The following is a 288,358-nucleotide window of genomic DNA, read 5'->3' as shown; positions in this document are numbered from 1 at the left end:
GTTATCAGCCTGCTCCCCCATGGCTGGTGAGACACAGAGATGGGGCAGTACATAGTGTGGCCTTTGCTTTTTGCCTGTCCTTTTGCTTTGCTCTTGCTTTTTGTTTCTGCTCGTTAGTTAGTTTAGCTAGGCAGTCCGAATTTTTCCCTGGACTGTTTTTCCTTTCCCTTTTTTGGAACCACTTGAGCCTACTCCGGACTGGGACCTGGGAACACGGAGAGTTTGCACCCTGTGGCCTGCAGCAGCTGCCCCAGGGCCGGAGGGACTGATAACAGAGCAACCACCCCCAGAGAGACTTTCTGAATTTGTCATCTTTTTCAGAGTGGTGAAAGAGTGGTGTCATCTGGTATTGTTCATTCTGTGTGCTGGGGGTGCTGTGCCTGTTAAATAAACAGGTTCTTTCCACTTCTCTCTGAGGAATCCTTCCCAAGCCTGTTGGGGGGAGGGCCTGTGTGGAGGTTTTTGCTTTCTGGAGGGGCCCCCCGTGGAGGTTTTCTCCCAAATTTGCCCTAAACCAGGACACTTGGCAAGGTCTGTCTCTTGGCTCCTCATCCTCCCTCTGTGGCTGAGGCTCTTTCCTCCAGCCTCTGCTTTTCCAGTTCTTCACCAGCTTTATCCAGAGCTCCCCTCCTGCCCGCTTTCCAGCAGTGGTGGCACCTCAGGGACTCACACCCCGTGGTGTTACATTTTATTTGAATGGTATGCTCTGTCTCACCCCTCGAAAATCTACGGTTTATTCCAGGCCCGTGATCCTCCCCTGAAGTATCATGGATGTGTAATCCCATCAGCCCAAATCTTATTCCGTGCCCACTTTGAATCTCCCTGTTAAACTATGTGAGGGAGACCATGCTCTTGGCCCTTTTCTCCCTAGGCTCTCCCTCTCTCCCCATCCTTCCCCTTTCCCCCTTCTCCCTCAGAAACCTTGCTGCTCCCGGGGGTGGCAGCCCCAATAAATCCTCATCAAATTAGCACCCTCAGAAACCGTGTGGAGTCTCCTTGCCTGCCTGCTGCTACCAGTAAACACACAGCTTAGGGGGACCCCGGGGACTCCCAGGGACCCCCCAAATGATCTGCAACAGCACCCAGGCACTGAGAAAGCTGTTTTTTCATTAGGATAAGAAAATGCCTTATTTCAGTCTGGCACTGAAGACATTTTATTTCACCGAGAACAGGAAAGGGAAGTGGGGGGAGGCCCTCTCCCTGAGAGGAGGAGTGCACGCTGTGCTCTGACTCACCGGCAGCAGCCCTGGCTGGGAGGGGAGGCTGCCCTGAAAGGAGGCATACTGTGCATGATCCTAAAATTGGATCAATTATTATCTTGTCAATAAAAGATTGGATTCCAGCAATAGCTCAGTTGTACTGCATAATGCCTATCTTTGGAAATAAAAACAGGGGTGGACCAAATGTCCAAATTTAATTTAAAGCATGAATAAATTTTTGAGATTTTTGTTCTACTGGAAACTCCTTATGCATGCACTTGAGTATTTCATTCCTCCATTGTTTCTTAAATCTAGATATAGGTACACCTACAAGGAATAAAATGCAGCTAAATCCGTGCTAGTGAATTGTGGTAGCATTTAAGACAGCAAGACGAAAGACAAAACTGGGGGTTTTGTCTTCACTGCTGCAATCTCCAACCTTCTCTATTACCACAGATACGTTTTTCTTAACAGTGTCATCTCCACCTTGCCCAGAGAACAGAGTGAAAACAGGGAAACTGAGGGGCATGAGTGACAGAAAAGAAAGGAACACTTGAGTACCCACAACATCCTGCAATTTCCCTCCAAAGCCTTCTATCAGTGGCAACTGAAGTTCATTAAACAGAGCAGGTAACCAGACACAAACCTGAATGCTCCAGCTTAGTGGAAGTGAGAAAATGGAAGAAGAGCATCCACAACAGCTTTTCAATTCTCCACAGAGCTCATATAAACCATGAACAAGGTGTTCCACACCCAAGTTCTGCAGCTGAGATGCAGCATCACACCATCGCCATTGTATAGACTAATGAACAATGTCACCTCTACATCTCCTGTGACAGCAGCCACCAGTAGCAAAGAGATCTGTATAGCCTCTAAGCCATCACTGGGCTTAAAATCAGATCATTAATCAGATGTGCCTAACTGTTGCTAAAGCACAAAATGGGATACAGGAGCTTCCTAGGAAATGATTTGCTGTTTGAATCTTTCCATCCTTATTGCTGGAGCTACACCTTTCAGTATTTCTTGTCTCCCACTGAGACTATTGGCTGCATTTACTTTTTACAGATCTCTTTCAAAAATAGTTTGCTATTTTAATCAAAAATGACACTTTCTGATCCTTCCTTCAAACCCAGAGCATGCTGGTTTAAGGGAAGTACCAAACCACCTTAGATGGGAAAGTTGACATTCAGGTGACAATGCTGCCTTCCCCACCTCACAGCAGTCAGCTGCTCCCTGGGCAACACTCCCAGTGCTGCCAAAATGCCTCTTTGTCCTGCAAATCCCACGGTCATCTGCTGATTTTTAACCCGCTTAAGTGAGAGTCTGTGTTGGCCATGAAATCTCTCCTCCCACAGTAGATGAGTGAGGTATGTGTGGCTAGCAGGGCTGCATGCACATCCTTAGACAAATACACAAATACACAAATGAGGAGCAGGTGGGGAGGTCAGGCTCCTGGTCACAGTCACAGGTCACAGTCACACAGCTGGGTTGGGAAGGGAAATGTGAGAACAGAAGAAATACAGTAATGTGGAAGCTGCTGAGGTCACCCTGAGAGCCATGTGGGGCAGCACCTACCGTGCTCACCTGGCACAAAAACAGTTTGGATCTGATTTTCCAGTCCTTTTGCTCTCTTGCACTCAGTTCCTCCTGTTCCTAGTTTACAAAAACAGCAGCATCAGCTAATTTTTCCTTATGGCCAACTTTCTTGCAAGCCTGATGGGCATAATGAGCACAAGAAAATATTTATCTGATGCTGGAATCACAGCTTATGTGCTCGTGGCTCTTCTCATATACTGCAAATTGCTTTACCTGGAACAACTGTTTGGCGTCTGCTGTTATTGCAGACGCACAGAAGATTTATATGTACACTTTTGAAGGCCTAGAATGTTTACAGATTTTTTAATATTGAGAACATTGGTGCATAACCTAAAGGGAAAGGTATCTGACAGCTAAGACATGATTGTCTTTTTCTGGCTCAGGTCCTGAATTTATCTCCAATTACTCTCTAGCATGTTATTATTATACTGATGGTTGTTATCCTCATTACTATTATCCTCATTACTATTACTATTATTACCATTACCATTAGTGGTCAAGATCCCTCAGCATCATGCGGAATTTAACCACTGTAGGAGCTGCAGGGATGGGAAGAAGGAGAATAAGGTTTCTGCTGCTGAAAGAAGGCAGAGGGAAGGCCAGTGTTATGTCCTCCCTACTAACCTTCAGTTTGGCTTCAGAATTTCACAGGCACCAGAAGCCCTCTGTAACCCATGGGATACACTTCTGAATGGGCACTACCTGTGTACAAGCATCTCTGCCCCACAACTGTGGGTCCCAGTTCCTGAGGGGAGTGGAGAGGAGTCACAGAGAGAGCCAAGGGAGGATCCCAGGGTGTTATATTGCAGGTCAGTGAGAAAAGGAATAGTAACAGTGTAGGAAAACATGTACTAACTCACTGATTTGCATTGACCAGTCCTTATTTGCTGGCAAGAGCTCAGGTGCAAGCAAGTACAGATGAGTGCAAGCAGTAGTGATGCCTGTTCCTACCCTGCCTTCCCAGAGGGATTGTGCTGCTGCCAACCTCTGGAGGCACCTGAAGGAACAGGATAATTGCCTCCTGCAAAATATTAGGTTTATGTTCCAGGTTAGCTGGCCAGAGCATTCGATTGGAATCTGCTAGGTGACAAGAAGAATTAAACCAAGCAGTGCAGCCCATCTTTACTAATGTTTAATAATAGAAATACTTCCTCAATGCAGTAAACCTCTTTTTTATTAAAGTGTTCACTCTTTTCCATTAGGTCATTTGTACATTTTTATGTGGTTGTCATTTTACCAGCAATTTTATTATCTGTATAGACATATAGGATTTGTCAGCAAGCTAATTACTCTGTATTTGTTGCTGATTAATATTTTGCTTACAATAAATCCAGAGTCTTCCCTAGCAATATTTTCTAAGAGAATTTGTCACTGGGAGAACAATAAACTCTGGCGGGTCTGATTCTGCCTTGAATGAAAAATAGAATATAAAGTTAATCTCAAAAAATTATAGCTATTTCTCTCCATACCTTAAGTGGGTGTTTCCCAGAGATGGCACCAGGCAGCACAGCATGATCCAGGCCACTGTGCTGACAAGGCACAATGTGCCCAGTACAGGTGGCTGGGGACAGAAATGAAAGCAGATCTTTCATTTCACCATCAGTTAATGTCTTCCATTGGTGTTAAAACCTTTTTCCTGGAGGGGGAAGTGGGGAGCCATCTGAATGCAGTTTTGTGTGATTAACTGTTGGTGGGTTACTCTGCTGCTCCTCCTGGTGTCCTGTATCTGTGCCATCACAAGGAGGGATGGACTGATGTGTGTGGTGCTACTCTTAGGAAATCTGTGCTTCAAAACTTCTTCAAAAGTCTCTGTTACAACATCCTCCAATATTCCAGAGAGCAAAGCAAACCCCTTGGGAGTGAAAACCTAAAAAAATCCAACACCAAGGGGGTCTTCAAAGTGTTCCACACCTGTATGGCCAATGAACTGATGTTTAACTGCTGATTATGGTGTGTCCTGCTGAGACACCTCCAACTCAGCCCCAGTATCCAAGGCAAATATCCTGCATTTTGCATCCTGAGCTGCTGTTTGCTGACCCTGAGGCAGACCTTTTTGTTTTGCCATGTTATTAAAAACCTTTTCACAACAGGACTATTGTATACTGTGATGCATCCCATACTTCAGACCAATGAGTCTCCCACAAAACTAATATTGGGCTTACTGATGGCAGATGTGACACCATGAGGAGGTGCAGCACCAAGCAATGCTGGCAGGAGAGGTAAATAAAACATGTTGCACCCTGTTGCTTTAACTCCTTGGTGTCTGCCACAGACTTGGGCCTTTCACCTTCTTTGCCCTCAAAGTAGCATATACAAAAGGCACTAGATTGTATCAAGGTCCCCCTTGTGTGAGTTTGGATGAATGGCCTCTGCAAGTAGCTGTGAACATTCTTACAGAAATTGGAACCAGAAAACAACAGTTTAAAGACTGGACAAAGGAGATCAAGTCTGTGGAGTGCTCCCAAAGACTACTGGGCTCTGGAGACTGACAAACCTGGTGAATCCACAAACCCAGTGAATTCAGGACACTCAGTATCCACAAAAAGCCACCAGCACATCCTGGCCTCACCCTCCTGAGTCTGCAGGAGGCTGGAAGGTGCTTTTTGTGGACATAACCCACAGCATATACACTGCTGAGGAAAAGGGCTCCCTGAGGGGATCCACCAAAAGCAGCCCAGAAGCTGGCAGTGCCTCCCAGTGACCCTCTGCTCCTGAGGACACAGCTGGATTGGTGTCCCAGCTGCACCTCCCAGCACTGCCCATGAGGATGTGCACATGCTGGGTGGAAGCCATCAGCAGCTAATGGCAGAACCTCCATGGCCAGAGAGAAACAGGGACTCCAAGTTCACAGTTTACATCCCCCACCACATAAGGGGAAAGGGGACAGACAGTAATTTTTTTCTTGTTAAATGTAAAGTTCTAAAAATATTTAATTGTTAATGGTGTGGCCTACTTGCCCACATAAAGGTAATCACATTGTGCAAAAGGCATATGCTGCCCTAGCAAACACATCGGTGGCAGGAAACATAAATGGATCCACTTCAATGGGGAAGAAGAAAAGCATATGTTAGTCTTCAAATTAAGAAAACCTTGTATTATTTATTAAGGTCAAGCTCAGAAATCCTGAGACAGCTGCAGAATAGCTGCTTGATGTCTGTCAGTGCAAAAATGAATGTTTTTAAATTAATTACAGGGAAAGCAAGCCATTTGTTTAAAAAGTCAACATGTTTCTAGTTGGCAAGATGTCCTGAAGTGATTTCAAATCTGTTAGCATTTTCATTTTTGTAATTACATTTTAAAATGACTGGAAGTAAAAAAAAAATCAAGAGCTCAGATGGTGACAGAGGCAAATTTCTGACAGAACTGGAATTCCCCATGCAGAAACACCCATATGCAATAGTCTCTCCCAACTCAGTAAAAGCTGATAGCAAACTGTACATTCCTGTGTTAACATATCTTAAGTGTTTAGTACAGTGTTTAGTTGTAGGTCAGATGCTGCAGGCCATTCCCTTAATTTTTTGATATCAGATTTTTATTTTAAATGCACCTTGACAAGTTTCCTTCAGATCATGTGATGTATTTAGCCCACAGATTTATTTTTGGGAACAGCAGGAATAGGCACGGATCCCTTGGTATCAAATTCCAGCCTTGGGGATTTGGGATGAAAAAATGGGGAGATTACAAATATTTATATAACTCTAAGATTTTAGATAGCCTCTTGCTAGCATTTTTGCACAAAGGAAAATCTGAGTTTTTTACAGGATGATGTACAAAAGGCCCTTGATGCCTGCAGCCCTGGCAGTGCACACTACTGGGCAGTGCTTTCAGTGAGGATGGTTGTCACTAACAGCCAGACTAAGCACAGGCAGGGATTTTTATCCGAGTGCTCAAAATTACCTTTAACGTGTTTTGTTGATAGAAGGAAGAAGGGAATAAATCTTATTTTGGACAGAAATAGTGATGAAGGAAGGACTGGAGAATGTCTTCTGGACATGGGGCATGTCCACCCTTAGAGACATGTCCAGAAGACATCTCCACAGCTGGCACTCTATGATGCTGATGGAGCAGCCCATTCCTGGCACTCCATGGTGCTGGGCTCTCTGGGCTCACAGCAAAGCAGAGATGAGCTGGTCTTCTCCTCATCCATGTCCCCAAAGAGGATGTGGCAGTGCTGGCCCTGCTGTGCTTTGTGACCAGGGGATGCCACCTCAGGGAGCACCACTGCTAATGGGGGACAACAAAAGTGCCATTACTACTCCCAGGCCTTAACCATGACTTACCCTTCAAAAAGCAAGGTGAGGTGCCCAACATGCTGTCAGGCACTTGTTCTTTTATCTCTTCCCAGGAAGAGAGGCATGCTTCAGTTTAAGTTGTTAGTTTAGTTGCTTGAGGTGCTTATTTTCCACTTGCCGGTTGATGGCATTTATTACAGTTATTTGCATATGCACTATGCTTATCTTGAGAAGAGGACAGGTCAAAGAAATGTGCTCTGAATCTATAATGGCAAGCAGTATGGCCTTTTCCTCTTCCCAACAGGTCCTGAAAAATTGTGTTTGGTTCTGTGATAAGCTTTATCCTTTCTGCACAGAGCAGGGCTGTCTAAATGACTGATTTTTTAGGTCAATAGTAGAAAATTAACATTAAAAACAAATTACTTCAAGACAACTTAAGATTGAAATCTTTCAAAGTTTGAATCACATTTCGAAAGTTTATTTTAGGGCAGGTTGCAAATTTTTGACTGGTTTAATTTTTCTAAGGGCTTTGTGAGAGCAGGAAGCAGGCTGGCAGGGGGAGCAGAGCCCAGTTTTCCTCCCTCTAGATCTTGACAGCAGCAGCTTTGCAGCAGGCTTACCAGGTCTGGGAGTACAGGCTCCCTTTATGGGCCTGGGCACTGGCTTGTCCACACACGAGCTGCCTCTCTGCAGAGGAGACAGCGCTAAATGGCCCTGTAAAACGTAGAGATCACAGGCAACTCCATGACCAAATCATTATTAAAGCAATTTAAATCTGCATGTTGAGATGATTTTTAGGCTTTGAGTCCCAATGTTGAGGCTGTCCCCTTGGCAGGAGGCTGGCTGGGGAACATTTTGGGGGCCTAATAGCCCCTTCTGGGACTGCCTGGATGTTCCCCATCCACAGGACCTCCTGTGCAGCAAAGTGAGCTTTGAGCAGTAGATCATGAAGATCATGGTTGGTCTCATTCCTTGCTCATGCTGACTGTGTTGTAGGAGGTGAAAGTCTCCATGCCCCCAGGTCAGCCAGGCTGGCTCCCCTCCCTGAGACAGGACAAGGTGCTGAGACCACCTTGTCTGTGAGCCCAGGGCTGAGGCCACAAGGGGTTTGGCAGGACCCAGCAAGGAGAGCTTTGCCTTCAGTGCAATTTGGTGCTTGGGCTTTCAGATGGGCCACCCCAGCCAGCTACAAAGCATTGCAGAAAACACATCTGATTTTGGCAGGATCAGCCAGAAGCATTCTCACACCTCACCCCATCCCCTAGTAGACTCACAACGCTTACAGCATTCTGCTATTTAAAAATTGAATGAATGTACTTCTTAGTTTATCACAAAGTCATTGGCAAAAATATTTGGTTCCAAGGGGCCCAGGAGAGGTGCCCATGGAAAGCATGTCTGGTGTGTCCATGTTGGCCATGGAGCCTGGTCCAAGCCAGCTCATCAGAGTGCAGAAACAGGAGCTCTGTGTCAAAGCCTTTCTGAAATGTGGTGCTGACCTCCTTCCTGCAGCCCATGAGGCCTCTCATGCTGCTGTAAATGGAAACGACCTTTGTTAAAGATCTTATGTTCCTGACAAATCCCTGATAGCTGTTACTTATTCTTCATTATCTTCTGGGTATTTACTGATGGTTGGATTATTTCTTCCCATTTTGGGAGAAGAAGACTGCAATTCCCCGGTTCACTTTATTCCCTGTCATAAAGATAGGCAGGCTCCCAACTCTACCCATCCTCTGGTTTCCAGTGATTAGCCTCTAATTGCTGTCAGATGTGTTTCATCTGGTTTTCAAAATTGCCTGTGAAATTTCATTAGCTCCAGAGAAATTTTTGGGGAAAAAATCAATTTACTGATTTCTCCTCTCAGCAGATTTTCTATTTCTACCTGAATTTGTAGCCTTTTTCATTCTTCTTTTTTTTTTCACTTTTTTTTTTTTTTTTGCTGAGGCAAAAAAGAAACAGAACAGTCTTCTCAATATCATTTACAAATAGCTTTGTCTCCCTCTGAGTAGAAGACCAACTCTTCCTTTCATAATCCTCTGACTATTAATTTAAACCTAGTGTATTTTCTTGTTACCTTTCATGTGCCTTGCTAGATGTATGACATTTTATGCACAGACTTTCTAATTTTCTCCTTATATGCCTGCACTATTCTTACACATGTGACCCGGTGTCTAGCCCAGTATACTTTCAATATGCCATCTATATGAGATCACTGAAAAGCTCACTAATTAATCTCATTGTCTTTATGATGTTTTCTATTTCCTCACCCTTTTCTTTTAATATGCAGATTTCTCTGGTATACTGATTAGTAGGCACACACTCACACTAAGCCTTTGTTTAAATATTGGCCAAAATAGACTCCACAGTCTGAGCAGAGTACAAACGGTTTACTCAGTGGTAAATGTGCTAACAAGGTCAACAGGGTGGTAAACATGAACATCTGCTGAAGGAGTGAGTAATGGAGAAAAGCTCTCCAAGGCTTGCACAGTGCTCATATGATAAGGGAGGAAGGTGAACATACTGGTATGAGGGCAAATCAGGCACAAAGTACGGGACAATTTGAGAGAGAAATGTAACACCTTACTTGCTATAGTCAAAATGTAAGAAGGAAGTGAAAAACTTCATAAATTTGTATTAACCATGAAGATTACGATTTTTGACATAATAATGTCCAGTTGGATGATGCCACATGGTATTCCCTTGGTTCTTGATCGCAAAGAAGGCTCCCTAGCATTGCAGTAAGGTTTGGAGATACAGAAACAGCTTCACAACCATTCATACTGAATTATCTCCCTTCCAGTTTGCAATACTGTTCATCCTGGCTGCAAATTAAGCTGCCTTCCATACCTGCTATCCATTCCTCACAGTCCTGCCTCAGTGGTTCAAAAGCTCCAGTGCCAGCAGCAAGCCTCCTCCTGCTCCCTCTTTGCATGAACTTAGCACGACCAAGCCCATGTGTCCCAGTTTATGAATCCTTCCTTGGCCATGCTTGCTCACACCCACAGCAGGACATGCCTCTGTCCAGCTGAAGGCACAGAGGAAAATATGAAGGGGGAATAACCAATAAATGTAAGGGAATTGGAAGGGAAGGTGCCAAGAGGATGAACCCAGGCTCTTCTTGGTGGTGTCAAGTAACAAAATGCAACAGGCACAAACCGATGCACGGGAAGGTGCAAGTGAATGTGAGGAAGAACTTTCCAGTGAGCATGCACTGGAACAGGCTGCCCAGAGAGGTTTTGGAGTCTCCCTCACTGGAGATATTCAAGACCTTTCTGGATGCAATCCTGGGCAATGTGCTCTAGGATGACCCTGCTTGAGCTGGGAAGTTGGACCAGATGACCCACTGGGGTCCCTTCCAATCTCACCCATTCTGTCATTCTGTGAACAAAGAAATCTTCTGTAGCCTTTGCCCTGCAGATCTAGCTGCTAGTTATGGTCATTAGTTATAACTGTTACATGCATACATAACATAACATTTATGAGTACATATATTAAAAACAGATAAGCACCTCAATTTTCTGGGTGTACATTTCCACTGCAGGTCTCCTTAGGCAGTGTTCATGCTGACTTGCACTCATACTGCAAAATAATTCAAAATCATCATGCAGGTACTGTACAGGGGAACGAGGTGCTCAGCCCAGGGCAGGGTTCCACAGCAGGGTCTAGATATATGAAAATATCCATTGATTAAATTCAGTAACAAGCCATGATTACCCAGTTAATGGAAAAATAACTGCATCATTTGACTTGTCTTCATTCATCAGTGGAATAAACTCATTAAGGGAAAAGCAGTTGTCTGTGTTTCTGATTTGAGCTATTCACTGCACCACCTAAAACTAGCAAAGTGATTATTTTATTGTCATTTTCCCAAGGAACTGAAATGCATTATTCTCTTATTTTGCTGTAAGCAAAGTAAAGCTTTAAAATATCTCATCTCCTTATCCATTATTATTCTTTGTCACCATTAAATTGTAGTCATTAAAAGAGTCTGAAAAGGACCATCTTGGTGCTTTCTACTATACTGAAGTTATTTGACCTTCAGCTCAGCTCAAGAGAAAGAAATTGAGACTCCTTGAGACTGTATTAACTGTATTCATTATTCAGCTCGCTTCCATTACTCCCTAAGTGAAGACTTAAAGTAACAAAAAGAAATGCAGAATAAGAGTATTGAGAAGTTTTCTGCCTGCATTTTGATGGTATTCTGTCATTATGAATCGCCTCATTTGATTAGATGGTAACTCAGTGGGTTTTATGTGTTAGGTTTCATTCTATTTCTAAGGATTTTCCATGGCATCCAGCAGTAGATAGAGATAATAACAGCTCTGCTTTTTTGAAGAACATTTAATATTATCTTCAAATCTTCTTAGAACCTCTCAGAAGTGTAGGAACAAGAATGAAGGTTAAAATTTAAATTTATTTTCATGCCATATTTATTCAAGAATCATGATGGAAGTAATACAATTCAGAGACTATATAGCAAGAGAAAAGACTTGTAAAGAAGTTTGCTTCAAAGCTTACATAATATATAGTAGAAACCAAACAGCATCTTTGTAAACATCTTTGGAAATCTCTAAAACCGTTGAAAAAAAAATATGGGAATTATATCATCTACTACATCATATACAGCTTTTCTGTCAAGCCAACAGATCAAACTGATTCCTCTGGCCCCACTGCCAGCTAGGGCCAGAGGTCAAGTTTGATGGTCAAGTTTCTCTTCATTCACTTGTTAAATTGGCATGTATCCCCTTCTTCCTTGCACTAGATTTTAGGGTTTTGCCTCCTACTAAGGCAAAGTCTTTTATCTCACAGATCCAAAATTCAAATGGCAGAAACCCATTCTGGCATTGTCCCACATGTCTGGAACACAAGACTGCCATCTCCTCAGTCTCATCCTCTAGGAGATCAACTTCTTTAGTCTGGGACATTAATGTCTTAGGCAGAACTGTGTTTATCCCTGAAATGTATAGTGTTCCACTTAGGATAAGGGAGCCAAAGGAAGCAGTTCTACACTTCGTATTAGTCCAATAGTGGTTGGAAAATTAATAGAACTTTCAAGAAGACAAGAAGGCAGATTTAAGAGAAAATGGACACCCTGTAATTAAATAAAAAATCAATTAAATTCAGTGGAAACAGCACAACTGGAAAAATGTCCTTTGGAAAATCACTTCTACCCCAGCAGCTCACAGTCTATTTAATCTATTTTGTTGTATCCTGTCCTGTCCCTCCACTAATCTGTTTGGCAAGAGTCAAGCAGATCATGTTGTAAAGATATAGAGAGACAATGTTGTGTGGTACAAAAATACAAAAATACTCACATTGGTTGGCCTAAACAGAATCAGGCAATTCAAATAATGCACACAGTGCAAGGTGGGCACAGGACCACTGTTTCAGTCATTCCAAGGTTGGCTCAACCAAAAATATTTGAGCATTTTGAGAGTCCTTTCCTCCCAACATCCAAACTTGTCACTCTCATTATATGCCCTGCTGCTAGTACAAAAATGTCTTCTCCCTAAAGTCACAAGCACACTTTGCTTCTATATCCTTGAGCACTAGATCTACAAAAAGTAGATCTATTTTGCACTTTTTGATAGAAAGAATGTACACTTTTCTGCCCATTCATTTAAAAATATTCCAGCTCAAATGAAACCTCTTTTTTTTGTACTTGTCTTAGAGGTCAGTATTATGGCTTCTCTAGGCTAATATATCTCTGAATCCAGGAGATACATTAATTTAGAGTTTGATTTGCAGCATTCACAAGTGGTGTGAGAGAAACTGGATTTGCAAGGTGGGGTCAAATTAAAAAATGCAGAATAACAAATTATAAAAACAAAAGAATGAACAAATTCCACAACTAGAAACAAAGCCTTTATTGGATGCTGGGAGACCTGCAAAGAAATCTTGAATTTGTTGAATTTTGAATCAGAGAGCAGTATGAGTCATTGGTGCTGACCCACTGTGGAGAAGGGCACACATCCTGAGGGTGAACAGAAAACTTGTCCTGAAAGACAAAAGGATTAACCCTTCCATGGCTCCCAGCACTGCTGGTGGCCCTGCTGCAGCCCTGTGTTCAGCTGTGAGTAATGTGTCCCCAGGAAGATGTGGTGCAGGCAAGGAGGAGTTAAGAGGATGAAGATGAGAGGTCTGAGGTTCTATCCTTTGAAGGAAAATTGAAAAAATTGGAATTGCATAGCCAGGAGGAGAGGAGAATCAGTAACACTCCTTGAGGTCAGAAAAGGCTGTTGTGAAGAGGAATGCAATAAACTGGATTTTGTGTCCTAAAAATATCTGTACTGCATCAGACTAAAATTTTGCCTGCCAGGATCCATATCTCTGACAGCACCAAAGGGAATGTCTGGGGAAGTAAGAAAACAGGGCAAGTACATGAAGAATACTTCATGTACTCCAAGCACTCCAGCTCCCAGCTGTTTTCAGTTTGGAGACTTCCCAACTTTCATGTTTGCTATGAGTGGGACAAATGGCCATGGACCTGCCAGAGGAAGTGGCATTTGAGGCTGGCATCAGGAAATCTTTCCAACACAGGACAGCAAACCATGAGCAGGCTGGCTGGGGAACCAGCACTCCTTTCATCAATGCAAAGCAGAGATGCACCATGACTGGTGGCCCTGCCAAAAAAAGGCCAATGAGCCTCCATTTATAAATAAATGCCACCAAATTCAAAATAACAGCAGAATTACATGTTACATTCTTCTCCCCTAATATTCTGACCTTCTGCCAGAATCTGATCTGGCCTCTGAATTTACAGAGCTGGCACCCCTCATCTAGAAGGAAGGAGCAGAGTCACAAATGTAGAGCAGTGTGTTGGGTTTACACACTGCCAGCTGTGCCACAGTTTGGGAGAGAAACAAAATTAAACTTGCTGGATATTTTGGCAAGAGACAGAAGGAATGAGGCTTCAATAAACTGTTATTGGAGGAAGGTACTCTGAAAATAAGCACTGAAAAAAAAATGTGTAAGGTGGATCTGAGGGGCATGTGTAAAATTTAACAATTGAACACATATTCTTATATAATATGTGTATTGTTATACCATGTTTTGAATTAAATATTATAACATGCCAGCTGGATCTTAACACAAAAAAAAACTATTAGATATTTATACTTTTTAAAATTCAGTAAGTGACAGTCAGTGAGATGATGTTTCTTGTGCAGCTTTGGAAAGCTGTTGCACAGACAAAACACAACAGTAAAAAATGTTTATATAGTACATATATGGTGTATATATCTACTGTGTATATATAGTATATAGATGCATATAAATGCCTGTATGCTATATATACAGAGAGTTAAATATTGAAGATTGCTGCCTGTCCCTTTGATAAATCAGAATTCACAGAAAAACTGAAAAGAAAACATTAAAGCAAGGCTTGAATCCTCATCTCACCTCTCCCCATTATTTCCACCAGCAAAGTGTGAGCTGGGCTATCACCTTTCTATACAGTCCCAAAGTTACATAGTCATTACTGGAGCTGACATTTGCTCTCACTCCATCCATTTCCTAAAGATTATTAACGTCAAACAAAAAGTTGGTTTTACACAGTTGATCCTTGACCTTCACTCATGTTCCCAAGGAGCAGGCTCTTTTTTCAGCAGCTCCAGCCCCTGCTTCCTTCCATGAGTCATCCAGCAAAGAAACACTTGCATTACTAAACTTATCCTTCAGATCACACTGTGATCATAGTTTCTCTGGCATATTGTTTGCTCCACTGTGCTTCTAATTTTCTCCTGGAATATCTGTGTCTGAGGTACAGCATTTGACTGCTTGACGCTCAAATAATTAAAATACTTTTGGTTTGGTGGAAAACTGGTGAGAAGTGACTAAGATCAATTTATTCTCGTGGATCTGTAAAATTCACTTACCAGCTTGCCAGTGTCAGGGATCAAATCTGCTCCTGCAGGAGCAGACAGGGAGGTGGTTTAGTCCATGTGTTCCTGATATTTCTTTGACAGGACCAGACATCCCAAATGCACCTGGGAATGAATTATGTACATGGTTTTTGTTCCAATGTTTCATAGAGATACCTGAGTAAATAAACACATCTTGGTAAGGAGCCTTGTTTCAGTGATTCTTTTGGGCTGTGGTCCAGCAGCCCTGGGAGCCCAGAGGCAGTTTTAGGTAGTCTGGGGGTCCATCTGAGACCCTAAAAGCATCAACATTTCCCAACCCCATTTTGGAACCCTTCTTGATTTTTATTTTTTTTCCTGTGCTCAGTCACACAGTCTGAACAGCATTAAAAATGGACAAGATCAGCCTCATCTTCAGTGTACTCAGACTGGTATTGCTTTGCCAACTAAATACAAGTTTATTGTGGAAAACATCTTAAAACATCTGAAGGTATTTCAAATAATGCACACAGTAGAAAGATTGTTTCACTGTATCCCATGTTAAAGAACCAGATTTTAAAGCTGGCATTGGAATTAGCAGTTAACAGACTCACTCAAGTGCAGTGCCTGAATTCACTCAAGTGCACAACACAATGGAAGCATCATGTACCCGGTTCTTATTTGCTGAGATCACCTTGGGTCTTCCTTTTTTCTACATCTCATAACAAAAACAAAGCATTCAAAACAAGAAATATGTGAATTCTTGTTTAGGGAGGTAGCAGAAGGACATAAAATATAATCCCCTCAAAGGAGAACTGACCCCATGTTGAACCTAGCTACTCTCTTCAAATATTGGACTATCAAATATAGGGGACCCATGATCTGCAAAAATGCACTTGAAGAGTTTTTATATAACTTGTTTGTATGTCACACCAGCATTGAGGTCAAGAGGACTTGTATATGAGCCAGAAGAAAAGGAAAGGCATGTGGCAGCAAATGCCAGACACTCTGCTAATGGACTCAAGTGGCCTGGTGGGGAGCAGAAGGGCTATTGAGTGATGGAGAGCTGCTGCTGACGGCACCAAGGTACAGCAATATGCCAACAACAACACCTTGTCTTCCCTAGCCAGCATCCTGGCAATTCCTCAGGAGGAGATTTCTGTGAGACCACATGCTGACCATTCCCTCATGGATAACCACAGAGCTCCCAGGCACTGCCTGCTCCTGACTTTCCCCCTCAGGGTTTGCTCTTTTCCTCCTGCTTTTAAGGACTGCCAGGGCAGGACCCTGTACTTGTACTCCATTTCCAGTAGCCAGTGTGGATGTAGGAACAAAGTGAAACATTTACTTTTCCAATTCCTTTCAGCTCAGGGTGAGATCCTAGCATGTGTGTTTTCACTTCTACATTCTCTATAGGCACCAAAGAGCTTTCTCCTTGTCATCAAATCTTCCAAGGACCAACTGCTGCCTGCAGGGACTTAGAGAAGGAAGAGACAGAAAGTTAGAGAATATCCTGAAAAGCAGATTTGTGGGCAGCCAAGCCAGTAGGACATATTGTCCTACTAATACAGTTCCTTTGTCCCCTGAACATTCTCCTTCTTTAAGTAACCTCCATTCCTCTCTTGTCATCTGTGACATACCCACTTGGCAGGACAGAACACAGGCTGTGGTTAGACCAAACTAAATCTGGGTCCTTGCACTTACTGCTTGATTATCTAGGGGTTGACAAGCAATGGGAAATACCAAAGTTTTCTGACCTCTTTCCTTGGTGGAAGCACTAAAAGCTGTCTTTTTAAAAGGCTCTGTAAACAGCTTCCCACCAATTTGCACAGAATCCACAGGGAAAACTGATCTTTGAGGCTTCCAGCCCTCTGTCTCATGGAGGCCAAACCAGTCAATGGGCTCAGGAGCTGAGAGAAAAGAGGAGAGAGAAAGATAGAGGTCATGGTCAGATGGTTTTGTTTCCTTAGGAAACTGGGATAAAGTCACAGTGGAACTAGAGAAATGCTTCAGGCAAGCTGTACTGTGCTGTGTTTGTCTAGGAGAGCTAGGATGCCATGGACCAGGGAACCTTGGCATAGTCCACGTTTGGAAATCCCACTGCTGGTTGCTGGTAGCAAACCATAGACCTAAATGACTTGGTATTACAAGCAAACATTTTTAAGGTCTGATTTTTTCAGGGTTTTACATGGAATGTATAATATCATGGCACCAAAATGCATAATTAAATACAAAACAAACAAAACTTCCCCCAAACTTATACTTCCCCCCAAGCTTATACAGAGCTACTATACAGAGCTCTTCTCCATTTTGGCTATACATCAATTCAGAGCCTTTTAAGACATTTGTAAAATAGAGCAGTTTGTTTCACCACCAAAATCCCTCTTGAAGTAGAAAGTAAAGGCCAAAGTGGCCCATGTTGCACCACAGGAGAGAAAGCAAATGCTAGACTCGTGGGCCTTTTGTCAAAAGCTGGTACCTTTCAGGCAAACATCATTTCAGATGTAGCAGCTCCTCTTCATTTGCTGCTTTTTTGAGAGAAAACATTCAATTTTCCTCATCATTTGTTAGACCAACTCCACTCCAAGCAATGCTTGCTCTTGTTTTTTCACATGGGGGCAGTGGGGCATGACAGGTAATGGTTTACAGGTGGTTTATTTGCCTCTGCTGCTCAAGCTCAGAATCAGAAATAAATCTTTCTGTGGTGAACATAAGCAGCTATTTCAGAGTTATTTTCTGCTGTATGCCTCAAAGTGCTACAGGCAGGTCATTTTTCAATTTGTTTAAATTCAGTTGGCGTATCCAAATGAAATGTGGCTGATGATTTCAGCCTCCCTTTTTGGGTGGTGTTCCAAAAACCTGCAGTGGGATGCAACAAGTGCTCCTTGTGTAGAGACACTGCAGTGATTATGGCAGCATACAGACTGAATTTCCTATTGCCCTTTAGGCAGGTAAAACTGATCATGTACATGGCACACTGTATAGAAAAGCTCAGACTTTGGCACTTACACTGTGTTTGTCTGGGCTTTTGTGAAAACAAATATTTTCTCAATTTGTCATTTTCACCTGTGAGTTGTGAACACATGAAAAATTAAGATAAACATCAGAAGGCAAAGCAAATCCTCTTTGCATGTTGCAGCACAAAGTAAAAAATGTAGCTGCCAAACTCAGAGGGACTCAATTCCTGGAGCACTGACCATCTCAATGCTCTCTTCACCACAAAAATACTGCAAGCTCAAGCTCAACCTCAGCTGCCACGTGGCATTAGCTCTCATGTGCTGCAAATTCAACTCTGGCACAAAGGTTTCTTGGGGGATCTGCATTACTTTTCACTCCCCTGTACAAAATGTGTAAGAAGTCAGTGGATCTAAAAAAACTCCCTTCAACCAAAAAGAAAAGTGTTCTCCTGACATTTCCATGTTTGCTTTTGCACCACAACACATATCATAGTGTGGGCAGGAGCTTGGCTGGCTGCTGGGTAAGGATGGGGTCCACAGCTCCTCTCCCCAGCTTCTCCCAGTGATATACTACCTGGATCACAGCTATCTTTCAAACACCCTTGCTTACCTCACTTTACTTTTTTAAAAATTTTTTCCTGGGATCCTCAGTTGAGCTGTCTCCTTGGAACAACTTACTCTGATCCTTTTTTCAGCCAACAGTCCAGCACTCCTTTGTCTGCACATTTTTAGACATTTTTTTCTCCTAAAGCTTCCTCATTGCTGATCTTGCATTTTCAGTACAGAAATACCTCATGCTTTCCAGGCTGACAAAAGGAAAGGTGTGTGGCCTGTTCTCATCCCAGATCTCTCCTTATGGTTCTCCCTTGGCCAAACTCCCAAGAAGGCAAAAGACTTAAATATTTAGTTCAAGTTCTTACTTTGTTGTTCTCATTGGAGTATCTAATCTACTTCCAGAAATACATGAAGCAAAGTGACTGGCATCTGTCACATCTCTGCACTTTCCTCCTCTGCCCTGGGGAGGAAGTGTGTGCAAAGGAGTATCTTGGCTTTGAGCCCATCTATTTTGAGCTTGGTTTTTCTAATGTGAGGTTTATGTCATTTCCCCACCCCAGACACTACCAGAGCATCTGAAGACAAAATGCCCTGACAGGAGCCAGGCAGAAGAGAGAGTTTGCCACACCATGAATTCTTTCATAGGTGCTATGGACTGCCTCAGTTGAGCAGTCACTGTCTGCTCTTTGTCCTGGTCCTGCAGCCCCTATGAGGGGACATGAAGCAGTTTGAGGCACAGTGACTGGGAAGCTGATGAGCAATTCCATGGGAGGACATTTCAGTGATGATGGTGGCAAGCCATGCCTTAGCCTGCTGTGCCAGCTGGTGTGCAGGGGCTGCCTTAGGCTTCCTTCCAGGAATGTTGGGATGCTCTAGGCAAGCTGAGAGGTCCAAGCTATGGAGGCCAAGTCAATGCTGTGTAAAGCTGTTTGCTGAAGGAAAAGGAGGGTGTTGCTCCTAGGCACTGCTGCAGAGCTGGATGTGATCAGCAAACACAGGAGCAGTGCTGCAGTGAGGCTCAGGGGATGAGATGCACCTTCAGAAAACAGTGCTGTGTGTGCATGGATTCCTACCAAAATACTGCCCCACACCTGACACCTCCATCGTGCCTGGACGTTGGACAAGATGAATCCAACTGCATTGGCCACGTGTGCTCAAGACCTGATCTTGACAAATGGAAAGATATTGTTTTAGGGTAAAGAGGAGACGTGCAGCTGATCACAGAGCTCTGAGTGCTCCTGCAGAAAGGCACCCAGTGCTGGAGGGTTCACTTGAAGTATAGGGACTTGCCACCACCATGAGTTTTGCTTCTGGGCAGCCCTCAGAGCAAGTGCCACAGTGGTAAGTGGGTGTCTAAGTGTAGGACACAGCATGGGGACAGCCCTGTCACAACATATTTTTGGCATCTGGATCACAGCTGGTGCACAGCACTCAGGGACCAGGAGCATCCCTAAGGCAGCTATTGATCACAGCAACCCACACAACTGATAGCTCCTCCAGCTGCTCTGTTATCAGCCCCAAATGTTTTGGCAGCAGGCAGGAGCTGTGAGAGCTGCAAGGGGCAGCCTTCTTTATACTCCTCCTTGCCTGGGAGCAGCTGTGGTTCCTGCCTGGGCTGCCAGGGACTCATGGGATGTGACTTCGAAAAATATTTTCTCTTGGATCTGTTCTCCATTCCAAGCATTACTTCCGTCAGGGTGGATTAATGAAGCCTCTCATTTATTAAATTTGGCTTCAGCAAACTCATGTGGCTGTTTACTATTTGCTTCTATGAACATTGTTTTTGACAAATGTTTCTGTTTTAATCTGTACATTTGCCTAATCCCTTCCTTTACCTCAGCATTTTTCCAGGTTAACAGCATTAATAAACATTTATATGCCACATGCTGAACAAAACCACCTGCCCACAAACACTATTTACTTAATTTGCTTAAGCCAGTTGGTTGTTTGTTTACCTGGCATTTAGCTAAAAGGAATAGCAGTCAGCTTTCTAACTTAAGAGTGCTAACAAAACATATTGACTCAAAATTTATACATATGCATTTGATAGGAGTGAAAAGCAGCTCTCTGAAATAATTCTGAGCTCCTGAATAAACTTAATATCTTATCTTACTTTTTGATAATTTATTTTCTGGGCTTTATTGGGACTTTTTTTTTTGGATGTAAAGAATATAGAAAAAGAGAATGGGGAGGAAGTGTTTCTAAATCTCTAGCTGCTTTTAAAGCACACTAAATGGGTGAGTATTTTTCTTTTTATGCTCCTAAGAGCTACTGAGAATGTGGGAAAGTGAATTTGCTGGATGCACCAGACAGTGAATATTTGCCCATGTTTTATTTAAACAGGTATAGATTTGTATGACTCATGTGAGCAGACTAAGAGGAGGGCTGAGATGATAACAGGTGAGCTACCTTTAGACTCACCATTTAATACTTGCTTTGGTTTAGGCTTTTCTTTTTCTTTCACTGTCTTTCAAAATAGATGAGTTTTATGAGGCCCAAGAACTGCAGATGTTTGGGATATCTGCCTGTTGTCCAGCTAAAAAAATAATGAGCATAACTTCTCAAAGAAGCAAAGTGTGGTCAGCATATGAATGTTCTGATTCTGAATCTAAATATTTGAGAAAAAATATAAAAATATGTGAGAGATATTATAAAAATATGTGGGATATATTAAAAAAAGGAAAGTGGGTGTAGTACAACCAAGATGCTGAGTTGCTCGAAGAAGAGGAGGTCTTAAAGGTGAGCTGCAGTAAAAAGTTACCTGTGTTATTCAGTAAGTGGCAACACCTTGCTTGTCTGCAAAATACCATTTATCTCTGAATTTCTGACTGTTTCTGGCTCCAGTGAAAGACTGTTAATGTATTTTATCTTTCATGTTTTAAAAAATGTCAGGAACTAATCAAGGGATCAAGAGCAAAATTCAAATCTGCTCTCGTTCAGTGAGACCCCTGTCAATGAGGTTAACATTCTACCATTAATCCTTTCCAATTGCATGTTCTATTGATGCAAGTAGAGATAGGTTAAGTTCTTCTGACTCCTCCTGGTTGCTACAATTTTTCTTTTGGAGCTGTGTCTTTCCACAAGAAAGGCATCAGGATGGCAATGTCAGCTCTCTGAATTACCCTTCTGTACATTGTTTCTTTGTGCAGAACATAAATATTGCAATTTATCTGCAGTGAAAAAGGTTTCTGCATCAAAATGTTTCTTAACTGTCTCGTGTGTTTTGCCTCTCAGAAAAATGACAGAAAATACTTACTCCTTTTCTTTTCTGTAGTATGAAGGTGCTAAAGGCCTCCTCTGAAAGTTAGACATGTCAGAAAGAGTCAAGACAGCCCTTGCTCTGAGAGATGGGCAGCTGAAGGAGGAAGCGTGGGAGATGAGGGGAAATGGCAGAAAGAAATGAAGTAACAATGAGGCAAGGAGGAGTTTCTTACCTTTTGTGTGAGAACAGAAGGAGGACATCAGAGGCAAACTTTGTACACATAGTATGCCAAAATATCAGATCTGAACAGAGGTGACAGCCCAGCAAACTCTGGGCAGGCTGGAAAACAGACCTTCTCCCACACCTATGGCATTGTCACCCAACACCATCACAAGCACCTTCTTCTCCCTTTTTGGAAGAAAAGACCTTATCTCTGTTTTCTTCCCTGTTTCTCTGTTGGAGTGACACCAAGCTGTGGGAAAGGCTGTAGGAGATGCTGCAGGACTGGGGTGTCAGCCCAGCAAACAGGTGATGCTCCCCGTAGGGAGCCCAGTGCAGCCTGCCTGAGTCTCCTGACAGAGGTGGGGAGAGCCTCAGAGCGTGATGCTGGTGTCTGGTCATCCTCCCTGGGTCTTGGAGCAACAAAGATTTAGGGACCATTATTGCTTTAAACTGGCCTCAGATTAGTAAAAGAAAAAAAGCAAAAACCCGAGGATTGGATTGAACAATGCAGGAGTGAATCAGAGAAACTGCCTACATCCTCTTTTGAGTTTGTTACCTACTTCCACTACATCCAAAGATCCAGCAACATTTTTTTACTTCCAACAGTGAATTCATCAAGACCTGCTAATTCATCTTTTCAGATAGCAACTGGCCTAATCAGATTATAATCTCAAAAAATTAATTTTGTCTTCTTTAATTTATTTTCAGGATCTCATTACAGAACAGTGTTTCTATTCCAAGGGTGACCTAAAGTTTAATAAAAGCTTTAAAGGATTCAGTCCTCCAAAATAAAATGTTTGTTTTCCCATCAGATTAATCATTATTCACACAATCCTGTACTTCAGTTGTGCTGATGACTCTTGAACACAGACTATGCTGTCAGCTTCCAGAGGAAAGCTTTCCACAGCAATCTAAATTCCTCACAAAGAACAGGTATGCTTGAAATTCCATCATTGAGAAAGTTTTTTATTAGTTTATGTTTTCCCACCTTCTATTGCCTTACACCAGAACTGCCTTTATCTAACTTGTGAAATATTTGTTCTCTGAACCCTTTTTATGTAAATGTCCTTCCATTTTAAATTAAAATGTGTTTCAAGTGGAGATTAGAACACTCTTAAAAATGTGTTGGTTTGTTTTAACAAACTGTGCCATCTGGTGAGGTAATATGTCCTTGTCACTCTGCTTGTAGCTTTATTATCAGAAACTTTCCCAGTACCTGAGGCTGAGTCTGGGCTGCATATTAATCAGTGCATATTAATTAGCTGCAAAGCTTTAAACATGTAGCTTAATATAATGGTAATAAATTCTGAAGATCCTAAATGTGAATTTGGGTGGATGTATTGATAATGAGTTACTTTATGCTGACATCAAGTGGTCTCTCTTCAGTCAAAACACACCAGCACAGCTGCTGGATGCTGTAACTGATTTGGCACAGACACAACAGGAAAATATTTGTGTTCCCAGCACAAGTGAGGCAGTGCTGGAAATTCACAGCAGAAGGGCCACCACTCATCTGCTCGGCAAACTTGTGACTCCAGAGCTGATGCAAAGCTTTCTTCCCTTCCCTTCCCTTCCCTTCCCTTCCCTTCCCTTCCCTTCCCTTCCCTTCCCTTCCCTTCCCTTCCCTTCCCTTCCCTTCCCTTCCCTTCCCTTCCCTTCCCTTCCCTTCCCTTCCCTTCCCTTCCCTTCCCTGGTGTGTTGTGCCCTTTCCCCGTGGTCAGCATGGGTGCTCTGAGCAGGATGTGTCCCATGCTCTCCTGCACAGCCCTGGGGGAACAACCCCCCTGAGCACCCCATGGCTGACTGACCCTGGGCAAGGCAGACTGCAGGGGCAGCTTTGTCCTGCCCTGAGCAAGGCTGGTGCCTGCTTGCATCTCCTGGGTAACATTGCTGCTGCCAAAAAAGCACTCCACCTGCTGAAAAGGATCAGAAGAAAGAGGAGGGTGAGGCTGTGCTATGTCTGTGCTCACACTGCCAGGCAGCTGTGCAGCACAGGCAGTCCTGGGGCTCAGGTTTGGGGGACAGGCTTGTGCTGAGATCCAGCCACTCACTACAGATCATGATTAAATGGCCATAGTTTGTTCCATGGAGAAATATGACTGGTTTGAATTTTCTATGTAGTCTTTACCTAATCCCAAGAAAAAGGATCCATGGTACAGCCTTTTGGCTTGTTATGTACATCACCCCACACCACTCTGTCTCTCCTGCAATTTTACGTGAAAACTTTTTTCTACTTTCCTGAACTTTTAGATCAGGCTGTAAGAGCAGATCTTTTGCAGCACGATGATGAAAGCATAGGGTGCCAGCAGCAGCTGTGCTGTTGCTGCACCTTGGACTGTCCCTGCAAACTCCCACCATCACAGCTCCCTCCACAGCTGAGCCAGCTCACTGGGGTGTGAGGACAACCTGGCAATACCAAAAGTACAACCAGCACCTCACAGAAACACACTTCAGCTTCCTTTTATTTCCCCCTCAATGTGATTAGTCTGGGCCTGGAGAGACTGGGCCAGGAGCAGGGTAGAGGTGGTTAATGAGGATTTAACCAAAGGCTGTGCTGCTGGTTGTGAAGTTCTCTCATAATTGCCAGGTTTGCCTGCCTTTGGGTTCAGCTGTGAAGGCAGCATGGGGCTCAGAGCCCCGTTAAGGCTGGCACGACGTGCTCAGCTGGAGGGAAGCAGCTCTCCACAAGCTGTGACTCAGGCGGCCCTCGGCACACACACACTCGTTAAGCCACCCCACACACTCATCCAGCCTTGTTAAAGCCCAACATAAAAATAAAATCATTCCTCATCTTGTGATTGAATTAGTGCCACTATGAAACTTTGATATGCCTTCTGAAAATTAGTCGCATTCAGAAGGCACTGTCCTAAATGTTTCATCACAAGCTTTCCACAGCAGTGGCCACACTGCAAATCTTTTTATTTACAAGGACAGTGTTTTAGGTTAATTGCAGTGTTAAAGACAATGAGAGTTCTCTGCTGAATTGCCTCTTGCACAGAGGCTGACTCCCACTTCCCAACCAACCTCTGTGCAGCACGTGTCTCATTGTGTTTTGAAACACACATCATTTCTTATGCAAAGATTCATAATTTGGGTAGGTTATTTTGAGTAGTCTAAACAAGACACTGTGGAAGCAGTGCTGGGATGATTAAAGGCGTTTGTGTGTTGCACAATGCCGTTCCCGAGGCACCTGGGGCACTCACCCTGTTTGCAGCACAGGCTATGTAGGAGGGTACAGTTCCTCTCTGTGTGCTTTAATAATCAGGGTTCATGGTTTAAAACCAGGGTAAGGTCTACAGTGCAGCACAGTGCAAAGAGAGGCATAAAGCTATCAGTACAGCAGTACAACTGCTATTGTTAGTGTTACTTGTTCAGTGGTAATTACATTCTAGACTTAATGCAAGTCAGGAAACAACAGCTCCTGCTCTGAACTGTTTGCAGACTTGGCTAATGTGTGGTCTCCAGCAGGCTGGCCATGGGTCTCCAGCCCTGATGCATCCTTCCCCTCTCTCTGGAGAGGTTTGTTTCTCTGGCACCAGCAGCCAAATGCTGAGCAAGCCAAATGTGTGCTCTGGCTCTCGACAGGGAGACGAACATGCTTCATCTGCAAGTGTTTGCAAAGAGGGAGCAGGAGTTTGGAGCTGGGACTTTCAGTAGTGGTGAATACCACCAAAAACATGCAATGGGGCAACTGTAAAACATGGGAGTCAGTTTTCTTATAAAATCGTAAACAATCTTAAATTCACCCTCACATGGAAATGAAATTCTTGTATTGATAACTTATATCAATTAGTGAGCACTCTGAATTGCAAAGCAAAACTTGATGTGCCATTACATAAGGCACAGGAACAATGTTTTAGGGCTCTTTGTTACACTGGTAACAGCAACTGGCAACAGTTTTCCTGAAACCAGGATATATCCCAGGGTGATGCCTTGTGTTCCAGCCCTCTGAAGAGCTAGTTAATCCTTCAGGAGTGACTCTGAACTCTCAAACATCTTCATGTTTTTTCTTGACTAAAATTGGTAAAAATACATGTCCTCTTCTGGGAAAAAAAAAAAAAAAAAAGAGAAGAAAAATAAGCTGTTGAAATCTTTACTGTTTTGTATGTTCAGGAAAACACAAGTGCTCTCTTGATTCATCTGTTCTCTGGCGAACTCAATTACAGAGTTTCAATAATGACTGGAACTTTTCAATCTTTTAACATAAATAGGCTCAAGATAACCAACCAATCCTTCAACAGATATCCTTACTGCCAGCTTTGCAAGGAAAGAAGGGCTCTCAGTTAAAAAGCAAAACCACATTAGCATACATGACACATGCAGTACTAGCATTTTTACATAAGGCTAATGTGTGCTCAGCGATAGAATAAAAGAGCCATTTAGTGGTATCACATTTTCTTATTCTTCAAACATTTTTTCCAGGCTGCCACAATTTCACTTTCTCACCTTCAGAAGAGGCTTCTGGCAAGACATGCTGTAGGTAAGAAGAGAAAAAGCAAATGCTGCTTTACTGATATCAAGCCTTGGCTGCCCCATCAGATGTGGATTTTCCATGGGGACTGGGGCTCTCCCAGAGCTGTGTCCCAGCACCAGCTGGGAAATTGCAATCAGCCACATGCAATGAGCCCAGAGACCCATCTCATGTGGGCACAAGCTGCCAGGTGCCCCAGAGCTTTCAAACAGCAATGTCATGGTGGTGGGTATTAGTGAAACCATGGAGGAGGGTGATGGGATACAGCTTCAGAGGAACTATAAACATGACTATGTGCTCGTGCAGAACAAAACCTGCTTTTGAATGGTGTTATGTAAAAGAGCAGGGCAGCAATAACTCTGAGAAGGAAGAAAGCTTTAGGGAGTTATGAGGCAGGCTCTGTGGAGATTCATAACCCAGGAAATAGAGAGACCTTTCATCAGAAGGAAAAACAAAGTGCAAAGGATTTGTGAAGCACTGGTAACACTGCTTAGAGGTTATGTGCTATAGAAAGTCTCTTACCATTTGTGTACCAGAAATGGACAAATTAATAGTCTAAAATACTGCAAAGTAGAGTGTCCACTTTCTGAATTGCTAAAATAGAAAATATCAGATAAGGAGTGTTTCCAAGTCCTAGGAAAGCTTACTAGCCCAGAGGTAGAAGGAATGACTGCTATCACAGCAAGAACAATTACATCTTTGAAGTCACAAGAACACAGTAAGATTCAGCCACAGAGGGTATCCATCATAACAGAGATGATCAGCTTGCAGGCCAGCTCCCCATCATCTGCGGATGATGCAAGGAAAAATATTTTAGATAGTCCAACCACTCACTGCTTCCCTGGCTAACCCACCAGCCTGCTGTAGATCAGCAGGTGCTGACAGCTGAGCTGAGAGCAGCAAAGAGCCCACCCTTCAGGCAGACCCTGCAGTGGGTGAGGAAACTCTCCTGGTGAGAGATCCAAGTGATTAAGCTTCTCAGTGCTCAGAGCTGAAGCAAAATTTCATCAATATGCCTCCTTCAGGCAGGCACTTTCATATCATTTCAGCAGTTCAGAAAGAAGACTAAGCTCATTAGCTAGGCTGGAACTGATAAACTCCTCTACCAGGATGTACTCTTTCAGTTGCACACAGAAGAAAAATCATCTGTCAAAGTATGTTTAGGTGCTGTGTGCTTTGAAGCCATCAGCATTATCATGGATATCTTATTCAAATCCTAGGTAAGCTGGGAGACCACATGCTTTATTCAATTGCTGAGGAATCTGATAAGGCCATTTTCCTCCAGAAGTTAAAAAATCCTCCAACTAAGATATTTTCCTGCCAGTAAGAACTGACCCCTACAGACACAAGTCTTATTTAGGGAAACGTTAGTGAGGGGGAAAAAATTAAAATGACTTTTTGTGTCATGTGAGTGGAATTGCCCATCAGTCTACTTTCCCTGGATCACAGGAAGATGGCTGGGGCATTTACCATGTGTGACATGAAGAAGAGTCTGGTGTGGATATGCCATGGTTAAATGCAAAAATGTACTTCCCAAAAATGAGGTTCAATCAAGCTTACAGCTGTGCCTTGGAGAGCCTGCAGTCTTGCCCATGATCAAGTCCTCTTAAAAAAATGTCTGCACCCAAGGAGATGATGCAAACAAGCCATTGCAGATCATGCAATTGCAATACTTGCCAAAGCATTTTTGGGGTTGACCCAGCTCTTCAGCAGGATGGACACAGTAAATTACTGTGTTTTTCAAAACCTTGGTTTCAGGGCATTGGCCATCTTAAACCAACACATTCTTTACTGCTGTCCAGGATGTCCTCCTCTGCTCCACTCAGGTTTGTGTGGCTAAAATTTAACCCTATGAAGCTGAGAGAAGCAGAAGAGCCCTGTGCAGCAGCACCATGGGTGAGCAGAGAGCAGAGAGGGTTGCACACAGAGCCCAGGGGATGGAGAACAGCTCAGGCCAGACTGCCCTCTGCCTCCTTCTGCTTGCAACTCCTCATTTTTCCAGGGCTGAGGTGTGACATCCCCATGGGTAGGATGATGTAGCCTTGACCAAGAGCTATCCAACAGATGAGGAAGGAGCACCCTCATAACTGTGCAGTAGAGCTCCAAGATGTTGTTTATGAAGCCTTTCTTGCATTAGCATGAAAAGCATTACTTCTCTGGGCATGGTATAATTTTGCTGCCAAGCATCCTATCGTCACTTGCTGGAAGAAGTGTTTAAGTATTTCAGCAATGTTTGTGACAACATCTGCCAGGCACAATTCAACTCAATGCCTTTTAATGATTCATTTTCATGAATTGTACATCTATTTTAAGTGCACTGCAGTTACTTCAGAGGCAGTAGTAATGAAAACTTAGCACTTTGGATTTCTTACACTGTCAGGGTAAGCACGAGATGTGGACCATTGCAGGCACCCAGGGTATGTGCCTTTACAAGAGCTCTAATATAATTTCTTGGGAAATGATCCAGATTATTTATGGTATAATTAAAGATAGGGTATAATTAATTTGTAATTCTTCACTTGCACTGCAAATCTCCTTTTGATTAGTAAATATGCAATGCTTAAGTGCTATTATGAAAAAATATATTTATCATCAGACAGAGGGGGTGTCATCATTAAGTACATAATTACAGATCTATAATTATAAGAAAGGCTATGTAGGCAATGTCTAGAGACACAGACATCTTTAAAAAACACCATTATAATTTGTGCTCTCAGGGGGCACAAGCCACTGAAATGTGTACCTTTGAGTGCCTGGCAAAGCACTCTGTGCACATCAGGAACATGGGACAGCCCACAGCACACAACTGTGGTTCAGGTCCCCGAGACATCCACCTTCTCCAGCAGTCCTGCCCTTGATTTAATTCACAGCTTCAGCTGTGAAAGGGGCCTTTAACAGAATGGCAGAAAGAGAGGACAAGTCTGCTTGGAGAACTCACCTTGTAGGCCATGCAGTGATTTACATTCTACACCAGGGAAACAAAATTGGTGTAAAGTTCTTCTCAAGGAAGGCCACATTTCAGAGCAACTTTGCCCTTCTTCTAGAGAGCTATAGATCATCACAAGATGTACAAAATGGTAGAAGATCAAGCTTTGACTGTTTTGTTTAAATCCTCAGGGTCATACTTTTATCCTCTCTCAGGATGGTGAGCTGCAGAGCATGGGACAGATAGTTGAGATAAAATGTCAGTGCCACACACTCCTTCAGCATATGACACTGAAATGCCTCCCTATCACTTTGGCTGCACACACTTTGGGACTTTCTTAGCTCATGCTGGTGGTACAGCTGTACAATAAACTACTCCAGCCATTTATCCCTGAAAGCTGGACTTCAGACGCTTTTAAAAACTCATTACAATGTGGAAACATAGGCATAAGAGGATTTCCAGAAAAAGGTTCTAGCTGCTCTCCTAAGACTTCCAGAGATTTCTGATACTTCTTTTTAACATTTTGTCCATTTAGCCTTGCTGTTTGCAAGGAAGCAGGGATAAAGGCCATAAATAAAGTCTGTGGCGTGTGATCTGCATTTAGAGCTGGAAGCTATTGCTCTGGCACAAAGAATCATCGATAGTATTGCAGAGTGCCGTGTGTGTGACTAATGGTAACAAATGTGCTTACTCCCCTGATTTTGCAGAACACAGAATTCATGAGAGCGTTTATGTAGAATTGGAAATGATTGATTTCTATGCAAACTTTCTAACTGGGCTTCTCCAATTCATCCTGAAGGAGACGTCAAGTATTTGTTCTTGTATCACAAGTGTTCCATTGAGATAGAAAATTTTCAAGTGTTTATCAAAAATAAATTCTCATTTACTGTCTACTTTTCACAGCAAATTAGTTGAGCTACCTTGCAAGTTCCAAAGGATACACCTCACTTAAAGTACAGTGCCACAGAAATATCACTCCAAGGGGAAAGCTATAAATGTGCATTCCCAGCAATGAACAGCTGGAGATTGCTTTTTTTAGGCCAGCCTCTTGCAAAAAAAAGTTGACTTTTGCTTTTATGCCCATCACATGAGACATTTCCCAAGTAGTGGGCATGAGACTAAATGTCCAATAAATATTTAAAATTAAGATTAAGCAGCCCTGCCAAAATGTGGGCAGGGGAAGCTACCACTGCTGGAGCAGAGTATCTCTGCTCCAGTGGATCCAGAGCAGAGGATGGCCAGGAAAGTCAAGGGCTTGATCTGCAGCAGATTTCCCCCAGTGGAGGCTGCAAAGGCACTGCAATAAAAAATTCCCATTGCCTGCTTGTGTCTCTGCTCAAGGAGAATCTGTAGTGCTGCAACTCTCTGATGCTGGTGCCAGGAAAGCTTTCACCTGCAGCCCCTGGTTCTCTGCCAGCCAAGGCTCCAGTGCAGATGAAGTGACCCCAACAGGTCCAGGAGGGGCTGTGCAGTCCAGGCTCCCAGTGATCCTCTGCACCTCCCTGCTGTCTGCTGGGGCTGGGGAAGGTCATTACTTCACCATCTGAAAAGCCAAGCAAATGTGCTTTAATTGGATTCAGTGTTGATCACAATATTGATTTAAGTTGGAAGATAGCCTGGGTGTCTCTGTGCATTGAGGCAAAACGTATTTGGAGGAAGAGGAGTAATTTAGAGCTTCCCAGGAGAGAATAATTCCACTTATAAGTGATGCTTGCCAAAATGCATTACCTGGCATTATAGATGAAGGAGATAAATTAATATAATGATTATCTTTTTTAAAAGTTAATGCATTTATCTAAGGCTTGCAGTGAGTGCAAATGAGCTCAGAGACACACAGTCCTCAGTCAAATCCTTTAGTCAGGGAATGTACCCAGTTGTAGGCTCTGCCCACAACTAGTTGTGGGGGTTTTAAATAATTTTTATTTCTAGGACTATATTTAGGAGTATGTTAGAAGCAGAGTCAAATCCTACTGTTCTCATTTTAGGTAAGAAAAAAATTGGTGCAGTTACTACTGATACATGTTAATACAATGCTCTGGAAATTATGAGTCAGTAAGAAAGGACCAATTTCTCCCACCTAATATTAATAAGCAAAAGAAGTATATTCTCAATACTGATCTTATGGAAATACAGATTAACTCTGCCATTGCAGCTATAAATTCAATAGGGTCTTTTTACAGGTCTACCTGGGGTACATCTTCTGTTAATTTTATTAATTAGTCTCATATGTTCTTCTGAAAATCAAGATATGCAATCATTTGACTTCTGATGTCAGACAAAGCCTGAAAAAAACCTTCAGATATTTCCTTAGTTCCACCTCTTCATTTAAATTAGGTGTAATTTAAATAGCATCTGAAATAAAGGTATGCCATTGGCTGGGTGTAGAACATGATTCATAAGCCTTTCACAAACAGCAGGGAAATAACAGCTATTCTGACTGCTATTGCATATATTCTTGGCTTTAAAAGCCCATCTACCGTGTCAGTTAATAGTATCAATTTGAGCCAAAAATAACTGTCACTTTTTCATTTTTAATTACTACATCTGTTGCCCTATTTAATCTTGGCATAATGAGACAATTGGACATTTCCAAAAATAATCCCACAAATTATTTCCAGACTCATGACTGAGCTGCCACTGCATAGCCGGAACACAGACCCCCAGAAGGATTTGCAGCAGTAAACAATGCTTTTTCTTGCACACAAATGGTTATAGTGGATTGCCAGATGTTTTCCTGACTAAAGATGCCTTTCTGGCATCCCTAATTTGACTCAGTCACCAGCACTGCTCTGGTCCCCAAGGGCAGGTGGGAGAGGAGCTGGTGATGTGCCTGGGCTGCTCCTGGTGGCACACCCAGTGTGGCATCCTCTGCTAAACAGGCATTGGTGGCACCAACGGGGCTGCTCAGCCCTTGCCCTGCTCCCCAGCAGGAAATGGCTGCATTTTTTGGAAGGATTTGTATCCTGAAGTGCAGAAGGCCCATTCAGATGAGTGGCACTGGGTGTACATGGAGCTGGGCTGGAGAGGTTGGTGGGGCAGCAGGCACCAAGTGCAACCTGCCCTAAACTCACATCTGGCCATGAAGGGCTGCAGGCAGCTGCCTCATTCTCCAGTCTGCTGTGGGAGAGCCCAGGAGAGCTGGCAGAGGCAGAAAAACCAATGCAAACCCTTGGGCTGGCATCACAGCCACATCTAGCAGCCTGTGGCAGGACAGCATTGAAATGCTGCACATGAAAGCAGCACAGGCATTCCTCACCACAGCCAGCCAGCCAGGCTGTGTTTGTGGCATCCTGACTGTGCTTGGGTTGGCACAAAACCAAATGGCATAATTTCTGCACAGGACTAGGCTGGAGAGAGAAGAATTCATAACAAAAAGCATCAGTTCAGAGGGCTCTTCTGATTCCTCTACAGTGCTGCTCTTGAAGTGCCTTCTTTTCAAGGAAAACTTAAAAAACCTTTTCCTTTGGTTTCCAGCACATGAAAGCATGGTAGAGTATGTGGGAAGGGCAATAGTTGTCCTTCCTGGCAACTTGAAATCTATTTTGACAGAGCTGCTAGAAAGAGTATTGTAACATTTTCTAAGTACAATTTAGTTTTATCTCCAGTTGCTAGGGCCTTGTTGGGTTTTTGAGTAATTTTAAATGAAAAAAATTCTAGAATAATTCATGGCATTTACTTTCTGTTTTTATCTGCCTTGGAGTTTTTTGGAAGTTAATAAAATCAACCTGCATATCTCAGTAATTGTGTTTACAGAAAGCCAGGCTGTAAATTCAGATTTCTAGCTTAATATTCTAAGATTACTGTCTTCGATTGCTCATTATCCATCCAAAGCATTTTATTTTTGCTGGAAACTTCAAATAAATTCATAGATTTATCTGCACCTATCAAATCTTTTGGATTAAATGCTTATTTTTCCTCCTTTTAGTATAATAAAATCTGTGGGGAATGCTGGAAGCTGTTTTTTTGAGATGTATCAGAGTAGAAGCAATGGCAGGGGAGAGGAAGCAAAAGGCTGAGAGCACGGGGAAGCAGAGACTGAGCTTTGTTCAAATAACTGGCTCCCAGTGGCAAAAAAAAAAAAAATCAAAAGAAAACTCTCTTGCTGACAAATTAGTGGTAAAATCTTTGAGAGATTTGTGCCTTTCTGCAATGTTGATGGAGGTCTCTCTGTGCTGAAGCCAGCTGAATTAAATGCCACATTCTTCACACGAGCATCACAGCTGTATCTTTTGCTGGGTAGTGAACTGTTATAAGTTGATGTTGGATTTCAATGGGCTGCTATAGGTTGTCAACATCAAAAGAAAATAAAACATCCACTAGGAATCAAGGCTATATTATCTGACCCCAATACTGCTTTTATAAATGCTCTCCAAAAATTTTTGTCTCGATTTGCAGGGATTTGAAAGCTGCGTTTTTGATTCATCAAATGAAATTATCAGAAGGAAACTACTTCAGATAAATGCATCACTTGAAATGTTGATGAGTGCATTTCTGGCATTCAGGGAGCATTTCAATCAGCAGTGAGAAACATACCCCTTTAAGGTATATGGAGGAAAGATTACAAAACTCCCCTACCATGGCCTATCAAAAAGACAACTAATATATATTGGATTATCTTCAAGAGTATCAGCAACCAGATACTGGAGATTAGCTGAAAAAATGTATTTGCTACATGCTACAGGCTGTGTCTATTTCAAGAGAACATCTTTTACAAAACAAGGATGCATTATGGAAATAGATGCTCAAAAACCCCATTGGTTTTGAGCTCTACTGATCACCTGCTACACCGTACAGTAGATGACTGAACTATGCCATGGGCCACATCCTGCCCCTCTCAAAGCCCAGGGAGTTCTGCAATTCACTCAGTAAACCAGGAAAAAACCCTAATTTTCTTGTTCAGGCAAGGCTGTGGCAGGGCTGGAGACCAGGCCCAGCCAGCATCACTGGTGCAGGGACTGGTGGCCCTGGACTGAGCTGAAATGGGATCCCAGGCCTTGGGCAGGCTGGGCAGGGACATGAGTGCCCTCGGGACTGTGACACATTCTCAAAGACCCTGCACGTCACCACAAGATATAAATATGGGATAGAAAACATAATCCACTGCTTCTACCATATAGGAAGCAGAATGCATCCTTACTTGCAGGACACGAAGGAGCACAGAAGATTACAGAGGATTTTGAGGTGATACTACCTGGTTATCTCTCTTTTCCTTCACCAGGCAATCCCTTCTTAAATTACTACATTTCATTAATGCATCATCACAATTCTGTTCTTGCCTAAATCTGATCTTGTGCTGTTCCTTTTTTTTCTGACTGTGCTGTTTGATCCATTTCTCTGATAGTTCAAACTAGAGAGTCCTTTGTAACATCTGAGCTGGATGTGTGTCTACTCACAGAAAGAGATTCCCAGGCTTTATCCATCCCTGTAAGCTGTTTGCCTTTTTTCTTTATTTGTTAGTCCCCTTTTAGGAAGGGTTTTTTCTCTGTTTCTTCTCTAGAGGTGCATAATGGTTATTAATCCTCACCTATTGTAAAAACAATAAGATTTGAAAGCACACATTGCTTCTGTGGCCTTTGAGAGTAGACCAGAGAGCCTAGGCAGGCTGGTCCTTCTGCTACAAAATACTTTCTCAAGTCATTGATAATGACTCTGGGAGAAACCAAAGCTTGAAAATGAAAAACATTAATAAACAGCAGAGAAAGCAGGGATTCTTGATGCAATGAAATCCCTGATTTAATTAAGATATTTTTCTTGGTGACATTTCCCACATTTTGTCCAGTGGGAAATGAATTAATCCGAAATAGATTTTTTCTTTAAAAATTTTAACTAATGGTCTGAGGCATAAGAAAACAATTATTTTTATTTTCAACTGTTTAAATAAATTCTGAACTCAAAAGTTCAAAAGTTCTTTAGAGCACTAAACTTCTTTATCCATCTTTACTGAGGACCTGTGGTATAAATATTCTGATTACTCAAAGATAGCATTTGTTTTGCTGGGAGCAGGGCTATGGAGGACATAAATAATACAGCCCATTACAGTGTCTGTTGTAGTGGAACAACACTGAATGGTGCAAACATTGACACATACAGTACATCTTTTCTGGTCTTTTCCCCTCCTCAGCTTCTACATGGATTCTGTCACAAATGAATAATACTTGCTAGACTGGGTGACCTAAGAAATATAGGGGTCTTCCTTTTCACATTATGCTTCATTCCACCTGCAGTTTTTCCAGGTTTTTTTTTTCTTTCTCTCTCTCTCTCTTTTTTTTTTTTTTTTTAATTGTGAGTTATTTGACTGAATTCCATTTTGTCTTGTGCCTGTAAATGTAAAGAACCCATGCATTTTCCCTCCAAGCCAAGGTCACTGCTCACTCAATCAGCCAGACTGGTGATCCAGTGCCATCATACAACAAATGATGCACAAATCATTGTATTCACAAATAGTTAATATCAACAGAAACAGAAGCTTTGAAGTCTCTTGTCATGGTCTGGGCTGATGGACAAAATTTCTGACAAAATATTTCATTTTCTCAGAGAATAATGATTCTTGAGTTTTTAAACTTTTTTTCATTAAATTGCAGAGAAGTTCCACATATTCAAAGGTGTGATAGCTCCGGTAAAGGAGCTGTGTAATACTCTTACTGTTAACATAACATAATTAAATGGAGGTGTTACTAGACACCAGTGTGATTAAACTCTATTATTACTAATATCAAGAGATCTAAGTCAGATTTTAGAGACAGCTGGCCTAGAGTGCCCTTGGACTAGACATCTCCATCTGAGGGCTAAGAGTGATCTTCCTGGTCATCTGGTCACTACCCATTTCAACAAAAGATTCCCTCAGAGTTTAGGTAGAAGAGAAGGAAATTAAGGGCAATAAAAAGGAAAGGAGGGAAACTAATACAACTAAAGGACCTATTATCAAAATGGTCCTTTACTTGTATTAGTAAATTTGATTGTCAGTCCATGCAAGTGGCATTTTCAGGCCAGTGGGTCAAATCCAGTTAAATTATTCCACATTATTGCATGTTTCAGAAGTAAATCCAAATATAATTTTAAGACTTTGTGGACAGATAGCATAGACAGTTTTTTGAATATGTTTCAACACAAGGCACAGAGTAAAGTCCATGAAATCTTTGTATTGTCTACAGACATGGTAGCATAGAAATGTGCTTGTAGCGTTAGACACGCACTGGCTAATCTAAAAAGTACTTGTAAAAAAAAACTTCAGAAAATCTTGGAACTAGTGGAGTGTGGGATGCAAAGCCAGTAGCTACTCCCATTGTCACTGAGAACCCCAAGTGGCACAAGCACCTGTGGTTCTTTGGGAGAAAATTCACCATAGGGATCAGAACACAGAAATTGTGATATTCATCCTATTTTGTACACCCAGAGGCAGCCAGATATTTGTACAAATATGCACCAAGTGCAGCTATGCAGGGAAACATGCAAAATGCAGCACACACAGGCTTTGAAAGTGCTAAATGAGCAGGGTAAAACATGGGCACTGTAGTCGTGTGCTTAGCAAGATCTTCTGCAGTGCCAGAACACTGGAGTCAGCTCAGAAACCACATCTTAAAAGGATCTGGTAAACCTGACAGCTGCCAGTGACAAATGACATCCTCTTAAGAGCAAATACCCTGCCCTAAGTCCCCAGGTAAAAGGCTAAGTGATATGCTTTAGAGCATTTTTAGTAGAACAGGCTCTGGTGGAACAGGAGATGCTGAGCAAGTAGGGAGGGAATGGGAGGGAAGGGAAGGAGCACATATTTCTGTCAGACACAGAAATGTAAATAATTTGTTACTGCATTCTCGAGATGAGTGATTAAGCCTGTGTTAAGAACTGTGATTTGTAAACAGATGGCTTCACAACCCTGCTGCGGCTGCTTGCAAATAAACACCACCAAGTACCAACATCAGCAGAAATAAGTTCTGGTCTCTGTTATTCACTAGAATAACAGCAATGGCTGTTATTGGTAAATGGCCTGTTGGTATATTCAGTCTTCCTTACCCATACTGCTTGGAAATCTGATGTCACCCTTCAATTTGTTTATGTTTTACAAGTTGACATGCAACCTTTGACTCTAACTGGAAGAGATGTGCTTCACTACAGATCAAAGAAAAGCTGGTTTCAGAATGCTTGTTTTAGATTTGCAACCACAGGCTCAACTAGAGCAAACAAGAACAGGAGGAGTGGCTTTTAGCCAGACTTGTAGTAGAGATCTTCTCCAGAGCAGCTGGATGAGCATTGAAATGAGGTGACTGTACTACCACTACAGTAAAGGCAGCCAAATATTCATAGTGACCCAGACAGATGGTCTTAGCAAAAAAACCATGTATACTTGAGCACACTTCAGAAATTCAGAATTTGTTGGAGCTCATTTAAACATGGGTAACTAAGTCCCTGGCCAAAGCTGATCTGACTTTTTAGGCTTGCAGAGAGACAGTGTCATTTCCAAATTCAGGCTGACCTCTGAGATCTCTCTCTTCTCTTTTTCATCAAACACAGTAAAAGGCCACATTCAGATTTTATAATAATCCAGAAATGCACTCACTGACCTGTGTGCCCCAATGCCCCTGAAGAGGGCTCACCTGTCACCAGTGGCCACATCAGACCCCACACACCAAGACCAGCTTTTCATCTCCTTCCCTGACTTGGGACCTTAAAGACAGAGAGAATGAAACCTCTCTAATTGTGCTGTAGACTAAGACAAGGTCTTGACTAATTTCCCAGGTAGGTGTTCATCCTGCCCTCCCTCTCCTGGCACTTTTCTCTCTACCATCATAGTTTCAGGCCTTGACTCATTTTCCCAGGTAGATGTTCCTCCTGCTCTCCTTCTCCTGGCACTTTACCATCATAGTTTCAGGCCAGTGCCTGGGGTCACGGCACCCCTCCAATCTCAGAGATTAAGCCTTTAGAAACAAAGTGGTTCCAGTGCCAACATCAACACAGACTTACTTTATCAGTCTGTATGAACTGTCTGACACTACTAAAGGCTCATTTTGGCAAGACCTATGGAAAACAGGCACGCTGGCATGGGGAAGCAATTTAAAAGCACACCTTCTCTGCTCTGCTTCTTTCACCCAGAAATCCTGCCTCAGGAAAGCCCTGCATGGCTCCCCTGACCCCATGCAGCAAAGCCTCAGGGCACAGGTGTGAAGGCCAGGAGGGACTTTGAGCTGATGTGGCCCGAGGAGAGGACAGTGCCTGCCCCATGGCAGCCAGGTGGTGCCCCAGGGCAGGAGCCCCACTGCAGCCAGGGCTATGGGCTGGGGGCTGCGCCTCCTGCACCTCACGGTGCCCAGCAGGTAAATGCTCACTAGCAGGAACACCAACATGAAAAGCAAACTCCTCTCTTCATCCTTATTGCAAAGATGAGAAAACAGAGATAAAAAATCAGCTCTCCCAGATAACCTCCCAGCCTTAATCATGCATTTTCATCAAACATGGTATTCCCTTTGCTTCATGCTCTTAAAAGGAGCTCTGGGAATGCGGTTTTTAAGTCTTATAGGTATGATGACACAATACAACACTGCAAATGGAAAGGGCACTTCTTCCATTGTTCTACGGATGATTAAAATAGAAGATCCAAGGTAGTACTTAATGTAGTACTAATCTCCCACACAAAGACTGTCTCTCTTCCCCCAAAGTGAATTACAGGCTTTGTTACTAAAATAGTGAATCAATTTGCAGACACCAGAGTCATTGATAATTTTGCAATCTTCTAACTCTGTTAGGTTATTTACTGCATATATATAGACTTCCAGTTACTAGGCAGCATTTATATGTGAATCCATATTTCTTGCAAGTATTTGCTATTTTATATTAGGAATATAATTTTTAAGTCATCCTCTGGGATCCTGATGCTATTGAAAATTTCTTTATTATTTTGGGTAAGCTGTGCTCTGTAGAAAAAGGATATTTTGCAAAGTTTTGGCATACATTACAATCAAGAGAAGTTAGAGTTTTGAAATAGAAATAAAAATGATAATACAATTATTTTTCAATTACAGCACATTGTGTTTGTACTATGATTGGTACTAGATTTAAGTATCAACACAAGAAATTGCAATAAAATACATAAATTAGAATTAGATATGGTTTGAGCCTGATACAGCAACTTCCTTTGAGTCCTTACAGGTGAATCTTCAGCAAAGTGATTCTAATGGATGGTCATCATACTAACAGTGAAGCTGTAGGACTTTGTTGATCACCATGTCACTATCAGCTTCAATTACAATATTTTGTCTCTGGCCAGGTGGATCAAAATCGGAATGATTTTAGTAACCGAAGTTTGAGTAAGAGTATACTTTTTTTTTTTTTTCATCCAACAGGATCAGAAAGCTCTTTTTCCCAGAGCTGCATAGTCATTTATTTGTGAGAGATGGATATACTTGGAACAGCTCCTGATACAGTGAGATGTCTAATACCCTGTGACATCCCATCCTTAAGGAGAAGGGAGTTCCTGAGATTCATAGATGCTCACTTGAAAAAAACCAACAAAAGTCAGAGGATCTGCAAAATGTACAGAGTTTTATTAGTAAATCTCATGCTTGCCATGGAAACTGGTATAAGTTAGTCCTTTATCTTCTAGTATAAGCACACATCCAGCTATGGGCATTTGAGACATGCACACCAGCCCATTATCTTCTGGGCTTCTGCAGTATCAAAAGAGGAACTAAACACAAGGAGAAAGTTAAAATACCCTTTCAGTTTAATTTCAATGAGCCTGGTATCTATTGAACAATTTCTTTAAAAACAAAAACAAATAAAGCTTTTGGGAACCATTTAAGTCACCATCTGTTACGTCTCCCCAGATTCTGACCACAAGAACATGACAGATTTATTTTCTTTGCATCTTGTTTAATTAATGTGCCTTTGGAGGAGCAGTGGCAGTGGCAGCAGGGAACACCCCTGACACTCACTGAATTCCAGTAAGCATCTTCTGTCCTCCTGCAGACAGGCTTTATATGACAAGTGATTCTTTATGGCTGACTAATAAGCCTTGGGTCATGTTTGTGGTTAGCACAGATAGCTGTAGTGCAGATATGACTAACTACAACATGTGCCACTTGTAATTTTCTAATGAAAACCTCATACTCTCCAAGAGAGGGGAAATAAAGAAACAAGCAACAGCTTCATAAAGAAACATCTTTCAGGATGTTCTACTTCGGCAATACCTAATTCCAAGCATACCAGCATTTTATTTTCATTTGAACAGAAGATTATTACTTTTTGAGGCAGGAATGTTTTGTCTTACAGAAATGCTATAAATCAAATGCAGTAAGTTTCCAATAGTAAGACACACAAGAAATCCTGGCTATTTAAGAGCAACACAGCCCTGTTTGCAATGAACTGAAAAATTGAAATGACAGAGTCAGTGGCAGGGTCTCAGCTTTTTCCTTATTATCCATGTTGTTCAGTAATAGGTGAGGTGGACAACAAAACCCATCATTGTTTGAATCAGGAGCTCTCAGCACTGTGGCTTTCATCCATAGGTCACCTGCCTGCTCTCAGGTTTAAACTGTCAGTAAGTATTTTAAGTTTCCATGAAGGAAAAGGAGCAAATTGAGCACATTGCCAGAAAAGCAAAGGCTGATGGGAGCTCAGCTCTTCAAGAAATATAGAAAGTATTGCAATAATTGTCTTGAATTCTTGACCCATCATGGCACCACAGCTCACTCCTGGGAAGGAGCTCTTCAGACAGAAGGAAGAAACCAGCTTACTAGAAATCTGGGAACTGAGAGATTGCTGTTGATAAATACATAGTACTCAGGCTTCTCTTCTTCATCCATCCACTTTGGCTTCTTCTTTTTCTAGAAACTATATTTTTATTTATGCTTTATGTGGAAATTATTTCTTTAATTTGAATGATAAAGGGAATGTTTAATAAGAGCAGTAGGAATTTGAGTATATTGACTCTCGTTGTTCAAGAGGGGAATGAATCCAATCTGTGTTTTATGATTGAAGACAAAATGTACATCTTTATTTTAAAGCAAAATCTCCTTTTAATTAATGAGAAAAGATTAATCTTGAGTCTAATGGTTTTCCTTCCATGAGGACTTGTATTTTCTCAAATAGCTATGAAGAAAGGAGACTGTCCAATACATTTCCTTCAATAAACACTGATTGTAATTTTTTGTTGGGTTACATGTATTGGAAATATATTTATCCAAAGCAATTTTTGAGTATTAAAAAATAAATAAAGGATAGAACAAGAGGACAAGACTGGTTCTATGTAAATAACTCATTGTCTGCTTATAAAAAAGCTTTGTAAGAAGCCATGATATGCAGGGAGAAAATAAAGGCAACACACAAAAAATCAGAAAAATGTCCTTATCCACTAAGAGGAAAGCCAATGACAGTAGTTTGTCACATATCACAGACAAAATGCAAAAAGAAGAAAGTGACTGGAAATTGAAGAAAAAAGCCATTCACAAATACCACTTGACCACTCTCAGCAGCTGCACTCAAGCTTTTTGAAGGACATCAAACTCTTAACGGGACACCAGGGAACCTGTGTCACCAGTAGAAACCAATGTAAGGTCTTTTAGTCTGTTAGATTCATGTACATGGAAAACAGTGAAAAGTGTATTTTATTCTGTAGTCACATGTCTAGTAAAAATATTCTTTTATGCATTATCCTGTCCAGTCACCACTACCTTCTATTGGAACCACACAACAAAAAGTACAGAACAAAGCAAGAGTGTTATAAGGTGAACAGTTTCCCATATTCATTTCAGTTCTAAAAAACACATTTAGCATACTCTTGAGTACAAGAAATTAAGAAATTATGACAGAAATTGTTTCTTCCTTTGTTTCTAAATCTTAGGACTTCTGAAGCCTGAATCAGAAGACTTAAGTGCAGGTCTGCATTTGTGCCTTTCAAAACCTCTTCCATGGGTGAATTAGGGACACAATTTATATTAGATCAAATAAGAACCAAAACATAAAAAAACAACCTTGGCTTTTGGGTTGCTGAAGACCCACCCCAGGCTGTGCAAATGCTGATGCTGCACCATCTTGGAGGAGGAGGCCAGGCTGGGCTAATAACTGACATGCAATTTTATGGCTGTCTTCAGTGCCTCTTGAAGGTGGCACAACACAGTCTGCTGAGCTCAGAGCTTTGTTACATTATCTCAGGACAAGGCAAAAAGGCTGTCAGCTCACCCCAGCTAAAAAAGATCAATCACTTGAAGAGGCCCTGCTAAGAAAACCAAGACAAGCAGAACTCCCACACTGCAAATTTTGCTTCTGACAGCCAGGGTGGGATGATCACACACCCCTTTTGCCAGGCCAGTCTTTTTTATGCCATCCCAATGAAGTTGATGATAAGTACAGCCTACATTTATATCAGTTGAAATCCTTGTCCAAATGAACACTGAGTTTTGTTTTTCAGCAGCAGGAATGACAGAAAGAAACAGCCTCAGCATGCCAGGATGGCTGGGACAAAGCCAGCTACCACTGTGGACAGTCTGTGGCACATGCTTGCATGGAGAAGAGAGGTTGGCACAAAAGGAAGAGCAGCCAAGAAAAAAGAGGTACAGCCTATGGTGGGAGGAATGGGATCACTCACCCTAGAAAGGGATGAAAGTGGAGGCTGAGGGGCCCTTACCATGGAATTTATTCCCAGCCTAAGCTTCCTGCAAATGCACACAGCATTTCTTCACAGAATTCACAGAATGATTAGGTTGGAAGAGACCTCAAAGATCAAGTCCAACTCATGCCCCAACACCTCAACTAAACCACGGCATCGAGTGCCATATCCAGTCTCTTTTTTTACTTTTATCTTTTTCTCCATGCAACTTACCCGGAATCCTACAGTTTTTCCTCTTAATTGTTATCAAAATACAGAAGTCCTAGTGAATGTTCAAAGGAAAATATCAGATTAATAAAGGTATTTAGAATGATAAAAATGCAAATGAGCACATGATGAACAAGTAGATCCACCTTTTCAGATTTGGTGCACAGCTGCCTTCTACCTTATATAAGATGACAACAGAAAATCTGTAAAAAGAAATCTTTTCAACTTTGTATTTCCTTCTATTGTTCCATTGTTGTAAGTATCAAACAGCAGTTTTACAAAAAAAAAAAAAAAGTAGTCACTGCCCTGAGTTTTATTTTATTTTTAACATTATACATTCTAATGGATATACAAATCCAAAAATCTGTAAGGTCTTTATGCCTGTTCTTTCAGGTTGTAGATTGAGTGCATGCAGCTGAAGCGTTCCAGAAGGCGTTATTATTTCTTTAGTGTGTAGTTCCTGTTGATTTATATCCTCTAGTGTCCTTGGAGAATGCAGTATTGAAATGAAAATAGATCCATCTCATGAAGTTGCACTTACTACAATTTCAATTAAATTAGTGTGTGGGCAATGGAAAAGAGAGTTGGACTGTAATTACCTTCTTTGACTCTGCCTCGGAAGTATATGTTCAAAGGACCAAACAAATTGTCAATATCTATACACTTGCAGAGTAATGTGAAAGATTAAATCTGATACCAAATTATCCTGTCTACTTATGCTAGATTTAATGAGAAAATAAAGTATTGAATAGATGCTGTCAATACACACTGTTGTTTGCATTTTGACTGCAGGGTATAGATCCATTTGGTCGAAGTATTACTCGTGTTAATGCATAAACACCTCTTTAATGTAATAAAATAGACCTCCAAACCAATTTTTCATCCAAGAGGCAATAAAGCCACGTTGAGGGAAGAGGATCTTGCATTGTGAAAGAAAACACAAAAAGGGCTGAAGAACATTTATCATGAGATCCATCACAGCAAAACCCCCGAGGAGACTAGAAGCTGATTTTGACAGGCTAGTTTTTTGCCAAGTAACTGCCGACTATCAGTTAGTTAGATGTTAGGACTGACTTTAAAGGCTTTTCTTGCTTGCTTATTCTCTGACAAACTGATGGGCAAGAAAGTTCAAGAGCATCATGTACTCTGTTGTGTATGACTTAAATAACAAGGTAGGATCTTCACAGGTGTTAACATCTTTGATTCAGATTCAGTCACAAATGGCTTACTTTAACTTATCTTTGCTGTAATTGCATGCTAAGGTTTATAGAAGATTTAATTGCTAGTAGGATGGACAATTGTTTTCCAGAAAGACTCTTTATTCACAAAGAAGTTTTAATTATAATGCTAGGATTTGAAAGTGCAAGAGGAATGAGCCCACCAATTGATGGTGGTGGTGAGCTTTTAATTCAAAATCAAAGTCTTCCTGCAAAGTTAGCTGATCTGATAGCTGTTTAAAACAATGCCTAAAGTCCTCTAGCCTTCAGGCAGAGTGATTCCATTCATTCCATTCCTCTAGATTCAGGCAGAGAGTACATAGAGCCCCATCAGGGCAAATGAAATTTGGTTTAGTCAGTATAAGAAAAGCAGGCTTCCTTACAGAAATCTCATAATCTGAATACATTTATTTTTAATTTGATGGAAAATTCCTGAGCTTGAACTCCACAAAAAAAACTGTGTCTCAAGGCAAACACAGCCAACCTCTCAATATAACAGCAAGCTACTTAAGTTAGCCCTGGCTTTAGAGGTTAAGACAGTAATCAATCAATAGCTAAATTAAATTTGCCTCCAGAAGCATTTAACCTCATGGAGCTCTACAGGAAACAGCCAAACCAAAAGCTGCTCAGCCAAACTGAAACTTCACATGCCCTAACTACTATTAACATAGTAATAATCAAGGAGAAGCAAGCAAACTGTTGTGTATATCTCCTGTCACTTCACTAATAAAGATGAAAGTTGTGGGAATTAATATCTTTATTTTGGAGTGATTTTTCTGTTAGCTTGACTTTAGAAGTCAAAAATTGATGTTTCATGTACAAGGTAGCCAGCATGCTCCTCACAGTGAGAGTATCCATGCATCCAAGGTGCTACAGACTTTCAGCTAAACAGAGCAGGGGGCACAGGTCTAGGTATATGATATTTCTTCCTTATAGGAAAAGATCTCAGAAGTTTTGTTCAAACTTCAATTATATTGATTCAAACTTCAATTCTATTAATCATTACTTCTTTATGTGCTGAAAATAAAGCTAGGGCAAAGCAGTCTGGGATGCCAAATTCTCATATCTCTGTAGGTCAGTAGGTTAAGAAGCTGTTGTGCTGTGAGCTGCACACACCAGAATAAATTGCATGTATCTGCACAAGTGGAGGAGGAAAATGGGGAGAATTGTCTTTGCACAGATGTAGCAGAAGATCACAATCAGAGAGAAAAGGTTCCTAAGAGTAGAAGTAATTAATCTCTGCAGAAGCTTGTCTAATAAAATGGTAAATTCATCACTACTTGACTGCTTTAAATAGAGTGTGTTTTCAAAAGATGAGCTCCATTTCAGCTTCAAAATATTAAACTCCACAGGATTCACTTACATAATGTGGAGAGTAACTTCCTCCTTGGTAGGAGTTCTTAGATAAAGTTTTGTGGCCTCCTGTGAGGCAAACAGCCAGACAAGGCCACTGTAATGCTACACCCCTCTTCCACCCTCACAGAATTTAAGCAATATATATTTTATAAGCAGTATAGGAGGGAGAAGTGAAATTACTAGTATTTATCTTGAAGGCGAACTTAAAGCTTCTCTCAGACAACAGCTGTTTCCAGAATCTCGAATATATTTTCTTAATTCTTAAGAAAACTGCCAGACAACTAATTTCTTTTTTGTTTTAAGCAAACTATTATTCTTCCTTGTTTCAGAAAAGAAGGCAGAAAATTCCATCCTAGTAATAATTAAGAGAACAAAACTCACTGTTATTGAAGCAAATGTGCACTGATATAGTTTTAGCAAGGATACATACAACTCTTTACTATAAACAGGAAATAAATTTCTTTTCCTTTGACATGTTCCTGTTTCTTTTTCCAGGGGCTGGACTTGAAGAGAGAAGGTAATTCCACAAGGCTTCTTGAGATTTTAAAGCAAGTCAGCAACACATTGGATTGGGAGGAAACTTTTCAAATTTAGCTAGCAGAGTGGCTGCCAGGAAAATCAGCTCAAACACTGATCACTCTGGCCTCAAGCCTTGGATATGAGGCTGCCCCAGCTCAGGAGTGCCCTGCCTGGCACCAGCAAGCAGCTCACACCAGAAGGTGGTTTCAGTGAGATGAACTCTCACCTTCACAATGATCTCTAATGTAAAATAATGCTAATATGCAGTAAGTGTGTAGTGCTGTAGCAGCCCAGGCATGCACAGAGCAGCAAGTAAGGAAGGAATCCTACATGCAGTATGCCAAACACCCTCACTGCCCCTCATCAGGACTATGGTTATACTGTGCTCACTCCCACACACCAACAATGTGGTGGCCTTTGATCAGCACTGACCCCGAGGGTGAAGTGCTACCCCTGGAATCAGTGATGTTCCCAACCGTGTCTCCTTTGTTCTTTTGAAACTTGTCATTTAAATTGCAGTTCAGCCAGGCACTGCTTTGAGATTTGATGGGAACACAGGAAAATGCAGCATGATTTACATGTACTAAACTTGCAGGTCTGAAGTATCACCCTAAAATTAGACTCTTGCCAGTGATAATCACCATTCCTTTTTCATTATATTTTCACAAGATTATTTCTATGACAATACTTTTATGAGGGTTGATATGAAAATGTCAAAATGTAATTTCATTACAGAAGATGCAAATGTATCTAAGGACATGAACTTTTGTAATTACATCTTTGAAAAGACATACACTGCTGTTATTAATAGGAGTTCAAGCCAATTTGAATTAAATGCATGGGATATTAATTTACATCTACTTAAAACCAGGATATAGAGCACATGGGAAACATTGCTTTAACAATGTTTACTTTTTAAGACGCATCAGTTTTGTATTATAAACCTATCAGCAATGGAGAGAGAACTGGGGAGACTGAGTGGGTGGTGGTCAGAATCCCATTTTACTGTGGACTTCATATGCTTATATACTATTCTAGGAAGGCTAGCAATTTTTTACTACAATGATTGGGTCAGTCATTGTCACTGTGATATTTTATGAAAAATCCCTTTGCCAGGATTTCTTCTCCTGGCAACATGAGAAGCCCCAGCTTCTCCATGTTTTGCTCCTCTGGAATGTGATTTGGAGAATTGTTTACCCAGCATGTGAATTGTTTTTAATTAATGGCCAATCAAAGCCAGCTGTGTCAGACTCTGGGTTTTTATTATCATTCTTGTTCTAGCCTTTTGATGTCTCCTTTCTCTTTCTTTAGTATAGTTTTAGTATATCACTTTAATATAAAGTAATATCATAAAATAATAAATCAGCCTTCTGAGAACTTGGAGTAAATTCTCATCTCTCACCTCATCCTGGGGACCCTCACAACAACACCACAGCAGTTGGTGACCACAAGTCATCACATAAACTTACACATTTTGCAACATCTCTTGCTTGTAAAAGTTGATTCAATTTTCTTGCCTGTCACCAATCTGATCCAATCCTCCCATAATCTTCAAAGTTCTGCTTCTTTTTACCAAGGCATCCTGATTATCAAATCTCTTATGTTAATCAGGTCCAAAGTATCATAAACCCACTAAAATATCTGGGCAACTGAAAATCAGACAGACAATGCCTTTTTGAGATTTGATGGGAATCAAATGGGAATCGCAGGAAAATGCGATTTACATATATTAAACTTATAGGTCTGAAGAGACTATCTGAAAGTGGTCTCTGAACCAAGGTTGTAGTGAGGTCAGGGCTGGTTTCTTCTCCCATATAACAAGTGAGAGGACTAGATGAAATGGCCTTAAGTTTAGATTGGATATTACAAAAAAATTCTTCATGGAACAGGTAGTCAGGCTTTGAAACAGGCTGTCCAGGGAAGTGCTGGAATCACCATCCCTCCAAGGGTTCAAAAGGTGCATGAATGTGGCAGGTGGGGATATGGTTTAGTGGTGAAAAAGGTGGTACTGGGTTGATAGCTGGACTCCATGGTCTTATGAGTCTTGTCCAAACTTAATGATTCTGTGATTCCATAAAAATGAAAGTAACTCCTTCCCTATTTGTGAATACTCAGCTGGGTTTCAAGTAAGCTCACATCTCCTGAACACAGCAAGAACAGTTTTTTATTTACGGACGCACAGTGAAGCCCTAAAACATCTTCCAACAAACCATTTCCCTGTCAGATTTCAGCAGGATCATTCTCCCAGAGATCCAGCCAGCTCTAGCACCAAGCAGATTCTCTTTGCAGCTGGAGAAGACATTCCCATACTCGTGCATGGCAAGCAGCTCTCCCCGATCACCACGTACTTTGGCCAGCCACAGCGCTCTGCTAAATTCAGTGGTGCCCTCTAAGCCCCAGGAGCACCCACTGGCTCCTGCTCCTGGCAGCCTTGCACACTCTCAGCCAGGGCAGCACTGCCATGACAATGACCTGCAGAAACATTTTTCCTCTTGCTTCCTGCTCCTCGTATCCCAACTATGTGTGAAGCTGAAGGAACAGCATGAGGTCCTGAGCATATTCTGAGATCAAGCAGAAAAACTGGCAAATTAAGGGCATTTTAGCTACACATGGCTAGGTAGATTAGCATTTCTGTCTCATACAGATCCTTTTTGTTTGCAAAAGGATGTTTGTTAGCAAAACCAATTATCTGCATCTATCTAAAGCATACTTTTGAGAAGGATGTTTTTCTATAAAACATGCCTCAGGTGACAGAAAAACGTCACTGAATTGAAAATAAAAAGCATGTCTTATCTAACTAGGGATAAGCAAGGAGTGCAAAGTTTTTCAGGGGAAAAAATTAGGACGCTGAATATAGCCAAAGTTTAAGATAATTAGAAGCATTTCCATGGACTGGACTTTACAATTTTTCATTACATGAAAACTAGATGATGCATTTAAAAGATGGTATATTGACTACTATAGGGCCAACAGACACTTGAGCATATATAGTTTGTATGTGCATCACCCAAAAAAGAGTGAATATTTCAGAAAGTCACCATGTCTCAACAGCATAATCATTCTGCTTTTCTCAATTGGTCCTTCAGGATTTTTTTCTTTTTAGACAGATACAAACAGAATGAATATGCAAGAAAGTAAGAATACTGTGAAATTTAATAATAAAACACCCAAAGGAGATCTGCTAATCTGCTAGAAACATCTTTACAACAGTAGGATTTCAAGTTTCATTTTGCTCTCTTAGAGCAGACATGAAAATTTCACAAACAGAAAAAAATGCAGGAAAGACATTTTAAAGATGAACAAAACTTGTTCTAGTAAAATTTAACATACTGTATGTATTTAAAATAACAAGGGTATTATAGCTGAATCAGTTAGCTAATTGAAGTTTTCTAATTATCAGAGTGTTGCTGGAACAACATTATGATTTCAAACAGCATTGCATGAAGCACTTGGTCACCTCAAGAAGACAGCACAGGACTGCCACCTTGTGAACAACAAAAAACACCAGAACTGCATTAGCAGGACAAAATTCAACTGCCCCCAGACACTATAAAATACTTTTTCCTTACTTTCTAACAGAAGTCATTCATCTTATTTATTAACCCTCTAGAAAATTCACAGGAAAAAATATTTCAGCATTGCTTATGGTATAAAATTCTTACTAATTTTGAACATGAACATGTGTTGTCAAGGAAGTTATAAGGAATGAAATATCATAGAATGCTCACAAACAGCAGGAAATGTAGTTCACAGCATAAAGCATTATCAAACTTCCTATCTTGCCAAATAACAACATATTTTTAACTAAAAGAAAAAAAAGGTTCAATTGTTTCTACTTTTTCCTCAATTTCAAAACAATTCAGCCATTCTGTGACTGTTCAGCTATCATTATTCCAACAGTTACTGAAAAATCATCTAAGAAAAATTAAAACTGAGCCTTTTTTTCAAAGCAGCCATTAGAGAAATGTTAGCTATGTTATTTTTGGTTTTACCTTAAATACTTCAAGGAATTAGTGCGACTTTATTCTAAATTGATAACTAAGAAAATTTACAAGAAATTAACATTTTAAAGCTGTTGTAAGAAATTTCACTGACACCTGCTGAGAATTAACAGAAGTAAGCAATTATGGTTCTATTGAATGTAGAAGACCTTGGCAACATGAAGCAGGATAAATACAGCCCTTTTTGCATGTTTTAAGGAAAACAGTTAACAAATTTAAAACAACTACAATGGAAATATCTCAGGGGCAAAATACAAAATACTAAAATCCATTTTTCAATGGATTTCAACAGTGTTACTGCTATTTGTCAAAATTCTAGGAAATACTGATGGAATTGGCTTTATGACCAGTTCTGATACAATATAATGCCTCTGATTTCTGGACTGACTTGGCTAACATTGAATATTACCTGCAAACACCCTAAGGCTCATAGACAAAAGTGAAAATGTAGCTTTATTCTACAAATACATTCTCCTTTCATACTTTAGTAATTCATCAACTTCCCTCTTTAAATAAACTTTTATCAACTTAGCCTGCTTTCAAATGAGCAAAATACATTAAGCATCATTTTACTTTTAAATTAAAACCTGTAAGTATGGTGATAAATTCCATTATAAAACATTATGCCATTTCATAGTACTGCTTGAACAGCCCCAACAGGTCACAGACATCTCTCTATGTGTCATTTTTCTAGTGTCTCCTGGGGTGGAGCTCATTAGAAAGGTATTGTGCTCTAAATTTTGGTGGATGTTTTGCATTCACTTTTCACAACAAAAAAAAAGTTTTAAAATTGTTTTTAAAATTGTACATATTTAAACTGGTTCTTTTCACTTGAAACACAGCTGCTACTTCTGTTAAAAATACGAATCATGAACAGTCTCAACAGAGTAGATCAAGGATGGGACTTGAAACCAGTAAAAACAGACATGCTGGATAAAACACCTGTTGACTACACAGGGATCCAAGAAGGTCAATGACATCCTGGCCTGTATCAAGAATAGTGTGGCCAGCAGGAGCAGGGAGGTCATTCTTCCCCTGTACTCAGCACTGGTGAGGCCACACCTTGAGTGCTGTGTCCAGTTCTGGCCCCTCAGTTTAGGAGGGACGTTGAGATGCTTGAGCGTGTCCAAAGGAGAGCAACGAGGCTGGTGAGGGGCTGGGAACACAAGAAGAACGACTGAGGGAGCTGGGGTTGTTCAGCCTGGAGAAAAGGAGACTCAGAGGTGACCTTATCACTCTCTTCAGCTTCCTGAAGGGTGACTGTGGTGAGCTGGGGGTCGGTCTCTTTCTCCGGGCAACAACAGACAGAACAAGAGGACACAGTCTCAAGCTGCACCAAGGGAGATACAGGCTAGAATTAAGGAGGAAGTTTTTCACAGAAAGAGTGGTCAAATACTGGAATCATCTACCCAGGGAGGTGGTGGAGTCACCATCCCTTGATGTGTTTAAAAAAAGACTGGATGTGGCACTTGGTGCCATGATCTAGTTGAGGTGTTAGAACATGGGTTGGACTCGATGATCTTGAAGGTCACTTCCAACCTAGAAATTCTGTGATTCTGTGAAACACCTGCTCCCCTACATAAAACCAGAAAAAAACCTTGGGTCTAAGATACAACTTGGAATACTAGACAGAGCTCCATGCCTTTCCAAGTTACCATTCCAACTCAGTATTTCAGGGCACAAATGAAGTTGTACTTAAGCAGGCAAATGCTCTTTAACTTATGATTTTATTGGCATGGCATACAAAAACAAAATTGGAAGCAGAAGGCACACAAGACTTCCCCTCCCAAATCTGTGATACTGAAATCACAACACATCCTGGACTCTGCCAGAACCACAATGGATTTCTCAAAAGCAATCCATTTCAGGTTTCATTTGTCCCTTCAATGTGAAGAAGTAAATAGGTACTGATTGAAAATGGCTTTCCCTATGGTACATATTGACAACAAATTCCCAGGCTGGCAACAGGCCAAGAAGCAAAAAGTGACCTGGCAAATATCCTGAACTCAATACAAACACCTACTCATTGAAGAGTGGCTGGAGGGTTTCCTTGGGAGAAAAAGGGATGCAGAGGCATTGATCAGAATCTGAGCTCATCACACCCATCACAGGGCTAGTACAGGGAAGGAACTGGAGCCAGGACAGGGATTTTACAGTGGGGTAAAAGAAACCAGTAACAGTATTGACCTGAGCTTAGAACTCCCAGAACTGATCTCTTGAGAAACGATTCCAATTCCAAGTGACTTGAGTGGCAATAATATCATGTTTGCACAGATTTGGCTGGAGTATTATCATTAGAGAACAATAATGCATTTAAAGAAGCTACACAGTGCCTGAAGTTTTGGAGACCACATTCCCCTGCCACATACTGCAGCAATCAAATATTTTTGAGACTTAATGTAAGTGATTTACTTACAGGAACTATTAAAGCCTTCATTTACTCTGATGATAGTGCACACTAGATGCTTTTAAATATATATACATCAATATACGTAAATATACATCACTTTGTTAAACAGAACATATACACTCAAGTTCCACTAAACGTGAAAAATACTTAAAAGAATAGTTCAATAATGCCATTAGTAATCCTTGAAGATCACACATCAAAGATCTTTGAAACACTCAGTGCAACTCAGAAGTGCACTCAGAGTTGATTTCAGCACAAACCTGTGAGCACAGAACCACAGGACATAAAAGCTCAATTATTAAGGAGGGCTGCAATCCACTGCACGTTGCAGTCTGACATCTGTAAACCACTCCCTGTCTAAGAGGTCACATTACCAACTGCCATTTATGCTTTATTCTACAGTAACACTTGTTCCTCCAAAGAAGGTGCACACACACAGCATCCACTGTGTTTTCTAAATATCAGTTTAAAATAAAAAGTTCAAAATTCTCTAGTGGTTTAAGAGCCTATTCTGCTTACAAAACTAATGTAAGCATATACTGACAAAAAAAGTAATGATAATTCAGAGAGATGTAGAGGAGGCTTTGAAAACATTGTACTTTAATATTGGTTTATACTTTGACCACTAGTAAACCTAGAAGGAAATGGCCTGATCTGAGGAATAAATATTCACACAGATAAATAAACAAAAAGGTTGAGTAGACTGAAATCCCTCTTTTGTAAAAAAGAAACCTCTGAAACATATTTATAAACTATTTTACCTTCAAGGGCATGTTATATAATATTTTATTATCATGAAAAATGACAGTAAACATCTCCCTTATTTTACATTAATTGCAGAAAGGTGTTCTCACACTTCCCCTCATATTGAATTTTTATATTTTCATAAATTCAATATATGGAATATCTTCACATTATAACAGATCTTGCATTTGGTTGCAACAATGTAAGCAAAGAGCTTACTTCCCAATTCCAGCTAAGGAAAATCATCCTTACATGATGCAAAATATACTGTTTCATTCCAGAGTCCAGTCCTGAAACAGAACTGTGTTTTCCTACAGGTATAAAAGTATCAAAAAAAAAAAAGTCACCACATAAATCTCTGTACTTCATCACTATTTTCCCATTGGAATGTTCTATTTAGAAAAAGATAAAAAGTTACAGCATTTACCAAAATATAAAAAGCCAGCTCCAGAAGTTGTCTATATAGAGACAGAAATGGAATATTGAGTCTATATATCAAGAATGGCAAAATAAAGTAACGAAATTCTAGCAATTTTTGAGGAATTGTGACTGCTAATAAACATACAAAATACATTAAGATCCAGAATATTGATTTTGATTTTAGTGTATCAGCAAAACTCCAGCCAGCAAATAGATAGAATGGAACTAACAGGTATTTTACAAGCTCGTGTCTTTGGAACACTTTTCTCCAGACATAAAATGTATAATGTCTGTTGTCTGCTAGTAAATACTTATGGACATAGGTAAATTTCCAGATCAGGAATAAAGAGATGACAGTGACTAAGCTATACTGCACAGGGTGCTTTTTCAATGACAACAGGAATTTCCTGATTTTAGTGGGGGTCAGTAAATGAGGAAATGAAAAAAAACCAGTAAAGGACAGAAAATAGAACAGCTGAGGAAAGTGCAAACAGGCTTCATGACTACTTCTGTCACCAACAACTATTCCACCATTGATGAAGACAAAAACAAAGAAGAGAGATACTAAAATGATGTATGGCCAAGTTAAAGCAGTAAGTGTAACTAAATTTTTGGGTGACAAGAGATATTTAACAAGAAACTGCAGTATTCTGGTCAAATCTGAAAATGATCCTTTCCTGGAAGAAATCTTTTCATCTTTCTTTTTCTGCAACTCAATCTTCCAGGCTTCACTTAGCTTCTCTGCAACAACATTTCCAGCACAAAAAACTGTCCACACAATATTTGTCTGACGGAACATGAAGCCACAAAATCCAAGGAGAGCAGAAGTTTTATGGTTGCCATAAAGGCACATTAAATAGGAAAAAAGAGTAAAAAACACTGATCCTGGATCTGTATAATAAAGGAATGTAAAAAAATAAAGGGTGGGAAACGCTGCAAGAGTTAATGCAGACAAGATTCTCTGGAAACCAGACACAGCCTAAAGAAGAAGCAGAAAAATGTAGTTAGACAATGCCCAATAAAATAAAATAGTACATTAAAAGAAAACTAGTATAACTCTTGAGAATTCCATTAACACAATAGACATCTCCCATGTTGTTTCCATTATTGCACAAATGCTGTATTTTTCTTAAGTTCCTGCTATGTTAATACAGTTACACAATGTTAAAATCCAAGTGAAAAGCACAGAATGTTACTACAGGTGATTTAAAAAGATGGCAATGAAAATACACCAACTTCTTTCATATGTCAGGTGTGCACATATTTGAGGTATTAAAATCATGGTGGGGGCATAACTGCTCCCATACTTTGGATGAAAGGGCTGCATCAATGGGCAGAAGAAGATAAAATCAATGGTTTATTCCCCTGCAATCTCACCATGAGATTCTGTTTATCTGTGTGACAGCACCATTCTCTGCCTCTACTATCACCTCTTTTGAACCAATCCACAGGGAGGCCAACTCCAAGTTTCTGGTCTTTAATGTAGCTCTTATTATGTATCCTCATTATAATTAATGAGTCAGAAAAGAAATTTTAAAAAAGGTAAGAGACCATGAAGTTGAAACCTCTTCCCAATTATCCCACTCACTACATGACAACAGCACAAATAAATCACAACATTAAAAATGCTGCATGATGTTTCTGAATGATGTAGTGTGGGGTGAAACAGACACTCATCACCTTACAAGGAAGGGGAATAGAGGAAACACTGAAGTCAAAGAAATGTCAAAGGATAACTAAATGCCTAGACTACTGTCATGAAACTTGTTCTTGCATTTATGTTTCCACTTTGAAGTATAAAATTAAAAGTGGAAACCATTTATTTAATCTGATCTAATTCTGTACAGTGTTATAATTTGCTTAAAAATGAAGAGGTTTCCTCTATGAAAATACACCAATTTTCTTTGTAGTAAAGGAATCCTTCAGTTATCAGGGAACAGGAAAAAAATGTTTTAAAGTTAAAAGTCAAAAAAAGTAACTTTACTAATGTGCAGGAGTTTAAATAGGCCATTAACCAGTAAAACAATTCATTTACTGCAGTGGTGGATGCTTCAGACTTTTAAATATACAGCATTCTTGTATGCAAGCTGAACTGTTATGGTCTGGATGTGTGGACAGCTAGACAGGTAAGAACTGGCTAGGCTGTGAACTTGTTACACTCTACCCAAAGGACAGTAACAACCCAAGGACCTCAGGGATCAATACTGGGACCTGTTCCATTTAATGGCTTTATCAAAGACAAGACAGACAAGAGTACACTGTCACCAAGCCTGTAGTTGACACTGTATGAGCAGGACCAGGCAATTTGCTCAAAAGCACAGGTGTCATTCAGAGTGACCCACACAGGCTGGAGGAATGGGGTTAACGAAAATATGATGAAATTCAACAAGGCCAAATCCAAATGCCTGCAGCTGAAAAACAAGAAATTCCCTTAAATGACACAGGCTGCTCACAGAGCAGCTGAGGAGCCACTGTCCAAGTTGTGAGAGGATTTAAGCAATTCCAATGACATGAGCATCCAGACCTTTGGATAATAAGTCTGCATATCTACTAACTTTTATTTTAACAGGACTCCATCTACTTATGTGCAAGAATGAATTTTTAGAGAACTGCACCTTGTGCGAGAAAAAAAAAATTAAAAAAAAATTAGAGAAGAGGAATGTACCTTCTTGGCCAAACTGGTAAAGGTACTCGCAGTTACAGAAAACTGAAGTAGTGAAGGGAACACACACTAAGCCATCAAAGTTGCTTGCACGAGTGCATAACATCCCTTTACTTTGACCGTACCTTATTCTTCTGATGGATCTTGAACAGAAGCAAGTACAGTAAGTAGAAGTTGCCAGCACTGAAGAGGAGATTGATAAACCTGAGCATTCCCACAGAGCACACCACGCTTCCCGTCCAGCCGAGGAGCCACGCCGCGGGCTTCACCACTCCCACCGAGAGCAGGTACAGGCCGGGCAGCGTGGTGATCATGGGGTCCCACTGCAAAGGGGACACACACAGCGTCATGGGGCCGCTGCCTTCACAGGCCCCGAGTCCCGCCACGCCTACACCACCGCAACACGACCCCTGGTCGGCCGCAGGCTCCGAGAGCTCCCGGCACTGCTGCCCTGAGGGTTCTGAACTCTGCCCTGCCCGGCTGCGGCTCCACCCGCTACACAACCCGCGTCCGGCCAGCCCCGACCCCGAGCGCTGCTGTGCCGCTGCCGCTGCTGCTGCAAGGGTGCGCCCCTCCTGACCTGCAGGAAGCGGCCCTGACAATAGGCCTGCGCCTGCGGGACGTGGAACACCTCGTCCATGTAGGGCCCGCGCAGGCGGCGGCTGACGGCGGCGAAGAGCAGGCAGGACAGCAGGAAGGCGCCGCTCATGGCGCCCGAGAAGCCGTAGGCCTCGGCGCGCTCCATGCCGGCTCCGCGCCGGCCGCGATGGGGCCGCCTTTCCGGGGCGGGGCGAGGGGCGGCACCCGGCCGGGCGGGAAGGGACGCGGGGCCGGGAACCGGGGCGTTCCTGTGGGAAGGCGAGCTTCGGTGTGGGCGGCCGCTGTGTTGTTAGCGCTGTGTTTTCCACGGGCCGATACCCCGGGGATGGAGCGAACGCACCGGCTGGAGCTGTTCCCTGAGCGCAGCGTCACGCTGCTCCTCTTCCAGCACGTGAAAAATGCCGCTGCTCTGCGGAAAAAAGCCATGGAGGGGTCCATTGAGGGAGCACTGATAAACCCCGCGATGGTGAGTGAGTGCGAGTGGATGCCCGCGGGGGCTCAGCCAGGCCGGCCCGTGCTCTCCGTGGCTGTCACACGGGCTGCTCTGCGCGTCCTCCGGGCGCCGCGAGTGCCCGCCTTTGGTTTCATTGCTGCGTCCTACCGCGGAAAGGGTCGGCTGTTAAACAGAGCCTTGGCAAGATTGGCCAAAACCATTGTTTTGATTAATTTCACTTCCTGCTTGATGGCGTTTAAATCTGCTTCATGTGTAAACTCTAGTGCTAATTAATTTATGCTGTCTAAAGTTTACTATTTGGTGCCTTTGTTCTTATTTAACCCATAAATAGTTTCAGAATCTAGTCTTTTTTTGTTAGAATTAGAATTAGGCTACCACATTAAAATGAAGTGGTCAGGATTTTTTTCAGATTTCAAAACAGTAATTTCTGTATTATTTTTGTATAATTTCTGTTGTGTTTTACAGATTGTAGATCCTTTTCAAATTCTTGTGGCAGCCAACAAAGCAGTGCATCTACAGAAGATAGGTAAAATGAAGACTAGAACACTCTATGCAGAAATTATTTTCAGCCTTTCACCAAGCAACAATGTAAGATCCATTGAACAAATTTCTTTTTTGCCAGAAAAGCTTGCTAGGATCCACACAGCCAAACTAAGTACATGTATTCCTTTAACACTCTACGTAGCTACTAGTAGAAGTTTTTAATTGTTATTTTTAATGTCACTAATGTGCTATTATGGTTTGTAGCTTGTCAGAATTCCTTTAATGTAAAATGTTTGTCAATTTATAGTCTTGGTGTATCTGACACAGTAAATGAAAAGGTTCCTTATATGTAGTAAGAAAGTGACTCATAATATTTTTTTCTCTTTTTTCAGATTTCAGATGCATTTAAAAAGTTTGGCATTTCAGACAGCGACACAGCAGTACTCATTGTGCTGGTTGTGGATAGAGACAAGAATGTAAATCTGGCAGATATAACATCTCAGGTGGAAGGCCAGCAGGTTTCCCTAGATGAACTCCCTCAGCTAACAGACACTGCCAAAGTTAAAAAGGTGTGGAAAAGAGAGGACTGACATGGAGAAAAGGGACAGTTTATTTAGTTGTCTGATTAAATATCAACAGAAATAACTAACTTAGGATCTGTATTTCTTTAGCACAAGTGAAAACTTGTTTTAAATGGACGTTGATTATTTCTTTGAATTTTTTAGTTGAAACAAATTTTAGTTGTCACACCCTGACATCACAAAATTTAAGTCTTCAAATTATTAATGTTGTCAGGGAATTAGAGCATAAAAATAAATTCCTGATTGCTGCCTACTATCCAAGAACTTTTGATTCCTGTTTTTCAGGCAAATATTAATTTAATTTAAAATTTCAGTTCAGAGCATTTTCATAAGCTTCAGTAGATAGATAGTCCCAGGAGGGGTGGTTAAAATAGAACAGATTAATTAGCTGTTAGGAGCTGTCTTGGGGTATTTATGCTTTTAACAGATTACCATATGCTAAATAGGTATTTTGAAGCATATGTCTTCTACGATAAAATTCAAGTAACTTCAATCATCTTTATCATGTCTGTCAAAGTATTGATAGGAGACATATGAATAAAATTGGACAGATCATAACATTTAACATATGGAGCTAAAAGTGCTGCTCTTATTCAGTTTCGTAGCTTTCCTTATTCTTGCAGTTTCAGAATTTGCTTCAGTCCAAATTTTGTCTTGCAGTCACAAGAAGATAGGAATTTCCAATATAAAAGTGGGGGAGAGGGGAATAATCTTTTCTTGGTACATAGTTTTAGAAGGTATGTCATCAGTTCTTTTCTTCCTTATACATCTTTCCTGTTTTTCTTGTTGTTTTTTTCTGCAGATGTACAAAGTCACTCCACAGGAAGAAAAAATCGGCACCTTATTGGATAGTGTTGTTTGCAGAATGTCAACAAAAGATGTTTTGTGAAAAGATGGAAATAAATTTCAGAGGAAGTGAAGTAGTACTGAGTAGTGTGATGACATCTGAGCTTTAACCAGGCTTGGACACCAGGGTGACCTGAGCTGTGTTCTAAGCACAGAGAGCATGCCAAGCAGAATTTGCCACTGACATTATGGTCCTTTTTCTTGACAAGGGAGAGTTGGCAGTACTTTAAGCTGAACTTAAACAAAAGGCTTGGAAATTTGTACTTAATTTTGTCTTTTGTCAAATGTTTTAGTAGTCCCAGAGAGAGTTCAAACATTGTATATCATTTTTATTAACTGTGCTCTGATTTGTTTTGGTTTGGTAACCCGATGGATGTTATCCTTTTAACAATACTACTGCCAGAAAAGGCATCTTTACAGCCCAAGTATTTCTGATGGACTAGAAAGAGAAAATTTTCCATAAACAATCAGCAACATCTCCCTCTTTGTGCTCCTGGGGTAGAGTTGCTCCCCACCCTTTGAGGACAGGAAGGGGCAGAGGGGTGCCAATGCCAGCCAGTGGCAGAGTGGAGCAGGGGCACCAGAGATGTGCACAAGGAAGAATGAGGTCTGTGTGGATAATGCTGTGGTGGTGTTAGCACCTGACACTCTGATGACATCCACTGCTGGCTTTAAAGGATAAGGAGCTTTTACTTACTTTACACTGATTTATGCATGGTGGTGCTGAACTCATAGAGCCTGGTTACAGGTGCAGAATTCACAGACAAATTTGTGCCATAGGTTGTACCCACTTAAATTGTCAATAGAGCTTACAAAGTATTCTTAAAGGACATAAAACCTGGTTTTTTGAACCACTGCTAGGAAAGGCCATCAAAGGGAACTAGGAGGACTATTGATTTCCAGGAGTCACCAGGTGCAACAACTATGAATGTGTATCATTTAATCACATGCAAGCATCCTGTTTAAGTACTGTCCTAATTGGGTAGAAATCCATACTGTTTGTTATTTTTATGCTGTATTGTTTTTCTAAGATTTGCATAAAACTATAGCTGTCTGCATTTTTTTCCTGATGTTTTCTGAGGTATTATCTTTGGAAGAGAATGCCTCACATTCTTACACATACATTTTGAAGGAGAGGTAGATCTTAGAGTTGATAACAGTACAGTAAACAGACCAATGAACTGACATATAGACCTGGTTTTGTCTGTGTTTCTGTGTTTAATACAGAAATTTACAGCTTCAGTTTTGCATTTTGATTTCATTTAAGTCTTCCCTTAGTTAAAACACAGTAGTAGAAATACCATCGTTTTCTTACCAACCAGACCAATGGCAAATTTAGTTACGAAATATTAAGGGAATGACAAGGTTTATCAAAGGATTAGGGACAAATGGCTGTGCTGACATCTTGCTTTAAAGATGGCTTTACAGAATGCATCATCCTCTCTAAAGGGAAATGTGATGCAGTAGTAAAAAATGGAGCTTGGAAGGACTTGAGTCTTCAAAAGTCTGTCACATCAGCATGTGAGAATGACCATGGAAAATAAGAGACTTGTTTTCCTTTTCTGACAGTCCAGTTGGTACATGGAATATATCATAAGGTTCACTGGCTGAACTACAATGTTTTTGTTAGTTTAAAATATCAGCAGACAGGCTTACTTAAACCACTGCCTTTTTTGAACACATGTAAAACATCTGTCCAGTCTGTTTAGTACAGGAGAAATAGTAATCAAATGATTGCTGCGTAAAGTTTTGACACACAAGTTCCAAACTTGGGTTCCCAGTTTCTACCTCTCCATCTATTTCATTGATGTAGAGACATTAAATAGGTCATTACTGTTGACATAAGTTAAATTGTGATTTACTGTGAGACCCAAATGAGGTGTTTTCATGGGTGGATTTACAGGAAATTATTTTGGGAGCTGAAGTCTCCAGTGTCATTCAGTCAGGCAGATGATTTGAGTCTGTTTGTGTTGCAGGTCTATGCCCTGCAAGACCACAGGTTTTCTCTAGATGTGGTTGCATTATGCAAGTTAAATGAGTTATTTACAAAAACTGGTAATAAAAGTAGATTTTGTTCACCCTGCAAAGATACAGTTGTCTTTCTGAACACATTAAAAATTATTTAATTTAGATCTCTAATGTTACTGTTAAATCAAATAAGGCTGTTTTCCAGGAAAGCAAAATTTTAAGAAAAATGTTTTTCAAAACATTTAATGTTCTGCAGCAGTCACTTCTGAACTTTCATACCTCATCTCCTCTGTCACAAAGTGAAAGAGGAAACTGAAGTATTTTCAATACTTTATTTGGACCTCCAGTGCTTCAGAGGCAGGATTATACCTGCAGAATTAATAAATTTAACAATTAAATGCTACATCATGATGTGTGGTCAATTGTTCTAGGTTTTTTTTTTTTCCCTTGGTGGGGTGCATTTGGGATTTTGTGTTTGACTTCCAGCACACTGAGGCCATGGCCTGTCCCAGAGCCCTGATCACCGTGGGTTTTTGTGCTGCTGTCAGAATGTGTAGGCCCCTCTCCCATCTTTTGTATTTCAAATGTATATTGACAAGGGAGGGCCCATCCTTTTGTGTTCACTTGTAGTGTTCACCCTACATGTTTTATGACTGGGTCCCTATGTTCTGTGACAATGTATTTAATTTTCTAGTAATCTGTTTTCTTAAGTATTCCTTTGTGTGCTTGTCCTGGTTTAGGGCAAATTTGGAGGAGAATTTCCAAATTAGGGCCCCTCCCCCCAACTGGTTCGGGAAGGATTCCTCAGAGAGAAGTGGAAAGAACCTGTTTATTTAATAGGCACAGCACCCCCAGCACACAAAATGAACAATACCGGATGACACCGCTCTGAAAAAGATGACAAATTCAGAAAGTCTCTCTTGGGGGGTGGTCACTCTGTTCTCATTCCCCCGGTGCTGGGGCAGCTGCTGCAGCCACAAGGTGCAGAATCTTGGTGTTTCCCAGGTCCCAGTCCAGAGCAGGTTCAAAATGGTCAGAAAAAGGAAAGGAGAAACAGTCCAGGAAGAAATTGGACAGTTTAGCTAAACTAGCTAATGAGCAAAAGCAAGCAGAAGTGAAGCAAGCAAGAGAGAGAGAGCAAAGCGAAAAGCAAAAGCAGAAAAAGCAAAAGCTGCAGTCCCTGTGTCCCGCCAGGCTGATAAGAAAACCAAAACAAAACTTTCCCTCTTCAGAGCCAGTCTTAAAGATATAATATCCATAATATCTTAAAGATATAATATCCATAATATCCAGTCTTAAAGACATAATATCCAACATTAACAGAACACCTGAATGGGGATACAAGCACATTAATGTCACCCTAGGACAGTGCTGCTCTCTAGGGAGCATCAGCAAAGCACTGCTCCCATGTTAAAGCAGGCTGAGGTGGTGTCTGTGCAGGTGGGGTTACACTGGTTGGAGGAACAGCAACTCCAGCACCTCACTGCCTGCTGAGAGCTGACACCGGTGTCTCTGGTGCTACACTGCCCCTTGTTAACAGTCCTGGAGCTCTCCTCAGAGACATTTCAGTTTATATACCCCTCCTGATTATGGATGGATACCAAAATGGAATACACAATACTTTAAGAATTGTGTTGTCTGCAAGTACTACCTAATTACAAATGTGTATCTGAGTCTGTAAAATGTCTAAATATCTTCCAGAGTTTTGGGTTTTTGTGGTTTTTGTTTTGGTTTGGTTTGGTTTGGTTTTTTTTATTGGGATACTGTGTATTAGTTTAGGCAATGCTAAAATTTGGGGTTTAAGCTGAGTTTAGGCTCCCAAGGCTTGGACAATTGTCTCCAACAGTCACTGTCCCTCAGAGCTGCCAGTCCACTAACGTGTGCTCATCAGCTGTAGACAACCAGCAAAGAGTTGACCAGAAACTGCCAAATGGCTCTATGTTCAGAAAGCTTGCAGGTTGTCTGAGTGGGATTACTTCCTTGAAAATGTGGGAGTATGGAATGCCCCCCATCAGGGATGGGCTGGTGTACGTAGGAGCTGGTGCTGCCATGAGATGTTCATGAATTATGGAAAAGCAAGTGGTGGTTGCAGATAAATATATACAAGGTGAAGACTGAGCCAGCTGGTTCTGTGACAAAGGCACAGAACAAAGCAGCTTATTCCATAATTTTATTCCTGAGTTTACAAAGTCATTACCATAAGTTAAAGATAATGGATGCAAGTCCCATATAAACTCTTCAGCAATGGAGATGAGAATTTGACTTTTTCAGTGATCTTCCTTTGCCAGCACAATAGCTGGGTTTGTTGATTATTTTTCCCTATGTTGTTGTGACATGGCAGATTATCCCTGCTTACAGTGCATGTTTTACCATGGATTGGGACAGGCAAACTCAGCAGAGGTAGAGACTCAGCAAGTTCACAAATGGAAAGCTGGGGTGGACATACAAAATATTGACCAATAAAACAGAAGTTGAACTCTTCTTTCTAGAATATCATGCTTAAAGTTTCATATACATGCTGAGGGTAATATACATGTGTACAGGTCAAAGAGGTCTCTGTTATTCACAAAATTATGTTCTGTACATGGCTTGTTAAATTGCTTCATAGATTCACTTCCACAAGTAGCGAGCACTTAAGCAGTTTCAAGTAAACTGAAATATGCTGAGACCATTTTTTGTACCTCTTGAGTATGGATAATTGACACAAATACTTCTTTAAATATTTGACAAAGTTTCTATACTGCTGCTATAAGGATGAATCCTTTCTTGACCAGGCTCCCCAGAGTGCCCCTAGAAGGATCATGATGATCACTGTGTAAAGGGTGTGGACTGTAACAAGATCATCTCCATGCTGGTACTTGAATGCAGAGGTGCTGTGCCAGTTCTCACTTCTGTTTCCATTAGGTTTCTGTCTGTGAGCACGGAGAGAATGTATCCTGACATAATAAAAAGCAAGATTAAGGTTAAAATTATTCTTCTTTATTAAGAGTTCAGTAGTGTTTGTAATGAAATCCAGAGTGTGCATTGAATCATTGACTAGATTTGGGAAAAGCTCTTCAGATTGTCTGGAGCTAATAAAATAATTTCTATAATTGGAAATGCAAAACATTTACCAGCCATTTGGTATTTCTCTCCCACTGACAGGCACAGTGACAGGATATGGGCTTGTTAGAGGAAAAACAATGTTCTTACTCCTCACTATTGATACAGATCATTGTATGAGAAAAAACATACCCTTTCATTTTGCAATATTTTGAAAGTGGCGGGGTTCAAATAAAAAATTACAGTTTTCAAAGCTTTAATGTATGGGAATAAGCACAGCATGTGATCTTCCCATCCTGTTTTGGCATGTTTTTCTATCTCTGCTTTTCAGAGGGGACTTGTGTCAAGGTTATCATTAGGCAAAGATACCAGTCAGGAGTAACTACATAAAGCACATCTGCAGGATTCTCTGCAGTAACATTTGACATTGCTTTGTCACCTTTCCCGAAGGGTTTGAAACTAGAAGTATTCACCTATGGCAACAGACTCTCTTCACTGAAAATTGCCTGCTAAGCCCCAGTGCTGCATCCTTGTTCCTGCTGCTTTTGCCTTTTTTTTTTTTTAAGAGAAAAGAAATGTTTAATGTGCACAATTACATCTGAACTGGAATACCAGAAGGAGATTAACTAGCTTGTGATTTTCACGTTTGTTAGGAAGGGGTCTGAGATGGATTAGATGTATTGCAGGTCTGGTTCATATGTGTTCCTGCTGTTACTGTGACAGTAGAGATTACCACAAATGTTAGCACAGATAGAGCTTATGAGTAAAAACAAACTTTAAACCACAAATTACATACTTAGGCACACTTGGAAGAGAGCTGTCAAAACTGATTTGTTAAAACTGAAAGACTAGGAAATGCAATCTCCAAAAGGGAATTAATCAATAAAACAGAAGTTCTGCTGTTGAGCTTTTTCAGAAGGTAATTGCAGAATTAGACATTTAACATTTTTATCAGGACAATCTGTGATGTGTAGCTGCAAATCAAATAACAGTTCATGACCATTTGGGAGCATCATGTGAAGACCATGAGAGGAATATTCTGGCAACAGTTTGCTTTTCTGTTCCTACCTGAGGGGAATGCAGTATATGCAGCTTACCTTCTGCAAGCATTCATGGTGTCTGGCTGATTGAGTTCCCACTGCGTCAGATTTCTTCTTGCAGAGAGGAAAAAAGCTTATTTTATCCTCGTTTCCTTGCACAAAATGAGAAAATTTTCTCTCAGTACCAGCAAAAAGAATCTTCTTTCCAAGCCCACCAACCTGACCAACAGTAATCTCAGAACACTTATGTGTCAATGAAAGCTCTCAAATTAATGGTTTCTGAAGCTGATTTTGACACAGTTCTTCAAGAAATTCCCTTGAGCAGTTCACAAGGCAAATGATGAGTAATCCCAGTGACTGGCTTCTTTTAGCTGCTGGGATCTCTTGTTATAAACAGTAGCTTGCTGCTGAAGTGTTGCCAAATTTATAACAACACAAGTAATGCACAGATGGAGGGTGGTGGTGATGAAAAATGCAGGATGAGCTGTAACAGAATTACTTTCTATTAGATCACAAGCTATTTTGGGGGTAAAACTTAGTTCCTTTCTACAACTGCAATTTGGTTTAAATTGCCTTGAGTGAAATTTCAAGCCACCATCAATTACATATGCTGCAATACTCAAATATTTTTTATGAAAAAAGCAGATGGCTTTTCAAAAAAAACTTTGACTTTTATAATATGATCACATTCAATAAACAGTCAATAATATCACCACATTTTGACATCCAGGGTTAGTAACAGTTGCATACATCCTATTATTCCTGACACCTGGAGGCATTCATTACCAAGAGGCTGTGCCAATGCAGAGTTCCTCCCAAGCTGGGTGTTGCATGACCAGCTGGGTTAATGGTGGGTTTAGAATCACCAGTTCAATGCCCCTGTAGTGATCTGTAGGGCTTGTAAACAAACACATTTCAATTTGCAATTTATAAAGACAGACCAAAAACCTTCTTTCCCAAAACACTTTATTGCATCATCTTTAAAATAACTGTATTTCTCATTTAACTGTTACTTTCAGCTTATTGTCACATATAATTGCTATTAAGACAAATCTGAACTTGTAGTTCTGGTGCATTTCTAAAGGCTTTTGCCTTTCCCTCACATATGTCCTGGTTACAGCATTTAAGTTTTTGTAAAAATAAAACTGGTTCCTTTTAGTTTTATTAAAACAACTAGTAATTTCCAAATATGTCCTGAAAGAATCACTTACACTTCAGAAAATTAAAATTGAGTTTGTTGACCCATGTGACTAAAACTGTGTCACTGGAACCAGTGAAGCTACCAAGGACAGAGACTCATTCTTCATTATTAGTAATATATTAAATATAGAAAAACAGAAATATTACAATGACTTGGAAGAAGGAATTCAGACATCAGTAAAGAATTACTGAGTTGAATCAGTTCTAGATTTTCAGATCCTGAGAATATAAGAAGCTACAACTCTTGGATTTGGTTTCTTAAATATTTTTCTTAAATAACAGATACATGGATAGATGCAACAATAAAAGCTGTATTCCGCTCCAGGGACACTGCAACTACCAAGGCCTGCCAAGGGGAGCACAGCACTGCTCCAGCACTGCTCCCTGCACGCCTTTCTGCCCAGCAGCACCCCCGTGCTTGGCACCTGAGCCCCAGTGACAGCCTGCTTCACCTGTTCCACTCAGGGTTAGGCTCAGGCTTAGGGTTGAGAAAAGCACAAAGCCTACAACTTCAGGGACATTGCAACTACAAAAGGCACGCAAACAGGAGCAACTCATGTCATCTCCCTACACTTGATGACAAAAGCTTTGTTTCAGAATTTTCTGTATTTTTGACCATTGAATTTCTTGTCATTATAACCCTGTCCCAGTCTGTTTGTTTCACTTTTTTCTCTGACTTTGAGATTTCATTTCCTTTCACAAAATGAAATTCTTCATTTTGTGAAAGGAAATGAAATCTTGTGATTTCAAACTGTACCAATTCAGCAAGGTTTGATCCATTTCCCCATCCCATTACCTTATAATTTTTTCACTTTGGTTCAGAAATTTCAACAATGAGATCTTGAAAACAGAGAAGAAAGTGTAAAAAACACTCTGGAAGGGAGATGTGATATGATAAAATAAAATACAATTAAAAAAAAAAAAAAGGAAATTTGGGAATGCAGTGATTCCAACCAAACCAATTGGGATGAAATGAGGTGCAGTGAAAAAGACCAAAATTTACCGAAATTAAATTTACAAAAGTCCCCAAATCAGAGAATGAAGTCAAACAAAAAGACAGAAGATGAAATTGATGAAATGAAACACTTAAAAAAACACCAAAAAACAAAAAAACAACAAAACAAACCTGCAACAAAGGGAAAATGATCAAATGGCATGGGATGACATCAAGTGCAGGGAAATAGACCACACCTTTCCAAACTGATCCTCATTGAAATTGAGGAATGAGGAAATGAAGAATTTCCTGTCATGAAAAGAAATGAAGTCTTGAAAACTGAGAAGAAAAAGCAAAACAAACAGACTAGGTAGGAATTATAATGACATGAAATTGAATGGAAAGAAATAAAAGAAACCAATAAATTGAAATCATTACATCCATAAGAGTAATTCAAGGAGCAATGAGGAAAACATCAAAGAGAACGGGTAGAAAATTCTGATGTAAAAAGATGGAAGACAGAAACTGTGACAATGAGGATTGGCCTATTTTAGAAGCAACTAAGCTGGACAGTTCCCCATGACCACTGCCAGCCAGGAGGGACTCCCCAAGGGAGGGAGAAGTGTGAGGTGAGCCTGTTAATACTCAGCAGAAACCTATTTGTCCCAGCCATTTACTGTGCATGTTTTCCAATACATAGGACACTTGCTATATACCCAAGTCACATACATACTGCTTGTGGGGCTCCACGAAAGGTAAAAAGATGACAAATGGTGAACTGGAGAAAGGATTAGAGATGTATCCTATCTATATAAAAATCTGCAGGTTATGATTAACTATTCTTACTCAGCTCCAGCAGATTGATTTAGTCATCTAATAATACTTATAACAGAATACATCACTGGAACTCAATTTTTCATACCATGCATGCATGAAGAGAAAACCTTAAGTATCACACTAAGCACTGCACAGCATTAAGTGTCAGAAGAAAGCTGAAGAGTGGTGTTTTCCTAGTGATTTTTATGAACATGGTTCTGCTTTTAAAATTATTCTAACAATCAGGCTGCTTTAATGGGACTCATAATTAATAGTCTGTAGCTTGGACCGACATCCATGGATCTCATTATTCCTTATGCCTCTTTAGGATTAGATATATATCCCCTTCACAGAAGTGTGAGAAATAGCTCCTCACTTTTCATTGTTTAGAAGGTTTATTAAACCTTATCAAAACTACAACAGAAGACTGAATAAAGTAAAAAGGTTACAGCACTGAGAGAAAAATATTTTCCCCACCATGTGTTTAGCCCCCTCACAATGGGGGTTTCCCCTCTTTAGCCCTTTAACCTGTCCCAAAGTTCTGTCCATCAACCCCTCCTTCGCTGTCCAGGGGTGGAGATCTCTTCCCAAGTCCTGACTGGGGGTCAGATGTCGCCATAGTGCCAGGCCGCCCCTCCCAGATGTCCCAACTCCAGCTGTCCCTTGATAACCACGAGGGGGTAAAACTATTAATCTAGAAAACTTTTCTTAACCTATATACATGATATTTGTCTATTAATTTTGAGAGTCAATCATCGCATTACTCTTCTATCACGGAAGGGGATATCACAGAATCTTTTAGGCTGGAAAAGACCTCTAAGTCCAAACTTTGAACCCCACCTTGACACCCAGACCTGGCACTGAGTGCCACATCCACTCTTTCCCCCACCACCTGCCCGGCCAGCCCATTCCAATGTCTAGTCATGCTTGCTGTGATTAAATTCCTCTAATGTCCAAGCTGAACGGCCGTTTAGCCTCACTTCTAAAGTTAAGACACTAAGACAACCATATCCAGCGAAGGTGTCAAGGAAACCAAAGGAATGGGCATGGAGGAGGCCGCACCGCAGCCAGCACGGCGCCTGTGTCCGGAGGCACAACAGCACGGCCTCATGGCGAGACCTTCGGCAATGCCCACACCCTGCTGAAGCTGAGCCAGCACCGCGGCCGGCCAGACAAGCCGGGCTGAGCCAGGACGATCCGCGGGGGTGATGCACCACGGCCAGGGCCCGTGCCAGCGGCGGGGACGGGACGGCAGAGCAGCCGTTGGGGGCCCCTGCTAACTACAAGCCCCAGAATGCACCGGAAGCGCTCGTGTATCCTTCGAATCGGCCAATGAGGGCGCGCGGGGCGCGTCACGTGAGCGGGGCGCGCTTTCCGAGTCGGGGCGGGCGCGCGGCGCGGCTCGTGCGCGGTGGTGGCGAAGGGCGAGCGGTGAGCGCGGGGGGACGGCGGAGGCGGAAACCCCGGCTCGGGCCCTGCCCCAGAGCCCCAGCGCGGTGCCCGGGGGCCTTTCCCCGCTTCCCGTCGCGGTCGGGGAACGGGGGGACCTGTGCGAGCTCGGTTGAGGTGGGGCGTTGGGCGGTCGGTGGGATGGTGAACTGCGTGGCGTCCCGTAAATCACCTTTTGGGTGGTGCCCAGCGACGGGACGGGTAGGAATACTAAATTAAACTAAACCACAGCAAGCGTCATTTAGCGTGAATAGGAACGAGAGTGGGAGAGCACTGCAGTGGGCTGCCCGGGGAGGTCATGCAGTCGCCCTCTCTGGAGATATTGCTAACGCACTTGGAGGCGTTCCTGTGTAACCTGCTCCAGGTGACCCTGCCTTGATGTGGGATTGGACTAGACGAGCTCCAGAGGTCTCTTCCAACCCTCACTATTCAGTGATTCTGTGTGGCAGTCCCTAAATACGAGAGTCTTCAAAGAGAATGTCTACCTCCTCATTAATTCAGCAGTATTATTGAAGTCTGTGAGCCTGTTGTTCAGTTTTGGGTTTTTTTAAACCTCTTGCATGTCTACTTCTATATTTTCCAGGTACTATGGAGGAAAAAAAAGAAATGTCAGTAGATAGCCTGAGTCATTTGACTGAAGAAAAGCTGGATATTTGCATGAGCAATGGTAGGTGGAGAACATGCTGCATTATTCTCTATGTGGTATATCCCCTGTTATAGGCTAGGCCAGCTCAGAGCAGTAGACATCCTCTGTCTGCCTTACATCATGTTCTGTGTACTCACCTCCTGGGATGGGCTGCTGCTGCTCAAAAGCCTCCTGAGGAGCTTGTGGAGCATGGTGCTAAAACTTGTGTAATAGTGATAGATGTCGCCAACCTCTCTTCTGTACATCTAATCTGAGCTCCTCCCTTATCCATCAGCTGCTGATTTATTTAGGGTATATATTAACTAATAAGAAAAGTAAACTTTCTCACTGACTCCTGCTGCTGTTCTGTAGTAACCTGAACAAGAAAAGTGCTGATGATGGGACTGTCATGCACTGTCACATAGCTCTAGATTACATGTTCTCACTTATTTTGATTAGAGGCTGCTGAGGAGCTGCATTCCATTTTGCTGTTACAACTGCTTGGAAATTACCATTAAGCTGTTTCACAATATTTGGGCATCTCACAATTATGATCATGTTCACAATTGTACCTTAAATTTCTTGGACCTAAAATATATTTTCCTAAATTTAACGTTCTAAACTTGGTAGCTAAAGCTTTTTGCCAGCTGACATCAGTCACCAAATTGTCAAAGCATAATGCAGTCATTTTCATTGCAAATCCCTGCTGTGACAAAATCCTTTTTATAGTTTCAGACTTTCCTCTTCTGACTGATGAAAAGTTTGATTTTGACCTTTCACTCTCTTCAACAAGGTAAGTTATGTAAGTACTTTAGACCCTTCAAAATGGACACATGCATGGTGCTGGCCTAAATTATTTTTCTTTGTAGTGGAAATGAAGATGAAGTTTTTGTTGGACCTGTGGGACACAAAGAAAGATGTATTGCTGCCAGTATTGAAGCAAAAAGGAGTGTGTCTGCTTTTGATGATAAACTCATGTGGAGCCCACTTCAAGGAGAGAAATTTGTGGAAATTTTCAAAGAAGCTCATTTGTTGGCACTGCAAATAGAGACTGGAAGCAAGGACGAGGAGACCAAAATAAGCCAATCAGAAGAACAGGAAAACAAGATTGTAGAAACATTTGTGGAGGACTCAAAGTCAAAGCTGAAGATACTGAGAAACAAAAACATAGCAATAAGTCCCAGGCCTGTTAAACGGGAGACATACTGTGTGCAGGACAGCCCAGCATGTCAGCTGCCACCTTGTTTTCAGAAGGCACCACAGAAACTTGTGTCAGATGGCAAAGTGCATGCTCTTCCTGCTCCTCCTAACAGAAGCCCTGTTAAAATTTGTGTGTCTCCTACAAAAAATGCCAGTTTACCCCAAACAGAAGAGCAGGAAACCAAGGAAACAAATACAAAGGCAATTTGCAAACTGCCAATGGCAAAACCATCATCTGCTTCTGGAAAAAGCAATTTGTTGACAATTGACAAGGTAAAGTCAGGTTCTGGGCAACATTTTCTTCAAGTGAAGTCTGTGTTTTATGAATATTTAATCTGTCTACAATCTTTTATTTTCAAAAGCAAACTTTAATCTCCTGGTGCTCTCTACCTCATAAGATCCTTAGTCAGAAAATGTATATAGAACAAAAAATGAGGGCAGGTACTATGGTATAATAACGGATTACTTTGTCTATTATGACAGTATAGAGCATTTGCAAGTAAACTTCTTTTGTATTCTGGTTTTGTGAATACTATAATTCTTGGCTTCTCTTCTAACTGGTTTCTGACACTGCTGTGTTGCTGGTAAAATCACTACACTGTTACACTTCATGTGTAATTTTATACTTAATGTGTAAAAGTGGCTTTATTTAATCCTTGTCAATGGAAATGTATCCTGGGATAGCAAGGAAACAGTTGTGTTAGTGACCTTGTGAGCACAAATCCCAGTCTTTTGATAGAATATCTTTTGGATTTTATTGCTCTACACTTTATAGCTTGGCCTCTAGTATCTATTACAGATTTTACTGAAGATATGGTAGGGGCTTCTTAAGAACCATCACCTATAGAAATAACAGGACTCTGATATACTGCTGCCTAGGCTGACTCTTTTTATTCTGTAATTCCTTTAAGTCCATACTCAATTTTGTGGCAGGAATAAAAATAACTGTTTGCCTCCTAGATCTGATGTTCCAATTCTATATAATAATCCAGGTGCAATGATTTGTCTCTTAGGAAAATTCACTTCTTAAAATGTAATCTGAGTTAAGGAGCTCCTCTAAAATTCACAAATAAAAAGTAACAATGCCAAGACAAATAATGGCAAAATAATGTGCTAAATAGGGCATTTTTTTCTTTTGGTTCAGCCTGGCTTAAAGAAGATGACATATCTGAAATGTCCTCGTGTTGCCAGTGGTCTCACAAGGAAGACTACATTATCATCATCTTCATCATCAGTTTCCAGCATGAATTCAAGTCTTAATTCAAGTTTACCAATTTCTCCTATAGGCAAAAAAGGTAATTGCTCTTACTACAGATTTGTGCCACAAATCAATTTTGAAATAGCTGAGCATTTTCTGGACTTTGGATTTGGAAATGTTTTAATGGTATTCAGTACATTCAAGCACTAAGAAGTATTTTGTATGGAGAATTTTCTAGGCTAGCCCAGTAAATCCCTGTGAACTAAAGATAAATGTTAGACATCCATGATTTGTAGATTGAGTAGATTCATACAAACCTGATGCCTACATGTGAACCTCTGACACAGCTAGAAAGGAAGGAATTTTCTTCCCTTTATGCATGATCTCCTCTATTACAGCCAAGAACGTCAGCTTCTGAATGCTCTAAGCTTGTCTGACTGGAATGAAAAGAAAAAACAAAACACCGAAACAACTGAAATTTGGAAGGAAATGGGGAGGCATTATCCCATGTTTCTATAAGCCTAAATAAAGAATGAGCTTTATTTACTCAAGCAGATGGGAAAAACACCTTTGGGGAGATAACACAGTCAAGAGGCTTGTATTTTGTTGAGACCATGAATTTGACCATTTCAGTAAGCCTCAAAGGATCAGGAAAATAGTCTCCTAGAAGTACTGACAGATGTAAGGACTACAGTTCTTGTTCATCTGTCGAAATACAAAGTTTGAGCAAATTTTTATTTTGCACCTTCTTTCTGGGAGAATAATAGCATATTATTAAAAGCTTAGTATGAACTATTTTATGCAATAGAACTGTCTTAATCAAGATTCATCCTGTTAATGAAAGTAACCTACAGGTTGAAAGTAAGAACTTTACAGAAGTCTGGGAAAAATGCTTGTGTGGTAGTTTAGCCTGTGGTGTTAATCAGTGTAACTTAAACTGTTAACCTCCTTGAAAGGCTGCTTAAGGGAACAGGGCTGGGAGTAAATGCTGGAAGTGATTTGAATCTGCAAGCTGTTCCAGCATTCCTTGAAGAATATTCTTTCACTTGATTGCAATAATTCAGGAATTTGGTGAGAAGACTATAAAATAAAATTGCCAAAGAATTTGAGGAATAAATTTTCAGTAGTTGAATATATTCTCCTTAAACTTGAGCTGTTTGAACCTGAATTTAAATGCTGTCAATTGCTGCTTTTCTTTCCTGTGTTAGTATAATTATTCTGCTTAGTCAAAAACTATAGAAGTACAACTTTCTATTTCAGGAAAATCAAACATGTCATCAAAAGCTAGTGTGAGTGGCTCTAAGCTTTCAACTGGTACAAGCAGGCTGGCCCTTGTCAGGCCTACCACAGTGTCATCTCTGCAGGCTGCCAATACTGAGAAATTCAGGAAGCAAGTGAGATCAGCGAGTACTCCCAAAATACCTAGTGCCATAAGCCTGGCTAAATCTTCAGCTTCTGCAGCATCATCTGAGGCTGCAGGCAGTGGAATTCAGAGACCAAGCTCTGTTTCCAGTCTGCAGCAGCTATGTCAGCAGAATAAAGATGGGACTTCAGCAAAAGGAAGCCTGTGTCCAAAGCCCAAGGCTAGAGTTTTGTCTGTTTCCACAAGTCAAACTAAGGCTCCTATGAAGACTCAAGGTAAGCACATACTTTGTATGACCTGTCTTCTACTTTGGTTGTAAAAAGCAAATGTTACCTTGGAGGCTTGTTTTTTGTTTCATTACACTTCTGTCCACCTTTGGGAAGGAATTAGTATTTAACTGAAAGATAAACTGCTATAAAAGAAATAAATATGAATCTGATAGCAATTAACAAAAATTTTCTCTTTAGATGCAACACCAAGCAAGTTGGCACCGAAAGCAACACCATCTCTTGGATTAACGTTTTGTGGCACACCTGGAAGGTAGGGCTTCACTGAAAATTGAGTGCACTGAGGCATCCTTCTTAGCATGCAACGTGGTTGGGTGTCACAACAGTCTTTTAAAAGTTCTAACCTCATTGTCTAGTCCCTTGAGATCTGCCACGTTAGACAACGTTGATTGGAACTGATTCTTCATGTCAGTTCAAATTCAGAACTCCAGTAGAGGGGAATCCAGACATGCCTATTGGAACTGATTTAAAACAAATGAAAACCCAAAACTAAACCAAATAACCCTCCCAACTCTATTCAGAAGAGGTTTCTTTGCAGTGCTAAATAGACTGAAATATTTCATAAAAGAATTCTGATTGAGTAAAGTCCTTACTGTGCTGTGATTATCAACCTTAAGGTGACTACTGTTCCCTTACTGACCGAAGGGAATGGATTTCTGTCATTTGGTAGAGTAGTGTTATTCAAACAGTTTCTAGGAGGTATTGGCTAAGGCCTGTTCCTCTTCTAGTGCCATGGCAGTCAGCACTCCTATGAAGGGCTCAGAAGATAAGGCCTTCCAGGGTTTTTGTTTTCCTGAGAGGTCTGCCACCATGACTCCTGCCAGCGTGAGGCGGTCTGGCCTGCCTACACCAGTCCGTCGGATCTCAGGGTTTCCAGCAGTGACTCCTAAAACTGTACCAAGCTTGCAAACTTCTCCACGTGCTGCATCTCTTCGGCAAAGCTTCAGCTTTTCTGCCAAAAAGACTTTCACAGCTGGGTAAGACAGAAATCTTCATGGATGAAATGAGTATTGTAGGCAAACTGCCTCTTAGTCAACTCTAGTGATGCCTCTTGGGTTTCAAGGGCCTCTGCTAAATGTTAGAATAAACCATTTGAGCATAGAAAAGCTGTGTAGGCCTAATAAAATCTTAAAACTTGTGACTGGTAAAATGGTATAAGCCATACTGAGGTGAGTCAATGTCTAACACTAAAGAATTATGGCTTTAATAGGAAATTATTTGTATTTCTTGAACAAGGGAAAAATTAAGACTTGTGTCCACTGCTCTGATGTTGTTTTGCTATTGCCTTCTGATGAAGAGAAATAGCTGATTAAAATGCACATTACTTTTAATTTTTGTTTTATATTGTTGCCAGTGGTCTGTAAAATGACATTTTTTAAACATCAGTCAAAAAGCCAAGGATTTTGTTGACTTGAACCTTATTTTTTGAGCAGTTTTACTTATGTTTTAAATCTGGTTTTTTTTTTCCTTTTCTGTGAAAGTGGTGTTGCCTTCTTCATATAATCCACCCAGCATCTTCTGACAAGGGCCATGTATATGTATGCAGGCCTGTTTTCTGGCTGGTGGAGAGGAACTGTATTAAAGTAGGAATGACTGATGATTCAGAAAACTGTGTCATGTTACTTAGGCCAAATGTCTCAAATAGTCTTTTCTCTCAAGGAAACAATTATTCTGTCTACAGTGACTTTATCACACTAATCAGATTACAGCCCCATGTCCTCCAGCCAGTGTCAGCACTTCCTTTCAGCAGAGACTGAAGTGGGTTGCTCAGTGATACACAAAATCATTGCCCATGTGCTAGCTGTTCCAAGTTTAGAAAAAAACCAACAAAAATGCCTTGTGTGAAGTTTAGGCTGGATGGAAATGTCAAGTAAGATTAAATTCTTCATCATCCCTTTTTTGCATGGGTAGGCTATACTTCTTCTGCAGAATAAAGTATTTTGTTTTTTGTGGGTAACTAGCATTTATTTGGATAAAAATATGGGAAGCCTTTTGGTCATTAAAGCTTGGGGTAAAAAAGGAGGCAATGAGGTTAGAAATTGGTTTTTCTGTCTTCAGTTAATGCTGATTAAAAACTCAGTTATCTCTAATGCTCTTTTCCCTAGCTCTAAACAGAAACAAGAGAGTAAGACACAGACATCGTCAGAGGATGATACATCTCCTCCAGCTGTGCTACCTCTTGTACTTAACTTCTCTCCAGAGAAAACTGCTACAGAAGGAGCAGAAAATGCATTAAAGGAGGCAGAAGTACACAATGAGCTGGCTAAAGTACAAAATGAGCTGGCTGAAGAGAAACAACCTGAGGTAAGAAATGACACTATATTTTCCTACAAAACTAAGTAAAGTGCTTGAGTTATTTCAAGATAAGGGATAAGTAGGGAAACCACTTCAGTATACATGAAGTTAAAATGTGTTAGAATAATTAAATAATAAGATACTCTGAGTTGGAAGGGACCCATCAGAATCATCAAGTCCAGCTCCTGGCCCTGCACAGGGCACTCCAGGAATCACACTAAACACTTGTTGAATTCTGTCAGGCTGGTACTGTGACCACTTCCCTGGGGAGCCTGTTCCAGTGCCCAACCACCTTCTGAGTGAAAAACCTTTTCTTGCTATCCAATCTAAACCTCCCCTGACTCAGCTTCATGATGTTTCCTTGAGTCCTGTCACTGATCATGAGAATGAAGAGATTGGTACCTGCCCCTCTGCTTCCCCTTGTGAGGATGTTCAAGACTACAATAAGGTCTCCCCTTATCACCTCTTAGCCAGGTTGAACAGACCAAGTGCCCTCAGCTGCTCCTCATAAGGCTTCCCCTCCAGGCCCATCACCATCCTCATTGCCTTCCTCTGGATGCTCTCTAATAGCTCAATGTCTTTTTCTATAATGTGGTGCCCAATTGGCTGTAACCCTATGCACCCTCCAGTGCCTATATTTAGCACTGAACATCATATGTTCACTATTTCCATTAAGTGTGTTTCTATCTCAAATGCACTGTCAAGTACTTGCAGATTGTATGTTAAATTTCCACTTTTGGAAGAGTACTGTGAAATCCTTGTAGCTTCAATTATAAAAGTAGTGATGCAGGGCAGTTCGTGTTGCAGCCATAAAGCTCCTTCAGGGATTTAAAAAAACCCTCCAAACCCAAAACACTGCTGTAGCTAAATTCAGTCACCTAAAAGGAGTGTAAATCTGCATACAGGGAGGGAGGATTAAACCCCAAAGTCCATATAGCAGTAAACTTCAGTGCCAAGTAATTATTTCAGTGAATACTTCCCCTCTCTCAGGAATTTGTAGTGGCTTCATGTTGAAAGCTGGCGCTCCACAGGCATTAAGAAGAAGGGGCTAAAGTTGTAGTTCTGAAATATTAACCTGACAAAGTGGCTATTGATTTACAAATACTGAGGTTTAGAATAATCTGTGGATTAATTCTTGATGTTATTTTATCAGTGTGTTCCTTGTTAGCTTACTTGGTGGCTTGTGTGTTTCAGAATTGCTTAGTACATGTATGGGGTAGTTAAACTGGACAAAAGGATAACTAGAGTGTGAAGCTGTAGAGAATAGTTTATATGGCTAAATAACATTGCACAGTAATTGTAGTTAAATAATTTAAATATTAAGAGGGTTACTAATCTTCTGTTTTAAATTTAACGATACTTTTAAGTGAAAAACTGTTTTATACCCCAAGGGATCTCTTTTGCTTTGCCTTACCACATTTTCCCTGTGATGCTAGCCACAGAGTAGGAGCTGAGGATTTTACACTGTGTGCAATGAATCCTGAATGAAAGATACCAAGCTGTAAAATAAGCCTAATCTGTGATTATTAAAGCTGTATAAGCTAAATTGGTTGCCTCAATGTGTATGAAGGAAGCTTGCTGAACAGGGGAGAAAACCTGAATTTCTTTTTTTCAAAGGCTTTACTGCTAGATATTGGAGCAGACAAATCTCTCCCACACACTTCTGAATGTGAAAGCAGACCTTTGATTGACCTTTCCAATACTCCTGAAGTGAGTAAGATTACTTCTGCAAAGCCTGTGTTATCTGGGCAGATAAAGGTAAGCTTTATTCACATCATCTGGTGCAAGTTCTGTTAGCAGAAAAATGTCAACTGTCTGCAGAGCAGTTGCACAATACTGTAGGAATTATTTAATATTAGCTCAATAGGATATACATAATTAGGTGCTCTTAAGAGAATGTCATATTTAAAAGCACTGTGTTCTGAACTAGAGCTCAGTGAGCAGTCTGCAAATGGGAAAAGGAGAAGGATGGAGAAAGAAGTTAGTATTTAAAGCAGTTGTTACAGAATAAAACTCTTCTGAAGCAGGAGGTGAATGTTGTCTTCAATAGAGTTGGCATGCTTATTCTTGTTTAACCTTTCTTGCACATTTTCAGTTCTTGGCAGCAGCTCATTTTAATCAAAAAAGAAGGGATGCTTCTCCTGTTCAGTTCCTATCCTGTTGGAAGATGTGTGCTGTTGGAATCTGCTCTAAATTTTACAAGCATTTTTATGCATTAGTGGCTTGAAGATAGATGCCTTTAGATCATTGTCAGATGAATGCTGGTAACTGTGAGGATGCAGCCTTTGACAAAAGGTGTAGTTGGGCTCAGTTGAGTACCAGGCCCTTCAAATTTTGTCAAAAGAGGAGTGTTGCAGAACTCTGACTTTGGGGGGCACATTCAGAGGAGTTCAGAAGTGCTGTGTCCTGTCTGGATGGCACTGTCACTACAACATGCATAGCAGTGAAACTTAGAAAAGGCTTTGAGGTTTTTAAGGTAAGTATGGGCAATTACCACCTTTTGAGAAGCTTGTGCTTGTCTAAAAATGAGCGTGTTTTTAAAAACCTGAACACAAAAGCTTGAGTGTGGTGCTTGTATTTGTCTTCTAGATACTAACAGGAACCCTAAACAAGAAAAGTACTTGAGAATGATAGAGATTAAGGCTGCTAGTAGCTGTGCACAGCAGTTGACTACAATAGCTAAATGTTTGTTTTTCTTTCAGCTAATTGATTTGAGTTCTCCTCTTATCACTCTGAGCCCTGATGTAAACAAAGAAAATCTGGATTCCCCTCTACTGAAGTTCTAAATTTGAACTGAAATGAAGAATTCTTAGCAACTGTGATCTTTGAAGTGGTTTTGGTGTTATTCCTCATTTGTATAATTTTTGGAGATGGCTGTAGATTGTCTGATGAACTGCATTAACAAAATAGAATTCTAACACTCTTGATACAGTCAGTCTGATAATGGTTTTATTCATGGATGTGCTGCAATGGATATATTTAAACTTTGTTGCTCTAAGGCAAAAAAAATTGGAATTGTAATTCTAGTTTCTGAATTGGAAGCCTGCCTCCTTACTTCTTACATTGTCATTTGATTCCTCTATGTACAACAAGTTTTAATTTAAAATAAATGAATTGTTTGCTAAACCTATACAAAATAGCAACTTTTTATTGCATGCTTTGGTTAGACTTTTCTAGTGTTTCACTAACAAATGCTAATAAGTAGGCAGAAACTACTGGACTTCAGCGTGGTGTAGCAAGTTTGGAAACAAACATTTTAGATTTGAACGCCAGTAGAATAAATCAACAGCAAGGAGAAGATAACAGCTTGTTACTGTTATAAATAAGAAGCTTGACTAGGCCAATATTCAAGCAGCAATCAATTTATTAATTAATATGGTAAAGTATGAGCAATACAGCACTGGGTACAGTGGGGGAAATTTTCCCTCCAACTGCACATGGATAGTTGGGGCTTACAGGTATTTATAGGGGTACTCATAAGCTTTCTCAGCAGTTTCTATTCCAAATTTTTACCTCACAATTCTATACACTATTGTGATTTAGTTTGTCTCAGGATGTACATCCTGAAAGGAGTATCCCAGGTGGTGGTGGTGGTCAGTTTTCCAAAAGAAGGAAGGAGTATTTTATCTGGTGAAGTCCAGTTTCCAGATGTGGGTCCACCTTTTGATTGCAAGGACTATAAATCTCATAACAGGATGTCCAGCTTCCCTTGATTGAAGGTATTAGTCCTTGAGTTGATGTCCATCTTCTTTTCTCAAGCAGCATGTTTCCTTTTTATATATTCTAAAGCTAGTTTCAAAAGATCCTTACTACAAGCAATATTCTAAAATTATACTTCAAAAGGTTATTATTGCAAAACTCTTTAAGGCTTACAAACAGAAAGTTCTTGTCAAAAAGCAACATCCTTAAAGCTTTAATTCAAATGCTCCTAACTTAACTTAAGATTTATAAAGGTTAATTGCAAACAAAGGATAGGTTCAAAGGCCTTCTTCCATGCTTTATTTTTCTCAGTTATTATTAGAATTCCTCTTTATAACTGTCCCATGGTCGGTTTCCACGCATATTACAATCACAAATACACACGTTGCCTGTTTGTACCTGACACGAAGCACAGCTTTGTATTTCACGTTACTGCCAGATGCTTTAGTCATAGCTGCCCCCGGCTGGGATAAGCTGGTTTATTCAGGGATAACGGACATGAAGCAATCAAAGGAAGGTATTTTCCTTCCGGGCTTTCCTTTATCTGACTCCCGGCGCTGGTCCTGTGGCTCAGGGGCAGCGGGAAGGGCCGGGCCGAGCATGGGCGGGTTGCAGGTGCCCTAGTGGGGGCCGGAGGCGTTCCGGGCTCCCTGTCCCGGCTCTGCCCTGCCGGCTCTGCCCGGCGCGGCGCGCAGGCGCAGTGGGGGCGCGGGGCGGCCGGAAGCGGCGGCGGGGCGATGCTGGCGGCCCAGGCGCGCCGCGTGGCCTGCGCCGTGTCCGGCGGCGTGGACAGCGCCGTGGCCGCGCTGCTGCTGCGTCGCCGAGGTGCGGGCTGGGCCCGGGCCGGGTGGAGGGAGCGGGGGCGGTGGGGCCCGGCCCTGCCCTGCCCCGGGCCGTGCTGCGGGGCCCGCGCCTCCCCTCTAGGTCCCCGCGCAGCCGGGTCCGGCCGCCTCCCCGCGCTCAGCCGCCCCTCGGGCCGGTGGAGCGGCCCCAGGCCGGGCAGGGCAGCGCGGAGAGCCGGGCACCGCGCGGGCAGCAGAACGGCCGGAAAGAGCGGGCGGGAGATGGGGCTTAGCGTGGCGTGAGGTTGCTGGAAGAGCTTGGATTAGAGTAAAAACCAGAGCTATACGGTAACTGTACTGTGAAACGTAGCACAGGGCTGCTCACACACAGTACAGCACAGCTATGCAGTGAAACGTAGCACAGGGCTGCTCACACCTTTGGTAAGATACAGTTACTAAAGCCGTTCTTGAGAAACACAGGCTTTGTGTCCAGGCTGTAAGAACTTAACTTTCTAAGTCGTTCTTGCCTTCATTTCATAGGCTACCAGGTGACAGGGGTGTTTATGAAGAACTGGGACCCTCTGGATGAGCAGGGAGCTTGCTCTGTTGACAGAGATTGTGAAGATGCTTATCAGGTGTGCCAGAAGCTTGATATCCCGTTTCACCAGGTTTCCTACGTGAAGGAATACTGGAATGAAGTATTCAGGTAGAAACACGTTTACAATAGCTGGTCTTTCAATATTTTATGGTATATAATATACTGATATATATGTGGTATTGTGTTACAATGAAAAGGAAGAATGGACAGATAATGAGCAATGGCAATTTATTGCAGTTTTATCAATGCTGAGAGAAAGCCCTGAAGCCTGTTAAATATTGAGGAATTATTTTTTCTCTTGTTTGTATTTAAGGTCAGAATTTATATTTTGCTTTTAATATGTTAATTTTTTTAGTTAGTAAGAGATTTCTGCTTGTGTGAGTGTTTAGCAATTGCTTTGTTGCAGCTTTTCTTCAACTACTGATGTACTGGCCCAACCTTACTGCAATTTGAAAAAAACATTATTTAGTGGGGTACTGTTATTGTCACTGTGTGTGTAACTTATTCAGTGCATTTTACATAATGTGTGCTGAATCCAGTTCAGCACAAAATGATTGTGACCTAGCCTTGCTTCTTTAAACTTAGAACAAATCTGAAACTGTTCTCTAAAGAGGGTGCTCAGATTTTCTGTGAATTTGTTGCACTTTAGGCAAAGTTCTACATAGGAAAAGCTGAGAGATTTTATGGAAGGTAGGACAAGAAGGGGCACGTTGGTATAACAGCATAATTTATCTTTATGCACTGGACACAAGTACATAAAAATTTTTCCCTGATGTTCATCATCCCCCTTTAAGTAGTGCTGTTATTACCTTACATGAAACTGAGGACTAACCTGGTCATGCTGCATGTTGAAATGACATAGAGCTGAGCACCAAACTTTTGGACAGTCAGTGAAGAAAACAACAAAACAGCTCTTTTCTGGGAAAGTTCACTCCATTTTTCCCTTTTTGGTGTAAGGGAATGAGTAAGTGCTACAAAACTTTTTGGGGTGTGTTAGTAAGTACAGTGTTTCTAACATTCTGTTACAAGTGTCTTAGTTTGTTTCAGAATCCTTTTTTCTTTCCTGTCATCACTGATCTTAAATTTGTTCCTCCCTTGGATCTCTCTTTGAAGAGTTATTCACCATAAAACATCTTTTATCACGAGGACTGTTCTAGCTCCTGTCTTTTCCATGGTTTATGCGAAGCCTGTTCAGTTCATCCTGTCAGAGAGAGATCCAGTAGACATTGCCTTCATTGCCCTTTCTCTGACTCTGTGCTTTACTAGAAGCTCTGAATTGCTGTGAGGGTGGCTTTCTGGTGACTCCTTTGCAGAACTCCTGGGGTACCATAAGAGTCAGGTGTGAGGCAGCTCTGGGTACACCCAGGTGATTTAATTATTAGTATGGGTTGTTAAATTCAGAACTTTTAAAAAGGAGTTAGAGAAAATAAGAGACATGTTTCTTTATTTTCTATTTTTTAATGTAGTGTCACGGTAAAGAAGAAGAATTGATTCTGTTTCAAATGGAGAAAAGTAAAATCAAATAATAGGAATGCTGTTGTTCTTTTAAATCCAGTCTATGCCCTCAGTTCTTTAGTGCAGTGGCTACTGACAACAGCCTGGCAAACAAAATGATTCAGTGATAAGGCCTTTTGATATCTCAGGGTGGCATTGTGTGCTGGTTTAATTTCATTAGTTATTATTTCAGCGTTTTCTAAGTAATTATGCAGTAGTGTAAAACTACAACATAACTTGGAGAAACTTAGAATTTCTAGAAGGGGGAAAAAAATGACAGAAAAAAAGTCTCTAAAATGAAGCCCTATGAGTGACTGCTTGTGGTGACATTATTGCAGCTGAAGTTACTGTCTGTTCAGCTGGGACTCTCCTGGTGTGTACCACCAAAGTGTCCCACTGAACAAATAAACAGGGTTGTTTAATTCTGTAGGTAAGTATTCCCTGAGAGATGAGTAGGGTGTGCACAGTGGACAGCCACATCTGCCCAGAGGGAATATTAATTTAATAAAGCAGGGTTACAAGATTGTAAGTGATAATTTGACCCTGTCCTCAGTGCACTTTGTAGAAAATCTTCCAAACATTGTTTTTTTGCTCAGCAAAATCTAATGGATGTTTTATTTCTGACATGAATTGTTTATGGTGACTGAGTCTTCTCTGGTACTGGGACTCAGCTTCTCATACTTGAACACTGTCCAGTTTCTGATAGTATGATGTATGTTAATGATTCTGATAGACATTTGAGTCTTTATTTTGCAGTGACCTCTTAAAAGAGTATGAGTTGGGAAGGACTCCTAATCCCGATATTTTGTGTAACAAGCACATCAAATTCAACTACTTCCTGCATTATGCTATGGATAACCTTGGTAAGGCATTTTCAAGTGTGTCAGTACAGAGTGTGTGCCATGGAAATGCTTAAAGGAAACAAACTCTTTAAAAGGTGGGGAAATACATGACTTCATGTGCATGCCTAATGCATATCTCTGTAGTAGTGTGTCAATCATTGCCAAGTATTTGGTTTTAAGGTTGCTTTTACATAAAGAATCATAGAATGGTTCAGGTTGGGAGGGACCTTTAAAGGTCATCAGTCCAGCTCCCCTGCCCTGGGCAGAGACATCTTCCACTAGATTAGGTTGCTCATATGTAGGAACAGATTTATTTTGGGGACGTGCATTGACCTGACCGTTAAGTTTTACATTCTTAGGTGGTCCTTAAAGTACAAAAGCACAAGTGCTGGCATGCTGGTGAATAGTTTGCATTATTTAAATAGCAGGAGTATGATTATTGTCAGTATAAGGCTTCTCTTTAGGTTTTCTTCTTTCATTGCTTTCTGCTTTTCTTACTGTGTGTTTGTAATTGTGTTTTGAACTGTGATTTTCAAGTTTGTGCCTTTTTGTTATGTTTGGTTTTTCTTTCCTTAATAGGAGCAGATGCAATTGCTACTGGGCATTATGCCAGGACCTCACTGGAGGATGAGGAAGTGTTTCAACAGAAACATACTAAAAGACCACAGAAGCTTTTCAGAAACCGTTTTGAAGTTAGAAATAGTAAGTTGTGTCTTCATTTCATGTTTTGTCCTACATATGAAAGAGAAATTTAAACTGTATTTGGTGTCACAGAATCAGGGATGTTTGTGACCTTACACACAATGGTTACCAATTAAACCCCGGCCTTTGTAGATCGTTGTTTGTACTAAACAAGGGTGTTTATATTACTGAAAATGACCATGACTTGTCAAGCATTACATTTTCTTCTTTTAAGAGTCAGATGAATGTCTGATATATGGTGAGAAGCAAGCTATACCCAAAGGGAAAAAACCTTGTAGCTGTGCAAAGCTGCCACAGTGATGATCTTACATTAGAGATTCCCTACTTTCATTTGTCCACCTCTGGACTTAAAGGGGTTTATTTCTTTCTTTGTTTTAATTTTACTTCTGGAAAGTTGAAATGGCCCCAGCTGGGCCTATGGTCTGTACATGTGCCAGACTGTAGTTTGCAGATGTTGTGTGCTGTCATTGGCTTCCTTGCCCTGTGACTGAGATTTTGTATCACCAGTTGTAACTGAACTATTGGCCTCTAGTTTGTGTTTGAGTCAAGAAACACATAAGTAGTGTTCATACAACAGCAGAGCTATTAATTTTAAAGAGAGGGGACTGAACATGATTGAAAAACTACCAATTCTATTTCATCTGGGTAATTAGGAGATTTCATCTATTTTAAAGAAAAAGGTCAAACTCTCATCTCTGAGCATTGGTAATAACTCCACTGATTGCTCAAATTGTTGATTTCTAGTAGGGTGATTTTTTCAGAGCAAAACACTGTTTTTCTGAAGAGCAGTACACTCCAAGGTATTTGACTCTTCATTCTCTATTTCACAGGAAGTGTGAAAGTTGTTTTTGTTTTTTATATTGTCAATATCCTTGCCAGTGATACATGCACTATTGAAATAGATGAGGCAGTGTAAGTCTTTGTGGGATTCTGCATAGTACAAAAACTTCTAGATCTTTTTAGTGATGAGAAAATATCCAAGTGTTTTTGTTAACATGTATTCAAAAGTAATAAATCAGAAATGTTGATTATCAAACAAAATAAATTTGAACTATTAATAGTAGTTATGTTGAGATGCTTTATGTGTTTCACTTTCACAGCTGTGAAACTCCTTCAAGGGGCTGACCTCTTTAAGGACCAGACCTTCTTTCTCAGTCAGATTTCACAGGATGCTTTGAGAAAAACCATCTTCCCTTTAGGGGATTTAACAAAAACTTTTGTAAAGAAGATAGCAGCAGAACATGACCTTCATCATGTGCTAAAGAAAAAAGAGGCATGGTAACACTTAACACTTTTATTTGTATTTCTCTCTAAAACAACTTTCTTGAACTTTTTGAACTTTAACCTTGGACAACCCATCCATTTCTGATGAAAAAGAATAATATAATAGGTTGGGAAACATTTTTCATAGCTGGCTACTTCCTTAAAAGTACTTTTAGGAGCTTGTGGTTAATTGTGTATTTTAGCTTGCAGGTATTTTGTCTGCTGTTGTATCTCAGAAGAATTAAGGTGAAGGTGAATGTGTAGGATGCTATGAGCCTAAAGGAAAACATCCTCTATCACAGCAAGGGGGAAGCTTTTTTTATTCTCCATAGCTTTTAAGAGCTTCTTCACTTAAAATCTTCACTTAAAATTATTTCTCAATATGTCTTTAGAAATTGGATCATACTGTTTGTCTACATTTACTCCTTAAAAAAAAGTTATGTGTCCCTGAGAGCTAAGACTTCATGAGTTGATCTTAAAAGCTGTAATGCAGGCAGTAGTTATGTTGCTGATGCTGCCTTGATTGCTTTTCATGTTTATTATTCAGCCTCAGTAAATGAGTGTTTGAAGAATGTCAGCAGTAACTGGAAGGAAGAGAAAAGCCTATTTGGTTCTGGAAGTAGTTCCTTTCAAGAGATGGACCATCATTGTATCATTTTGTTACTTTTGTACTTTAATATGAAAGAGTCATCTGTTTTTAATATACATACAGCCTAGTCACCAAGGTTAATGTAGTTATTGAACAGATGTTCTATTTCCTATTATCCCTCTTCCTTCTGTGCTTACAGCTCTCACTGATTCTGTATAGAATTAGTTTGCCTGTGTTGCAGAAGATGTTGTGGATTTGTTTATGAGATGCCTAAGATAGTTTGGGATACATGGGAGGGGAAAAAATCTTGGACAGATTATTAATAGACATTATTTTGAAAGTTTTTCTCTGCTTTTTGTGTATTCAACTCCATGTTTCTTTTTCAGAGTATGGGGGTCTGTTTCATTGGTGAAAGAAACTTTGAAAATTTCCTTCTTGAGGTGAGTAACACTGAATCTCTGACAATCTTTGTTTTGTTCTGGTGTTCAGTTTTTAAAAGACTGTCTACAGAAAAATCTCAAGCAGCTTGTGGCCCACTGTAAGTAGCAATGTCCCACCTCCCTTTGCAGCCCCAAGCCTAGTTAGAAGCTGACACCCACAGCCTGTAGGAAGCCTCTTGCCTCTCTACCAGCTGTCACTCATTTTTTGGAGCAGAAGAAGTGAACATGCACTCCTGTACCTGCCAGGCTCTGACAGATGGTTGGAATGGGAGAGAGACAAAGTGCTGGATCCTGCTCCTGACATATGTGGGGGTAGGGGAAGTGAAGCTTAGAAGCTGCTCATGGGGACTGCCCTTCCTGCTTTTCTCTGAGAGCAGCATCAAGAAGGAGTCAGTAAGCTGCTTGGGCAGAGTTTGCTTCTTGAAGAGTTGTTTTTCAGCTTGGAGAGAATGTAGTGACGGAATCTGAAATATGCTATGAGGTTTTCTTGGGCTGTCTCGTGACTTACCTCTTCCTCTCTGTTAGTATTTGGAACCTCAACCTGGTAACTTTGTTTCCATTGAAGATAAGAAGGTGATGGGAAGACACAAAGGTAATTGGCTAACCCACCTTAATAGCTTTTAGATCAATGGAACAATACTGCTTCTGTTTGGAGGGACAAATTTTGGGAAATTCCAAAGAAGTCAACAGGTTTTACCCAGTTTGTTAAGCCATGGAAGATTTGCTGTATGCAGTAGTAGAGCCTTGATCTACAATTGATTCTTGGTTATTTGTTCCATATTGCAAGAAAGCATATAATTATTAGGGTTACTCTGTTGATACTAAGTATTTGTTATTTTAATACAATTTAATACAATACCAATGTTCACTTAATTCCTTCAAAATGACTGTGCTTCAGTTCCATATTCTTTAGTACCTAAACTTTGCAGAAGAAAATGCACCTCAGTGATGCACAGGAGGACCTCATCAAACATGGACACCTTAACTTTTCCTTTTCTCCTGTTTGTTCTTCCTTTGCTGTCCTCAGTTCAAGCTGCCAAAACTGAGTTCCTCTCCCAACTAATTTATGATAACAGGATGTTATACTGGTGCATAAAAGTAAGGGAGACTGGTGAGACTGAATGGTAGATAACCCACAAATTGAAACTGAAATAAATAAATGTATGTCTTTTATAAGACTTAAGAATGGCACAGTTGAAATGGATTAAGTTGTAATCTTTAGTTTGCATTTCAGGTACAGATGAAATTTCAAGTAAATGTTAGTTTAGTTTGTGGCTGGCCCTCTTCTGTAAGACAGCTTGGTTTGTTATTCTTTGTTTAGTGGTAAAGTTTTGGGGAAATTATTTTAATGTGTTCTTCTGAGAGTAAAAGATGAAAAGTTGCTAATAGCATTCCATTTTCATATTTCTTTAGGTTGGTTCCTCTTCACAATAGGCCAGAGGGCTCGGCTGGCAGGCCTCAAGGATGCTTGGTTTGTTGTAGACAAAGATGTCAGCACTGGAGATGTCTTTGTGGTGAGTTAATTAACACTGGCTTTGCAAATGACTAATGCATGCATTTTGTGACTGCTGCTGTATGGAACATGGCCTAACTTGGGCAGAATTCTTGGCTTTCCTCTTGGGGGAAACAAGAACCAACTAGCATAGCATCAGCAGATGTGAAACATCTTTTCCAGACAGGCTTTTCACAAGCACCAAATTGTTTTAGTTTTGGCATAGAGCTTTCAAAGCAAAGGGCAAATGGTGAAAAGAGTCAGCCAATCTCTGAACTCTCATTTTCTACTCTAAAGCATGAGGGTTTTATCTTAGTTATTATGATGTGGTTTATAAAATGTGTATTACCTTGGTTTATGATATATTGCTGCTTTGTTTTTCTAGTAAAAGAATGAGGAGACAGTGACACAGTTTTATAATTTTGAAAACTGAGAGAGAACACATATGATAAATAATTGGTATGTTAATGGCTAATCATATGAGGTGATGCAGAGTTCTGCAGCTTGCTAGCATTGATAATGTTACTTCCTGTTCATGCAGTTGTTTTGCTTCCTAGATACTGATGTGATTATAATGAGGTGTTCTGCTACTTGTTGGCATGCCAGTGCAGGGAACTGCAAAAATCAATCAAATGAGAATTGAGAAGAAACAGACTGGAGCACTAAGAAAAATTTTTATGTCCTGCAGCAAGTTTGTCAAAGGCAATGTCTTTGCTGGGGACATGTTCATTTGGGAAGCTGGAGAAGAGGGAGGTAGCATCTTGTTGAGACAGGATGAAGAAGTTCAGATTTCTGAACTCAGCCTGAAGAAGGTAGAAATGCAATTGGAGGGAAAAGCATACAAGAAGAGAGAGACTGACTGACAAATCATTCAGGCTTGCTTTAGCCTAATTTAAGTACTAATAAGTGTTTGCTTTCTTGCTCATATTGCCTTCATTTTGCTATGGCTTGATGCTTCTGCATTTCATGCTTCACTTTACAAGTTGCATGTTCTTTGGCAAAACCATCAGCAATAAATAAATGTATTTGAAGGCACCATCACGAGATCACCCTGCCCTGTACAGAGACCTGCTGCGGACAAACCGAGTGCACTGGATAGCAGAGGAGCCGCCGGCAGAGCTGGTCAGGGAGAAGATGATGGAATGTCATTTCAGATTTCGGCACCAGATGGCGCTGGGTAGTCAAACCTTGTTTTCCTTTTGTCTTAGTCTGTAAAACTCTGGTAGCATGTAATAGTGGATAGGCTTTGGCTTGGCCTTCCTGTTTCTGCACAGTAGTATCTTTACTTAGATCTGTTTAGCCTTGGTTTTCCTTCTTTAATGTAAGCATAATGGTTAACTGTCAGGTGTTTGATCATTTTCTGCTCTAGTGCCTTGTGTCCTGACTCTAAATCAAGATGGGAGTGTGTGGGTAACGCTAGTGAAGCCAGCAAGAGCTATCACACCTGGACAGGTGAGTTATTAGAAGTACTTCTCCTTCCATTTTTGTGCTTTACCTTATCTGGCTAATAAATCAGAGTAGCTTTATAATTAGCTGGAGCAAAATAATTTTATTTATTGATTTATTTGCACGTGAGAGTGGTTAGCTCTATTTTGACTATCAACTATTTTAAGGGAGATTGTTTCTAGTTTCAAATGATCTGTTGTTATCTGTATGGTCTAAGACACTTGCTTACAAATGTTAAAAATAATAGAAGCATCTCTCATAATCAGTTGTATATGCAGAAATTGAAGCTGCTGTTGTTTGCAAAAAATAGATTTTTAAAGGCATTAATTTGGTAATTGCCTGCTTATTATGGGTTTAGTGTTCAAACCTGTGTAGTGAGACTCTGTCTGGTGAATTCCATTGTCCCAGACAGAGCTGGGAGGAGGTGCTGTGCCTAAAAGGGATGCCTTTAACACTGTCAATATAGAGATGCTCCATCACATTCCAGCACACTGGCTCTCAAGCATTCCCTGCATCCTTCCTCCCAGCATATGTTCTACCCACCCTCCTCAATACTTGGGGGCCTGTGGGACACATCAGGAGGGAAATTATCTGAGAACTGTTTGTGGTGGAGAGAAGCTGAGAAGAATCCAGGCAGAGCTTGTGGGGGCCATGAGATTCCCCTGAGTGCCAGGAGCTGCTGAGCCTGTGGCCAGGCTCTTACTGCCAGGGAGTGAGACAGGGCAGGAGCTCTGGGCTCCCCTCTCCTGCAGGAGCCTGCTGTGCTCATCAGGGAGCTCCAGTTGCTTCCTTGGTCTGCTGCCATAGTCCTTAGCCCCCTTCATGTTTTACCAAGTGCCACCACAGTTTTCTGGGGAAAAAAAAGTGAAGATGCAGATGATGCTACGTATGTCATTCCCTTTGGAAAGGAAACTTTCCAGCACCATCCACTCTGCCTCAGTGACTGAAGAGCATTGAGATAGCCTTGTAGAAGTTCATGATGAAATTTCCACCAACATGTTTATAAATTTATACTCATTTGAGCCTCCAAATCCTCTGTAATTTGGGGATTTTTGTTTGTTTCAGGGGTTTTTTTTAAGATTTAGACAGAACAGATAAAAATTGCTCACTGTCCAGCAGGTCTTGCACAGTCTGAAGTTATTCACCGTGGTTTTTGCAGCTGCTAAAAAGACTCTCCCTGTGTTTTTCTCCTAGTTTGCTGTGTTCTACAAGGGAGATGAGTGCCTGGGCAGTGGGAAGATCCTGAGGATGGGCCCATCAGTGTATACCTTGCAACAGGGCAAAACCCGAGAGGAGAGCCCAAAGAAGGAAGAGATTGACAAAATAGAACCGGCAACGTAGCACCTGGGGTTGTTTATTGAAGGACTTTGGAGAATTTGCTGCCTGAGAACAATAAAAACTATAATAAATGTGGTTCATAAGGCCAGTTAACCAGAGAGTCCCAGCTCTTGACTGTTAGCACTGAAGGAGTTTAAAACTAAAGCCAGTTTGGTGCAATTCTGCTGGACTGTATGGTGCTGTTTATATTAATATGTATCAAGGGATGTCCTAAGGTGTTCTGTAATAGCAGTAACACACACAGGAATTTTAATACAAAAATCATGGCTGAAATAATAAATCTATCTCTCATGTGTAAGTGAAATGCTTTTTTTTCCCTTACTTAAAGGTACCTGTCCTTAGTAAAGTACATATGTTATTTTACACTAGATGTATGTTTATGCTTTGAACTCTGGAAGAGGAATGAGTGATGTTTAAATTCAGCATTTGGAATGAACTCCAGGCAACAGATATTATTTTTCATTTTGCATAGTTTTACAAAAAATGCTTTGGATTCTTCAGCTATATTAAGTAGTCACTTCAGATGTTTACATAAAACAGAATTACAAATCTTAGGGGCTTAACAGTCTTGAATGCTAAATGTTTTCACACAACTGACTAATTTTCTGTTAACTGCTGAGGTCTGAGGCTGTTTGGTTTGTCTCCTGGAGAAGAGAATGCATTGTTGTGCTTGAGAAAAATGCAAATTCACAGGGATTTCCTTATTGTGGATCAAGCTTATTATAGACCTGATAATGATTGGATCTTGCCATGTCTCAAAACTGAGTGCTCTTCACTGAATACTTCATCTAAATTAGATAGGTTCATAAAGACTGGGTACTTATTGAGGACACCCCAAGCTTATAGTAAACCTTCATTGTAGCAAGTTAGCAAGAATGAATTCCTGTCTTTCAGCATGGTAGTAGAAGGTAAGTGTTCCTGAAGTACAATTATGCAGGAGCAGGACTTCCTGGTGGTGTAGAATTTTGAGATTTTAACTGGCAGTGAGATCCCAGGTTTGCTGAGAACTGCTGAGCCAATAGTGCCTCACAGCAGGAAATGTTAACCATGTCCTGCTTGTAGCACTGCTGGCATTGGCTGCTATAAGTGTCTGCTACAGAACCTGCAGAACAGAGGCTTTTTAATATATTCTCTGCTTCCCTCTTTTTGTTTAAGCATCCTTAACACTGGACACAGCAGTAATCCAGGATGGCTAATGCTAAATTCAGAAGCAACATGCTGCTCTTTGGTGGAAGCCTCTCCAGTAATGGTTTCTGTTGACATTATAGGCTCAGGGGACTTGGGATTTTATCATCAGAAGTGAACCTCATGGTTCTGCTGAAGAATCCTCATCTGAGGTAGAGGTGAATATGAGCAGTGTTTGCTTAGTGCAGACTCATGGTCTGAGAAGGGTGGGGGCTGCAGCTCAGCCTCTGGCCATGGTAAAATCAAAGCCCTTGGACATGATGAAGTGAGTGCTGCTCTTCCCTAGCTCACCACAGTGCTGTGAGCTAGGAGTCAGTGGGCATTTGTGAAATTCAGATTGCACATAGCTTCTTCCATGGGCTGCTTCAGAAGAGGCTGCATGTGTGCAGCTACACCACACTTGCATGTTTAAAGCAGCCCTTCCAAGCAGCTTGGAAAGAGGGAGGTAAAAGGGTGAGCTGGGAGCAGAGGTTGGTGCTGGGGTCAGGCAGCTGTGAGCCCTGCAAGGGACCAGCACTGCCACCACTGCTCACACAGCCTTTGCCAAGGCTGGAATTTGGCCAAGATTAGGCTTGAATAAGCTAGGAGCAGTCTGGTAGGTCAATTTTCTTTTTTATATCTATTGGAGAAGATTAGCATCAATGTGCTTTTAACAACTCATTGGCTTTTCTCTTTTATTTTGGTCATTTTTTCTGCCACTTTGGGCAACAAATTGCAAACAGATGATTTCACTTTCAAGATGTCATTAAGATTTTCAGGTCTTGAAATATTTGGTTTCAAGGACTCACATGCATAATTATTTAGAAAAGGACTTTCCTTCCAAAGTAGAAAATGTGATAACATGATTAGGATCATGTAACTGAAAAACACAACTCATGTCAGCTAATTTCAATTTCTGAATTGAAATCTCTGTTGTGCCCTGTGAGTATATTTGAAGCCCATGTTTCTGAGTGTAGAATGGCTGAAAAATTGCACTCCAAGTGCAGTTTTATTCCAGAAGTGCTTGTGTAGAACCTGTCTTAACTGCACTCCTGGTTTTGCTCCATCTTGGCAGTGTTCCTGCCCCAGCTGCTGCTGGAGGACAGAGGTGTCCCCATCCAAGGAGAGCAGGGCTGTCCTGTCATTCTCTCTTCACCTGGGTGGGATCTTTGGAACACTGAGATGTTGCACAGGTGTGGTGAAGGATTTCATTTGCACTGTGGCAGTGCAGTATTTACAGTCCAGCAGTAAATGCATTGGCTCTTTGCATTGGCCTTTAGGACTGAGAGAGGCTGTCATCCTCCCTTTTCAAAACTGAATGTTCACTCTCTCTAACTGCTTTCCCTCTTTAGCTGCAAACCACAGGGAACAAGGCTGCTGTTGTTTTTATAAAGCTTCATCCTTTCTAGAGTAGGTCTATATTTTTAGCATACGTACAAGCAAAAAAAAAAAAAAAAAACCAACAAATTTTTGGATGCAGCATTTAAATTTGTACTTTTATATATATGAATATTGAATCCAGCCCCTATGGACAAGGCTGAGCTCTGCCTGGAAGCTGGGAGATGAGTGTGTGCAGCTTCCTGTGCAGACTGTGCCTGAAGGCAATGAGGTGGGACTGGAGTGAAGGTTCCCAACTTAGCCTCTGCTGCTGGGGATTTCAGGACCAGGCTGTTTCAAAGTACAGGATACAATTTCCCCTTCCACCTTTACTCCCAAACCAGAATTTTCTAACCTCTCTTTGTCCAAAAGAACCCTTTCAGCTTGGAAACCCTTTCAGCTTGGAGGCCTCAGCACAGGAAGGGCTGGAGGGTCTCTGCTGTCCCTGCTTTGCTGGGACTGTGCTGGGTTCTGCAGCCAGGGACAGCACAAGGAGCTGCAGGGGGATCAGGGCCATCAAACACTCTCAGATTTAATTTTAAAACCAATTTCTCTGTACTTATACGTATTTTCGTGCTTTAAAGCACTGAACAAAATGAAATTACCTATGATGAATGCTGCAATCACACCAGTGTGGTCCACAGCAGTGATGCAGGGAGGTGATGTGCCATTTCCAGCTTCAGCACCAGGAGGCACCAGGGCATCACGGTTATCCCTCCCAGCGTGGGCAGCATTGCTGGGAGATGGGGGCCAGTAGCACATCTGTAATTGTGAGGTTTTTCCTTTTGTCTCAGCTTTTTGCTGAGCCCATTCATCGGAAGAATTGCCCCTCGGTGGGTTTGCCTTATCCCTGGGCAGGGATAACGCTGCCCAGACACTGCAGCACAGCCATGAGCAGCACCTTTGAATAGCCAAACTCTCACTGGGGCTGGGCAGGGACCACGGGGCAGGTCAGGCCAGTGGCAGCCTGGCAGCAGGGAAAGCAGCCACCTTTCCACCAGAGTGCACGTCCTGCCTGCCTCTTTCCCCTGTGCCAGGCTGTGCAGGTCATTTGTTTCCTGGTCACTCTCAAATTTCATCTCCTCTGGCTCCTGAATGGGTGGAGGTAAAAGGAAGAGTTTTTCTATAGAGAACTAGTACCAGATTCTTACACTTTGAATATGTGAGTGTTCTGATGAGCACTGACTTCTGGGGTTTTCCTTTCTAAAATATCTTGCTTTTTACTACAGGTATAGCACCAGCTGCAGAAACTTGAGAATGCAAAAAGTGAATGGACTCCTCATTCTATGCAGGTTTGCAGCATACAGAGTAATGTCTTCAATACAAAAGAGCTTCCAACTCATTCTGCAAGTTTAAGGTCCTAGAAACAATGAAACACATGGACAGATACCCCTTAAACAGAGCCTACAGGGAGAGATTAAGTTTTTTTGGGTGGCTGCCCCACTCTGATAATTCAGTGGCACCTTTCCCATTCAGTAGCACCATCTTTTGAGGAGGCTCAGGAAAATACCAGTCCTGTAATTACAGCATATCAGTCCCTGTGGTGAAAAGCAACAGAAGATCTTCTACCTCCAGTGAGAAGATTCATCAAGAGAAAAGTGACCTGACTACTCTGGCCTGGGTTTCCCCAGAAGTGCTGTGGGGACTCATGGCAGAAATTCCTGTGGTGCTTTGCATTCCTGCAGGGCTCCTGGGTTTGTGTCTCTGGGGTTGCAGTGTTGGTGGCAGTTCTGGCTGGCAGATGGGACATCTGGGTTGTATCAAAAAACTTCAAGTTGGACTCCTAGACAAATGGTGAATTCTTCCTTTTCTCTAAGAATGCCCCTAGGGAGGAAAGAGATGTATGTAGCACTGCCTTTGTGGGAGCCAGCTGTTTCATCCCTCTGTGCATCCAGTTCTCTTTATTTCAATGAAATTTGACCAGAGCAGAGACAGGAAGTTCAGCCATGTCCTTGGGAGCAGGGGAGATGCCCCCTGTGCTCCTCTTCCCTGTGACAGGTACTGTGGAGATTTCCTCTGTCTGCCTCCCAGTCTGCTGTGTTCTCCAGGGCTGATAAACACCAGCACAGCAGGAAAATCCTGGGCTGTGCTCACTTCTCAGTGCAACACAGGAGAGACTGAGTGGAAACCAGTGATGGAACATTTCTTCTCTCATTAGAAGGACTTCAGTGAAATTTGCATCTAAAGGGTAGCAGAGATCTCTTTGGCAATCTGTCTCAAAGGCTGCATCCCCAGCCCTGCTGCAGCTCCTGCCTGGTGGCAAAGCAAACTCAGCTGGTCTGGTATGGTCTCATTACACTGGATGAGGCTTTGCATGAAACTATAAACATCAAAGAAGGATGGATTGTCAACATAAAATGGACTGGTGTGCAAAAATAGGATAACTAGCCATGTAGCATCTGGTGGATTTCAGATTGGTGCTGGATTAAAGTTATTTTTTATTTTGATCCAGTCACTTAACTACTCTTCACACATTATTATCTCTCCACTCTAGAGTACATGAAGGGCTCCATAGCCATGTCACACCAACAGCTCCATGCCTGTTAGCAAATTTGCTATATGTAGTAAACCCACGTGACCAATCTATTGCAAGTTTGAAAGTTTCAGGTGTAGCTTTTAAACTGAAAATCACTTTACATACTATTAGTACTTACTCATATAGTAACACCTTTAGAAATAAATCAGAATAATCTACACTGGGTTTAAATAGTAAAGATATTTTATGGTATAAGATTGTTACACTGAGTTGTTTTACACCTGCCTTTTAGGGTGGAGGAGACAGCACAAGAAGAATCTCTGAACTGATTAGTAGCCAAGTGTTGAACCTTATTTAACAGAACCATTTCATGGAGCAGAGACTGTCCTCATGTGGTGTGTCTCCTCTGCACTGCCATGCAACAGTGGTGCTTGAGCTCCAGAGCAAGCAGGGGAATTCCATACTGAGAGGAGAGCTGAGACTGATGACTTAAGGTGGCTCCCTGCAAGCTGCCTTCTTTCTGAGGCCAGAGAAGAGCATCACTGATGGATCAGGAGAAACATGTAACTACTGTCTAAGCACAATAGATTGATCCTGGGAATTAGAGCAGGCAGCTCTGCTCCAGTGCTTCTTGCCACAACTGTCCAAGGCTTTAACCACAATGGACTTCCTGCAGCTGATGCTGCTGTACTGGGCACCTGCCATGGAAAGCAGGCCCAGCAGAGACCAGGCTTGAAGCTCCATGTTAAACCTCCTAAGAGGCATGTTCAACACAGATGGAGCCTGCAGAAAATCCCAGGGGATGCATGGTGTGTCTGTGTATCACCACAGAGGCAAAGTGAACACTCTGGAAGAAACAGGAGTGCTTTGCTGCTGCTCTGCTCCAGCCTTGGGGGAGCCCCTCTGGGTTTGCCTCAGTGGTGATGGCTCTGGCACTGGCATGGACCTGCCCACAGGGAGGTGATCCAGATGGATGCTTGGGGACCTGCCCTTCACTGTGCTTGGCATAACCTCTATAAGATATCCAGGAAAATGTTTTTCCTTGGACAGCCTGGTGGAGAAAGCTGTGTGTGAGGAGTGCTTTGGTGGCAGCTCAGACCCTCCTGACCAGCTGCTCACTCCCATTCATTTGGCCATTTTGTGCCAGCAGTGTGAACCCTAACCCCTAAAGCCCCTAAGCCAACTGGACTTTTCCCTGATCCTTTCCATCCCTGAAACCTGTGCATCAGTAAGTGATGGAGTTAACCCTTTCTCTTTGTTTTATTCAGGAAATAAACATGTCATAAAAGGTATTGATTTTTCTCAAAATCAATGGCCAATTTACGGTTTCCCCTGGATACTTGTTCACTGTGCTGGCTCCCAACCACAGCTGCTCCTGCTTTGTATGGGATTCAGTGGGATGTTCCTAACCTGAAGGGAATGGGTCATTCACAAGGACCCTCTGCTTCAGCTGCCCTGTTTATACTCACACAGGACTTCCCATGCTCACTGTTTCCTTGAGTGCATGAATATCTATCAATCTATCAAAAACACAGACCCAACTCTATGTTCTCTGCTTGGAAAGCACAATACAGGCAGAATATACAAACAAGATCATTCCAGTTGAACTTCCAAAGAGCTTCCATCAAATGACCAAAAGCAAGAGGTTTTCCTACCCACTTACCCAGGGGGTTGGTGTGTTGGCAAACTGTTACATCTCTGGAGGGGAAAAGCCCCAGTCTGTAAGAAACTAGTACAGCAAACCCAGCTGGTTGCACAACAACTATTTTAATGAAAGAGAGTGGCAGCACCTGGAAAGCCAGAGCTGTGAGCTCATCTCTATTCCCTGGATGCATCTCATGTAAAATGATGGCTTTGAGGAGGTCGGGGGGGGGCAGAAGTCAGGGAACGCTGGGCAGGGCACACCAGTGGCCCTGGGACATGTGGCAGCTGCCAGGAGACAGGACACCCCTCACCTCCAGCACAGGAGACAGGACACCTGTCACCTCCAGCACAGGGGACAGGACACCACTCACCTTCAGCACAGCTCTCTCCCTATCAGGGTCTCAGCTCTGCTCCACCTTGGCAGTGTCTCCCAAGCCAGGGCAGAGGCTGGGCTCTCACAGCACCTCCATGAAGCATCAGTCCACAGGGAAATCAGTCTGGGCCTCCCTTCAGATAAAGACAGTATGCTCAGACTGTGCAAAATCTTCGTTTGAAGGAGTGGATACTCTATTTAGAAGTATCTTTGAGCAGAGGGATGGCAGCAGCAGATGTCTGACCAAGGCAGAAGGGCCCACAGTACAGTACCAGCACAGTACAGAGCTCTGGGGGTTCCTGGGGGCTCTGACAAATGCTTTGAAGTATTTAGGAGACAATCATGAATTAACACGGTCTCTTTGCCACACACACTTCAGATTAATGTGATTTTCTTTGATACAGTGCCTGGCACAGTGGATAAAGGAGCAGCAGCAGCAGATGGAACATGTCTCAGTAAATGATACTGCCCCACACTTTATTCTCATACACAAAACGCTGTCAGGGCAGCTGATGTTAATCAATATGAGATAGGTGAAAAACTTGCTTGGCAAGAAGTGTTACAAAAGCCCTCTTGGGCTTAGTTGTATTTGATATTTTCATTCATAGTTTTAATGATAAAACAAAAGGTAGCTTGTAAAGGTTGCAGATGCTGCCTCCAGGCATCCTCATGGACAGGACTAAAATCCAGAATGAGTGTGAGAAACTGGAAGATGGATCCAAAAATCAATAGACTAAAATGGAAAATGAGTCCAGTACAAATTGCTTCTTTTAGGGAGGAGAAGTGAGTTGCACAAGTGTGAACAGGACATAAAGGCAGTGGAGGCTGTGAGGCCCAAACTCATCCCAGGCTGCTCCTGGAGCTGCAGGTGGTGCTGGTGTGGGCAGTGGTGATATCTCACCAGGGCTGCTGGGGATCTCCTTCTGTGATCCCCCAGACCTTGGCAGGAGCATCCTCTGCAGCTGAGCAGGCTGTGTGCCTAAGCATGGCATAAGGATTCAGACAAAAAACCTCATCATCCTCAAAAATGCTACTGCAGGCAATTCTACTGGAATTATTGTTTAGTATTTTAGACAGATCCCTGTGTATATTTGAAGATATTTGAGTATATTGTTGAAGAGGCTGGGCTACATGACTGCTTGTGTTACTGCAGCCTTACCATGCCATGCTGCTGCCAGTGGTGCAACTATTATGGAATTTTTGCTACAATTTGCTTAGGCCAAATATCATTGTAAAGATTAGGACAGGAGAAGTGAACGAAATGGAGATTTCTTAAATGCTACTGCAGGCAATTCTACTGGAATTATTGTTTAGGATTTTAGACAGATCCCTGAGTATATTTGAAGATATTTGAGTATATTGTTGAAGAGGCTGGGCTACATGACTGCTTGTGGAACAGAGATCCAAGCTGCCCAGCTGGAAAGAGATTACTCAAGTGCTCTAGGACAGAGCCTCTCTCTTTGACCTGGACAAGGTGAGAGATGATTATCACTGCCTCTCCTGCTGCAAGCAGCAAAGGTATGGGGGACAGCAATGAAGCTGAAGGAAGAAATTTTTCTTGCTGCTTGTGACTGAATCAGGCAGCCTGCTGTGTACTAGAAGTTTAAATGGATCCAAAACAACATGGGAGATGTCTGAAGGAAATAGATGGAATGCTGGAGACAAGCACAACCCCTCCCTCTGGGAAGGCCAGAGCTGCAGAGAGCTGGGGGCTGTGGACCCTGCAGGGGCCACCTTGCCACGTAATGTGTGTCTGATAATCCTCTTTTCCTAAACATATGCTGTAGGTCACTGCTGGAGACAGGAGCACAGGCTGGCCTCTCCCTTCACTAACCTGCTTATGTGAAAGCCTGAGGCTTATTTCTGCTTCTCCACAGAATGCTGAACTAATACTTGAGAAAAAACTCAGTTTTCCACCAAATAGTGCACTTGTACAATGAAATTAAAAACAGTTTCCCTTTGGGATAACTACTTGAGTTTGTTTAGTGGCAAATTTTGGCAGAGCTGTTTCCAAACTGAAGATCCTGAAGATTTGATTTTGCTCCTAAGTCAGAAGCCAGGCTCTTTCCACCTGGCTAGTTGACACTGAGAAATACTTTTATTTCCAGAAAGCTGACAAGACGTGCAGGTCACTGCTGGGCCTTGTGAGATGCATGAATGAGGACTACACAGCAGCCTGGAAAGGACTGGGTGAGCAGGACCATGGACTGGGAGAGCCAAGGATGGAGCCCAGACTGTCCAAAAGGCCCTTGTCACTCACTGCAGGCTGTCCTGGGCTGGGCTGGCAGCCACTCCCCTCGAGCTGCTCTCACAGTCCTTTTCTAGATCTGATGCTTTCCTGGTGATCTTTTTTGCTCTGGGTTGGCAGAGGGCATTTCTCTTCCATGGACCATTTCCCAGGACTGATAGATTCTGCAGTTTGGGCTGGAATGGAATGCACACTGAGGCATCCTGTGCCAGCACGGGGCCCTGGGCTGCAAGGGGCTGTACATTGGCTGCTTGGTGCTCTACAGCCTCTGCTCAGAGGGGTACCTGATGTTCCTGCTCCTGCTAATCCCCAGGAAATGACATTTGGACCCTCATTATTTGTGCTGCACTTAGAAATAAACCACCAGAGGAAGAATACAAGTTCAAAAAAAAATTTCTTAATTTATTGTAAATTCTCCTTTCATCTGTGCTGCAATTCCAGTGTTCTGCACATTAATAAATATACATTTGTTAAAAAAAAAAAAACAAACTTCCAGTGTCTAATCTGCCATAAAGCTTTTAAAAAGTCATAAAAATAGGTTTTAATTTTTTTGTCATTAATTCAACTGACCCTCATTTACTGCGACAATTCTGATCAAAATAAAAACTACCTACACCTACTGGGACAAAATATACATACACAGATGTAAGAACAACTAGCATGGGTTATACACAATGCCTGAGCACACAGCCAAGTGCCAGACCCTTAAAACATTCAAATTTTTTTTCTGTCAGAAAATGTCACACAGGATGTTGCATAATTTTTAAAGGAACTGCATCTTTCCTCCCTCTTCCCTTCCAAAGGCCTCCTTGATACTTTGAGAATGCATAGGAATATAATGAAACCCAGATTACAGTATACAGTTTCTCATCTTCTCCTCAACTCCTGCATTTTATTTAGCCCCATTTTCTGTTTCTTCTCTTTCACACACATTTGCACAAACAATAGCCAGTATTTTCCCAGAAGGGCTGCTGTGGTGAGCAAGGAGCTCCTGAGAGCCTTGCTGGCAGAGAGCAGGCACAGGCACACCATTGTCATCCTCGTATTCCCACCATGGGAGCCACTGGCTGAGCTCTGCCTCACTGTTGGATGAAATCTTTTTCACATCTTACTTTTCCTCTTTCTGTAAACATTGCAGGAAGGTGAAGACAGCAGACAGGTCACGCTTAACCTTCCTATGCCTGTGAAACCAGCCCATTTTGTGGGAAACATGAAACCTTAAGCCTTCCATGAGCTTTCTGAAATATCAAGAAAGCCAGGGCTTTGTCAAAGAGCTGGGCAGACAAATCTGGACATCTTTTAAGTCTTGTATTTCTGCTTTGATTAGCAATGTGCTGAATCCAGTGAGCATGAAAGAGGAAAAAAATATTGCACCTGAGGCAGAACTTGACCCATGGGAGGAGGGCCCTCTCCTTGAGACATGCAGAGTGCTGGTTTGTTGCACAGCCATACAATCACACCAATTATTATCTTGTTCTTAGTAAGGGAAATACTGATTTGACTTCTTCCAGACAAGGACTGTGTTGAACTTTTACACAAAAATATGTGTAGACCTGAAGTTCAGTTCCTGAACACTTCAATGCACTTGTGAGAAGAGATCAAAATACCAAAAAATGAAAAAAAAGAAATTTTTGTGGGTTTTAGAAGAGGTTATGAGAAAAGCATACTATGCCCTCAATGTGTTCTAAAATCTGTTAACAAAACTTATAAATTATAGTAATGGATTTTGATGTAGTCTTTACTGTATTACTTTGAAATCTGCATTGTGTCTGAAGGTGGCTTCCATGCAAACCTCAGTTACTTATCAAACGCCAAATTCAAGTAAAATTGTGCAATGTTCATATAAAAAATATCAAAACATCTTTTTAATTGATTTCCTATTATCAAATTAAGAAGACCAGTATAAATGTAAAATATACAAAGGAGCTTTTTCTTTAGCAACACCATACAAAATATATAAAAGTATCTACACTTTTTATATATATATATAAAGGATTTTTTTTCTTAAGACGACGTGTCCATAGAGGGGTGGACAGAGATGCTGGCATAAAACCAAAGGACACTTGTTGCAATTTTCCTCCCTAGAGCTCAGCAACCTCAAGGGTTCACTCTGTAGCCATCAAAACTCCACAAGAGACACCTCCTAGTGCTTGTCTTCAGGCTTATTGTAGGTCCACTAGGAAGCAATGTGTTCTTCCTTGGTTCTCCCCTGTAACAAGCAAGCCCTGCAGCACTGCCTGCTCCGTGCACAGGTATCTGTCCATCACAGTGCACCCCGTTTCCATTTCCATGTTTTCAGCGTGGGTTCCCGTGGGAGGCGCGTACCACACAGAGCCCTTATTGCCAGGGCAGCCAGGCACTGTGTCTGTGCCAGGAGCAGTCAGGATCCTGCCAGAAGGTGAAGCCATGTGGGAATGGATGCCCACCTCATCCTCCTCACCGTGTGGCCACTCTGATGGAGTCCGAAGCGGCAGCGCGGCGAGGGGTTGGAACCGTGCAGAGGCGATCACAATTTCCTGATGGTTCAAATTGAAGTTTCATTACTGCCGCTGTTAGTGAGAGAAGTGATTGTGCAGGCTTAGGGTTAAACAGGCACAGGCAAACCACTCCACCCAAACCCAGCTAAACCTTCTTAGAAAGGGCTGGTGCTCTGTGAAGTTACCATGCTTGCAAGGGGGATGCTGTCCTGAAGGGAAAGACTAGCTGGGAGAAACAATTTCAGGCAGTACACAACAGAAATGCTTTAGTGAACTTCTACATAGGGCTTGCATTTGTCTAATGCTTTGCTGAGGATATAAGGTTCACACACAGATCTTACAAGCTGCTAGAAGCCTGGTGTATCAAATGGATTCATGCAATCTGCTGCCAAGAGCAGAGCTTTCCATTATGCCAAAGCTCTGGAGATAACACAGTTGCTTAGTACAAGCTGGTGAGTTATTGTCCAGTAATGACTGTGTTACCTGGTAGCAGCTTATTCAGTTATGGCTTATTCAAAACATCCATGTTTCCTGGCTACCTAGGATCTATTTCATCAGCCAACTCCCAGCAATCCAAAGATGTGCTTTTATAGTGAGGTGGGAATGGTCTGTGCACGAGACAACAGGGGTATTTAAAGCCTGGTGAGACAGTGCCAGAGTTAAAGCTGGGTGAGAAATTTTCTTTTGGTTTGGTGAAAGAATAAGACTATTATTCATGTTAATAAAAAATGAGACTATCTGCATAAAATGCCTGCAGAGACTTTACACATGGCTGTTGTCGTAATTTGAAACACAAGAATTATGATGAGTAATGAGGTTTCTGAACATTCCCTTTGGCTGAGAGCTTGCTCAGCCTTTTGTTTATATTTGATTTAGTTTACAGTGGTAAATTCACACACTGATTGCCATGCAGCCGGCGGGAATCACACGCCTGGTAATTTAGGATCAGTAGCTTGGTGTTCTCTCCAGCCTTGGGGTCTCCTGCCTCAGCCATTGTTTCCCTCTGCCCAGATGGATGCTCACACCATGCCCCCCACAGCCTTGTGCCTTTCCCCACCCAATTCTGGCAGGGTGGCAGGGCAGAGCAAGGCTGCTTCTGTCCAAGTGTGCCAGTACCACATCAGCCTGCCAGTTCAGAGCATGCCAGGGTGACCCAGTAGCAGGTGTCTGTCACAGCACCTTGCCCATGATACCTGTTTGGCCTTCTCATGACTGAAACCTCATGGCCTGGGGACATGGTATGGGCAAACCATCAAGACAGTCACTGGTGAAGGACTCTGGCCAGTCACCAGAGGAAAGTTTTGTTCATGTGTGAGTCTGGGGTTGGAAGGTGGAGGGGGAGGTCATAGGAGGTCAGCCAGGGCATCCTGACGTGGCACTTACTCTGAGTCTGAGGTGTCAGCATGTCCTGTTGCCACGTGGAGGCTCATGGCCATGCCGTTGAGCTGATCTCGAGACTGCTCCCTCCGAACATTCTTCACTGTTACCCCTGAGTCCGAAGGAGAGCGGAGCCCCTCATTGGTCCCTAGGGAAGTAGTCCTGGATGAGACTGTGCTCTGATTGTAATCCGACAGCTTCTCCCGCAAACGATTCTTCATATTCTTATCCACCAGTGGGGGAGGGTAGGTAACTTTATTTTTTAAGATGCCTGTGAAGGAAAAGGGGAAATAATAAAATTTTTTAAAGTGTATCAGTGATTTAATTTTTCAAGCTAAGCTTGATGTTACAGTCTCTATTTCTTACTAAGACTTCTAAATTGGCACTTCATTTCATAACCAACAGATCAGACTACAGCAACTACCTACTAGCTTCCCATGGTGTATCTGGCTACACACGTTGGAGCCATTTGGAAAGTATTTTTCCCTGACAGAGCTACATTTTAAACTAATTAATGCTCATTAACCCCCCAGTCTTCCAATCCAACTGTGAGGCTGGGTTGGCTGTGCTACCTTTCCTCTGTTCCGGCTGCTGGTTATTCTGGTGGGCCAGAGGTCTGTTCTCCTTCTGCTGCCCTTCGTTCTCCTTGTCCTGGGGTGCTTCATTGCTGTGGTTCACCTGGTTTTCCCTGTGAAGCTCTACGTTGACCTTGGTCTCTACTTTGAGTTTTTGTTTCCTACCGGGGTCCTCGCCATCGCTGGCTGTTACGCACTCTGTGGGCCAATAGGGTTTCACATGATTGGGAAGGGTATCAACTGCAATGCAAAAAAACACTAGCTCAAAAAACACTTTTGAAATCTTCTCTCAACCACTGCCTGGCCTCTGTGGCTGGAGAGGGGCTGTGTATCAAACCAGAGCAATCTTTCAGTCAGTCCTTGATGGACTGCACTGCTCTCGGGGTGCATTAAATCCCCAAAAATCACCTGGTAGGATGGCAAACCCTTCTCAGAGTGAGGTTGCCAGCTCAATTATGGAGAAGTGTAAGGCAAACCCACCCTCTCAGCTCTGCAGGGTCAGAGATCCCTCCTTGGAGAGGTTAGTTTCTGAAGGCTGAGGGCACCCCAGGCACCCTGTGCTGTATCTCTTAAGTTCCACAGCACACACCCCGGATGTTTGTCATTCAAAGTTGCCTTTCATTAGGAGAGGACCAACTATGTTTAGAAATGCCTGCACCCTGACCCACAGAAATTATATTAATGGTCAGTGATTGCCAACTCTTTAGGTCCAGGACCTCCCCAACGCCAATGCCTTTATTGCATGAGGAGAGGCAGGCATTTCTTCCCCCCGCCCTCAAAAAAAGTGGCTTCTTTCTCCTCTTTTTCATATGAGATTTTGCTGGCTTGGTAATGCCTTGTCCAAGTGCTTTGGGGACCTGCCTGCAAAGCTGCCTGCCTTAAAGCATTCAGCATTCCGTGCAATTCTGTGTGATTCTGTACTCAGTCACCCCTGTGAACAAGGCTTTGGAAGAAGAAAGGTCTCTAAGCTGGAAACAACAAGGATCTCTATAGAAGCAAGGGACACAGGTAGAGATGCTGCCTCAGTCACATGGTAGTGTGACAAATTTATCCCATCTAATCTAAAGCTATTTTAGAGCACCACTGCCCTCCCCTCGCACTGGGGGTACCTTTGGGTGTGCTGTGGAGTGGGCCATGTTCATTGTTTTTGGAAGTAGATGTGTTCCACTTCTTCTCTGTCTCGAGCCCATCCTCCTCGCTGTCGGATGAATGGGAAGAGGCGTAAGAGCTGCTGTGTTCATCGAGGGACAGCTCGCTGTCAGAGTCTGAGTCGTGCTCTGCAAATGTGCATGGGAAACACAGGGGTGACAGTGTAAATGGGAGTTCAACAAATCTACCTGACAAATGCACAAGAGAAAGGAAAGACAGGCATTGGTCCAGACCATGACAGGAATGAGCTCTTACATCTGTAATACATAGGATAAACTCAGAAGGACTACAGCACAACCACTGGGAAGCACAACCACTCAGCTCAGCTAGTGGGCAGGACCTTTTACACGTACAGGATGTGCAGAACAGAGTGGGAACATATTTTTCCCTATTTAACATACAGAACAGTAACTCTATTGGATCTCATTGAACACAACACACAGGAAAAACAAGATATCTAGAAATACCAAGAATCTGAAATGAACTTAACTTAAAAACTGCTACAAGGAAAAAAAATTGAATGCCAAGACCAAAATGAAAGGAAATCAGACAAAAGGTACTTCTCATTTTTTTGTACAAACCACAGAGCAGTAAAGGAGAATATTGCCTCAAGGTCTCAAACATTAAAATTTCTCCAACTAAAAATCAAGTGCAACAGGGAATAATTTGTGAGAAAGAGACTCCATAAACTGTCAATAGCTGGTGCAGCATCAGATAGAAATTAAACCATCACAAGCAGCAGCTATATGATACTTTCATTCCAGGATTTCCTTGCAAGGGAACCACTGCACAGCGTGTTTTGCCAATAGCATAATGAGAATGAGACCATCTAATTATTTCAACTATTCTTTCTGTTACAGAAGACTTCAAAGAAAGTGATGAGAAGAAGGTGCACAAATGGGTCAAAGCATTCAGAAATTATTCTTACCATTGGATTTGGATGGATTCCTATGAAAAATGGAGGAATCTGCTTCGGTCTGACCAGCCCTTGCTTGACTTGAGGATCCACTGAGTTTATGAGCAGCCTCATCCCTTTGAGAAGAAAAATAGAGAAAAACAACCTTCTTGGTCACTTTACTTTGTTGTTTTTAACAACAAGGCAGACATACAGACAGCTGCTGTTGCACAGTCACTTTACGGTGAGACAGAGGTTATCCTGATGTGGCTATCTGCCTTGTGCCACATGAATCACACTCTGAAAAAGCCCAAAGCTAATGAGCTAAACTGTGCTCCTTGAGACACAGCTGAATTATAACAGGCAAGCAGCAGGGCCCATATAGGTAACATCACTCTTAGGTTAACCACTGCACTGCTGGAACCCTGCCCCAAAGACACATGCAACAGAAAATGCACCAAGGAGAACAACAGTCACACGAAACAGAACTGTTAAGACATAAACCAAGTAGCATTTGAACTAGAGCTCTGGTTTCCACAACAGCAATAAAAAAAGGAAAGGCAAGCACCTGAAAGCCATGCACCTGCCACCAGATTACCTGAGAATATAAGCAAGGTAGCTATTGTGGCTCTTGGCTGACCTGACGGTGCTCTCTAGGGAGACAGTGGATTCCCCCATCGTTGTGCGATACATGTTTGGCTCTTCTATATACGTATTGTTACAGTTCAGAGATCGCTGAAAGGGAAAAAAAAGACATAAAGCCACAGTGAATGATCCTTCCAGAAGCTCATGTTACCCACAAATGTATTAAGTTTCAAAGAACCAAATGGGTTTTGATGCCAGGGAAAAGAATTATTTTCTCTTGAAGGTTTCAATTAAAATAATAATAAAAACTTTTGAGAGAAGCCATCAGTAGTCTTTGTACAAGTCACTGAAAGCAATCATTCAGTTCACTTAATTACAGATAAGCCACCTATAAGTTTATTTTAGGTAACTTCTGCCAGCAAGAGGATGTTTTTGTTCTCCCAATGCTTTTTTTCTTACTGTTAACAATGTAGCTCTTGTTGCAGTGGAATCATCTGGAAGAGGTTTCTTTCCAGTTAAAGTGTTCTTCAAGTGCTTTCTCACTTCTTTGTTAAATATGCAGTGGAAGAAGAAAATGAACAGCCCCTGGATAATTTTAGAGAGAGGAAAATGTAAATGCTTCACTACTACCATATTGCAAATATAGATATTAGAGAACACCCATTTTGAAACAACCCCTGAATTCTAGTTTGTAGTACATGACGGTGTATTTCAAAAGCAGTAACTATTTTCTTTCTTGACTGAAATGACACTGACTGATCTCCTAGCACTTCTTCATAATTTGATTCCAAGTTCAAATGTGCATTAAAGGCCTGGGAAAATATATAAAAATATGCATTTCTCCAGAATTTACAGAGCAGAGCTTGATTTGGGAAGAAATCCAAAGGGAGCCTCAATGTCCCACTGGAAAATTGCAGAGATTTTAGAATTTGGGATTTTGGAGCTTTTATACAGATGATGAGAAAAAATCAACAGCAGCACATGAAAAATATTACAGCCTTTAGTGAAAGCCTCTGGAACTAGTCAACTTCTGTGAAAGGAGCCCTTAACACTGAGTCTAAGAGAATTTTAGAAAGCCTTGTGAGATGTGAAGAGGTACTGGGAGCAGAGAGGTCCCAACTTCTGTCACCTAAGTTGCTTGGTTAAGCAATACCTCTGGTGGGAAAACCACTAAAGTCCCCAGGGCTGGGCAGTTATTGGCTGCCAGGAACACACATTAACAGCTTTTGCTGGGGGCAGGGCACACACACGTGTGTGCCTTCAGATGTTCTTGCTCTGAGGGAATTAATGCAGCCGCCAAATTGTTATCAACTTTGGTTGGACACACAGTATAGAAAAGTCAATACTCATGAAGTTGCAGCTGTACTAACATCATAAGAAGCCTGAATTTCATGATTTCAGCCAAAGCAATTGACTTAGAGTAACTTTAAACTTCAAGCTCACTTTCTTAACATTCAATCAAATGTGATCTTAGCTGGCACTAGCACTTCGGGATTATTCATTAATAAAATTCACATAAATGTCTCTTTAAAAACGTAAGTTCAAAGAAGGCACATACCACTGTGCCTCTCTGGGCAAGTTTGGAGAATTCTGGCTGCTGACCTTTGTCCTTTTCATCAGGTTTATGTTTAATTTAGTTTTATTTTAGATTTGTGGAAGCCTGGTTTTATAGCCTGAGTAGGTGCATTTATTACAGGGCACACTAGTTGCAGTGGCAAAATAACCTTGCTCCAGGCTGACCTATCTTCTGTGCTTCCAGGGCACTGACAGCTGACTCCAAAGGGGACCCATCAAACTTTGTTTTCTCTGTGGCTGCAAGTTGTGGCTGTTGTGCTGCAGCTGAGTGTCCTGCAGTAGCTGTTTTAGTACTGCAGGCACCTGCTAGGGCAGTTACTGTCATCCTAGGTCACATTCAAATTGTGACCACATGAAGCTCTGTCACTACTTCCATGCCAGGTCTCCTACAAATAACTATTTTCTGTGTCTTTAATCAACAATTGTGTAAACTGGGACAGGCAACCCAGGAAACCCATAATACAACTCACATTGTATTTGAAAATCCTTATTTGTCTCATTTCTTTAAACAGTAACTTAATTTGTGGAATGGCTCCTTGAACTTGGAGCCATTGACTCTGGGTGAAATATAGCAGTCTCTCATTTGCAATAGCAACAGGATGACTTAACAATGAGCACACAGAACACAGTAACAAAGAATTTGTCTCTAGAATGACAGAGGTATACCTGCCTACTGTCCACAGGTTACTATGGTAGTGCACTTACCTTGAGAATGATTAACAGTGAGAGACATAATTACTCAAAATTATAGTTTTAGTGAAAAGAACCCTCTCCTTGAGAAGAGAAAGCAAAAATTGCCTTGAGATCTCTGGTTTGCTTAAGTTAGCTCATGCTGAGCAGGTTTTTGGAGGTCTGGGTGTAGAAGTGTACTCATCAAGGCCTACCACAGACAAGATGATACCCAACTTACCTGCAGGCAGCTGAAAATAGCAAAGAGATAGTGAAAGGTCATGACATCACTGTTGACTGCCATGAGCCCCAGCAGCCACGTGGCACTGATGAGCAGCAGGAGCAGGAATGCTGTCCTCAGCACAGGGCTGTAAAGCAAACACAGATGGACATTTGCAGTGTGGTGGGATACAAGAGAACAGCCCAACTTCTCCCCATGGATGGTGGTATGTGCCCAACAATTTGGCAACTGGAAAAGCTCTTTGGGAAAATTAGGGCAGTGTTCACCAACTTCCAGTTTCCACAACTTTCCAACTCTCTCACAGCAACACTCCACAGTTTAGCATGTTCATGTTTAAAAAGGTGATTTATTTCCAAGTTCCTTTCCAAGACCTTCTTCAAACAAATCTGACTGTTTTACAAGCCTATGCTGTTCAGCCTTGATGACTCTGAGGAACATGTTTGGGCAGTAAATGGCCATGTCCATCTCATTTCAGTTTGTCACCTTCACTCTCACATTCCTTCCCAACATTACTACTCAAGGTTTTGGATTGAGGGCACTCAGTGAAATTTTGTTTGCTTAAAAATACAATTTCCACAGACACTTTTCAAAAGACAGAAACAAATCCAGTGGCAAAAGTTTTATATTATGGGTAAAATTGCTGCCTTAGGTAGCAGTTATACTCCTTGGTTTAGGGAGATTTAGACCTCATCCTCAACACCCAGACACTACTGGGGTCAGGGTTCAGAGTGCACAAAGCCAATAGCTGCATGGAAACTGGGGCTGGAAAGGGCATGGCAAGGGGAGCATGGCACTGCACCAACATTGCTCCTTCTACACTGCTATTAACTGGGCCACCCATGTTGCCAGAGAACTCACTCTCAGATTCTAGTTTTCATTAAGCTTAGTGTTAGGGTTAGGGTTCAGAGAACCACAAAGTCTAGCTCCAGGGACACCAGGGGTGGAAAAGCCATGCCAGTGTGTACACAGTACCCTACAGCCAGAGCTGAAAAACAAAAATGAAAGCAGCCATTTGAAATCTCATACAGCTACCTCATTGGAAAAAAAAAGTCAAACCCAAGGGGCTGTACTGCTGCTAGCTAATCACATTCAAGTTCACAGGTAAATTCTGAGCTTTGGGCAAAACAGATGTTAATGAGAACAGGCTGTCACAACAGCTCAGGAAGGTGGCAGGCTGCAACTTGCAATGCTGCTCATCCCACTGAGCATGGCATGCAGGAAGGCTGCCCTCAGCAAGGGAATGTCAATGGGTCTCTGGCACGACACAGCTGGCAACCAGACACTTGAGAGGGGAAACCCTCCTGAGCCGTGGACAAGCACAGGGAGACCCAGAATGATGGCATGTCCTGGACATGCCATGGGCAGAGGTGAAGTGACAGCGTAGAAGAGACTATAATGAAAGATCTGGAAGGACTGCAATGACACCACCTGGAGGATAGATCTTTCCCTTCTCCCTTCTCCTGCCCATGCTTGGTGGTGCAGAGCACCATGGTGGAAGTTTTACGGGATGTCCAAGGGAACTCCAAGAGAGGGTGGGGTGAAGCAGCTCCAAATGCCTCTACCAACATTCTACTCCAGACAAACATTTTTATTTCCTGCTCCAAAACTTGATTTTAGGCAATTCTGGCTTTTATTATTTCTGGTCAGAACATCTACAGGTTTGTGAACTGAAACTTACATGACTCCTGTTTTTTCAAATGAACGTTGCCTTTGTCTGCATGATGCTTTCATTGCGAGTATAAAAATGACAGTGTTTATCTGAAAGACAAGTTGAAATAACAGCATGGATTCTTTCTGTACATTTGTTACAGCTTTATCTTCAATAACAATGCAATTTTTATCCTAAAATGATTTGTGGCACCAAGAATATTTCTTGTTCAACTTACAGGTCTCTAAATTCCAAGATTCACCTTGTTTCAAGGCAACATAGTAAAAGACATACTGGCACTTGAAACCCAGTAAGACAACCCTAAGCAAAGATGCTTGAGGGAAAGAATGGCTGTCCTTGTCCAAATCAGTGTCCACCTCAGCCCAGCACTTTGTTTCAGTTGGTCAAACCAGAATTTAGGAATATTTTTTCACAGAGCATACAGTGATAATTACTCTGAATAAACCTCCAGTTTCCACTGATTCCATGTCAGCTGGGAGGTACTAGGTTGGTGGTGCATTTGTACTTATTCACTTGTAGTGAATATTAATGCTGAGAATTTGTCTCATCACTCACTTTCCAAAACCATGTAGAGTTTTACCACTGCCATTGTCCTGTTTCTAGGAATTTCTAACTTAAAATGCTATGGAGAAATTATGCAGCTTGTCCTGTTTCTGCTAGATTTGCTACTTCCTGGTACTGCTTGGGTCCACAGCCATTTTCTCCAGACCAACACGCCATAACAGGCTCCTCCTTCCTCCCTTCTCTGCAGCTTTCATTTCTCTAGGCTTAAGACTCCACTTGTTGGTCCTCCAGTGGGGGCTTTCCCATGTCTCTGATGGTTTGTGACCATAACCTACACTGCTTCCAGGTCTGCTTTTTGAGGCAAGGAGACCAGAACTTGAATTTGGCATTCAAGATAAGAATCAAACCATGACTACTTATCTTCTGGTGTTACTTTGATGGAGAAGCTGTAGGAGAAGTTAAACAGCAGCCCATTCTTTTTAATTCCTGTAAGTGGAAATATTTAATATTCCTTTAGGACTTCTGGATGAAGCGACTTGTTATGGCTCATTTTGTTGATTTATTTACTAATCTTACAGACCAACCCTTCAAAAATGGAACAAAACAAATGACAAATAGGCCGTACAGCCATTGCTCCACAAGCAATCTTTGTATGGGCAAGCAGCCCTCTGATTTCCAGGAGCTTAGCTCATATGTCCTATCTGTTTAAGAAATAGATGCAAGCTAAAGTACATTTGCTTTAAATGTAAAAAACATGGTTGCTTTGCATGACTACTGTTTGACAAAACTTAGGAGAAAAGGTAGCAGTAAGGAAGAGACAGTTCTGCATGCCAACTCCCCCTACTTACAACAACAACCATTACGATGGGCCCTGCGAAACTCCAGATCAGGGTGTCATGAACAGACAGCCAGCAGAAATCAGGATTCCCATAGCCTTGTGGATCCAGACCAACAGCAAGCCCTGTGTCACAAAGTGGAGAAAAAGTAAATTAGAAAGGTGCTGCTTATAGCCAAATGTAGTTTCAAATAAACAAAATTACCATGGCAAAATTTATTCAACAGGAAATTCTGTGAAGGCAAAAATTGAAATACAACTTCTGTAAATCAAAATCTTCATCCTGGTTACTTCATATCAAACAATACTCTGAGTTTTGCCAACTTGAACAAAGTTCAGCTACATAAAAATGACAAAAAATGCAAGTCCCAAATTAATTCTGTTTCAGCACAGTTTTATAGTCATTCTCATACAGTGTGAGCCTTGAGGGTGAGTGACATGTTGAGGAATTTCAATAAGCCTGTGCAGCAGAATGACATGAATCATAACTGAGGAGATGTCTATGCTATGAAAAAAAAAGTGCATTCTTAACTTGCTGTCACTAAAATAACATCAGAGACAAAGGAACCTGGGAACTTATGGGAGTTAAGTGCTTGAGCTCAGGTGAGATTCATTTTGAAATGCCATCCCAGGTGCCTCATCCTGCTTTCAGCACTGTCTGAAATGGAGTTAATGCCCCAAGGCAATTGAGTTAAAACCACACCTTCTATTATTTTATTTTTCAAAACCTGGCCAATTCCAAGGGGGTCTCTGAGCCCAACATTCACCTGCTGATTTACAGTGCTGTCTGACTTGGTGATCTACACTTTGCTCATATGGTGATAGACTGGGATTTGCCTTTGGCCTGCAAAATCATGGAGTCATGGAATTGTTTAGGTTGGAAAAGACCTTTCACATAAGGTGTCCCCTGAGACTTCTTTTCTCTGGGCTAAACACCCCCAGTTCCCTCAGCTGCTCCTTATCAGACTTGTGTTCCAGACCCTTCACCAGTTGCTCTTGGACTTGCTCAGTGCCTCAATGTCTTCCTTGTAGTGAGGGCCCCAAAACTGAACTGGTTCACAGTGTGGCTTCACTAATGCTGGTATGGGAGGATGATCACAACATCCTTTTAGTCCTCCTGAGTTGCCCACTTTTTCCTCCATTTTTCCCTTGGCTCCAGCTAAAGCTCCCTCTTCATCCAGGCTGGCCTTCACCATTGGTTTGTCTTACACCACATGGGGAGCACGGCTTCTCCCGTGCCTTTGGGGCGTCCTGCTTGAGGAATCTTCAGCCTTCCTGGACTTGTTTGCCTTTCATGACTGCCTCCCAAGAGACTCTGTGAGTTGGGCCTCTAAACAGACCAAAGTCAGCCCTGAGGAAGTCCAAGGTGGAAGTTCTGCTGAATCTCCACCTTACTTCTAAGAGAACTGAAAACTATCATTGTGTCAAAGACAGTCTCCAGCCATCACATCACCCACCAGTCCCTCTCTGTTCACAATGAACAGGTCCAGTGGGGTGTATCTGTTTGCTGGCTCACTCATCAGCTGCATCAGGAAGTTCTCTTCCACACACTCCAGGGAACTTCCAGGACTCTCTTCTGCTGCGTTGTATTCCCAGCAGACACCTGTTAAGTTGAAGTCTCCCACATGAACAAGGAGTAGTGAAGGTGAGACTTCTCTCAGCTGCTTGTAAAATATTTGGATTCCTTTGCCCTTCATGACTACCTCCCAAGAGACTCTGTGAGTTAGGCCTCCAACAGACCTCTGCCTCCTCCTCCTGGTTGGATGGTCTGTAATAGACTCACCATGGTATCTGTCTTGTCCTTCCTGATGATTCTTACCCATAAACACTCAACTCATTTTTCACCAAAATCAAGCTCTAGACAGTCAAAATGCCCCCTAACAAAGGTAATCATTCCAATGGTTTCTAACACAGACACACCTGCATCTTTGCTGCCACATGGATCTCCAGCCCCAGCCTCCACTGAGATGGCAGATGGAAGGAGTCACTAGCATGCTGTCCCACAAACACTGGCATTCTGCCCTCAGTTGCCTCTAGTGAGCTTGGCTTTATCCCTTTCCCCCTTCAAACCTGGTTTAAAGCTCTTTTAATGAGCCCTGTAATTCCTGTGCAAAGATCCTTTCCCCCCTTTGAGACAGGTGTACCCTGTCTGCAGAGATCTCCCCTCTCCAGGGCACAGAAAGTGATCCCTGTGGCCAGTGGCATATGGCAGGTGGCTGCAGCATGCTGTCTGGGCATGGGGGCACCCAGGGCCATGGGCATCTGTCCTGTCTCCAGAGGGGCCAAGGCTGCTGGCACTGCTGCTCTCTGCAAGGAGGGCCTGTGCATTTAGAGTCATCTTTTTCTGAATTGAAGCCTGCATGCTTTGATGAAAGGACACTGAGAAAGCGAAAGGTAGCTGCATTTCACTCTTGCTGCTTAGAACTGGCCCACAGCCAATATTCACATCTGGTACAGGCCTATGGTCTATGAAAACTAAACTGGCTATTTGGCAAAGCAGTGGATATTGGATCTGTTTTCACTGAAATGTGGAATGAGATAGGACCAGTCTCCCTTCCTGCTCCCATTGGCCCTTCCACCACCCCCTTCAGCAGTTGCCATCCAGAAAGAATTAGCCATAAATGATTAAGGGACCATAAAGTGTTTTATACAGATGTAATTCTATGGATACAGTCTGTTTCCCAGGACTGGATTTGCCCATTAATGGGACTCTGGCTCTATGAGTAATTGGCAGACAGCAACGTTTTTTCACTCTCAAAATCCTACCCTGAAGTTCTCCATTAAACAAATGGGGCAAATTGCAGTCTTCAGGTACATGATTCAAATATTACTGCAGTCAACAACACGTGAAATAACACTTTACTCAAAGGCAGAATTAAGCCAATGCAATGTAATGCTGAGAAATATTTTGGCACATCAGTTAAATGCTGCAGCCTGGTTGCCCTTAACAGACTGAGTGTGCAAGCTGAGTGATACCTTGCTAACATTTGCAGGAACTGGGGCTGGTCCTATGGCCAAGAGTCCTGTGGAGACCAGCACCCATCCCCAGCACACACACAGGAGTGTGCCAAGGGCTGCAGGAGAAGCATGTTTTGACCCTTCTGAGCTCTTGAGGGCTCAGCAGCCATGTGTGTCTCAGGCAGCTGTGGGACAGCCTCAATTCTCTCTTGATTAATTGCTTTGCTTAGGATTCGAAAAGAGCCAGTTTCTGGGGGATATTGGTTTTAGGGCTCTGTAAGAACCTGTTTTAACACAAGGGCTGCACTCTCCATGCCAAAGCAGTCACTGCACACATATGTCAAGCAGTTAGTGTGCTGCCACAGAGACAGGCAGAACTGGGGGGGTCTTGCTGACTGCCAAATTCAGCTCTTTGCTCCTGTGGCAAGGAAGTCATAAAATCCCTCTCCAAGATGGATCAAACTACACTTTAAAATGAGCAAGCTTAAAGCTGATTTAAAATGTTCCACTATCATTCCCGATGCAGGACTATTCCAGATCCACGCTGTTTTGATGGCTGTAAGCTTTCTCACAACTTCTATCCTATTCTTATTCACGGCACTTTGCATTTCTCTGCTGTAATTAAATGTGGTTCTTCCCCATTGGAGTAAACATTTTACTAAGTTTTATCCCCCTCTAAAGGCCAAGGTTCCCATCTTCAAGGAGCTTGGTCCCATCACAAATGCCTTAGGACCACAATGTCCCAGTTCGAAATGAATATCAGTTTGAGCATAGAAAGTAGAAAAAATAATATACAAAAAGCCACTGCTACTGTAGTTTTGGAGGGGTTTTCCCCCTCTCAGGATAGTTATGATGAAGATGAAATGGTATTTGTCTTTAAAATAAAAAAGTCCTCTACATGTCCCAAGACTAAAATTTCTTCCCATATCTAGACTATACCACAACTAAGAAAAATAAACAATCCTTCTCTCATAAACCAATTTAAATAATGTTTAGGATTCATGTTATGAAGTTGGAACCTTTTTGCTGTTTATAAATTAAAATTTATAAAGAAGCTTAATTAAAATATGTACAGTAACAAGTTGTCTAGAGGCAAGAAATCCTACATTGTGCTATTTATGATGAAACAATTTTCTCCTCAGATGATTTATAAGCCTGGAAGGGCAAAATGAAGGCTTAGTTTTCTTTATCTTTCATTTCACAAAATTCCCCGACTTTCTCAGTAATAGGGATCTGCCTTTTCATTTAAACAGAACTGCAAATTCAGTAGATTTGGGGATTGAATTGCAGGACACAACCTGGAAAGTTTCAAAAGTGTAAAATAGTTCCATATCACAGAGACTAGGTAGAAAAATGTAAAAATGGTATGCTTGTGATACTTAAATTGCATAATACTGCTGTTGAGAAGGTCTGAATTTAGATTTCAGGAGAGAAAGTAACCTTAAGCAGAAACTCCTTCCAACAAAATTCTTCTAAAGATAATGAGTTCTGAAATTTAATTAGTTCTGTTATTTAATGATACTTCTTTTCAGCTAGAAATGATGCTACCAAATATCTGATTGCACTTCAGTGTTCCTGAAAATACTGCAGTAGTCCTGTATGCACTGGTAGAAGTCACACAGGTCTGAAATGCTTCAGAAGTTCAAGGACAATTTCTATTTTAAGTGTCTGGGGTAGTCTAAAATGGCAGAGCCCTCTGGGCTCTGCTTTCTACTATAAACTGATAGAAGTAGAAATTATTAGGCACAAAATGTATGGAAAAACTTACCAGCTCCCTGAAGAGAGAATTAACCTATACCAGTCTACGCTGTGATTTTCTATTACACCTTCTTAAAACACACAGAAAAAAGAACAAGTATGTATTTTTAAATCTAACTTGTTCCATAATATTTTTGCAAGTGTACATGAGTGATAGCTATTTGTTTGATCTAAGAGACATCTAAAGCTCTGATATTATCTGTAAAAATAAAACTAATTGGAAAAAAGTTAACTGCCTGCCTATGATGTGATTTCCCATATGGCAACAGATACATGCTGAAACAGTTGAACCAAAAATGCCCACTCCAACTGTTCCATGAAGCACAGTTCCTGAGGAGCTGTCTGCCTGAATTAACACAGCACTGTGTGCCTAGGGTAACACTGGAAATGTCTGTGGCAAAAATAGGCATGGTGAGGGCAGAGATGGATGTGTTCCAGTAGATCACTCCGGACTGGTTTAAAAGATTACTGCCTCCAGATTTTCATTACTTTTCCTCAGCTGAAAGTTACAGCCTTTGTATCTGAAATTAAGTAAAAGGCAGCTTTAGTATTCCAAGCTTGGTTTTATGCCAAATAAAACAGAGCCACTGAAATTCCCTTCAGAAGTATTTACTGCTGGTTGGCAGTAGGCAGTGGGAATGTCCAGTGAAGGGCAGTAATGTCCTGTGGGCAGGCAGCATTGCTTCTGAAGCCACCACAGTTACCTCAGAGACCGTGTGTCCATATCAGGAGGTACCAGCACAGGGAAGGAAAATTTTGGAAAGCTATTGGCAAAGTTGTTCAAATAAAAATATTGTTATTCCCAAGCAATGTTATCAAGTCCTGGTCTAATCTGTGCAATTATGTTTCTGTTGCTGGACAACCATCAGTATCACTTCAGCTAGGGCAACAAACATTTGGTACACAGATCTGCCAAATTCAGGCTGACTTCTGCTGGACGTGGCTCGATGCTGCCCTGCTTCAGGAAAACTCCCATAGCTGTCTGGCATGGGGTAACTTCCCTGAACCTGGCCAGTGAAGATGGCAGGGAAACTAAAGCTTTTTTGGGGTGCTTGAATGTACCTGTTATGATGGCAGGAATGCCCCAGCCAACAACGTAGTAGAACCGCATGTGCCCGAAGTTGATGTTCCTCACTTCAGTCAGCATCCGGTAGATGTGGAGCTGCTCCACAAACATCCAGGCAAAGGTGCTCATGTAGAAATAATGCAGGAGGATGGCAATCACAGTACACACAAACTGCAGAAGGGAAAGGGCAGGGAAATTAGAATTGCTCTTCTGAATCACAACCCGGTGAGTCACTCGTTCCCCCCGCGTAGCTAATGGCAAGTGTAATAAAAAGATTTTGGCAGAACAAATATACTGCCTTTAATTAAGTTTTTCAGAGTTTAAGAAGACCTGCTCATACCATGAGAGATTTTGCTTTTTTAAAGTAAAGTGGATCACTAAGCTCTGTCAGGCTGAGAGCAGCAAAATTTAAGGACTGCTGAAACCAGAGACCAGCTCCACAGTAGCTGGACTAAAAGTAACAGCTACAATGGGCACACTGGTAGCTGAAGTCATCTTTGTGATCAAATAGCCACCTTGAAACCTATGACCTTCAGATACTTGCCCTTCTGTAATATATGCTAACCAATTTTCTCTCCCAACTTAACAGTTTGATGAGTGAAAACAAGAATGACCACAAGCATCTGACACCTGAATTGCAGTCTTGCAATTAACCTTGTCCTTTCAGAAGCCAAACAAAGAATTTTGCCAAGGATCTGTTGATAAGCTTGAATTAAGAGAACTTTGTGGAACCATTCAGTTTTTGTTTGAAAATGTTTTACATTGTGTTTTGCAGTCTTTTGTTCCTGTGCAGCACTGACCCTGCTTTCAGACTTTGGCATGACTTTTTAGTGGTTTTTCATGGTGTAATGCTCAGATATGTACATTTCCCTGTTTAATGTACATTTAACCTCTTTGCTGAGCAAAAGAATCATACAAAGACTGCCAGCTTTCTGGATTCACTTACTACATCAGCATTATTATAACATCACGTGTTATTGAAAATGTGGCTCACTAAATAAACCATCTTTCTTCCCTCTATGTAAGTAATGCTTTTCTTGTTCCTATTCTCACATGTTTATGAGTAGAGCGCTGCCCTGAACATTACCTTTTTCAGGTAAGAAAAAAGAAAGAAAATAAATCACTTTCTATCAATAGTCCAGGGAAAGATTAAAACCTCACCCAGAAATGTGACTGTTAATTTACAGAAACCCATAAAAGCCAGGCTGGGTGCCAAGCAGCACAGCATTATTTGTGCTCCAGCATTCTTTACCTCTTTATGTTCATCAGTGCATGACTCGTTAGACAACTCTCATTCCATACAGACAGATGAATAATTGTCTGAAGCAGACATGGCTTACAGCCCTCCTACCTTCTCAAATTGTCTGGGTAGGCTGTAAGGAGCAGCCTTATGCTGTATGAAATACATTCTATAAATTAAAGATCTTTGTAAATGGTTTAAAGGTTTGGGGTGTTTCACTGAGTCCTCGTAACCCTACAGGACATGATCACACCATGAGCCCCAAAACATGGAAATGAGATGGAGTAAAAGAGAACAATCTCACCAAGTACAACCATTAGGATTTGTGGTATTGATGTAATTGAACTGTTTTACTACTTTTATAAACCTCTGCTTGGTGCCTCATGATATATGAAATTAATCTGGAAATAAGGAGCCATCATTTATGGCATAATTTTTGGTAAAATTCTGTAGGGATGTGGACTTGGCCCCCAACTCCTCAGTAGATATGTTGGAGAACTAAAACTACCCCTTGCCAGTGAAATGCAGTGAAAAATGAGTGGTGTGCTCAGCAAGGCATGGGAAAGGTCAAGTTACACAGAGTGCTGTGTATCAATTGGCAAGGTGAGCTCCTTTCAGCAAAGTTATTTTAGTATGCAAACATTTATATAATGAAACAAAGACAACACAAGTTCACACATGACATGAGACCATATCCCAGAGGGCAGGTCACTGCAGAAGAGCTCACCACAGTAGCAGATAAAGGACCTGAGTTCCTGGTAAAGGGGAATATTGGTATACAGAATTGGAAGTGATGCAACCAGCTGGAAAGCTTTATCCAGTTTGGCATTCACAATTTTTCAAAAGGTAAACTGGGAGAAGAAGGCCAGAAAAAACCCAACAGACTAACCTGGATCTTAGAAATTAAATAATTTCATCAGCTTAGTTTTATACAGTTTTCCAAAAGAAATACTATTAAATAGAGGTTTCCTGGCAAGACAATTTTTATAAGAGAGGTCTCTCAAATTTACTAGGAAAAGTTCTTGTCAGCACTCAGTTACTGGAAGCTGAAATTAGTCAAGGTTAGATACTTTTAAAAATGCATGTTATAGCTCAAGTGGATATTAGAAGCCTGAGTGACAGTGTAGGATTAAGTTATACAGCAAATGAGGCTGTGTGTTTAGGCACCACGCTGTCTCTACCACGATGATGATATTCACTGAATGTAGGCGTATTCTCCTATTTCTGCTGGTTGGATAATGTGAAATCAGCATGATTTTTTTATTGCTGTTGTTTTGTTTTGATCTCAACACTGTACTTCCCTCTCAAATATTAGATTGAAACATATACATTAATGGATTTCTAGAAGATAAATTTTCTTCACAGTGTTCAGATAATCCCTAAAGTAACATTTTGAATATTTTTCCTATCTATTAAGGACATACATTTTGTTGCATGTCATCCCTCATCTGTGTCCAGCCTGTTTGGCACAGGTGCCTGCGCAGCCTGGCAGTGCTGGAGCCCTTGTCTGTCTCTTACCTGTCTGAATGGCAGCCATGGCTTTTGGGATGGGTGCTACTAAGAACAGCAGCAAGAATACATATAATGCCACATGGTTAAGAGAGCAATGAGGTCTTAAGTACAGAACACACTTCATGTGTGGCTTATATCTATCTCATACTCAATCTATTCATAACTTGCATTTCTTGACATGCACAATGCTGGAGATCCTTGCACTAAGTTTTGTCAACAGGTATGATGGGCTGAAGCCAACAACCTCTGTGTCTGGAAGGCACAAAGCAAACTGACAGGTATCCTACTGAATCTTGGATGTAGCAAGCTGTCCCATGCTTGGTAAGTGGCTTCTCCAGAATGGCCAGTGGGTGCACAATGTGCATATTAGCACCTGACCAGCACCACATCACCGACAACCTGTGAGTCTACACCAGGAGCCATTTGGGCTTGGGAGGTACCTGCTGCAGGAGAAACTGGAGAGCTTCCTACTGAACAGGCAAAGCAAGACAAAAAACACACTAATGGAAAGGAAGGAAGAAATCAGTATTTAAGGTTCAGTTCCTGGGATAAACCTTCAACAGGGCTGCTGTCATATATTCTCTGAAGATAAGATACAGTCCTATTGCCTGCCATTGCTATTAATGTTATCAACCACACATGAATACACTAAAAATCTGATGTTTTTCAAGTAAGTGTTGAAGCCAAAAAGAAGCCAAAAAGAGAAGAAAGTGAAACAGATGGGAGAAGGTAAAAGCTGCAATATGAACCCCCTGATTTAAAGCTTGAGAACAACTCTAGCAATGAACACAGAGTAAGTCTTACCGGGTTTTCAGTCTGGTTGATTCCAATAAGAAAGACAAGCTCAGAAAAGAAGAGGGCAGCCACCAGGTTTTTGTGGATACTGTGCAAGTTGGAGCGCAGTGTGCGGATCAGCACCAGCAAAATGAAGGTGATCAGCAAAGCCGCCAGCGAGATGGATACGGTTGTGTAAGTGACGATCTTCAGAGGAAGCACCTCCCCATTCTGTAGAAAGACAGATTGACAGGAACTCTGGGGGTTTTCCCTTCCTTTTCCTCCAATCAAATCTACTACTCAGGATGCCAATGTTTTCATTATACTGAGCCGACATAGAGATTTACTTAGGGACCAACAGGAGTGGGTGATGCCACCTCTTTAGCTGCTAAACATGTTGAGCATGTATGGGCAGCACCCAGAGGATGCACCAACCAAGTATGAAGGTCCTTTCAGCAAACCCAGTGGCAGGTGCTGCCAGGCATGGGCAACACACTCCTAACACTGGGACTGATCTGCTGACAATGCCCTGGTCACACACAAAGCTCAAGCTCTGAGCCAAAGCCCTTGAAAACCAAAGTCTCCAAAAATCACGATCCTGACATTACCCACCTCTCGTTTGGAAATGTCCATGAGGACAGCAAAGCTGGTTATATGGTTGCACTGGCAAGCAATATGGCTGTGGTTTCTGGAAAACAGCTCACACCCTCGGGAGGACCAGGCACCTGTCCCACCAATCCTGTGGGGAAAAAAGGCATTTCTGAGCACCATCCTCCAATCTCCCCTCACCTTCCGCTGCCCTCTGTGGCAGCTTGTGCTGCACAACCAGAGAGGACTGCAAGTACCAGGGCAGAATTATCTATAGCTGTTACCTGCCTGAAAGAGTATTATCAAAGTAAAAAGGCCTTCAGTTGAAGTAGTTTTTGATAAGACAGCTGGCCAGATTTTGTGGGTTTATAACAGTATGTTTTGAGTTTAAAAAAAAAAAATTAAAATGTGCTTTTGGGTCAGTGACCACACAACCAATATGGGAAAGAGATTGCACTGAACAAAATGTCTGTAACTAAGGTAAATAATACCAGAACCGTAGCGGGACACATGGTTTTGAGTCATGTGAAATATGTTTCAGCAATAATATGATATCATTACACAGTTCCTCTGAAAAGTACACAAGAAAAGGTTAAAACCTTTTCTAATAAATATTTCATACCAGATCTGTTATATTAACAATAGGGAGGAACTGCTGCCTTAAAATTCTTCCCTGTGCAGTTATGGTTAAATCCAGTGACTTCAGAAATTATTTTGTATCAATATTAATTATTCCATTCTGAAGTTAATGAATAATAAAAATAGTCTTGCAGTTACTGAAAGATTTTTCAATTAAATATGACAAGACCTCTTTTTCACTCAGCAATAAAATATTTGTTAAATTTTAATATCACTTCCTCTCAAAAAGTACTCTCTTTCTAAAAGCTCTTTCATTATTACACGCCACGTAAGAGCTGCTTTTCAATTGTGGCTGTAGGAAGACGTAACACAGATAACAATGCCACTGAAGTTGCCAGCAAATAGCTAACACATGAATCACTTTAGAGCTAATGAGTTATTCAAGCTCAAACAATGTTTAAAAATTTATGAAAAAGGACTTGCCATTCCCTCACAATCAGCAGATTGACAGAGTGCATACAAGCAAAACCACTGCTTCATATGTGGCCAAATGAAGAGTTTATTACTGTGAAGATAAGAGATTTCTGTTGCATCTTCGATCCTTTAAATGATATAATCTCCTGAAGCCTTAACTAGGAGGCACACATTCCCTAGGTTTGTTTGCTGTTTTATTTCCAGCACAGGATATTGCCTTTTAATGGATTTTTCCATAGGTTTACTAGAATTTTTTGTTTTTTAGGAAACAAGTAACAGCTATTCCTTTTGCCCTGGGCAGACCATGTCATCCTCTCACTGTGTACCTGGGTTTGTAGCTGGAAATTGCAATATATATGTAATACTTATGATATTGTGAAAGCATCATATGAATGTGGTTACCTCTCAAAACATTTTCTTTTGTTTTATCCACACTCTTGAAATATTTCCAACATGACTGTGCTGTTTCCACAATGCCATAAAACCAATGAAACATCAGCATATACAGTTCCAGCTCATATAATTTTTCTCATTTTCAAGAAAAAGATGTCTTTATCTTGAACTTTACTGAATACAAAAGAGCTAAATGAATGATTCTCAGAACATTTCATCTTTTTCCTAACACTTCCCTCCTAGAGAGTCAAATACTCTCTCATATTCTGCTTCTACATTACAATTGCTTTCCATAAACTGAAAAGGCCTAATGTCCTAAAAAAGGTATTTCCACTCCCTCCATTTGTTCACTAAAACAAATGAAAGCAAATTCACAATAGCTGGTGAAATGAAAGTTAAGTTTCTTACCAGTGCAACTGCCTTTGCGTTGACTTTTGAGTCAAAAATTTGTGATTCAGAAATTCATAATCTTTTCTCCCAGTTTTATCTGAGAAACCTCAGTCCCCATTTCCACTAAAATGAAGATTTGGTTTTGTAATTTTTTGCACTGGCCCTGGCTAAGGCACCAAGGTTTGCTATTTACTCTGTCCATAGTCACTGGAGAAGATTCAGCCCATGGAAGAGCTGAATCATCTCCTGAAAACCCTGACTTAAAGACCTCAGGCAAGCCATGAATTCAGACACTGGAGTTGGACTATGTTTGTCCAGACATACATCCGTGGGCAAATAGCATGGACAAATACAAGGAAATTGTGGGATTTATTGTTTCTGGGTGAAAATGAACCCTGCAGAAAGACACGACAGCTCCGTGTTTCTTAGAAACCGCATGGCTAATCCTTTGTTTGAGGAGTTATGATAATTATTTTCCTTTTTCTCAGATTGGTGGGAAATGACTACATGGCTCTATTCCACCAAAAATCAGTTGTCAGTTGAACAGACAGACCAAGACAAGGTTTCCTGCAGAATTATCTTCCCAGGCAGGAGTTTTCTGCTACTCAGACAGTGTCACTCACAGCCCTAAAGCAAGCAGGAGACATACGTGATGGAGTGATTCCAGAAGACACAGACAGGCTTTGTTCTCTCCTCTGTTTCCAGCATGGCATACTCCACTATGACAGGCTTTTCCACCAGGTTGGGAGGAAACTCCCCATCACTGTGAATGGCTGTGCTCACTACAGGTGTGTTGATGATAGGGCGATTTGGCAATCTGCACAAGGAGAAAAATTGCACGGTGATCTACACATCAAAATGCAAAGCTACATTCTGCAAATAGAAGATCTCGTGTTGCTTCTGCTCAGAAAGTGAGGCAGGTGTACCAACAGCCTTCCATACAGATGTGTTCCCAAAAACTGCTGGCACTTCTGGCATGGTTATTCTCCCACTGTGTGCCAGAGGAGGACATGAGGCAGTACTGCAGTGAGAACAGCAGCACTGATGAATTTTGGCCAATATAAATGCAGCTCTGTCTCCCCCACACATTCAGAGAGCAGAAGAAGGGACCTGAACAATTCACAAACAGGTCTGGGGTTTACCTTAAGCTCCTCCTGTCAGGATCATAGTTTTCAGGCAGGAGGTGTCCCAGGGATCGGTATATAATGACCATGGCAACAGTGTGATGTGTCTCAGTGTCTGGGTGTCGCTTCTTTCTCTTTGCAAAAGCACTCTCAGGGCTGAACATTTCACTGTTCAACTTAGAGGGTATTTTCTGATTTGAAGGTTTCATTGTGGGCACTGCTATGGAACAAACACAAATATTAAATTCTTTGCACACAGCTTCAGAGCTACCATTTAAACTGGTAATTTTGCTTGCCAATAGTATTAGAGTTCTTATAACTCCAGGCTTAGAGCACTCAGCATGCTTCTAATGTTATACTTGATATTTTTAATAAAATTTCAGCACAATTCATAGTTATATAGCTGATAATCAAATAACCATTTTCACCATAACAGTGAAAAGTCATTTAGTCTAGCTATAAAATAAGCAATTTCTAAGATAAAAGGTCCATAAGTATATAAGTATCCCATGCATAACTTAGGAGAACATTAAAACATTATGCATGCTGTTAAATTGCATGTACGTTTATATATGGCAAAAATAGTATTAATGAACCCACCAACTACTCACATGAGATTTCTCCCTGCTAATTCTGTCATTTAACGAGCTTTCTGTTTTGGAAGAGTCCCTTAAAATTCCCATTCTCTTTTGACTTACAGAAAAGATACAAATCATAGAAGCAGATACTCTGTTTCTAAGCAAAAAGTCATAAAGCTGTTCTAGCTTATTATCTATTATTTTCAGGAGAGTTACTATTTCCTCAATCAGAAGACATTCAACAATAGCACATCTATTGAATTTTGAGTTACCCTCTTTCCCTTTGCCCAAAAACCTTGTGGTGCTTTGCAGCAGTCTTGGGATACTTCAGAGACACTGGGAAGCAGGTACTCCCAAATGCATTCTCCCTGATCACCCTGGTCAAGACTTTTTCCTTGCTGCCTTGTTCTGATAACACCTCTCTGTGCTCCCAGATTTGGATTTTCTGTCTCTCACACCACCTCCCTCCATCTCTGCAGGGGCTGGAGGAAGGCAGCTGTGGGACTGCAGGCACTGGGCAGCCATCCCATCCCATCCCATCCCATCCCATCCCATCCCATCCTTGTGGGAACAGAGGCAGAGCATTTCTCCTGCTTTGACAGGGCTTTTGAGGGGCTGCAGGCAAGACCTGACAGACAGGTACAGCCAGTCCCACAGCCCCCCATGCCTCCATCACTGCCGGCAGGCAAAATGCCTCAGAAGTATGCACAGCTGCTCCATCCCTAAATAATGCTCACTTGTGCAGACAATCGCCCTGCTCTCACCCCAGTACCACTCTGCTCCCTGAGGATCCACCACACTCCCTGGGAGCTGCCCATAATTGCTCACCAAACAGCAGCAGAAGGGTTTTACCTTTCCTTTCTGAAGGTCTGAATAAAGTATCAGGGAAGACAACAGATGACTCCAGATCTTTTGGGTAATCTTCTTTAATCTCATGAAATCGTGGTATTCTAGCTCCCGTGAAATTAGACTTGTCAAAGATGTCAACAGCAATAACTGGGGGGGGATAAAAGTTTCCCATCACCACAGTGAAACATTACTGAAAGGTTAAAATGACTGCACAATACAGATAAAAAATTTAAGCCACAAAATAGAAAGTAAATCTTAATTTTTTTTTGTTAACACCTTATATAATAACTAAAAGTTTATGTGTCAGCATCATATTACATTAATCAAATTATACATTTATTGTTCAGTGGAAAGGAATTCACAATACAGTATCTCATACTATGAAAACATACTGGAAACTTTGGAAATAAAGAATGATAAAATTGTTTAGGTTGCAAAAGATCTCCAAGATCAAGTGGAACCGTTAACTCAGCACTGCCAAGTCCGGCGCTAAACCATGGCCCCAAGGGCCACATCTACATGTCTTAAATACCTCCAGGCATGGTGACTTCCCTGGGCCACCTGTTTCAATTCCTGAGAATTGTTTCAGAGAAGAAATTTTTGCTAATACCCATCTTGAGGTAGATCACTTCACTGGTACTTCTCCAGCAGCCGACTTGGGTTTCAGAGGCTTTTCCCTGGCTGCTGCTCAGTGAATGCTCCTGCTTCACAGAGTTTCTCCATGTGCTGCTGGCTTGCTCCAGTGTGTGCTGCATGTTCCAATTTTAGACTTGCTTTTTAATGGGAAGATTAAATCTAGTGCTTCAAAACCATAGTTCTACATCTGTTGGATTGTGAAGTCAGCTGACAGAAGCAAATAACATGCATTTAATCTGGGACTACTCCTTAGTCCTCCACTGGCAGATCCTCCCTGGCTCATCATCTCTGCCTGTTAAACTGCCCAAATACTTAAAAGCAGTTGAGTTGGCTTTAACTTTCTCATTTAGGACAAGTCACTGAGTGCCAATTTACATGTCCTGGGGGTAACCCTACACCAAAAGGTGTGATACTCTGCAAATTTCTGTATGAAGAAATATCCACGTTAAGACCCACAAATTCCCATTCCTTTCCTAGGTTCTAACTAACTCCCAGATGAACCATTAGGAAACTCTATTAACACCATGTTCACCTGGAAAAACTGTTCAAAAGAAAACAGACCTCTTTCAGGCCAGAGTTGCCTCATCACTCTCAAGCTCGCACCTCCTTTACACAGGAAGAACTGGTTGAAAAAAAATCATGATTTACAACCTGCAAGAAATTCTGGGGTTTGTTTTCATCTCAGTTTAGTTGCATTAAAATCCTAAGCACATTTTTTTCTGAGTATGAAGATAAAAAGATTTTGATTCTCATTGTCCTGAATCATAATAAAGTATTTCAGTTTATTAAAGAAAAATCAAAGTGTTTCAGTTTGGCATAGTTCAACAATAATCTATGCCCCACTGATGCAGGATGCTACAGCCTTTGTAACTTGACTGCCTCATGCCTTTGATTTTCTGCCCCTGTGACTGTGGACATAAAGCATTCTTGGGACAAGGTTTGTAGCCAATTAAAATTCTTACTGTAACAGCAGGTGTAGTTGGGAAAATAAGACCAACTTTTGGCACATAAGCCTTCTTAATATCTGAAATAAAAGCAACAGCTTGAAAAGCTAAACACAAGTTCAGGCTTATATAGTTTAGAGCACCTCTGAAAGAAAAACCAAATAGCAATGCTGCTTGTGAGGGACTTCTGAAGGTCAGCTGGCTGCATCTCACCTCACACCCAGGGCAGGACTATCACCAACACCCCCTCAGCTCAGACTGCTTGTAGCTAGGAAGAAAATGAAATAGAGAGAGCAGGGGAGAAAATGGGGAAAGAAGCTGACTAGGCTGTGATTGCTGTGCTTCATCTGCATATGCACTGCAGAGATGTCTATGAAATACATCACAGTCCAAAGTGCAGGAGCTGCTATTTGTTTGTCAGAGGAGAAATTTCCTGTGATAGGTGAACAAGGTATGCCTGATGTTTCCTTCTCAATTTACACTCATTTTGGATCTTTTGGATCCCATAGATTTTGTTCTGATTATGGGTTTTGCAAGACTAGGATGCCATTTGAAGGGCTGGTGATTCTGTGAAAATACCTTTCAGTACAAGAATCTCTACAGATGATGGTTTTCTGGATAGGTTCCAAGTTAGGAAAGCATGTGAAAATCAGAGGTATAATCACAGAATCAGCTAGGTTGGAAAAGACCTATAAGAGCATTGAGTCAAACCTTTGATAGATCATTAGCCTGTCAATTAGACCACAGCACTAAATGCCACATCCAGTTTCTTCTTGAACATCTCCAGTGCTGGGAATTCCATCACCTCCATGGGCATTCCCACCTATGCAAGTAAGATCAATAATATGCAACAAAATCAACAGTAGGGTTACTTTTTTTTTTACTGCAGGTGGTGTTGGTGTGACTCCTCCAAAAATGAGATGTACTACATTCAACTATATTAGTTGGTCTCAAAAGGCATTACCTTTATTTACAAACTTAGTCCTTCCTACTATCTCTACACTGCTATGACTGCAACAAAAGCCACATGGAGCAGTGGCATGGTCCAGAGGCAAAACAGATCAGAAACTTCCCAGGAGGCCCCCATGACAACTGAAAGATATGGATCAAGGCTTGATGGATTTGAAACAATGCAATGATTTTTCTCAGTAGGTACTACTGAAACAAATAACTAGCACCTCTGTCCAGCACATTTTTAAGAGTCAAAAAAGGGTTTTGATCAGTTTTCAACACAGATACTCACTCATGTTAGTAGCAACAATGACAAAGGGTCTCATGTAGGTTTTTTTCATGTTCTGGGCCACATTGTTGAAATATTCCTCATAGTGCCTGAGCAGGTGAGCGGTGCCACCCTCTGTTCGCTGAATTTGCTCCCAGTGCTCCTTGTTGCCAGGGTCCAGCAAAGCACTACCCACTTTGATAATATTCTGAGAAATAAAGTACAAGCCTGAATTATGAATCAAACACAGAGCTGGGTTTCAAGTGAGAAGTATTGAAAATTATTTGCCTGACTGCCTTAGGTAAGTGTATAATGAAATATTTAATGCAGGCATGTTCTACTGCAGCCATATAAAATACACACACCAGTTACTCACCCAGAGGTTTTTTGGTCATGTAAAGCAAATCCCTCTAAACTTTTTACAAGTAAAGTAAGCCAAAAATGGAGACTGTAAGAGAACTGCCTACTTTCTTCCTCCTAATGACAAGAAATCGAGCAAGAAATGCAGGAGGAGAACCTATCCATGTTTTCTTTGTTTCTGAGAGATCAGACACATGAAAAGCACAGCTCTTAGCAGGTACACTGAAGAACGTCTCCAGATAAATCAAAATAATGCTTTTTTGTTAAAAAACAAAAGAAAGCCATGAATAGAAATATCACTTCCTCTTTTAATTTTTTTTTTGCTTTGTTTCCTGGATAATGAAGACAACTTAGACAGTGAAGAATGCTAAGAGCGAATATTAACTTGCATAGACAAAGTTGAAAATACATAAGAAAGCTTAGATCATGTCATTGTCTCCCCATTTTTACATTGCTTACAAATGGTATTAAAAAGGCATTTCTTTCTGAGGACCTGACTCTTCTGCCCTTTCTTGGAAAAATATGCAAAGGGACCCTCAGGGTGAATGGAAGGAGATTGACCCCAAAAGAGTGTGCTAAATGGCTTAAGTGAGAAAAAAGCTAAAAAGTTTTTAATCTTGGTGTACATATGAACTATGTTGTTGTAACAAAACCTAATTCCTAACAAAGGTAAAATTGGCGTAAATGGCAGTAAGAATTAATCACCACAAGCTCTAAAATAGCCAAGACAAATATTTAGGCTTCATTTAGAAGGAGCTGTCTGTATCCTGTCTGTACTGTTTGAGGCTGCAAGCACGTATCTGAGCTGAAAGAACTCCCAATATGACCACCTTTACCTAGGGTGAGAAGCACAACATGGATCCCAGGAATGCAGGAGACACATACTGTACTTGGTACCAGGCCTCCTCCGTGTTTGTGAACATTATTTATGGTTTTTTATTATCTATTTTTCAGGCTTCTATGTAGGATTATGAAAAAAAAATTCCTTCCCCCCTTGTGGTTCCTCAGCCTAGGATGTTGCCTCCTTTTATTCATGAGCTGTACTCATTAGTTTTCAAATTCCTGACCTATCCTAAAATATTTAGGGAGTTCATGAAAACATCATCTGTATGAATTTCAGTGCCAAGTGCAGAGAACAATAAATTAAAGCATATGTTTCCAAACCATTTTTTTTTTTTTTTGCTTATTGTTCATATTTCTACTTAACAAAACATGCTAGAAATGAAGCTCCTTTTCAAGATCTGAATGGCCTGCTTCACACACCACAGGAAAGAAAAAACTGAATCTCTTAAAATTTGGTGCATCTAAACCATAAAATGTTTCAGAAGTTCTCCACTCTCTGCTGATTATACAGCCCAAGACACTAAGGAATTTTCTCAGCTGCATTTCTTCCTGCTCCTAACTCTCCAGTGACATCCTCTCCTGGTGCAGCTTGGCTTTGCACAGGTTCTCCAATTTCATCCCCGGTCTGCCTGACCTGTCTGATGCTTCTGGAGTACTGTGAGCAGTGACATGGGTGTAGCACACATTCTCAGGGAGCCAAACAGATCTTTGGCCAGCACAGACACCAGTCTTGACCCATGGAGGGTCATTCCCCATGCTGGTGCCCAAGCTCTGGGCTCTGCTAGCACAGATCCAACAGATGTTTTAGCTTGGACTCTGTGTTGTGCCATGGCCAGGATCTTGGTGATAGTATGGGCAAGAGTGGAGAACAGTATCCCCTGTACACATGGGACTCAGGAAAGCTCTACAAGCCTGACATGGGTCATCCAGCCTTCACATTATCACATCACAGAATACTCCCAACTGCCTTCAAATTTCACATTTTTCCACCACAACTACATATTTTACCAGACAGGGAGGATGCTACAGTTTGTTCTCTAGCCCTGGTCAGGTCTTTGGTAATAACTGTGACTTTCATCAATGTTCTGAGTAGCAGAAGCTCTCTGGCACACATTTTAGTATGTGCCTTAAAATACCAATGATATGGAATGTCTTTCAATGTACCAACTCATGACTGAATTAGAGGAAACCTTCAGAGTCAGTAACTGGCTCAGACTTAATTCGCTGCACATTTAAATGAGCATGATCACATCAGACATGTTTTACAACAAAAATAAATACAGTACACAAAACTATTTTAGCCAGGAAAAACACATTAATGTGATAATTTCTTTTCATATGGGGAATATTTCTTTTGGCTGTTACTATGATGATATTTTTTAGAAAAGCACATTCTATTATATTTGTATTACACATACACATGCATGCATAGACACATGCATAACCAACCTCCCATTCTAATCTGAGAAGAAAGGCTTATTTGTGGAACAAATTAGTCAATTACACAATATTAGCTTCACCTTGGTCAAAGACAAATTTAATTACCCACTGCCACCTAATTTTTAAGGGAAACTGTAAGGGCTCAGCACAGTGTACAGTATTTCTCTTACCTCATTGAATTCCACATCCCTTGTGGCTGCCAAGTCAAACCCTTGCTGCTGGCTCTCGTACTGGAGGACCCGGATCATGATCTGGTAAGCTGTCCTCACGTCGTTGCCATACAAGCTGTGTGTATATTTGGTGGCATTCTGCAGCGCTCTCACGATCCGTATGGTTTTATCTCCATCCAACCTGGTCTCATTGTGGTGTAACTTCTCATTCTGAATCAGATAAAAAGGAAGAAAAAAATCCAATTACACATGTATTTTTTTCATTCTAGTTACAAAGACAATCACAATTTTTGGCACACGGGAATTGTTTGGTCAAAATTTTGTTTGTCTTGAGAAAGAGTTGGCAACAAAACTCAATGACAGATGTAACTGAGAGTCAGAAAAGCACCAGGGTCCTGATGGAAAATGAGGCCGTTCAAGGTTGCAGTCAAAAGACTGAGTGCAGGGATATCAAACTGGAGTCCAAACTGGTCATTATTCACAAAATAAAGGGAAAACTGAGAAAACCCAGCTTACCATGATTTTTAGATCCACAAAAGTGTTGGTGGTGCAGTTGAAAAGCTCAGGAGGCAGCCAGCCCTTCTCAATGTTACAATGGCGAACGGCATTTCCTGAGGGAAACAAAGCATCTAGTGGCAAACAATGTTCTGAATTGTGCAGGGTAAATATTCATAGATTTCAACTATCCTAGACTTTCAGATTTCCTACATTTTGAAGTTGCTCAAAGCTACACATGTATTTCAATTTCCAAACAGGGGATTCCTGCGAGAGAAAAGTTAAAGACTACTAATCTTGAGGAATTGCTTTTGCCAGCCTTTGGAGAAAAGTCAGCTAAACTCCAAGCTCTGCCCAACTGCTCTCAGCCTCACTGCCTGATTATTCTAAAATTAATTAATTCATTTCTTTATGCCAAAAAAGAGAAGGACTCTGCACTTCCTAAGTACTTCTGAAAACCAACCCCTGCTGAGATTTCTGTGCAATAGCCTATATAGGAAGACTTCCTGGACAAATGCTGTACTTACATCAACACATGCCCACACATCTGCATGTGCTAAACACTTCAACCAACATGCATAATTGCCTTTTTGCCCTTGTAAATGGACTGTGAGCAGCTTACTGTTTCATTTAGCCTATTATATTTTGTACTATTTGTCAAATAATTTTAAAATGCAATTCTTGGCTGAGGATCCTTCACCATGAATTGCAAGTAATCTAATTCAAAATTGACATTTGTGCTAGTTAATTTGCACATAACATACTGAATATGTCTAAGCCATTTAATTACCAATATCTAAATAAGAACTATATTTAATTTTACTGGATCTAATTATATTATTTCTCTTCCATTATTAGGTGAATACAATTAAGCCTCAGGTTCTTAGTCTGAATATTCATTATTATAAGGCTTACTTGAATAATTTGTAAAATTTACTTAGAGCGTGCAATTACAATAAGCAACATCGCCTAGAAGAGACGCTTGGGTGAACCACTTCAAGAACACTGCAGAAAACTCATGTTAATTCAGCTTCATACTGCTTAATCATGAAAATATTCTTCACCTAAAAAAAATTCTATCTCCTAAAGTCTTTAGGACAGGAGCTAGGTTGACCACAAATCTTCTGCACACTTATAAGCAGTGGCCTCCTCCTAGAAATATTTGGGGCAGTCACATAACTATTTATAACTCTCTGAGCCTAAGGAACACTGACAGCAGAGAGTTACCACGTCCAGAACCAAGACAGAGTTTTCACTTCCCACAGAACAGCCTTTGGAAAAGATAGGGAACTCTATTTTCAAAAATCTGATACATGTTTTCAGAGACATATATGAAAAAATTGTCATTTGCCTGTTGTACAAAACAACATAGCTCATCTGCTTTATAAAAGATGTTTTTCAGCTGTTTTGCTTATGGAAAAGATATTGTGTGGAAAAATGCAAGTTTTGTTGCAACTCTTAGCTTTAGTAGGCTGCAATCCTAGTAAAGCAGTCATCAGGAATATGATTTTCCTAATTTTATCTTTGCCCAGAGGAACTGTATGGCAAAAGAACACTTATAAGTCACTAGAAACTGAAAGTTACATGTGTAAGAATTGCTTGATAAATAGAAAATAGGGCTCTGATTTTTTGAAAATAAAGAATTTTTGTGCTTTTTACATGTTTATCTGCTGTACTGCTGCATTTATTTATTGCTAGTATTCCAAATGTATTTGATTTCAGCTAGCTATACTCTTCTGCTTATGATATATAAGTTATGCTGCAGACTCTAGACCCAATGAATTAATGCTATTCCCTATGTACACTTTAAAAAAAAAACAAAAAAAAGGCATGCAGATAAAGTAGGTAATTATTTACCCAGGGAACTTACCCACTGAGCCCTTAGGACAAGGCACAGCAGCTGGCTGGCCAAACTTGGTCTGTGGCCACCAAATACCAGCCTCAAAAGCTTTGGGACAGCCATTATAAATTACTGAAAGCAGAAAAAGAAATGATGCAATTTTTCTAACAAGATAAAAATTGTAACAGTGAGACATTTCAACCTGCCTGAAGGACCTTCCTGTAATTCCAAAGCCCTGTCAGGATACCTGTCCTCTGCAGTGCCTTCCAAGCTGTAACCCACCAGCTGCTCCTTATCCAACAGATTGGACAGACAGGTACAGGCAGAGGAGAGCTCAGGATGATTATGGGGCTCTGGATTTTGGCTCTGCCTATCTCTGCTTGCTCCTTTATTGTGGGAAAACATTTCTCCTTTATTTTGCCCACACACTGCTGTTGCAGCAGCTTTGTGCTTATCACAGGAGGACAGTGGGTGGGTGGGTGGGTGAGAGGAAAGGCAGGATGGGCAAGGTGGGGAAGGAAGGCAGAGTGCACGAGGCACATGGCACGGTGCCTCTGTGGGCAAAAGGCATGAGGCCTCTCACCAGCCTCTTCAGCTGCAGCTCAGCAATACAACACTGCCCTGGCAGATGAACTTGGGTTTAAAGAAAAGCTGCTGCTAGTCTTTTGCTCCCCCTACTCCACCTCAGCTGGCTCTATTTCCATGTGAGAAAAATTAAAGAGATAAGAGCTTTTTTTCCATTCCCTCAGCCCCCACGAGTCACACTGGCACATATCTAGGAGGAGGGGTGGATGTTCAGGCTGCTGCAGCCCCCATTGCCCCCGCTGCTGGAGCCATGCTGCTGGGCCCAGGAGTGTCCCCGCAGTGTCCCCATCTGCGCGCTGCCAGTGGCTCTGGTCCCACACTGCAGCGTGGCCGGGCAGCATGGCTGGGCCGCAGGGCTGGGCCGCAGGGCCGGGCAGCGTGGCTGGGCCGCAGGGCTGGGCCGCAGGGCCGGGCAGCGTGGCTGGGCTGCAGGGTACCTTCACAGCCCCTCACGGTGACCTCTGCAAAGGGGTTGTCGCAGCGGTTGCACTGGCGCCCGATGACGCCGGGCTTGCAGGGACACTGTCCCGTCTCCATGTCGCAGGCGCGCGTGTGGGAGCCAGATGGGAAGCAGTCGCAGGGGTAGCAGGTGTCACTGCTTTGGGGCCTGTAGTAATTGGCCTAGAAAAACCAAAATGAGAGACACGAGGTGTTTGACTTCCAAACTGCCCACATTTCTGAAACCTGCTCTAATAGCTTGTACATCATAAAAGGGCTCATTTAGCAGAGCACAGATAAACGTTATGTTACTATTATCAGAGACCCAGGGTTTGAATTGCCATTTGCAGCAGAGCCACAGGGCCCATATCACTCCTTGGGCACTTGCAACAAGTGCCCACCAAACATATTCTTGGAGGATTTACAGTTTTCTCAGCTTTGCAATTCTGCTCTTGTATGGCATGAAGGAGCCACTAAGGAAACTTCCTGCACTGTGCATTTGTGTTTCACGTAGAGGGTGGAGAGCACGCAATGATCCCATATTCAAATCACCTCTGTACATGTATTTGATCTGAGGCATTAGGATTGCACAAGAGCGTGGAGCTGGCACCCCACTGACTCCATTTCATGCAACAGTTGCTGTATGTCCTGCTGGCATTTCAGAAAGGAGCAGGGGGCCAGATTCACAGCCGCCAGTCTGTACAAGCCCAGCTCTTCTGATGTCATTCAAGCCAGTTTAAAACCTATTGTGAGAAGTCCTTTGTAAAACCTTCATGACAAGGTGCCTCCCCTCCCATGTCCCCCATCTGTCCCTGCCTGTCCAGAGATGAGGAAAGCATTTAGCCCTGCAGCTCTCTCCAGCTGCCAGGCCTCTTGCTGGCCATAGCACAGGGGCAAGCTTCGGCCAGCTGGCCCGAGCTGTTTCATGGCCATTACTCACTTGTGATGCACAAAACCCCACTGACACTCCTCTGCACCCTGGCCTGATCTCCCCTGATAAACCAGGCTGCACTTCAGAGATCAGAGCCAGGCTTTCATCCTCTCAGCTCGCTTTTCCAAACACAAATAAGATAAGAGCTGTACAGTATGATTTGGAGAAGGGTGGTGCCAGCAAAATGTTTTGGGTAATGATTAACTCCACTGTGCACATACATATATATGTGATACAAAGCACAACTGTGTGTACTTTGTATCAGATACTCACTTGTAATTATAAGTGGTACAGTTTCTTTTTAAATTAAAATTTTGACTTAAGACTGGTTTCTTTTGCTTACCTTGCAGTGGCACTCTCCATTCGTCTTATTGCAATCAGAATCAAACCCTTTACTAGTCTCACAATTACATGGGCCACAGATGGGATTTCCCCACCAACCTCTGGGACAAGGTAGGTCGATCCTATTAAAGAAAATCAAATTGAAAAAAAGTTATTTTAAGTTCCCTCTTTAAAAGGGTGAAAATAAAGCTTTGGACCAAATCTGCACTCAACTGCATCAGCTTACAGACAGTAATGTATCTCAAACAACAATCAATACATATATAAATATAAATACACTATGATATGGGAAAACTTAGAATATCAGTGCTATGAAAACCTAGAGGGAATGCTTTTCTAAGTATTTTCAAGTGCAGGTGGCTCTGAGCCGGTGCCCTGGTTTATCTACTACCACAAACTGCCTTGGGGTACAGCTCCCCAACACTTTATGTCCCACTCCCCATCCCCATCCTGCCCCAGCCCACAGGGACACCAGTTCAGGTGCAAAGCTCTCTCCAAGTTCATCCTATAAAGAAAAGCCACTACTTTCAACCAACCTGGCTTTCTTGGACTGTTCACTACAAGGTCTGAAAAGCCCTGCTCTGCCTGAGGAGAGACAGGGGACCCATGGCTGGAGACATGGAAGAGGGGAGGGTGGCAGCTTTGATCTGGACTGTGGATCAAAGACTATGATTCAGACTGAGTGCAGCAGCACTGGAAGCTAAGCAGCAAGCCAAAGGCCACCCCTGCTGAAGGAAAACCCCATTCCCACTGGGACTATTTCATCTGGGGAGCCTCCGAGATGGTTATCCCACAGATGCCCCAACACTAGTTCTGGCAAGGAGAGCTCTGATTCTCTGATAGCTGGGAGTGTTTGTCAAGCAATAGCCTGAAGGACAAGGGCTTTGAGACTGGGATCCTGGAAATGCACAAGGTATCCCCTCCCTGGTGCTCATTTTTAGGAAAGAAAAACTATTTCCATCTGTTTTGAAGACCAATTTTATTTATGGTAATTGGTAGGTATTTACTTCTAAGCTTTAGAATATGAAAACCACAATGTTGCACTTGACACATGTCAGCAGATAATGACAAGGGACAATGTCTCTGTGTCCCTAATCCAGAGGAATGAAAGACAAATCTTGAAACAGCATGGCCAACATTTGCAAGCCCACACTACAAAAGGCAGAGGAAGAAGCTTGCAGTTTTCAAAGGGAAAGAAACATCACATGAGCCATTCCTAAACAGGCAGACAAATGCACTTCATTTGCACATCATGAATGGCCCATATTACAGTAAATCAAAGTGCCGCCTTTGGGATAAGGCTGGTTGCTGAATGCTTATCAGAGACCAGGAAGCTGCTGACGAGGGAATCAGCACGTTTCTCCCACAAAGCAACAGACACAGGCCCCAGACTGTCCAGAAGAGATGGCTCTTTGCCAGCTCAGGGACTGGACCTACACTGCCAAGAGACTTTATCTTGCTAGAGGCCACCGAACTGGTGCATCGCTCTGTGTGCTGGGGAAGCTGGAGGAGAGATGCAGAGCAAAGTCAGGCCAAGCCCACCACAAAGTACAGGTGAGATGCAGTGCTGTGCAACACAGCAGAACTGGTTGAGCCCCTGAGCAGCTGATGAAGCAAACTGGCTCCTGAATAACATGTCTAGTTTCTGAGAAGAGTTCAGGAATGCCAAAAGGCAACGGAGCCTAAAATACCACTCAAATTGTAACAGGAAAGTTTATCAGGGCAGAACAGGAAGTGGGAGGACTGATGCCCTAGGTGAAGAGCTTTCTGGCAGGATCAAGAAACCAAGAACAAAATAATTCTCTTACTTGCTTTCACAGTACTGTCCGTAGTAGCTTTGTCCACACTCACAGGTGTAGCCATGGGATGAGCTAGGTTTGTGCACGCATGTGGAGACATGCTCACATGGGTTCAAGTTGCATACATCAACACAGTCTCTCCCAAAGTACCCTGGGGAGACAAGGTAAGAAAATTACAGCAACCATTGTAATTTATGATTTGCATGTCTCCAAAAGACTGTCTGTCTTAAGCTTATACACTAATAACCCATCTTTGATAATCAGTAGATTCCCCCTGAGATACTGTCAGAAATGAAACACTCCTTTCCCTCTCAAACAAAATGATAGTAAGCCATTCTTTTTGACAGTCTGTTACCATGCTTGAGGCACCCTTGTGCCTTTGGTTCCCAGCTTTATATTTGGAGCATGTGCTACAAATAGCTTTGTATTCTCTTGCTGCATGTATGGGAAGTGACTGTGCTGGGTGCTGACAGCATGTGCTGGCTACATGCTCCAAAACAGAGAAAACATCCAAAGTATCTTGATTAGGATGTAGAGTGAGAGACTGAAATTCAACAGCAGAAAAGGCTGAGAAAGAAAGAAAAAAAAAAAAACATTAAAAGAAAAGGGGAGGTGCACAGGAGTTTTTTGGACCAGAGACTGTCTTTCCATTTGGTGGATACATTGCCTGGATTCTTAGCCCAGGAGTGCAGCTTCCAGGGTGCTAGAGTAAGAGTGAGAAGGGTAATACTGACTGGAAGAGGAAGAATCAGAAGATGAACACTTTGCCAGCACGCTGCTGCTGCTGTGCTGCTTCTGATGAGCTCATGGAGGTGTGATCCAGCTCCTGTATGAGTGGCCAGCAGGTTACCTGGGTCACAGACACAGGAGTAGCTGTCCCAGTCGTCACTGCAGTAGCTGTGCTGGGGACATGGGTTGGAATCACAAGGGTTATCCACTTCACAGCCCTCCCTCACGTTGATCTTGATAGCCTGTTTCATGTTCAGTGTTGCTATGTTTGTAGATGTCTCTCCCATTCTTACTCCCTGGTGACAAAAGACAATTATTTTAAAATTAGTCTCCTTTCAGAGTACATTATTATATTTATTATTTTTATCAATCAATGAGGTTACATTTTAAAGAAATCACCTGATGAGCCAAACCCAGATTTTTTTGTCAAATATTTTTCCCCTATGTGATAAGATTTGTACCTGGCAAAGTGGGCAGACTTTAATATTTTGATTCTTAGATAATTTTTATGGAGGAAACAGAAATGTTTCAGGGTGGATGAAAAAGAAACCTCCCACATTTTCACCTGGGCATTTTCTCATGAGTTCAAAATTTATTGCTACACTTTTAATTTCATACCTGCATACATCCATAAAATCCCTGCTGAACAGAGACTTGGTCTCCAGAGACACCTCCCACAATGATGCTTTTCATTTTCAATCCAGGTAGTTGATTTCCAATCTGCACAGTGCTCTGTGAGGAAAACAACAGCTGATAAGAAGCACTATCAGAGTTGTGATAGAGTCAAGCAGTAGCTGACAGATTACATAAAAAATACCAAAGCAGTGAGGAGCCAGACATTGGAATGTGTCTTTTTATGACTTCTTTGTAAGATATATTATCATAAAGTTTAATAAATTAATATAATTGATTAGGCATAAATCACTGCAGAACATGTCTCACAGCATAAGTACTTGTCCACAGTCCTCTATCCTAGTTTCTCCTAAAAGCATTTGTGCAGTGCTCAGTGGCAAAGCTTCTACGCTGCCTTACCTGGTACATCCCATAGTCCAAGGACATGACAGCAAGGTACTTGAGATCTTTACCATCTTTTGCACTCTTCAGCTCTACTAATAAATGATGCCATTCCCCATCACTGACCCGTGACTGGCTCATCTTCAAACTAGCAACCTGGCTCAGGCCACTGTACACTTCAAACTGCACATAGTTGTTCAGTATCTGTTGGGGAAAAAAAAACCAACCATGTCTTTTTTTGCTACATATTTGTACCTGATGCAGAAGGAGGTGGAGGGCAAGATAATAACATTTCCTAAGAGAACCCAAAAGGAAAAAAAGCTCAAAGAGTAAAGATGGGAATGCTTGCAAGAACTCCTTTGTATAATTTTGGACATTCAGACTCCAGCTTCCCTTATGGGCAAAAAACCCCCAAAGGAATAGATCCATTTTTTACATCTATATTAATGCCCACTACTACCTCTGACTAGAAAAATAATTTTAAATTAATATGGTTTTTATAATGATATTTTGATCATTCACTTTTTGATCATTGTAAAAGGCTAAAATAATGATATGTTTTTATTGACATGCACTTAGCTAGGTGGATGAAGCTGTGTAGTTCATCTGACCATATCCACTGCTGGGGGAGTATTAATTCTTTTCTAGGCAAAGGCAGCCACACTTTACCTGAATGTTGATCTTGGATGCAGCCCCAGCATTGGCTTGCATTAACATGCCATTGACTTTCCTGGTTCTGAACATCAGCCCAATGTACCACGGTACGGAGATGGTGATGTCAAGGTCACTCCAAATGATAATGCTCTCACCACTGAAACGCTGAGGAGAAGGCATTGCTGGGAATCAAAATACACAAGAGAAATGGTTTTTATCATTCAGGACAAATGTGAAGAGGAAAAATGATGCTATTTCACAGGGAGCTAGTCCCTCTTCCACTGAGCTACGTTCAATCTACCATGGATGAAGAGGTGGTCTAGGGGAGCTACTGTGAAAGAGTTGGTAATACTGCAAATTCATAACCTACCCTGGTTGTGGGTAGGCATCTTGGTGCCTGTACTCAAAAGCAGCACCTCCACACTGCTATGGCATTACCCACATGAGAGCTGTTCCTAGAAAGGGAAGCTCAGGATCTCTGCTGATATAGTTCTGCTGGTGAGTGGGTGGACAGAGCAGGAAGTATGAGGGCAACAGTTGCTTCAGATGTTTTCAACACAACCTTGATTACCTGCTTCTAATTAACAGATTAAACACAGGAAAAGGCTGGGAGGCAACAGGAAATATGAATTAATTGTGAATACTCCAGGGCCAGATTATTCAGCTGCCCCAGCTACAGAGTCTTTTCACAGGGAGAAAGTTTGTGTGGAATTGCCTAAATCACCTGCTTTAAATATTCTGAGGTGACAGCTGCAAAATTGCCCTTCTCTCTAACCTTGCACAAGCACAGCTCCTACAGCTCTTTCTATTGAAGGCTCCTACAGCCTTCAATAGAAAAGCACTTTGCTGATGGAAAATAGAGGAACACCCATCCCCTTGGACTTCTTTGTTGTTACCCTGGGTAATAGAAGCTACAGTCCCATGGATGAGTTGATCCCACTGATTAGGAGTACAGATTAAGCCATGGGAGATCTGTGCTATTTGCAACACCTCATATGACAGCTCCACCATGTGTGGAACCTTGTAGGAGATCTTCAGTCAGCCCCTTCCTGACATGCTTGCTTGTGGGCATGGTGGTGAAGTTCATGGCAGCTTTTTGCCAGTGGAAGCAGGTCTTAGAGCCTGGGTACAACCACCACAGATTAGCACCCAGCCTTTTATTTCATCATGTGCTGAGTGCATGTCGGTCAGGGAAATCACAGGGCTTAACAGTCTTTCCCCTTCTGCTCCACAGTACCATATCTGCTGACACTTTCTGGATTTTTTGTAGTACATCATGTATATAAAAATGCATATGTGTTACTATATACTATGTGCATATGTGTAAGTTCTTAGAAAAAGGTTGAGGGATGACACTACACCAGAAAATGGGGGATAGTTGATGTGAAGTTGCATTTTTTTGAGAAATAAAGCCAAACCTCAAATTCTTGTATGTCTGCCTTGCTGGTGTCTATAAAGAGAAAGACTGGGCTGAGGAGTGTAGTGCAGGGGTTGGAGTAAAGTGCAAGCCCTTTAGTTCCCTATTGCAAGCCCTTTAGCTCCCTATTTGTGAGAAAGAAAAAGTCAGAGACTACTGGGCTACCACTAGTCAAGCCAGAGGTGGAACTTGACTTGCCCTTCCTTAAGATGTGGTTACCCAGCCACCCCACACCAGGCTAAGGGCAGGCAGGCTAAGGGGCAGACCTCCTCCCTCCTGCTCCAGCCTGTGATCTCACCTTTGCCAGAGAGGGCATATGGTGGAACAACTGCAGCATAGCCTGCTCTTGAAAACCAGATGGCAACTTTAAAAAAGGTTGTCACCAGATAGAGATGTCTCAGGTTGCTTAAAAGTTGAATGCAGTACTTGAATTCTGGCTATCTGGGCCAGGGCACAATTCTGGGCCAGGGCACAATTCATCAGCCCACACTGCACCACATCAATGTAAAAGCATATATCAATGTAAAAGTAGCCAGGACATCAGTGTTGAGCAGGATTATTTTCTCTTACTCCACCTATGCAAAAGTCAGCCTTTGCCTTCCTCCTCTGCCCTGCTGACCTTCACAATAACCTCAGCTTCCAACTGTGCTGCTGGTTTTCTGGGCTGTTGCTGAGGTTTTTGAGCCTATCTGCCTCTGGAGTGCAGAGGCAGGATGCAAAGTTGTGGGCTTCCCACCTGCTGAAGGCTGGGAATGCTGTGTGCAAGCATTTTGCCTTTGCTCCTGGGAGAACTGGACTGGCATGGCAATTAGCCACCTTCTTCCTTTTCTCACTGGTGGTGACTTTCTGTGCTTGCAAATACCATTCTCTTCCCACACCTTCTCCCAAACTCCCTCCCTTCCCTGGGGCCAGGGTGCACCTTTCCCTGCTAGTTAAATAGAAATCTCCATTTGTCAGTCCCCTCTGACCTCCCTCTTCCCCCCAGCCCTTCCTCATGCCTGGGACCAGGAGTGTCCATGGAGGGGGTGGCACATCCACTGTCCTCAGATGGGACCTGACCTCCCCTGTCACCACAGAGGCCCACATGATTCCCAGCACCCCCTGCCATGGGCAGTGCAGTGATACAAACTGATCCTGTGCTCAGAGTTTGCCACTTGAAGCACTGCCTGTGTATCCATGATCACTCTAAAGAGTCCTGTGCTCAACAGGCCGGCAGAAACACCTGAGGGCCATTCCCTGTGGAGACAGAGGGCCTGGGGAAACATCCCACTGGATGTCACCTGCAGTGTGGGAAACATGCTACCAACATGCCACTGGATGTCACCTGCAGTGTGGGAAACATACTACCAACATGCCACTGGATGTCACCTGCAGTGTGGGAAACATACTACCAACATGCCACTGGATGTCACCTGCAGTGTGGGAAACATACTACCAACATGCCACTGGATGTCACCTGCAGTGTGGGTGCTGGACATGTGGAAGTTTATGTTTAGGTCCAGCCCAAGGCTAGTGCAATGACACTGGCCATCCAAGTGTGAGTCAGACACAGCTGATAGATCTTCACAAAATTGCAACACCTAATAGTTTAAAAGAATTAAATTACAATAAAGGGGAAAATAATTTTCCTTAATTTTATCTCCTTTCTATATATCAGAAGAGGGAGAGAGGAACTGCCAGAAGGTGAATTAACAGATTCTAGGAGGGTGGTGAAGGTAAAACATCCCATCCTCACTAGTGTAGACCAGATCCCAGAGGTTTTGAAGAGCAGGAAATGAAAAAAAGGTTAATTGGTAACTTGCCAAAGTCTTTGTCATCTGTTAGCCTGAAGCAGAACCAGCACTGCCATAGGGATTAAAGAAATGCAGCACTCCTACTCAAAACTGCAAATATTCTATTGAAGAATTTAAAAAAAATAGCTGCCTAATAATAGCTAATGCTCTTAGGATCATAGCTGAGCATTCAAATAAGAAATTTGAAAGACAGGAGAATAGCATATCCGTGACTGACTCTATCTCCTTGCTTTAACTTTGGGCTCCTGAAATCTTTGGTCACATTGTGTTTCTTTCTTGGCTTGCAATTTTTCCACAGGGACACTGGCCTACAAATACCATTAAAGAACCAAGCAGCCTGCTGCCTTCAAACTGTCAAAAAAACCCCACAAAGTGAGGCATCAGCAAGAACATGGGGTTTTTCATCAACAAAGGGGACATGCAGGAATGTACAGTGCTGGAGGCAGAGGTGACAGCTGGGACTGGGGGAGGCAGTGCTGCTGTGACTGCCATCATCTCTTTCACCTGAATTAAAAATGAGTTTCCAGGGATGGCTACAGGGCAGCTCCCAGATGATAATCTAAATCCCAAACTTCATGGATTGGTCTTGAGTTTGGGATAAGAAAATAGTAAATAAAACAAACATTTGATCAAAATTTGAATTTCCATTTGAAAAACAGAGGCAAGGAGAGTCTTTGCATGTGACAGCAGTACTCCCATTTACACCAGTACAGGACACACCATAGCTGGGCCCCTGGCACTCCCTTCAGGATACATCAGAGTGGGTTTGTAGCACATTGAACAGCCAGTCATGAAGAAAACACAAGAACTTCACCAACAAACATTCTTGATATAAGACAAATGGAAAAATGAGACCTTCATACAAAACTGGGAAGCTCAAAATATTTGAGGAACTGCTACAGAAAGCAGGTACCAGGCTAGGGGCAATAATAACAGCTCTGGGCTCTGTGTGAGGTGGAGCATAGGAAGAGGTCTCCATCATTCCTTTTCCCTGCTCTTCACTCTGCAAACCTTTATCTCCAAGACAGAAACTTAACCCTGTGTCCTTTCCTCTTAAGCTAATATTGCTGCTTCTCAGGAAAGGGAAGAGAAATTGCTACTACCTAGACCAGTACCACTACCTAGACCTGGCCCAGAAGAAGCATGTTTTCTTTGCTGGAAGCATCCAGGAAGACTCCAAAGGAGCAGCCACCTTACAGCACCAACTCCATGGGTTGGTCCCCCCACAGGCTACTCTTCACCTCTAGGGGAAAAAACTGACTGCAAGTTCTTCTCACCCTATAAAACTCACCTGCTGCTCCTTCCTTATCCTTTAGTAATGAGGTTTTACACATATATGCACACTGTGCTCAATCAAAGAGAAATCCAGTAAAACCGAAAGTGCTCTTACTTTGCACAGAATGCCTTCTTGCCAAAAAAGTAGTGATTAAAACAGCACATTCATCCCCAGTTTGAGTCAAAGCCAGTAAAGTCAGCAGGATTCTTTCCACTGATTTAAAGGGGCTTAGGATCAGGCATTTTTATTATAAACAAATTACTAAATACAGCCAAGTTCTTTGGAACTACTTTGCTTATGTAAGTAAATCAATGAAAGCTGCTCTTATTCATGACAGTATGTCATTTACTATAGAGGGGATCTCTAAAATGATTTCAAATAGATAATGGGTGACAGTCTCAGCTGCAATCTTCTGTTACCCTCAATCATCACAGCTGGACATAGGTGCTATGGGATGGCAATGACAGGAGTGACATGGGCACACATGACAAGCACAGAGAGCTCTGTGCAGCCTACCTTGCTCACAGTTCTTGCCTCCGTAGCGCACGGGGCACTCACAGATGTACGTGTTCCACTTGTTGATGCACGTGCCTCCATTCTGGCACCAGTTGGTTTCACAATAGTTCCTCTGAGCTGCACAGCCTGCAATTCAGGAAAACCATTGCTTTGTATGGTTTCAATAAAAAAAAAGGCTCTGAATGACTGTATTTGAGTTTTTACATAAAAAGAAGACATGACTACTATAGGTTTGTTTTTTAGCTTTTTTTTTTAAATGTTTTTGAGGTCAGTGAAGCAAAATGTGTATGGCAAAAGTTTATGTAAGCTGATCATGTGTTAAATGCACAAAGATAAGTCTGTCTATCAAAGGCATATGCTATGACTCTCTCCTTAATCCACAATCAATGCAACATACTTTAGAACTGCAATTTAGCTCTTACACAGACCTTCAGCAGCATGGACAGAAGGGACTTTCCATTTTTGTGTGTAAGAGCCAGTTTTTAGGATGATGAGAACATTTTGTATGCCTAATCACCGGAACTAATCCTGATCAGGGATCCAGGGACTGGAAATCAAATCAGAACTTCCAGCAGGCTGCTCCATGAAGCAGGTTTCACATTTGGGGAATTGCAGAATTTTATTTACAGAACAAACACAATTTATTAAAAAGTCATTGTAAGTGCTGTCTTTTTTGTGAACTAATCCCACTGGCTTTCACAGCAAAATGACATTTAATATGTAGTTTAAAAATAGAGGAGGAGAAGTCAATTTAGGAGTAAATTCCTGGCTGAAACTCCCAGCAATGCAGAAAGGCTAAACAAGCCCAGTCCTTTCTGATGTGCTGCTGAATCCTGGAAGTGTGCCCTGTGCCACGGCCTATTGTATGCCTCCCTGGCACAGGTGTGGACTGCACATTACTCAAACAATGAGGTCTGACCAGAGACACAGTGGCAGCACAATGCCATACACCACCTGAAGTCCCTGCCCCATAGCTGCTTTGCCCTCAATAGTGCTAACAGGGGGACAGGGGACATTTCAGAACCCTGTGGCCCTTCCCCTTCCGGGGGTTCCTTGCAGTGCCAGCCTTGCCATGCTAAGCCATGTCCCACATGCAGATGTGGCAGAGACCTTTGTGGTGCTGACCCTTGGGGCACTGGTTGCCCATACCTGGCAGAGTGCCGTTATTGGCAATGAAACCAGCCATGTCGATGGGCTTGCTGTCGATGGAGAGGTTCCTCATGCAGCCAATGAACTGCCTGTTGTGCACCGGGAAATCCTCAGGCAAGTTTGGGACACCACCAAGGAGGAGAGGGCCAGTCAGGTCCAAAGATCTGAAGAAACAAAGAAATGCTCATAATTACTTGCAAGGAGTTTGTTTTGTTTTGTTCTTTATCTTCTTATCTTTATATTTTGTTCTTTATCTTACTGCTTCCATAAGCACATTTAAGCTGTACTTCCCTCTGCTACATGAGCACTTCCAGAGCTTGTTATCAAATGACTGTCCAGTAACACTAACTTTTAACTTAGGAGCTGTCATGTCCATATAGAATCCAGTGACCTGTCCCTAAAAGTTGCTAATATGCAGAAGAATACAAAAATTAGAGAAAAATGTGTAGCCACAGGACACTTCTTTCTGACCCCAGTCATGCAAGGACTAGCTGATGCCACTCAGCACAAGGTTGAGAAGCAGTACATTTTTATATAATGACTTAATTATCATATAGTGCCAACCCTTTTAAAGTCCTCTGAGGATCTTAGTCTTAATGACATTTAGTGGATGTAGGTTCTACTAAATGACTCCACACTGTGTGAGAAGTGTTATCATCTGGTCATTTGGATTAGCCCCAGTTTTTATAGTGTGCCCCTCTCTGGGGATATTAGAGCACCATGTGTCTCTCAGTGGTCTCTCTGCCATCACTCATTACTTTATATCCCCCTATGTTGCTTGCTGTTCACCTCCTCTTTAATCTCAAAAGTACTAATTTTTGTTTTTCTTTCTTCACAGGAAACCTTTTCTCATAACCAGTGATTTTCAATGGTTGTTTGTTTACATCCTTTATTCCTACCTCTTTTTTAGACAGGACTCTTAACTTAAATGGTGGAAGTAATTCCATATCCCAAATGAAACTTTGTTACTTTTTGTTGTTATGTCACGTCTGTTTTTCCAACTTACTGATTAATCACTTAGTGCTCAGCGGTTAATTGCAAGCTGTTGAATCTCCACTGGAAAAAGAGAATGAGTGGAAAACACAAATACAGGGAATCCTTACTTTTTGGAGCCAGTCTGAGTGCCCTGGGCAGCACAGGTGTAGTTCCCAATGAGGCTGCCGAAGCGCACGGCCACTGCCGTGTCACAGTCGTCCACAGTCACCACAGCCACCTTCTCTCCAGAGGGCCCATGGGGAATTCCTAATCGGCCAATGTTTGGCTTCAAAAAGGAAATGGAACATGTCATACAGCGTTGCATACAGGTGGGATTTAAATGCTGGTTCAGTCAGCTCAACAACACACTTCTTACTACCCCCCAAAGAGGACAAAAATAGAAGATGTAAATGAAACAGCAGAAGTTGGGTTATCCCATGACATTTAGGCAAGGAAAAGCCCTGATGGATGACTTCAGTCAGAGTCCACACATGCCCAGTATGATACACAGGGTGGTCAGAAGTGGCTTTGGTCTTTTCCACAGCTGAACCACTTTGGCCCAAATCACATCAAACAGGTGTTTTCCCACTTCTGCATAGTAAATTCTAATAAATTATGCTCATTTTGCACCTCTTCAAGGAAATGAAAACCCTAAAATGATGTATTATTACAACTGAAGCTTAAATTAAAGGCTTAAATCACATTTTCTCTGATGGCTGCACTCTGTCCAGGCTACCAGAAACTGAGTTCAGGCCTCTATAAAGCTGTAGTGAGGGGTTGTCTGATGACTGGAGGGAACTTAGATGAAACCTGCTTGTTCCAGCTACAAGATGGAGTGCATGAAAAACCACTGCCCATTGCTGGGTCAGCTGAGAAGCCTCCAGTTTCTAGTTACAGGAGAATAGAGACCAATGACCTGTGGAGCTGGACAATCAAAAATAATAGATGTATCTGTGCTTGCTCTCGTTCAGTCACACAGATGCAGGTGCAGCATGGAAGATGTGGCTTAGAGCAGCAATAAATGCTCTGGCTTTTCCTCACCTCTGCTTCTCCCAGGCAGTAGGAAACTCCTGCCCACCCAGTCACAATGTGTCCTGGTGAACATGAGACACAAAGCTAGAATTATCACACTCAGCTTCACACCTCCACTGTTACTGGCTCACTCTGCCCATCACGTGCTGTCACTTGGTGTTCTCCCCACTTCAGCACCTACTGAGTGGGGAAATTCAGTGATCCCAACAGACAGGCTTTCCTATGGGACCACCAGGAATTCAATACCAGTCATCAAATTTCTGTGCTTCCACCACAAACAGATCCTTCATCATCTTCACTAATTTTGTCACTGATTAGATGTATTCTGAGTGACTGACAGGAGACGATGTTTTCTGTGTGGAAACTCAAGAGACAGATTTGTCCAGTAGAGATGTACATTATGACTTAAAAAAGGTGCATGTGCAAACAGAATCATAGCAACCTCAGTGAAGAACTAGCAAATCCTGTAAGGAAACTGTTTCCATGTTTAATGTTCATATAGAGCTGAGGGGTCTTAATCTACCACACGTGCAAGATCTCTGAGGGCATTATGGGCACAAGAGAAGCACTGAGCTGAACTCTACTGGCTTTGCAAAGGGACACCCCACAGGAATGAAGCCAGCAGGATCTGACCAGATGCACTGGTCCAAAACATATTTAAGTCCAAAGTCCAAACATATTTAGTGGATGTGTTAATCAACAGGAGCTGCATCCATATGAAAATGAAGATGGCTGGGCATCTGTAGCTTGCTGTACGCTTGCTTTAAAACATGTGCTGCATGACTGCATTCTGAAATTCCTTATTTGTACAGCAAACAAGGAAGCAGTAAGGGGATAAATAAATTCTTTCTGTTTCACTTACAGACACATAAATTTGTTAACATACTTACAGCCACTTTCATCATCTGTATAGAGACATTTATTTTAAGGTTAAGTATCCCAATATATAAAAAACATTTTTAAAACATGTTTCCTGGTGTCAATTTCAGTTGGAAAGTATTTTCCATTTCCTCTACCAAGAACTAATGTGATCACATAGTTTGGCAGTTACTCAGTATAAGGTTTTGACCTCTCTTTAGTGATATTAAGGCAGATTTTATTTTTTCCGATACTCCCTGGACTTTGCCACTGCCTAGCTTGGAAAGACAGGAAACACACGTATTTGAAGTGCTGAAAATGTTATTGTATGCAATGATGGCAATGTTAGTGAGCAGCTTTTCAAAGTAAATTTAAAAATACATGGAAAACTAACCAACTGACAGGCAAGCCTTCCCTTCCAAAATTAAAATGTTTACGTTCTGGGTGCTACTTCTATTCATTCAGAGGAATGATTCGATTAACATTTATGTTCTTGTGCTTCACTGAAATAATCTATTGTTTCTTACATGGAAGCCTTGACAAAGGCAGGGTATTTACTCCCTCAGCAGGGGGGATCTGCCCAATGTTAATCATGATTGCAACCTGATGAGACTCAGCACTTTGCAGCTGCTCCTTCACAGTCACTAGCTGCAGTAGCAAATTGATTTTTTTTTTTACTTTTATATAACACAGAAACTGAAAAGTGTTTCTCTAGATGTTGACTGTTCATTGCAGTACAGATCTCTGGCATCTCTTGGGCTCTGATGACCACACAGAACCATGAAGAAAGGGAATATTGCAGTGAATGAGAAGAAATCTATTGGCAGTTCAAACCATGCTTAGTTCAAACACAAGGTAATTTGCTGACCATGTTAAAAGTCTCATTTGACAGAATTTGACAGGTTTTTTCCCAAAATGCAAGAATATGTTACTGGGAAAGGAAAGAGATATTTTCAGACTGAATTAATGGGGCAAGATCTCAAAATATGTGTCAAGTAATACACACTATTCATCTTCTCAACAGCTAACACAGGGAATGGTTTATAATTGAAATAATGGGAAATAAATAAAAGACTTTGTCAGAGAAAGCCCAAGTTAAGAGCTCTTTCAGTGATTAATCATGGAACAGATTTTAATCATTAAATACTTTGATTAATGTTAAATATAGATTACTGGTGATGTAAAGGATATTTAGAGTATCATGCATTTAAATAGTTAAATATCATGTATTTGAATAGTTGCATGCAAGAAAGAGAATTAATCCCACAACATGAAACTTGGGATCTGATGATTCAATTTGCAGACTCCTAGATGAATTCCTATTGCAGGCTCTGAAACTCTCAGCACTAAATGATGAAAAATAATTAAAAACCCCTACTAATTAACTACAAAACAATGAGGAACCATGGTAAGATTGAAAGGTTAAAAAGGCAATACAACACTGGGCTGTTGCACAGATGTGTATGAGGAAACTTTCATAACACTGAACAGGATGGAATGTTTGGGCAGTTTTGTTTCCATTTACTTAAAATACCTTCCAATTACAGCAGGTGCACAGAACAGCAGCCAGAGCAAGTTTACCATATCAAACAGGCAAAATGGACTTGGCATGTTTAGCCTAGCAAAGTAAAGGCTAGAGAAGAGTTTTGGAAACAAGATGCCATCACTGCAATGCACACAGTTTAAGAATAAAGGGGTATAAGATGCCCATGAATAATGTAGGCTGGTAATCACCAGGGGATGCTCAGCCATAGGAGGGATCATTGTTGGGAAAGTAGCAGGGCTGAAAATGATTTAAAAAAACTTTATTTGTTTATGATTATAGAAGTCCATTTTAGCAGAGGACTGGCCTATGTTTGAAAGAAAATGAGTGACAGTGAGTAGTACTTGGAAAAGGCAACAGAAAGTGAATTGCCAACACTACATGACAGCACACACATTCACATTTCAAGCATGATCTTTGCCTCAATGAAATCCTACTGGAGCAAGACTGATCCCTAACAGTAGGAACAGCTAACACTAACCAGCATTAATTCACACTATTATTTTCTGGAAATATGTTCAAGGAGTTAAAAGCCAGACTTTCATCTGGGTACTTAGCAGTCCTTTCTGCCTGTCAGACCCATCTCCTGAAATACATGCTACCCGAAAGGCAAATTTCATTAGCTGTGCCAATTCTGCACTCATGAGTAAATGTGCAATGTGGTGTACAGGAATTTACCAGCATGACCCCCATTAATAGTAATGCAAGTCATGTAACTGAGTTCCTGCTCATGGAGCTGAAAATTTACCTTTCGCTGCCTAACCCTAAAGGCTGCCTTTTCAGTTAGTGCTTCTCCAGAAAGAAGCTGGGATTCAAATTTCAAAGACCACATGCTGTAACACTGAGTAGCAAGAAGAGGTACCAAACAGTGCCAGAGAGAAAACCTGGTCTCCCTTAAACAAACTATGAAAGAAGTGCATTATTCCGGGCCTCAAATGAAAGGAAGAAAAAGCAGCCCTGAGTGTTGCAGTGTTTTATCACTATCACATGATGATTCTTCAAACATTCTGTGCATCCCATAATGAAATTCATTTTGTTTGTTATACTGACTCTTATGTTTTTATGTTATAGTCACATATAGGGTCATCTGGAGAAAAGAAATAGTCCTGTCTTAGGATCAATATAGGGCAGCATAAGTCCCCTACCTTTTTCTCCATCTGTAAACCAAGATTAACCATATTTATGTTCCTCAAAAGATGGCAATTTTACCAAAAACTGTAAACAATGAAATGAAACCTAAATGTGCCTCACTGAGCTTTCATGAAGATCACTTGTTCTGATCTATAAGTGACAATCTCCCATCTCATGTCTAACCCATGATATTCACCTTTGCCCAGAGAGTCACAGGCAAAATGTGACTACAGGAATGGCAGCCTCCTAGGATGTATTTTGAAAACTGCAGCTCCCTTTCTGTCCATAGAAGAGGTTACATGAGACTCATCTACTGTCTCAGCAGTGACCTGGAGGAGTGACCTCCTTGAGCCACAACAGGGTGTGGAACTACCTTTGATCACCTGTAGTGACTTTCTCAGGTTGCAGTGAGAGAACACCACTTGGAGGTATTTTCCTAGTGATGCCAAATCTGATTTTTGTGAAACTCAGTTACAGGGCAATGTTTGGACTTCTCCCCATAAATTCAACAGTAAGAAAGACATGTGGCTTCTCCCAGGTGAAAAACCCTGAGAAGCTTAATCTGTGAACTTGTGTTTTACAAGTGGAGACCAGACAGAGGAGAGAAAGTCATCAAAACACATCTGTTTATAGTTTGCAAATCTACTGCACAAATCCACTGTGATTACACTTAGAACATCAGAGGTGGATATTCTGATGTGGCTCAGTTTCGTTTGGGTTCTCTATTATGTTTAAGTAAATATTTAAACTGCGAGAGCCCACACAGTTACTTATTAGAGACACAGCTGGTGTAACGATGCACAGTGAATGGAAAAGACATACAGATCCACAGACAATGGGAGCCCTTGTCCTAAACACTTAACCCTTGTATTTTAGATCATATGTCCTACTGTTTCCAAGTCAGGATACAAAACTGTTGGAGAGGTTTAAGCAAGTAGTCCAATCCTGGGCAGACTTATTTTAAATTAAACCAGACGAGATAGTATCTGTACATGTAATAGTAATACTGCAAAGTTCAAATGTTTGTTTAGTCAATCAGCAGCAGTGGTGACACTCGGATTCCTAGATCTCACCCTTTTATTAGTTAATCTGCAAGATAATAGCCTGTTCCAGAGGTCTCACAAACATTTCCTCCACCAGACAACTTTTTTCCAACTTCCATTCCTAGATAAAAACTTGCCACTTGACTTTTCTCACAGATGGGAAGAGCGAGAGTGGTTTTGGTCAGCCATCAGAGAGTGCTCCAACATAAGGGATATTCCCTGAGCTCAGACTGAAAGCTGTGCTCTCCAGCCCAAACCCAGGCCAGGAGGTCTTCCTCCTGCTTCAGCCACCCCATTGAGTCTTTTGAAGGGGCTGAGGAGATGATTCAGCAGCAGACTGTAAGTATGGCCAAGACTTAGAAAATGCAAACCAGTACTGCCTGCAGATGAGACACAATGTACCTTGTTACACTTGGCACCAGGAGGAGACCAAATTTCTTGGGGGTCAGATGTTGCATATTGTAAATTCTGCATTTTCTCAGCTCACTGTACACATTAAAAATATATTTATTTTAGACAGTCAGTCTTCTTGCACAATGCTTTGCATGACATAGCTTAATATTCAGAGCTTGGCTTGTTTGTCTTTTTAATAAGTGGAAGAAGAAAAGCCATCCTGAAGTCAGTGCCAGCCTTTCAGTGATTCCAAGAGTTTGCTTACCAGACAGTAAGTTACCCTTCTGTTTTTGTTAATTAGTAGCTAATGATTTATTGGCCATTTGGAGTGGTTAAAGGTTAAAAAGAATCTGTTTCCTTGTTATTTTTTTCAACACTCTTCTCTTCATTGTTAATGCACTGGTTAAGACCCCACCACTCACAAAAGTGCTGGGTGGAAAATGCCTTAAACCTTTTGGGGCTCTTTGCTTTTTAACACTTCCAGCTACAGTAATAACAGGGGAAAATGGAGTAAATAGCATTGGGTCCTGCTGGGGGCATTGCAGTGAGTGGCAGAGGGTCTTGCTAGAGGCATTTGGGCAAATGGCACAGGGTCCTGCTGGGGGCACTGCAGTGAGTGGCACAGGGTCCTGCTGGGGGCACTGCAGTGAGTGGCACAGGGTCCTGCTGGGGGCACTGGGGCAAGTGGCACTGGCTGGAGGCTGCTGCTGCCAGGGCTGCAGCCTTGCCAGGGTCCTGCCCGGCTCCCTGGCGCTCATTAGGCCGCCCGCCAGCCCCGGCTGCTTCGTTAACCCGCCGGCCCCTGCTCCCGCTCCGCCGTGGGGAAGGGAGGAGCCCGGGCCATTCCCAGGCGATGCTGTGCTGCTTCAGTGCTCAAAAAGCTCATTAAGGGCCCATGGCAGCGGCGGTCTCCCCGGACAAGCTGCCGGAGCCCAGCTCCCCCAGCAAGGAAAATAAATAAATAAACAGGAAAAAATAAACAGGGACAGCACACTGCTCACAGTCCTGTGGGGAGACACTAGGAAATGCCAGAGGAGCTTAGCATGGACTTGCAGACCGCTCTGATCAATCAGGAAGCTCCAAATCAGGCCAGATTACAGAAACCACTAACGTTAATCTTTGTTTTCTGGAGTTTCCCCTTGCAGATTTCCAGAGCACCTTGAAGATAGGCGGTGTGAAGAACAGATCCTGATTAGTCACCAGGGAAAGGCAGGACAAGTCATTTCACATAACCCCCTTAACTCTTTTGATGTATGTATCCCCTTTATTCACTGAATATTTTAATGGCATTTCTCTATACAAATTTGACTCAAGTCTGTACAGAAACATGAGAGCTTGTGACAGTGAAAAGGAAAACCAAAGAGCTTCCCATCAGTGAGTAAAAAATGCAAATCCTAAAAAGCCATCAGACCAGTTTCTTTTCCTAGAGAAACGGCCTGCAACACCAATCATCAGGATCTGGGCTGGCCTACAAAGTCAAGCGAGTTTTACTGGCCTGATTTGTTATCTCCTTTAGGGCTGCATCCAGAGGCTAAACTTTGATATTCAAAGCAGGAGGTTTCAGCACAGCTATGAGACCTGGCACTAGTGAATGGCACTGCCCAAACTGCTGCTGTTCTTCCAGTGCTGGGGCAGAGATGGGGAGCAGCTCCTCCTGTCACAACATGTGGCAGTGGCACAACAGGGCTGTGAAAAGCCATGGTTACACAGGCATGGCATCCAGATATGCTCCTTGCTTCTACAGCATGACCAGGATCTTCACAAATGTCATCCAGCAAAGGGTATATTGCTAGTTCTGACTAATTTTGGCAAGGGCTGCTGTAGTGCTGATGGGAAGAAGAGTTTTCTCTGTCTGCAAATGGAAATTTTATCCTCAAATGTGTATTCCCAGATGCTTCTCAGCTCTTTGAGGCTGAATCAGTGACACAGCAAGACAGACCTGTTTTGGCTGTCAAGAGACCATTCTCTCTCTCTTCAAGACAACATTCAGTTTTCCATGTGGCAGACAGCACTCACCACAGTGCTCTGCTGCTGAGGGTGTCCTGTCCTTCCTCTGCAGCCCTTTCCTCATGCTGATCTGCCCCTGTGGCTGATGTCCCTTCTCCCTGACCTTTCCTGCCCTCTGAACCCTTTTTCTGCCTATTTTGCTGTCTCACTCTCTTTCTACCAACAAGGATGTTCTCCAACACCTTTGGAGAACTGGGAAAGAAGAACATATCCTTTGATGCTGGAAGAGCCCCCTTGTTCTCCCTCCCCTGCTGTCCTCTTCCACTTCAGCAAATCTTTCTCCCTTTGCCACTTGTCCCTATTTACCTGCCAAAGAACAATTCTGAAATATTTTTTGCTTTATATAAATCTTGTAAGTTCTATGACATGTTTTTGCATCCAGAATGTCAATGTGGCTGCTCTCAGAGTCCAAGAAATACCTGTGACGCTTATGCACAGCAACTAACCCCTTTCTGGACAGATCCCTGGGGACACCTTGCCAAGCAAACTGCTGCTTAGTGTGGTAATGGAGTTACATTTCTGCCTATAACATCCAGGAATCCCACACTTTTCCATGGGTTCATTCCCTATCCCCATGGCTGGATCTTTATGAGGATCTCCTGGCACACAAGAGACTTCTGCAAGGCCAGGTAACTGCAAAGTGCTGCTTCCTCTCACTACACAGACAGATACAAAATACCTGAAAAGTTGCTGCAAATCAGTGAGCTACTGTAATTTACTAGATGATTTAATTGTGCTAACAGTGCACTTCAAAGAACTTGCACCAAATTCCTGAGGTGCCATTCCAATGACTCTGTGGCTTTGAGCAAGGCCTTGCCAGGCTGGGCTGCAGAGCACAACCTTTAAGCACTGTCCCCAGGGCCTTAGAGAGAACCAAGGACCATCCAGATTGTGCCAGGTCTCATGGAGATCCCAAAAATCACCATTTTGGGAGGTGACACTAAATGTCTTGGGATTTTTGCAGAGGTGACAGATGGCTTGAGCAAAGTGGGCTCAGGAGCATCGCTGGGTGCCAGGTTCCCCAGCATGACCTGAGAGCCCCACACCAGGAGGAAAAGCCACACACAGTTGACACCCAGTTCAGATGTGGGGTGCACACCCCAGATGGACACACAAGTTAAACCTTTAAAACCTGGGTGATGTGAGAAGAGTAAGCACTGAACAGCCTTGACAAAGATGAGCCTTTCAAAAGAGGAGGATTCAGGCTGGTTTTGCCAAGACACAGTCCCTTACTGTGCAGATGTTTTCTGAAAAGTTCCTGTTTGTGTTTGCATATAAAATCACCACCACAACAATCAGTGTTTTTCAGGTGGTGTTTGCAAACTCTGTGAGAGCAAAGTTCCAAAAAGCAGGCGGGGGAGAGAACAAGCCAGGCCCTGGGTACACGCTTTCCCTCCCTTCCCCAGTCCCAGAGATTTCTCAAAGCTGTCACTGAGAGCTGAGCTACTCAGTGCTGGGGAGCAGGTCACACTTTACATCTCAATGACCTCCACATGACTTTCACTGCTTTACACTTTAATTTCCCGAGACACAGATTTAGAGGTGAGTTATTTGTTATTTTGTGTCAAGACAATGGAATGTCGCTCCACAGCCAAAGCCTGATTTCCTTTCCCAGATATCAATCACTTCACACTTACCCTCCACTAGAAAAAAAAAAAAAAAGCAAACAAAACAGCAACAAAAACAATTACTAATTGAAATCCACATGAATAAATATCTGTGGAATTGCAGGGAGGGACTTTTAAAGTCCAGGCTCACATATCTTTGTTCCACAAGGGCAGATCAGCTGCCCACCCCCCATCCCTTTACACCCACTAACACCTGCAAGGGCTCCACAACCAGCCAGAGCAAGAAAAAGTAAATATTAGCCAGGCAGCCCTCCAGTGCTTTTCAGGAGATGTTAGGAATGTAAATGGTTGCCATAGGCCAGGCCAAAGTCCCACTGAGGGAGTGGTAAGATGCTGTGCAAGTGTGTAAGAACAGGGCAAGTGTGCAGCAACTATTCTGCTCCCTCTGAGCTTTCCACCTGCAATACTGCAGGCTGGAACTCAAGACAGGTTTTCACAGGGTTCTGTCACATTTTTTGAATCTATGGGACTTATGTTCTCATCTAATCAGTCTTTTGCTTTATACAACCACAGAATATAACCCAGTGAGTCCTGCTCAATAACATCACTCGAACCCAAGTGAAAATGTTCCTTTAGAAAGGGAAATACTGACTTGATTTAAAGATTTCAGGGGACAGCAAGAACATCCAAACTGTGGGCAGGTATATTAATTCTAATCAGAATCTGTCAAGGTTCAGTTTCTGTATAGCAAATCTATGGTCTTACCTAGAGGAGGACTTTCATTGATGATCCTCTGGATTTGGGTGGAAGAGGATGAATTTGACCTCAGCAAGGATGTGAGTGCATGGATCATGAGCCAGAAAACCAGGAAATGACTCACAAAAGGAACTATTTTTTCTGAGATTACCTTTTCTCATGGCATTTTAAAAATTGAGTTCTGAGCATGTGGGAAATTACATCTTTTGCATTCAGACATGAAGAACATATTTTATGTGTTTGACTAGAACAACATTCTGAACTTCAAATGTAAAATGCAGAATGCATTCAGTAATGAAAATCTAATTTCTTTCCTTCCTCTACCTGCTTGCAATTTTAATTGCTAGGGTTTTTTGAAGTGGCCATGCCCAGTAGCACCAAAAATACAGATCAGTAATACAAATGCAGAGCTACAAATTCCTCATACTCTCATATTGTACATGAGCCTCCAGCACTACCCACCACACCTTTCACCAGTACACAAGACTACCCACCAAAAAGGACAATAATCTGCTGATACAGCAACTTCTGTTCTTGTAAGAAAGTTGTGAAAAAACTTCATAACGTGCTTCTGGCTAAGCACCTTGGTATTCCAGTCAAATTTCCTTACCCTCTTGAGCTGAGAACTAAATTAAACATGAATGTCTCTCAGGATGCTGCTTAAAAGATTTGGTTGTGGCTAGAAAAGAAAGTGACTTTTACACTTGAAATGCTTTTTTTCTTATAAAGTTGAAGAAACCCTGTGAAGAAACCCTTTCTCTGTGAAGATGAGGCCCCCCAGTTACATGGGTAAGTACAGCTAAGTATTCAAAAACTTGAGCTAATGAACTGACTGTGGTCATGCTCCCTGTGGTTTTGGTGTCCTGCAGGCTTCCCTGTGCAAAAGCCATGGCAGAACTTTTGATCCCATGAAAATGCCGTAGAAGAAAAGGCATCCAGCACAAATTGATGATCTGGTGAGGTGTACCATCCACACTGCTGGATGTTAGCACCATCCACCACCTCCTCCTTGCTGTAACACCACTGGCCTCCAGACCCTGCTGTACATTCTGCTATTAAACAATTCACAATGAGATGGGTGATAAGGGAATGATAACATTGGAAGAAATATAGTTAAATTTTAAGTAAGAATATGTGGTTTCTTTTAAGAGGAAGCACTATGTTGTAATGCACTTTCTGCCTTGCACACTTAGGAGAGCCTTTAAAAGATCTATTGGCATTTCTTAGAAATACCATGAATTTAGGTTTTGAAATGCCACAAAATTCTATTTCCTTCTGGAAAAATATGCTCAGAGAAGTAGGGTGCTCCTAATTGAATAACATTTTCAGTATTTCCAGTACCTCTCCACCTCCACAGTTTGCTTGACATGGCAATTACTGTTCTGCATTTTTCTTTATCAGATAATGCCAAGCAATGCTGGAGCAGGTCTGTGTCAATCACAAATGCTGTAAACACAGCACGTCAATCTGAGCCAGCAAAATCCAAACTCTGGCAGTGCCACATCTGATCAACAGTGGCATTACCATAATCTTCAACAACTGCATTGTTTGTTTAGAAAATCTCCCTCAATCCCTTAACAAATTAGTCTGGAAGCCACCAAGAGGATTAACTTCAAAAATTCTCCCTCAGATCACTATTACATCTGCTCCAATGTCACCAGTGATCGACATTTGCATAAGTCATACCCAAACGTTATTGCTAATTGTTTTTCCAGTTATTTGACTTCTGTTGGGGTCTGTCTTTTCCAACCAAGGTAAAAAACTCAGCACTCAGCTGGGCAATCCTGCTCTGGTGTGAGAGGTGCTGCCCAGCACAAGGGGCAATACCAAATACCTAAGAATTTAATCACCAACCACTTTTCCTGACCGCTCAGATTCAGAGGTAAACGATACTGGGTGGTGTCTTGGATACTGAGAGGGCAGTGTCTTGCACCCAGGGTCCAATGACAAAGTTATGCCTAGCTGGTGGCAGCTATGTGGCTTTTCTCCAAGGAGCTGGCAATCCCTATTCAGCTGCAGGCATGTGCCTGCCTCATAAATCACCCACAGTGCTGGCAGCCTCCTTGGCAGGCTCAGCAGGGAGACCAAGAGCTGAGCAAACAAGGTGTTTGTGCTGGAAAGCTCACACGAGGTGGGAGTAGGATGGCACAGGGAAGCCTGTGCTGAGCTACTGCCTGGTGCTGCCTGCTGGTCCTGGGGCAACAGAGAGCTGAGAACCCAGTCTAACAAGGATTGGTTCGCTTTACAGGAAAGAGAGCAGCAATCAGTGCCATTCTTGTTTTTTGGCACAATTGTCACAGTCTGAGTTTCACTACAATGTTGTAGTGAAAAGCATTCTGCCTTTTTTTTTTTTCCAAGGCAAAATGACAAAATCAATTGTCAGTGCTGGATATGGAATATTTTTCCATAACAGGCAAATTTGCAATCAACAGAGAAGGTCTGTGTTTTCAGAAGGAAACAAGATAACCTATCTGTCAGCTCCAAAGGCACCTCGTGCAGGAGCACGTGTGCCAGAGGCAGCAGGGTCTGTGCTTGTCTCTGCAGCAGACTGTCACAGGTTGCTGCACTCACCCCACCCTATTGAAAACTAATTGCTGCATTCACCTCTCCAGCACAGAGCTGCACCACTCCCACTGCCTGCACTGCCTGTGCCACTTGTGCTTCTGCCCTTGGATTAAAAGGCACTTCCTGCCTGCCTGCGCCAGGGGATTGCAAGCGGCCACCAAGCTTCAGCTGCCCACGACTACAACAACACACAGCCCTGTAGATCTTGATTTTTGGGGTATAACTGTGTCACCCCCTCTTGGTGATGGGTGGCTGCATGAAACTTGGTCTCAGCTGGCTCCTGGGTGGGAGAACAGGGGTGGACCTGAGTTTTAAAATAAAAGTTTTGTGTACACATCCTCGAGTTGTTCAGCAGTGCTCTGCCTCTGGCCACTGTTAGGCAGTTGGGTGACACGAGCTCCCAGAATCAAAACAGAGGCTCTAGTAAAACAAAGGCAGTGATGAATGTTAGAGATTTGCTGTAAAGATAATCCTGAAGATAATTCTGCCAACAAGTGGCAGACATCAGGCATGCAAGAGTATAAGACATACAGGGGTTGTACAGGATTGTACTTTGCAACTGGTTGATTCTTCTGCTTAATTTTAAAAATGGGGGGATGCATCCTTAGCTGCCCAGAAATGCAAAAACTCAGCAAACCCCAAACCCAGTAACCTTCCCTTACATATCCAAGCTTGCCAGGTAAACATTGCAATTTTTATCTCAAGGTCTTTTCTCCTTATACAGGAATTATAGAAAGTCTTTATCTGTTAAGCCCCATACAGCTGCTCACTCTCTTTCCCCACAAAAGGATGGGGGAGAGAATCAGAAGGGAAAAAGTGAGAAAATTTGTGGGTTGAGATAAAGACACTTTAATAGGTAAAGCAAAGGCTGTGCACACATGCATAGCAAAACAAGGAATTTATTCACCACTTCCCATGGGCAAGAAAGATGTTCAGTCATCCTCAGGAAAGCAGGGCTCTGTCACGTGTAACAGTGACTTGGGAAGACAAATGTCATCCCTGTGAACATCCCCCCATTCCTTCTTCTTCCCTTCCATCATATGGCCTGGGGTACCCCTCTGGTCAGCTGTCCTGCCTGTCCCCCCCAGCTCCTTGTGCACCACCAGCTCCTCACTGCTGGGGCAGTCTGAGGAGTAGAAAAGTCCTTGACTTTGTGAAAGCCCTGCCCAGCAGCAACTCAAAGGTCCCTGCATTACCAACACTGCCTTCAGCACAAATACAAAACACAGCCCATATTAGCTGCTGTGAAGAAAGTTAACTTTACTCCAGCCAAACCCAGTACACTTGGGCATGACAAAAACTGCACATGGAGATAAAGACTGTACATGGAGTGAAGGTGGGTGGTTCAGCACAGACCAGCAGATGCTTTTTGTTTTAACATTAAGAGCATTGACAGATATCTTCAGGTATGCTCTTAATTTATGCCTCTTTGGACACCTATATTCACAGAACTTCCATATGAGATTCCTTTTTCTGACTGCCATATTGCCTGACTAGCTACAGGAACAGCATCATATGAAACCCTGATCTGGCCTGGAATTGCTTTTTTTCTTCCTGACTTTTCCTCCATGACCCTGCCCTTCCTTCCATTTTATCCTAAATCCTGAGCAAGTGCAGATAGGATCTCTGTTGTGAACAGCTTCATCCCAAGTCTGCCTGAGCTGGCAGCAGTCCCAAATCCACACCATCCCAAGCCCCTCAGCTGCCCACAGCTGGATCACAGCAAGGCACACAAGCTCTGTCTATCAGTGCTGGAGAGCCCCACTCAGACGCCCTGAACAAATGGGGCCCACTGAGGTGTCCCAGATATGGAGCTGGTGGGTTTTGGCCAGAGGCCACCCCTGGCATCCAGAGCCAGTCTGTGGCACTACTAGTGATCCATAGTATGGAGGATTTGTGGATGCAGACTTCAAGAAATCAGCTCTGTGATGCTACACACAGCTGTGGGGGCATGGTAAAGTAACCCTTCAGGATCAGCTTTGGCCAAGGAGCCCCCAGGGGAGGGAGGGAGCTGCCTTCCCACCCACTCACTCACCTGCTGAGCAAGCACAGGGGGAGAGCAGCTGTACCCACCCCAGGTATGGAAAATAAGATACAAGTGGGACTTGGCACTGAAACACAGGGTGTTCTGGCACTGTAAACAGCTTTCAGCCAGAGGATGAGGGATAAAACCTCCATGAGATGGGAAGGTACTGGGAAATTCTAGTGTATGAGTGGGCTGACAGCTAAATCTCTACAGTATTAACTCAGTCTTCAGTGATATTCAAGCTGCAGCTTGCCCCAGACGAAGGCCAGTTAACTCAAGAGAAACCATCACTTACCACAGGCAGGAAACTTTTGAATTCATATGAGTCTAATTGAGAGCAATGCACCTCCTGTCCTTTGAATTCACAACACACCGAAGACCAACCCCAATCACCCTCACTTCTTTAAAGTTTATCTCTAACTGAAGAATTTGCCTGTTTTCTCTGCAGTTGTTTAAGTGCAGGTCTGGGTTCTGCTGGTGGGAAGTGCACAGGGATGAGAGTCAGCAGGTCCCTACTAACTGTAATCACTCTGAAGGGGTGAGCTACTCCCAAGACAGGCAAGTATCTGAAACAAAACCCATAGCATGTCTCAATCAAAGACATTCAAGGAGGGAGAGAAAAAACAGCAGCTTACTATTGATTATCAGATATGAGAAGAAATCTCATCCCAGTTATGGAAAAAGAGTAATATTTGTCCTGAATAGCTCATCCTAGGAGACTGTAGGTTCAAGAGACCAGTACAGTGGAGACAGTCTCCTAGGCACCCACCATTTTACACCTCCTGACCATGGAAGCGGATCCCACCACAGGCATTGCCTAACAGCACACAGAAATCGTTCCTTTTGTGAGTCACCCAGTGAGTCATTCAGGACTTTGTTCATCCTATCCCCCAGAATTACTGCACTGCACATCAGACACTCACTGAGAGTTTGTTTCTATATGCTTTTCCCAGGTTTTCTGTGATTGAGGTGAAATTATCCTGTGCTCTCTTAAAGAGGTGCAGAAGGACCTTCTGCTTACAGAATGGTAACATCCTTAAGTAACTTGATGTCATATATGTATAAGTAACACATAATATACAGAGCATATAAATACAAATATACAGGTACATGCCCTCTATAATTAAAGGAACATGTCCATACTCAAAATATTTTATGTTGTGCCAAATGATGAATTCTACCCTGAGGTAATGAGTCAGGTAAAACATTAACATAAGTTTGATAGTATATCTCAAATGCTGAACAGAACTGTGTTTCTATCAGGAGTTTGGGAGAGTGGCTTGAACTTTGCACTTAATTAAAAACACCACTCACTACAGGGTCCAGTAAAATCTGCTGTTCCAGGTAATACCTATCTGTATGTACAATGAATGCCAGACAGTTCAAATAATGCCATTGTTACTGAGCATCATCACCATCAAACATGGGTGTGCTCCTATTCCAACAAGTATCAGCACAGCTAAACCTGGTCACTGTCACTCATGCTGGCAGGCTCAGGAGAGCCAAAGGATGAGGAACAAACTCCATCAGAGGCTGACTATATTCTCACCATCAGGAGAGGAAGTATAGTACTGAGGCAAATAGGGCAGCTGACATTGCTGCTGCCCCTTACACCAGCTATCCCATGGACAAGCAGCAGGCTGTTTGTACTATTTTTTAATCAGTTTTATTTTCCAGGCTGAAATCTTCCCCCTTCTTCCACCTTTCCTTTCAAAATAATTTTTTAAATTCCATTTCTTCTAAATTTCTTATCAATATATACCTCTTGAGAAAGCAGGTCACTCATGGGTTACCTTTAATTCAATACTCCCCATTGATTTTAATGGCTGCAAGATCAGGACCCCACCAAATAATGTGTTTGAGCTATCAGAGTCAGCAAGTGGCCTTCCTCTCTTCCCCCACTGTCAGCAAACATCTGTAATGGCAAGTAACAGGTAAACTGATACCTTGCTACTGGGAAGCTGAAAAACTTCTAATATACAGCTGAAACTAGATAATGGTTATAAAACACTCCTAGTTCACTTCTGCTGTCTTATAGCTTCTAATTCCTCCCCCTTGATGTCCTCCCTTCCAGAAATTCAATACAGAGCCAACACTTAGTACAAGTTCCATGTGCTTCCCTCAGGCATTTCTACTGAAACCAGCTGGTTTCCTCCAATGTAGGGAGCATCCACTTCCATCACTACACAGTGAATGAAATGGCATTGCTTCCCTTCCTCTGATACAATCTGTTTCCTTACTGCAATGTTTTACAGTGCTGGCACATACCAGGGTTGGTAAGAAAGCATCAAATACTTGAACTGACAGAGAACTGCTTTGATGCCTCTCTGCAAACACAGCGCAGCAAAGCCAGCTCTGGACTTATCTTTTACTGATGAGGCTCCAGTGTTTGTCCCCAAGTGGCAGGGGACCTTCTGATATTAGTTAATTCTAATTAGTTAATTCTAATTAGTTAATTCTATTCGTTAATTCTAAACCATCATTTTTCAACAGCAATAAAGATAAATATTACCAAGCACATCACTTCTGAGCTAAGTACAGAAAATACTTTACAGGAGTCACTTCTACACTTGCTTCTCGTTTCATTATGGTTATTAGCAAACTGACTTTGTGCAGGGTGACCTTGCACATCACCAGGATGTGTCTATTAAGAAAACAGCTGCTGCTGAAGTTTTTTAATGCAAGAAAGACAAATCAATAAATTGGATCTCCAAGGATATCTGTGATGATGATTATTCCCATGGACAACATTGGCAAGAGATGTCTAAAAAGGAGCAAAGACCAGAAGCTCCCCAGGCAAGCAGAAGAATGGAAAAAGGGGTGAGGAGCACCAAAGGGGTGCTGGTAGAGGCAGCCCCTGTGGCCCTGCTGCCAGGAAAAGACAGAGGCAGACAGGAGGGAGGAGAGTCCAGAAGGGTCTGAAGGTGAGGATCAAACATGAGCCAGAGACAGGGAGGAGGGAGACAGCTCAGGGGAGCTCTGCATGCTCAGAAAGGTTATGCAGTGTCTGAGCAGAACAAAGGGGCTGTGTAGCCTTGGGATGATGAACTGACACTGCAGTAGGATTTTGGAAAGAGTGGAAGGATGCAGTACCTGCAAACTAATATGTGTGCATGATTTCATATTTAAAACTCATGAGTTTTGGTGCTCTTTGAATCAACACAGATTCAAAGATCTCAACTGTGTCAAGTTTAGACACAGCATCCCATTTATCTTGGCACAACTCAAATCCCTAAATTGTCCCTGTCTTTTCAACCTCCTCACAGGAACTTTACTTCCAGCTTTGTTAAAACATGAAGTAGCCAAGAAACTGCTGTACAGACAAATACCAGCTGAGGTGAAGGCTTAACCCTGGGGCAGGGTGTGGGGGCAGCCTGGTGGGCAGGGCTGCAGAGCTGCCTCCAGCTGTCACTGCCCTGCAGCACCCACTCCCTCTTCCACTGCTGGAGAGCTGGTGTGAGCAATTCTCAGATGTGCTGGGAAGTGCTGAGAGCACCTGAATACAAACTGGTGAGCATTTCCTACTTGTGCCATTTACTCAATGTTGCGAGCTCCCCCCTCCAGCCCAAATTTAACCATCCTGCAATAAATGCTGCTAAGGGGAAGGTGATGACCTCAGTCTCTCACACGGACAGCAAAGGGCACAGTGCAGCTCTCCACACAATGACCCTGCTTTTCATCACTTTCATGTCACACAAGTGGCAAAGGCAGTAAAGTCAGCAGTGTTTCCTGGTGTTTCCCTCTGCTCTCCCTCTCTGCCCTGAATTTTGTCCTGTTCAGTGGAGACTGGCTCATTTCACTTCAAAAAACTGGGCAGAAGAAGAAAATGATGACAGGACACATGTGTTAACAACGAGAAAACACCAGCTGCTAACATGGCTCACTACCAGTCTTGAACCACAGCAAGCCCTGAAAATGAGGCAGGGGTTTATTTTTAACATCTGTGTCAGATCTCTTTGCCTTTTAAAGAGCATTCCTCTGCTGCTCAGGCCCCTTATCTGCTCCTTGGCACATCAGTGAGCTGGTCCAGCAGCTCTCCCTGCAGCTGTGCCCAGGAGCCTGAAAGCTGGAGTGTCCCTCCACTGCCTCAGCAAGTGCTGTGCACTCTGCCAGAGTAATCCTCTAACAAATATGCACACATGGGAACAGCAGAAGAGCTTCACAGTGTCCACAGATGCGTGCATAGCAACACACCAAGCTTCAATTCTACTTCTCTGGGCTCCAGATAGCAAAGAGTATATTGCATATATTAAGCACAAAACTTAAATAAGTTTAATTTTTTTTAATATAAAATACTAATAGAAAGCTTTTTACTACCTCAATAAAATATCCTTAGGCTAGGAGATCCTATCTAGGAGTCAAAATAAAATTTTAATCCTCCCATTCAAACTGCCACACAAACTGTGATGAAAGGATGCAGCACTGGGAAATAAAAAGCTTGCTGATCATATTAATTCTCCATCTTCCATTCAGCTTCCTACACCAGTATCCTGTTTCCTTTTTAACAGCCAACAATGCTTCTCTATTTTCTTACGTGATTCCCCTAAAATGCCCCATGTCAGACTTAAAAGCAATGCTTCTTAGTCACTAAATGAACTCTAATTTTTGTTATGGTTTATAGAAGATCTCTGACATCTACCTGTAAATAGTGACACTGTACACTCTAAAAGCCTGCTTTGTGGTTCATCATGAAATGGCTGCTCTGCACAGAGAGCCTGCAATCCTTTTAGTTTAGTCAGACTGATCCTGTGACCAAGTGGCAGCTGAGGGACAAGGACTGCAGAGTCCACCTCTGAGTGGCATGGACTGCATGCAGTGACAACTTTTGAGTTTCTCTTGTGTATCCTTTTATATAGCAGACAAAAAATTACTTAGTAAGTGTTTTATTACTGAAAGCTGTGCACCTTTTAATAATGATATTTTACAAACCAGAGAAGCTAGTGCTAGCTAAACTCATAATTTGACAAGAAAAGACAGCTACAGGAAAGAATTTTCTTTGTTTCAGGAAATTCTACACTGGTTGGTAGTTATTACATTGAAGGCTGCTGCACAGCACAATTTTTTTAATGAGACACAAGTGAATCAGTTGGTTTAGATACACTGACACTTGTAACAGCTTAAAAAACTGAAAATTAAAATAGTTCCCAGTACATGAAGGTTTCCCTAGGAGTATTTCTGGAAAAAATGGACTACATCTAGTTTTGCCTTCCTGGGTCAAAACTCAAAAGTCCTATGAGAGAATTTTTGTTCCAGGCAAGGTAAGCAAGACCATTTGTGCAGAGCTGTACAAAGGTGCCTGGTGAAACAAATACAATTCAGTCACCTGCACATGTCAGGCCAGAGCCAGGTGCCCCTGTTGCTGTGTGAACAGCAGGGTCAGCAGCAGCACCATCAGCCTTACCTTGTTGTAGTACTGCACCTGCACCGAGTGCCACTGCCCGTCGCTGACCCCGCCCGCAATGAACGGCGCCACCGTCGTGGTTGTCTCCCCTGCAAAACAGCCAGGAGGGACAAGTGAGTCACCATCACTGCAAGAAACACAGAGAGACCCTCACTGGGCACAGGATGCAGCCACCTTGCCTCATCGGGGAGGAAACTGGGTTTGTCCTGCACTACAACAAATATCCCCAGTTTCATGGAGTTACTCTGGTGCACAAAAACCATTTTTTGGCACATTTGGGTGACTTACATTTTTTTTATCATGCTTCTCCAAAGTGTGGTAGCAGATGCATTGAGTACCTGCAACTATTGCTGAAGTGATCAACTGAGGGAGAAATGTACATGAATTTTTCTGCATTTTTGCCACGAGCACCCTTTGAGGTGTTTTTTTAGTATGATGAGTATTGTGATGGAATATTTTGTCAGGGAAGGGAAGCTATTCCCTGTTAGAGCTGAGACAGTGAAATCCAAAAGTACTCTAGTATAAAACCCTTGGTAACCTTGGGCTCAGCAAAATTTTACCAGTGATTAATGAAATTATTGGCAGCCTTTCAGTGTTTATATTTGAAAGCAAGACTTTGCCATTGCAATTGGAAAGCTGAAGCTTTTAAGCCAGGACAGAGTCAGTAGACCCAGCTCAGTAACCAGGCATATCTGTTTTGAGGTAGCAGCAAAATAAACATTCATGTTGAAAGTACATAATAGGCCTGGCACAGAGAAGGGATTGCTCACTTTTTTTTTCTTTTTTTTTTAACAGTTGGAAAATTCTACATAATAAACCACAGGAAAAGTAACTCCCCCTGTAAACTAACAAAGCTCATAGTATTGTTGAGCTTAAAAAGTACTTTCAACTCTGTATTTGCAACAAATACCTAAGTCAAGTATTATTCTTGTGTCCCCTACTCTCCTTTAACTCCCATCCCATGTATTTCTGTGATTTAAACAATACATATTTCAGTTTAGCATGTATGACATCCTGCTGTGATGGTTTTTATCATTTAGTGATAAAATCTATACAAATAATTGGGCTTTTTATTCAGCTATCAAGTGTCTGCAAAAGGAAGATCACTGTTCTGCAATCCTTTTGCTCTGCTTTCTGAGAAAAAGTTGTTGCGACATGTAACACAGTGAGATCAGGTGCCCAAAACTTGTACTGTTCATTAAAAGCCACTTAAAACTATAAAACATAAACCATTCTCCTTCCAAAGAAAATACCATTTGTAATATGCAGGACCAGACCTGCTCTCAGGTGCAGCAGTGCAAATCTAAATTTAGTTTCATGTATCTTAAAGGAGTTCCTTCACATTTAAATGCCTATAAGTGCAAGCAGAATTTATTTTTTTCCCATTCATCCTCAGGGTACCTTCCAAGCAATTTGATTCAAGTTTAGACAGGCGAAGTAGAGCTACAGAAGAAAGCACATCTCTCTGCAACATGTTATTTCCTTAGACTAATCCATTCAGAAACCTGCCTTAAAATCTAATTTGGACAACTTTGAGGTAATAAAGGGGAAATGTAACTGGATATCTTCAACCCAAAGGGCCCACTATGCACTCAGCATTGCTGGTAAATCAATGGGGTCACACAGGATTCAGCACGGGGTCTGAGGGCAGCAGCCATCACTGGTGATGAGTGTGCAACACCAATGCAGGCAGTGCTTCTGCTTCTATGGCTTTACTGCTTGCAATGTCTCACTTTCCACAAAAATAAAACAGGAGTTGTCCTGAATATGGATAATGGGAAATAGCAGGATTATTTCCTGAACTACGTGCCCAATATAGAGGCACAAACATCTCACTTCACCTACCCATAACTCTACTTGACTTAAAGGACAACAGCCCTTTCTAGATATTTGTTTTAGTTTCAGTAGAAAAATACCTTAAACCTATGACAACCAGAGTTTGTCTACACTACTGAGATTTCATTAAGTCACTGAAAGCACAGATCTGCTTCTGGGCATATGTCCTGCTTGAACTTTGCTTGTCAGCCCTCCCCTCTCTCTTCTCCTACAAGCACCAAAGACACTTGCTCAGTTCTAGTGCAGAAAGCAGCCAAAGTTGCCACTTGTTGTTTCCTGGCCCACTGTAGCAATGAGCATGCAGTTCTCCTCAATTCACAGTTCTCTTCAATTTATTGGTTTTTATGGCTTCTTCTAAGAGGAGGTGCTTCTCCAGGGCAGAAATGCATTCTAGAGACAGACTGCTCCTCCCCAGTCCCTAATGAATGGCAGGCCATTTTCACTTCTGCTAGCTTTTCCTTTGGCTTGCATTGATTTTTAAGATAACATTTATGCACCTCTGATGGTGTAGTATAAACACACAACATTTATCACAGTATGATAAAATGAAGTCCCATTTAAATTTAAGCAAACATTGGCTTGGAGGCCAACATTCAGGCTAGTGCCAATCTTTTATAGTAGTCATAAACTCTGGCTTTTATAACTGATATGTTGACAAGCTCCTGCCTACGACAGTGAGAGTGATCACCACAAACCGCTACAATCTGGAGCACACCCGGCATCAGTTGTTTACTGTGCAATGTCAGCCAGTAAATTAATGAGGCAGCAAATAGCCATATAAAATCACTGAAGTGCATTTCCAAATGGCTTGAGAGGATGTCCTGACTTCAATGAGGAATGCTTGACTCGAGTGAAAGCTCACCTGCAGAGAAGGTGAGCTGGATCTGCTCCTCGATGATCTCCAAGGCAATGAAGTCGTGCTTCTCGTTGAAACGCCCGTTGTAGAGGAGGAGAGCATTCCTCTCCCTGGTTGCAAACCTAGAACACAGAGACATGGAGTTAGCTTGTGCTTAACAGCTTATGGATTAGGGACTGATGGTCAAGTCACCCAGAAGAAAGAAGGCATTGTGTTTAGCAGATAAACAAGCCTTTGAATCAATCTGCAGAGAGAAAATTGTAAAACTGAGGAGTCAGCCGCAGGATAAATCTACTCTTTCACAATCAACAAGGCAAGCAGATGGAAATTACAGAAATCTACTCTGCAGAGATCTGCTGACCCTCACGAGGGCTAAAATTAGGCAGACACAAGATGCAACAGCAGTATCTGACACTCACCAAACAGTAGCACTTATTACACTCTGCAAACAGTGTGACAGCTAGAAAGCATTTTCACTTCAAAGGGGGGATCCTTGCTGCCTGCTTGCTGTCTAAATGCTACAGTGTCCTAGGACAGTCATCAACTGATCAAAAAAGCCTCATGGGGGAGTAAGGGGAAAGACAAAAGTTACTTTAATAATGCCATGTGGAAAATCAGAGTTAGTCAATCAACAGGTCAGTCAAGTGGAAGAAAGAAAATAAACACTCAAATGATTTCACTAGATCAGCACCAACAGGTGCATTGGGATTTTGTTTATCTTGTGCTACTAATATGGGATGTATCTTTCCTGCAGAAAAAGGGGAAACCCCGCTTTTAAAAAAGCCTATTTTTTTGTCAGCACAGACCATTTTTAAAAAATTTCTGCTCGTTGTATTTTATATTTTTAAATTGAATTATCTTATCTCTGGAGAGTTGCACACAGCTTTCATCTACTCAGAAATGCAAAAAAAAATATTACACTTTACATAAACATTTTTACAAATATTAATATTAGATAAAGAGAGAAAAAGAGAGAAACCATGGGAATTTCTTGCATTTCCCAATGGCAATTTAGTCTGATTTTGTATCCTGAACTTCAGGAAATATGCCTGATTTAAATTAACCCATTTTCCTACAAATGAATGAAATACTGAACACAGCTAATGAAATGAAATCTGTCTTCCACAGACAAAAGAAGTGACTCTGGTGCCTGTCATATCATGTCTAATAGCAAGACTCTCACGTGATGCAGCAAAACCTGCATTTCAGAGAATGGGAACCAAGCAGTAATTTAGAATACCAGGGTTGGTATTTGAAAGAAAAAGTTCCAAAGATAAAGAATAATTTTTACCAAAATTTTTTGTCAGACATATGTATGCTGTGGATCACACTGAGTAGAGACCTTTCAGAATTTGAGCTACATGGAAATGGGAAATTTTATTAATATATTTTTTAATGTTTTTGAAGGATAATGAGTTGTTCTGGTTCAAAAAACAGAAGTCACAAATTTGATATTTCCTGTAAAATTCAAATTTCAAAGAATATTCATTATAGTCCATAAAAATATTAATTAATGTTTTGATTACTTTTAATCAGTTTTGATATACATATTTATTTCTCGTCTTATCATAGTATAATAGTATACAAATAAAATGCAAACTAAATTAATTACAACAATATCATTGAAATATACCAATATTACCAAAACACAGATTTAATTTTCTCTTTTCACCATCAAACATTCCATCCAAAGGAATACAGTTCCTGTAAAACATTTCCCAAGACCATTTTTTCATGGATAACTGCTTCATCCAAATATTTTGATTACATCTGTGCAGAATAATGCTAGTGCTGCTTCTTCAGTGGGCAGAAAGATTTAATCTGGCAGCAATAACAGGAAGCTTAGTTCTTTTTGAATATATTTTCTCATATTCTTACAATTTCCTACAATAATTTTAAGTATGAAACCATTATTTATTAAACTAATACATTAAGAAGCCATTTTGTATATTTCTTTATCTGTGCTCAGTTCCATTCTTTGCCACTAGTCAAAAGTAACTTTTATATAATACTTGTTGTTAAAAGTACTACTGCTTTTGAACTTGTCTGGTTGTCACCCACCAGCTGGGGGAAAAATGCTGGTTTTTGATAGAAGGGATATGTTTCATTTCATGACACAGGAAACAAAAGACTCTCTTTCTTACAGAATTTTGCGTAAATAATGAGAAAACCTCTCCACTAACAGTGTCTCTTGGAGTGAAGGAGTAGTAAGTGTTGGAATTAAGCAAGAAAGATAAATAATATTGGGAGCAGAAAGACATGCATGGTCAGTAACCTAAATACTTTTAAAAAACATTTTAGTTATGAGACTGGACAAGGCAAATACTCTGCTCTTTGCTAGGAGTGGGTCACTGGAGGCTGAGGGAAGCTGGACTCCCTGGGATTTTACAAATGCTCCCAAATCACAAAACATGTAATGGTAAATCATCATCGTTAGCAGTCAAACTGCTAAATCCTGCTGTCCTCACATAATGTTTTCCTCCTCCACTGAAGGATAATAAAAGCCAAAGAAATAGCTAGTGTAAATAAAAGTGAACTTCAGGTATGAAAAGCTAAATGTGTGGCCATTGCAGACAGTGGGGGGTGAATCTCACAATGGCCTAGAAATCTTATTGTCACACCAAATGGAGTAAGCAGTGACTAAATAAGCCATTGTGGTTCTAAAGATGGTGAAGAAGCCCCTAAAGATGGTGTAAGGACTACTCTTGTACAGTACTTTGCTATTTCTCAACAACCTCTACACAGGGCATTTGAGTAATTTTAACTTAAAGCACCCTAAACGTCAAAGCCCTCTTTCCAAAAGCCTGAAAAATGACACCTCATGGCTGAGGGGACAAGTCAAGGGTAGTGCAGGCAATTCAAGCTGGCAGCCAGCCCAGACTGCACCTTTGTTTGCTCACTGTGGGTCTGACAAACCCAACAGAGCCTTTTGCTCCTTGGTTTTCCTGTGTACTTAGACCTGATGCTCTAAAACAATCTTCACAGGCACAAGTCTCCCTTGCCTCAGCTTGTGTGCAAACCACATCTGTGCTTTCTGATTTAACCAAAATTTCAAGATTCCATAAAATTTTGGCTTTAGGATTAAGGCAGATGAAAGATAAAATGGTAGAAATCATAAAATGATAGAATGGTTTGGGTTGGAATGGACCATAAAGACCATCCAGTTCCAGCCCCCTGCCATGGGCAGGGACAGCTGCCACTAGACCAGGTTGCTCCAAGTCCCATCCAGCTTGGCCTTGAACATTTACAAGGATTTTGCATTACTTCTATTAACAAAAGTAATTACATGGGGAGTCTCTCTGGGATCTTAGCTCAGGAAAGTAAACTATGCTAAAGGACAGTACTGAAAAACATGCTGTAAAAAAGTGATCTGGCTCCTGACAGATATGAAACACCAGGTAATGGCTGGGTGCTGGAGGAGACATAAGCCTGAAATCTGTTTGACCTCCCTGAGCACTTTCTCTGGGCAGATCCACAGAGCTCCGCCCTTGCAGCTGCTGCTGTACCTATCAAAAAATCCCCAGCTCTGCTCTTTGGGGTCAGGAATAACACATTTTGTGTTGTTTACTCAGTCACCTGTGAGGGAAAACCAAAAGTCAATCCTGACCAGTTAAACCATGGGAGAGCTGCAAACCCAGCCCTTCCCCAGAGGAGAGGAATCTGTGCACCTGGAGCTCTGGCTCCACACCCAGCAAGCACTATGACCCAAGAAGTCTTCTCCAGAAGAGGGGTTTTTCATTGGTGAGGGAGGGCCCTTGCCCAAGGCTGTGGCAGCTATCATTGCTCCTCCTTGCCTCCCTGAGCACCCCCAGGGGAAAAGTGAGAGCCCAGAAGAAGACTGCCCAACACGTGGATGTAGGGGCAGTTGGGATGGGGATAAGACTAGAGCCTGGGAGCTGGGATGGGACCAGCAGCAGGATATGGGTGTGAAGGCCAGAAAGAGCTAAGTGAGGAGCTGGACCAGTTGGGGCTGTCCCAAAGTTAGAACCTGAGAAGGACCAGACTGTGCTCAGCCATGGCCTGACATGCCCAGGTCCTCTCACAGGTGGGGAAACAGGAGATGGGAAGAGTGCTCCCAAACAAGGAGCACAAGTAGATTGGTTCTGAAGCTGGGCTGAAGGTCAGGAAGCCAAAGGCCCAGACAGTAAAAGTATCAAACCCAACATTCACCCCAGCACTGCTGCAGCTCAAGGCTGGTGATGGGTGGCCAGAGTGGTCCTGGTATCCTTTCTCCTGGCTCCAACAGGGAAGGTTGTGAGTCAGCAACAGAGAAACATGCACAGCAGGGCAGAAAATCAAATGCTTTCAAATAACATGCCCTGCTCGCAGGATTCACTGTCAGAAATCCCTGCAGTGACCTTCAGGGGCAGGTCTTTGGTGGCCATCAGTACGTGACAAACAGTCCCAAGCTGGAGCGAGAAGCCACCAGCCCCAGAACCCCTCCCCGCTGGGACTCACATGAGGGAGACGGTGAAGTGGAAGCGCTGCCGCAGCCCCTTGAAGGTGATGAAGGACTGAGGGGGGAAGCTCCTGGTGGTCATCTCGCAGTAGGGCCGCTCGTACTCGCCGGGGGGGCACTCGCACTTGAAGCCCCCGATGAGCAGGTTCACGCAGGTGCCCCCGTTCTTGCAGACGCCCGGGGCGCAGCGGCCGGAGCGCGCGTTCACCTCGCAGGACTCTCCTGCAACGGGAGAAGCAGACGTCAGGGAAGGGGGCACCTCAGCCCGGCACCAAGCTGAGACACTCAGCTACCCAAGGGGTTCTGCTACAGGTCAGGCTGCTTCCAAACTCACGCACCTGATCCCCATAGCAACTGAGGTACAAGCCTGTGATTGCTGGGGGTAAGAATGCTGCATCTTCTTCAAGTCTGAATTTTCAGGGAAGTGTGGAATATGATTTGCTAAGCAATCCTCTTGCAAATATCCAACAACATTGGCCTATAGTTTTCAGATTCCTTGGCTGTTTCCAAACTGAGTGACAAATACAGACCTGGTGACAGATCTAGATGGGGGAGGTAAAAACCCTGCACATTCTCTGTCAACCAAAATATGTGCAAATTGTTTTGGTGTTTCACTATAGTTGAAAATTGTGTAAAACAGATAAATGGTTTCACTTTGTCTCAAATGGGATTTGGCTTTGCTGCCCATGGTGGCAGCAGGACATGGCTGAGCTCATGACAAAGCTCTCAAAATGTCTATAGTAAGAACAAGCAGGATACAGATGACATAGGGATTGCTTCCACCTTTTCCCACACATGTATCCTGCAGGCGATGACAATTTTCTGAACCCTTTGGAGAAGGGCACATTAACTCTCCATAGAAGTCATGGATTTTGTGTGCCACTTGCTAAGTTGTTTCACCCCTAAATAATTTGTCTTTATTCATCCCCAAAGCATGTAGTAGGATGTGTTAAATACAATACTAAAGAATGCAGTGTCTTGCTTTGTATGTATGCCATGGGTTTCTGCCCTGTGCTTACCCAAAATCTGAGAATAAATCCCAATTAAAAAAAAAAAAAGGTACAGAGGACATTAATTATAAACTATCTGCTGTGGCTGGGACAAAAGCAGCTGCTGGATTAATCATTGTACAGAAAGCCAAACCCTCTGTGTGAGTTAATTAGTTAACATTGGCATTTTGACAAGTGTCTTCCTATGGTATGTTCACATCCCACATGTAAAACTGTTCAGAGGAACTGGAGGTGGCATATGCAGTTGAATTGAACCCAGTAATGGTGTCTGACAAATAAATGTAGAGCAATACTACTCAACACAGCCAGATGAAGGAATACATTTCTGACACTTCAGTGTTTGCATGACCACTGCCACCAGATGATACAATTACATTGGGACAGGCTCTTTGCAGTGCTCAGCAAGAGGACAAGGGGCAACAGGCACAGACTGAAAAGCAGGAAATTCCATCTGAGAATGAGAAAAACCTTCTGTCCTTTGAGGATGACAGAGCACTGGAATGGACTGCCCAGCGAGGCTGTGGAGTCTCTTTCAGTGGAGATATTTGAAACCCATCTGGACATGATCCTGCGCAACTTGCTGTGTGTGACCCTGCTTTAGCAGGGGTCTGGAGGAGCAGAGACCCCTCCCAACCCTGACCATTCCATGGTCCTGTGATTGATCCAAGCACAGTTAAAACCGTGAAAACACATTCCTGCAGGAAAGTAAAAGCAGCAGGAGCTGTGGGCAGTGACTCATTAACAAAGGCAAATTTAAATGGAAAGTTTTGTTCCATTTAGTGCTCCACAGCCCAGCTCCCACAGGTTCCCACGCCAAAGCTGCCCACACTGGGAGGCTGAAGGCAGCACTACAGTGCACCCAGAGCTGGGGCTGCAGCTTCTTTCTGTGCCAGGCTGTAAATGCCATGGTTTGCAGCTGGTGTAGCCACTGCCCCAAGGGCAGTGATCTCTGAGATAAGGTGAGGTGGGCAGCTTTGTGGTTTTGGCTCTCTGGCTTTGCTGCCTTTTTCTTCTTGCATCAACATCACTTGCTTTTCAGACCAGGTATGGCTTAAGCTGGCAAAATGAAGGAGCAAACTCAAGACTGCTGTGATCAGGAGCCAGGCACACCCCAACCAGGAGGGGCCAGCTCTGGAGGATGGACCTGCTCTGTGCATTACTCTGAACTAATAAACCACATAGCCTTGAGTCCAAGCCTCTGCTTAGAGGTTTTCCCCTTCAGCACTCATGTTCCTATATTCTCATTTTAACATATTAAGTGAAATGCTGTGAAAATCACTTGATAAATATCTTCCTGTTTCCATTTATCAGCTCTACATATCAGGCAAGATTATGTGAATATACTTTCCTTAATATTTTTAAATGCGCTATAATGTGTTTCTTTTGGAAAAAAATGTATATATCATCCAAGACATCCCTCTGTATACTGGATATGGTGCACACATGCATCAGATGTTTTAAGAGGACACTACAGCAAGCACTTGTTAATGAACCACTGCATAAACACAGCCCTTATACACATATCTTGTGTACCAAAACTCTCAAAAAAGTGGAAAAACAAAATTCCTACAGAAAGAAAAAACAGAGGTTTGTTGATTTAAAAAAAGTAGTAGGATATTTTGTGAAATAACTCCCTGACTCACAGAAGAATGTAATCTTCAAGGCTTTCTGGGAACAGAATGATGTGTTTTGTAAAAGCAAATAACACAGAGGCTTGAATACACAGAGAGAAAAAGGGTGAGCTAAAAGGAGGGATTCCTGGCATTGCAGCATGCTGTGGAATTGCCATGGCAATACAGAGGTGAAATATAAAAGCCTAAGCTGGAAGTCATTGATGGTTCTGTATTAATTCTGTGATATAACAAGAATATATAGAGTGTTTGTTTAGATACCTATACGGGCATAGAACTGTTTAAGAGAAAAGCCTACAGAAAAGTTATATTGTATTGGTTTTATTACTTCTTTTCATTATGATGTGTAAAGAAGTAAATTAAAATAATATACTTCAAGATTCTTTGTCCCATATTTATTCAGTTGTAGCATCATTGATGTCCCAGTTACTAAAATTATTCTGAATTCTCTTAAGTCTGTAATGTAAATGAGAACTGCATTTGATGCATATTCTTTGATGTTGAATTTTCATATTTTATGTGTATTTACCAAAATATATTAAAATAGTGGTTTTGAAATCTCAACAGTAAATCCAAGGTGTCACTGTGCTTTGAGACACAAAGGTTACCAAAAAACTTTTTGTTTTTTAAACTTAAAAACCTTAATTACCCTTTTCTCCAAAAGTGCCTGGAATGATTTAGAAACAGAGCATTTTTGCCTTTTGGAGTAGCCATCTGAGCAAGGATTGGAAGCACTGCTTTGATCAGGACTGGCAACAGAAGGCACCTTTGTGTCACCCTCGGGTTTGCCACTTCCAAGGGCAGCCACCTCCCCTTGGACACACCACTGTCCCACAGCTCTGCCCTGCAGGAGTTTTGAGGCACAGCCTGAAAACCATCCTCAGAATTGGAACCAAAGCCTGCATGGACTTGAAGGAAGAGCTGGTTGCTGGCTGGAGCCAGAAGGCCCTAAGGGAAGAGCTGCCTGAGGAGCAGGAGAGGAAGGAGCTGCCTGTGCCAGCCCCTGGGAATGAAAAGCACCTGTGTGCCTGCTTGCAGCGGAAGGTCGCAGGGCTGGCACGTGCCCTCAAAGGGTGGCCTTAGAGTCTGGTAGGAAAAAATAGCACAGAAGGGGGAGAGCTGCTGTGCAGTGAGGGTCTGGAGGGGCTGGGGTGATAAAAGCACAGCCCAAATAGCTGTCACACACAGCCTGGAGTCAGTCTGTGAGGCTGGTGATGGCGGCATGGCTCAGCCCCTCACCCAGCCTGTGAAACCCTCCTTTGCTCCTCACAGCATTTCCTTGACTAATATAATTTCATTTTTCACACTGGCTTGCATTTTAGGAATCACTGAACAAACTAGTTACACATCACAGCTCCGTGGGATCCAAGCAGGGGATGTGAAGCTCAGCCCCTCCAGCTGCTGAAGCTAAAGCATGCACTCTCAGATAACACGGGCTGTGGCTGCCTGTTATCTGCCAGCAGATTCCTGGGCTTTGAAAAAATTCTGCCCTTGCCAGAAAATGATTTACTGTGACATGCCAGTAGCTGAACTTATAGGCTCCCAATTAATACTGATGACTTTTAAAGCTACTAGTCCTGTGGCTTTTCTGCAGCCCTTTATGTAGTGCTTCCTGTTTTTAATGCCCTTGAGATCAAAATGTCATAGTTGCTTTGGATGCTGCAAACTACTCACAAACATCCTATCTTTAATACATACCTATCCTCTTCAATTTTAGGACTAATGCTACAAAGACGTTAATCATAAAGTTCCTGTTAAGTTTATGTAAGTGAGGACAACATGATAGCAGGTGCAAAATAACAAGAACAGGCAAATACAAAGGCTGGCTAAATTTGGTCTTCCTCTGACCAATTCCAAATAAAGTAATAAAAGTTTAACTAATAAACAATAAATGACGATGAAAAAAGTGAAAAAAAAAGCTGTCTTGTGAAAAAAAACCAAACCTGAGACAATAATATCACAATTGCAAATGCCTTGTGAGTTGAACATTGTGGGTTTCAAGCTACACACTGGTGTGCATCAATGAGCTGGTCTTTGCAGAAATCTGCAAAAACTGTGGTTTTGCCGATGAGTTGTTTGACTTTACAACAATGCTGTAAAATGTTTGAAAGCTTGCTGGAAACAAAATGGTGGCATTCAAATACATACAGAATTCCTCTTCACATCAGTTTACTGCAGTGTGTTTCACCAATACACCAGTTTAGGGACTAGTCCTCAAATTTTTTTACTATTCTCGGATTGTATTCAACTGAAACAGTACATTAAATATATATATACATGAAGCAGCAAATTTGCACTGATGTTCTGTTTTCATCAGTTTCCCTGGACACATTAATTTTTTACTCACTGTCTGTAATTGTTTGAATTGATTCTTTTCTCCTTTCCTCATCCTGCCACTCGCTCTAGACACATATTAATTTTCTCTATGCTTATAGTTGCTTTGCCAGAATAAACAACATGTTGAGAAACTGATTTAAGCAGCTGACCTAAAATTATATACTTTAAAGTGGAAAGGAGAATCCATAAGAATTAAGGCAAAAGGAGAAACAACAAGAAGTAGAACTAAATTCTTAAAACAATTCCTATTGACCGTTTGCCCTAATAAAGAACCAACTACTACATTAAAAATGCATTTGTTGTCTTGCACATGATGGGAAATCAATCCTCCTTTTCCTCTAGTAATTAAAGCACTACTAACCTTACATGACAATTGGCACCAAAGCAATCAGTGCACTAAGAAATAAGAAGGTTGTTAAAAACAAATTAGCTGCAGAATCAGCTTGGAAATCTCTACTGGGACAAGAGATAGAGGTTGGGATCCTGTGCTTCAGGGGTGGTTTCACCATAGCTCAGAGGAGTGGGAGTTACCACCTTTCCCCAAGCATGCTGCAATTCCCTCCCCCTCCCTTGTGCAGGCATTCATGTAATCCTGCAGCTGACTGATTTGTAGAGCTAAGATGGCAAAACACCATTCATTTCTTTATTGAAGTGTTAGTGATCTTCAGATTAAGTCCCTTCTAGAACTGATGGGATGAATAGCAGAGCAAGCACATAGGAAGGAGGCAGGACCATGCACCCAGGAATTCTTAGAAAGGTTTAACTGCTATGGAAATGCAGCTTTGAGCCATTTTAGATGGCTCATGTGTGAGTCCAGTGGCTCAATGCTTGCCTTAGGAGAACTGGACTAACATCTCCAGTAGATACCCACCTCTCTCCACTGATTGTACCTGGATGTACTGCAGGAAAAATTGCCTAAAACATAGGTGCAATTCAAATAATAAAAATTAGCACTGGATTTTGGTCAGCTTTACCTCCCAGCAAACTGGCAGGAAATGCCAATTACCAATGAAACGTGACACAAACAAACAAACAAACTTCTACTGGGTTTGTGAGAGAAGTTAGAGAGCAGCTACCCAGAAACATTAGCCAGCTTTTTCTGAATGATGGAGAAACTGGATCAAACAGAAGCCACTGGAGTACCAGAGACAGAGATTAATTGGTGGACAACTAAATTCATGTACCATTTTCCATGAGTGACTCAGAAGTGTCATTTCAGTAACAGACATAAAATCTGGGTTCCTTAGAAATCAAGGGCCAAAGACCTACTGCTACTTCAGAAACTGATGGTCATGCCTTTGTGAGGTTTCTAAATGACACTGCTACTAAACCTTTAAACTTGAAAATACATTTTGGTCTTTTCTTTTACTCATTTGTTCATGTTTTTAGAACTGGGACTGATCTAGGTTAATTAAAATTATCCCAAATCCTCTTATAGGGAGAAACACCAGCTTAAGGTCTGTTTTAGAGTTTCCCTCCTTTCTTTTGCTTTCTGCTTCCTTTGCTGCTTTCTGACTTATAAAGTCATATTATAAGAAACAGGTTAAAGTAAAATAATACATAAATACCTACATAGACATACTTCACACATACACACTCAAACTGCTGACTTGCAGTGACAGCTGTCCTGCAGAATTTCAGTTGCTAACTATTCCAGATTTAATATTATGTATTTACAAGAGAGTAACCTGACCTTATAACACTAAGCAAAGTAACAGCAAAAACATTCCTGTCACACTATGCATATAGCTTGCCAAGCAGTTCTCTGAGGTGATATGTAGAAACGATTCTATAATAAGATACTCCAGAAATCACCCTTTTATCTCTGGATCTGCTTTAGGTTTTCTGTGGGCATAAGCACTAAGCTCTGAGCTGGTGGGAAGAAACTGTGCAGATACCACTGCTCTTTTGGATACAAATACATATCTCTTATACCTCTCCTTTACCATCCCACTTCTCCCTTCTCTGTGCTTCCATAAAGTTCCCCCTAGGCATCCCTGATAACTCACAATTCAGATTTTAAGAAATTCTAAGACTCAGCCAAATAAGTGTCCTAAAATTTTTAATGATGAGATGCTTTAACATAATGAATGTGAGAGGCTTTTTATTTTATTTTATTTGCCTCTGAAACTGTGGGTGTCATCTGCTGGCCCCAAGGTAGATGAGAGCTCTTGGGGGTCAAATTCCAGCCCAAACTGTCTGTTCTGAGGGAGCTCCCATTCCTACTCACACCTCAACAGGATGATGCTATTTGAGCCTTCCTAGTTCCTCTTCCCACCAGGGTCCTCAAGGAAAACCTCTGCACCCTGGCTGCTCTGACTTCCTGCAAGCTCCTGGGAGGAGAGGGAGGACCACCATGAAAATATCCCATGGGCCAAACAGGCAAGGGAGAGGCCAGGACCCCACTCTTGCTGATCTTTCCCCACTGGAAACCAAGCTAAACTGAGTTTTACAAAAGCAAAAGCAGCCAAAGCAGGTCCCCATGTCTCAAGCTGCTCCAGGCTGTGCCCACTGGTGCAATGCACGTGCAGAGCAGCCACTGCAGCAATGCCTGGCCCTCTGACAGCCCAAACCAGGCCAGGATCCCAGAGCAGCATCAGCCTGAGCAAAGATGTTCCATTTTCCCTGGACTCCTCCCCTTCCCTGGTCACACAACAAAGCAAAACAAAAGACACCCTGCAGAGAAGGATGGATGGATGGATTGATGATTTGGGTTGTTTTGCGTTTTTGCATTTAAATGAGAAAGAATAATTGGGGGAGGTGGGAGGGAGAAGAAACAATACTGAGGAGGATTAGTGATATTTGGGGCACATCTGTTGGAGAAATGAATTAGTCTGTGGATTCAGAAATTATGAGCATGTTCTCAAGAAGATATATGCTCAATGCTGTATGATCACTGATCCTCATTCTCCTATGCAATTTCCACCACTGCCAGCAAGAACACAGCATAGACAAAAGTCACAACTGAACACCTGTGTTCCCTCCCTTGTGTATTTGTTGAGGATTAAAAATTCCCAGGCATTAAGTTTCCACTCTATCTACACCAGGCAACTCACCTTTCCCCTTCCAGCCATGAGGCCAGAACAGTGCGAGCACTAGAAGTGAAACCAAGATTTATCAGGAGTACTGTTTTTTTCCTGACAGCACCATGGTGAGCAAGGAGCCAGATGCCACAGTAAAATATTCTCTATTTAAGAAAACACTCAACTCTGAAGCCCACCTTAGGTTTGGCCAAAAAAAAAAAAAAAAAGGTAACTCATGATTTTCCAGCCCATGGGTTGGTGGCAATACCTCCAAAAGAAGATGTCTGTGTGAAACCTGGGCACTGGTGTCCTGCAGTGGGCCAGTGGGCTGGGTGCACACAATGTGTCTGCTTTCCCCCTGCTGCCTGCTCCCACAGCACCAGACATAATCACCCCGAGGCTTTTGAGGAAATGCTGAGGAAAAGCACTTTTTTGGAATGCTTTAGATGTGGTGGAGGAGAAAAACCCATAGAATCACAGGATCCTTTTGGTTGGAAAAGGCCTTTAGCATCCAAGCCTTTAGCCTGCCACACTTACTTAACAACAAATTTTGCTCTGTGGGGTCCAGTGGGTAATTTCTTGACATCTTCATCTTTATTCCTGCCTGACTTGACAATGGCTGCTAAGCTTTCTAAATTATTGAACCATTTATTGTAATGTACAGGGCCCTCACAAGGCATCATCTCCTTCTGCATTTGACCTGTAAGGTAAAGCTTTAGAGACCTTTTAGGTTCTGTCTCTCTCACAGAGCTAAATGCAGTACAAATCTACACATGAGAAAAACGAAATGCACAAAAATTTCCTGTTTTGTTGAACTCTGTGGCAGGTTTTACATGTAAGACAATTCATCATCATGCAAATTGCAGTGATTTGGTGTAAGATATGGTGATGAAGCAGTGCCTTTCAATAAAAGCCTAAGCTTTATCTCTGGATGTATTATCAGGGGGATAACATTATTATAGATGTCAAAGATAAACCTCAAACTAGATTATGCCATTGTGTCTGCAATTTGCATTATAACTTGGAATAAATCTCTTCCTAAAAAATCCCACCTTAAAACTGGTGAAGAAGCTGGAGGTGTAAGAACAAAGCATCCCTTTGCATAACACATTCATTTACAGAAGAATATCCCTCCCTCCATTTATTTTTAAGAGGCACAATCACCCTCTACCTTTACTATAGATTCTGATATTATATTTTGTTTTCTCAGCTCTCTGTGCCCCTCGATTCCTCTCCAGGAGTGTTACTCGAGGAGGGGCAGGTGGAGGGAGCCAAAGGCTGGAGTAGGCACCATGGTTGGCAGGACAGATTCCCTTTGGGACAACCTTTGCAGGCTGATCCATATTTGCATCCCTGCACACCTGCAGGCACTCCAGCATGGGAACCACCTGCCAAGCCTAGTTCTCACCTCCTTCCATGGGCAGCAGTGAGGCAGAAGGAGGGGACAGGCTCATTGTGCTTCTGCTCACATGACAAGGAAGATTATTTCATGCCACAGAGTTGCAATTCTTCCTTGGGCACCAAATGCCACCACCAAGACCATTAACTCCACAAGGCTGCTGTTCCACAGGCTGTTTGGGCCTCCCACTGGGCTTTTCAAAATACATTAAACTATTATGTGAATGAGGAAAGCAAGCAAGGCGTGGTGGCAGGGGCAGGGGTGTGTGTGCAATAACATCTTTTATCAACAGGAACTCAGGAGCTGGAAAACCAGACACACTTTCAGGCACCATCAGGCTTCCTGCTCACTTTCAGCCTGGTTTCCCTAAGCTGCTTTCCACAGAGATCACCAAAGGGTTGCAACTCCCAGTTCCTAAATTGGTGGGCAAGAGCAAAACTCTAGGACTTGTTTTTGATCAAGTTAGCATCTCAAAGCAGTTCAAAAAGGCAACACATCTGCAAATAAGTGCTCTCTGAAAGAAGACAAAAAATGAAGGCTAAAGAAGATCGGTGTCTCCCTTTCAAGGGCAAACATTGCTCTTCTCTTTAGGACGGTTCAGCCCTTATTTCACTAAGATCCCACTTAATTTTCTCCATGTAACTGTTACAGACATGAAGATTCAGCTCACAGGAGACAAAACACAGAAGGCATCTCCCCCTGTCTCCGGCAGCCCACTGGGACTGACAGCACAAGCAGCTAACTCCGTGTGTCTCCACTAAAGGAGGGCTGGTGGGAGCCTGCTTTTTGTGTTTTCCATAAAATTAGAAGTTTTCACAGGAAAATCCTACTCTCCCATTTTCAGTGTAATCCAATGCTATGGTAAATATCATGGCAATTTAGAACCAGGCAGGCCCCAGATCAAACCATGCCCCTTCACACCCTAGGTGGTCCCCGAAGCTCTGATGGAAAGAAGCATAATGGCCAATTAGTGAGAATAACTGAAGATAAGCCATAAAATATTAATGATGCAACAGAAAACCATGCTTAAAGTCAATCTACCATTGTAAGTGCATGTTAGGAAGTTGGCAGTTCAGAGCTCTATATTTTATTTTATATGAGAATTATCAGCTTAAAAGAAAGGTATACTTAAAAGCACTGTCTGTCTGTCTTTACTGTGAATTGTAGTTCAGTGGTTTAGCATCATGGGATAGGTAGAGCTGGCAAAACAATCTGATGCTGATCAAATTCTCATTGTTATACATTGAAAGAAAATTCTAAAAAAAACCAATCAAAAATGCCTCTTTGCTTGTCAAATTAAAAGGATTAGGGTGAAAAATATAATTCTGTAATCTTACGTTTTGGTAGCCTCAAAAATATTTAGTACAGAGCACAGGAACACAAACTGAAAACAAAAAGCAACTTAAGCAGGGAAACTGACTTTTTCTTAATGAGTCATGAAAAAGGGATTGTAATGTCACACACATCTTGCACAGCAAATTTTAAAATCCATGTATTTTTTAACCTACAGAACAGATGGAAATTCAAAAGTTACTTTCTTAAAAAGTGTTTTTAAATGAACTCTTAAAAAATTAGTCCAGCTAGCTTTCATAGCTTGTACTTAACTCTGCTTACAGCAGTCCAGTGAATTAAAATTCAGCCTTTTTGTTAAATACCATTCAATTTTAAAGTAACCTTAAGTGATTACCATCTTATTAGAGTTAATACACTCTAATAAGTGTAATACACTCTAATAATAATACACACTAATTGTGTCAATTAGAATGTGGTTAATTATTAATATAAGGCATTCATCTTCATATCTTTATCTTTCTTACACACATATGCACATCAGTTGTGCTGACCCTTGGAAGCTGGCCTATCTAATTAAAACATGCTTTTTAATTATACCATATGAAAATGCTGTGTAAAAGGTCTCATAAGCTTTTCTATGGAGAGTTTGACAAGTGGAGTATCCTCACGTTGAGTTGTAGAAAGTGAGGAGTGAGCGTGTGGCTCCCTGGAAGGCGCGTTGGGGGCAGCGAACAAAACCCGCCCCAGGAGGAGCGGGGCTGCCATGCAGGCACTGAACCATGGTGCTCTAAACAAAAGAGCATTGGCAACAACAATGAAGTTGTGGTTCCCACCACGCTCTGCACAACTGTAATTATCTTGATGTTCAAGGCCAAGGGCCTCAGTCTGGTGCTCAACTGTCGAAACTTTCAATCATCATAACACAAAGAACAGAGACACAAGAAACTATTTCATGCTTTTCTTTCCTTCCTAACAGGATATCATCCTGATACCCTCCTCTCTGCACTCAACCATCCTTCCTGCCACTTTGCCATTGTTTATCCACTGATGAAAACAAAAATGTGTAATTTGGGAATTATAAATATATATACAGAAGTCCAAACTGTTTTTCATAATTCAGTTTTACTGCTTCCCAGTTTTGTTTCCCAGTTTTTTATTTGCAGACAGGAGAAAAGGAGCTCCATTACCTTGATCCTTGAAAGCTAAATCTCTTTTTTGTTTTGGAAGATCTAGAATATTTCATTTCAAATGTCCTGAATTTTTTTTTTCTTTTGTTTTCACCTCTGATCTGCTGTGAACACGGTGAGGGGATTTTCAGAACATAAGGTATACTGGAAAAAAACATTATCTCATTATGATTTTATCTTCTGCACAAATAACTTATATGCAAGTTTTTGGGGTTTTCTCCTCGTTTCTCTCCCCCTTTTTTCTTATCTGATTCGTTTTCAGTGAGAAAAAACCACAACCACTTAAGGGGTAGTCTAACATATGGGTTGTTTTGACATTTAGCAAATGTATGTTTGGGTAATGAGAATGCACTTGTGCAGCTTAAAATTTTATCCAGCTAACCTTTTAGAAATTTAACAATAGGGAAAAAACTCCCTAAATCTTACAGTAAACAAGGCTCGACTTGGCTAAATTAATGAAAACACAATTGTAAACTATGGTCACAGAGAAATTTGCTGTTGTTTAATAAACTGCTATTTAAAATATTTTAATGAAAACAAACCTCCCTGCGTGTAATTCCTGTCAGACCAAGGATCTGCAATGCATATATATGTTCACAATAATGACAGTGTGTGGGAATTTAGCTACATCAGTGAGGAGGGGTTTTACATGTACCTATAAAATTATAATAGCAAATACCTTCACTTTGATGAATTACACTTTACTTCCCACAGTGAAGTATTTTTTATTTCAGTTTGACCAAAGATGATAAGAAAATGTGCTATAACAAAGGTTTTCAAAAAGCCTGGGAGAATTATGACTCCCATTTAGGTGTGGTAACAGAAATACCATCAATATAAAACCAGGAAAATAATTCCAGAAACTGCTCATAATTGACAGAGCAATGTCATACACAGTAAAATACAATAAAAGAGATTTCACATGCACTAGAATAAGGGGAATGCTAAACTGGGACCAGGCTGTTGTTGACCAGGATGCCAACAGGAAAGCTGAGGTGCTCTCTGTGGATCTCTGTGCCATTGGACACCACTGAGAGCTTGCACTCCCAGCACATTTCCTTGCCAAGGGGTGGGAAGAGAGGTCAGTGCCAGAGCCAGGCAGGCACCCACACCAGGTAGGCAGCTTGCCTTGCTCACACAAAGCAGGGTGCCTGACAGCAAACGGGAGCTGAGCTGGGCATGGTGTCAGGGTCAAATGTGCTCTTTCACACAGCTATTTAATGAAATTCAACTTGAAAAAAAGAGACTGAAACGCTAGCCACGGCAGAGGGCTTGGACTAGTTGATTTTTAGAGATCCCTTACCATCCTGAGGTTACACCTGGCCATCAGGGCTAGATACTGAACATCTGCATTGTAGAAGAGCTGGGTCAGCACTTGTCCCTCAGCTGCAACCCTGTCCCACCACAGTCTGTGCTTGCAGGCCCCTCATGTCAGCAAGCCTTGACTTTGTACTGTACAGGCCACAGCCAAAAACCCACAACCTTCTCTCCATCTTCCACCTGATCTCACAGACACCAAGGGCAGTAGGAGCCAGCAAGTGTGAAAATGTAACTGTGAGAATGGAACCATCCTGAAACAGGTTACTGCCCGAGTTATCTGGTCACTGAATTTTAGCTATATGCTACTTTTACTTTTTTTTTTAAATCAAAATCTGGGGAGAAAGTGTAAAATTGTCACTGATAGACTCTTCAGCTAACAAATGAGGAGAGTGGCTAAATGAAGGGAAGAAGCAGCCAGCCCCACAGCTGTCTTATGGAGAAGCAAAAGAAGATAAGCCATAATCAGTAAGGAGGATTTCCTAGACACAGAACTGTTTGGAAGCGCTGAATTCATAAGTATATTGGAGATTAATTACTAAGGTAGCTCCTGAAACCAGAGCTAAGTGATCACATTGGTGTGTGATCTGCTCCTTGCTTCCACAAAGCACCCAACGTGCCTCCACTGCAGGAGCACCCAGCAAGAACATGAGTCCTGTCAAATAATTATAAAACTAATTAAAAAGAACAAACACAACACGAGGTCTGTAGCTAGCTTTCCACATGACAGCAAAGGACTTTGATCAGTGCAAATATTTCCATGGGCAAGGAAGATAAGACACAAGGCTCCATGTGAGGCATCTGAGCCCCCAGCACTTGCAGCAGGCCAGCTGAATCAAAGAGCATCCCACATGCAGCACCTTGGGGTGGGGGCAAGGAGGGTTTGGACATGGCTGAGGAAACTGTGGAACTTTAAACAGTAGCTAGTTTATGCACATCAGGAGGAGGGTAATGCGATAAAACTCTTTGCCTGGGTTTAAGAAAAAGCATAGCAGATTGCTGTGAAGGCTGCAGGCCATGTACAGCATTTGAGAGCTAAACTGTCAACAAAGACACCACAGTAATCCAATTAGCACAGGCTCTTTGCATCCTGACAAGTGAGCGTAGGCTGAAGATTAGCTGAAGGACATGCCCTCCAGATAAAAACCCACCTAGAGAAATGGTAGACTTCTTCAGTGAGTCCTGAGAACCTGATATAAACTCCAGATCTGCAACATTCATCTCCTGTGACTTGGTGATAGACATGGACAGGAATATAATCAACAGAAACATGACAATAATAGACTTCAGAATTTGACTGATTTTTTTTTTTACTCTGTTTTTATTTTTTCACTTATCTTCTGGAGGAGGCAGTCATGCAGTTGTGATATCTGGGCCACAGCCCCAGTGCAGCATCATTTGGATCCAGCTGTAAGGCTGTGGTGTGCTGGCCCCATCCCTGCATGCATGAACAGCAAAACTTGCCACAAAAAGAAGCAAGGACCTGTTTTAACATGCACAGCAAATCTCAGAGTTAAACACACCAGGTGAGTGGGTGTACAGACTTCTGCTGAGAATCCGTGTCAGGAAGGAAATGCCTTTCCCAGGGATCCCCCCAGGATTCCAGCCATGGGCAGCCCAGGAGTGGCCCTTCCCCAGCTGCTCTTGACCTGCTTTTGATGCAGTCCAGGACACAATTGGCTTTCTGGGCTGTAAGAGCACATTGCCAGTTCACATCCAGCCTCACAACCACCAGCACCTCTGAGTCCTTCCTGGCAGGGCTGCTCTCCATCTGTTCATCCCCCAGACTGTGTTGGTACCAGGGGTGCTCCAACCCAGGTGCAGGACCTTGCTTTTGGTCTTCTTAAACCTCATGAGATTCTCATGGCAACACCATGCATTTCTTGAGCTTGTCCAGGTCCCTCTGGATGGCATCCCATCCTTCAGGTGTGTGATTGCACCACTCAGCTTGGTGTCATCTGAGAAATCTGCAGATGGTGTGCTTGATCCCTATGTCTATGTCATTGATGAAGATAATAAATAACACTAATGACAGCCTGTTCCATCTTTTACACCAGTCATGCTCTGAAAAGCATTTGGAGGATTTAAGCTCTGCTTCTGGACCATCCACCTCCCTGCTTATGGGGCCCTTGCAGCTACCCAAGTGCTGTAAGCACTGGGGGCTTGGAAGGGGCTGGGAGGAAACAGAGGCACCTGGCTTTACACAACTGCTGCCAACGTGGGGGCACAGCTTGCCATGCCTACACCCACAGAGGTAACTGCTTACAGGCAGAAAAGGGCTGATGAAACAGAGAAAGTTGAAGATGGATGGAAAAGACTGTGCTGGGACAACAGCCAAGGAGTATTAATTGTAAGGATGGATCTTACAAGCAAACAATTATTTATGTTTCCATCAGATGTGAAAAAGCTGCAGAGAGTCAGGTCCACAGCAATTAAAGGAAGTGGTGATGCTGTTATGCAGATCTAGTTTCACAACAAGCATCAGAATAATGGCATGGCATAGCACTGCTGAAAAAGAAAAAAATAGAAAAATGTCTAAACCTTCAACGCTGTCCAGACTTTCACTGGCATGCCATCACCCTCCACAAGCTTTTTCACAGTACTGGCATACAGAAACTGCAAGGTAAGGCAACCAGGTATTCTACTTGAGGCACTGAGAAACAATGAAAGTTAGTCAGCACTCTTCTTCAATTTCTCCTGCATCCAAAACCAACAGAAAAACTTCATAAAACTCCATTAAGAGTTCAAATTCTGGAAATACTGCAAATCATCCAGCATTCTAATAACTGTAATTGTATTTAAACTGTTAAAATTGTCTATATGTTTTATTAGACCCTGTCTAGGTTTTTATCTCTTTAGTATGTAAAACCATGTGGAGTCCAGTAGCATAACTCTGAAGGCCTAGACTAAAAGATACTGTTAAGCAGCAATGATACAAAACATATCAGTATCTTTGTTGTGTTTCCTTAATATTTGACTGAAGAATCAGAGATATGATCAATGAAGCTGTCACATGGCAAGGACAATGTCCCTGCATTCATGGCAGAGTTTGTGGATGACAGAATTTCTTGTTTGATGTTTTGTATTAAAGAAAAACTTGGTCACAGCTGCTTGAAAATGTTGTCAAGCCCTATAGGCCAGTAAGGATAACCTGTGTTCATACTTGCTGTCACAAAACCACAGCCTTCCATAAGCTAAACAAGGAGTTAAAGATGCAGGGAGGAAGGAATCAAATTTAGCTTTGCTGTACAGGATTTGGCTGTTACACACCTGTGATCCCAACAAGCTGCAGAAGTGCAACTGAGGGTGGAATTTCAGACCTTCTTGCACGAGATAAAACACTCATTATGACTACTGTGGCTGCCAGATTTCTCTACCTCAAAGCTGAAATTCCCTGAAATAAATCTTTCTGGCCTGAAAAAGGAGAATCTGGTATCAGAGTGAGCTGAGAAATTACTATCTGAAGAATGGGTATAAGTAAAGATAAAGCAGAAGATATCCTCACATTTACTTTTATGTTCTATGTTTGCAAGAGCCAAACACTGAGAACTTACTAAGCAATATGATTAGGAACTTCTGGCAGGATGCTGAGAAACCAGCTATAATTACCTTCTTGTGACACAAAGTTTGAATTCATAGCAGGCACATTAGATGTAATGATTCCTCATGTCAATATGGTATCACAAATACAAATTAGGAGGGAAAAAAGTGTAACATGCAGAAAATCTCTAATTGCTGTATTTGATTACTAGAAGATTTACAACCATGTAAGATTTCTCCTCTCTCTGAAGTGAAATCCAAGGAGAGATGCAAAGGATATGGGGAATTCTCTGATGATCTTTTTCCCCTACAAACTGCTCCTTGCTAGGGGTTGCATAGCAAAGGAGGCAGAGAGAATGTGATAATGCTAAGGAGAACTGTGGGAACATTGAATTTCTTCTTTATTTCAGGAGTTGGTTTCTTTTCCATTAGAGTGCTTTTGTTCTGTGTTGATTAAATTTTGCTTTTTGGGAACATGACCATAGAGGAGAGCAGTCTTGGTGGCTGCTGAGCAGGAGCACCACGAGAACAGCACTGGAGGAGGCACCACTCATGGCAGGGCAGGAACAGTGGGAATTCACACCCAAAAAGGTGCTGATTTATGGCCACAGTGGTGTGCTCCATAGGAGGCACCAGGATGGGGCTGGAAGTGCAGCTCATGCAGGAACTGCTGCGGCATCCATGCCCCTAAAACAGTGCCCATGACATGATCCATTTGCACTTCAGGGGTTGCTCCCTGGGGAGTACAGACAATTTCACCTGTGTCTAAGCCTTCACCTACAGCTCATCCCAGCTGCTTCTGCAGTGCTCAAAGATATATGAAATGAAGCTGGAAAAATTATACAGGCTTTATATAGTGTTCAGTAAATTTGTTTCCTTAACTAAAATTACATCCTTTAACCTTTAGTCATGCACACAGCTCTCTGCCATCAATGGCACAACAATTAGTATGCACATTGCTTACTTCCCTACACCGATTTGTATATAACGAAGTTAAAGATGTTGTAAGTCTGAAAAAAAAAAAAGGATTAAAAATACATGTACTTCCTCACTCACATCCTTACATCACAGGAAGTGAAGTTCATTCCAAATCACCACAGCCTAGGCAGTAATTAGGTTTCAGAAATACCTTGTGGAAGCTCAGTTTACCTTTGTGCCCGTAACAGAAGACTCCTGAAGACAGGGAAACTTTCATCATGTATAAATGACTAACAATTACATGGAACCAAATGGAGGGCTTCAAAGCAGGGTGGAAAAATGGAGGGAAATTCCATCCTATTAAGATAGGACATAATTGTCTTGTACAGGAAATAAACACTATATTTTTAGCAGGTGACTAGTCAGATAGAATCAGTACAGGGTTATGATTGTGTAGTGATTTCTCATCAAATTGCAGCCTATCTCCCCAGAGAGATGACAGATCTTAGTATTTTCTTATAATTATTTTTCTATGTAGGCTCTTAATTGGGAAATGGAAACATGAGAGCTCCCAAAGCAGACTGCATTTCATAGACTATTACCATTCATATTTCATCTTTTACAATTAATTAAAAGATTTGTAGGTACCTCATACTGGTATGTTACTACACCAAGTTGTACCATGATAAAATTTCAGTAATACCAGAATCTTCCAGCCTTCAGACTTGGCAATTCCCTGCTCATTCCAATTTATGGCCACTGCATTCCATAAGCCAACACACACTGCTGCTATTGAAACCAACCTGTGCTATTTACAGATCAAATAGATAGAAAATCTGGAATGCTGTAAACAATAAATTTACATCCAAGCTGAAAACACAATATTATGATTAATAGACATAAACTGAACTTGCAAATGGATATGAATATATTTAAATTATTAAAATCATAGGTAAAGTAACAATACTTAAAGGAGATTGGGACAAAATTCAATGATGCACCTTCATTAAATATTTCTGGTAATAGATTTCTTGTTGATAACATTTTTAACCCTGCTTTGTAAAGGGGTTGAAAATCAAGGAACTAATGGCCACCATATGTGGGTAGATGTTTGGCTTTGATGAACAAAACATTGTTATGCAACATGGAACCTAAAGGCATCAAAGCAACTTCAACCAATCCCAGAACAGATACTAAATTTCTACTGCATTCATCCAGTAACAAAACAGAAATATTCTACAATATTTGCATCGATTTTTGGGATAAAGTATTCCAGAGCCCTCTTTGTCATGGTTGGAAGTGTTTTTCCCTGGCCAATCTGAATATGATCAAACTATCCTTTCACAGAAGTGTTTCACTCAAGTGTAGCTAATTCTGAAACCTAAAGACAACAAAGCTATAAGCAGTGCTCCCTCCTTAACTTCTGACCACTTTAATACCCTGACAGTAGGACAGTTAATTTTTAACTCAACAATTATGCACTGAAAATAGACCTACAGATCAAATCTTTCTTTGTGTATGAATAATATGGTGTTTCTCTTCTAAATATGTGCTGCTTGTTCTGACTACAGCATTAAGTATTAAACATGTTCATCAATTATTAATATAAGCTTATTATCTTTCATTCTAAAAGTGTATTTAGCTTTTTTTTTCTGAAGATTTCTAGCAAGAGATTCTAAAAATGTGATGGAATGCATGTCATTCCAAAACTAAGATATGGATGCATTAACTTCATTTTTATGCATATCTTTGGTTAATGAATCTTGCTACTTCCTATTTACAGTACAATAGTATACAAACATTTTAAATGAAATCTACTGATCATAAAATCTATTTTGTGATGCCCAGTTCTGTGTGTATTGTGCATTTATGGATAATGGACTTTCAAATGTATTTCACTGTGGAACTTGTTCATGAGAAGCTTGACATGAAAGTAACTCCTCAACAAACACCAAATATTCCAACCATCTCACAGTTCTATTCAGGGTTTCTCCCATCAGGCAAAAAAATTTTTCTCATCTTATCAGATTGGTCCTGCTGCCCCAAGCCCTGCATAAATTTGAGGGAGCATCTCCTGTCCCCCATGCAGGGAAAAGCCCAGTTCCTTTGCTGCCATGTCCCTGCTTGCTAACTCCTGGCTCCTTCCACAGTCACATTTTTGATGACAGCCCTGAGGCAAAAGCCAGAGACTGTGAAGGAAAAGCCTTCCACCTGGAGGGCTGGATCCACATCAACGAGATTTTTTTTACATTAGAATTTAAATAATTTATGGTTTCAGTTTTTTATAACTTCAGCAGTGAGAGGCAGTGTTGGGAACCAACCCCCTCTGCTCCACCCCTTGTTTGCAGGGGTCACAGCAGACATTGCTGAGCTGTCAGTGTAAATTACAGCTGGCAGCACGTCAGTGTAGAATGCTTAAATATGTGTGCAATTTCAAATACATAAATAATCTCACTGACTTTACTGAAGCACCAGAAAACATTCACCTAATATTCTTTTGTAACTTCTCAGGAGTATTTGAGAAGCAGCACTTTGATCTTTATTAGCTGTCAAGTCCATGATGAGACAAAGTACGTTCCCCAGCGGGCTGTGGAGACAGGCCTGGAAGCAGCTACGTCCTTCTTATCTGAATATTTACAAACCAGAGCTGAGTTACAGCATTTCCCTTAAGTGTGTATTACTGCAGCTTTTTGGGAACAAGAACAATGCTAATGCTCTGTGCTGGCTGATGACCAAGGGCTGAGGAGCTCCTGTCGAGACTGTGCACCCACACTGTGCCCCGGTAGGTGAAGGGGCCTGCAATGGGTTTACATGCAAACCCATGAACCAGGAGATGTGTCCCACCTTTTTCCTTCCACACAGAAGAAATGTGTCTGCATAAAGCATTTTGAGCAGAAATTCACACAGTGCAAATCTCTTCAGCAAGCTGACAGTCCCCCAGCATGACCTGGAGCAAGGCACGGTTCCTACCACTGTGCACACACAGAGAAACGGGCCTTACCCACCCTAAGTGACACCCACAAACCTTCTCGTGACTAGAAGGCAGCGCCAGGAGTTTCCCTCCCTTTGCCTAAGAATGCCAGCAATTTCAGCTTGCCACAGAGCTGGCCTGGCTGCTGGTCTGACATATAAATCACGGGCCCCAGATAAGATAACCACGTACCGGTGTAGTCCTCGTAGCACTCGCAGGTGTAGCCGCCCTCGCGGCTGCGGCAGAGCCCGTGGCTCCCGCAGGGGTTGGAGTAGCACAGGTCGATTTCCGTCTCGCAGTAGTCGCCGGTGAAGCCCGGGGGGCAGCGGCACCGCAGCCCGTTGATGGGGTGGATGGGGCGGAACAGGACCGTGTTGGAGCTGATGAACGGCGCCGAGCTGTCGAACTTCAGCACGGAGACGCACTTCATGTAGTTCTCGCAGGGCTCGCGCAAGCAGATGTTGTCGTCGAAAGGCAGCACCCTCTGTGTGGAAATCAGCGTCAGCAGCGTCCTGTTGAGGTAGATCTGCTCCTGCAGGTCCTCAGAGGGGAAGAACTTGTTTCGAATGCCACCAGGGAGCAAGGCCGAGAAGGTCACGTTCAGGATATTGGAGCTGACGTCCGTGTCGTTTTGGATGTTGAAAACAAAGATGCCATCCTTGGCGGTGGAGAGCACGGTTGCCACCCCCTCCACAAAGAGGGACAGGAGGGGAGAAAGGAACCTCTCCTGGGACATGTTCTCCAGCCGCACTGTGATGCTGTTGGTGAGCATGTCATCCGTGATGATGGTGACACGCAGGGTGCAGACTGCAGTGACACTGTGAACACCATCTGAAGGGAAGGGAGAAAATAACAGCCGTGTCAGAGAGCAGGCTTCAACCTATGGACAGAGAGGCTCCCACAGCCTCCTGAAAATGAAACAGACCTGCAAGGCACTCAGCTCAGGGCACCAGGATGAGAGAGGGAAATGTATCCACCTTCTGAAGTTATTACCATTGCCTTTTCTCAGAAAAACAAAATAAAATTCCTTAAGAATTGTAACTCAAAGGACCCAAGACATCTCAAAGAGGCAAGAACACCTGGAGAAGATGCCAGGCAAATAACTAGCAAAGGTTAGTGTGTAAACAGTCTGAGGGCCCTATGATGGCCAAGGGAAACCAAGAGGGAGGTGACTCCTGTGACTGACTGCTAGTCTATAACTGGTGCTGGGAAGCTGCTGCTTTTCACAGCACAATACCAAAATTATTATCTTCAGGTGTGGTCTCAAGCTTAAAGAGCCAGGAACTCTGCACAGACAGAGAATTGTGACCAGAGCTTCAGATAAGTCATTTAAGGAAACAAGTCTTCACATCTGAGTGCTGGAACTTTTTCATTTCTCACATGTAACTTCTTAAAAATATTTTATGAATATTAGAAAAAAATTTAAATAAAATACGCCTGTAGTGAAAAGTGACATTTAAAAACTCTTCCATTTTATCCTTCCTTTAAGGCATTTTTGATACTGCTGTGCCTGTTCTGCAATAAAACCCATAATTATAAAAATATAGCACTAATACCTGACACTGGACTGAGAATTGCCACTGTAAAATTTCAGCACACCCTGAGGCTTACAGCAGCGCTGTGAATGTACAAATTCTAGATTATTCTGGCATTATGGAAAATAATTATGACACAGTGAGAGTGCTAAATTTAATCTAACTTCAATGCATGTGTGGAATGGGAAGTTGCATCATCACTGAAATCAAATCACTTACTTTAAATGTGTCTCCTTGCTAACATTAGGGACTCATTAAAATACAGATTGCATTACAGAAAATGTGGTTAGCATTAGAGCAGCATCTAGAAATCCCAGATGAGATCAAGAGTGGCTTCCGGTAGGAAATGTTCCTTCTGAAAGATGTCATAGTGTAAACAAACAACCTTAAATGGGCATGAGTTCATCTCATGAGAGAGATGAACTGGTTTGAGTGGCCAAAATGAGCCCCAGAGTGAGGTCAAGTACTAAGCCCAGTTTCCTTAGGCCACAGCTCAGTGTCACAGCCTTGCTCTGAAGTATCCCAGTGATAATAATACACAAGTAACCTGCCATTAAGCCTGATTTCAATTAAACCACAAGGTACATGCAGAAATGGATTTTGAATCACATCAGTGTAAATTGCATCAGGAACTGTGTTTAAATCTGTCAGTGTGAGATCAAAAAGTCTAACAGCATAGACTGCTAAATGTCATTTTGCTAAGGTTTGTTATCTCCAAGTGTAACTTTATGACCTATTATGGTCATGCAGGAATAGAACAGAAAAAATCAGAATTATTTCTTTCCTACTCACTGTCACCACTCCATCTCAAGTGTGGTTTTGTTTTAAAAAGAAATGTATTGTTGGAAGATTTTTCCTCCAGTTTTATAGCAGCAATATAGTAAATCACAGCAGCATAATTAACAAAATGGCTTTTGACTCCCTCCTCCTATCAGGTTGTCTGTAAAAGCTCAGCTGTTGACTTCTTCCCCACTGAAGCAGCTTTTATGCAAATAGAAAAATCTCTTCTTCTGTGTGCTACTTTAACTACTGCCTGGCTAAAACCAATCCACCAGGAGGGGACATTGTCTGGAGTGATCTGTTTGACTTCTCCCAGGTAACAAGTGGCAAGACAAGAGGAAAAGGCCTCAGGTTGCTCCAGGGGAGGTTTAGATTAAGTATGAGGAAGAATTTCTCCACCAAAAGGGTGCTCAGGCATTGGAACAGGCAGCCCAGGGAAGTGGTGGAGTCACCATTCCTGGAGGTGTTTAGAAGATGTGTGGATGTGGCCTTTAGGGACATGGTTCAATGGGGGGCTTGGCAAGGCTGGGTTAATGGTTGGACTCAATGATCTTAAAAGCCCTTTCCAAAATAAACAATTCTATGATTCTATGGGCCCATCACAGAAGCTCACATACCAGCTTTCATTTTCTCCCAAGTTTGCAAAAATCTCTTTCTTCTCTTCCTCGGACTCATTCTAGAAATCTGTAGTATCAGCTTCCATCAAGACCCAAAGCAACATTTACAAATTATTGGTAGCCAAAATCCTCATTGCAAACTCCTCCTATATGGTCTGTGGATTTCTGGTCAACAGACAACACAGGATTGGCAGTATTTTCATAAATGACATCCTCAGACTAGTTTACCCATGTCTATCATTTGCACAGCTCATTCCCCTGAAAGGCCAGAACAAACTATTCACTTTTTTTTTTCCTAAAGCAATTGACATTTGCCTGTTTGTCCCATAGGGTGCCTGAACTATTTTGCTATTTGTTGCACAATATGCTACAGAAGTTCCCTCATACCAGCCAGAATGCTGGACAATGGGTCCTTTTTTTAAGAAAACACTATGATCTATAGCCCGTGGTATGTATAGTAATAAGACAAAATAAGATCCACTGTCTGACAATGCAGTAGAGTCTACAAACTGTCATAATCAATATCAACTGTCACAATATGCAAGAGCTTCCCAGCATTCACAACAGCTATTCTGACACAGTTAATAAATCACTGGAAAAAAGCCTGGTGTCAGATACCACACAGCCTCCTTGTTCCATGGGCAGCACAAAAGAAAACTGGGCACAGACATATAGCTGCAAAATGAAGTTGTGTTTTAAAAGCCAACTCAGCTTTGTGCAACCCTGTTGCAGAGCATTAAAATAAAAAGAGAGTAAAAAAGGAGCAGAGCATGTGTGCTATAGGCAACAAAAGAATGGCACAGCCATAGAACTGTCTGGACAAGCGCCTCTTTCATATCTCAGATAGGCTGAGAGCAGCATCACAGGATCTGATCAGCTATTCATTCAGAAACTCAAGGAAAGTTCAAACAATCTGTGGTTTTATGAGACCAAATTAGTATCTATTCTACTTTCAACAGACAACATTGGCTTTGAGGTTGGGAACAACTGCAATAAAGAAAGTGGAATTTTTTTTTCTTTTTTGGGAAATTATTTAAGCCCTAAATACCCAGTAACATATGTGTTATGAGATTTACAATTGAAATACTCCATAAATATTTAAAAGGTTTCCTGCCAGAAATGCCAGAGAATTATCATTAGGAAGTACTGTTTTGTGGAGTGGCCATACTTCATGGCCTTCAGTGTTTGAGATGCCCAACCATATGCAGCTACCAAACTGCTAAAAAGGCTTAAATCATCTGAGCTTCCAAAGGTCTCATGATACAGCCATAAGAAGTCCCTATCATGTTTATGGCAGGTGCAAGATGGTTTCAGTCAGGGGTGTGAAACAACCTTCAAGTTGCTACACTGGAAAATTCTGGCTGCACTTTACTCTTTGGAGCAGATCTTGGAACAGATGAGTGCACACACATTCCCCAGGCTTAGCTGTCACCAGTTCTCACAGCCATCATGTGGGGGCTTCAGCAAACCTGCTGGGTGCAGGAGTCTTCCTAAAGGGGCTCTAAACACTCAGATCCTGCTGGCAGATGGGATGTGCAGGCATCCTGCTAAGAGTGATTTGAGCAGACAGCCTGGATCTTAGCAGCCCCAGCCACCCAGATAGCCTGAGGAAAGGGAAACACAGGACAGACCAAAGAAAGAAAAAGGATTCAACCAACCCCTTGGTGGCTTGGCTCCTAAATCCCTGTACCAATGGCTTTTGTCACTTTGTCCTCAAGTTTCTCTTCCATAAAATAGGGATAATAGCATTTAACATGTACACTGTGAAATAGTGATGATGAAATGTTGACACACTGGGGTAACAACAAAAGCAACACAAATGTCCTTAAGAAATCATAAAAGGTTCTTTTAAGAGCTTTTGCAGCCAAGTTTATCAAAAACAAGGTGGAAGATTAAAATAAGACTCTTACTGTCTCACAGACCTGTGAATGAACAAAGAGAATTCTGGACAGCTGGTGGCTACACCAGAAATGTGTTCATTACAAATGTGGTGCCTGCACACTAAATTTTTATTCTGGCAATATTATTCTATGTATAATTTCCACAAAAGCACTCTCTACAAGAGTGCTTGGAAATCAAAGCAGACTGTTGTCTTTTGAGTCATTGTCATTGATGAAGAGGAGACTTACAACTAGATTTACTCATCTTCATCCTTCAAATTAATGAAAAGGTCTAATAGCAAACACATACCCTGATGCATTACAAAGAAAAGAGAAGACAAAAAAGGCTGATGAAAGCTTGATGCTCTCTAAAAGACATTAATAACTAGAAAATTGACTAAATAGGCATTGTTTCATTATTACCTTTACTTTACAACAAACCTTATCAAATCTGATACTTTAATCTCAGCTTTCTATCTTCTGGCAGTCTGTAAACCAAAGAATTTTATTATCTAGAAATGTAAACACAGCAAAGTTTAACTGAAATGCATATTTGGCAATGGTAGCACCTGGCCAGAAAGGTTCTTTTGTTTCTTTTTTAAGTTTGCAGAAATAAAATAATTAACACTATTTTTAGCTTATTACATACAAAGGTCTTAGTACCATTTTTGAAAGCTGCATACTTTAGCATCAGAGCTTTCTTTCACAGATATACCAATGCAAACCCATTCTAATTTTGCTTTATCACACATCTGGAAATAGCAGATGCCAGTTTGTACAACAGCCATGCAAAATCCTTGGCTAGCAATCCACAGGTTCAAATAACCTCTTGTTCTTCCCAGATCATAAGAAGCAGCTGTGGCCATGGGTAGCAGCCACTGCTTGGTAACAGGCCTTGGAATAACCAAAGCTGCATCCCCATTGCTTCCAGCCATGTCTTTACACACAGGAGTGAATACACACCCAGCCCAGCACTAAACCTGGAATTACTGATGAGGATGCTGAGCTTTTAGTGTCCTCTCCACAGCTTGGGTGTCAGTAGCACATCAGTAGCACCAGGTCACAGAAATGAATACTGCAGGCAATGCTTGCCTGTCTGAGCAGGGCTGGCACCCAAACCACACTTCCCACTGAGCAAACAGCAGTAAAAAATCAACATGTGTCAATAAAAGTGAGACAGAGTGCACAGTCCTGCCCTGAGCTTTAGCTTGCCTCAGAGAATCTGCCACCATTGCAGAGCTGACTCCTTTTCTTGCATTTTGCTTCCACCACCATGGGAGCAGATTTAAAATGCATAAAATATCAGTGTGCTAATATTGTCCCTTCCAAACCATTGCTGTAGGCATTACAAAGCTTCACATCCGTGAGTAGAAATAAGAACTCTATGAACACTCATAAGATAAACTCCTTAAAATATCTTCTGTGTTACAGAAAATTCAGGAGCTTATAATGCAAAGAAAATATCCTGAAAGAAAATAAACTGCACAGAAAATGGCAGGTGGAAACCTAAGCAAGATTCCTTGCTGAAACACCAGAAAGGCATGACCAGAAAGGAAAAGCAAAGTGGACATAATTGTGAATTTAAAGATCTCCCATCTCGGGGTTTTCCCAGTTATCAAGCAGCCTCACTGAGGAAGTGTTTCAGGTTAGAAAGTGTATATGACCCCAGTTTTAGTGTCCCCCCAGGGCACCCTTGAAAAGGAAGCTGGTGATGGCTTTGGTCTTAGCTTTCCAAAAGACAACCACAACATCCAGTGGCAAATATCCTCTCTGTGTCCCTAAAGAGTCTCTGTTTTGTAGCTGGAACAGCTCAAAGTGCAAAGGTGTCTTTTGCTAGAGAAAAGTGATTTTAAATGGTACAGTAACAGAAAAGTAACATCCATGAGAAATACACTCCATCACTTGCTGTAAAAAACATAACATTTTGTGTGTAATATCATATTATTTCTTAGGCAGCACTAATGAATTCTGTCAAAGCTCTCCTTTCCTAGGAATGGGAAACACTGCTGATGAACAATTCTGTCAATATGGGAAGTTGGGTGCAACTACATGGAGACTGTCCTTGGCCACATGAAGCTTATGTTATTGATTTTGTCCCTTTGTTTCAGGCTGCCAGTCAGCTCCCTGCATTTAGGAGCACTGACTGCCAACACAAGTTGTGGGCTTTGGAAACAATACATAAAAATAACTATCTATTATTCACACAATGCCAAAGGTTCATGTTGGAACCGCTGCTGTGAAGAATGTCAAAGCCCAGGTCTGCTCCCAAGCCCATTACACCAACAGGAAGATACCCGTGAACTTCAGTGGACTTCATTCCCTGCCAAAATTTGGCCTAGAGCCTAATTCCCAGAGTCACTGCCAGTGCACTCACACAGAGCTTTACTCCCAACCCTGCAGCCCCAGACAAGAACAGTCTGCCCAGGAAATGGTGCAGGGTTGAAAAATCAAAAGAGCAGAAAGCAAAACATGAGGGATGAGCAGGGCAAGCATGTGCTCACTAGAAACATGCCCCATGCACAGCACCTCCCGAGTTGTAAAGGTGGAAAGGATTTTCCTAAAATCAGGTGTCTGAATTTGTAACCCAACATCTCTCATTTTCCAGGAAGGATGAGCAGCTGCAGCCACCCTTCAGCAGATGCTCTGTTTTGAAAACATTGGCCAATGTTGCCCAGCATCATTTGGAGGAAAGAAGGTTTAGAGCACTCACAGGAAGAGGGAAGACAAAGATGTGTCATGGGGGTATTTAGATTTCAGGGTGAGGTGAAACAGGAGGCAGCTGTGGTACATGGTGTATGCAAGTACCTTGGCAGGTCCTGACTGAGCTGCAAGAAAGGGGGAAGTCCTGGGTGAGACATGCTTTTAGTGGAAAAGAAGATGTCTGGGATTAACTACAGCAAGACTGGCAGACTGATGGAAGACAAGCAATAGTCCACCCTGGCAGAGAGAGTGCCAATGTGTGACTGTGCCAGTGACCAGCTCTCCTTAAACCAGCATTCCCCACATTACCTCCAGCACCTTCCTGCTGCCACTGCAGCAACTCAGAGCACCCCAGGGGTCTGTCCCAGGCCACAAGGTATGCACCTGGGTCATGGCTGTGCATTGCCACTGCACTGCCCATGGCAGCATCAGCCACATCCCCACTTGTGAAATGATGTCAGGGTCATTGCAAGCAATGATCCCAACAAGTGTGTTCAGACATTCCAGGCAAAGCCACCTCTTCTGCTCACAAGATGCAGGCACTCTTAATTTCAAGTCAAACCTTGATGTACTTCTTTTTGCAAAGAAGATGAATATCTGGGACACCTGGGGAGAGTGGGCAGTGGCACTTGGGGCTCTCACCCCACAGTTCCCTTGGCAGCAGCCATAGCTGTACCAGCTAAATCAAACAGCTAAAAATACCCAAATTGTGGGAGGATAAATTGTTCATAAAGCAACTGTGAATTCCCAACGCACATAAGAGAAAAAAACAAACTAATTTTGGCATCATTATCTTTAATGTAGCCTATGCTGCTCAGGATTATTTACTTTGTACACAATACTGAAAAGAAAAAGAGCATATTTGAGTCTGCAGCTTGAACAGGGGTTAAGAACAAATTGATGCCAACTGGATTGCTCAACATTGTACAAGATTGCTGTTCTGAAACCAGCACCTGCAAGCTGAGAATTTTGAAATGTTAATTGGGTTGATAACACTAGTCTGGGGGAACATTTCCAGAGGGTAGGAGGTAAAGCAAGTTGGATCTGCTGACAAGAATAAGCCTTCTTGACTTCTAACTGCAGCAAGGCTGAAGATAGACCTCATTTCCTTGAACACCCTCCCACAGAATCACTTCTTGCTCTTCAGGTACCTGGTGCCCATGGGCTATAGCTTCTGCAGGGGGTGAGATACAGGCAACGGATGCTGACAGGGATGCAGGAGCAACAGGTTGAACAAGGAAACAAATCCCTGTCCTGAGCAGAAAGCATAAGTAGAAGGGATTTGGGACACTTAGAGGGAAGTATGATATGTGGGAAGATAGCATGAGCATGCTAACAACCAGCTCCTTACAGACTATTTAACTAAAGAGGAGATTTTCCTTCTAACTAAAATGCAAAGCAATTTTCCTTCTGGGCTCTGCACTCCTCCGTGTACCTCAGCTGGGTTTCTTTGTTAGCAAGGACTGGGCAGACTCCCCTGCCCAGCTGTGCTCGGCAGCAGGGCTGGGTCCCCACCTGTGCATCCTGCTCTGCTCCAGGCCACACCAGCCCCCTGTGGGGGACACAGCCCCAGAGCCTTGTCCCAGTCTGAGTCATGCCAGCCCTGCTGGGGTGCACAGCCCAGGAGCCCTGTCCCACTCTAGGCCACACCAGCCCCCTGTGGGGGACACAGCCCCAGAGCCCTGTCCTGCTCCAGGCCATGCCAGCCCTGGGTAGGGTGCACAGCCCTGGAGCCCTGTCCTGCTCCAGGCCATGCCAGCCCTGCTGGGGTGCACAGCCCAAGAGCCCTGTCCTGCTCCAGGCCACACCAGCCCTGGGTAGGGTGCACAGCCCCAGAGCCCTGCCCTAGTCCAGGCCATGCCAGCCCTGGTGGGGTGCACAGCCCCGGAGCCCTGTCCCACTCTAGGCCATGCCAACCCTGGTGGGGTGCACAGCCCAAGAGCCCTGTCCACTCTAGGCCATGCCAGCCCTGCTGGGGTGCACAGCCCAGGAGCCCTGTCCTGCTCCAGGCCATGCCAGCCCTGCTGGGGTGCACAGCCCAAGAGCCCTGTCCTGCTCCAGGCCACACCAGCCCTGGGTAGGGTGCACAGCCCCAGAGCCCTGCCCTAGTCCAGGCCATGCCAGCCCTGGTGGGGTGCACAGCCCCGGAGCCCTGTCCTGCTCCAGGCCATGCCAGCCCTGGTGGGGTGCACAGCCCAAGAGCCCTGTCCACTCTAGGCCATGCCAGCCCTGCTGGGGTGCACAGCCCCGGAGCCCTGCCCTAGTCCAGGCCATGCCAGCCCCTGGTGGGGTGCATAGCCCCAAAGCCTTGTCCCAGTCTGGGCCATGCCAGCCCCTGGTGGGGTGCACAGCCCCAGAGCCCTGCCCTAGTCCAGGCCATGCCAGCTCCTGGTGGGGTGCACAGCCCAGGAGCCCACCCTGCTGCTTCTCCACAGCCAGCTGCCAGCCACAATGCTGGTTCCAGACTCCCACTGAAGACAAGGATTTCCATTTAATGCTAATGTCCATGGAAACTGTGCACCTTACAGCACTCATCTGACCTGTTCAGCTGAAAAACCCTGCTCCAGATCGCTACACCAGATAAATTCATAGACTGACTAGCTGGGGCCTCCAGCACCTCCCATTAAGCTTGATCTTGTTTCATTTATAATCAAAACTATTGCCTAATTACTGCAATAATTTTCTCTGAACTTTAAAGGAAGAGGAGTTTAATATCATTCACATTTTAATTCTAATTAAATGCAGAGCTAAATGTTGTTAGCCAAAGGAGTTTCCCAGCAGACTCTCATGGCTTGCAGCCCCATCTCACAGTGTGCTGTGTGCTGTGGTGGTGGCTGCAGTGGCTTGGTGGGCACTGCTGGGCAGGCAGAGATGCCAGCAGCATTGAGGTGTGTGAAGCCCAGGCACAGGGAGCACTGCTGTCCCCTCACCCCACAGCCACAGGGCTTTTCCTGGGCCTCCACCTCCCCAGCTGCACCCAGTGCTACACAGGAGTTGAAAATCCATGGAAGCACTGGACAAACAACTGCAGTCATGGGATGCTCCAGCGTTAAATCTCCGTTCAGGCCATGGTCCTCAAGTAAATGATGCATTTTGTACAGAGGACATAAGAGCAGTGTGCTTACCCTGAGATGCTTTTACGTCATTTACCCCACTTCAAAAGGGACAGCCCCTGTGTGGGGTGCCTGGCTGTGCTGTGGGGGGACAACCCATGGGTCACCATAAAAGCCTCCATTCTCTTCACATCTACACATCCCCTGCAAACATTTTTACTCATGGTGTCTGATTAAAGCAAGAACTTCCCCAAGCAAGCCAGAGCTCTACTCAAATCTCTCTCTTTGCAGTTTCAAAGCAGGAATGGATGAAAACTGTTTTGAGGATGGTAAGGGTGAGGTGGGATGAATTGGGGTGGGGGCCTGGGAGTTTCAAAACTGGGAGCAGTGCTAAGGAAATTGCTTCTTTGCCTCACTGTTTGTACCCATACTGCATATTAGTAACCTCAAAGGTATCCTTTCAAAACAGAATCAGCAAAATGAAATCCATCAGGTTTATTTCTCTAAATGTCTCCATATTCCCATGTTGCTTTTCCCTGGAGATATGCTCTCTGCTCCTTGCTGTGACCCACAGTGAAATCACAGGGAGACTTCCTGCTGGATGGAGTTCAGCTTTGCTATCTTGAGTGGAAAAAAGAGAAGGGAACAATGAAAGAAAGACAACAGTTATGTTTACAGACAAGCTTTCAAAACAGCTGTGTACCAGCTGAAAGTTATTGATATAATGGGGTGATGCAGACTTGCCCAGCTCTCTGAAACAGAAAAACCACCAGAAAAATTCAGCTGTGGTAGCTCAACAGGTTGCTGACTGTGCTCGTGTGCTATGGAGGCCCAGCTTGGGGAAATAAGAGGGTTCTTAGGCATGTAGGAACTTCTTTTTGTTTGTTTTCTGTGGTTTCTGTCATCCTAAGGCATTTGCAAATTAATACAAGGCAAAAACAGAGGGCTATCTCTCTGGGACAGGGCAAGCAATAATGGCTACATGCCAGCTTCCACATGCACCAGGCACAGGAAAAGTTGGTTCAGCTACTCCTTCTGCCCCAGGAGACTCAGACTCAAACTCAAAAACATGAGGGACCCACGTAAAAAAGGTAACACTCAGTTCTCAAATTTTTTGATGGAAGCAATGACAGGGCATAGATGTCTCACCTGTAGCACACATATCCAAAAGAAAAGGTTTCAGAGCCTTTATAACTCTACCTTTTCTCCCTTCCTCTCTCAAGCTCAATTAATATTTAAGGATTTTTAATAAGAAGTAGATAAAATTCAAGAGAAGAGATGGGGCCCATCACGGTCCATCCACTGGGATCTGACAAAAAATATACCAATCTTCCACAGTCTGAAAAATTTAGAGTTTCAACTAGCTTAATTCCATTTAAAATCTCAAGAATGAAAATATTAAACAAAATATCACATTTTCCTTCATTTTTGATTTCAAAGGGAATAGATTTTCCTTTTTATTACTAGATTTTCAGCTGACCAGTTTAGCTGGTCTTTTCTGTTAACTGAGGTCTGCTGACTTAAGCAGAGGAGGAAGGGAATAAACAAATCAGAAACTTGAGGAAATAAATTTAAGCAAATATGAAATGTAAATAAAAAGAAACTGCTAGCATCATGTGTTTAAAGAAGTATGAACACAAAGACAAAATAAACAGGTAAAACTACCCTTACCAAACTTTCACAGTTTTGGGAAAGACTCACCAGGCAGTGGGAATATTTATAGGGAAAATGCTGGGTACTTTGTCTGGACTCTCTCTTGATAGGTGACCTACACAATCTTCTAAAAATGTCATGCAAAAACAAGCTCATTCTGATTAACCAACCACCTACACACCACTGGCCACTGGCAATGAGATCATGGTGGGCCTGGCTGCACGGTCAGCTGAGATTATTCTTGGATCCCTGCCGTTAAAACTAGAATGCTGGACAAGAATCAGAAGAGACAAAGCACTCGTTTCCTGTTTCTATAGTACTGAACCTGTGGTGGGTATTTTTCTCCCCAAAACTTTTCCAAAGACAAAAGCAGCTGCCCATGCAAAATGGGGAGAATGCAAGAGCTCGACTCCTATCGCTGCGCGCCATCTGGGGAAGCCCATGCAGAGAAGGGGCAGGTCAAGTTATGACAGATGAAAGTGGGTAAGGCAGTGACTCGGAGCCACTGGTGAAACACAGAAACTACACTGATCTTCAGAAATGATACTGCAATCTCAAATGCCTATCTAAGGATTCCTATTCAGCTGAACTGTAGAAATGGAGTCATAACTACATGATTCACTTCTTTAAGAATCAGATAAGATTTTCTGCCAGACACTTTGTAAGACACAGATCTGGAGCAAAATTCTAGGACTAATGTAAGACTGTCCAACGAATTCCATAAGGAAAAGATTCTCTTTAAAGGAATTTACTATAATGGATAAACGGAGAAAAAATATGTGCTGTCGATACATGCTTGATCTTACCACAACATCACCAGGAGTGCACCAGGCTGGGCTCTGCCAAGCTGCCACATGTTTCTGGCCAAGGGCAGGATGACTGTGTCTTTCTCTTCTGGGTAATGGCTCTTTCCTTCCTATTCTGCCAAATTTGCAGACAATCTGGACTACTTGTATTTGGTGAGATCAGGGTATTCAGCAGCAAACAGAGCCTTACTACAAGAGCATGGCAAAACACAGCAGGCATATGCCCACCATGAAGCAGGGCACGGTGACTCCCTGGGTCACCTGCATCATGGACAGCACAAAGTTTTTCCAGTTCAATGAGAATTAATTCACCATTTCCAGGCATCCCATTGTAGCTAATGCTCCCACCAGACCACTGCATACCTTAACATCTGTAGAAAAGCCTTCTCTTTCAACCCAAGCAGAATTTCCAGGTGTAGAAGAGGAGATGTACAGTGAAAGCTGGATATATGATGACCTCCATGGTGCCGTGGAAGCAGCATTTTCCTACTAGCATTGAATAAACTACTCATGAGGAAAAAATGTTTCATTGTACATTGAGTTTTCCCAGGGCTGTTTGTGTATTCTACAAAACCTAAAGAATTTATGTATCTCCTTCATTATAGTACCAGTAGATTCCTATTAATATCTTTAAAGCTAATATTTTTCAATGTTTTAGTTATGTTTTATGAAAAAGTATAAAATACTGAGCATATGTAAAATATACTCAAAAATTGTCACCGTTAATGTTGAGCCTTAAAATGTAAATCACTCTAGTAAAACACAAAAATCTTCATTCTAGGAATCCCTACCCTGTAATCCCACTGATCTCAGCACAGCCTGACCATTACAGGACTGCTGGACATGAAGCCTTCAGCCTGAGCTCTGAGACTACTTTGGTACAATTTCAAGAATGTGCAGCTTCCTGAGAAACCACTGAGTCACAAGGATGAAATTTCACCAAGCATTAGTAGAGGTTCATCCTATCACCTTTCTATAAAACATACCAAACCCGTGTCCTCCATTTGTAGGCATGCAATGAGATAAATGTTATCACTGAGAGAATAGAAATACTAATTTTATTTTTAAAATATAGTTTTTAAAATTTAGTAGTACACACAGTGAAAAGCAAATGTCTGTAAATCAGGATTTTTCCATGCAAAGACATAATCTGAATTCCTGCAGGATGCTTCACACTGTGGAGTCACTTCCCAAGAGCTCAGACAATTGCAGAAGTTTAATTAGTAGAAAGTTTTTGTGTTTCAGTGTCCAGAGCACCTCTTTTCACCACCTAAACTCTGAGGGCAACTGGACAGACAGTACATCAGCTCTTTGGACCATGCCTTTGAGTCCAGACATTCATTCTCTCTCTCCACTTATAAAATTAGGCTTATGCCTTGGCTCAACTCAATGACAAAGTTCTCAGAAAAAAAAATGTATTTCAGCTATTTTTAAATTTTCTCAGTTTTCAAAAACCTCTTTAGTCCTGTTTATATTTAGCCCTGATATTTCTCTATTTAGCCAGTGAGCATCTTCATGAGAGAGCTTCCTAAATGCTGAAAAACCACTCAGTTTTAACACCTGCAGTCAGTGTACTGCATTAATAACCCCAAAAACATCCCACAGGGGAAGACTAGCTCCTTCTCTCCACAGGGCCAACCAGAAACCCCCTCCTGCTTCCCAGCCTGCAGGAAACCTGCTGATCCCTGAGGTGGGTGCTAAGACAGCCAGATCCTACCCACAGTGGTCCTCAGCTGCAGGACCTCACAGTACTGGCTGCTTGAGGCACTTTGAATGTCTCACAGATGGGCTCATGAAAAAGGGAAGTAGAGCTTCAGTATTTGCATGGAAGGAATTATTTCTCTCTGGATGTGACAGCTGGTAATGGGGAGAGAGGCAAAGCAGCTGTAACCCAGATCAGGAGGTTTATAGTGCTGCCAGCCTGCCTGTGCAGCACAGGAAGCAGCAGCAGCTCCACACAGGCCAATGTTAGTGGAAAGGACAGCAAAATTCACAAAAATGTGTGCAAGGGATGGCTTTGCACACTGCAGGTCACAGGGAGCACAGGCAGGAGGCTGGGTGGGGGCAGCGTGGTGACCAGCGGTGATGCCCAGCTGGCACCCAACCCAGCTCCACAATTTGTCACACAGGTGTCATTCCTTATGCCAGAAAACTCAGAGCAAGATGCACATGGAAGGGTCATGACAAATGGCTGCAATGTCTGCAGAAAGCATCAAGTGGAGAAACATTTCTACCAGAAATTTTCCAAAACTGTAGAAGTTCTTGATCTCCAGCTCAGGCTGACTCCTGTGACTGCTAACAAGAAGTGGATACAGCTCTTCCTCCACCACTCCTAAAGGAACAGAGAATTGTCCCAGAGAAATTGGCTTTTACTCCTCTATTTTTTTTTTTCTTCCTGTCCTCCCAGGAAAAACAAGCTGCTGCATTTGTAGCTACAAGGACATGGTGGTAGGAAAGGACAGCTCACATGGGCATTCTTCTCTGAGCAGTGATGCAGAAGCAAACCCCAACAGTGCATTTCGTGGTGGAAAACAGTTCATGGGCATGAAGCCTATGGAGTGAGGTGGGTTTGGCCAGACTCAAGTTTTCATGAACTCCAACTTCATTACAGTAAAATTTAAAAGTGCTTCCCCAGTTGAAAAACATATCTTCTACTTTGGTTCCATTAAAAAAAAAGAACAATCTTCTAATTAAGGATGGATGTAGAACTAAAAAAAAAAAAAACAAAACCCAAAAACAAAACCAAAAAAACCCTATGAATATTTCAAAAAATGTTCAAGCTCAAAATGAGATATTCTAGCCCTGAAAAAAATTACCAATTTGTCTTTGTGTCCTTTTCAGAAACCTGTTTGGCAAAGAGGACATTTCACAGTCTCCTCTTACGGAAATCCAACGCCACGCTCTTGCTTCAGGACTGCTGCCAGCTCCGTGTTTAGTGGATAAACCCTTTCACATTTGTCTTTGAAAGAGGCTCTTGTGAACAGGAAGCTGTGCTGTGACACCAGGCTCCTGTGCTCTTTAAAACAGCTCAAGCTCTGCAAGTGACCTCCCTCATCTCAGTTGGCTCAAGCCATCTCCTACACATTGTTTCTCCAGCAGTAACCTGAGGCTTCAGAAAATGCTGTAACAGGTGGTCAAAGTTAAGTCAGCACCCAGAAAAAGGAAACATTTTAATATTATCTACCTAATGCACCTTTCTGTCTTTAGATGTTTACACTCATAATCAAAATTTAGGGGGTTTTTGTATCAGTCCATTACTCATACCCAGACACTACTCAAGGCCAATAGATATGATATTACAATTTCTTTAAATTTGACATCATTTAATATCTACTGCATTTTACTGACTGAGCCATCTGGAAAGCACAGGATACTCTGCAGATCATGGAAGTAGAGAAGGGCTCCTTAGGTCTTTCTGAGTGCATCTTGTACCTCTCTTTCACAACTGTTTTTATCTGCCAATCAAATAATGATATTTCTGTAATTACTTTAAAGTACTGAGCTCACTTGATGCATGCTGTGCACTGCTGTGCAAGGCATGGGATTTGAATAATTATACTGCCCTAGAAAATACCAAACCAACATCCCAAGACATCAGCAATGTCAAAAGAAATAATGTGGCAACAACAACGTCATATGAGCAAGAAGCAGACTATTTCTCTATTATCACTCACCACTTTAAAATAAATTGGGTGTTTCCCTCTCCTCTTTCCAAGCACAGAGTTACACACCCAGCAGCACTGGGCTCAAAACAGTCTCTACCCAAAACAGCAGAGTAACTGCTCTGCTCTGGAACACCTTTGGTGTACTGGAGTTATTTTAGGTTTGCACACAGGCACCAGGAGGCAGAATCTGGCCAAATCACTTTAAAAAGACTGAACTGCTTGAGATAAATACCTGAGAATCCATCTCTTAATACGCCATTGCTCTAATTTCTCTTCTTAAAGCATTTGCACCAGTAATCAGAGGTGATCACTGAGCTCCATCCTGCACCTTTAATTAAAGTCTGTTTCTGAAAGCCCTGTCTAGAGAGACTAATCCCTCTCTTTTCAGCTGCTAGACTTGCACAGGAGGAAAAGAGGCAGATGCATGTTTGAGGAGGTGAACAGGTCCCAGTTTGGCACCCCAAAATGTCACAAAACATCTACTGATACTCAAGCCAGCTACTTCAAAAGCAAATTGCCAACAGTCGGTAAAGAAATGGGCAGAGAAGCACATGCAGGGGAAAACCATGAACGCAGATATGAAAACTAATCATTCAAGGGAAACTACATATTAGTTTTTGTTTGGTACTGCCAGTGTGGGCTCAGGTCCTGTCAGCCCTTGCCTGAAGCTGATGCTTCTGTTGGAGCAGATGCAGAGATCTTGCAAAGAAAACTGTAGGAAATCCTCCCTCAGAGCTCAAAGGAGATGGGAAAGAAAGGAGAGCTGTCACACCAACAACAGCAAATATAGCTCTCAAAGCAGTAGTGTGGTGGCTCACAGGATCCTCGTGAGCCAAGGAATAACATCAGAGAGCTACCACACTGCTGTAGGCATGGTATATCAAGATTTTCACATCATTCAGGTCACTCTGCATCTTCACTAGTGATACATGGTCACTTACCCTCTGCTGTGCCAGCACAGCAGGGTTCCATCTCCCAGCATCAGATTTACCCTACAATCCATCTCCTCTCAGTGTCTGCCCCTTTTTCCACCTCCCAGAGTGACCACAAAGTCCTCCCTCTGGTTGCTCACTATAAACGTCTCTCTTCTGAAGCACTGCTGGGAAACTGCCCTCCTGTGACGGCAGGTGACAGCAGGTGACAGCAGGTGACAGCAGGTGACAGCAGGTGCAAGTGGCTGCAGCCACTGATGCCTTCTTCACATGCTCATGTGGATAAGGGAAGGTCCCAACTGCAAATGTAGGTGCAAATGTACAGAGACAAATGGCCTTGCCCTTCCACCATCCCTCACCCTGAGTGAGCCTTGCAAACTTTCACCATCTCCTTTTTCAGCCCCTAGGGCTGCCCGTGTTCCTACACCTGGCTCTGGGTCTCAGCAGGCTGCTAAAATGCAAGGAGAGAAGGGTAACAAAGCAAAGGTATCTCTTGCAGAAAAGGATTTATGGTCCCAGGGCATATGTTTGTGGAGAATTTACTGTGTGGGCTTAGAGACTGCTCAGACTGACTGAGCCTCAGCTCCTGCAGAGAGCAGAGCATGCAAGGGACACAAGGAACCCAAAACTCTGCTAACTCACAGTCAAGAAGCAAACATGAGCCAAAGGCTGGAGACACAGAGATGACCTGAGTGACTGTGACTGGTGTGTCATGGTGAAGAGCCAAAACCTGCAGTCTGTAAGAAAGAGAATGGGATGGGATGGGATGTTACCTTCTGGGAGTTTGGGATTAATACAATAAACACATGGAGGGTGGATCAGCTCGAGAATACCAGGGAATTTTCTAAGTCAGTATTTTCAAGTGAAAACTACTGAGAAGGGCAGTAGAGAAGTCAGTGCTTAACAGGATCATGTTAGAACTGTGTGGCTAGAAAAGCCAAGAGGAGGGCCCCTAGCAACTGCTCTGGTACCCACTGCAGGTCAGCAGAGATGGCACAGCAGCCAAGGGATGCAGGAGTGCCACAGAAATGAACCTGCAATGCCAGGGCTCAGGGGTGCTTTCTTCAATGAAAGGTTAGTACTAAGATTAAATGGTCTTAAGCAAAGAGGGTGCTAACCTCCCTGTGCTCACAACTGACAGTTCAGAAGAGTTTCAAGATAAGTGCAAAACACAAGAGGAGGCACTTGGCTCAGAGGTCTCAGTACAGGCTCCAGCACAGAGTGTAAAAGAAAATATAATTGTTTTTCTTACTCCTGAAATACACATTCTCACAACAATATACATTATAAGAAGCCAAGCAACACAGGGCACACTGATGGCTGATGTTTGCCTCCACTGCTGATAGGCCCCCAGTATGTAAACATCTTCCTAACACAGACATACCTCTCAGGTCTGTGTCATCTGGGTTTTCTGCAAGCCTGGGGAAATGCCTGAATGTGTTACTCTGCAAAGCCAACTCTCTGCTCCTTTTTATGGCTTAAAGAAACTCTGAAGAGTCAAAATAAAAAAGTGAAATATAAGTGCTTGGTGACAGCTACATTGATGTATACACACACAATGTAGAGGGTATGGGAAAGAAGTGAGCTATGCAAAAATGTTAATAAATGATGCAATTTGTGACCTAGGCAACATCACCAACCAGAGAACAATGATTCTTGGACTAGCAATGGAGAGAGAGAATGGAGGCAGAGGGGTGGGTGATGCAATGCTAGATGTAGCTAACAAAAACCCATATGACAATGAAGAAAATTAGCAGGTAAAGCATGATGGGAATGAATAAATGGGACAAACCTCAAAACAGCTATAAGAGGAAGCCAGTTGGACATCAGGAACAGACCACACCACAATATAAACTTGCTTGGCTTTTCACACCTTGTAAAGAGGTAGGGAATTTTAACACACTATGCATTTCCACATATGCTAGATTCTGCAGCTCTGTGATACAGAAACAGTAGAATCTAACTACAAGAAAAGAGATTTAAGAGGACTTCAGAATTAAAGGAACAACTAGCTGGTAAAGCAACATGTGGCAGTTTAGTGCTAGTAATGAGCCAATACGTCAGTCACAATAGTTAAAATTGATTTATCAAATACAAGTAAATTGTTAATGCTAGTAATGCTTCCATCTGCAGGATTCAGACATGACAGAAGCCAACTTAATCCAACGTGAACTTCACTGGTAGCACTTTTCTTGATATAGACTAGTTACTGATAAAAATGATACATGGTAAAAGTGGAATATCTTCAGAGAATTTTTCCTGGAATGACAGAAGTAACTTCCAGTCCACCTGGATTTGAGTGATGGTCACGGAGTGTTGAGTTCACAACTGCTGCCTGTGCCAATCTAGCTGGGAGCACCATGCTGACTTCCTTTAGCTCTTATCTCCTTCCTCTCCTCAAATTCCCCTCTCTCTCCCCTGGCTGGTTGCAGTGCTGGCTCTTGGCACGCCATGGAGTGGCACACCTGGCACTCTGGAGAGCAGAGAGCACACTCAGGCTCACTCTGAGAGCAGAGTGCACACTCGGGGCTCACTCTGAGAGCAGAGCACACACTCAGGGCTCACTCTGAGAGCAGAGAGCACACTCAGGGCTCACTCTGGAGAGCAGAGAGCACACTCAGGGCTCACTCTGGAGAGCAGAGGGCACACTCAGGGCTCACTCTGGAGAGCAGAGCACACACTCAGGGCTCACTCTGAGAGCAGAGCACACACTCAGGGCTCACTCTGGAGAGCAGAGCACACACTCAGGGCTCACTCTGAGAGCAGAGCACACACTCAGGGCTCACTCTGAGAGCAGAGCACACACTCAGGGCTCACTCTGGAGAGCAGAGCGCACACTCAGGGCTCACTCTGAGAGCAGAGCACACACTCAGGGCTCACTCTGAGAGCAGAGGGCACACTCAGGCTCACTCTGAGAGCAGAGCGCACACTCAGGCTCACTCTGAGAGCAGAGAGCACACTCAGGCTCACTCTGAGAGCAGAGAGCACACTCAGGGCTCACTCTGAGAGCAGAGCACACACTCAGGCTCACTCTGAGAGCAGAGTGCACACTCAGGCTCACTCTGAGAGCAGAGTGCACACTCAGGCTCACTCTGAGAGCAGAGTGCACACTCAGGCTCACTCTGAGAGCAGAGTGCACACTCAGGCTCACTCTGAGAGCAGAGTGCACACTCAGGCTCACTCTGGAGAGCAGAGCGCACACTCAGGCTCACTCTGAGAGCAGAGCACACACTCAGGGCTCACTCTGGAGAGCAGAGTGCACACTCAGGCTCACTCTGAGAGCAGAGCTCACTCACTGGCAGTCCTTGGCTGGCAGTGCTCACTGAGCAGCACACAGCATCCACAGCAGTGCCTGCCCCGCAGCCAGCGCTGCTCATCCCCCCCGCCCCGGCCCCTCAGTACCGGTTTGTTCAGCTCAATTAAACATCCCTTGTCAATGTGCCTTGGGAAAGGACAAGCTTTCCCTTCCAGTGAATGACAGAGATGGAAGCTCCTGCATTTATTATTTTCAGAAGGACATATGCCTCTGTTTAGCCTGGTGACACCTTGACAGGCATCAAATGAGCTTTGGGGATTTTACAAGCAGGAAATACTTGGTTTCTCTTCTTGATACCTTTGTTACAAAACTAAGTGGTTCATGAAAAAACTCCAGGAATACCAGAACTTATAGTTACCCTACTGACATATTGATAAAAATAATAATAGATGATTTTTTAAAAAGTGAGTATTTACAGTACTTCTGAATCTTCCTTAAGGTCTCCTCTTGAGCCACCTGATAATACTTTCAGGTTTTAAGCTCTATTTCACCAATAAAGGGTATTTTAAATAAAATTATTTTAAATCAAATCCCAGCCATCCAGAAGGCTCCATCCAACAGGCATCTCATGCTTGGCAAATGCACTGGGTTGTAATCCTCCTGCTGCACCACAGCAGCTCTGTCCTCATCTACTGTCCTCAACCATGAGAAACTTTCTTCCATCCTCTCTCCACCTAACATGCTCAGGAGCCTGTTCCTCTTGACACTATTGCCCCAGAGGAAAAAAAAATTACAAACACCAGCTTACTAGCTGGAAATGGTTTAAGTGTACCCCTCCTCCTTGCAGAGCTGAGAGTGAGGAGCTGAAAGGTGATGTGCGTGAGAGTTCCTTTGATAAGAGGCCAAGAAGTGACATGAACAAGATAATCAGGCCTTCAAACTAGACATGCACATCTGGGACAACTATCTCCAGCTTCCATCTGACAAGAGAATAATCCTGCTAATAGGAGCCTTTCACACCAGGTTGAGTGCTCTGGCAAAAGAAAAAAATTAAATGAGTTTCATTTAGCTTCTCTCTGGCTCTTACTGGTGTTTGAAACACTAACACATGCCATGCAAGAAGGGGTGGGATTTTGCTACCAGGGGTTTTTCCATGGGTAAATTAAATCCCAGTTTGGACACTCTGGGACCTTTTGCACTAAAACTCCAAGTACAGAAATTTTGGGCGCAAAGAAAGTGGCCTCTCAGACACAATTGTGGAACTGCACATGAACCATCCAAAAAGCCAAGCCCTGCACACTGATCTTCAGCTTTCCATTGTGAGGGAGAGCAGGGCTGTCCCCTACCACCCAGGGCAGGACTGTTCTCAACACCCTGAGTGCTGCAGGATAAGCACACATGGTGGGGATACCACCAAGGGTGTGACACAACACCTCTTGCCCGGTGTTAGGTCCGGCAATGGCAGTGTCCAGCTGGGCCTCTCACTGTGCTCCTGCATGGTGGACTATGACACAACAGCAGAAGTGTTTGAAACATCTGGCCCAGCTCATATTGGCAGGGAAGGAGGGATCAGCCTCCAGAGCACAGACCGGGTCGGTCGGGAAATGCGCTAACTCCGAAAGAATGAGCAGCTCGGCTCCTGGTGGTTGATGTCAGCTGCTCCTGACTTCTCTTGCCTCAGGTGAGTTGATTCATGTGTTTTATAGACATGAAGTATGAAGTATGAAAAATGCTATTGTTCCTTGAAGATCCCCACAGGATCTGCTTGGTCCTGGTTTTCCCTCCTTACCAATAGTTCTGAGCCACAACTTTGCAACCCAATACTGCCAATTTTTGAGAAGATCAGGTCAAGGTCATTCCTTGACTGACCCTTATTTTCCTTCTCCTGAATCCAGCTAACCACACCTCTGAGCACACCAGATCATGGGCAAAAAACTGAAGGCAGACCAGGCTTCTGCTTTCAGCTCTTTCCCTGATCTGGTTCTCCTTGCCTCCCCACCTTTGTTTTTTTCTCACCAGTCTGGTGTGGGTAATGAAGACAGAATATGCGTTTTGCCTCCAGCAAGACTTTTTTAGTTCAGATCAGCTGCCTCTAACTGGAGTAAATAATTCGGGTACAAGAATGAGATGCAATGCACAGCAAACTGAAATAAGAAAAACCTGGTGGTAAATTTACTGGCTGCTTCAAGGACAGACTCAGTACCCTGACCCTTTGTTGCCTGCAGCAGCTCTGGTGCTTGACATACTGCTGCTCCCTCACAAAGAGCAAGACCATACATGCACCTACAGCTGCTCCAGAGGTTGATTGGGGGCTGAGACAAATGTCTGTGGACAGCCAGAGTCCTCCACACTGATCTAGTGAAGGTGGCAGCTCCACAGGAGGTCTGGCAGGACACTTTGTGCCTGGCTGGGACACCTTGCCTAGCCCACATGGCAGCTGAAATCACCAACGTGCTCTGCAGCCTCACCGGAGGAAAGACAGAATTTGGATGAAACCCATTAATACCAGCCTAGCAATTAACAACCCACAGGTCTCAGCACAAGAAAATCAACTACTGCACCATTTGAAGTGTAGCACATGTACATACATGAAAATACTCAAAGGGAGCTTCAAAAGATTGCTGGGGAGAGAGGAGGAGGAGCTGGAGAGGCTGAGCTCTACCCAGAATAGGAGCCTACAGCAGTTTTTGTCTCCTTGCCTTTGCCAGTTGCCTTTCACAAACAATGTTTGGGAGAAAAAGCCTCCATAAATGTCAACAATTGCAATTTATTAGATGGTCCATGACCTATTTGTAAACCAACTAAATTTCTTAATTATATATGCCTTTAGATGGTAAGAACTACAGAAAAAAATTGGTAGCTTTTGTGAGAGGAGAGCAAATTACCAGCTTCTGGCACCTTCCTAACAGCTCAGCAAATTCTGGCACAAGCTCATTCAAGAAGGAGTATGGAAAAAAGAATACGTTTGTGAGAAAGAATGTCCATCATCTGTTATTGCTGCATTTCCCTGAAGCAGAGCAAACAGCCGAGCTCGGGTAAAGCTCAGACACAGAGCACGCCTTTCGAGGGCACTGAGGAGGGATACAGTTCAGCTGATTAACTTGTATAGACTAGCATTTAGAAGCTTTTAGCAATATTTTAAAACGTGCTGTGAGAAGCACATCAATTTGTCTCCACTAGACTAATGCTGGTTAGCTCAGGGGTCTGCACCCTTTCAAGGCTTGGCACCCAGGGCAGCTCCTCCTCCTTGCACGAGAGACAACCTTTGCCAGGAGAAACCAAGCAAGCTCCTGGAGAAGCTGCTTCTGCAAGGGGTGACATGCTGCAGACCCAGTGACCAACAGTACCACCAGGCAAGCCAGTGGCACCCTGCTCCTGACCAGTTTTACTATTAGCCTATGTTTCTTCTTCCCCACTTTATTCAGTGCAGACTTATTTTACAGGACACAGAGAATTAGCACTGTAAGATTTCTTAAAAGCAACATTTTTATTTACCTAAAAACTGAAAAAATATTCACGAGCTGACCTTCTGGCCCCAAATAAAGTTTACATTACAAATTAAAGAATAATAAGCAAAATAATGCCTTCATAGAACACAGCAATTAAGCAATTTAAACAATAGAAAAGTGCACTAGACATATTTCAACTGAAGATGGGAACAGCAATGTAACACCCTTTCCTGTATAAAGGTCATTTCATTTGCCACCCCAGCTTATTTGGCAGATCCTCATAATTCTACCATTTATTACAGCGTGCAAAAAAGGATTTAAAAAGAGAAAACACTGGCAGATTTTTCATCTAGTCCACAGTAGGCAGTTAATTATTAGGAGTTTCACAGCACTCCTCCATTGCCACTCTCTCCAACACTCCCTACCTGGGCTGCTCAGCTCCTTTACACTGCAGCAGTGAACTTTGCTGACGTGCCCCATGGACAGGTGCTCCCAGGCAGGGCATGGAGCCACTGCAGCAGCAGCTGCCACTCCACTGCCCACCCCATCCATCCCCTCCCTGCCCCACACCATGCCCAGTGCTGCCCACCCATGGGCTCACCTCCACGAACACCTCCTGGAGCCCCCACTGGGAAAGGTTGGCAAAAGCAGTGGCTCTGCTTTTTGGGCCACCAGGCTGAGCACCAAAATGCCACCTGAACAGCACAGGTTAAATTGAAAGCACCATGCAGCTTCCAAAGTGCACCAAAGGGGCTCTCTGTGCTTCTTTGGAGATCACTGTTTCAGAAACAGAGGTTTGAGAGTCTTCAAACAGCTGCATGTTCTGCAAATGAGGCCTCCACAGATCTTTCTCAGTGCAAGGAAGAAACTAAGTAATCCTTAACTCTGCATGAACACAGAGAGAAAAATACTCCTTTCTGGGATTTTTGTTTGGTGTGCAAATGCAGATGATGTAGGGCTCAGAAACTCAGAGATTTGCTGAGATCTGAGATACCTCCCAGTTCATGACAAACTCCCTCTGAAAAGGGAGGCAGAAGAGTAGCCATATTGAAAAAAGTCAAAATAGACAACTGGAAAAAACATTACAAGGTTTTGTATCCTACTGCACAACAACTTCAGAAATGCTGGAGAGAAGTCTCATTCTCCCTCTTGAATTGGGAGCGCCTTCCTAATTCAATTTATAGTTAATTTATAGTTCTAGATCTCCTGACATAGTTCTTTATTCCTAGAAAGATACATACACACACACCTACACACAGACACACTAAAAATGTCCATTAAAACTTCGGGGATGAAAGTTCTACAAGATTTTTTTTTTAACATGCTGAAAATCCCACTTGCTGCATTCTAACCTTTCAGCATTTTAAAGGGTCTTGTTGCAACCTGTTTGTGGTTCACCTCCAGTTGCTTGGGGAGCAGCAGCTAACATGTACAAAATATAAGACCAGTGACTAACCAGCACAGGAACAGGCATCTTCAGGGCAGGAGTGAGCTTTAGCCAAGCATCAGCCTTCAGAAACTGAGTGCCCTACCAGTAGTCCATGTATGGAACTCTTAGAAGAGCCAAATGGCATTACCCTCTACCCAAACCTGCTTTTAAAATGCACCAGTTTGGGAAGTGGTTGATGTTCTGACTGTTGCCTCAAAGCTTTTCTCTTCCTCCTCCGTGCTCAGCTCTGTGGAGCTCATGGAGTCAGCAGAGATGTGTTTGCAAACCTGGACAGAGAACAGCTAGGATTCTCACTTCCATCATGAACAGGATACTTTTACCAGCTTTATTTCCTTTTCTCTGCTCTATACATGGCAAATGGCCTCTCCAGTAAAGCCTTTATTTGTGAAGGGTGGAGACATTTGTTTTTACAGTGCTTACAGAGACTATTTAAAAAAAATTTCTTGCTTTCTGGCGTTATATTGTATAAATAAAGGGAAAGGATTTGCCTATCACTGCTTGACTTCAGCTGTTAGCAAGTAATCCACACCTTCACTAAGCCTTTTGTGAAGAAAATGATAAAAAAGTATTACTATCCAAACAACCACCTGATTACTATTTGAGCTCTTGTGTTCTACTAAGCTTGTGTTCACCCACCTGAGAGGCCTCTCAGACAGTATAAGGATCAAGGGATTTTTGTAGGCAGGTAACACTCCAAACTACCCACAGAAACTACGTGCTTCTTCTTTGAAAGGAAAAAGCAGAAAATTGCAGCAGTGGGTGGCTCTGCTGATGTCCTTGCAGCTGCACTATGAGGGATCACACCTACTGAGATCCCTTTGCACAGCCCACAAACCTGCTGCAGTCAGAACTGACAGATTTTTGTGTATGTGTAAAGGGTATCCATCAGGAGCTGCCCCTCCAGCCCTCAATACAGAAGCCACCCCAGTGCTTTGCAACCCTTCAGACTTGTGACCACATGCCATGAAATAATGTAAATTTGCTCAAAAGCAGAGCTCATATAATATTAGATCTCCATAAAAAGGACAGTTTTATTAGCAATGCTTGGGTGGAGTGTTAGAAGACAGCTGAAGAATAAAACCACATAGGTTCAGTGCACATTTCCAGGCAAGCCCACCCAGCTGTGAGCATGTGCACAGAGCTGTGGCAAAGCAAGGGAGCAGCAGAGCTCCAGCAGAGCAGCTTCATCCCATGCTTCATGCACTATGGATGACAGACTCAGGCCACCAAAACCCACTCAAATCTGTTCAGAGAAGAGCTGGTTCTTTTGTTGCAAGACAAAAGACACTTGTCCCTTTTTATCTGTGTATTTGAAGTCTGCCCAGAAGTAAAACGCTGTCCTCACCCCAAAGATGCAGACCTGACATAACTCCACTGATTTTGCTGAGGCTTACAGGGCTATTACTGAAGAGAGAACTTGGCATCCCTGGCTCCAGCAGTAAAGCTAACAGCTCTCTGAGTCTCAACCAAATGCTCAAACAGTAATACATCTGCCCTGGGCATATGAGAATGATCTGGAACACCCATCCCAGCAAGACCCATCCCAAAATTGCCTTTACAGTTCAAATCAAGATTTGCATGTGGTCTAGCCTACTCGGTCTGGCGCCCTGTGAAGGCTGCACCCCCTGGTTCCCAGCCCTTGGCAGGCTCCAGGCTGCCAAATTCAGGTTTCATTGTCCCTGCATGCTGCTCATTCCTTTTGGCAATACCCATTCCTTTTGAAATGTATGTAGGATGAAATGTATGAAAAGAAGGGGAAAAACCTAGGGACAACGTGTCTCTAACATTCCCATTAACTGAGTTTATCTAACTTACGCTTCTTTTCCTGATCCAGCCACAAAGGGAAAACACAGAAACATGCTCCTGCTCCCTAAGAACCACCACAGAGCACTGAGTGAATGCAACAGATTCCATAGCTCCCCACTATCCCTATTAAAAACCTGTCCTGTCACAAGGACAGTGAAAAGTTTTGGAGGCCATAAATGTCTTCTTCATTAACCAGCAAAAGCCTTGGCCTGAGCTTCACAGGGAGCAATAGGCTGCTGGGACTGACGTAGGACTCTGCATCTATCACTTGTGTGTCCATGTGTAGAGAAAAGAAAACAAAATGTTTGAAGAGGGAACAATGCCTCTTACCACACCACTATTTCCTCAGTGTCTGTGTGCACTACCTGAACACCCTGCTCACACAGGTAAGTGATAGAAATGTCCCAAAACAAATGCAGCTTGCAGAACTCCCCTTGTTTGTGTCAGGTCCTATTACTTGGTGTAATATGAAAAATTGTATTGCATATTGTAGAGAAGAGGCTGGTCTGTTCACTAAAACTTTTTCAAATCTGAAAAAATAAAAGCATTTTTCAAACTGTCTTTAATTATCTGTAATATTTGCTGTATGAAGTGCTAAAATATTACAGCAATGCTCCTACAGCTGTCCTATGCAAAGGCTGGAGGCAAAGGATCACACTGTGGAGACCCAAAGCCAAAAGGGCATAAGACACTTTGGTTCTTCATTGCAAACATTTTAGATGATATATCAATTTTCTTCAAACTTATCTTTACTATCACATATCTAAATTCATATCAAAATCATATTAACAAAAGTAAACCATGATCAACCTGAATGACAGCAAACTTGCACACTGACAGTCTACAGTATCTCCATTGATTTCTACATGCAAATTCTGAGCCAATACACCTTAAAACCAAGTTCACAATTTTTCAGAATTAGGTAAATACATAATTTGGAAGATGGCCATATGGAGGTCAACTGTGACAGAATTTATTGTGTTGACACTGACTAAGAACAATGTATTCAGATCTACATATGATCCCCAAATAGACTCCTCCATCACAGTGAAAGTGAATGAAGAAGAGGTGTAGCTGATCCAGCACCCTCTGACACCTGCAGTCTCTCGCTGCCCCTGCTCCCAAAAATCTCTGCTGCATCAGCTTCTCCTGGGTTAAAAAAGGATACTTCAGTCCTTTTATTTTTGTTTCCTTGTGGAGAGTCCATAATAGCAATTTCAGTGGCTGCCAAAATAGAGAGGCCAGTTCTGTGTTCTGGACTGGTCTCCATCGGTTTGGGGCTGAGCGCTGCCAGGCATGCTTGACAGAGGCCACTGAATAATGCCAGTGAATTAATTGTTCTATTAAAATACAACATGCATAATCTGCTTAATTTTTAATTATTCAAGTACTAACTGTAAAACAACTGAAAGACCAATTATTTTCAATTACTTTGATACTCTAGATACCTCTGGAAAAAAAGGGACAATGAACTGAAAATTGATTAGCAAGCAAAAAGAATGAAGTTTAGATTCTATTGTTTGCTGCAAAGATAGAATTGCAATTATGTGAATGCATTTTAATTTGTATCCATCTGCATAATAATTTAGGTGCATTAAGTTATTTTTTTCACCGAGTTTTATTATGCGGTGTTATAAGTCTTTAATGAAATTGCAATGGAAAAAGTGATTGTCAAGATCAAAAATAAGAGAAGGAATTCAAACTGGCATGATATCAATAGAAGTCTTAATCCAGTTCCTAAGGAAAACAATAGGAGTTTTGGCATTCACTATAATGGCAGCAGATCCGAGCCCAAGTGTCTGTGTTTTGGGACTTTGCACAATTTCCTCTAGCTTTCAACTTTATTGATACCATTCCACACATTCAATTTTTCCCTTGTGAATTCACACTTTCACAGGAAAATATCAGCATGTTTCACCTGTGGATTTGAGTTTTGGTAGGAGTTAAAACATTAGGATCACAAGACAAATACTATTCTCACAGATGCCAACTTGAAATAATCCCAGTGGTTCTGATGAGGTTTACACAACTCTTCTGACTGTAAACCAACACATGTATATATTCTGAAAAAGGACAAATGCTTTCCCTTTCTTAGAGCATGAAAGATCAAACTTCTGAAATGGAATGGTTCTGGACTTGGGATTTTTTTTCTTTTTCTCCAACTCCTTCATTTTAAGGAAGTTCCACTTTCAGACCTGAATGTGAAACATTTCCATCTGCAGAGACTGAATACAATAATTTTTCACATATTGCAATTGGATTTTTAGTTTGCTGGGGGGTTTTCAGTGTTGAGTTTTTTTAACTCACAGGAACTTTGTTTTCCATTTATTTCAATTTATTTTCCATTTATTTCAAATGCTGCTAAGTAATTATATGACAATACAAGCAATTTCTCACTCTATACTCTCTTTACAGAACCAAAAATTCCCAATTGATGACCATGCATTACATGGGCATAGGCACACATAGGTAAATATATATACATACATATGGACTGAGGACAAGCACTGACGATGAATGAGAGTCACATCTTTTAAGCAGGGAGTTTAACTCCTGTGTCCTTCACATGCTGGGAAACACAAGTTCCCCAAGACACAGCATGTATTCTTCCCCTCCCACTCTCTCCTTTCACATATTCCCTCTCTTAGTAAAGCTGTAAACAGGAATCTTTACACCTTGAGAGACGGATATTTTGCCAGATCCAGGACAAAAGGTATTTCTCACCCAGGAGGGCTTGGAGGAAACTCTGGGGCAGTCAGGAAAGGAAAACTTTCCAGCTGAAGTGAGAGTGTCCAACTCCAGCAGCTTCCCACAACAGGCAGCCTCTTCCTTTCCCTCCCAGTCCTCCAGGTTTCAGCTCCTCACCCTGCTTTGCCTCAGAGCCAGTTCCTGGCTCTGCCCAAAACTCCCAAGTGAAGGAAGTCAGAATTAGACTGACTTGTGTCTAAAAGAAAATGCACTTTATTTCTTTCAGAATATAAACCCAAAGGTCCTGGGACTTCAGCTTCTCGAGGCTCTGTACATCCAACTCTCCTCCCTTCAGGGCCAGACTGCTGTTTCTCTCCTGATTCACTAAGCAGCAAAGATTTTCACTATGTTATCCAATACCACTTTTGTAAACCAGAACAAAATACACTACTTGATTTCTTTTAAAGAGGCTTTATCATGACCCAGGGCTGGAAACACTTCATGCATGTGTTTGTACAAAGTAGTCCATCACAAACTTCAAAAGACTGTCACCCAGAAAACTGTGTACCTAAAAACAGACAAGTCTCCACAGCAGTGTTATCTTTAAAGCCAAAGTAGCAGTGGTGCTACTTAGTGTTCTGGTTCAAGACTGAAAGATGCAAAATAAAGCTTTCAGCCTTTTAAGTGGCTCCTCTTCTGTTTATACAGAGAATTCTGTTTATACAGAGAACTTCCATAAATATCCTTAGTGCATCTGCCCTAGTGCTTACTTTTAATTAGACTAATTATCAAACACCTCCTTAGGCAAAATTTTCACACACTAAGGGCCTGACATAATATGCTTTTATATAGGCAAAGTCCTGTCTTTCTGCCTGGACAAAACTGCTGGGAAGAGAAAGGAGACACGTCCAAGAAAACCTAGAAGCATGATGGCTTTGTAGATAATTTTTACAGAATTCATAAGTAAATTTAAACAATTTACTGCCTATCTGAATTGCCAATGCTTTCTGAAAGAGAGTGAAATTGAGAGAGCGCTTGGCATATTCCTTTTACAACTACTCTATTTAAATTAGATAGTTTCTACTACACAATCTGTAGAATAAAAACAAGGTTTAAATGCAAGTTTCTGCTGTGAAAACTTGAGAACATACAATCAGTTGTCAAGCAACTGATTTTGGATTTAATAAAAGTCAAGTATGCTGTTTTCTTTCTCTCACCAGCAAGAAAGGAAGTTCCTCATTCACCAAGACAGCCCATCAATAAACTTAAATCCTAGGTTGGAGAAGACCATTGTTACGAACACAAAGATAAAGACCTCCCAGACTGAACAAAGTACCCAACATTTTGACATATTAAGCTTTCACAGTCTTAATATTTTTCCTGAAAGTAAATCTCTCCTTTACAAACTTTTCCCCATTATTGCATTATCAAAATTATCATGCAAGTAAATAATGCCTATGGATTTAAACAGGAGTGCAACTTTCCAGTATGCAAGGCTGTCACCATTCCTATTTTGGGCCTAAACAACCCCATGTAAAACAACTTTCTGAGCTTATACAGCAAGTAATTGTTTAAAATCTTGTGTCCTGTTTCTGGTGGAACAATGATAAATCATTAGACATTAGCTCACACCTTTCTGCCTGATCACTTCCCAAAGCTAAGAATGCATGGAATTGTGCTCCCCCAAAACGTGCAACAATGCCAAGAATGCATTGCTCCTGCCCAAAGGTTTATAAAAGCAGCACAAAAAGAAAAAAAACCAGAGGGTTAATATTTTGAATTGAAGACAATGACTGGTGACCAAAGGAGACAGTTACTTTGCCCCAGGTGCCACAGCTAGGAAATTGTTGCATGGCTCTAACTGTATAAGTGACCATCCCATGAGTGGTCACTTCAGTTCTTAATACCTATATACATATCTGACACAGAAGTTTATAAATCTCCTTATTAAACACTTTTCTGTTAATCTACTCCTCTGGTCCTAAAAACCTTCCCACCCCTTAGGAATCCCACTGCAAGGAGAGGAGCTAAACTGTGAGGAGCTAGGACCCAAGCCAGAGGAGTCACCTCAGGTCCAACCTAGTGCGAGTTTCTTCTCAGAGTCGCACTGGCCTCTGATCTTGGTCTAAGTGCACAAATATGATGAAGTAAGCAAGGCTTTTATGATCAAGCTGGTACTTGAAGCAGCATAAACCAAGCTCTTTTACAGCCATGTTTTTGGAAGCAGCAAGGTGGTCATGAGCATGGGAAGTCAAGCAGTGTTTTTCCTCCAAGCAGCTCCCGCTGGCGCTGCAGGAGCAACGGGCACCTCCTTGATGAGCTGCCCCAAGGCGCCCCAGGCTTCCCAGCCAGGGCAACGTGCTCTGCAAGAGCCTTCATGGCTTTCACTCATCATCTTCAGGTGAAAACACCTACTCATCAAAACAGAAGAATACATCGATGAAAGAGCTCTCTATTAATAATTGAAAGTGGTACATATCACGCCATTAAAAGCTTTATATAACTTCCTTTATTATGTTGTTCAAATAATCCTGTTTCAATAGATGCAAGTTTTAAAAGGGAATTTACAGATCAATACTTTTTCTGTGTAACAGTGAGGGATTCCTACTGTGAAAGGGCACAAATCCTCGTTTTTCCATTGTCTTCAACATTTCAATGCTGCCTGACAGAGTCCTCACCCAGCACTTTGGAGAGGGCAAAAGTAATGAAATAAGAAATGCTTCCATCATTTAGGAACAAGAACCACCCAAGATATTGTTGTGGCACAAGGAATGAATCTTCTGCATGACAGCTGCACTGTGCAGAAGGTACAGTAGACTTGGTGTCTGCTGTATTCCAGCAACCTTACATTCAAATTTAGTAATATATACTGCAAAACAAACTTACCAACATGGCATATGAATCCAATCATATCTGCAAGTCAGGCAGTAAATCACCAGAGCAGATTTTATATAGTTAAAATGGAGTACACTTTTTCTCTGAATTTCTCTGAATGCCAAGGTAAGACCAAAATAAAAATGCTATCCAAAAGGGCATCGTTTCTATAGGCAGTTACAGTACTGCAGATTTTTTAAGAATTAAATAAAATTACTGAGCTGGTATTTATGAATAAAGAGACCACAGATTATGGACTTCCCTAGTCACACAAATTTTTCAGACAATGAACAAAACGATACACTGTGTAACCCTCAGGATGTGTGACTTGGGCAGCAAAGGGGACTCTAATGCTGGAGGCCTAATGGCTGTCCCTGCCCTTCCAGGGCTCACATCCTGCCCTGCCTCACATCCTGCCCTGGCATTTCCAGGCACCCTTTCCTCACCATGGCACGTGCTACAAGGCTGGCTGCAATAGTCAAGTGGAGAAGGCAAGAAAAGCAACCAACCCAGTTTAGTCTGCAAACCAGAAAGGACCCAGTGAGGGAAGGAGGCAGATCCTGACCCCACACCCCATGAAGGTAACTCCTAAATTATTTGAAGATAAATTGAGCACACACAAAGACCTCCTGCTTCCAACTTCAAAATCATCAGATGAGAAGATGCCCCTTCAGAGTCGAAAGGTGAGAACCCAGCTCTATAATTTTATAAACAATAGAGAAGTCTATGGGGCAGCAATACATCTTTCAAACAAAAACCTAAAACACTCAATGAAGAACAACCAAAAATCAAAAAAAATCAAGTAAACCACAGTAGCAACCAGTGGATTCTTGTCCACCTGATGAGAATAAACTGTACAGCACATATCTCCTCCTTTGAGCTAGCTGCAAACACAACACACTGACAAGAGTTTTGTCATCAGAGATTCTAGCCACTCCCTCTGAAAGAAAATCTGATAAAAGGTGCTTAATGCATTATATGCAAACAGACTTGAAAGGAGAATTTTGCTAATAAAGTCTCTACTGATTAGTGTCCAGTTGAGATCCCCAAAACTAAAGTGTGCTTACAGACTTGCTCTCTCTCATTAGAGTGCATACTCTACTCTTCTGTTACAAACCTTTTCAGATCCCAACATGCTAAATATGGTGCCCAACAGACATTATTTACTGCAAAGGATTAGGTTAGTTAATTTATCGGGGTTAATTTAGAGGCATTTACTTGTTGAAGTAGTTGCACATTTAGTCCATACGCTTACCGTGAGAATGTGACCAACATGAGTTGTTTAACTGGTCCCTCAGAACTCAGCAAGCTGATCTTTATCTTGCTCTTCACCAAGTCAAAGGAAAAATTCCCATTCCTGGGAACAGCACAGGCTCCAGCCCATACCACAATTCTTCCAGAACTGTGGCCAACTTTTCCCATTACATTTTTACAATGAGTTCCTGATGTTTAATTACTACATTTGGTATTCAGATAGAAAACAGCTTTGTATACTTCCACCAAGGTTCAGGTATTAGCTTTTGGAAGGGTCAATATTTCTTTTTACATCAATGAGAATCTCCCATGAGGTAATTAAATCACATGCTTACTCATGGTGTGCAGTAATGTACACTTGGTAATTGCCATACAACTGCTCCTGGAACAAAGCATTGCTTAATGCAAACATGGCAGAATTAGGCCCCAGGACTCTATTAAAATGCGGCACAACTGTCAGAGTACAGCTTTCTCATAACAACACGTGATTTCAAAATGAAATTGCAGCAGGTTGGGAAATCTTGTATTAAAGCAATTAAACGTTTGCTCATTAAAGTGTTTTGGTTTTTTTAACCCCAAAAATGAAAATTTGATAGCTGTGAAATCACAGGGCTGCAGGTGTGAGGGGATTCAGAAAACTAGTAAGTGTGCTTGCTTGCAAGAGTTTCATGCCATAAAAAAGTGCAAATGCTCTCCCCGTTACTCCTCTGGCTCAGGAACATGCTTTGCCATCCTGACCATGCTGCCTCTGCTCAATGGGCAAAGAGCAGCTTGGAAGGAGGATGAGATGATGTCTTTGTGCAGGAGGCACCCATGGCCCTTTGAGGCTGGACATTGACTTCTACCAATGCAAATCTGGAAACCTCAGCATCAATTTTACCAAGAAAGGGCAGGAAAATGCAAACAAGGAGTCTGCAGTTACCAAAACAGTTTCATAATATGAGCCGTCCATACTTGAAATGAAAACAACATTTCAACTAAAAAAGGGAAAGGGAGATGCTGAATGGCTAATAATTCATATACTTCATTAACTTGTTGGCTGTGTGAAATCCAACAAACTAACTCAGCAAGTCAAAACTTCTCGTGCATGAGTCAGGATTTGATTCACAATCTGACTTTATAAGCCTGCTAATGCACTCATTACATTCTCACAGCCCTACTAAATCACTCTCCACTCATCTTATTTGGGCTAAATATAAGAAGAAGGCAACATGCTTGTATCTTTTAATAATACCATAGTTTGCCATTGCCTTAAAAAGTGAGATTTTTAAACCATTTAAAAGAGAAATATATATAGATATTGGTACATTCCCAAATATATACAGAGAGACAATTTATAAAGAAAAACACAGAGGAAACCCAAGTGTGTACACTATTCAGAACTGGGCCATCTGCACTCCTTGGAAAACAGACAACTAAAGTTAAACAACAAACCAAATTCCCCTGTGAGCTATAGCTATAGTCCCTTGTCTTCTGATTTTGGGTACACAGAAGGATCCTGCTCCTAGATTGCCATCTACATCCAGTGGGAAAGCGAGAAGTCCCATGAGGGCTCACAAATTAGCAAGAGCTGTGTTGGCACTGGCAATATCAGTAGAAAGCCTGGAAGGAAGCTTAGGAGAGTACTGAATACATGGGAGAGAGGTTCTTGTTTTATTCTGTCTGCAGTTAACTAGTGCATGTCACCTACCCTGAGGGAAATCATAATCAAGATAAGGCGCCCATATTTTCCGTAAGGTCAGCTCAAAGGGCTCAGGTAGGAAAACTCTACTGACCTCAGCAAATTTGCAAGAGGATTATAGAAGTCTCTCACCTTCTTGATCCCAAGTCCCTCACCTTCTTGATCCCATGACTTGGGCAACTGAAGTGAATTGTTTGAGCCAAGTCAGAAAACATACTTTCCACGGTGAAAACAACTGAAAACTCACCTGACATAACTCATCCACTAAAAAAGTTTTTGCATCATTTCTGAAAAACAGGTTCCATATAAAAATGGAAAAGATCCATTCTAGATGGGGCAGACCTGACTTCTTGTTGCCATCTCTTCACACCATCCCTGAACTGTGTCCGAGAAGAGAAGCACTGATAACAGCTACCAGTCACAGATTATTGAATTATGCTCAGCCCAAGGAAGCTGCACTCCAAAAAAGGACAAAATGCACTTCAAAAGGGAAAGGAGAAAGACCTTGTATTTCACAGCAGACCTGCCCAATGCACGGTCTGGGGCATCCCACTCCACATCCATTCTGTTGGCAAACTCCCAATGACTGCCAGCCCACCCCTCTGCCTTCCTAGCCAGGCAGAGAAGGTCTTATCCTCTCCTTGAGGTATCTCCTGGTTAGAAGGCATGTTCCATCCACGTGCCTTTGAAAAAGTAATTGTGCCCTAAAAAAGGATTGTGTGTACTACATTTGTTTGCTTTCTTTTTCTTATGGCCATCACTGGAAATGCCACTTGAAGTGCATGTACCAAGAACAAACTGTGCTATGATCTGTCCAACAACCTATGATGCAAATATAAAATAAAATTAAGAAACACAAAAGAACTCATTGATTCCCTTAAGTGATCACACAAAAATCCTATTACATAAATAAAACTAACAAGACCTCAAATATCTTTCCAACAGTAAATTGCAGTGCAGAAGAGAATCTGGACATTCTGGAGATTAAAAGCTTGACCTGGAAAAGTCCAAATTCTCCCTGTCCCAATGACTTTTGTGAGAGAGGCCAGTCCCCAAACCCTTCAAACTGAGACCATGAATTTTCTACTGTTTCTGAGTGCTCACGCCCAATCTGTGTCTGTTACTTAGAGCTGTTGCTGGTGCAGCACTTCCTAAACATACTGCATTGGTCAAGAGGAAAGGCAGACAGGCCCAGCCCCAAGGTGTTTACATGCATTTGAGATCCTTAATGAAGCTGCCAGACAGGGCAGAAAAGATTGACAGATGTTCCTAGTGGCACAGCAAGAACGGTTAATCCGACAGGGAGACAAATACGCGAGACGTGGAAATCCACTGTAGAAACAACCTCAGCACTTTAGGTACACAAATCTCTGCAAGCAAACAGCTCTTACCAAAAGAACAATTCCTAAAAGAATAGATCTCAACAGAGAAAAATGTTACAAAATCCATGGGGAAGAAAAATCCATATGAAAAGAGGACAAACAAGTCTGGATTGTTTATCAAAATCAGCTTTTCCTCCTAAAAATGAATTGAAAATGGTAACAAGGAATTTCTTACAATGAAGTCTAGCACCACGTGGGAAAGGAAGTCAAACTGGTGACCTGGTCTTGCAAATCTCTTCCTACCCTGGCAGTTAGAATGAAGTTAATGAAATCACTCAAGGTAGACAAGATAGCTCACTCAGGCAAGAATTTGTAGTGTTGGTGCCTAAAGAGATATTTATGAGTGATAGAGTTTTCAGACCTGAAAATTATTATAATACACTTTGGTGTCTCTGTTCTATAGAGAAATGACCTGTTTATACCTGAAAACTATTTTACTACTTGCAACCAAATCACACACATTCTAGTATTTTTGGCAGAAACAGAGAACGTGGTTGACAGCCATGCTGAATCATGCCAAATATCCCTGCAAATTTATCCTCATTAGTGCTGTTCTAAAGCATCTAACTGCAGCAGTTTGTTTGCCAACAGTTTCTCAGACCAATTTATTCTGAGAGTCAGCACTGGAGAGTCTGCTCTCTGCAATGATGGGTAATGGCAGGAGTGGGTATAAACTGCTGGTAATCTACAGGGAAACCAAAAGAGCTCCACCAAAAAGTGCAATTAAACCAGTATTTACCTCTCACAGCAGAAGGGCCATTCACATGCAATTCAGCAAGAATATAAACAGTTTTAAGATACTTTTAGCAGATAAAAGCTTTTTCATAGTACAGATTTCTTCTAATGCAGCCAAAGTTACTCACTAATAAGAGTGATAGTGCCTAATATCTCCTATTTTAATTTTTATAGTATAAAAACTTGGATCTTTTGGGTGCTTTTTCTACTAAAGTAATGAATAACTATTCTCAGGTTCCTAGCCCTAAGTGATGTGACATTATAGGGACTAGAGGGTGCACACAGACAGTATTGTAACATTAATGACACCACAGAAGAGCTGCTTTCTCAGAGTATTCAAGTGGAAGAAACAGGAGAATTCTGTCTTTACAAATGGGATAGATGTTCAAAAATTACAAGAAAGGAGCAGAAGATTTCCTGTAAAGTCAAACACCTCACAATGTCATTGTGTAACTGCAATCTCACATGCTCTAAGGCTTCACACCCCAGACCACACAAATCTCCTCAACACATTTAATGTCCCACATCACACAGACTGTGATGGACAGGCATTGGTCCCACTAACAACCAAATTCTGCTCACCTCCCCAGTGAGAACAGACTCATGGAATCACCAGGACACTACCTGACTTTAGGCTTGTGGGAGCTGGTTGTAGTGAAGTGACAGAATTCACTGTAATACGAGCAAATGTAAAGAGATGCATTTTAGAACAAAATCATGTAAGACACACTATATGATGCAAGGTAACCAAAACGTACTGCCAGTGGTTAGGAGACAGGCTGTTTGGGAAAAGGCTAATGGAATTCTTGGCTGCACTAAAAAAGAACCTTTTATGCCACAGTGCAAGCCCCAGTGAAACTGTATCTGGCCTATCATCTCTGTTTAGGGCTGTGGTGCAGCACCACAGAGCCCCCACTGCTACAGCCCCCTGACTGCCTTCACCTGCACACTTGCCTTGGCACGTCTCTCCTTGCAGCACCTCTCAAGATCTGAATGCAGCTCCCAAAGTGGCACAAGGAGAGCATCTTCAAAAGCTCATATTGTTTGGCCCTGCTGAATCATATTCGCTTTGGGAGCTTCCCACAGTAGCAAAGAGGGAACTAAGAAAAAACCAGATGCAGGTTTAACTGCATTAATTCCCTTGGTTTCATTCCTGACACCATCCAAGAGACCAGATGTTCACCCTGTCCCTGGAACCTGGAGCCAACACAGCATGCCACTGTCACCCCTTCTTGTCCTCTGACCCAGGGGCAGGACCTCCACTGCTGGCTGCAAGATGCCATCCTCACACTGTAAGGGTTGAGGATCTGCTCAGAGCCATCACACAGATTTTAAACTCAGGCAATAATTTCTTGTGTTTTATTTAACTGCACAGATGCCAATGTATTTTCCATTTAAGAACTGAAAGAATAGGGGCAGATAAGGCCTGAACTCCTACATATGGGAAAAAGGAAGGGACTTCTAAAATCCTAAGAAGAGCTTGGAATGTCTAAAGCACATGAGAAGGGGCAGAGTCCCAGCAAGAGGGAATAATCCCAGCACCTGCACCTCTTGCACTTCCCTTTCAGCCAGCCCTGCGCCAGCCCCTTCCCTTGTTAAACCTGTGCCTTGAATTAAACATTTTAAGCAATTCAAGTAAATAAAAATGTGATACAGGATAGATACATATAGTCTATGCATACAAACTCCCCTGAAAAATAAAATTATTAACATAATGTAAGGGTGAACAAATGAGACAAAATACAATGGTAAATTAAATGATACTATGATGTCTCCAGTGCTCTGGCCCCAATTTCTGTTTATTCAGTGACCCATCACTTTAAAACAGGTAAGCAAAAAGTCCCGACTGAGAACACCCTCCTATAGGCAGGTGATCACAATCTTTCAGGCTAAAGCCTGTTTATTGTCAGATCCTGGAGAACCTTATAGTTCAGCTGTGGTTTTGTTGCTGTGGCTACGCAGACAAAGACTTGAGCTCCTTTTCTGCAAGTTCAGCCCGTAGCTCAGGGCATTCAGCACGTTAATTCTGCTGGGGCCAGATGAGTGATACCCTGGAGCAGATACAATCTGGCTGCTACCGATGAAAGACTCATTAAAATTTCCTTACTGCGAACACACAAGTGCAAGAACAATTTTGAGTGACCTTATACCTCTGCAAATGGCCAACGGCCAAACCCCTACCGCTGCCTACGACCCTTGTACCGGAGCTAGAGAAAACAAATTTAACAAGACCATAGCTGCAAGGGAATACGCCTGAAACTTTAAAATCTTCCCAACATTTCCCTCACTGTGAGGCAGAGGGATTCGCTTTCACACAGAACAAGCCTCCACTTCATCCACCTTGTATCAGATAACCTTTTACATCCCGGCTCCCGGAGTTTTGTCTTCTCCGGGAGCTGTGAAAATTCCTCCGGTGCAGTGGCTTCGGTCAAAGATCGCATTTACAAGCGGAGCGCGATGCTGCCGGTAACCAGGGCAACGGGGCAGCGCTGCCGAGCGCCGGCCCCTGCCGCGGGTTGATGAGTAACTCGGGGACAATGCTGCACCCAGCGCTCCCGCGGGTCCCTAACGCGCCCGGCAAGGGGGATGCATGAAAGAAAGGCTGCAGCGGCAAACAAACCCCAGGGAAGAAATCTCCAAGCTGAAACAGCAGCTGGAGAGACACCCGTAGCTGGTGGGAGAAATCATAAAGGGAGTACTGAAGCAAAGTCTGCCAAATTTCTTTATTAAAGGAGTTTTGAATTATTATTTACAGCACTTTCTCATCTAGAGAAAACACATAAAAATTATGAGTTGGATTCAGGTTTTGGTCCTCCTTAACTTCAGAACTTCCAAAAAGGAAAGCTCAGACAAAAAACTGTTCAAAACATTATTTCAACCATCTGTTCACCTGTAGCAATCCCTTTGCCGAGTGTAATGCCACATCCAACCACGCTGAGCTGCTTTAAAAATCTATTACTAATCACGTTTCAATATTTCCAGTATTTCTGAAATATTTAAAATCAGCTGCATATGTGAAAAGAAAAACTTTTCTATGAAAGCAGTAACTCAGCACCTGCTGCAGCACCCTCAGAGCAAGAGAAGGCAGACACAGGGCAAGCATGGCTGTGTGCTAAAATGACAAAACCTGTCTCCTGTTAAATTGTGAGCTTAGTGACCCGCCTGTGGATTTTCCTCACCTGATGAGACCCTGCAGACTTGCTCCAAGCTACTGCCTGACATCCAGACAAGGATGGGCAACTGGGAAACTCGGGGTGGGGCACATACTCCTCTCCAGGCTGCTGTGGCAGCACAGGCACATGATGTTGGCATGGCAGGAAAGTAAAGCAGCAGGACCTGTGAGGTGAAAGAGAGCAGGGGCTGACAACCTCTCTGCATGCATTTCAGGGGTTCCTGGTCTCGCCTGTCCTGGCTCTGTCCTGTGAACTGGCTGTGTTTAAAGTGAGCACTCTGGACAAGTTTCACGTGGGAGAAGCCCAGTTCCTGCACTCACAAGTGACTGCACAAAGCACACTGAAGGGCACATCGCCCTGGAGTCAGGGGGAATGATCAGCAGACCTGCTTCAAAAGCACACTTGTGATCTGAACTAAAAGGCTGGCACATGGTGAGACAGATTTAAACTACACTGCAGCTTTCAGCTTTGCCCAGCTCCCCAGACACCCTGATGCAATACAAAAAAATAGCCCCCGTTTCTCCCTCAGATGGGTTTTCCCATACCCATAAACCCTGGAGTTACTATTCTGGAACTGATGAACTCTCACTGCAGGGAATGAAAGTAAAATAAATGGCTCCCAGGTCCTGCTCCTTTCAAGTCGATTGCAGAAGTCCCTTTGACTTCAGAGACAACAATAAGAACAATAATAGGTTCTCATTAGGCCTCATTCCCAGCAGGGCTTTGGGTACTTCCAGAAATAACAAGATCTTCCTGAAGGTCTCTTTCTTTGTCTCTTTCTTTAATCCCAACAGGATTGGAATTTGGGGTTAATTTTGTTGCAGGAGCAGGCATTGAAATCCAGTGCAGCTCACATCAACACCTCTCATTCTGCCACTGTCTCCAAACAGCTCAGGATTAGACCTTTCTTGCTGGGCAGCCAGGTAAAAAAGTAGGTTCCTAACAGATGGCTCTGGGCTAGCCACAAGTTTAGCTTTCATCTAATTAATATTCCTTGCATGTGCATGTGTTATGAAAGAATTGAAAGTAGGTGTATGGAATAAAGCACATCCAGGGACTCCAAGTAGTGAAAGATATAATTGCCAAGAGACTTCCACAACCTCACCCCAGCCCCTGCACATATTTTATTCCTAGCTTAATTTTTTTCAATCTTTTCCCAGATTATCTAGCATACGTTTTTATTCACTTTCTATAGTGAAGATCCCATCCAAGAAACATGTGCCTCCTCATCTTATTTTAGTCTTATTGAGAAATACAGAACAGATATAGCAGTGATTCAAATAAATAATGACATCTCTCTATAAAAAATCCCCACCATACTGATTCAATACTGTATTTCTAGATTTAGCATTAAAATGATTTCTTCATGTTCTCAGCTGTCTCTTTTGTATGTGCATCGTTCTGTCCAGACCCAAACACACTGATGACACATTTGGATCTGCCTGCTCCAGAGGTAACAGTTAATTCCCAACCTTGTTTTGGTCTTTTCAGGCAAGAGACCAAACTTCTGTAAGGAAGGATTTCCCAGGCTGTGCTTTTCAAGCCTTCTCAAAGCTGGTCATTCAGGGCTCACTTGGAGTGTCTTCCTCAAATCTTTTCCTATTAATCTAGGGAACCAAGCTGTGATCCTGGTTTAAACCTAAAAACCTGTGCTTTGCAATAGCAAGAAATTGGAACTTAATTCCCATTGAGTCATTTCTTGTAGAAAGTAATTAAAAGAAGCATTGATACACAAACAGCTCTCCAGAGTCCTATTGTTTTACAAGTGACAGAAATCTGCATTTAGACAATGAAATAGGCTCTTCAATTTAAAGGGTCCCTTACTTAAAAAAGGGACTACAAAGGTGCATCTTGCAGCCTACTTTTCCTAAGGAATGTCTATGAGGAGGTTTCAATCACTATGACAACCTCTTTTTAATGCCAATGATTTTCTAGCCCAGACAACTCTTTCTTGAGAAAGGGCATGTTTTAAGGCTCTGCCAAAACTGTGGTTAAAAGCCTTGCTGACAAGAGAATAATCTATGAGGTTACCGTTTTGGCAAACATGAGTTTTCAAAAAGAATCAGGAATTTTACATTATAGCTGGCCAAAAGATTGCTGCCGTGAAGGAAGAAAATAACAGAAAGAATAATAAGAAAAAAAAGGCCAGACCAACCTGCCATAAGCATCATTTGAGTAAAACATGGGTATTCTGGGATCTAAAGGTTTTGGTACCTCATGAGTTTGTAAACTTACAAAGATGCATAGGGACAGATAAGGAGAAGATTATATACCTCTGCACATTTGCATTTTATTTCAATGCACAATATGGATTTTTTAGCATTTGTCAGTCTTTATCTGCCAAGTCTCTACCATATCTCCATGAACAAAATCAAATCCAACCATTTCTTGTCACTTGTATTTACACAGCATTTCTTGTACTACATTGCCATCTCTCTCTAGAATAAGCAAATAAAGGGCTTCCCTTTCATCAGTGATTTGATATCATTCCATAAGAATTCCATTTCATCAATGATTTTATGTTATTCCATAAGAATTACCTCACTGGGGTATGATAAAAGAGACTGTTCAATATTCACAGTGCCAGTTGAGAGGCCCATTAGCTCAGACCCCAAGAGCTCAGCATTCCCTGGAGATGGTTTGTAGCCATGAGCTGCCCTGTTTTCCCTTTCAGTGAGGATTTGCACCCACCCAGGGCACAGCCAGATCATCTTCTGCTCTGACTTCTGACTTGTTACTACTTTCACAGGGAAACAAATAAACACAGGTTACATGGCACAGCTAAGACAGCAAATCTCAGAGAACCAGCGGCAGAGGCTGGGGTGCAAAATGAGGATTTTGGAGACTCATCCTGTACAAATGGTCACGCTACCCAGAGCCTGCACGCAGCCTGCTGCAGGGCTGGGCACGGGGAGGAACAGGCAGAGAGTGGTTTTGCAATCAGAGCCAGCACAAAAGCCTTGGCAGCTGTTGCTATTGAATCTGAGGGATGCAAAGGCTACACAGAGCCGGCATCAGCAGCTGACAGCCCCAGCAACGTGCTGCAGGAATTGTTCCCCTTCACCACACTGGTGTTCTCCACACGTGTAGGTACACACACAAGAAAGAGGACTCCAGTGTTATTCAATAACAATACCATGTTAAACAATACACAATAGTTAAAAGAAAGGAGCTGATTTTGTGTTAGACATGCCTGAGTAGAATACAGTGCTGCAGGGCAGCCTTTGACTTGCTAAGAGTGCAGCTACTGTACTGAGCCCTCTCCTCTAGAAGCAACACACATGTATAGGAGAAAGAGATGTTACAAAAACTCCTACAACAATTTCAGATGTTGGGGAAACAACAGAAACAATGTTGTTGTTCTGTTTCTGAAAGAATCCACATAAACCTGTATTCTGTTCCTCTGATTCACCAGGATCTGCTGCTTCAGAAAGCTGTAGAAAAGGTCAGACTAACACGAGATATTGTCTCCTGCTACTGCCATTATTTAGGGTTTAAAATGCTGGAACAATAGTGGATCTCTCAATGTTTTGACCCCAAGAATAGTTGCAGTGATATATGGTCACATACGTGTAACAATATAAGTCTATAGGCCTCCTAGAAGTCCCTCCACCAAAAACCTGGTCATAGTTGTGTCCCTGTCATGCTATCATCAGAGAAAAAAAAAATTAGGCTCTGAAGTGTTAAGCCACAGAATGAGAGGATCCTTTTTTCTAGAAAGCATTTACAAATGTCAATACATTTGGCTAATGAAAATAAGCTTTGTCAGAAAAGTTACATCAGTAAAGAGACAAGAAGCCAGATCTCACCCTTGAGACACAACACCCAGTGAAGGCCCCTCAGACTAAGCAAAAAGGGCCTCTGGGAGTGGGCAGGACATGCCAACAGGGTAGGACTGGTAATGCTTCTCTCCATGAGAGCAACAAATGCCTTTCTGAAAATGCAGCCTCTTGCTCTCAGGGCAGCAGAGCCATGAGAGCATACAGCTAGCCCTCGGCTAGCTCCAGCCTCTGTAGACAGATTACATTGTCTCTCAGACAAAGGCTGGTCCTTGTTTAGACCCCCAGGACAGATGCTGGCCATGCTGGGAGGAAGGAGCTTCATCAGTGACAAACTCGTGCATCCATCACAGTCAGCAGAGGCACAGGTGCACAAAGCCAGGCTCAGCCTCCCTAATCTGCTGACAGTGATGGAAAAAATCACCCCAGAAGGCAACACCTCCCAGGCTAAAGCTGGTCAATCAATCTAGAAAAGAGGTGAAAAGGCAAGAGAAGCTGAAAGTGATGATTTTTCTGACCACTGACAAGGGCACAAAACTTCTGTCAGGTTACTTTGCCACTGAGCACCAAGCAACCAGGTGTGCAGCTCTCCAGCTGGTCCTCTCAGCATCCCCAGGAGCACATGAGAAAGCTGTGGTCACACACTCAGGACAGCTGCTGGTAACTTTGGTATGTGTGAGCAGTTGGGGAACTGATGGAAACCCTCCAGTCCCCACTGCTCTGCCCTCCAGCTGGCCTCTTACAGGCACCATTTACACATTTCCCACAAGGTACACACAGTACAGTGGTTTTCAACATCTTCCAGTTTCCTGGAGGATGATCTCAGCCTCTCCAGCAGCTGACAGTGAAGAACAGTTCCAGGTTCTGCTGCTGTCTCTGCTTCCTCTGTCTCTAAGGGTTTGGCAACCTAGACAAATACCACCTGAAATAATTAAAATCCAGATACTGCAGATATTGGAATCAAGGACATCAGTTACTCAGTGGAGGATGCTTTACATGACAACATGAGAAACAGGAGTTGTCCACCCTCCTGTTCAATTTGATATGACACTTTTGACCCAATGCACAGATGACCCTCAGCTCCTCCATGCAACTGATGACATTTCAAGCTTTTCTGCTCCAGAAGAATTGCAGGAGTGAAACATCTCAGATCCCTCAGAGCAATGGAGCCTGTGCAAGCAGGAATGTCCAATGGAGAGGACCTCTCTCAGCACCTGGAGGAGGAATCTGATGATGTGGAGGCCTGTTCCCCAGACCTCAGCCACACAAGGGTCCTTGCAGATGTCTGCATCACAGCTTTGCACTGCTCAGGAAAAGGCTCAGAGCCTCATCAGATTGCTCATGCTTTAGGGAACTGCTCTGTTTCAGTGACCTGTCAACCTGGCAGGGCTCAGCCTCAGTGAGATGGATGGGCAGGTGTCACCAGCCATATGGAGCAGTCAGCCAGCAGTATTTGGTCAACACCAAGTTTTATGATTCAGGTAAAAACAGAGGTGGTCCACAAGACAACAGGAGCTTTGCAGTAAGTTCCCATTAAAGCTGGTGAGACCCAAGTCACAGCAGTGCCAGGTTCCCTCCTAGAGGCCTTTGGAGACAGGGGTAGCAGTGTTAATATCCAAAATGCTGATGTAGGGGAAGGTAGCTAGGCTGTAACTCTGGAGCACAGAACTAGCTCGGCTTGGTTTAAACAAAATAGGCTCCCTTTGTGAGCCCTGCCTGAGGTGGTCAGCCTCTAACAAAAGACCACTGACAGTCCTCTGGCACGATCTCAAGCAATTTGAACTTTCTGCAGCTTTTGCAGTAACACAGTTCACTTAAAGCTGTCACAGGCGGGAACTTTCCAGTAATCCTCATGTTAGCTCTTATGCTGGGTTAATAATTCCCTGCTCAATCATCTATGACCAAGACACAACCAATACAATTCCTGTTAAGTCTAAAAATGGAATCAAAAGCATATATGGAAAATTTGAAAAAATTAAATAAAGGAAATGCCATATCATACTTGTGTGCAAGACAAAGCAGAGTTGCTGGCTTTTTGCATTTTATTATAGTGATTTATAATCCAAAGCTTGATCCAAGATCAAGCCCCTATGACCCAAAACATAAACACAAGAAAAACAACAAACACTTTGCTTTTTTATGTCATTTGAACAACGATGCTTAAGATTTTCTGCTTTTTTTTTTTTCCCCTTTTTAAATCACTAAACAGAGACAAATTTAAATCTAACAACTAAGAATAATATCCAGTGTTGCTGCCAAGCACTGAGCTCCCATTTTGGGTGAAGTTGTTCTCCAAAAGACTGGTGATAGGGGCCCCATGAAGACACTCCCACAGCACCATGAAGCTCCCAAAGCCCTGTACTCCATATGCCAAGCAGATAACTTTCTCACTGCTTTGGTCTTCTTCAGCAGCCTACAGAAATCTTCTTTCTTGAGCTGATTTTGACTTTGTTAAAAACATTCAGCGTGTTCTGATTTTAGCAGAAAGAGTTTTTGTAAAAAAAAAAAATAATCCGTCCACATGCACTCACCTTGGTCTTTCTATCACAAAGGGCTGAGCAAGGGGGTCTTAAGAAACCAGGCAGCCACACCTGCCCCACCTCTAAGCAAAATCCTGACCAGGTCGACAGCACCGTTGAAGGAAAAAACAGGGATTTTCCCTTAACAATTCAAAGGCAATTCATACAGCAATTAAAGTATCAGGTTCAGATGTGCTCACAATTCATGTGGTTACAGAAGCAAAAGTATCCAGATGCATAAACAAATAAATAAAGAAATGGTGAGTGGGGTAAAACGTTTAGCTGGAGTCAAGCCTTTCCCCAGGGATGAGAGAGCCACAGTGATCCCTGCTCCCTGCACAGCGCCCACAGGGATCAGCTGGGCAGGGATCAGCTGGGCAGGGATCAGCTGGGCAGCTGTGCTGTCTAACTCTGGCTCAAGGTGTGCAGAGTACACCTTAAGGGGCTGGGTATCTCCCACCCTCTCCTGGTTGTCTCCACTACCAGCAATTACCCAAATGTAAGCAAGAGCCCAACAGGGATGAACATCTCAATTCTGACATGATGCCCAGCCCAGATCACAGCCACCCTACATCAGCTGCAGCACACACTGCTCAGCACAGCTCTGCAGGCCAAAATGCTACCAACAAATACAAATAAAAATGCACCTGGCTCTTTATTCTTCTCTGAAATATAGGACAAAGCTTTGCTCTGACATGAGTGGGAAGGCAATATAGCTACTATTTGTGTATTGAAATGGGCATTTAAACAGATCAGTATCCAAAACAGCCCAGCTAGAGAGATGAGCAAAGAGAATAACAAAAAACTGTATGGGATACCCTGCAGCTCTTCAAACAGCAGCCACCGGAAGCAGCTATCTGGGGAAAACAATGTTTCTATATCTGAAGTTTTGTAAAGAAGTTTTAAAAAATGATGTAAACACAGTGCAATTTTTTGCAGAAAAAATAGAAAGCTCAAAGCATCTGAGAACACTGCAGACAATTATCACCTCTGCAATTTGCCTTTTCCCTGGAAATAAATGCACCCCCCATATACATTGGGATGCTTTCAGTTGTACCCCCCTGGGCAAGTCAGGCACATCTGGAGAAATCATCTTCACAGTATATTACAAAACTAGAAGCACTCCTTATAGGATGGAAAGACAATGGCTAAGATGAAGCATGACAAGGAAATACAAAATCACAACAAGAAGGGAAACAAAAAATAAAGAATCCCTGTCCCTCACAATACAAAACCAAAAGAACACTCAGTGAGATGATCAGGCAACATGTTTTAACAGAAAACCATTTCTGCAAGTGTGTGGATCTGAATGGTGGGGACTGTGATCAGGCACTGGGGAAAGCAGAAACCTCATAGGGATTAAAGAAACTGAGAGATGAGGGGACCATGGGCTGTGGCACTGACTTGCCCCACAGTGAGTCAATACCATGATCAGGGGAAACCTGTGGCCCCAAAAGCCCTTAAACATGTGCCTGCTGTGGGCTGGAGCAGTGCAAGGAGGGAAGGATCAGTCTGTACTTGTCCTGTCTCTCCTACACTTTCCTTAGTGTTTGTTGCTAGGCAGAGCAAGAGTGGGGATACTGGCCTGGCCATCCCTTTGGCCTCATTTAGCAGGCCTGAGAGGTGATGCTTGTGGCTCTAAATACAACAGGGCACCACAGACATACATACATTCATATATAGTGCTGCCACATAACACAGCAGTGTTAGCCCTGGAGCTGGTGCAATTTTTGGCAGGTGCAGCAGCAGCCTGCTGAGCTGGCTCACGTGCAGGGACAGATCTGGCCACACCAGGATGGACAAAGCAAAGGGAACCGTTCCAGCCCAGCCAGCCTCTGCCATTCAACCTGCAGGGCAGGGAAGCATACCTGTCCTGCTTAATGAGCCTCTGTAAACATTAACAGGGCAGATCTCTAAATTACTTAAACATGCAAAGCAGTGGTTAAAATCATCCAGACTCTTTTCTGCTGTGTCTATGGCAGCTGGGCTCACTGATCTCACACATCAATAAAAGGGCCAGGGTTAATTGCAGTGTATATCTTAGTTACCTCTATCCTGGAACTGACCAGGCAGCCCAGCCAAGCCCCCATCCCAGTGGCCTCCTAGCTCTAAAATGAGCCATGCCAGGAGATCCCCTTACACTGTTTACCTGCCTCTCCTCCAGCCTTGCTTCCCCTGAGACAGAAGGAAGTCAGTGCACTTTTTGCCTAACAAACTCACCCAAAGAGGGTGTGTGTTGTATCTCACAGAAATTGTACCTCACAGAGCAGGATACACCCAAAAAATGTCTCCAGCAAGCAGCAGCTTTTCCCAGAGGCTTGTTTTGTGCATATAATATTCAAGACCATGCTTTCATGAGGCTGCTCCTGTCTGCAGAGATCAGTGAGAGGCAGCCCTGGGGCTCCTTCCCGCCCACGGCCACCATCCCGCTGCTCCCACGGCTGCTCCCGGCCACCACCCGGCTCTGCACCCACAGCAGCTCTCATCTGCAGATCAAACAAGCTTCCCCTCCCAGAGCTCCATAGCTGGCTCTACCTTCCAGTTCCCCCTTTCAGGAGGTTTTTTTCCCCATGCAGGAGAAAAGCATCCCTGACTGGATTTCTTCTGACCAACCCCGGGGTGAGGGAGAGCAATCCCGGTGTCCATCTGGCCCCCTGCTCCCTGCCTCTACCTGGGTCCATTAAGACAAAACCTGTGATTTTATGCCACAAGAGAGGTGGAGATTCCAGCATGTGGTGAACATCTTTAACACACAAACGCCCAAGAGAGGAGGGAGAACAGTGTCAAATCAAAACCCTGTTCAAGAGACAGCAAGGCAGTGCCTTTCCTCACTGCACTGCACAAACCTGGCTTCAGGGAAGTAGTTACCACACTTAAACTAAAACACTGAATAATTGCAGGCTGCTTAGCCCAGCATTGCTTATTGTGCAAAGTCCTCCGTAGAGGTTTCCACACAAATGAGTGATTTGAGCAATTTTGGTCATTTTTAATGACAGGGACAGCAGAAAGGGAAGGCCAGGTGCAAGCACACAGGTTTAGCCTCAGCAGCAATGTGGCTGTCCTCGCCCAGAGCCCCTGGGCAGTCAGGTGTCAGGCACACACAGACTTCATCCCCTGCCTGTGGCTGACAGGCGCTTCATGGGCTTCTCCAGTGGCTCCAAGGAGCAGCAAACCAAAGGGAGGTAATGATTTAACAGCCATGACAGCCCATTTCCCAACCCTGGGCATTCTCATACAAAGCACTGCAGGAACCTGACTCTCATGAGTCACCCTGTTTAGTTTGACTCCTCTCTCTGCTCCTCAAGGAACACAAGCCAGCACAGGCCAAATCCTACCCAGTTGATACTGGCTCACGAAATCAATTGCTGGAAGCTGCTGCTCAGATTGCAGGGCCCTCGTGTGCAGCCAAAAGCAGTGAAGGAACATGTGTGGATACATCCTTCATACACCACCTGCCTCCATCCATTTTTTATGCCACTCTCTTGTGAGTTTTCTAAACTCATGGACTTCCAGACCTATGCATGGTTTGGAGGAAACAAAGCAGGGGAGAAAAAGAGAACAAGTGTGGACAAAACTCAAGGTAGCCTGAAATCCCAGCAGCCTCCCCAGAGCCACCTCTCTCCAAGTGGTGGAGCTGCACTCATCTTTGCAAAGATAGAGGCTTTTTTTTTTTTTTTTTTCTTTTTTGGAAATGTAACCAGAGTTACCAGAACAATCCTCTGAAGCCAGCAAACTTCCCTAAAGTGTGAGAGAGGCCAGAGACCAGCCCTTTCTATTCCCCCTCTTTGTTTGGATCATGAATTTGCAATCCAAATCCCTGCCACACCAGAGCAGGCAATGAGCCTAGCTGCTGTAAAAAGCATTTCAGAGAGTTCATGAGGCTGTGTGCCAAGGAGCTGCTGCGAGACAAGGTGAACTGAGTTAGGAAAAAACCCCTGTATGTATGTAATACCATTAAGATAGCAAATAAAAAACCTGTCCTGCAGTGCAAAGGAATGTGATAGTTACTGAGTGCTCCCCTATAGCTGCAGAGCCCTTGAAATATTAACAGGGTTATCAGCATCCACTTATCAGTTACAGTAGTGCCTAGATAATTCAAAGGACTGAGCCAGAGCTCATTAATATGTACACTTTCTCAATGCCAAACTCTTATTATCAGAGATTTTGTTCCCTTTTTTAACTGAAATTTGTTAATATTTTAAATTAACAAACTTAGAAAGGCAGCAATCTACAGGGAAAATATATTCAGTTTTTATTTTTGCATCCATTCATTACTATTTTTTCATGCATTCTGTGTGTTCTCAAGACAGGTATTTTTAGCCATGTTAATTGAGTTTTGATGTTAGTACAATGCAGCTGCATTTTGTATCATAATATCTCTGGTAGGTTCAAGCTGTAGAATTTCTGGGTGGCAGAAATTCACACAGATGAAAGCTGGGAGCTTTGTACCCACAGAAGAAAGTGGTGAGTGCTGACACTCTTGCCTACATGGATTAGGTGCTGAGTATTGCACACAGAGCACTGGGACAAATCCTTCACTTGATATGAGTCCATGTGGTCACACAGGCCTGAGGGAGGGACAGTACAACATTTTCATAACTTAAAAGGACTTTCTAGAAACTTTTGACCTTTCAGAGGGACACAATGCAAGCATGGGCAGAATTATATAATATCTCCTTCAAGAAAAAGTAGCAGAGAAACAACCAAGCCAAGAGCAGAGCCTAAATCCACCTAATTAATGCCTCCTCTTTAAAACCATCCCTATGTCTGTCCAACCATGTGCTGAACTGCTCCAGCATAAGGCAACAGAAATCCTACTGAAAAAAAAAAAACAAAAAACCAAGAAAAATTAATTTTGCTTTGGTTGCAAATGCAAAGCAGCCCTAAGCTAAAGGAAGAGCTGACTACCACAGCTCCTCTCCACCTCCACAGTGGAACTCATTTCATACTGCACTGAACTGGTTCTTCACACCAACCCAACTAAGAACTTTTTGGTCTGTTCTTTATTGCTAGTTTGGCTTTTTGTCAACACTCATCCTCCCTTGCATTATCTTCTACTCATTCAATGAACTCAGCTGTTTCCTCATGCTAAGTCAGAAGCTTGTTTTGTTGGGGTTTTTATTGGCAGATTGGCTTTTTGGAAACTTGGTGCATGGAAATAGCCCAGCACAAGGTCATACAGGGGATGGGAAGCAAAGGGCTGTAACAGCAGAAGCAAGATTGGTTCATCTTTGCTGCCACTTGCATCCTGTGACATTTGTGAATAACTTCCAGCCCCATTCATGGATCTGAACCACGTTATTTTGTGGATTTTATACCTTATTTTGATACCAAGCTTAGGAGGAGATAGCAATGCTGTTACCAACACACAGCAAATTACACAAGCTCAGGCAGTCCAAAGAGCTAATTGCTCTCACTATTTGTTAATATGTATGTTTAATTTCTGCAGCAAAAAGAGAACAGGAAATAATTTTTCCACCAGCAAGTTCAATTTTCTGTTTAAGGAAGGTTCTCAAGGAAATGTGTTGTATATACATAGTATCACTTAAAACTGTGAAACTTATCAATTTATCAAGCTTTATCTTAAACTCAGCTACACTTCTTTGGATCCTTTCACAGAGGAGTTATTCCAGAAATTTTCTTCCCTGAAGGCTTCAAACTGCCTTCTAACATCCCACCTAAATTTATTACATTCACTTACACATTTTTTTTTCCTTTAAACTGCCCTGCTCCTTTACTTCAGGGGTGTAGGTAGCAGTCATGGTTTTCTTTGGTTTTTATTTTGCAAGAAGAAGGATGCAATCTTCCACCATAAATGATACCTCCAGTAAAACAAATTGTCTCTGCTCCCCAATTTTACAATATATATTAACTTTTACAATATATATTAACTTTACAATATATATTAACTCTTCTTGACTCTCCCACTGCATCAGGAGATGGAGCCAGGGCTCAAGAGGGAAAATGCATCCCAGCACAGACCACCAGCTAATTGCCTGCTGGCTGCCACAAGTGGGATGCAGGAAGGGATGTCACAGGTCACAAAACTAGTCAGAGCCTTGGTTTTGATAATCATGGTAGAATAAAAGGGAAAAGCATGGCAAAAAGAAAAAAAGTACTGGAAATGCAAATACATGGCTGTGAAACCGTCAGACTGAGCTCTCTGTTGAGTGCAGGGACAGATTCAGTGACCCTCAGGGAATCTTACCTGCTGAATGAGCCAAGAATATGCCTTGCTGGGTATTAGGCAATGTCATGTAACATGACTACAGCAGTAAACACAAAGGCTCTACAGTGCAAAGAACAACACTGGGAATTTCACAACTGCTGAAATCTCAACCTGATTTCTCTAAAATTCCATTTCATCACAGGAAAAAAATTTAATTAGGGTTTTCTTATCATTAGTCACTTATATAAGTTCATTGAAATACCTGAAAATGCACAATATCCAAATTTTATGCAGCACTAAGCCATCCTATATGACCTAGTATGGGATGCTGGAGTGTGAGTAAAGTTGTTTGCCCCATGGGATGCTTTCCAGTCTCAGAAAGCTTTCAAACTGGCCATCAGAGTTGTCACTTTACTTTCCCCTTAGGCCTTGAAAAGAGCAATGGAATCTTTTAACAGCTACAGACTGATCAAAGAAACAGAGCAAAAACTCAGGGAGTCACTGACAGAACCTCAGAGCAGGAGAAACTCTCCTGGAGGACTTGCCCCAGGGGAAAAAAAAAGGATGGATACTTAACTGCCAGAAGTGGTGTGAAGAATTTTATCTGATCATTTCAGCATCTCAGCTTCAGCCCAGTCTGATGCAGGCTGGCTGAGATAAAGGAGTGAATCATTCATCCCAGCTTAAGAAATCCCCACCACTTGGCAAAGGACACATTTTAAAAGCAGATCGTACAAAAGTTCGTAAAATTCAGTCATACACAACAAGCATGTTCACTGCACAGAACACAAAAAATGTCCTTGTCTATCAGTTCTCACCTGAGTTTATTGCCATTAGTCAGTCATGTCCATCAATGCTGTTAGTAGTAAATAGGAATTTCTTAGTTTAAAGCTTCTTAAAGCTGAATAAAGTCCCAGACAGTGTTATCAGCTGAGCCATAGGGTAGCTGAGGCACAAAGGCACAAGTCAATAAAGGCAACTGCACCTTTTCACAAGGGATAGCAAAAAAATACAATCAACAACAACAGCCAGACTGGGCCACACAGGTGCTGCTCCCACAGACTGCAAAGACAACAAGCACTGACACTCAGTGTGCAGCATACCCTGCAGCCTGGAGCTGGACACAGATGTCCTGGGACTGCTTGTGCTGGAGACCTCTGTGGGGCTGTCAGCAGCAGCTTATGCTGTAACTCCCTGGGCTCTGCACAGGGACAGGGGCAGAGGATTGTGTCTGCAAAACCTCTGGAAGCTGCAGCCTGCAGCCATCACTGCTGAAGGCTCAACCCCAGAGCTGCCAGGGACAGGGGCAAGGGCTGCATGGGCAATGCACTGGCTCACCAGGAACATCTCCAGGGGCATCCCAGGAAGGGATGGACCCTGCCCCTCACCCTGCACCAACACACCCTCCTGAGCGACAGCACAGTGGTCAGAAGAGGTGCAGAGTGGATGAGAAATCTGCCCTGCCCCCCAAATGCAAGAGGGAAGGCAGTGACTAACGGAGGCTGTCACACCAAGCAAGCCCTGTGCCTGGTGGGCAGCTGCCAGCCAGCTCCCAGGGCCTGCCACACACACCATGGGCCCAGGACATCCCAGCACTGCTGTTACCTCACAGGGCAGTCACTCACTCGATGCCTGCTGGTTATGCCCATTATTTACAGCAGGTATTACAAAAGCAGCCCAGCAAGGTCTCTGCTGTGCTTGGCCCTGTACAAACTTGCAGCAAGCAAGCTCCAGAGATGCAGCACCTTGCTGCACAACAGGATAGGGCAAACAGATGCAGTGAGTGCAAAGGGAGAAAGGGGAAAAAATATATGGAAGAAGGAAAGAGGAGCAGCAGCATGTATTGTGTAGCAAGCTTTCAGCATCTACAAGGTCCCAGAACATACTCAGGGTTCCCACTCTGCATAACCAGGGCAAACAACCAGTGCCTGCTGTCAGCAGCTTGGTCTACAAACCCAGGTGTCATTCTGCCAAACTCAATGCAGAACAATGTCAGGTAGCTTGGTAAGTAGGACCTAAAAGTTAATCTGTCTTACATATCAATCAAAAAAAACCAGAGAAATTTACCCACATCACTATAACTTGCACCAAACCCTTTATCAAACACCCTGCAAAACTAACCAGAAGGCACCAGCAGGTTCATGAGCTTGAGAAACTGAAGCTAAGATGGGATTTAAACAAGCAGGCAATTACCTGCCAGATGGAGAGCTCATCGTGCAGAGCGCACGCCACCAAATTACTCTGTGTAAGTAAGAGGAGGCCAACACCAGAAATGCACCCTGTGAGAAGGGAAACTGAGTCACCAACGGGACAGTTCAGCCCAGTCAGTGCTGCCAAGGGACCTTTAGCACACATGTGGGGCAGCAGTGGCTGCCTGAAGCACCAGAGCACACTGCAGGAAAAGCCACTGTACCCAGGGGACGAGCAGCAACACGTCCATAATTGCCAGCAAGTCTATCATCATGGCAAAGTGCAGGGAGAAAGAGGATTAAACAGTAGGCAAGGATGGGTTGGACTCTGAATATTTAGCAGTGTAATTTAAGCCTGAGCCCATGAATTCTTCCATAACCAATCCTTTAGCCCATCTGGGGGCTGCTCCACATAAAATCAGAATATATTGGTTCTTGTTTATTTTAAGTTCCCAGGTGAGAAGAATTCAGTTCCTGGTTATGACCAGAAGTGACCTAGTCCTGGCATGGCCTGAATGGCTTGTGATCCCTGTTTTGTTGTGGCCTAAACAGCATCCAGCAGCTGAGGGTAAAAGCCAGAGTGCCCACAGTGCTGCTGAAGCAGAGGTGCCCATGCACATGAGCCAGAAACCTCCTCTCCTGCAAGAGTGAGTGTGATCCTGTGCCTTATGGTACTCACCAAAGAGATGGGAAATGTGAGTCCCACAGCAGCTTGTGAACCTTCTTGGGCTCCTCTCTAATGTACAGCACAGTGAGAGCTCTCAGATCAAGGGCTGGAGCCCAGCCCATCTCTGCCCTGTGAGTGTCCTGATCGCTGTGCTGAGTGAAGTGCCCAAGCTGTAGTGGGAAGGTATTTCAAGTATTCCCACTTTATAGGACACTTAACTGCCTAAAACAGAATAGGGCTGCAGGGAACAGGCACCTACAAGTGAAATGCCCTAGCACTTGCTGGTTGGATCCAAGTCCTCTTACTAGACCTTAGGCATGAAAGGTGCCAAATGCCTCTCCCTAGTCCCCACTGAATGGTGTCTGCAGTGTCTAAAACAAGAAATGCACTGGTGTGGGACACCTTTTACATGATTTAAACCAAATGCACACAGCCAAATCAATTTTAAAACTAAAAATCACAGCTTGGATGTTCAAGGGTCTCCTTTAGAAACGGAGCCAGCACGAACACTGCAAGCACACAAATAAATGAGAGGCTGAGCTGGTTCCTGGAAAGTTCAAAAGTGCTGTGACAGGAATTCAATGCAATGAGCTCAGTGACTTGCTAACATCAGTTTTGAATAGGATCAAGGAGTCTGATCTGTGGTAAATGAAAGAAAAGAGCAAACCCAACCAACCCAGCAGATCTTTGTGTCCATGATGAGTGTCCCACTGGCATGGCAGCTACAGAGATCCACCTTGAGTACATTAGCTTCCAAACCTAACAGCCCCTTGGGATCTAACACCAAAGACAAGACTGCTGGTGCTGGCCATCACATCTTGGAAACTCAAATCTAATAGCATAGTCCTTGCTTTGCCCCTTTTGGTGGGGTCCAGAACCTTTTGCTTCTTCCTAAAATTGGGCCGAGCCCACAGACTCCACGGCAGGCAGAAGATGCCACATTGACAGCAGTTGTTAACAAGGGATTTTCCTTTTACCTCCTTCAAAAAGCACTGAAATATTTTGACCATATGCATAATTTCCAAAAGTGCAGGAGACCTGATGGAATGTAGCATCTATCACGTGTCAGGCAATGGTGTTGAAAACAGATCACTTTCTTTTGTATGTGATAAACATAACATGTCTATGTTTATCATGTGGTCCCCTGAGGATTTATTACAGGTTTGCTGTTCCATTTATTTGCTTTTTTTGTGCTTGGCAAGGGTAAACACTAGAATAAATATGAAGGTGGTTACAGCTTAGCAGACTTAACGACTTGTTGAAACAAAGTCCAACAGTTTTCCTTTCTCTCCAGCAAATCCTACTTTTCTGTTCAAGTGCTTTTTTTCAAGTGCAAAGATCATCTTTCTGAAGTATTTTAAAATTTTCTTTCTTTGTTGAATGCCAAATCCCCATAAAAGCATACTTTCCCCCTTCATTCACTCAAACCCTTGACAATATTTAAAGTATATCCTAACATTATTCACGGCAAAATATTTTCCACTTTGCAAATTACAGCCTCCCCCATCTTTTCTATCTGGTCTGCAAAGCCTGTTACTACAGGTAGTTTGCAGCAACAGAAATAAATACAATCATCACTCCAAAAGAAAACAAACCCTTCCGTTCTGGCCCACATGTTCAGGGTGGGTTCATCCCACTGAACTTCAGCCACCTAACAGCAAGGCACTCAGCCCAAGCCAGTCATGTCTGTTCCCTCTTTAATCAGTGGGGTGAGATGGACATTTCCAGTCAACAGCCCTCCTGCTTATCAACCAGTCATGGCTGCAACCTACATCTGAAGCATTTGAAGAGATACAGAGGATGATCCTGGTACCAGATAGAGATCTGACCATAAAAGCCAAGCTGTACCTTTGATAATGCTGTTTTCAATCAAACAAGATCAACATATTGCAATTCATCCTCAAGCAAAGACAAGAATTTTTTTTAAAAACATTAGGACAATCTCAACAGATTTCAAAATTTTTTATAAAGATTACATTCGGCCCCTTTTGGAAAACTGCATTACTTCTATAAATAGCTCAGTGTTTTTCAACACTGGAAAAAGAGCTCCATTGGGGGAGGGAAAAATAATACTGTCACTTGTCACAGAAATACAAAGTGGCAAAACTGAATTTAATTAGGTCTCAGATGTTCTTTGTTTCAAGTGGACAACCACTGTGAAAAAATCTTTGAAGAACTGAACTCCTTGTCAACTTGTTCTGTACTTTGATTTATGCAATCTTTTGTACAACTAGTCTTGAAAAAGGAGCAGACAACAAAAAAAATCTTTTCCTCAGAAAAGACAGTACTACCATGCTTGTTTCTTGAATGGCAAAGTAGACATCAGAGTAGTCAGGACTACTGTATTACCTAAAAACATCATAATTCCCACAGAAACCAGGACAGAAAAACTGTAACATGGAAGATTGCCAAAGACTGTTATTAGACCTGATCTGAGTATCTTCAGCTCTTCTAACCCTCCTACATTTCCTAAATACTTTCCATAGAGATTTTTGGAAATGCAAGTCAGTAGGTCAAAGGAAGCCAAAAGAGACAGTTGCCCAAACCCTGTAGCTTAGGCAATACTGAGGCAAGCAGGTAAGCTGGGTTGTTATCTCAGGTACTCAGACTGGAGAGCTTGTCCTCACCAAGTGACTCTCAAACCCCTGAAGGGTTAAGAAAGAGAGGGAGAAGGGATGAGAGCATAGATCTTGTGTCTTGACATTTGATCCTTCCCTTACTCATCCTCCATGCATGAGCATTACTGATAGAGTTGCCTACAGTGCTAAATATTGAAAAGGTGCTTGCACACAGGTTTAAAGAGGTTTCTGCTCCACATTCAGTTGTTTCCTGCTCCAGCTTTCAGAGCAGTCATATTCCCAGGGTCTTCATATCCGTCTCACCTGACCCACAAGGAAATTGAGGGCCCAGTGCAACTGCAAACCTGTGCCCTACAATTGCTGTGCCCAACATAACCAGATGGATGTGAGCTCAGCTATGCCAGTGTGTGCAGCAGCTGCACATCTGGCTGAACTGGAACCACCATCATAGCTGTGGCATGCTCTCACAGGCCCCTGGACCCATGGACTCCCCAGCCAGCCCAAAGACTGCAGACAACTTGCCAGCCACAGGGCATCTGACAGACCTGCTGCACACTCTGAGGAGGAGGCAGATCATGACTGAGTCACCCCAAACCCTCCATGGAGATGCTGGGAGATACCAGGGTGGCAAGATGCTCTGATCAAGATGCTCTGATCAAGATGCTCTGGTCAGACTGGTTGAAATGTGAGGATGTCTGGGTTCCCATCCAAGTGTCTGCTAAGGGTCTCTCAATCACCCTACAGAAGAGCAGTGAGCACACTACCTACTTCACCTAATGCTACACTTTAAACCTCACATTCTGTTCCTCACTCATGGGATGTCTTGAGAAAATTTCTTTAGTTCCAAGACGGGAGTCAGCAATGGATGGGAGTTCCAAGGTATTAGGTACATACACTGAAGGAAAATGGACCATTCAGTGAGCAGATGTAACCTGATAGGCGTTATCAGCAGCCAGACACTTCCTCAGGTAACACCTGGGATGTTGGAGATAATGAAGTATAAAATCCCACTGCTCCACATCACCTACTTTCCCCACCACTGCCTCTGCTGCAGGTTTACTATCATGCTAACATGGAAACTTAGAAAACTGTTCCTGTATTCTAAACAAAGGGTTCTTTTGCCATTACCTGGACAACAATTCAATGTTTACTCTGTATTTGGCAGTTTGCAGCAGGCTCCACAATCCCAGCCTAAAACAATTCTGAAATGCCTGACCAGAAAAACAGAACAAGAGAGGATTCTTCTGAACTCAGGGGTGCAGGTCAGAAGGAAGAATACTTCAGCGATGTCTGAGATGGAAAAAAAATCACAAGAGAATACACCAAGGAAACCAATTCTTTAATATATCCTGAGGGTTAAAAAGCAATCAAAAAGATAAACCAATTACTAATCCAATTTTTAAAAATGTTATTACAACTACCTCTTAATTTGCAAACAATGTGAAAATGAGAGGAAAAATGTTTTCAAGGTAATCCCACCACCATACTTCTCTACATTTAATTTCTTTCCCATGAGACTTGTTGTCAAGTAAAGCCTATTAGATCTTTCTCACCATCCTATCTCCATTCTCATTCTTCTAATACTTTTCCTTGTTACCTTAGCTTCTCTCTTTCCCAGAAATTGACAAGAAAAGTATCAACATTTTATTTACTGGGAGACAGAAGATACCTTTTATCTCATAAAAAGTTACTTTGTCAGTCAGACTTCCACTAAATAATTTTCCCTCATTGCCATAGATGTTTTCCTGTCTTTTGAAACAAAAATACACCGCTCCTAAGAAACCCAGGCATGAAGGGGAAGGAAGCCTGTAGGGAAGCAACAAGGCAACCACAGCTTTTCATCAGCTGGAACACCTCATGCAGCTGAAAAGGGAAAGTCACATTCCAGCAGGCTGGAAGGACACACATCTACAATGCACCTTGCTGTGGCATGAATTAGCATATGGAACCTATATGGAGGCAATAAAGGATTCAGGTAGCCACAGCAGATCCAGGAGCTACCCTAGCTTTAATTGATGGTCATTGTTCTTGATTTGCTGTTTTAGGAAAATAAATGTAAATGTTGAAAGTCATCACTACTAGCTATTATCAATCATCCTTCACTTCAGTCCCACCAAACACACCACACAAGGACAGGAGATGCAATCCTGCAGCTTGTGGTTCCATGCCATCTTTCTGCATGGGTCCCTCATCACTGCCTCCCACACCTCAGCAGCCTTTGCCCTGCTGCCTCCTCCCCTTGCTCTACAGCAGGATGCACAGGGAAGTGCAGGAACCCAAGGTGCCTGGGATGCCAGCATGTAAAAGCCCTGCAGCCACAGAACAGGCCCCAACACATCTCCTGCTCCAAGGGGAGGACTCTCCTCCCATCCATTTCCATCATCTCCTACCTGTATAACCCACAGGGATCCTACACCAGCTGCCTGTGGCAATGTTTCCCTGGAAGGGGGGCCCTGCAGAGCAGCGTGGGCGCTAAGTGCCCCTTGTTGTCCCTGGAAGCATGTCCTTGGTGGCAGCCAGAAGCAGCTGCCCTGCAGGTCTGCCCCCAGAGCTCAGAAGGCCCCAGCTGCCCAAAGGTGGGGCATGAGGCTGGGCTGTGTCCTGCTGCTGCTCTGCACATCCTGAGAGGTCACACCCTGCTCACCCTCCGTGCCCACAGGTCTTCCTGTACATACAAAGATACCTTTTTGCTAGAATTTCCTTTTTCCTTTTAATCCCAAATCTTGCCACACACCAGTAACACCCCAATACTTTGTACTCAGGCACAGCTGTGGCCTCACCTTTCTGAGAAGGGCTGCACCAAATTATTGCAGCATCTGTATCTGTATGGAGAAGGCACAGACCTGGAGATTCAGGATCATTAGCAATAATGACTTTAAAATTACAATAATAATAAAGATTCTTTATGAACCTCTGAGTGAAAATTCCCAAAGCTGATTGTAACACAAACAAGCTCTATGTTAATTTCTATTTGCTGATGGTCAATAACTTCACTGAATGCCACTGGATATTTAAAGCTAAAGAAAGAAATGTAAAAGACAATACTTGAGCTTGCACAGTCCTCAGAAATGCCTGAGTGTCTATCCCTCACCGCCTGAGGTGCAACACCTTCTCAGAATTGTATATTGTCTGTTGCATAATGATATTTTACATTTATGTGGACCACTCCAAAGCTGTAGCATCCAGCCAGTTTGGGTTTTGTCTGCACTGCTGATTTAGGCTGGGTTCCCAGAGGAGTTTGCACACACATCTATTGTATCCCACCGAGCTGTCGCTGATGATAAGTGGGACTACTTGTGGCAACACAGCCAAGCAGGTGCCAGCAGTGTTTGCAATGTGATACCCAGGCAAACTTGTGTAACGTTTGTGAAAAGCTGATGCTCATACCAGCCTTCCCCCTCCTGCTGCCCCAGCAAGAACTACAATATAATGTTTAACAAACGTGACTTCAACAATGTTTAACCCATTTTGGACCAAATAAATCCCATTTTAACATTATGATGAACATCACTGTGGACAAAAAAAAAAAAAATCATATTTAACCATCCTGTCAATTAGTAAAACTAAGAAATCACAGACTGATAGATTCTTGACCACCTGTTTCAGAAGGTCAGGGTAAAATCCTGCCCCTCCTGGAAAGCAGGGGCAGGATTTCAGCAGAGTCCAGATTTTACCCCAGTTGTTAAAACAATGTGCAGACATGGGAATATAAAGCTCAAGCTCTGCCTTTCTGTAGGAAACCTTTGAAGGTACACTAGAAAAAGGAGAATGTGCCTTGTTCAGGGACCCCGGAGCACGTCTGGAACAGTTGCATGCAAAAGGGGTCCGGTTTGTTCACTCAGACAGCTCTGCAAAACAGGCACAGGCAGAGGGACACCCAGAGAGATTCACTTCAAAAGAGACAGACTTCAAAAGCTCCTTCCAGTCCAAAGCAAAATGCTAATATCCACACCACCCACACTCCTCGGCCTGGGCTGGCTCCTGCCTGGCTGGGGGCACAGCCCACAGGTAACCCACGGGCACCCCAGCAAGGGCAGAGCCTGCCCCAGCTGCTCACCAGCCCACAGAGCCTCTGACAATGATGACATGAAACTTCTGACAGCTTTATGAAGCCTATTAGCTCCATTTGCTTGCTCTTCATGATTCTAACATTTTGTTTATAAGGAGTAAGCAAAAATTACCATGCTTATTTGAATAATCCCCGAGTGAAATGAAAGAGCGCTGCGTTTAGCCACGTATCAGTGTCTCCAAGTAACTCCGTGAGTAGCAGGGCTCCTGGCTAGCACTGCACACACTCACATGCCTCTGCTGCACAACACATTGCTAGACAGAAATAAGATTTTTATAGCACCACTGTTATTTCCGACTCGTATTGAGATCAAATCCCCCAAGTCCATAAGAAGTTCCAGTCCTTCCCTGACCCAGAGCAGCTGCGAGTAGCGGAGGATTTTGTGTTTGTCTGGGTTGGGAGGTTAATGGCTACTCCATAGACACGTTTTTTCCAGTTAACTGGCAGGTCATTTTAGCAGATGATTTGCAGGTGTTACGCAACACTTAGAGATAACCCCGGGGAGTACTCCTGTCTGAGCTTCTTCTCTGTCTCTTTTCTTTTTTGAACTTCATCAGATAAATCAGAGAAACCAGGCAGGTGAGACTTTCATGGACTAATCACACGACAAACTGCCCTTCTAATTTCCACACAGCCAACCTTTCCAAATAAATGTCAAATGTAGTTCAGTGCTCCTTAAAATTATTTTAAAATCCTAGCCATAAAAAGCTTAAGCATTTCAAGTATCTCAAGACAAGCAGCAGACAGTCCATTCTGATGAACATCACAGCACAGTTTCAAAGTTCACACCTTCACAAAACATGAAAAGGATGCTGAAATAATCAATCTCCTGCATAAGAAAACAGGTCTTCACTCCTGCCTGAGACTTCACCCACTTAAACCGTGTAAATCATTATACTGAGAAAGGAATCACCCATGTCAGCTATTTTTCTGCACTGAACACACTCTTCACCTAGCCTAACAACTCTTCCAAGCTTTGTGCTCCAAGATGAGTGCTTATCTTCTGCTACCAGATAAAGAGCTACTGGTTCAAACAGACAGTGACCATGCAATCATCTGCACCTTAATCCAAATGTTTTTCTTTAAGGTCACAAGCCTACTGTCTGTTTTTCCTGCTAGTCCTCTCAGGACATGGAAACAGCATTTATCTTACCACATAAGCTGCACCCTAGCATTTTGGAAGAACCAGGAGTGGCTTTTCAGGGGATACACTGCAGCAAAATCAGTCAGCTCAGTTAATGTCACTTTCATTTTTCAGAAGAATAAAGAACCGCAAGCCTGCAAACACAAGGGAGAGCGTGGCTCACTTTTTTGAGGCCTTGCTGCACACTGTGGCCACTTTTACAGCAAAACAATTGCTGCTGGGATTATGCCACAGATTGATTATTATTTTTCTAATCATGTCCCCAAGTGTGATTTTACATACCTAGTACTTCGAGCCTTTTTTTTTTTAAACACAAATTATAGTTTTAGTCTGCAGAGAAGGGCAGCAAGAAAAGTATCAGGTTAAACCTTTGAAAGTCAACAGAAATATGGGATCAGGTCCACAGTAAACTTTATAGAGTGGCACCTGAAGAGGAAATTACTCATTGCACGATTGATGTCACAATTAGAGGCATAAAAAGTAATTCCATGATAAACAGGCAACTGAGCAGAAAAAGAATAATATCCTAAGAGTGTATTTGTGCTCAAATAAAAGCACATATTGGACAATATGGAACAGTCTTCACACACACACAGAGACACAAGTTCTCCAATGAAGTTAATGCACAGCATCCCTCCCTCTCCCTGTCTCTCCCTCCCCAGATTTGAGGGCTGCATTTGGCCAGTATCTGCCCCTAGTGCCACTAAAGCAGCTCCAGTGCCATTAGCCATGTCACACAGCTCTCACACAGCCATAGCTCATTGCTTTCAGAGCTGCCATTTCCCACAGGAGTGCAGGTCAGCAGTGCAAACACAGCAGAACATCCACCTGGGCCACACCAGCTCTGGGCTGAGGTCTAAGGAGCTACCCGACAAACCTCTGGGTACACAGAAGGGAGTAAACAAGTTTTGTTGCTGAAAAGGCAGAGATACCAAATCTCAACTTTTTTTTTTTACAGAAAAATAAAGAGGAAAGGGAGACAGCATTACAGATACCTGTGCATTCCCTGCATCTTTGCAAGTTACATCATTTACTACCTTTGCAAGTTACATCATTTACTACCTTTATGGAACCACATCAGAAAAGCCCCAGCCTCAGTAGCAGCCTCAGTACCACCTCAGCTGAGGGAGTATGCTCCCTTCCATGCACACTCGTATTTATTTATCCTTGTGAGCCACGTTTACTAAATAACTTCAAAGCACCACTTCAATCCACAGCACATAGACACGATAGATATTTGTGGTTCCTCTCCAAAAATTTCACAGATCAATTTCTGCTTCAGGAAACCAAGAGCTACACTCTGAACTGCAAGTGTGTTATTTCTGCCTGTGCCCCCATACTGGTCTGACAAACAAAATCATGCACTCAAATGCTTGCTTACCTGAGACTGACACTTTCATAAGGGCTTCCAGGGGTCTGTTGTTGTCCAGATCACGACTGAGTTTGAGCTCTCCAGTGACAGAGTCCAAAAGGAGCAAGTTTAACTCATTGCCTTGGACGAAAGTGTAGGCCAGGCTATCAGACACATCGGGATCATGAGCTGGGATCTTGCCAATCACGCCCAAGGGAAAGCTGTTGGACTTGTTGGTCACGTAGTTGTTGAAGAGGATCTGGAAGTCCTGCAGCACGGGGGGATTATCGTTCTGGTCCAGGAGGCGGATGTGCACGGTTGCTCGGCTCACGAGAGGGGCTGAAGTGGCCTGCACCACAATAACGTACTCTGTCCGGCTCTCATAATCCAGGTCCATTAGGGCTGTGAGGTCTCCGTTGAGCAAGTCTAGTTGGAAGACCTCAGGGATGTTCCCCTCTACAATCTGGTACATGATCTGCGCATTGGTCCCCTCGTCGGGATCAGCTGCACTGATGCGTGCCACAATAGAGCCCACAGGGCTGTTCTCCTCCACAAAGATATCAAATTCATCCTTCTCAAAGACAGGGGGGTTGTCATTAATGTCCAGCACGGTCACCTGGATGTCCACAGAGGCTTTCAGGGGTGGGCTGCCCCTGTCCACAGCAAAAGCCCGCAGGCTGTAGACAGCCACGTTCTCGCGGTCCAGCTTGCGCAGCGTGCGTATCACTCCAGAAGTGGGTTCAATGTAGAAGTCCCCATCTCCATCATCACCCCCTTGGAATGTGTAGAGGAGACGGCCATTGAGGCCTGAGTCACGGTCAGTGGCAGACAGCTGCAGGACACTGGTGGAGAGCGGCACATCCTCAAAAACCGAGCCCTGGTAGCGGTCGCGCAGGAAGCGGGGCGCGTTGTCGTTGGCATCCAGGATGAGAATCTCAACGTACGTCGTGTCCGACTTCTGGGGGATACCATTGTCGTGGGCTGTAATGGCCAATGTGTACGAGGCCTGGTCCTCATAGTCCAGCTCCATCAGGGTGGTGATGGTGCCTGTATCGGGGTCAATGCGGAACTGGGGGATGTTATCATCCAAAATATAAGTGATTCTTGCGTTCTCCCCTGTGTCCTCATCAGTGGCACTGATGGTGACAATAGAAGTGCCAATGGGCTTGTCCTCACTGACGCTCACTGTGTAGTGGGAGCTCTGGAAAACTGGACGGTGTGTGTTGGCATCTGTGACATTGATGAAGACCTGGACGGTGTCAAAGCGAGTGCCATCAGAGGCAGTGACTGTGAGCACATACTGCCTTTCTTGCTTATAATCCAGGGGCAAGGCCAGCGTGATCAGCCCTCCTCCACTCTGACTGGTGATGGCAAAACGGTTCCTGGTGTTGCCACTGGTAATCTGGTAAGTCACAACACTGTTAACGTCCCTGTCCACTGCTGTCAGGGTCAGGACACTGCTGCCCACAGCTGCATCCTCGTTCAGTCTGAGGTGATACACCTTCTCTGTGAAGGTGGGGTTGTTGTCGTTCACGTCCAGGACAGTGATGGACACGCTGGCTGAGGAGGTCATGACCGGCACGCCGTGGTCCCTGGCCTCCACCCCAAAGTGATAGTTTTCCACAGTCTCTCGGTCCAGCTCTGCAGCCACAGTGATCCACCCCGTGCTGTTGTTGATTTGAAAAGGGAACCCAGAGTCACCTGCTACAGGGGCACCTCCAGTGGACGGTGCCATCTCTATGAGTTTGTACTCCAGGCGGGCATTCTCTCCAGAGTCAGCATCCACAGCCTGGATGTGCAGCACCGAGTAGCCCAGAGGAACATTCTCCAGCACCGTGGCCTGGAAGGGAGTGCTCACAAAGATGGGGGCATTGTCATTCACGTCCACAACCTGCACTGACACCATACCACTGGAGTTGATCAAAGGAGGTCTGCCCCCATCCTGGGCTTTGATCCGGAGCGTGTACTCCCGAATAGTCTCGTAATCCAGAGGGTTGATGAGGTCGATGGCGCCAGAGAAAGAGTGAATGTAGAACTGGCCTTTCAAGTTGCCACTCACGATGCTGTAGTGCACTTGGGCATTGCTGCCCCGGTCCCGATCTGTGGCCTGTACCTGCAATATCTGGCTGTTCACTGGAGCATCCTCTGGCACCTGGACCAGGTAGCGCTTCTCACTGAACTGAGGGTAGTTGTCATTCTCATCCTCCACAGTGATGTGCACCATAGCTGTGGCACTGCGTGGGCCCGGATCCTTGCCCTGGTCGTTGGCTTCCACCACCAGGTGGTACTCAGAGACCTCCTCACGGTCCACAGAAGCCCGGGTCCTCACAACCCCGGAACGCGGGTCAATCTCAAAGACTCCGTCACCAGCTCCCGGCTCCAGCAGGCGGTACAGCATGTTGGCATTGGCTGGGGCATCACCATCAGTGGCACGGATAGTCAGCACCTCATAACCCACCTCCAGGTTCTCCCGGATGCTCTCCCGGTACTCGGGCTGCTCAAACACTGGCTCGTGGTCGTTGGTGTCACTCACAGTCACTGTCAGATAGGTGGTGGCCGAACGGCGGCGAGGGGAACCGTGGTCGGAGGCGGTAACCTTCAGCACGTGGGTGTCCTTCGTCTCCCGGTCAAGGCTGCGGGCAGTGACCACACTGCCCGTCTCGGCGTCGATGGTGAAGTAGTCGTTGGAGCGCTCGTCAAAGAGCGCCTCCATGGAGTACGCCAGCCGGCCGGCTTCCCCATCGTCAGGGTCCTGGGCCCGCAGCACGATGACCGCCGTGCCGGCCGGTTCGTTCTCGGGGATGGAGACCTGGTAGCTGGGCAGCTGGAACTGCGGGGGGCTGTTGAGGCTCCGCGCCCGCCGCGCTGCCCGCCGCCCGCCGCCCTCCGTGCCCGGCAGCGGGTTGCAGCCGGCGGCGGCTCCGCGGGGCTCGGCGCCCGCCCGGTGCCGGGCTCGCCGCGGGCAGGGGCCGCCGCCGCCGCGGGGCCCGCGGGGCTCGGCGGGCGGAGCGCGGCGCGGCGCGGTCCCCGCAGCCCTCAGGCGCCCGGCGGGCGGCAGCGCCGGCGGCTCGGCGGCAGCGGCGGCAGCGGCGGGGCGGCCCGCGGCCCCCGCGGGCAGGTGGAGGAGCGGGGCGGCGCGGGGCGGCCGCGGGTCCCGGCCGCCTGCCGACGCCAGGGCGCAGAGCAGCGCGGCCCAGGACACGCAGGCGGCGGCGGACAGCAGCCGCGGCATCTCCGGAGCTCAGCGGGCAGCGGGGCCGGGCAGCGGGCTGCTGCACAATCCATCCACCCGCCGGGCTGCCCGCCCGCCCGCATCCATCAGCCGCCGGCCCGCGCCCCCCACCGCCCTCGCCTCCCGGGCACCGCCGGCCTCAAGCCCCGCGCCCCGTCCCGGTCCGCGGGCAGCAGGCTGGAGAGCTCCAACTTTTCCACCTTAAACTTTGAAGTGAGTTCAAAATGGCTCCTCTCCTCCTCCTCCCGCCGCCGCTCCCCAGAGGGCGATTAGCATAAACCTGCTGCTTCTCTCCTTCGCCAAAAAGAAGAAAAGAAAATCAAATACCGAGGTCCCCCCCGCGGCGGGGCCGGCCCACGGGCGGCGCGGTCCCGCGTGGCTGCGCGACACGGCAGAGCCGCCGCGCCTCGTCCGTCCCGTCCCGTCCTGTCCCGTCCCGTCCTGTCCCGTCCCGCTCCAGCCTCCCGGCCCGGCTCGGCTCGGCTCCGCTGAGCAGCGCAGGCTGCGCGGAGCGCGGCGGGCGCTGCCCGGGGCGGGGTTTCCTGCCGGCCCCGCCCGGCCCCTCCCGGGCGGCGGCGGCGGGGGCCGGGCCGATTCAGCCCCGCGGGGCTCCCGCTCCGCCGCCCGGCGCCCCTCGGCGGCCGGGGATGCTGCCCGCCCCGGCGGGGCCGTGCGCGCTCGGGCAGGGCCCGCTGCGGCTGCTCCGCTGCCCCGCGTGGACCGAGCTCCGCGGGAGGCGACTCTCGGCCGCTTCCCCACGCAGCAGCCACCTGTCGTCTCAGATCCGCCGTCCAGGACAAAGTTAAACAGAAATTCATTTAAATTCGGTTTATTAAATTCTCGCTAGGGAGAGGGGAAAAATAAAGTGAAACTACTTTCCAGGGCAAGATGAGCATCATGTGGGGGTCCAAGGGGGGCTGCCAGTATCCCGGCGCAAGATCTGCTGCCGTGCTCGCGCCTTGCTCTGAAACACGCAGAGCAGCCGGCGGGATCTGGAGCCTTGAGTGAAAGATTTCTTTGGGGCAGTCGCAAATGATGATAAACAGGACGCAAACTTCCGTGGGAAGAAGCACAGCTCATGAAAATGTTGCCCTGCTGATTATAATGTCAATTCTACGAATTTATGCTGATTACCGTGCGTCGCGCTACTTTTCCCTTAGCGACGCGGCCGCCTGAGCGACGCGCCCGAGCTGCGGCCGCATCCCCGCGGCTGCAGTGGCCCCTGGTGGGTGCGGCGGGAAGGGCGCGGGCCGGGATGCGGGAATGCGGGAATGCGGGAATGCGGGAGAGCCGCCCGCAGCGCCCGCCCTGCCCGCCGCCAGCGGCAAGGACCGAGGCCGATCTACAGAGATCCCGCGAACAGGAGCTTCACGCAGGATGAGGACACGGGGTGGTGAACAACGAGCAGCCCAAGGTTGCCGACTGGGATTTCGCAAAAGTTTGTTACTGGTAGGAGCTGGGAGGCAACTTACTTTCAGAGCGATCTGTCACGGTCGGTTCAGGCTCTTCAGCACTTATATGAAGACTGTGAATAAAACAGATTCTTTCAGTGGCTTTCATTCCCTGAAATGCGTTATTACAAGGGAAGAAAAGAAAAGAAAAGAAAAGAAAAGAAAAGAAAAGAAAAGAAAAGAAAAGAAAAGAAAAGAAAAGAAAAGAAAAGAAAAGAAAAGAAAAGAAAAGAAAAGAAAAAAGAAGGAAAAGAAAGAAGGAAGGAAGGAAGGAAGGAAGGAAGGAAGGAAGGAAGGAAGGAAGGAAGGAAGGAAGGAAGGAAGGAAGGAAGGAAGGAAGGAAGGAAGGAGAAAAAAAACACTTGGATAATTGTCAGTATGTCTGTCAGGAGGAAAAAAGCTTTTTAAAGTGTTTTTTTGGAAGATGTTTTGCTGATTCAGATTTACTCAATCTGAGATTTTAAAAAAATGGAATTTAGAAGCTTACTTGGCTTTGCATGTCTTCTGATTAAAATGATTGCTCATGAAAAGAAAGTAAAAAAAATAAATTTAACCTTCATTCGTTTATTGAGTTTGAGTGGATGCTCCAAAAACAAAGCAACTCACTTGGTAGCTGGGTTAATCAATATCAACTTGGGATTTGCATAAGGAAACTTCAATTTAAGTTCCTTCCTTCTACATTTGCTTGCTGCTATGCCCAGTGCCTACAATTTGAAAAATAACCTCTTGTTATAAAATAATATCTTTTCTTGCTCTTCAAAAAATACATATTTCAAGACAAAATAGATTTGTAAGAAAAGACAGTTTAAACTTTTTTCTTTTCTTCTTATTGCAATAAGAGGTAACTGTGAGTTGGGAAGATACTGTAATATCTTCTATATAGACCAATTTTGTGTATGATTACACAAAATCCTCCATCTTTTCCCTATTTGTATGACCTGTCCTCTATTTCCAGTCAATTTCATCTTGTTGATATGTTTCACTCTTTTGTGATTAAATGTATTATCCTTATTGTTCCTTGCATGCAGTACACCGTTTGTCACATTATTTCGCCAATAAAATAGATTTCAAATCCAAAATGGTGAATGCAATTGTCACGACTGACTCACTGCTCTAGCAAAAAGAATGGTTTAACACTCTGGCAATCAAATGGCTTTTGAGTGGTGAAATGACTCATGCCTGCTCCCAGAGTGCTCCGGATGGAAACAGGGGTCGCTGTTAGACCAGAGGTGGATCTGTCCCTGCTGCTGCTTCTGTGGGTCCAGAAGAGCCAGGGAAGGCAGCAGTGAAACGTTTGGTAAGGGCAACTCAAGGTGGGGAACAAAAACAGAATTACAAGTCTCTCTTGTTTTAGCTGGCAGGTTCTTAGTGAAGGCTGATCCTCCAAAGAAAACCAGGTACTTTCTTTGTGTCTGATTTTGCAGATTTTCTCATATGAGCTGTCCTTTTCCTATAGAAGAAATCACACTGACATCACCATGATGAGCAACGTTCATAAAAAATGCAAGTGGGAGAGGTTTTTCCTTGACCCTTTGTTTCCCTAGTACCAATTGATGACATATTCATTTCACAGCTAAAAAAAAAAAGCTCTGTTTCAACTTGTCTAGGAGTGAAATATTTCAAGTTTCTTTCCAAAGTGAATTTAAAAAAAACCCAGAGAAATAATTAAAAAAAAAAAAAAGGATTAAATTGTTACCCAACTTCATTCAGTGCTTAGCTTAAAAAAATAGTAGTTAAACTGGAAGGGATTTTCTTAAAACGTGAAGTTTACAAGACCAGGGGAGAGATCAAGAATCATTCCTTAATTGGGACTGTAGCCCAGAGGAAGGCTCGTGCTGAGTGGGCTTGCCTGCATCTAGATCCAATAGTATTTTTAAGGTTGGGAATAAAGTGATTCAGTGTAAATCCATCCCTGTGGAAGAGGTGGTTCTATAGAAGGAGATGGAGCTTTTCTTATCTTAGCCCACCAGTAGTTTGAGGAAAGACTGAAAAATTCACATTCAGTAATGTTGTGTTAAAATAGTTCACTTGTTTCTTTTTTTTTTAAGAACAAGAGTGGTGAAAAGTTTTTTTGGCATCATATTTGTGAAGTATATTGCAAAAAAGTGATATGCAGTGTGTACCCCTCCAAAGCAGGGGGTTTGTCTTCTAAACTCTTGCTTGGGGGAAGAAGAAAATTTATCCTCAAATTTAGGTATCCATGCAACACAACTGTATCTTGTATGAGATCTCTATATACATAGTGTTAACATAAATTGATATATGTATCACATCTTCATAACTGCATTTATTCATTTCACAAATGCACCAATGATCTATTCCTGCTAAAGTAACACTTTGAGAAAATAATCTAAGAAACCACAACAGGCAGTAATAAAACAGCCTTTAACCACAATTTATTCCACAACCTTACAATTTTCCAGCAACTTGAAAGAAACTGGATGTTTTGTGCCACACATTACAAGTGAATAATGGATTTTGGAGGGGAATGTTATTTATTACCCATTATTTCAAATAAACTAGCAGCATATTAGGCATGAAAAAACCCAAAACAAACCAAACCCAAATAACAAATAGCTCACTGGTTTTCAGACTACCTGTGCTGGCTGTTGTTACATCTTACCCTCACAGCTGGGTGTCTTCATTGTCTGGGACTGCACATCAGCAGAGAGCAATCTTCTGTGATCTCAGACAAAGCATAATAAAGATGAAAGGGGAGAAAAGAGGCATTCCCCAGTTTTGAAGGTTCCCTGTGCCTGTGGCAGGAGGCAGGGGGGAGCCCAGGTCTGTCCCTGGCTGAGTCACCCCCAGCTCTCTGGGACAGGGCACCACAGAGGGATCTCTGTCTGCTCACAGCTCCTCCAGGAGACCTCATCCTGCACAGTGTGCAAACTAGTCTGGGGACAGGAGCTGACAGGATCATCGTAGTGAGTTTAAGTTGGATAAACCCAGGATTTTGGACTATTTCTCCAATCACTACAAAAAGAAAGCATGAGATATTTCTCTGTGAGCAGGCATTTGGACTTGCAGTTCCCATGCGAGTCTGTTCCATGTCCAGCCCAAGAATGGTCAAATGAGCAAAAGCAATTTATGTTTCCACATTGAATCTGAGTTCATTTTAGGAATAGAAGAACTAGTTCAAGCTCCATATGGTGAAATTTGATCCTTCCCCTATTGCAGGAACCACACAGGTTTGGAAGTATTCCAGAAAATACTTTTATTGCTAACATTCATTCTTCTTAAAGCCAAGAATGGATTTCAAAATGCTGGGATCCTTATTGCAGGAATTATGTTTAAGGCTTCTTGGCTGTATGCAGCTATTTTTTCCAGAAAGGGTAGAAACAATTTTGAGTTCTCTTGGTGTTTGTTGTAGCCAATCACACTGTTGCCTCTTTTAAAATCCTCAGTGGATACAGCAGCGATTCGGTGTTGGAACTTGTTTATTTCTTTAGACTTCATACCATCCATTTATAATTTACCCTAAGGAGCTCAGCCCCACCCTACTCAAACACTGCCTGTGAGTTTCCTCACTCTAAATTGGTTTGGGTATTTCTCCCTCCCCACTTTAGCTAAAGGCTCCACAAGTTACAACATGCAAAGTGACAAATAAACCAATAGAAAAGCAAATTTCATGTTCAAAAATTGCACAGTGGCCAAGAACAAATAAAAGCTGAATGAGGCTTGATTGTTACTTATGAAGGAACTGATATGGAGATTAATGCAACAGAAACGTAGCTCTACATAATAACAAGCTCTGTACCACATACTGTAACAAACTAATAAATAAAATGTGAGACTAATCATCCAGTTCAAGTAAACAAACAGAGGGGAAAGCCCAAGTCTGCACATTGATGTGTTTTTCTGTACTTTGCATATCTCGCCTGTACATTAACTGAGGTACTGAGTGAAAAACAAACCCTTGGAAATTACCTTTTATTGTTGGTTTTGCAGGATTTGCCCTTTCCTTCTCCCAGGGTCTCACCTTATGATGTACAAACAGATTTAAAAGTCATCTCTTGTGGCTTTGCCCAAGAGTTTGCTGAAAGTTTGCTATCAGCTCATCAAAATAAAGGTGCAGTAGGACAGATTTGCTGGGTTTGCCAGCTCCTGTTGCTTAATCAGGGGATTGGGGACTAATTAATAAGAACAGAGTACAAAAGGGAAACACTATCTTGGTAGGCATTCTAGCTTCACTGAGTGATGGGTTTGGGACTAAAGTCTAACAACACATTACAAACACCCTGCTGTGGTCACCAGGGAGCAGTTCCTGGTGGTGCTACAAGAACCACCATCAGCAGCTACTCCTCAGTACCTACATGTGGATGTTTGCAACATGATGTTAGAACCCAGACTGCTCCAATTTCTCCCCTAGGATTTCCTTCAGCTCTCTCTAATATTTAGACACCCACATCATATTGAAATACTGTTTTCTAGGGTCCATTTTTCTGTTGGAGTGAACTAACATTTTCTGAACTTTTTATGGTTTACACAGAGACAGGATTAGGCTTTTTCCTCCAATCTCTGTTATTTTGTCTTTATCAGCATCAAGCATCATCTGCCATTATATTGCCTACTTGCTCAGCACCAAGAGATTCTTCTCCAGAAGCTGGTTAGATCTGATGCCATTAGATTAAACAGTACTGGCTGTTTTTGTAACATCTACACAGCCAGCCACCTTCCTGCTCAGCTCCTTCCTGGCAGGAGGACCCTGTAGCCTGTTTTTCACGAGCTTGCCATGGGCTCGTTGGACACAGCAACATTTGCAGAAGAAAAGCATGGAGGAGATTTCTTTCAACAACTTATCAAGGAGTATTCAAAGAGCTTCTGGTGGATGGGCATGAAGGTGGAGTGAAAGCAAGGACACTGTGACTTTGGTCTAACCTGTTCATTTTCTAGAAGTTCAGTTACATTCAAAGACAAGGGATTTCAGCCTCTTAGGGGAGGAAACACTCAGCTCTAATGAAACACTTGCAGGCAGGGAATTAGTTGCCCTGTTGGAAAAATAAAAGTATTAACTGAAATTCCTTATGTAGGAATATGAAGTCAGCATAACAGGTTGCTCAGATAATGATGGGGTTTACAGTTTGTGGCTGTTTCAGCAAGAGAAGGTGAAGTCAGCATTTAGCATCTCTCCAAATCACCATAGGATTTACATGTGAGATATTATGACTATTGTTATGTCCCCCCTCTTTCTTAGTTTTATTTCATACCTAGAAATCAATGGAAAGAGAGAGCCTTGGTTTCTAGTCCTGGCCTGGAAGCACACTCTGCACCATAACCTCTTTTCATCTTTTCCAAGGAGACCCAAGAATAGTAATTTTTTCTCATAGATGCATTTTATAACATATTTCTGAGCATTCATTGGCATCCCTGAGGCTTGGCAACTCTGAATGTGGAGAAATAGGAAGTGTTTGAAGAACCACTTTTAAAGGCCTCACTAACACTGTGCTGGGCCTCAGTTCAGGCTCTCTCTGGCTCTGGGGTGGGTACACAGAGGCACCATGTCCATCTGCAGGCATCCAGAGGGATCAGGGTTGTGTACATTGCACTGCTCTGGGCTCCCAGGCTGAGCTTTGCCTGTGCCTGCTCCCCTCCTTGGGCAGCCCATGGCAGGCTGGGCTTTGCACAGCCCTTGGGACTATGCCCTGTGAGAAATTTGGACAGAGCTACCCTGTGTGTGCTGGGAAAGGTAAAAGGGCTGCTCTCTGGGAGCAAGCCATGCCATACCTGTGGCCTCTGTGATGAAAAATGGCCCCTGCCCTGATTTACTTCCCAGTTTAAACAAGCTGAAAGACAGATTTCACTCCAAATGTATGAAACACATTGCATTTTCAAAATCTAGTGTCTTAGCTGTCCTATTTCTGCTGCTCTGCTTGCTCCTGAGCACCACGGTTCATTGTCCTGCCTCTCCAGCAGCTTTCACCAGGCTCACCCCTTATTAACAGACTGTGTCTCTGGCTGCTGGATTTCTTCAGAGATCACTCAGTGTTGTTTCATAAAGGAGAGGAAGAGCATTTGCACTCTTAATGAATTTAGTTGTCATCACTTGTCAGCTTTGTGTTCTGAGGTCTCTCTTAGGTAGTGTAATTATCATTATATTTATATATAGGTAATTATAATCTGGGAAGCAGTCCAAATTCTGCTTTTTAAGTAAAATTGGTGAAGCTTATTTGCAGTGACTGGAACCCCTCAGCACACAGCAGCCTCACTGGCAGCACCACAGTGGCTGTGGGAGGATACAAGAGACCCCCTTTCCTGCTTGGTTACAGCCAGGAGTCATTTCCTGCTCTATTGGCACACCCCAAAACAGCCTTATCTTCAGGTATTCTAGCCTGAACACTGTAGTCAGGAAAAAGGACAAAAATTCCCCCTGGTTGCACAGGCTGGGGCAATGGAAGCTCCCTGGGCTGTCAGGCACGTGCTCCAGCTCCACCCCTGCTGCCAGGCTGATTTCCCTGCACCCACAGACATGGGTCTCACAGCCCCCAGAGAAACAAGAGTCACACAAGATGATTTCCAGAGAGCAGCTTTGGGGTCAAATCCCACCATCAGCCATGCCACAGCAATGGTCTCACAGGGCTCTGCAGAGCCAAAAAGCCCCACTCCCACCCTGCTTCTCCTGAGCAGTTCAGTGGTTTTTTAGGGGTACAGGGGTAGCACTGGGCTGACAGCTGGACTTGATGATCTAAAAGGTCTCATCCAGCCTTGATGATTCTATAATTCCTGACTTGATGTGACTGTGTTCACAGGGGTCTGAGGATGAGGGAAGAGACGAGGATCTGACTCCATCTGACTTCTAAATCCAAGAAGGCTTGATTTATTATTTTATGATATATATTATATTAAAACTATACTAAAAGAATAGAAGAAAGGATTTCATCAGAAGGCTAGCTAAGAATAGAATAAGAAGGAATGAGTAACAAAGGCTTGTGGCTCGGACAGAGAGTCTGAGCCAGCTCACTGTGACTGGCCATTAATTAGAAACAACTCTGTGAGACCAATCACAGATGCACCTGTTGCATTCCACAGCAGCAGATAACCATTGTTTACATTTTGTTCCTGAGGCCTCTCAGCTTCTCAGGAGGAAAAATCCTAAGGAAAGGATTTTTCAGAAAACATGTCTGTGACAACCTGACCTTCAGCTGTAAATGCCATTTTGATGATTTCATTGTCCTCAGAGGCCCAAAACATATTTTCAGGTGAAAAAATCCTCTGGGAACATCTCTAACCATTCCTACTGGAGTGTGCAGCATCACCCTTAGCTGCTGCCTCTATGATTAGTTGCACCTTCTGCCATGTCATGTTAGAGAAATGCAGGGTGCCCTTGGGTTTTGCAGACTGTGGCTGAAACACTGGGGCTCTTTGCTACTCATGCAGAGAGCACTGCTCTAACATTAGAAAGTGCTGATCTCCATTTCCACCCACAGCAGAGAAAATGAAATATTTTCTGAACTATGAGGAGGCTGAGAGACTTAGAAGTAAAAGCATTCCCACAGCTGCCACCGTCACTGATGAGAAAGGTTGTCAAAATTCGCTTATTCTGAAAATTTTAACCAACAGAGCATGCTGTCAGCACAGACTGGGACAGGGAATAGTCCTGGGGTAGTCATGGGGCACAGTGCTGGAGTGCTGGGATGCTGCACTTCTCATGGGTGGGTACCACTGGCTGCTAATGGGCTGCTCCTTGGGAAAGGGGATGAAGGGAAACATTTGGTCTTGTTTGGAGGAGGAAATTCTCATATTATTTCTTTGCTTTCTCTCCCAACTGCCTGCTGTATAAACCTGCAGATGCCAGAGATGTGTGAATATTTGGGTTGCTGAAGATATATTGCCCTGTATCTGTGTTTTACTGTTCTGCAGCCAAGATTGCTTCCTGTCCTAATCCATGATCTCCACCTGTAGTCTTGTGACCTTCTGAACCATACAATAAAGATGTAAACCAAACTCACCCTTCCTACCTATGTAGAAGATAAGAAAAATAAATCACAACATCTAAAAAACTCAAAAATCCCATCTCTAACTCATTCAAAATTCCTTCAAAAATCCCCATATCCACCTATTTTGCAGATCGAGGCAAGGCTGTCTCGGAAAGTCCTTGCCTTTTTCATATGCTGTAACTTTTGATCAGATGGTTTGTTCAGCCTCAAGGTGGCATTTTTCTAAAATACAGAAGTGGTTGGGCTTGCTAATCCATTGGTAGGAACCTGGTGGCTATTAGAGCTTTCAATGGAACATCTCTTCTCAGGTGAGCTCTGCAGTGCTGCTCCCCTGGTACTGTGCAGTGCAGTGCAAAGGGAGATATTGGTGTCCTCCCAGGCAAAGCATTCCCAGGAGGAGGATCTCAGGGAGACCCTGCCCCACTGCTCAGCACTGGGGAGCCCAAACCTGGAGTGCTGGGTCTGGTTCTGCACTCCCCTGTACAGGAGAGACATGGAAGTGCTGGAGACAGCCCAGAGAAGGGCCTGGAGATGATGGAAGGGCTGGAGCACTGCTCCCATGAGGAAAGGCTGAGTGAGCTGGGACTGCTCACCTGGAGAAGAGAAGGCTCAGGGGGATCTCATCAGGTTGTACAGACACCTGAAGGGAGGGTGCACAGAGGATGGAGCTGGGCTCTCCTCAGCAGGGCCCAGTGACTGAACCAGAGACAATGGGCACAAACTGAGACACAGCAACATCAAGGAATCCCCTTCTCACTGAGAGAGTGACTGAGCACTGGCACACACTGCCCAACATTCTCCATCTTGTGGAGTCTCTGTTCTTGGAGATACTCAAAGGACATCTGCCTATGGGCCTGGCCAGCCAGCTGTAAATGACCTTTTTTGACCAGAGGCTTGGACCAGATACTTCTGGAGGTCCTTTCCAAATTCTACTATTCTGTGGTTCAAAAGAGGACAACAAATAGTGGGAAAAAAGCAGGCTAAAACAGGGCAAGGAAGATAGAGCCAGAGGCAGAATAGAAGAGAGGGATGAAACTGCCAGGAGAGAGCATCACTAAGTGTTCCTTTTCTTCTGGTCCCATCTGAAACCAATATCTTAGGACTTGCAAAGTGGAAAATCACAATAGCCTCATAACCTGGCAGGCTTTCTACCTGGTACTGGACTTCTCAGGATGGTTCTCATAGGTTGCAGTCAATCTGTGCCAAGCCATCCCATCCCCCTGTAACACTGAGCCAATGAAACCTGGAACTGCTGTAGGAGCTGCCCAGGGTCAGGGCTGGCACTGCACTTTGTCACTGCACTGGCTTCTTTGGGTGTGCAGAGGTGTCACAGACATGTTTAATGAAAAATCCTTTCCTTAGGATTTTTTCTCCTGAGAAGCTGAGAGGCCTCAGGAGCACAATGTAACCAATGGTTATCTGCTGCTGTGGAATGCAACAGGTGCATCTGGGATTGGTCTCATGTGGTTGTTTCTAATTAATGGCCAATCCCAGTCCAGCTGTCCAGACTGTCTTGGTCAGTCACAAGCCTTTGTTATCATTCCTTTTCTATTCTTAGCTAGCCTTCTGGTGAAATCCTTTCTTCTATTCTTTTAGTATAGTTTTAATATAATATATATCATAAAATAATAAATCAAGCCTTATGAAACATGGAGTCAACATTCTCATCTCTTCCCTCAAAGACCCCTGTGGACACCACCACACAGAGGTGATGGCAGGCTGATCCAAGAGACTTGGCTGCTCCTAATCAAGCATTTTTCTGTGTTCTTCCCTCTCTCTTGGAGTCTGAATCCCAGCAGCTGGAGCTGCTTGGGGCATGAGTTGCAGTACTACAGTGGTTGATCAGGAGCAGCTGGCACATCAAACACATGGAGGGCTGGGTGGACCTCCCTGGCAGCCCTCACTGGTGCTGTTCATCTAGATTGTTCTATTATCCACTAACAGTTTTACTCATTGAGGTATGCTGGGATGTGATAGTCACAGCTGGCATGGTGTCTGCTGGCAGGTCTGAGCCCGGTTTCTTTGCTTGGGTTGGATTGTCTCTGTAATCCTGTAACTAGCAGTGCCATTGCAGGGCTCTGTCTGCTGCTGCTGGCTTATCTGAAAGCCACACAGACCTGTTCTCCTGCTCTGGGTGTTGCTCAAGGCTGGCTGTGCAGTGAAGACCATGCCCACAGGTAGGGGGGCCATGGCAGGGGGTGCTCAGCCCAGTGCTCACCATGCACCATGATCAGGCTCTCAGGGCTATGGCAGCACTGACTGCCCTGGGACACAGTCTGAATGAAAGGTGCAGGCAGACAAAACCTTCTAAGGGGCTGTTCCATGCCTGGGGCAGGCTTTGCCTACACCCACAGGAAGAGAGCAGCTTGAGCCATACTGGGTCTGATGAAGGAAAATCATCCCAAACTGTAGAAGTGTACAGTACAAATGTAAAATCTTGGTGATTTTAAGAATAATTTCTACTAATTATTAACACAAAAACAGCAGAAACCAAATTAAATGAACTTTGGTGCCTTTGCAAAGTCAAGCTCACAAGAGAATGCCAGAATTAAGGTGAGCTGGACATGCTGTTTAGACTTCCTAAGTACACTTACTATGGGAATTTGTTGCAGTTTCTCAGTGTAGCACTTGTTGTACACTGTGGACTTAGTAATATAAAGGAATTTAGCCCTCTTTCACATTTAGTTGAGGCTTTTCTGGCTAGCTGTCTCCATTCCTGTTATAGACACTGTAAATGACTCCTGCTGAGGTTTGAAATGTCATCTAATGGGAGATGAGATGTGCTCCAGCAAATGCTCAGTAACCTTTGGTGTTTTACTTCAAATCTGAGATGTAATGGGTATAAATGATACCAAAAACTCAAGAATAAGCAGACCAAAGAGCTTCCTGGCTCGTTACCCTGTCTCTGGCAGTGACAGGTCCTGCAGGCAGAGCAAAAGGAGATGACAAGAAGGTGCTGGTGTTTCATGGAAGTGCTTGCAGACTGCAACTATTTGTGGTCCAAAGACTTCCTGACCAGAAATAACACCTTAATTTTCAATAGTGACAAATGGATTTTTCTTCAAGGAATTTGGCTGATTGCTTTCTGGACTGTGCAAACCTTGGCATCCTCCCACAAACTGCTGTGGAACTTCAGCATTCATTGTGTGAGAAACCCTCCTCTTCCTTTCCTGTGGCATCTGCCACCTGCTCAGGGTTGCAAACACCCTCAGACAATGTTCTCTGCTCCCTTTCTCCATCCTGCTCAAGACTTCATGCACACAGTTCCCACCCCCCCAGTTATTTATTTTCAGGGTAATGGCTGCAGTTTTTTCTATAACATATTTTCACATTTATATTTGCCTTGAAATGTGGGCCCAGAACTGTGTATCTTGTTTTGATTTGCAATAGCTTGGTCAGGTTTTATCTCTGCACATTGGAGGCTACAGCTGGGTTTGTTAATGTAACAGTTTGACTTAAACTGTTCTGTATTTTATCTGCAATTTCACCTGCCACTTTATTGTCCAGTTTCTTTGTATTCTGAAACCCTTCTGCAACTGCTGAAATAAGTTTTGTCCTTATTATTTTGGACAGTTGCATACAGTTGACTGACTTTACTCAATATCCCAGAAGGTCTATTTTCCCTATAATATGTCTATTAAACCTTCATTTGGGGATTTTGTAGAAGCTGGTTGCTCAGAGGAGCTGCAGCATATGTCAGTGTAGGACTCCAACTGGGACTCCCCTTGCCTGTGAATAATGCTGCTGTATCCCTGGGTTTTGCCAATTGCTTGCTCACATGAAAACACTCTCTCTTAATCCATGGCAGCTATTTCACAAGTTGCTGTTGCAGGATTTATGCAATGCCTTTTGAAAATCGAGTTGACTGTATCTTTTGGGTTTTGCTTGCCTGTTTGTTGATGGTTTCAAAGGAATCTTATAGATATGTGAGCCATGACTGCTGAGATGAATGTACCTTATTTATTCACATATCCACATGACTAGTTCTTTCCAATAATTACTTGACCCAACTGTGGGGTGGGGAAAAAAAAATCCTCAAATGGTAAAATCTTAGAGTGCTTTTCATGTTCATATATATTCTTGTCCAAAAATACTGCCTGCCTTCAAGCAAAACCACCCCTGGGAATCTTGCAATTCATCTTCCAGCCACCAGGTAGAGGCAAAAGCCACTGCAAAAGAGCCACCCTGGTGATAGAACGCCCATTTCCAAAATAGCAGTCTGATTGACATCAAAAGAAAGCTTCTGACCAATCTGTCTTCATGGTTCTTAAAATAGGTCTGGTCAAATTCATATATAAAAATTAAGTTTGAATCTCATTAGCTCTGCAGTCATTTACTTAATTAGAAAGCCATTGCAGTCAATCGGTGTGAAGCACACTCTAATTATCCCCTTCTACTCAATACATGGAAAATTAATCATGCTAGAGTTGCTCTACCTTTAATACAATGATAACAACATTTGAATAACTGTTTGATCTCTCAAAGAATAGCCAATTAAGCTCTTTAGAAGGTGGGTTTTTTATTTTATTTTTTTAATTAGGAAAATGTAATAATTTGCCTGTAAAGTGTTTTCTAAATCACAGATTTTTTAAGTGTGGTCTTACAAAAAGAGTCATTAAAAAGAGTCCAAATCTTGCCACCAATATTCAAAGGTGTTAAACTTTAGATATCCATAACAGTGTATATATTATATTTGTGCTCTTTTCATGAATTTTTATCAGTTTTACTTACATGGAGCAGAAACATTAGCAAATGTAAGCTAATGGAAAACTGAGGACAAAGTTTACATAGATCATTTATTCTCTGTACGGGAGCAGCATCAATCCTGAACTTTCAAAGACATGAATTTTTCTGAACCTTATTTATCACCTGCACTTATCATCATTCAAATTGCAGAGCTCAGTGGTCCTCATGTGGCTCAGGACCCCATTATACCACAGACCATGCACATGCAAGCTGGAATAAGAGCACTGATAGCACATGTCTGTCTTGCCAGAGCAAGGCTGTAGATACTCAACTGTCCCCCATGAGTACAGCATAAAGAACTGCTCATTCACCACTGGAAAAAAAAAAAAAAAAGGTAAAGCAGACCAAAAACTCAAACCACACCCCCCTGGAACCCAAAGGGTGTAAATGATTGGCCTAGGCCCATCTGAAGGGTGCTGTGGACACCCTGGGATGGGGCTGTGGGATGTGGGATGTGGGATGTGGGATGTGACTACACCAGCCACGTGCTGTGCAGGGGGTCCCAGCATGGCCACCCAGAACCATCTCTGCCATCCCAGAGACGGGGGCAGCACTGGGAGGTGCACACTGGTGCCACTCAGCAGGGTGACACTGCTATTGAAAAGCACCCTCTGGGTTTCTTTTCATGCTGTTTCCCTGCCACCATAGATCCCTGGGAGCCTGGGATCTGGTCATCTCTCTGGACCATGGTGTTTCAGTCTGAAGCCCCAGGGCTACAAATGCATCTTGTTCCATTGGCTGGTGATCACTCTGACTGTGCCTGGCAGGGTGAGACCAGCTGGCCAGTCAGCCCTTCCAGTGTCCTCACTGTGAGCTATTTGCACCTGTCATGTTCTGTGTTGGAACTTTTCACAAGCTGAAATCCACACAAGAAAAGCAGAAACTTCTTTTTTGTCTGTTTCCTTAGTGGGAACAGACCAGAGAAGGGCAGGATGATCCAGCACTCACAGGCTTTGGCAAAGGGAGACACAGGCTATATCTGTCTTTGCAGATGAAGGAGAGGGGTGAGCACATGATGATGAGGAGGAGGAGAAGGAGGAGAAGAGCTGCTGGGGAGTAGGAGCCATTTTTGGGACAGCCTGGGAGGCAGAGGAGAGTGCTCAAGGTCCTTGACAGCTGAGGTAAAGCAGAGGGAGCCTGTGAGGCTGGCTCTGGCTCCCAGGGAATTTGAGCAATGGCCCTTGTGAAGGGTGGGGTCCTGGAGGAAAGATGGTAGAATAAGAGCAATATACAGGAAAGGCAGCCTGGGGGAAAGAATTAAATGCTTTCTTTTTAGATTTTCTGAAACTTTGAAATCTTAGCTAAATGATTAAAGGGATTGATTGTACATGTAAAATCCTTTACATATAAATCATTGACCAATTTTGGGACTAAGTCTGGGTCCAGCCATCCCTAAACTCTCCTCAAAGTAGGAGTTTAGAATGCAAGAGGGTCTTTCTGAACCTCAGGACTGAAAGGGAGAGTCTCCCTGACAGATTTGTGTTACTGTGTCTTCTATGCAGCAAATCACCAAGTGCATCTTGCCATCAAATTTGTTAAATCACTATTGTATTTACTATCAAATGTTTTAAAACTCATGTTTTAAACTTATAAAGCTTATATAAACTTATGTTTTATATCAATAAGAATATTGCTACTTCTCTGTTTCAAGTGAAGGGCTCCACTCTATCTGCAACAAGGTGTGCCCAAGTTCTTCACTGTACTTTAAAAAAGTGCATATTCTCACATTACAAGCCTGTATTGCCTGCCTGTCCAAAAACCAGCATGGATTTTATTTCTGTGCCCACTTTGCTCTAAGAGCAGGTGGTGTTGAAGCTGTCAGAGGGATGGAGGAGGAAAGCTGGAAGGAGCTGGGCACTCCTCCCTTGGTACACACATTAGAGAGAACAAATATTTGTCATTAACTTGTGACTCTTCAGCCTGAGTACAGGAAGATTTATACTGCTCAAAGAACTGTGTGATTAAGTGCTGCTAATCCCCCAGACTTCCACTGTGGTAGGATCATGTTAGTTTTAGGGAGAGATGCAGCATGTCAGATTCTGTTCCCACAGGTACCTCATGGAGTAAGTTGCAAAGCATTTGATTTCACTTGCAAGAAGAATGGAAGGGGCCCAGATCTCTGGGATCTAAACCCAGCTTGCTCTGCTGCTGAGGAAAGCCCTGTGCTCTGCTAGCTAGATCCTGGCTCCTTCAGCATCAGGAGAGCAGACACAGGCTTCAAAAATCTGTCCCTAATCCCCCTGCTGCCTCTGTGTGAGTGTGTGGTGGTGTTCTCAGGATGAGAGATGAGAATCTTGACTCCATGTTTCAGAAGGCTGATTTATTATTTTATTATATATATTATATTAAAAGAAAATGATATATTAAAACTATATATTAAAGAATAGAAGAAAGGATTTCATCAGAAGGCTAGCAAGGAAAGGAATGGAATGATAATAAAATCTTGTGACTGCTCACAGCCTCGACACAGGTGGCTGCCATTGGTCATCAAGTAAAAACAATTTCACATGCTGGGTAAACAATTCTCCAAATCACATTCCAAAGCAACAAAAAACGGAGAAGCTGAAGCTTCTCAGCTTCTCAGGAGAAAAAGGTCCTAGCAAAAAGATTTTTCATAAAATATGCTTGTGACATGATAGGCTTGTCTGCCTCAGGGCATCTCCAAATCAGGGCAGAGGAGGGAACCTGCAGTCCCACCTTCAAAATTATTCACACTGGATGAAGCTAACACCCACTTCATGGGATCAAAACTCTGCTGCAAAATATGCCCATGGGAGATATGAGCACCATGGATGTGGCCAGTGCTGTTAGGCACAAGGAGCACTGGAGGGAGAGCAGGGATGGCTGAATACAGAGCCCAGTCAGTCTGTGACAATATTTAACCCTCTCCAAAAGCTTCAGGAATCTGTACTCTCCTTTACTCCTTTTCTTATGGGAGGCAGGGTAAGAGGAGGAATAATTTTCCTCTTTTGTTTCTAACTAGAAGATGAAAGGGCATATTTAGGCCATTCCATGACCACTGGCAGCAGATGAAGCTGAGTCCCTGAGCAGCTGCTGGTTGAACTTGCCCAGCTTTGTGCAGCTCAGTGCAGGAGAAACCCAGCCAGGTGGCTCTGCCTTCCTGATGGTGACAGCCTGATGCAGTAAGCAGGTAAAGCTGAAACTCCTGAGTCCAAGACTGTTTTCAAGCTGCTGCTGGTGCCCACAATCTCCAAACAGCAGAGAGACAACTTCTCCCAGGACAAATTCTTCCAGGACAGATATGGGAATGGCAAAAAACTTCTGGCAGCAGCTGCAGGCAGGATGGACATGGGCAACTGATGTCAGGTGCCTGCAAAAGCTGTCTGCAAAACTTGCACACTTTATTTTTGTTTTTTTTTTTTCTCCTCTGCAGATGGGTTTATCTTGCACTCTGTGGGATTCAGAAAGCAGCACTGAGTTTTCTCTTTCAGTGGAAAGGCTTCCAGTGGGGAAGGCAAGGCTGCTGTGCCAGTGGAGCAGGTGGGTGAGAACAGATCTGCAGGATAATCTTCTCAAGGGGCTCCCCACGTTTCCAAGAGGCCATGACCCAAGTCCCTGACATCCTGCTTTCAGATGAACCCTCCTGAGAGGTGGCTCAGGCAGAGTTTCTGCCCTAAAAGCCACAAAGATGGTAAATGGATGCCTGGAAGGGCTGTAGCTCTGGAAGGGCTTTTGGCTGCCCCTGTGAGCATCCGGCCTGTGGAGAGGACATGTCCATGCCAGCCTGAGCTGAATGAGCTTCACACTGAGCTGAGTCTGATGTTGTTCAGCATCTCCCAGCCCAGCAGCCCACTGTGGGGAACAGTTAAGAGCTTCCACACAGCTGCTGGGGGGAAGGTCAGGAATGTGACATCCTGGGGGATACACAGCCACCAGACACTGCTGGATCGACTTTTCATGGATCTGTGGTCCCCCCCTCAGCCACATCTTACCTACCACAGCCTTGCCTAATTCCAGATATTGCTCTTCAAGGAAGGTTTTCAGGCTCCTTCCATTGCAAAGTGAGAGAAGTGTGCACCCCTGGGGTGCAGGTCACTTCCTGCTAGTGCATGTCAGCTGGCTCACAGAATGGAAATTGCTCTCAACTCCAGTGATGAGAGACACCAGCACATCAGATACCTGTCACCCAGGCAGAGAGGAGTAAAGCAAAATGATGCTCCTTTATCCATGCTGGGTTTTTGCAGCTGACAGCATGTGTGGGGACCACGACTCCTCCCTCAACAGCAGTGTAAAAACTTACCTCCTCCATGCAGAGGCATGATGAGCAATCCTTTGAGGCTTTTCACCTTTAGATTGTTGTTGGGGAACTTTGAAATGGATAATCTCTTCATTTCTTCAAGTTCAATCTACTTCTGGAGACAGGAGCTCAGAGGGAGAGGAGCTGGTACCTCCTTGCCTGTCAGGGAGGAGCAGCCAAAGCCACGAGCAGGGAGGAGCAGAAGGAAGAGGGGAACCCTTGAGCAAAGTGCAGTGAGGGGAGGGCAGCAGAGCCCTGCCTGCAGCAGCCCTGGCACCTGGCAGATCCCTTGGCACTCCTCTGGCCATGCCTTGCCATCCTGCAGCCTGCCCTGTGCCTGGGAGCAGTGTCTCTGCAAGAGAAGCTGTTTTCTTTGGTGTTGAGACTTGCTGTCCTTTTAATTCCTTTTAGCATTTCTAAAATAAAAAGAAAATGTTTGCGATGAAAACGTTCAGGTTTATTTCAGCCCTGACACAAATTGGCTGAGTTTCAATTAACTGATTTATGCCAAATACTGCTCTGCCATACCCACAGCTTACATTTATCCATGGGAATGACAATGACTGTCAGCAGCAGGTTTAAGCCAGCTTGCACAGGAGCTGCTGAAGGATCTCTGTGTGTGTGTTGCCTTTCAGGCTCAAAGCTTTGCACTGGATTGCTGGAGAGTGTTTGCTGTGTCCAAGGCCTCTTCCCCTCTGGCTTGGCTTGTCAGTATATCATGGATGCTGTTTCAGTTCAGGGCTCAAAGCCCAGATGATAGCACAGTCATTGGTGCAAGGACAAGGTGGTTCCATCTTCAGCTGTGTGACTCAGCACCCTGCTGGAGGTGTCTTGGCTGGCTGACTTGAAGGAAAGAATTTAATCTTAGATGATGAAAAAGGATTTTTCCACCTTGCTAAAAATATTTAAATTCTTAATGAAATCTTACTTGATTATAGCCTGAGAATCCAACTAGGATCCTTCAGTGGAGCTCACTGAGCACAGCAACTGGGCATCTAGCAAGACACACATAATATGGTTTAGACTGTGCATGTCCACAGCTGAAATCTCAGTTGTGAGGGCTCACTGGCAGAGCCAGGGAGATCCAGCACAGGAGAAGAGCAGCCCTGCACAGAGAAATGCAGCCTGATGTGCTGTGCCATGAAATCCCACAAGTGAGCAGAGATGTCAGCTTAACCACATGTCTTCCAATCAATATTTTATAGCACCCAGTCAAACCTCATCCCTGGCTGGCTCCAGGGAACAGAGAGGCCTGTCTGATGTGGCTGTTACCTCTTCTGGGTCATCATCTGACAAGTGCAGGAATGTGACACAACCACAAAATGGAGAGGACACCATTTTCAGTGCTGGCCACAGTTTCACTGTCAAACTGCCTTCAAGGACAGGCAAAAGACCTTTTATGAAGGTTGGTAACAGCAACAACAGATGCTAGTACTGCTACTAGTGCTTGGATCATCAGACCCAGCTAATGCACCTGTTTTGAAACTAGAATGAGAAGCAGAGGTTGGATTTTTATCCATAGCAGGCACAGAGCTGTGGTAAAGAGATGTGTGAGAGATTTAAATAATAGTGCTACTGTGTCTAATTTCCAAGGAGTTCTCACCCTTGTCTGCCTCCTAATTTGATCTCCAAACATATTAGCAAGCAAAAGTGTCCTTGGTGGGGAACCTGGATAAGATGGCACTCCCTGGGGAATGGATTTCTGCTCCAAGTCAAACACACTTCCTCACCAGTCATTCACATTATAAAAACAGTTTCTGGGGTACTGCTCTGTTATCCTTTGCTTCAGAAATACTTGCTTCTACCTACACTTGTTTTACTTGATTTCTTTTCTCCAAAAAGCTGCCCAGCCTCAGCAGTGGGGTAGAAAGGCATGCCCCAGGTTAGGCAGAGGAGTAATGGCAGGGCCAGGGGTCATGTGTTGGGAAGGTGTTGGCTGCAGCCAGCATCTCCTCTGATGCTAGCAGATAAGACTCTTGTTTCCCACACAGCCAACCAGATGGAGGAAATCAGGGTGCTTTTTCTTCCCCTGAGCTATAGCACTGAGTGAGCAAGCAGTGGCTCCTGCTCTTGCATGTCCTAAGACAGCTTGATGGAGACAAACAGAGAGAACATCAGTAGAAAGTTGTTCAGGCCTGTGCAGCCACAGATGCTTTGGCATCTTTGTTCCCAGAAGCAAAACTGCTGATATTGGGGTTGCCTCCACATTTTTCCCACCACTTTCAGAGCTGTTGCCTGCTTAGGCTTTGACAGTTGTGTAGCTGAGTGTCAAAGTTACCCACAGCCAGGTTAAAGCCCAAAGAAAACATGAATCATTTTAGCAAAATGGTAAATTATAAACAAAACAAACAAAAGCAAAAGAAACAGAAAACCCAAAACCAAACCAAAACAAATAGGGGAAAAATTTCCAAAATCTGAGTATTTCTTTCTGAACAGTCTGAACTGACTCTTCATTTACATGAATAGGGCAGCTAGGGCATGATCTTCTGGGGAAGGCTCCTTGCCTGGACCAGCAGGTCTGGGCTGTTTCTGAGGATGCTGCAAGCCCCACAGCAGCAGCTGCAGGGTGGGATAAGATTTCTTCCTGCGGTTTCTTTGTATCTAGTGTAACTTTCCCATAAAGCAGAGAGCAACTGCTGCTTGCAAACTTGCATCTATTTAGTCCTTTGTTATGAAAATCCTTCCTGCCGTCTATGCACATCTAATCCCTTTAAAACACGGCTGAGCTTTCGGTTGCTGGGCTGCCCTCCCTCGGGCAGGAGGCCCCTGCTCAGGCTGCGTGGTTCTGCAGCTGCTGGCCCCAGCTCTGTGCAGCTCAGGGGGCTCAGCATCCTGCCCTGTCCTGCTGGCCCCAGCTCTGTGCAGCTCAGGGGGCTCAGCATCCTGCCCTGTCCTGCTGGCCCCAGCTCTGTGCAGCTCTTTGGGCTCAGCATCCTCCCTGCAGCTGCTGGCCCCAGCTCTGTGCAGCTCAGGGGGCTCAGCATCCTGCCCTGCCCTGCTGGCCCCAGCTCTGTGCAGCCCAGGGGGCTCAGCATCCTGCCCTGCCCTGCTGGCCCCAGCTCTGTGCAGCCCAGGGGGCTCAGTGTCCTGCCCTGCCCTGCTGGCCCCAGCTCTGTGCAGCTCAGGGGGCTCAGCATCCTGCCCTGCCCTGCTGGCCCCAGCTCTGTGCAGCTCAGGGGGCTCAGTGTCCTGCCCTGCAGCCCCCAGGTATGGCAGGAGGATCCATCAGCCAAGCTGGTTCCGAGAGAGATGGTGCATGCAATCCTGAGCTCTCTGTTTTCCATCTAAAGACACTTAAAGGCCAGAAAGAGCATTTCAGGCATGTGTTAAGGGAATTGACAGACTCAGGGGTTTGTAAGGACTTTTGTGCCCTGTAAAGCCTGGGGAGAGGTGTGATGTGCAGAGGCACAGGGCGCTGCTGCTGGGCTGGAAAGGCTCCTTTGTGCTGAACCATCCTTTGTGCCAAAGGAGCTCAGGCTGGCTCCTGCTCAGTGCCCAGTGACTGCTGGCACACCCCACTGAGACAGCTTTTGTTAGCCAAGGTCAGCTGCAGTGTGAGGTGTCTCAGGCCTTTCACTACAAAACAAGCTGCAAGAGGCACTGGGGGATGAATTCTGATTTTATTCTTTTGCTCTACTGTTATCATGATATTTTCTGAAAAATCCCTTTGCCAGGATTTTTCTCCTGAGAAGCCTTAGTGGAAAAGAAAAACAATAATTAT

General features: G+C 42.9%; 5 protein-coding genes and 1 long non-coding RNA gene across 18 annotated transcripts; 3 read left to right on the top strand and 3 right to left on the bottom strand.

Annotated features, from left to right (window-relative positions):
- Positions 1–49,229: 49,229 nt before the first annotated feature.
- Positions 49,230–57,076, bottom strand: ALG10 (ALG10 alpha-1,2-glucosyltransferase). The gene is made up of 3 exons (XM_071423878.1): positions 56,912–57,076; positions 56,457–56,654; positions 49,230–54,648 (listed from the first exon to the last, which is right to left on the bottom strand). The coding sequence occupies exons 1-3, from the start codon at positions 57,074–57,076 to the stop codon at positions 53,593–53,595; spliced, it is 1,419 nt and encodes a 472-aa protein (XP_071279979.1). The 3' UTR covers positions 49,230–53,592.
- Positions 57,077–57,097: 21 nt separating this feature from the next.
- Positions 57,098–61,382, top strand: TPRKB (TP53RK binding protein). Its single transcript, XM_071423879.1, has 4 exons — positions 57,098–57,397; positions 57,851–57,973; positions 58,261–58,437; positions 59,252–61,382. The coding sequence occupies exons 1-4, from the start codon at positions 57,098–57,100 to the stop codon at positions 59,336–59,338; spliced, it is 687 nt and encodes a 228-aa protein (XP_071279980.1). The 3' UTR covers positions 59,339–61,382.
- A 1,622-nt stretch (positions 61,383–63,004) lies between these two features.
- Positions 63,005–66,114, bottom strand: LOC139588467 (uncharacterized). The gene is made up of 2 exons (XR_011678687.1): positions 65,403–66,114; positions 63,005–64,199 (listed from the first exon to the last, which is right to left on the bottom strand). It is a non-coding gene; the product is annotated as an uncharacterized lncRNA (long non-coding RNA).
- Positions 66,115–69,654: 3,540 nt separating this feature from the next.
- GTSE1 (G2 and S-phase expressed 1) lies at positions 69,655–79,844 on the top strand. Of its 4 annotated transcripts, none has more exons than XM_071423870.1 (11): positions 69,655–69,726; positions 70,328–70,411; positions 71,099–71,162; positions 71,239–71,842; positions 72,714–72,864; positions 74,028–74,405; positions 74,598–74,670; positions 75,146–75,394; positions 76,523–76,721; positions 78,330–78,470; positions 79,415–79,844. In XM_071423870.1, exons 2-11 carry the CDS (start codon positions 70,333–70,335, stop codon positions 79,496–79,498), a joined length of 2,022 nt encoding a protein of 673 aa, XP_071279971.1. In that variant the 5' UTR covers positions 69,655–69,726; positions 70,328–70,332; the 3' UTR covers positions 79,499–79,844. The 4 variants fall into 4 exon arrangements, with proteins under 4 accessions (XP_071279971.1, XP_071279974.1, XP_071279972.1 ...); XM_071423871.1 differs by lacking the exon at positions 69,655–69,726 and adding an exon at positions 69,735–69,861; XM_071423872.1 differs by lacking the exon at positions 69,655–69,726 and adding an exon at positions 69,924–69,945.
- A 1,136-nt stretch (positions 79,845–80,980) lies between these two features.
- TRMU (tRNA mitochondrial 2-thiouridylase) lies at positions 80,981–91,695 on the top strand. Of its 4 annotated transcripts, none has more exons than XM_071423876.1 (11): positions 80,981–81,236; positions 81,734–81,899; positions 84,042–84,148; positions 84,707–84,829; positions 85,930–86,102; positions 87,068–87,121; positions 87,647–87,713; positions 88,535–88,635; positions 89,678–89,790; positions 89,983–90,065; positions 91,254–91,695. In XM_071423876.1, the coding sequence occupies exons 1-11, from the start codon at positions 81,149–81,151 to the stop codon at positions 91,277–91,279; spliced, it is 1,101 nt and encodes a 366-aa protein (XP_071279977.1). In that variant the 5' UTR covers positions 80,981–81,148; the 3' UTR covers positions 91,280–91,695. The 4 variants fall into 4 exon arrangements, with proteins under 4 accessions (XP_071279977.1, XP_071279975.1, XP_071279976.1 ...); XM_071423874.1 differs by having other exon boundaries at positions 80,986–81,236; positions 89,646–89,790; XM_071423875.1 differs by lacking the exon at positions 80,981–81,236 and adding an exon at positions 81,333–81,634 and having other exon boundaries at positions 89,646–89,790.
- Positions 91,696–101,060: 9,365 nt separating this feature from the next.
- Positions 101,061–266,767, bottom strand: CELSR1 (cadherin EGF LAG seven-pass G-type receptor 1). Of its 7 annotated transcripts, none has more exons than XM_071423862.1 (35): positions 263,044–266,767; positions 197,371–198,009; positions 176,552–176,774; positions 172,100–172,215; positions 169,402–169,490; positions 149,207–149,364; positions 148,104–148,267; positions 146,955–147,080; positions 141,968–142,134; positions 141,317–141,502; positions 140,903–141,016; positions 140,406–140,580; positions 139,565–139,706; positions 137,758–137,878; positions 136,483–136,666; positions 135,491–135,592; positions 133,642–133,736; positions 133,126–133,335; positions 130,337–130,520; positions 127,517–127,660; positions 126,105–126,306; positions 125,612–125,779; positions 123,151–123,277; positions 122,569–122,769; positions 119,009–119,183; positions 113,244–113,356; positions 111,901–111,980; positions 110,223–110,349; positions 108,197–108,322; positions 107,751–107,887; positions 107,186–107,289; positions 106,218–106,385; positions 105,106–105,348; positions 104,540–104,804; positions 101,061–103,228 (listed from the first exon to the last, which is right to left on the bottom strand). In XM_071423862.1, the coding sequence occupies exons 1-35, from the start codon at positions 266,243–266,245 to the stop codon at positions 103,204–103,206; spliced, it is 8,802 nt and encodes a 2,933-aa protein (XP_071279963.1). In that variant the 5' UTR covers positions 266,246–266,767; the 3' UTR covers positions 101,061–103,203. The 7 variants fall into 7 exon arrangements, with proteins under 7 accessions (XP_071279963.1, XP_071279965.1, XP_071279966.1 ...); XM_071423864.1 differs by having other exon boundaries at positions 101,061–103,195; positions 263,044–265,870; XM_071423865.1 differs by having other exon boundaries at positions 105,106–105,306; positions 263,044–265,870.
- Between the last annotated feature and the right edge of the window lie 21,591 nt (positions 266,768–288,358).

This window comes from Agelaius tricolor, unplaced genomic scaffold, assembly GCF_023055355.1.
Source record: "Agelaius tricolor isolate 1412-34295 unplaced genomic scaffold, bAgeTri1.0.p SCAF_3, whole genome shotgun sequence".
NCBI classification, from domain to species: Eukaryota; Metazoa; Chordata; class Aves; order Passeriformes; family Icteridae; genus Agelaius; species Agelaius tricolor.
The sequence above is the reverse complement of the archived record's forward strand: the minus strand, read 5'-3'. Positions and strand labels throughout refer to the sequence as shown.

Excerpts from the sequence above, each read along its gene's own strand:
- TRMU (XM_071423874.1), top strand. The coding sequence starts at position 81,149 with ATGCTGGCGGCCCAGGCGCGCCGCGTGGCCTGCGCCGTGTCCGGCGGC. Across the intron at positions 81,237-81,733 it reads GCTGCTGCTGCGTCGCCGAG|GCTACCAGGTGACAGGGGTG; the intron begins GTGCGGGCTGGG and ends TTCATTTCATAG. Across the intron at positions 81,900-84,041 it reads TACTGGAATGAAGTATTCAG|TGACCTCTTAAAAGAGTATG; the intron begins GTAGAAACACGT and ends TTTATTTTGCAG.
- TPRKB (XM_071423879.1), top strand. The coding sequence starts at position 57,098 with ATGGGGCCGCCTTTCCGGGGCGGGGCGAGGGGCGGCACCCGGCCGGGC. Across the intron at positions 57,398-57,850 it reads CACTGATAAACCCCGCGATG|ATTGTAGATCCTTTTCAAAT; the intron begins GTGAGTGAGTGC and ends TGTGTTTTACAG. Across the intron at positions 58,438-59,251 it reads ACACTGCCAAAGTTAAAAAG|ATGTACAAAGTCACTCCACA; the intron begins GTGTGGAAAAGA and ends TTTTTTCTGCAG.
- ALG10 (XM_071423878.1), bottom strand. The coding sequence starts at position 57,076 with ATGGAGCGCGCCGAGGCCTACGGCTTCTCGGGCGCCATGAGCGGCGCC. Across the intron at positions 56,655-56,911 it reads GTCAGGGCCGCTTCCTGCAG|TGGGACCCCATGATCACCAC; the intron begins GTCAGGAGGGGC and ends TCCCCTTTGCAG. Across the intron at positions 54,649-56,456 it reads AGATCCATCAGAAGAATAAG|GCTGTGTCTGGTTTCCAGAG; the intron begins GTACGGTCAAAG and ends CTTCTTCTTTAG.
- GTSE1 (XM_071423870.1), top strand. The coding sequence starts at position 70,333 with ATGGAGGAAAAAAAAGAAATGTCAGTAGATAGCCTGAGTCATTTGACT. Across the intron at positions 74,406-74,597 it reads GGCTCCTATGAAGACTCAAG|ATGCAACACCAAGCAAGTTG; the intron begins GTAAGCACATAC and ends TTTTCTCTTTAG. Across the intron at positions 74,671-75,145 it reads TTTTGTGGCACACCTGGAAG|TGCCATGGCAGTCAGCACTC; the intron begins GTAGGGCTTCAC and ends TTCCTCTTCTAG.
- CELSR1 (XM_071423862.1), bottom strand. The coding sequence starts at position 266,245 with ATGCCGCGGCTGCTGTCCGCCGCCGCCTGCGTGTCCTGGGCCGCGCTG. Across the intron at positions 172,216-176,551 it reads CACTTCACCGTCTCCCTCAT|GTTTGCAACCAGGGAGAGGA; the intron begins GTGAGTCCCAGC and ends TCTGTGTTCTAG. Across the intron at positions 127,661-130,336 it reads CATTGTTGCTACTAACATGA|TTATTGCTGTTGACATCTTT; the intron begins GTGAGTATCTGT and ends ATCCCCCCCCAG.